The 280462-nt window shown below is 44.6% G+C and overlaps 1 protein-coding gene, 11 long non-coding RNA genes, 61 other non-coding genes and 7 pseudogenes across 74 annotated transcripts; 79 read left to right on the top strand and 1 right to left on the bottom strand.

The window, feature by feature from the left end:
* Positions 1-65081: 65081 nt before the first annotated feature.
* On the bottom strand, positions 65082-69089 carry RTL1 (retrotransposon Gag like 1). Its single transcript, XM_060001122.1, has one exon. It carries the CDS (start codon positions 69087-69089, stop codon positions 65082-65084), a length of 4008 nt encoding a protein of 1335 aa, XP_059857105.1.
* Positions 69090-78522: 9433 nt separating this feature from the next.
* Positions 78523-106274, top strand: LOC132419418 (uncharacterized). The gene is made up of 8 exons (XR_009518200.1): positions 78523-78653; positions 80830-80991; positions 82204-82318; positions 86085-86472; positions 93154-93225; positions 96031-96130; positions 99855-99933; positions 106194-106274. It is a non-coding gene; the product is annotated as an uncharacterized lncRNA (long non-coding RNA).
* On the top strand, positions 81096-81172 carry LOC132421478 (small nucleolar RNA SNORD112). The gene has a single exon (XR_009518722.1). It is a non-coding gene; the product is annotated as a small nucleolar RNA SNORD112 (small nucleolar RNA).
* A 693-nt stretch (positions 106275-106967) lies between the features above and the next one.
* Positions 106968-107037, top strand: LOC132421430 (small nucleolar RNA SNORD113/SNORD114 family; annotated as a pseudogene).
* Positions 107038-133701: 26664 nt separating this feature from the next.
* LOC132421427 (small nucleolar RNA SNORD113/SNORD114 family) lies at positions 133702-133776 on the top strand. The gene has a single exon (XR_009518679.1). It is a non-coding gene; the product is annotated as a small nucleolar RNA SNORD113/SNORD114 family (small nucleolar RNA).
* Positions 133777-135771: 1995 nt separating this feature from the next.
* On the top strand, positions 135772-135849 carry LOC132421432 (small nucleolar RNA SNORD113/SNORD114 family). Its single transcript, XR_009518683.1, has one exon. It is a non-coding gene; the product is annotated as a small nucleolar RNA SNORD113/SNORD114 family (small nucleolar RNA).
* Positions 135850-137153: 1304 nt separating this feature from the next.
* LOC132421431 (small nucleolar RNA SNORD113/SNORD114 family) lies at positions 137154-137228 on the top strand. The gene has a single exon (XR_009518682.1). It is a non-coding gene; the product is annotated as a small nucleolar RNA SNORD113/SNORD114 family (small nucleolar RNA).
* A 1551-nt stretch (positions 137229-138779) lies between these two features.
* LOC132419417 (uncharacterized) lies at positions 138780-145351 on the top strand. The gene is made up of 4 exons (XR_009518198.1): positions 138780-138865; positions 141148-141188; positions 143195-143258; positions 144963-145351. It is a non-coding gene; the product is annotated as an uncharacterized lncRNA (long non-coding RNA).
* On the top strand, positions 139534-139608 carry LOC132421414 (small nucleolar RNA SNORD113/SNORD114 family). Its single transcript, XR_009518667.1, has one exon. It is a non-coding gene; the product is annotated as a small nucleolar RNA SNORD113/SNORD114 family (small nucleolar RNA).
* Positions 141820-141893, top strand: LOC132421406 (small nucleolar RNA SNORD113/SNORD114 family). Its single transcript, XR_009518661.1, has one exon. It is a non-coding gene; the product is annotated as a small nucleolar RNA SNORD113/SNORD114 family (small nucleolar RNA).
* Positions 143622-143694, top strand: LOC132421421 (small nucleolar RNA SNORD113/SNORD114 family). The gene has a single exon (XR_009518674.1). It is a non-coding gene; the product is annotated as a small nucleolar RNA SNORD113/SNORD114 family (small nucleolar RNA).
* Positions 145352-145540: 189 nt separating the features above from the next.
* On the top strand, positions 145541-145611 carry LOC132421386 (small nucleolar RNA SNORD113/SNORD114 family; annotated as a pseudogene).
* Positions 145612-146995: 1384 nt separating this feature from the next.
* Positions 146996-147070, top strand: LOC132421367 (small nucleolar RNA SNORD113/SNORD114 family). Its single transcript, XR_009518629.1, has one exon. It is a non-coding gene; the product is annotated as a small nucleolar RNA SNORD113/SNORD114 family (small nucleolar RNA).
* A 688-nt stretch (positions 147071-147758) lies between these two features.
* On the top strand, positions 147759-147830 carry LOC132421375 (small nucleolar RNA SNORD113/SNORD114 family). Its single transcript, XR_009518635.1, has one exon. It is a non-coding gene; the product is annotated as a small nucleolar RNA SNORD113/SNORD114 family (small nucleolar RNA).
* Positions 147831-148743: 913 nt separating this feature from the next.
* On the top strand, positions 148744-148818 carry LOC132421365 (small nucleolar RNA SNORD113/SNORD114 family). Its single transcript, XR_009518627.1, has one exon. It is a non-coding gene; the product is annotated as a small nucleolar RNA SNORD113/SNORD114 family (small nucleolar RNA).
* A 652-nt stretch (positions 148819-149470) lies between these two features.
* On the top strand, positions 149471-149543 carry LOC132421409 (small nucleolar RNA SNORD113/SNORD114 family). The gene has a single exon (XR_009518664.1). It is a non-coding gene; the product is annotated as a small nucleolar RNA SNORD113/SNORD114 family (small nucleolar RNA).
* A 920-nt stretch (positions 149544-150463) lies between these two features.
* Positions 150464-150538, top strand: LOC132421378 (small nucleolar RNA SNORD113/SNORD114 family). Its single transcript, XR_009518639.1, has one exon. It is a non-coding gene; the product is annotated as a small nucleolar RNA SNORD113/SNORD114 family (small nucleolar RNA).
* Positions 150539-151422: 884 nt separating this feature from the next.
* Positions 151423-151497, top strand: LOC132421387 (small nucleolar RNA SNORD113/SNORD114 family). Its single transcript, XR_009518644.1, has one exon. It is a non-coding gene; the product is annotated as a small nucleolar RNA SNORD113/SNORD114 family (small nucleolar RNA).
* Positions 151498-152278: 781 nt separating this feature from the next.
* Positions 152279-155219, top strand: LOC132419415 (uncharacterized). The gene is made up of 4 exons (XR_009518196.1): positions 152279-152474; positions 153648-153709; positions 154650-154720; positions 155162-155219. It is a non-coding gene; the product is annotated as an uncharacterized lncRNA (long non-coding RNA).
* LOC132421390 (small nucleolar RNA SNORD113/SNORD114 family) lies at positions 153088-153160 on the top strand. Its single transcript, XR_009518647.1, has one exon. It is a non-coding gene; the product is annotated as a small nucleolar RNA SNORD113/SNORD114 family (small nucleolar RNA).
* On the top strand, positions 154057-154131 carry LOC132421398 (small nucleolar RNA SNORD113/SNORD114 family). The gene has a single exon (XR_009518653.1). It is a non-coding gene; the product is annotated as a small nucleolar RNA SNORD113/SNORD114 family (small nucleolar RNA).
* On the top strand, positions 154858-154932 carry LOC132421373 (small nucleolar RNA SNORD113/SNORD114 family). Its single transcript, XR_009518633.1, has one exon. It is a non-coding gene; the product is annotated as a small nucleolar RNA SNORD113/SNORD114 family (small nucleolar RNA).
* A 151-nt stretch (positions 155220-155370) lies between the features above and the next one.
* LOC132421382 (small nucleolar RNA SNORD113/SNORD114 family) lies at positions 155371-155445 on the top strand. The gene has a single exon (XR_009518642.1). It is a non-coding gene; the product is annotated as a small nucleolar RNA SNORD113/SNORD114 family (small nucleolar RNA).
* A 514-nt stretch (positions 155446-155959) lies between these two features.
* Positions 155960-162178, top strand: LOC132419416 (uncharacterized). Its single transcript, XR_009518197.1, has 4 exons — positions 155960-156032; positions 156909-156969; positions 158105-158197; positions 162110-162178. It is a non-coding gene; the product is annotated as an uncharacterized lncRNA (long non-coding RNA).
* Positions 156359-156434, top strand: LOC132421388 (small nucleolar RNA SNORD113/SNORD114 family). Its single transcript, XR_009518645.1, has one exon. It is a non-coding gene; the product is annotated as a small nucleolar RNA SNORD113/SNORD114 family (small nucleolar RNA).
* LOC132421400 (small nucleolar RNA SNORD113/SNORD114 family) lies at positions 157302-157376 on the top strand. The gene has a single exon (XR_009518654.1). It is a non-coding gene; the product is annotated as a small nucleolar RNA SNORD113/SNORD114 family (small nucleolar RNA).
* LOC132421403 (small nucleolar RNA SNORD113/SNORD114 family) lies at positions 158556-158630 on the top strand. Its single transcript, XR_009518657.1, has one exon. It is a non-coding gene; the product is annotated as a small nucleolar RNA SNORD113/SNORD114 family (small nucleolar RNA).
* LOC132421438 (small nucleolar RNA SNORD113/SNORD114 family) lies at positions 159686-159757 on the top strand. Its single transcript, XR_009518689.1, has one exon. It is a non-coding gene; the product is annotated as a small nucleolar RNA SNORD113/SNORD114 family (small nucleolar RNA).
* A 9094-nt stretch (positions 162179-171272) lies between the features above and the next one.
* Positions 171273-177029, top strand: LOC132419414 (uncharacterized). 2 transcript variants are annotated; one of them, XR_009518195.1, is made up of 6 exons: positions 171273-171361; positions 172148-172223; positions 173926-174009; positions 175308-175393; positions 175928-175992; positions 176168-177029. It is a non-coding gene; the product is annotated as an uncharacterized lncRNA (long non-coding RNA). The 2 variants fall into 2 exon arrangements; XR_009518194.1 differs by having other exon boundaries at positions 175928-177029.
* On the top strand, positions 171788-171861 carry LOC132421396 (small nucleolar RNA SNORD113/SNORD114 family). Its single transcript, XR_009518651.1, has one exon. It is a non-coding gene; the product is annotated as a small nucleolar RNA SNORD113/SNORD114 family (small nucleolar RNA).
* LOC132421425 (small nucleolar RNA SNORD113/SNORD114 family) lies at positions 172563-172635 on the top strand. Its single transcript, XR_009518678.1, has one exon. It is a non-coding gene; the product is annotated as a small nucleolar RNA SNORD113/SNORD114 family (small nucleolar RNA).
* On the top strand, positions 173325-173397 carry LOC132421418 (small nucleolar RNA SNORD113/SNORD114 family). Its single transcript, XR_009518671.1, has one exon. It is a non-coding gene; the product is annotated as a small nucleolar RNA SNORD113/SNORD114 family (small nucleolar RNA).
* LOC132421435 (small nucleolar RNA SNORD113/SNORD114 family) lies at positions 174743-174816 on the top strand. The gene has a single exon (XR_009518686.1). It is a non-coding gene; the product is annotated as a small nucleolar RNA SNORD113/SNORD114 family (small nucleolar RNA).
* Positions 175727-175797, top strand: LOC132421385 (small nucleolar RNA SNORD113/SNORD114 family; annotated as a pseudogene).
* Positions 176691-176765, top strand: LOC132421408 (small nucleolar RNA SNORD113/SNORD114 family). The gene has a single exon (XR_009518663.1). It is a non-coding gene; the product is annotated as a small nucleolar RNA SNORD113/SNORD114 family (small nucleolar RNA).
* A 146-nt stretch (positions 177030-177175) lies between the features above and the next one.
* On the top strand, positions 177176-181051 carry LOC132419412 (uncharacterized). The gene is made up of 3 exons (XR_009518193.1): positions 177176-177330; positions 177876-177983; positions 180974-181051. It is a non-coding gene; the product is annotated as an uncharacterized lncRNA (long non-coding RNA).
* On the top strand, positions 177904-177975 carry LOC132421424 (small nucleolar RNA SNORD113/SNORD114 family). The gene has a single exon (XR_009518677.1). It is a non-coding gene; the product is annotated as a small nucleolar RNA SNORD113/SNORD114 family (small nucleolar RNA).
* On the top strand, positions 178830-178903 carry LOC132421434 (small nucleolar RNA SNORD113/SNORD114 family). The gene has a single exon (XR_009518685.1). It is a non-coding gene; the product is annotated as a small nucleolar RNA SNORD113/SNORD114 family (small nucleolar RNA).
* Positions 181052-181367: 316 nt separating the features above from the next.
* Positions 181368-181442, top strand: LOC132421404 (small nucleolar RNA SNORD113/SNORD114 family). Its single transcript, XR_009518658.1, has one exon. It is a non-coding gene; the product is annotated as a small nucleolar RNA SNORD113/SNORD114 family (small nucleolar RNA).
* Positions 181443-183035: 1593 nt separating this feature from the next.
* On the top strand, positions 183036-183107 carry LOC132421369 (small nucleolar RNA SNORD113/SNORD114 family). Its single transcript, XR_009518631.1, has one exon. It is a non-coding gene; the product is annotated as a small nucleolar RNA SNORD113/SNORD114 family (small nucleolar RNA).
* An 879-nt stretch (positions 183108-183986) lies between these two features.
* Positions 183987-184061, top strand: LOC132421377 (small nucleolar RNA SNORD113/SNORD114 family). The gene has a single exon (XR_009518637.1). It is a non-coding gene; the product is annotated as a small nucleolar RNA SNORD113/SNORD114 family (small nucleolar RNA).
* A 1257-nt stretch (positions 184062-185318) lies between these two features.
* LOC132419411 (uncharacterized) lies at positions 185319-187054 on the top strand. Its single transcript, XR_009518192.1, has 3 exons — positions 185319-185394; positions 186048-186125; positions 187024-187054. It is a non-coding gene; the product is annotated as an uncharacterized lncRNA (long non-coding RNA).
* On the top strand, positions 185831-185903 carry LOC132421395 (small nucleolar RNA SNORD113/SNORD114 family). The gene has a single exon (XR_009518650.1). It is a non-coding gene; the product is annotated as a small nucleolar RNA SNORD113/SNORD114 family (small nucleolar RNA).
* A 435-nt stretch (positions 187055-187489) lies between the features above and the next one.
* On the top strand, positions 187490-187561 carry LOC132421376 (small nucleolar RNA SNORD113/SNORD114 family). Its single transcript, XR_009518636.1, has one exon. It is a non-coding gene; the product is annotated as a small nucleolar RNA SNORD113/SNORD114 family (small nucleolar RNA).
* Positions 187562-188442: 881 nt separating this feature from the next.
* Positions 188443-188517, top strand: LOC132421397 (small nucleolar RNA SNORD113/SNORD114 family). Its single transcript, XR_009518652.1, has one exon. It is a non-coding gene; the product is annotated as a small nucleolar RNA SNORD113/SNORD114 family (small nucleolar RNA).
* Positions 188518-190066: 1549 nt separating this feature from the next.
* LOC132421380 (small nucleolar RNA SNORD113/SNORD114 family) lies at positions 190067-190138 on the top strand. The gene has a single exon (XR_009518641.1). It is a non-coding gene; the product is annotated as a small nucleolar RNA SNORD113/SNORD114 family (small nucleolar RNA).
* Positions 190139-191021: 883 nt separating this feature from the next.
* Positions 191022-191096, top strand: LOC132421379 (small nucleolar RNA SNORD113/SNORD114 family). Its single transcript, XR_009518640.1, has one exon. It is a non-coding gene; the product is annotated as a small nucleolar RNA SNORD113/SNORD114 family (small nucleolar RNA).
* A 564-nt stretch (positions 191097-191660) lies between these two features.
* Positions 191661-191735, top strand: LOC132421436 (small nucleolar RNA SNORD113/SNORD114 family). Its single transcript, XR_009518687.1, has one exon. It is a non-coding gene; the product is annotated as a small nucleolar RNA SNORD113/SNORD114 family (small nucleolar RNA).
* A 1357-nt stretch (positions 191736-193092) lies between these two features.
* LOC132421428 (small nucleolar RNA SNORD113/SNORD114 family) lies at positions 193093-193164 on the top strand. Its single transcript, XR_009518680.1, has one exon. It is a non-coding gene; the product is annotated as a small nucleolar RNA SNORD113/SNORD114 family (small nucleolar RNA).
* Positions 193165-197590: 4426 nt separating this feature from the next.
* On the top strand, positions 197591-197662 carry LOC132421444 (small nucleolar RNA SNORD113/SNORD114 family). The gene has a single exon (XR_009518692.1). It is a non-coding gene; the product is annotated as a small nucleolar RNA SNORD113/SNORD114 family (small nucleolar RNA).
* A 477-nt stretch (positions 197663-198139) lies between these two features.
* Positions 198140-200137, top strand: LOC132419410 (uncharacterized). The gene is made up of 3 exons (XR_009518191.1): positions 198140-198227; positions 199117-199190; positions 200071-200137. It is a non-coding gene; the product is annotated as an uncharacterized lncRNA (long non-coding RNA).
* LOC132421370 (small nucleolar RNA SNORD113/SNORD114 family) lies at positions 198532-198603 on the top strand. Its single transcript, XR_009518632.1, has one exon. It is a non-coding gene; the product is annotated as a small nucleolar RNA SNORD113/SNORD114 family (small nucleolar RNA).
* LOC132421422 (small nucleolar RNA SNORD113/SNORD114 family) lies at positions 199506-199577 on the top strand. Its single transcript, XR_009518675.1, has one exon. It is a non-coding gene; the product is annotated as a small nucleolar RNA SNORD113/SNORD114 family (small nucleolar RNA).
* A 323-nt stretch (positions 200138-200460) lies between the features above and the next one.
* Positions 200461-200537, top strand: LOC132421411 (small nucleolar RNA SNORD113/SNORD114 family). The gene has a single exon (XR_009518665.1). It is a non-coding gene; the product is annotated as a small nucleolar RNA SNORD113/SNORD114 family (small nucleolar RNA).
* Positions 200538-201443: 906 nt separating this feature from the next.
* On the top strand, positions 201444-201518 carry LOC132421374 (small nucleolar RNA SNORD113/SNORD114 family). Its single transcript, XR_009518634.1, has one exon. It is a non-coding gene; the product is annotated as a small nucleolar RNA SNORD113/SNORD114 family (small nucleolar RNA).
* A 1539-nt stretch (positions 201519-203057) lies between these two features.
* On the top strand, positions 203058-203121 carry LOC132421412 (small nucleolar RNA SNORD113/SNORD114 family; annotated as a pseudogene).
* Positions 203122-204217: 1096 nt separating this feature from the next.
* Positions 204218-204291, top strand: LOC132421407 (small nucleolar RNA SNORD113/SNORD114 family). Its single transcript, XR_009518662.1, has one exon. It is a non-coding gene; the product is annotated as a small nucleolar RNA SNORD113/SNORD114 family (small nucleolar RNA).
* An 899-nt stretch (positions 204292-205190) lies between these two features.
* Positions 205191-205262, top strand: LOC132421389 (small nucleolar RNA SNORD113/SNORD114 family). Its single transcript, XR_009518646.1, has one exon. It is a non-coding gene; the product is annotated as a small nucleolar RNA SNORD113/SNORD114 family (small nucleolar RNA).
* An 840-nt stretch (positions 205263-206102) lies between these two features.
* Positions 206103-206177, top strand: LOC132421392 (small nucleolar RNA SNORD113/SNORD114 family). Its single transcript, XR_009518648.1, has one exon. It is a non-coding gene; the product is annotated as a small nucleolar RNA SNORD113/SNORD114 family (small nucleolar RNA).
* A 1505-nt stretch (positions 206178-207682) lies between these two features.
* LOC132421443 (small nucleolar RNA SNORD113/SNORD114 family) lies at positions 207683-207752 on the top strand (annotated as a pseudogene).
* Positions 207753-208626: 874 nt separating this feature from the next.
* Positions 208627-208698, top strand: LOC132421384 (small nucleolar RNA SNORD113/SNORD114 family). Its single transcript, XR_009518643.1, has one exon. It is a non-coding gene; the product is annotated as a small nucleolar RNA SNORD113/SNORD114 family (small nucleolar RNA).
* A 1133-nt stretch (positions 208699-209831) lies between these two features.
* On the top strand, positions 209832-209903 carry LOC132421419 (small nucleolar RNA SNORD113/SNORD114 family). Its single transcript, XR_009518672.1, has one exon. It is a non-coding gene; the product is annotated as a small nucleolar RNA SNORD113/SNORD114 family (small nucleolar RNA).
* An 873-nt stretch (positions 209904-210776) lies between these two features.
* LOC132421439 (small nucleolar RNA SNORD113/SNORD114 family) lies at positions 210777-210875 on the top strand (annotated as a pseudogene).
* An 884-nt stretch (positions 210876-211759) lies between these two features.
* LOC132421413 (small nucleolar RNA SNORD113/SNORD114 family) lies at positions 211760-211835 on the top strand. Its single transcript, XR_009518666.1, has one exon. It is a non-coding gene; the product is annotated as a small nucleolar RNA SNORD113/SNORD114 family (small nucleolar RNA).
* A 1088-nt stretch (positions 211836-212923) lies between these two features.
* Positions 212924-215832, top strand: LOC132419408 (uncharacterized). The gene is made up of 3 exons (XR_009518189.1): positions 212924-213007; positions 214233-214306; positions 215748-215832. It is a non-coding gene; the product is annotated as an uncharacterized lncRNA (long non-coding RNA).
* Positions 213360-213431, top strand: LOC132421415 (small nucleolar RNA SNORD113/SNORD114 family). Its single transcript, XR_009518668.1, has one exon. It is a non-coding gene; the product is annotated as a small nucleolar RNA SNORD113/SNORD114 family (small nucleolar RNA).
* On the top strand, positions 213657-213728 carry LOC132421416 (small nucleolar RNA SNORD113/SNORD114 family). The gene has a single exon (XR_009518669.1). It is a non-coding gene; the product is annotated as a small nucleolar RNA SNORD113/SNORD114 family (small nucleolar RNA).
* Positions 214645-214717, top strand: LOC132421420 (small nucleolar RNA SNORD113/SNORD114 family). The gene has a single exon (XR_009518673.1). It is a non-coding gene; the product is annotated as a small nucleolar RNA SNORD113/SNORD114 family (small nucleolar RNA).
* LOC132421402 (small nucleolar RNA SNORD113/SNORD114 family) lies at positions 215565-215641 on the top strand. The gene has a single exon (XR_009518656.1). It is a non-coding gene; the product is annotated as a small nucleolar RNA SNORD113/SNORD114 family (small nucleolar RNA).
* Positions 215833-216135: 303 nt separating the features above from the next.
* On the top strand, positions 216136-216208 carry LOC132421437 (small nucleolar RNA SNORD113/SNORD114 family). Its single transcript, XR_009518688.1, has one exon. It is a non-coding gene; the product is annotated as a small nucleolar RNA SNORD113/SNORD114 family (small nucleolar RNA).
* A 4852-nt stretch (positions 216209-221060) lies between these two features.
* Positions 221061-224279, top strand: LOC132419407 (uncharacterized). The gene is made up of 4 exons (XR_009518188.1): positions 221061-221150; positions 222015-222098; positions 223416-223492; positions 224198-224279. It is a non-coding gene; the product is annotated as an uncharacterized lncRNA (long non-coding RNA).
* Positions 221470-221542, top strand: LOC132421394 (small nucleolar RNA SNORD113/SNORD114 family). Its single transcript, XR_009518649.1, has one exon. It is a non-coding gene; the product is annotated as a small nucleolar RNA SNORD113/SNORD114 family (small nucleolar RNA).
* LOC132421401 (small nucleolar RNA SNORD113/SNORD114 family) lies at positions 223812-223887 on the top strand. The gene has a single exon (XR_009518655.1). It is a non-coding gene; the product is annotated as a small nucleolar RNA SNORD113/SNORD114 family (small nucleolar RNA).
* Positions 224280-224910: 631 nt separating the features above from the next.
* LOC132421391 (small nucleolar RNA SNORD113/SNORD114 family) lies at positions 224911-224979 on the top strand (annotated as a pseudogene).
* Positions 224980-225746: 767 nt separating this feature from the next.
* LOC132421423 (small nucleolar RNA SNORD113/SNORD114 family) lies at positions 225747-225818 on the top strand. Its single transcript, XR_009518676.1, has one exon. It is a non-coding gene; the product is annotated as a small nucleolar RNA SNORD113/SNORD114 family (small nucleolar RNA).
* Positions 225819-226712: 894 nt separating this feature from the next.
* LOC132421433 (small nucleolar RNA SNORD113/SNORD114 family) lies at positions 226713-226785 on the top strand. Its single transcript, XR_009518684.1, has one exon. It is a non-coding gene; the product is annotated as a small nucleolar RNA SNORD113/SNORD114 family (small nucleolar RNA).
* A 297-nt stretch (positions 226786-227082) lies between these two features.
* On the top strand, positions 227083-228063 carry LOC132419409 (uncharacterized). The gene is made up of 3 exons (XR_009518190.1): positions 227083-227140; positions 227288-227370; positions 227902-228063. It is a non-coding gene; the product is annotated as an uncharacterized lncRNA (long non-coding RNA).
* LOC132421366 (small nucleolar RNA SNORD113/SNORD114 family) lies at positions 227708-227779 on the top strand. Its single transcript, XR_009518628.1, has one exon. It is a non-coding gene; the product is annotated as a small nucleolar RNA SNORD113/SNORD114 family (small nucleolar RNA).
* Positions 228064-230168: 2105 nt separating the features above from the next.
* Positions 230169-230314, top strand: LOC132421463 (small nucleolar RNA SNORA79). The gene has a single exon (XR_009518709.1). It is a non-coding gene; the product is annotated as a small nucleolar RNA SNORA79 (small nucleolar RNA).
* Positions 230315-231395: 1081 nt separating this feature from the next.
* Positions 231396-231469, top strand: LOC132421441 (small nucleolar RNA SNORD113/SNORD114 family). Its single transcript, XR_009518691.1, has one exon. It is a non-coding gene; the product is annotated as a small nucleolar RNA SNORD113/SNORD114 family (small nucleolar RNA).
* Positions 231470-280462: the final 48993 nt, after the last annotated feature.

Raw genomic sequence — 280462 nt, 5'->3', positions numbered from 1 at the left:
CTTTGTGCGCAGGCTCAAGTCTTCGCGGGTAAGGCTGCGGCCAAATTGCTCCAGGCCCTGGTCCTGCACCTCCCCCATCTGAAACTCTGCTTTTCCAGACGAATTGATACTTGACTCTTAGTCGACCCTCCACCCCGCCCCAAGGCTCTTGGTTCCCGGGGAATCACGCGCCTGTGGTGGGGGGGGATGGTGGAGTCAGACGGAGGTGCAGCCTTGTCTCCTGCTCCCAGGCAGACTTCAGCCCTCTAGGCGGTTTGAGCAGAGGTGATCGAGTCCTGGGGGCCCCCGTCAGCACTGGGCTATGATGCCAAGCTGGGTATCATACTCCTGCAGGCGTAAGTCTGAGCAGTGTCCCGCGCTGCAGCCCGACTCACTATCACTGCCTTCACACGCACGTCTGGGCCAGCTCCATCCCCGGGGGCGGACCTAGGCCGCTTCCTAGCGCCGAAGGTGCAGGGACTCAAGCCCCGTTACTCTGAGGAGGATCAGTTCTTGTTCCCCAACACCGAGCGGAGTGCTGAGTCCTGCTTTTCCAGAAGACTCTCCTGCAGCAGTGAGAAAGCCCTGGCTATCTGCAGACTGGTCCTCGTCTTAGCCCTGCCAAATCATAGCTGGGGAACTTGGGTGAACCTCAGCCCAGGCTTTTATAAAAGTGAAGTGTGGGCAGGATTTGGAGGTGAATACAAGAACACAGCACCATAGCACGATCCCTTAGATCACGATAAATTGTGAGGAGAGGCCTGAACTGGTTCCCTGGGGACCCAGAAAGAGCCCTTCTACAGCGGTGTTGGATGGGGTGCCAGCCCCTCCCCAGGCTGTAGCATGAAAACTGCACAGCCTGCGGGATCTGTGGGTTCCCTCCCTGAGCCTGGAGTGAGGGGAGTGCTGCTTTTAGCCCAGGAAGTGATTGAAAACGAATTCCCCCAGGGGAGGGGGTCTTTGACCCTGGGGCTGCTCCCAGCTGGGGTTGCTCTGTTCCTTTAGGAAGGGGAAGAACTCTCCACCGTGGGAGGTTTCAGGCCCCCAGCCCGGTCAGGCTAGTTTGCAAAAGACTGTGTCCTCCGTGGGGGAGGAGTGAGGCTGCCCATCTCCCACCTCCTGCCCAGCCCCAAGGACTGAGGAAAGGGTTTTGGGGTCGGGGAGTCTCAGAGGAGGCCTGGCACCTGTAGGGTTCACCCCAGACCTCCGAAGCCCCTTGGACACTTGCTAGCAACATTTGCCCATTGTGCTAACGCAAAGGGGGCTTTGGGAAGCACCGGTGTGTGCCTGGGCTGCTTGACGGCCTTGAAAATACGGTAGTTTGAATGCGGTAGCCTCCAAGGCAGTGATTTTGAGCCACTTAAGGTCCTGGAAGAGGCCAGGATCCTGGTGCGTGCGCCTTGCTAGTTCCCCCTGTGCTGCCGCGCTTCAGCTCAGCCAGCTTCCCCAGCACGCTGTGGCCTCCGGGGCCCTTGGTGTGTGGGCACCGGCTGCCCTTGCCAGGGGGCCTCTGTGTACAATACCACGGCTCACTCGGACGGCAGCATCGGGAGCCCCAGGATTGTGGAGCTGGGGCCCTCCTTCACCGCACTCCCTGCGGCGCAGTTCACGGCAGCTCGGTCAGTGACCCCTGGGGCCATGTCTTGCCCCTTGTGGTATTTGCTGAAGAGTCGGGGTGGGAGCCGCTACAGGCCTTTCTCCCAAGTTAGGGAAACTGAGAGGCCCAAAGACCCAGTTCCTCTGCGGAGGGTCAACTCATACTGATTTCTGCGTGGAGTTCCGTCGTACACCAGAGTGCCCTCCAGGCGCAGCGATGCCACCTCCCTGGCCAAATATGGGGTGCCCGTGGCCCTTATCACGGCTGGAGGAGAGAGGGATAACTCCCAGCCTGCAAAGTCCTGAGCCCCTGGGGGTTCCCTGTCAAGACCCGCGTTCAATGCCCTCCCGGTGGGCAAGGGGTGGGGGGTTGTGGAGAAAATGCGACTACAGCGCAACAGGGAGGAGCGCCTTGTGGCCCGAATCCCAGTTCGGCTCGTCACTAGCCGTCTCTCGGTGCCTCGGTTTCCTTACCCACAAACAGGCTTGATCAAGTACATGGGTGAAGGTTAAACAAGCTATTAAATAGGTACTAAAAGCCTTGAGAACCCACCGCGCACAGTTTTTGCTTTGCCGACTGACAGCCCCAGGCTGGATACCCCCGTCGCTCTGCATCTCTGCCTTGCGCAATCCTTTCGGTGGGAATCGTTTCTAGAGGAAATGGCTGGGCTCAGAATCCTGTGCATTTAAATGTTTGGTCTCTTCTGCCAGAAGGCTTTTCAGAGAAGTCGTGCCTGTTTAGATGGCAGACGCGGTATCAAGCTGATGAGGGAACCTGCGTGTGTTCGTGGTAGGGGGTGGGCGGAATTTTATGGTGCATCTTCTAACAGTTTAGTAAAAGAATGTAGATCTCAAACAAAGTCCTGCAGAGACATCTTGACGTGGTCCAAATCAAGCGTTTCCCTTTTCGCTTTGTAGCCCCTCTGCGGGATGATGCTGGCCCGGGACCCAGAATCCCACAGGCCATCACTCCTGGCTGCAGGTCTGGGGTGAGGGGTGTTAGAAGGTCAAAAAGCTGCATGTGGCCTCAGCACACGGTTTTGCCGGGAGCAAGTGAATCTTGGCACGGAGTGGAAGGACGATACGGGCTTTTTCACTTTATTTAGGAGCAACATGGGCTCAAGTGTGAATCCTGACCTAGGGGAACGCAGCTCCGCGTCTGTGCTCTGCTCAACACGAACGGACACCCGGGCGGCTGCCTGTTGGCCTGAGCCCACGTCCACGGTTCAGAGAGCCCCGCCCCACCCTTCGGGGTGAGGCCACCCTGAGCCCCGGAGCCGATGTTAAAGTCCCTCACATCTTCCTTCTGCCTCCCTCTGCCTTTCTTCCATTGGGTTTGAAATGTAGGCACGGCGCTGCCTTTAACATATGGGAAATGGTACCAACTTCCCAATCCCCATCCGAGACCTGCCTCGCGCCTGGGGCCACCCTGGAAGCGCCTCCGAAAGGCTGCAGTGTGAGTTGCTTCCTGTCTTCTGCTCCAAAGCATTTTTGAGCGGGAGGGGCACAACAGGCCCCGCCTTTTGGGCTGCCCTCCTGGACCCCCAATCCTCCTCTTAATTCACAGAACGTGCAAGGACCCTGGGGAGGCCCAGAGTGAACAGCGGCTGCCTCTGATCTCCAAGGTCCCCCCAGCTGTGGGTTGGGGTCTCCCTTCCCCCGTGCCGGGACAGCCTCTGATGGGGTATACGACCCCAGACCTGGGACCCCTCTTTCTCCCATCCCACATTGCTCACCGGGTGGGACGTGCAACGCACATGGCGGCAGCATCTCCGCCAGGCTCCCAGGCACCTGTTCCATCTTCTGCCTCATTCATTGGGGATGTTTGTTTTGAGCCTCTGCTCTCTCCGGTGAGCTGGACTACGGGAACTCAGCTAGGATGTTTTAATATGAGACTGCAGTGATTAGGATGCTGGGAACAGAGGGGCTTCTCTTAGGACTTAGAGCCTTCCTCCTGGCCCCCTCGTTGGTCCACATTTCTTCTGCCGTGGTCGCTCCTGGGTGGGATTGGTCAGCACATCCTTTAGACAAGGTCCTGGGATGGGGCAGGTGGAGCTTTCTGGTTCCAAGTGGAAATGCTCTTCCCCTGCGGAAAGCTCGCCCAGGGAGGGGACTTTGAGGGGGCTTGCCGGTGAGCACCCAGTCACCTGGACCCCCTGCCCACCCTCCCCATCTTTCTCTCTCCACCTTCGGGCCCCCACCTCATCCCAGCTTCCTCTCCAGCCTGGTGGGAGATGGCAGCTTGCACACGCCCGCAGCCGCTCCCTGCTCCCCGCCCTCTGCCCCAAGTCGAGATGCACTCAGGCTTCTCCAAATGAGGGCCTTGATTTGGTCTGTGGAAATCAGCCCTAAATCCGGGCCTGGGTCTGCACTGGCTGTTCAGGGAGTGTGTGAGGGCCCCGTGCGAACCCCCAAAGCAGGGGGCGGGGGTATACACTGGAACCTTCCAGGGACAGTTCGGGCCGGGCAGCCAGACAGTTTTGCTTGGATCTCTGGGGTGGTCACGTGGCCATACGTTCAACGTTCTGAGATGTCTGTGCCCCGAGCCAGCCAGAAAGTGACTTACGGCCGAAAGCAGCATTTGAACGACTTCTGCTGTGTGGGGAGGCCCCTCAGAGTAAACAGTGAGAATTTCTGGGAAATGTACGTAAGGCCAGACTGTCGGGAAAGGACATGGGCCCAGGATTCCTGATACTCGGAGCTGGGAGAGAGGTCCCAGCTTTCCAGGGGCAGCCCAGCCCCAGTGGCTCTGTCTCTTTTAGGTAAATGACAGTCTGCCACTCGTTGGCTCTTCCTTCTAGGGAGGGTGGGGCTCACTCACTTGCTCTCAGGGCCTGGACTGAGCACACTGTCCACCTGAGATGGGAGCAGAGACAGCCAGAGCTGAGCCCGGCACACGGTAGGGGTGCAGCCCAGCTCCCGGAACTCCCAGAGGCAGGGAGCTTGCCCATCACTTGCCGTTTTATCCCCGGCCCTTGAAACAGTGCTGGTCCTAGGCACCCAGTAGGTGTTTCTTGAACTGAATGAATGAACGCATTAACAAAGTTATCTGGAATTCATCTTTCAAAGTTGACAAAGCTCAGGCTAAAGACGCAGTGTATTTGGGGGTGTATTTGGGGGGCAGCCAGTTCTGAGTGTGCCCGGCCTGGCTCCCCTGCGCGTGTGCCCCTACCCGGTGACTGGTTCAGAGAGAGACGCCACCACCCCAGCCCTGGACGTTGACCCTCAGGGTCCCTCCGAATAAAGCAGGAGGCTTCTCGTTTTTAATAGTCTGTCAGTCTGTCTCAATCTGTGTTCAGGGCAGACCCGTGGTGTGAGTCCTGATTTCCGTATTTTTGCAGTGGAAACCGGAGCTCAGTGGGGTGAGTGGGCAGGACCCTCCTCAAAGGGCCTGGGCCTCCCAGAGTCTTCCTGAAGCCCTCCACCCCCACCAGTTCACAAAGGCAACGCTGTCTTTAGGTTGGAGCAGGCTTTGAAAGGTGGCCGTTGTTTGCTTTTCTTTATCATCAAATGTGCAAGGGCAGCTCTGTTTACCTAAAGGCAGGCGCCTTTAAGCTCATCCTTTCCGCAAACACCTAAAGGGTATGTTGAACATTCGAGCCCGTGTCTCGGAGGGCTAAGCGTTTGCAGAGCGTAAGCCCAAGCAAGTGGGTAGATGGGGGCGAAGTGCGGAGACCCGCGGTGACCTGCGGTGTTCAGAGATGACCCTCGGTGACCCGCAGTCACCCCCAGCAACCCTGGTGGTGAAGTTGCCCTTCAAGGAGTGGTGGGGGGAGCTTTTCAGGGGCTGAGGCCGCAAGATGCGCCTGCGTTCTGGCTCTAGGAAGGGCACGCAGCAGGGGCTGGCATGCAGGGCACCTGGCCACCCTCGGAATCTTTGCCACTGTCCCTATCCCGGGAGTCACAGGATGGAGAGACTCACAGCTCTCATCTGCCAGGCCCAGGGCTGCTCCCCCTGAACCAGGAGACTGTGGCACAGGTTTCATGCCCTGTGTCCCTGCGGAAAAGGTGGCCTTGTTAAATCAACTCTCTCTGTGGGCAGCAGGGCTGTCTGCGTGGGCAGGGGGAGGATGCCACCTTGCTTGGTTTACTGAGCCTCTACTGGGTACTTGGGCACGGTTCTGAGGGCTTCACATGTATGGCCTCATTTCGACTTCTCAAGAACTCTCGGGGGGCAGGTACGGTTATTATCCCCATTTTATAGATGCAAAAACCAAGACACACAAGAGGCATAAGAGACTCACTCAAAGTCAAGCTGCTAGTAAGTTGGTGGTATCGGAATTTGAACGAGCCTGTCTGATGTCAGAGTCTGTGTTTTCATCCACCTCTCCTCGCTGCCTCCTCGCAAAACGTTTGGTGCTGGCCGCAGAGGGCTGTGTCCTACCACGGACAGGAGAACAGCAGGGAAGTGGGGGGAGGCAGGCCAAGTGTTCTGGGAATATTTTTATCTGGAAGATCTATTTCCCTACTGAGCTTGCAGGCTGCATCTCACATCCCGGTCTTTGGGACGGGGGTCCTGCTGAGGAAGAGAGCTAGCTCTTGGTGGTGGTGGGGATGGAGGGTACTGGTCCAGGTGGCTGCACTAGGGTGGCCAGCGTGGTCCACAGAGAACCCACGGGGCTCAGCAAAGAGGCTGAGAGTGGGGAGGCATGTTTCTCTTTACTCCCCAGCTGATTGTGCAGAGCCCATCCCCCAAACTTCAGCTTACAGCAGCCCAGCTCTCAGGACTCATGGAGACAACAGCATTCAGGGGTGTCCCACCCACATAGGAAGGGCATCTCCATGTCCGTGTCAGGGCAACACGTGGCACAGACCTTGGCTCACTTCTAGCACGTATGTTGGATTTAACTTTGTAAATTACAAAATAAATGTATGCTTCATAGAGAGCAGCATAGAAAACAAGAAGGTCTCTCCCCATCCCCAGCCCTGGTGTCAAACAGACTGGGGACACATGGTGACTACAGCACACATTGTTTTCTGCCCACTTAATCTCCCCTCCCGAAGGAGGCATTTACCCTCATTCTACAGATTGTGCACTGAGGTTCAGGGAGGGTAAACAACTAACTCAAGGCACGTGGGTAGCGAGTGGACTTGCACCTGAGGTCTGAGCTCAGGGCCCCAAACCCTCACCCACCGGCGAGACTGCTGGTCTACCCAAGAGCTGGGAAACAACTCTACCAATCGGCATCGTGATTATGGGGTCTTAGCCCCTCACTTCGGGTGGCACTGCATAAAGTGGCCCCTACCTGCATGCCATGCTCTGCCCTTGGTTTGTTTCTTGTCTCCTTTCAACCCTGGGAGAGCCCCAGGTTGCAGGATATTATCACCCCCTTTCACGGTGAAGAACCTCGCCTGCCCCTCCCCGCTCCTGCCCCACGTTCCTCCCAAGCCTCTCACTGGCAGATGAGCTTCTGAGCTGTGCTCTCAGGCAGGAGTCTCGTGAGTGTGGCTCCTTCTGGCTTTTTGGTGCAGGGGCGGGGGGGTTCCTCTGTTTCTGGGTGACCTCTCTTGTGCACCGACTGTGACATGGACGTCGGCAAACCTAGGGTCAGCCAAGGAGGACGGTGTGCACCCTGGAAGTCAACCTCTGAGGGCGCACGGGCTCCAACTGCAGAGTCCCCCAGGCACCCTTGATTCCACCAGTGGGCTAGTGGCTTCTGGGTGAGCGCCGAGACTCAGGTACCACCAGGCTTGGCCCAGGGAAGCCAACCGTGGGCTTTGGAAGGATCCAGACCTTGAGTGTTTAAACTGCAAGCGAGCCTGCAAATGGTCCCCTTGCCCTGGCCATTCAGGAGAAGGTCTCTGCGACCGTCTTTGCTGAAATCCAGCGCAGATGTCTTCTCTTGGAGCCTCTTGGGTGGGGTGGTAGTTTTTCAACTGTTAGCAATCTTTTAGTTAAAAAAAAAAAAAGCCAACTTTCCAGTCCTGTTCTACCTGGAATACATTTTCTCCTGGGGGGGGGCCCTCCCCAGGCCTCTGCAGTTCTGTCAACACAGTGAAGCCAGCCCCCTCCCTAGCCTCAGGCAGTTGAATGAAGCAGTTCTTTGCTCCACCAAAGGAAATATTTCCATGGAGTTGGGCCAGGAAAACCCCTTGCTTGAATCCGGGCTGGCCCACGCCCAAAGCCACGGGGGGCTGCATGTGGGCGGGGTGGGGCAAGGTGGCCACCTTCTCCTGGGGTCAGGGTGTGACTCCTAAAATCCACCTCAGGGTGGTGGGCTGCTTCGCCAAGACCCTGCTCTCGGCCTGCCTCGTTCCTCCAGTAAATGGGTTTCCTGGGGCCCCTCCTGCATGAAGGCAACCATTGAAGTTCATTTTCTTTTGCTGCTAACAGCTTGGAATTTCTTCACCTCTGCGGCAGGTTCAAGGGAGCCCTTCCAGAAGTCGGGTGTGGCTGTAGGGCTGCCCCTGGACACCCCCACGCCCACCCCATGCTCCAATGCCTCCAACTACTCGGGGGGGGGGTCCCGAGTCTCTTGATTTTTATTTACTTATTAGAAAAATACTTCCTATTCGCAGTCCATCAGAAAGAGGCTGAAATGGTCAGTCTTCTTGGGTTGTTGCATAAGAAAAAATACACATAATAAAAGCAACGCGTGTCAGTAGAGAAATCCACAAAAGTAGAAACAAGAGCAAATCATTCAGAATTTATTCACCCAGAACAACTAATGGTTTGGGGTGGGTGGTATTTGGGGGTAACTGGGGGTATTACCTTTCAGCTCTTTTTCATTGGCTCTAGTCATGAGAAAGATCCCTAAAGAGCAATGCCCACCCTCTCTCCCACATACCACACACCCCAGAGTCCAACACATAATGCTCTGCCTGGAAGGCCAGCAGTCTACCGGGAAGGCAGCTTTATCCGTGGCCTTTTATGAAAGGCGCTGAATTTCATTTGTCTTTTAGTATCTACGTTTGGCAAACTCTTCTATGCAAAGGTTGGGGCTGAACCCGGAACTTAGTTTTCCTGGGTAGAAAATCCACAAGTGCCCAGGCGGCCGTGGTGCTCCCACTTACCAACCCCAGGATCACGACGCACGGCAGGGACCACCAAGCATCCAACCGGCAGGAAATGTGGGTAGGAACTGTGTTTGGATAAGTGACCAGAAAGAAAAAAGGGAGCCCCTCCTACAAGTCCTTAAATGCCAAACTCGAAAGTTTAGACTTGGTTTTGAAGGCAAAATCAAGTTCCTGAAAATTGGCTAGCATGGGGGCCGCAGATTAGCGTGCATTCTCGAAGAGGTATTGTCAATTCCAGGATCCCAGAAGACAGGACTGTATTTGATCATTTCCCCCAAATCCTTGGGGGCTTGATGCCCTATAGAAGGCACAGAGGTGGTGCCCGACAACTCCAGGCTCCCTCACTCCAAAGCAGCTTCATAGGAAGACCCTCTGTGTGCCCTTCTGCTTCTCTGACTTGGGAGGAGGTCTAAGGGTGCTAGGGGTGGTTCAGGGACGTGTGATCTTGGGTGGTTTGAATTGACAGGGGCTGGTACTGGAACTAGGGATCAGAAAGGCAGCAGCAGTAGCCATCACTGTAGCCATCCTCGGGATGTGTGGAAGAGGGCCTGGAGGAGAGACCTCTGGGCTACACGAGCATTTTACCTGGAAGCCTGGGAAGGCCTGCTTAGAGGGGCAGGCACTCAGGGGTCGCTGTTCAGTTAGGGCCTGAGTATTGGTTTTGAGAAGAGACACATTTACCCACGCCTGGAAGATGGCTGTAGGAGGAGCTTGTCTTCATTTCCTAGCTGAAGCCTAGGACGTTTGTATACTTGCCCACAAGTATGTACATGTGGATAGGAGACTGCTCACACGGCTTTTGAGGGTTCCCAAGTATGAATTAAAAAAAAGAAGAAAAATGTATGCTTTGAATTAGATCTACGTGAAAAAAAAAAAAAAAAAAAAAAAGAGGCAGCAGGCTAAGCCCTGCGCCTGGGACACTGGCTCTCCTCCAGGGTTCTTCAGGAGGGTTGGGTTTCAGCATGTACAGAAAGAAAGTGAGCCGTTTCTCAAACCTGGATTTCCTTGTCTGTTTTGCCCTATAGATATGAATCTGAGCCCCTCAAATGTCCTTTTCGCGCAAGTAAAGCGTGCACGACGTTGTTCAGATGGAGAAACAGTTCGGGTCCAAATATTACCATAGATTTAGCTCTTTCAAGTTATTTCTTTTTTTGCTTTGGACCAACAAATATTTAAAAAGTTAGGTTCTGAGCTCCAGAAAAGCCAACGAAAACATTTCAACATATGGATTTTGTGTGTGGTTGAACCATGCTCAGTAGAGATTAGTTTACAGCAGTCTGTCTTTCTCTCTTTGCCTTTTCTCCCCCCCTATCTTTTTCTTTCTTTCTTTCTTTTAGGAAGCCAGAAGGATAAACATGTTGCCATGGAGTTCTGTTTAAAATAAAATACAATGGAAAGAAAAGCAGCATGATGAAGTAACCACATGGACGGCAGGATACACCTGATACTAATTACTGTCATGCAGAATGTTCTGGAAGACATTTGACTCGCCTGATGTATACATTCAACTCAAGCAAAGCAGGACTGGAGGGCTCCTTGGGGACCATCTTGTCCAACTCTTTCCTTTTTCCAGATGAGGAAATAGGGGCCCGTAGTGAAGGGCCTGGACAGCAGCCTCCCAGTTAGGAGGGAGGAGAGCTGGGAATAAAACCCGCGGTGCTTTTGTCAGAAATATAGAATTTCCAGGGTCTTTTACCTTGGCCTGTCAGTGAGACCTTGAAAAAGAGGAGTGGGATTTACTGGTAAATTCTGAGCAGCAGCCTGACGAGTCAGGGAGTCCGGAAAAAAAAAAGCAGAGAGGCGGCCTTTGCGCTGGGAGGCCCACCTCTCCTCCCGGGGGCCAGGCCTTGAGGGCAGAGATGCACATTGGCCATCTGGAGTTTCTCCTTCCAGGGCCTCTCAGAGGCACCCCAAACAGCCGGGGGCTCCTCCCAGAGCATCACTCATGTCCTTTTGGGGCGGCAGAGATGACGCCAGGAGGCCCTGTCGCTAGGACAGCCTCCGGGGACCCCAAGTGCGTGACTACCGAGCCTCTCCGGTGGCCGCCTCGGCTCTCACGCAGGCCTCCCACGCGCGGAGGGTGAGCTGGCGCCCCCATGACAATGCGCACCCCTCGCCTCTGCCCCCGAGAGGCTAGCAACCGGGCCTGCGGGTGTCTGATTGGCCGCGCCGGCTTGACGACAGGGGCTCCTGGCCGCTGATTGGTCCCCGCTGGCTCCGGCTGTTTCCTAGCTATTAATACCGTGGCTAATAAACGCTCTCCTGTTGACTAGGATGCTCGGAGCCATGATTTTTTGAAGCTTTCTTGACGTCCGCGGTTCGTGCGGGCCTTTCTGTTTCGCGAGTCCCGCTGCTGCGGCTCTCGTCTCTGGGGCGCCGTGCGTGCTCCGCAGGCTGTAAATGGGGTTCTCTCCCCCCTTTACGTTATCTGACACTTTAAGGTAGCTCCCCGCCATGGCCTCCAAAGGCCACTTTATCTTCATCTCCCCAATAGCCCGCCTGCGCATCTATAAATGAGCCCTCCCACCCAGGCTCGGTGTCTCGTGCAACCTGGTGGCCCATTTTCACCTCCCTGTCGCTAGCCGTGGGCTTACAAATAGCCCTGTCCCTTCTTTTCAGCCCTGGAATCTCCCGACTGGGCTATAGTTACCTACAGGATCGCCGGGCATGGGGGGGGGGGGTCGCTCTGAAGCCGCTGCTTTGAAGCCCCTCAGAAGTGCGGGGGAGCTGTTCTAACTTGATACCCCCGCGGGGCCCCTTCGCCTTTCCCCTTTGGGACACATCACTCATCCTCACCCCTCTTCTGTCACCAGGCGCTTCATCCTTGCCCTCCCGGCTGCCACCCACCTGTCGCCCTAAGATAGATCCTTAGTCCCTTTCAACAGCATTTTGACCTTTGCGAGAGGACATTTGATTGACGCTTCTGCCCGCTTTGCCACTCAGTGCCCGGCAGAGCTGCCGAAGGCGCCACCTGTTAAGGATTAAATCTCATGTGCCAGGTCCCGGAGCACGAGGCCGTGCAGCTATGTTCTGCCGCAACATGTGTCGCTGCCTGTTTCCCCCGGGGGCGGTGTGTGTGGGGGGCTTTTCAAAGTGTATGTGTGCGGACGTCATCTCACATTTGGGGGGTACTCTGTGCATCTCCTTGTGGGACACAGTCGTCCTCCAAAAGTACTTTCCCTATAGGAACACGGCTCGTGTCTAGATTATTACAACCCTGGTTAGGGGGTACCCCCTTGTTAACGTGGAGGAAACGGACCCCCTGGCAGAGGAGGGGGCATTGCAGGGTTCAGGGCACGCAGGTTGTAAGCGGCAGAGCTGGGGACTCAAAAGCCAGTTTTTCTGACTCGGAGATGCGATATCGAGTCTCCCAGTCGGAAATGGACGAGTGGGCTAAGAGGGGGGTGACAGACGCTGACTTACATTTGGGTACCGCTCATCTTGCCCGGGGCATTTTATTTCCCAGGACAAGAAGCAGACAGCATCGTTTTCTTCTCCTAAGCCGCATCCTCTGATGGAGGTTCCGGAATAGCCAGGTGTGTGATCTGCTGCCTGCGGTGCCCCAGCTTTACCCTCGGCCCGCCTGAGGATAACCACCCCTTGTCCAGTTCTCCCAGCAAATTGTGCACAGAAATCTGCCCGCCTGGCGCGCGGGGCTCATGTAGGAAAAAGCACCAGCGAGCTCAGGGTGTTGGTCATGGCGGCGAGGGGCACTGCGGCAGAATTTTTTCCTCCCTTCTTTGCTGCAATCTGGGTGCGGCTAGAGCAATTTGTCATAGAATCTGGGGGGCTCATTTTTCCGGCCAATCGCTTTTGGAGAAATGAGCGCATTGCAGCAGAATGCGCTGACGTCAGAGACCACCCCTTCTGCGCCTCGATATAAACCCCACCCAGCCAGCCCCTAGCGCAGACGGCGGAGAGCTGGGATGGAGCGCGCCCTGGCCCGCTGGCCTTGGCCGCAGCTCCTCGGGAGAGCCGGGGCGCCCGCGCGAGAACCTCCCTACTTGGTGAGTGGTTGGCCATCCTTTGCCCGAAAGGATGTGCAAAAGGAAGACGACACCCCCTTCTGGGCTGGGCTCCGTCCTCCTGGACATGCCGCAAGAGAGATGCCGGGACCTTCTCCTGAAGGCGGCCACTTCGCCTTGTCCCCGAGCATCGGCAATGAAATTCTGTCAGGAAGGAAAATCTCGAGGCACATTTTCCTGGGGGGGAAAATCACAGGGCCACTTTCCAGTGCAGCCCTTGAGGGAAGGCCGGGTGGTAGGAGCTTCAATGAGGACGCGTGGGAGGAATCTAACCAAAGCCCTGTCAGAGGCCAGTGTGCCTCAGTCCCTGGGGTCCAAAACCCAGATTTTCTGTGTTTGAAGCCACCTTTAGAATCACGAGTGGTGGGAGATATGGCGGCGAATGTATTCTGCATGCCGTAGATTTAGGGGGGAGAGCACCCGAAAACAAGAGTCTCCTGGGCAATATTTTCCCGCTAGTTTTTGGCCCGGTTCTTGGTGGCCGTAGGCGTGAGGAGTAGAGGTACTTACCCGCTAGGGATTCTGAATCCAAGTGCACAGGTTAGTGCAAAGCCTACTCCAGTCAAAATTTAGACAGTAAAATTGCTACCTGGTATCATCTGTTTATTTAAATAGTGGAGATGTGGCGCTCAAGTGCAAACCTACCAGAAACCCCCCTAGGATGAGTTTGGTAGAGAAGGGCGGCTGGGGGGAGGGTCAAGTAATAGGGGGCGAAGGCAGAATAGAAGCAGGGGGTGGGCTGGGGTGGAAATAAGGCTGTGTCCTTGGGTCTGGGAGAGGCTAATTAAGAGGGAAGAGAGAAATACAGAAAAGGGGGCGTGTTGGGGGGTCTGGGCACTGGGAGCTGAGAATTGGGTGTCGGGGGTCTTTTCAGTGTTGCGTGGTGGTCGCTGGAAGACTCTGAGATGTTGTGGGCTTTTGACTTTTGATAAAGTCGCCTTTTGCCATTTCCTTTGTCCCTGTCAAGCTCCCCCCCCCCACGTCGCCCCCTCCCCACTGTGGGCCGGCGGGCTTGGGGAGGGGAGCGTGAGAGAGTTGCTACGTGGCAGGTTTCTGGAAGGTTTTCTTGCTGGCCGCCAGAGGGCGCTGGTGGCACTGCGGAATTTTGGGGGGCGGGGTGGGGAGGGGAGGTGGCCTTTGTTCTCCTGCTGGAGGGGGTCGGGCGCGGGATTTACTGGAGAATTCTGAATTCATTTACCTAAGGGGGAAATGTTTTAAGACCCCCGGGTTCACTGGGGAGCAGTTGCAGGTTTCGCGCTGGGCAGAGATGCCGGGATCGGCACTGGTTGCATGACCTAGGGTGTCGTGGAAGAGCGTGGACGCAGATTAGTTTGTTTTCGGTCGGTTTTGGTTTTGAGGGTCTTGGGAAGATGTGTGGCTCATTTGAGTAGGATGTAGAGGCTCTAAGATGGTTCATCAGGCGCCATCGTGCGGGGGTCTTGAAAGTCTTACTGTGACGTGGAAGGGAGGTGAGATTTGGGGTGGGGGGCTCGATGGTGGTCTGGATAATTTTAGGCGGTTTTGGTCGCCTTTATATTATTTTCTAGTGGTACCATATTTTGTAGCATGCGTCCAGAGACCATAAGTGAGTGAAAATAGTGTATTGAGAACTGGGGCTTTATAATTTTAATTAATTTATGTTTAATCGCATTTTCTGGAGGTTGGAGCCAAGATTTCTGTGTTTTTACCTATTAAAAGTGGAATCTTGTTCTGAAAAGACCCTTATGGCGACTGTCTCCTTGAAATCCTCGTATCTCTCTGGTGCAAGATGACAGTTGGGGGGCGCAGAGGGACCCCAGGACGTGTATGGGGGCGTGCTGCCTGACGTCCACAGGTGGATTCTGGCTGGTGATGGCAGGCGTGGCGTTTAGGGGACACAGCGGCCCTGCGCGATGAGCTGGGGTGGCCCCTGTCCCCCCTTCCTAGCCTGAGACCTGTTGGACCCCCCATCTTATGCCATATATGCCCCTGGCAGCTGCGGGCCAGGCGCGGGTGGCGGCGCAGAAGTTGTCTCCCGCGCGCACGCCGCAGGTGTCTGTGCTCTTGGGCTGTGGGTGCTGGCCGCGCGCCCCCTAGCGGTCTGTGTCTGAAAATGGTTCTCGGCCCGCTAAACCGGGCTTCAGGTCGCGCATGCGCACACGGCGAACACTTGTGCCCTGTCAATCAAATTTTCCTTACCCCCTCCCATTTCTCTCCCTCCTCCCCTTTGCTCTTCTCTTCCTCCTCCCCCTCCCTTTTCTCCTCTTCCCCCACCTCCCCTCCCATTTTCGTCCTCCCTCCTTTCCCGTCCTCTCCCTCTCTCCCATTCCTTCCTCCCTCCTCACCCCTTCCACCTCTCCCTCTTCCCCTCCCTCCTTCCTCCTCTTTCTCACTACCCCCTGCCTCTCCCTCTGACTGCCCCCTCCCTCCCTCTGCTGTTCCTGTGCTGGCCATTAGAGGTCATCAAGATGGTTTCTAATCCCACCCCCTCCCTGCCATAGGGTCTCTGTTCAAGGATGACATCATCCGCTTGCCTCCCTGTCTTCAAGGACCACCTCTGGATGCCAAGCTGATGCCAAGGTGCTTGCTGCTCACCTCCACCTCATGGTACTTCAACCCCTCCTTGTGGCAATTTACACACAACATGGTGGGCAGAATCCCTCACCCCTGCCACCCTCCTTGCACCACCCCCAGACCCATTAGCAGTTAAAAGGCAATTTAAAATGTTAACGAATTAGTTTTAGTTGTAATTAATTCATTTAAAGTTTAATTAATACTGAGACTTGGGCTTGTAAGTGGGTCCTCTAACCTTTGATCTATTGCAGAGGATGCTAGGAGCACGGATTCCTGGATGCCACCAGCATACAAAGCAGCCACTGGCAGTGACCCCCGGGACCAGGACGACGAAGGATGAAGAGGACCAGAACTGACCAGCTGTCCCTCTTGGCTAACGGCTTAAACCAATGCCCTAGTGAGGGGGCATTGGTCATTAATGCCGGACCTTTGCTATGCTTCTGCCTTGATGCTATGACTGCTTTTCTGTGTGTCTCTGCTTGTGTTAACATGTCAGCGACCTGGAGGGTTTCCAACCCCAGGGAGGTGTCAGTCTTTCTCAGTCCACCCCGTTGTTACCCCCGTGATGTTCTGAATGGAAGAGTCCCTGTGGGAACTTCTCAGGAGGGGGACCTGGGCCAAGGGCTTGACCAGCATCTCACTGGCGATTCCAAGGCCCAGGGTGGGCTTCTGGAATAAGCATGTGTCCCAACGCCGTGCTACTGAACTGCCAAGGGCATCCCCACCACCTCTGAGATCACCCTGTCCTTTCTGGGGAACGGGGTTGAGAAGAGCAACCTCCCAGGGTGTTGTGAGTATTGAATGAATCCAAGCAGCCTTGGGTAGGGCCAGGCATAGAGGAGGCGGTCAACAGATGTTTGTTGAAACAGTTTGGTTGGCCAGTCCGTCCCTACCCCCTCACCTGTCTTACACCTCTTATTTATTCTCCCGCAGCGCTCCGGACAGCCCTAGTCCACGGGGCTCTCCCTGCACCAGGTAGGGGCTGCACCCAGATGGGGGTTGGGCTGACTTGAGTAAGGACATGCATGGCGCACGTGGTTTTTCCAGAGCACTTTCGATGTTCTGTGCCTCTGTTATTTCTATGTCCGATGTCCACGTGAATGAGGCCGCCTCGTTTACAGGTGAGGATGAATTTGGCATCGACTTGAGTAATTCTAAAAGCTGGAGAGCGAGAAGACGTATGTGAACAGAGTGCCCCTCCCTAGGGGACGGGACTGAGTCACATTTACAGTGAGGTCGCTGAGGCTGGAGGAGCGTCGCTGCTGGCAAGAGAAGGGGTCAGAGTTGGACCCTGGGTGCCATTTGTGGCCGCCCCTTACCCCCTGCCCCAGAGTTCTACTAAGAGCCCTTTGATTTCCAATCAAATGTTTGACAATGGGGCAGCCTGTTTGAAATCCCAGCTGCCCAGGGTGGTCTTGGGGGTCTTGGGTGGCCTCAACGCTGGTACCATGCGCTGGCCTCACCTCTCAATAATGGTGTGACCTTAAATACGTTGCTTAACTTCTCCAAGTCTCAGTTCTTTTCATGGCCTAAATGGGGATTAGGGGGAAAAAAAAAAAAAAAGCAACACAAAAAAACACCCGCGTTTATCTACCCCACAGGGCGCTTTTGAAGGCCAAATGATGTAACCACTATGAAAGTGCTTTGTAAATTGCGAGATACGTAACACCAGGAAGCTGTCCCTGATTATCGCATGCCCAGCCCTGTCTCCCCTCAGTTAATAACAGCTAGCACCCACTAGGTGCTGTGCTTGCGCTCAATAAATAAATTCCAGAAGAAATAAAAACAGAATTAATTCAACAAACATTTTCTGGACCGCCTACAATATGCCCCGCACGCCAGGCCTGGTATGTGATACAAAGATGATGAAAACGGCCTCTTGGAAGCTAATTGGGGTCCTCGTTCGACCGGCACTTTCTCTCGTCCCCTTTTAAGCCAACCAGTTTTGTCCGGACGAGACAAAAACAACTTGGGCTGCTTTAGAGAAACCCGGCTTGGTGTAGACAATAGCTCCCGGGCTTCTGAAAGGGGCTGATTGGATTATGTGGCAAATGAAGGTGGAAGGATGACTTGGAAGGTGACAAATGAAGTGGGCGGAGATCTGCTGTGAGTTAATCCAGGCTATTAGGAGGGACCTTTTGTCTTCCAGAGGCTGGCAGGAGCTTTCACCACTGGGTTTTACATCCTTAATGCAAAGGACGCATAATTTATGGTCAGTGAAAACCCAGGCCCCGGTGAGATTTGAGTGGGCTGTAAAATTGCGCCTAGTGAGTAATTACAGGGAGCATTTATGTCTCCCTTTGCAGTTGGCAAAGACCTTTTTGCAACCATCAATTCATTTGAACCTCACAACTCCCTGTCCAGACCCGGGGCTGGCCTGAGCCTCCTAGGGGAAGAGGCCGTCAAGCGGCCTTCAGATTGGGGCGTCTGAGGCATCTGACACGGTCAAGGGAGAGGCGTCCCCTGCCCTGGCCTCTCCTGTCTCAGACCTGGCCTTCCGGCCAGCAGCGATTCCCTCCGAATTCCTAACTTTGCTCGGTCGGCAGCTCTGATCCTCCGGGCCCCTCCTGCCCTGCTTTCTAGCCACTCTCTCTTTCCTTTCGCAGCCAAGCTTCTCGAAAGGCCTGTCTACACTTGCTGTCTTCCTTCCTCACCTCCAGTTTCCTCTCCAACCCACTGCTTCCTGACCTCTTCTACTCCGCTGATCGGCTGTCACTAAGGTAATGACTTTTCTGGAGGTTAACCCTGGACACGCTCACGGGCACATGCCACACAGACACGTACCCGGTGTTTCACATTTTCTAGCTCCAGTCACTTCTATGGACAGACACGCCCCTGTAGACCTCACAGAGTCACCTGCTCCTGGCTTTCCTCCTCCTTAGTTTCTGCTAAGAACTGGGGTATCCAGACCTCTCACCTTCTGGAACCTGCCTCTTAGCATCTCACCCTGGGTTGGTGTCTAAACCACCTAGGGCTGAGGCCTTGGGGTAGGTCAGTTTTCCCAAGCCACCTTTTTCTCAGTTGCAGTATAGGGTGTCTTTACCTGGCAGGTCAGGTGGGCCGTCTTGCAGGTAAGATTTTAAGTCCCACTCTTCGAGGGACTTGAAATAAATTCAATAAAGCGTTCATGAGAAAATACAATTGGGGTCATCATCAGATTTTCTTGTAGGTTAAGTTCCCACAGGGAGGACCAAAGAGAGAAGAAAGAAGTGGGGGGAGGGGGCAGTGGGAGAGAAAGAAGCAAAGACTAGAAAAGGGTACCAAAGACAAAAAAGTAGGAAAGGGAGACTTAGAAAATATGAAACCCCACCAAAACAAACAAACAAAAAAACCACATCCAGAGGAAGGAGTTTCTTCTTGGGTTAGGCAAAAAGAAAGTAAACAGGAAAAAGGTTTAAAATTCATTATCCCAGTGACAAATCCCAGGAAGCTTTCAAATCAAATTGCCCCATTTTGGGTTTTTAACTCCTTCTATCAGGTTTAACCTCTTTACCTCTTCCATCCTGGTTAAACGCCCCCTCGGCTGGTGATTAAATCCCGGAGCTACACGGAGTCTTTCAATGAATGAATGGCCGACAGAAAGAGCCCTTCCCCTCCCCCCAGCTGTGTTTTTCAGTTTTATTCCACTTTCCGCCCTTTTCCGTTAATGAACACAGGGCTAATCTTGGGCCTTGTCAAGGAAGAGGCTGCAGACGTTAATGAGGTAGCTGCTGGATCCCAGTATTCGCCTCATAAGGAGGCTTCTTTGTCTGGGAAGGAAAAACACACTGATTATCATAATAAGTGCCTCAGGGCCGCGGCCGCAGGGCACGGGCTTCGTGGGTCTGAAGCCACGCTTCTAATTTCGGTGCTGGAGCCCAGGATTCGTTTTGCTTCCCATTGAAGTCTCTGCCTCTGTCCCAGCTCGCGATCCATCGAGCGGGGTGGAAAGTTGCAGGCAGCTTTGGGCCGCAGATAGGGCTGCTTTGCGGAAAGTTCCTTTGTTCGACCCTACATGCAGACCAGCAATGGGCCAGGGCGTTTCAGGCCTCTGGGATCCGTTTTTCCAAAAGCAGAGAGATGGGGGTGCACGTTTCCAACTCTGCCTCACACCAGACTTGTTTTAGGACTCACTGGTGTCGAGCCTTTAACGTCCTCAAATGCTAGAAAAGCCAAGGCGTAGGCGTAGGCCCTGTAGAATTATCGCAGGGTCAGTGCCCATGGGATGCTCCTTCCAGGTCAGGAAATGGATGGGTATTGGTACCCCAGTCCCCCCACCAAGGGAAGGGCATGGTTGGGGCTCACATTTGGCCCCCACATAGGATGAAGGACCAGCGATCTGTCAGGACCACTCAGATCCAGAACCTGTAGTCACTCCTTTTACCCCCTAAATGTGCCCCTCCCATATGTCCTGCATGCCACCCACCCCCACCCAAATTCTCCCTTTCTGTCCTGATTCTTGGACTCCCAGGAGCCCATGAATGTCTTTATTTTTAATTGTTATTACCTTTTTTTTTGGCTGCACCCTGCGGCATGTGACATCCTAGCTCCCCAACCGGGGATCCAACCCGCGCCCCCTGCATTGGAAGTGCGGAATCTTAACCACTGGACCACCAGGGAAGTCTCCCAGTAATGTTTTTAGAGCAAGTGTGCCTGAGTTGGAAACTTGCCCTTAGGAATCCTGAGTTTTGGATGTTTCTCACCCCAAGACAGATCAGTCGAGATGAGATCACTCCAATTAAACCTCAGGCTCTACCCAGACCTTCAGCCAAATGGGGGGAAAAAAAAACAACTAAGGGGAAAGTGAGGTGTTGGGTGCAAGAACACTTTTAGTTGAAAACTTCCTTAACTTACTTGTTGGCTAAAGGTTCCCTGGCATTCATGGACCAGAATTTGATGCTCTTTCCAAGTTAACAAAACCAACCCTCGTCCAGCCCCCTAAATGAAAATGTTGAAGGAGGCCCAGGTGGCCGGTTGGGGCAACTCCACTCCTTTTGGTGGCGGTGACCCGGATGTTGCCTGGACTTGGGGACTGGATGAGGGCGAGCACCTCTGAGAATGGGGATCCCACCTACACTCCTCCGTGCACTTTTTGGAGAGTAAAATAATAGAGCAGTTCCTGGTGTTTCTAAAAGAGGATTTATTTTAAATAGGAAAAAACAAATAACCCATAGGACCCTTTTCACCCTCACATACATACTAATTAAAATACATGTCCCCAAGTCATTAATATTCCAGCACTTGAGAACCTGGGGAGGGGGTGGAAGGCAGTTGAATTCAACCTCTGGGGCCACCAGCAGAGGGGTCTGTGCTACTTGCTCTCGAGTGTATGCCTGTTTTAACCTGCATCCTTGTCTCCGTGGTCCCCCTTCTGTGCCTGGACGGATGCTGCTCCCAGCTGCCTATGCACACGGGACCCCTGTGCCCCACGCTTCCAGCCCAGAGGTCCTGCCCCGTGTCTCCCAGGGCCCGCTGGTCTCAGCCTCCACCATTAAGTCAATTCCAGAGGCTCAGGAGATCCCCTCGACCCCAATTCTTCGGATTTTCTGTTTTTTCTGCTTTTATTGCCCCTTTCTATTCTCCATCTACCTTTTCTTCTCTACTTCGTCACCATTTCCTCATCTGGTCCTCTGGGGGGTGTCCTAGGCCAGCCACTCCTCCTTTGGGTGTCCCAGCACCAGCCTGGCACAAAGTGGGGTTCAGTAAGAGTATGTGGGATGTATGTTTGGACAGGTGAGTCAATGAAGGAACTTGACTGCCATACGTGAGCTGCTAGGCGGGAGTTGCTGAGGATGCAAGAAGCTTTAGGTCAAAAGGGTGGAGGGTGGATGTCCGTTTACTGAGAGGAGTGGGCATTGCCCCACCCCCAGCCCCATTTGAGTGGGGGCCTCACCAGTCTCACCCCTTCGTTCACTCATGCGTCCATCCCGTCATCCAACAGTTGATCCTTACTGAGCAAGCCCACGGTCCGGCCCCGGGCTGGGCACCTGCCACCCTAGCGCATCCCTTGATGGCCTCTGCGTCCCCGGGGGGTGGCGGGCCAGGGGGTTGCTTCTGCCCAGGGTGGCCTCGTGGCTCCCGGGCACGGGGCTCTGCAGGCAAGGCAGGTGGGGTGGGGTGTGAGGGGCGGGCCTGGTTTGGCCGGCTGGGGGGCGGGGGCGGGCCTGGAACCTGCCCTTCTCTAGGGCTCGCCGCAGGTCCCAGCCAGCCCCTCCGGCCCTCTCGGCCTCCCACCCCATCCCCTAGCTGAGTGCTCGTGGCTGAGCTGGACCCCCGTACCTGAAGTTCAGGACTGAGGTGGCGGCGTACGGGCAGCTGTGGTGTGTGTCCCCTTGGGCTCTGGCCACACAGGTCTCCCTCTTGAGTTGGGGTCCGTGAGCTGGACCCCTCCCTCCATGATGCCTTCCTCCCCCTGGGGCTAAGTCCAGCTCCTTTGCCCCCCACTTGTGGGCTGGGACGTGTCCAACGTCAAGGGCCCCTGGCCGGGACCCTCCAGGGAGCACTGCAGGCTCTGCCTCTGCCTAGCTGCCCACCTGCTCTGCTCTCCTTGGCGGCTCCTCCCCTGGCTCCCCCCGCCCCTTGCTAGGTTGACTGCCCACCTGGGGCTCCGCTTGCCCCACCTGACCCATTTCCCCTTCTCTGTGCCCCAGTCACTGGGCTTGGGACCCTCTGGGTCTCACCCATCCAGCCCTCTGCCTAACAGGTTGGTTTTCCTCGCTGAGCCCACACCTGTGGTTACCTGGCCCTGCCTGCTGCCCCGCCCACCTCCCACCTGCTTGCCTTTCGCCTGCCTCTCCCCCAGGGCAAGGAGGCCCTCCCCCTCAGGGTCGCCCAGGTTTCCGGTTGGTCTCCAGTGCTCGTGGCACCCCTCCCCTACCATCCTCAGAGGCCTCCTCCCATGGGCCTGGCCTCCCAGGCTCTGAGTGCCTGTGGGCTGCGGCCAGACCTCTGTCCTGCTCCCTTCCCCCCACCCCAATCCCCCCAGACTGCTTGTCATCATGTCCTACCGGGCCTGCCTGTACGGCCGTCCTGTACCCACGAGTCCCAGGCTCTGCCTTGCCCCCGGCCTCGTGGCCGGTCTGGGGGCTGCCACCTGGCCTGTCGCTTCTGTTCTTGCGCTTCTCTTCTTGCACCTTCTCCTGTCATTGCCATCCCTACGAGCCACCTCCCTCCACCGAAAACCAGGCTGCAGGTGAGACTGGGCTCCGTGTGTTTTCTAGGGGCGTGTGTGGTTTTTCTGGGGTCTCGCCTTGCCGGCGTTCTAACTTTCTGCCCCTCCCCAAGGTCAGCCCGTCCTCGACACCCTGGCGGCGACAGTCGGCTGAAGAACTGGATGGAAGAGGCAGGAGAGTTGCCCTGGACCAGCGCTCCTTCAGGACGGTCACCTGGCATCTCACGCCCACCTGGCGCCCCGCGACGCCCTCCTGGTTTGGGGTGAGTTTCTTGCTGTTCTGGGACACGACGATTTCATTAGGTTCAGCTCGCGTCTCTCAGTTCAAGCATGTACACATTCAACCTGGGAGGGGTCACTTCCAAGGGCAAGTCCTCTTCTACACCAGACATGGGGCTGGGGTTCTGGAAGCTGCCTAGAGCTGAGGCCCTTGTGGGCCAGCATGGTAAGTGGGGAGCGTCCCCCTCAGGTCTGGGCCCCTGAGAACCAGCTCGGGCCGGGCACATAGTAGGTCCTCACAAAGCTTTACTGAGCATGTTAATGAAATGAATAGTGGTGCATTTGCCCTCCTAATGCCGGCCAGTGGGCTGCTTTGGAGATGTGGAAACAGGAATGCTTGTTTGCTGTGGAGCTGGAGAAACATTTCTCCCCACAAGCCACGGGAACGTCAGTCGCTGTGAGAAAGCTGGTTTCTCACACATGAGGCCTTGATAATGTCTTTTAATCAAATAGTGGTTTTTTGAGTGAGTTCTTCTCTTGGCCTCTTCTCCTCACCCCTGAAATTGCAATGAGATGGGAACGTTTTGTTTGTTTAAATAAAATCAGTAATGGTAGAGCAGAAGAAAGCAGGGGATTACAGCCCCACGACTCACTCAGGGACTCCTCATTTGTTTATCTGGGGTTCACTTATTCAAGATGCGTTCATGGAGCCCCGGGAGGCCCAGGTGCCCAGGACCAGCTTTGCCTTAGGACTGGAGGGTCTAGCCGGGTGCCCCAGGAGGTCCCATGCGGTGCCATGGCTTGTGTGGCAGCTAAGCAAGGCGGACAGGGAGAGAGGGGGCTCTGCAGAGGGCGTCTTGCTTTCTACGGTCTGGGTGACTGAGCCCATGGCAGGGCTCATGGAGGGGCCTGGGGGTGTTTTCAGAGCCAGCAGCCCCAGTGGACTGTGGCTGCCTCTGTGCCCCACAACTGAGACATTCGGGGTAGCTACTGGGGCGCTTAGACGGCCGGGGTGGTGCAGGGGGGAGATGGGAAAGGCCTGGATGACGGGGGCGAAGTTGACTCAACTCCCCAGATGCTCATGGAGGCTCCAGTGGGCCCAGCACCGTCCTGGTCCCGATGCCAACAGCCCCCCAAAACCACCTTGATGCTCATACACGGCGTCTGTCTCTGTGACAGGGAAGGTGATGGACGGGGCTCACGTCAGAGCCGGGGGCCCTGCCTCGGGGTGCGCCCGCCTGTGTGTGACCTGCTGCCCAGTGGGCAGAGCGGCTGGACCCCCTGCACTCCCTGAGGGTCTCCGGTTTCCAGCAAAGCTTCCATAAGACTCTTTCGTCAACCAGATTTTGGAGACAGCTCTTATGTAGCCCTGCCCTTCTCCCCTGAATTGGAAATGGGGTAGGGATGGTATTTTTTAATAACACCTGGCAGTGCAGGTAAAGGGGGGTAGAGGTATCCAGACCCGGGGGCGATGCCTTTGTCTGCTTGTTTTCACTCCCCGGAGAGCCCATCAGGCTGCAGAGAGGTGGAGAGGGTGTGCCCAGGTCTAACTCCAGGGAAGGGGCACTGGGCAGACTCTGCCCCGTGACATTTGCTCCGCAGCTGGCCTTTGCCATCTGCGAACACAGTGACGTGGAAGAGAGGCCTGGGAGGGGAGCTTTTCAAAGGGCAGGATGTGGGCTCTGGGGTGGCATATCCAGAGCTTACCAGAAAGATCCGTGTAGCTCACTGGATGGAGCTAAATGCCCACGGCTCCTGGACTCCCTCGGGGATGTCTCGGGACCCCCTCAAGGTGGGCTGGGCCGAGGGGCAGAGTCAAGGTGGAGGCAGGCCCCCAGCCAGCCCCAGACTTTGCCAGCCCCCCGCCCCTCATCCTCAGCATTTGGGGTGGCCTGCGTTTGGGGTGTGTTGTACTTTAGAGACACTTGCGAATGCTCAGTCTCAGGTATACACATATTCTGGGTTTTGTGTGTTATTACGCAGAAAACAGAGAAAAATAGGTCAAGTTCTCCATTAAAGAAGTTGAAACATAACATCATCTATCAGCTTCGCAGCCGATCAGCCCAAGAATTGCAGCAAGGCCGTTATCAAGTGTTGAAAGAAATGATCATTTTCAGGAAAATTCTGTTGTGATGCATTGGCCCGTCCCCGAGCAGTAAGGGGTGGAATGATGCCCTCGCTGGCCAGACAGGCAGAGGACCCTGTCCTCTTGGCACAAGGGGTTCTCTGGCCACTTGTCTTTGTGCTGAGCTGGTCCCCGGGGCCACCTCTAGCTGAATGCTTCCACGTGGGCACAGGTATCAGGGAAGAGATGGGTGGTCTTGCCCGAAAGCTGGCCCTCGGGTCCCACCTGCTTCCCCCCAGGTGGATGAGGAAGGGGGCCGAGAGCGTAGCCCGGCCTCTGCGCTCCCGGAAAGAAAGAAATGCCCCCTCTCTCACCCTCCGATTTCCCACCTGCAGGGCCCCTGACCTAGAGCCTCCTGACTTGTGATTCAAACCCCAAATGTATTTCCAAGTACATTTCTCCAAATAATGTCAAAAACTGGCAAGACTTAAGGGCAACAGGATGCATGTGTTTCTTATTCATTCATTTACATGAAGGAACTTAAATGTGGTTTTTTTTATGAGCAATCTGACTTCCAGAAAGGAAAAAAAAAAATCACCCGTCTTTAATGAGCTTGCTAATGAATTTTTCCTTGAAAAGAGGAAGGTGGCTTTACACAGAAGGGGGTGTGGAGGGAGACAAATTAAGGCCCCAAAGGGTTAAAGGGCAGTGGACAATGTCGAATCCGGCATTGTCAGCTGAACCAGGAAGGCTTTGGGGCACTGGGAGCACTTTCTTTTCAGAAGACTGACATTTAACAAGCTGCAAATGAGTCCCAAGAACTGGTTCCCTTTTCCTTCTGCGTCTTTGAGCCCTGTCCCCTGTCCTCAAGGAGCTAAGGGGGTTGAGTCCAGCCTGATCTCCCATCCCTGGTTTGAGCAGATGGAAAATTCTGGAAAAGAGTTGTATCTTTCCAAATGAGGCCATCTCAAGCGTGGGGTCCCCATTTTGAAAGGGAGAGGCCAGTCTGGGTAGGGAAGGAGGGGAGGCTTTTTACTCTGGTGCCCGGTTCCAATGGGCAGCCCCAAGTCCCAGCTGCCTGAGTGTGTCTTCAAGAAGCCAGGCCCTTTCGGGGGGAGGGGTCTGCAGGAGGGGGTGTTGCAGAGGTAGCCCCCCCTCCTGGGTATGGAGTGGGTCAGTGTTTTGGAGCCAGGAGAGGAGGGGACCAGGGTGCCCTCGGGAATCCACTGGGAGGAGGCCGGCCTCCGACGGTATCGCCTACCGGGCATCCCCACACCCTGCAACGCCAGCGGGAGAGGCCCCTAGTTCATTTGGATCCTGTGCCCAGGTGAGCACAGAGAAGGGCCCGAGAGGCCCGTCTTTGGGGTTCCCGCACGGCCTGGAATTCCTAGTGCTTTCCAGATTTTAGACACTTGGTCCCGTATCCCAGTCTTCATTGTGAGGGCTTTGGCTGTCCAGAGCGGAGCAGGTGCCGGGTAGCCGAGGCCGGGGTTGGCCCTGACTTGGGGGAAGGGTGTGTGAGAGAGGAATTAATTATGGGGGAGGAGGGTGGTGGAGGGTGTAGTCATGACTCTCTTAATTGCTCTCCAATTTCTTTGGGCTTCAGAAAAAAATCCAGATGGAGAGTTCTTAAGTCCTCCTTCCTGGGAGTCGGGGGGCCAGGGTAGCGGGGGAGGAAGGCTGCCCACCACCTTTTGCCTGGCGTCTCTTTGCGGAGTGAATAGGGGTCTTTGGCAGGGGCTTAAGGAGGAGACTTAGCCTGGGAGCTCCCAGGGCGGTGCAGATGGAAACAAAGGCCCAGCAGAAAGGAATGTGGGGAGCCCCCCATGGAGAACAGCCACCTGGGGGTAATTGGGAGGCTGAGTGCAGATGAGTTTTCCCAGGTTCTGTGAATACATTCTCTCAATAGAAGGTACCTTTTCTTCCCATGAAAAGAAGGAAACCTCAATTACCTTCCCCTGAAACAGAGTGTGTGTGTGTTCCCTCTTGGTGGGGGGAGCTGGGGCGCTGCTGAGGGCCCCTCGCCCTTGTGTGTGTGCCCTTGTGTGTGTGTCGGGAGCTCCGAGGCGCGCAGGCGAGAGGTGACACGATGCACGTCTAACCAGCAACCCCGTCGGCGGGACCCTGGACATGCCCGTGCTCCCCCGTTCTAGGGCTTTCTTTTTGTGAGTTTCTCAGGAGGAGGCATCGGGGTAGCTGTGCCTGTAAACAAGAAGCTGATCAAACCAGACCTGATGCCCCAGAGACAACCAAGGAGACGGAACTCAGGGGTGGAAAGTTGGGGCAGGAGGCCCGTCAGGGGGCCAGAGACTGACTGCACGTCTGTGCTGGCCATCCGGGACCACGGCTGTGCCGGTCCTTCTGCCTTCCCAGCCCTTTTTCAGTGCTGTCCTGTGGGTGGGGATAGAGGCATTCCTACCGGGTTGAGAAATTGGGGGTTTGGGGGCTCGGAGATCACGGGGCTGGTGTTTGCAGTTAGAAGGGAGGGGGAGTCAGCAGGGCCTGTGGGGTTGGGGGCAGCCCTCAGCAAGGGGATCCTCTGAGCTGGAGGGAAAACAGTCTGCACCACCACTGCCCCAAACTGCCCCGAGGGCTCAGGCCCCTCTGGAGGAACCAGGGGCAAAGTCCCTGCCACGAGGGGAAGGGGTCCCGGGTCTCAGTCTTGGCCAGTATCTTTGTTACTGCTGGCTGCTGGGCCTCAGTTTCCCCATCTGTAAAATGAGGCAGTAGCCTACCAGTTCTCTGTATTCTATGAGGCAGAAGCATGGGGTGTCAGCGCTAGAAAGGCAAGGGCCCTTTCCCCAGAAGAGGGGAGGGAGAGCCCCAGGTGTCCAGATTGGGCCCCCACTGGCCTCCCGGCTGAGAGCAGGGCACATCCCTGCTACTCAGGCCTTGTCAGTCGGAGGAGAGAGTTCAAATCGGGTGCTTCGGGCACCTGAGAGTCAGGCAGCGGCCCTGAATTGGCCCTCTGGGACCTGGTTCCAGCCTATGTTCAGCTCACACTGTGGGTGTGACCTTGGCCCCTGTCTCCAGCCCTCTGGGCCTGTTTTCCCATCTGTGAAATGGGACGGTGCAGGCTCGAGGTCACCGGAGGGTCTTTGGAGCTCTGATTCCTTCCAGTTGCTCCGTGGTCGTCTGTGGGTGGTTTGTTTGCTAGGTCTTTAGGATCAGAGGCTGGAGATCTCTGCTCTTTTGCCTTCCAACCCCCCTCTACTTTATTATTTTTTTTGCGGTACGCGGGCCTCTCACTGTTGTGGCCTCTCCCGTTGCGGAGCACAGGCTCCGGACGCGCAGGCTCAGCGGCCATGGCTCACGGGCCCAGCCGCTCCGCGGCATGTGGGATCTTCCCGGACCGGGGCACGAACCCGCGTCCCCTGCATCGGCAGGCGGACTCTCAACCACTGCGCCACCAGGGAAGCCCTACTTTATTATTATTACTTTTTAATTTTTTATTTTTTTTTGGCCGCGCTGAGCGTCATGTGGGATTGTAGTTCCCCAACCAGGGATTGAACCCTGGCCCCCTGCAGTGGAAGGCGGAGTCTTAACCACTGGAAGGCCCAGGAAGTCCCACAACCCGCCTCTACTTTAGAGACAAGGAAACCAGAGACCCGAGAGGGCCGGGGTGGCAGGCTGTGGATGTGAAGCCCACCGCCCATGGCCAGGCAGTGGGGGAGCAGTCCTCAGCCTGTCTCCATGGTCAGCCTTTTGTGAACACAGATCTAATAGGACTCACACTCCAAAGCGGCTCCAGGGGGCTGCCTGCGTGCTGCGGTGCAGGGATTGCATTTATGGAACATTCTTCCACACAGGTGGGCTGCCGGCCAGGCCTGGAACACCTTTCGGGGCCGTGTAATGAGCCTGGCCCCGTGGCTGCAGTCCCAGGAGGGCGGGCCTGGCCGCACCATCCCCTGTGGCTCGCCCTGGGCCTTTTGGTGCTCCGGCTTTGCTCAGCTGAGAACTTCCTGAAAAAGCCGTCAGGGAGGCAAGTTCTGGAAAAGCCATCAGTCGCCCGGCTGCCCATCGCAGACTCAGTTTTGCAAACATCTCTCGCTGTCTCTTTGTGCTTCAGAGCGTGGTCATAAAGCGCTCACAAAACCCTCGGTCAGGCCTGCGCCCGGTGACTACCACGGTGGGCCGCAGCCTTTGTTTTGTGACCTTGGTTGCTACAATACCTGCAAGCTGAAATGAGGGATGGAAAAATTGCCCGCTTCAATTAGAATGGCAGACTGCCTTTCCCAAGGCTTCCTCTGCCACTCTATCCATTAACGGTAAACATACGCCAGATAGGACTTAATTCTCTCTAATTGCCACTCCTGAAGCAAAGAGTGAAATTCCAGGAAGAGGCATATGTAAACATCCTCCATGGCCCGGCCAACTGAAATTAGAGGGCTGATGGGGGCCAGCAAGAGCCAGGAGGACATGATTTCAAAAGCTGTCCCAATTACCTCTCCCATTTTCGTAAATGAGCCCATAATGTCTAGGGCCCTGGCCTTCACAAAGGTACAGGAAATTAACTCCGCCAAGAGCTTGCATTTGTTGGGGAAAGTTGTAAGAGGGTGCTCGTTACTCAACAGGTAGGCAGCGTGAGATCCGAGGCGAGGCTCACGGCTGTTTGTATAAACTACAGGCTCTATTTCTGAGAATCACCGTTTTATTAAAAATCATCCTTTTCCACCTTTCTCTGCTCTCAACATCCACAAATGATTTGTACCAAAGACGTGCCAGATCAATGAGGCCCCATTTGCCCCCAGAAAAGAGGAACTTTAAGAATTTTGAGAGGCAGAGCTTGAATCGTCTAATCCTCTCAAGCTGCAGAGGGCGTTTTCCGTGTAAGCAGCAGCGCTTCCTGCGTAGATTACGGACGCAGCACACGCGTTTATGAGGTCTTCGATCCGTCGCTTGCGACAATTGTTCCTCTGGACCCTCTAAGGAGGCCTTGTGTTCTCCTTTGGTTCCAGACACTGACTCATCTCTGCAGTGTCTCCATCTGTTACGATTGCAGCCTGGCACCGCGGTGCTTATGCATCACGGCAGACCCGGGGCTGGGACACGCAGCTCGGAAACCAAGGCACGACTTTGCCGGGGCTGCGTCTTCAAGGAGCAGCCTGGGGTCTGCACGAAAGTTAATTACGGACAATCGGGAACTCTGAGGGTTCCTGGGGCCTCTGGGCAGAAGCAGGAAAAAACCCAGATGCTCTGAGCTGCTTTTGATTTCCCGGGTCCCATTAAAAGACACCAAAGAGAACCAAACTGGAACGACTCACCAAAGCCCTTTCCCGTGTTTCTTTGTCCCACGGGAAGAGGCAGTGGCTGTGGTCGTGCTGCGTTGGCCCCCCCAGGCGCTCACAGGCTCCTGGGGAGGGCTGGAAACTCTCCCGGGGGTGTCCAGCGCAACACGGGCACCCAGAAAGCCCTTAGAAAACCAGTCTACCCTCGGTCACCCATGGGCTGATGACTGCTTGCTTAACACTGATTTTTTAAAAAGACTTTCTGTTTCTTGGTTATAAAAGCAACCAATTAGGGGAGAACGGTGTTTGGGAAGCTCAGGGCCAGGGAAGGAATTCTTACAGGGATTGGAAGCAAGAGGTGAGCCCTCTGTGCCCAGCCAGGTCTTGGGCACCCCAGTGAGTGAACCACTGGGAATAGGGGGGCAATGGCAGCCGGGGCGGGCACCCAAGTGGCTTAAGTCAGGGCAGGGGGGTTGGAGAGGGTCTGTTCCTTCCTCGGGGTTCCTTGGAGGACCATGGGGCGCTCCTTTTTCATTCACCTTTTCCTCTAGCTTTTGTTATCATTCTAGCCCCTCCCCTTACAGCGCTGTTCAAACCTCAGCCATCACAGACCATCTGTCAGCCACACCTGCCCACCTTCACTAGAGCCTACTGAATGAATGTTCAAAATCAAGTCCCTCAAAATATTTTTAAAAAATGAACAGCCTCTTTTTTTTTTCTTCTTCTGAGCAGTTTTAGATTTACAGAAAAAGTGAGTGGCAAGTACAGAGAAGTCCCATACCCCGCCCCCCATCCCCTGATGTTAACATCTGGCATTAATGTGGCACATTTGGTATCACTGAGGAGCCGACCTGGATAACATAGTTATTCACTGAAGTTCATGGTTTATATCATTCGGGGTCACTCTTTGTGTCCTACAGTCTGTGGGTTTTGACAGGTATATAATGACATGTGTCTATCATTATTTAACGCTTTTTAAAAAAACTTTAAGGCAAATACTTGAAGTCAAAGACTTGATGTAACCGGTCAGGCTTTTATATGGTGCTGATGAAAATTTGTATGTAATTGTTAAAGTGAAGGTGTCTGTCCAGGCAGCATCATCCTTCATCTTCCATCCCATGGTTTTAGGACACACTGCCCATTCAAGACTCCACAACCCTGGTGTGGTCCTCAGCCACTTCCCTGTCTCATCCAGGGCCAGGCGCCCAGCTGACCGCACTCCCATCATGCCTGAGCACATGCTAACGCTGGCCTGGCTGTGCCCCGGGGTGCCCTTCCCTCATGGTGGAATGTCCTGCCGGGAAGCCTTCTACCCAGTCTTCGGGTGTGTCCAGCTCAGCTCTCACTCATGAAATGGCCCTGAGCCTTTGGGTTCCATAAAAGGGCACTTAGCATCATGGGTGGCACCAACCAACCCAAGGGCTCTTGGGTTGAGAGCCGTGTCCACACCGCCACACCTGCCCCATCGGCTTCAAATACCCCCGGAAGCTGTGGTGGGGAGCTTGGCGGGTGAGAGAGTGAGCCAGTACAGTGAAAAGCGAAATGCTTGGCTTCACCAATTCCACGCTTGCTAGAAGCTGGGGCGTCCCTGCTTCCGTTGGGTGAGATTCTATTTCAGTGACCCAGTGCTTTCTCATTCCAGCTGAAGCCGTCTCGAATCCTCCGTGGGACAGGACCGTGGACACGCCACCCCAGTACCCTCCAGCTCCAAAATCGTAAGTTGCTGGGCCGTGGGGAGCACCTCTGTGGTTGGTCACCAGTGGGGGCCGGCTGCCACCCAGAGCAGCCTCGTGGGAGGGGCTGGTGAGCGCTGGTCCGTGGTCCGCTCACGGGGGGAGGGGTGCCCGGTGAGCCCAGTTGAGCGTGGACCTGGGGGGCTTGTGTTCGGAGGCAGGACCCCCCCAGCCTCCTCGTGTCGTCTCTGTGGCAAAAGAATTCTATAGGCGGCTTCAAGTGCCGGACCCCCAAAGAATGTTTCCTCTTTCACTCCTCTAAATGAATGGCCCTTTCATTGCTGAGTCTCCCTTTGGCTCTTATGCCGCAGGGCAGACTAGGATGGAAGTGGCCTAGCTGGGGGGCCCTTCAAAGGGCCAAGGAGAAAACGCGGGCCAAGAGACCAGCCTCTCAAACAGGCTTCGAGCTGCAATGACCTTCACTTACCTTCCCCCCCTTGAAATGTCTGGAAAACGGAATGGACAGATTTTCTGTCTTCAAAGTTTCCGGCTAAACCTCTTCAAGTTCTTTATTGTTTGGGACTGAGACACTCAGCAATGGTAATGGGTAGTTCCTTTTGTATTTGCCTTGAAAGGCCAAAATATTTTTATATGGCTACAGACAAAGCCGTCTGTTTTCAGATGAACTCTATGTCCGTCGTTTCCCACCGGGGAGATCATGTATACCGTGTGTGTCTCTGTGCACTCTTGGGTCTTGAAACAGGTTTCTCATGGGGATGGCCATTCACAGGGGTCCACGGGGAAGCACCTGCCCCACCAAGGGGGCCTGGGGACTCTGACCCTCATCTGTGTAGGATGTGACCCCCGGGGGGGCGGCGGGTGTTCTGGCTGCACTAACATGTACTCTGCCTGTGCCTGCATCCGCCATGCATACGTGTCAAGGACTGTGGGCTGTGCTCACCTTGGTGGTTCACTTGGTGGGAAGAAGCTGGAAGGTCAAATATACTGTGAATGTTCTATTGTTCTGGTTGGGAGGTCATTTTGCTGGGCTCTGTTACCTGGTCCAAATAAGTGAATGGATGAGTAAATGAATGAAGGCATGAAAGAGTGAAGAAACTAATAAATAGGTAAAGAGGCGTACCCTGAAGGAGATCCAATTTGATGCACAGGAGCTCGATAGATAAGTCAATAAAGCATTGAATCAATATATAAATAGGGCCACGCAGGAACCGATGTCAGGTCATCGTGGACTAAGGGAACACGTGCAATTCAAGTATGTAGCGCCTAAAGTCTGTCCATAAAAGAATAAAGCCTAGATGAAAGGATGAATAAGAAGTCGAGATGCATAAACCAGTGGTGAGGGTGAGATTATGCGGCCCATCAAAGTGAAAAGATGCAAGAGAAAGGGCACAAATGATTGAAAGGAAGAAGAAAAACGGAAAGACGCAAAATAATAGCTAAGCAGGAAGATGACTTTTAAAATTAGGGGGTGAGAAAATATATAAGGAGGACTATGTCAGGTTATTAGAAGCCAAGCATTAGGATTAGTCCAGATACGTGCTCCAGCCATAGAAAAAAAAGCGAAACAACAGAGGAAGAGTTCAAAAGATAGTTAAAACCGAAAAAGGACCCGGGGGACCAGAGATGAGAGTTAACTTTAACCAAATTTTTCTAACTCTGGGCACACATAAATAAATAAACACTGAAATGAAAGAAAGCCAAAAAAAAAAAAAAAAAAAGAAAAAAAAGGAGAAAGGAAAGGATGGGATGAATAAGTAGTGGACATACATGGACCCAGATGGGAGCGTGGCAGGAGGGGCTTTGAGTCATCCAGTCCTGGGACCTGAGGTCTGTTCCATGAAAGGACGAAAAAAGAGAGAGAACAAAATAAAACATCTAAATAAAAATCGAGAAATACGGAAGAAAAAGTAACAAGTGTTCAGTCCAGGAATACATTAGTGGGTGAATAAATAAACATATAAAAGAAGGCAGTGCTAGGAGTCGAGTAATAGACTGTCATGAATCAAGGATTATGGCCGGTCCAATTCTAAAAGCCACAGTACTATCAAAACATAATAAGTATCACCATAAAGAAGTGAATGAGTATCTAGAGAAACAAAGGCATGATAGAGTGAGACGGGGAGGGGCCATGGCCACAGGCACTCCTCAGGGGCCTGTTGGAAGGTTGTAATTAATCCCCCCCACCGTCTGGGCACCAAAGATCCAGGAGGATGAAAGAAGACAGACGAGAAAGGAGGAGATTTGGAAAGCTGCAACAAAAGAAAGAAAGAATTAAGAGGTGGTAAATGGATATATTCTTGGAAGAGGGTTAGGCTGGGAGTGATAATAAAGGACCAGCCCAGACTGTAGATCACAATGGGTCAAAATCTGGGCACTCCATTAGTAGAGGAGTATATACCTAATAAGAAAAAAAACACAGCAGGAAGGAAGAATGGTATGAATGAAGGAAGGAAGGAATGAATGAATGACACGCGGAGAGGCAGGGCCCCGGGATGCCGTTTGCAGGTAACGTTAGGATTCATCAGTTCATGGCACCAGAGCGCTGAAGAATGAAAGAATGCAAGAAAGAAAGAGTGAGAGAGTGAAAGAGAGAAACAGTGAAAGTGGGAGAGAAATGATAAATCAGAGATTAAATTAGAAATGAAAAAGGAAAAAAGGAGAAAGGTAATATATTAACAGACAGATAGATAAATACATATATAGGAGAGAGCAGCTCTAGGAGTAAGAATGAGAGGGGGGCCTGAACCAAGCACAGTGATGAATTCACATCTGGGCTTCTGAGATGGGCCGCCACCTACCCACCCAGGAGGCAGTTCAAAGCTGAAATGCATAAGGGAGGACCTCAGTGAGGCCAGGGAGGGGAAGGCCCACTGCTTGTAGATGATCATGTACCCAATTAGGTGCCCCTGCCAGCCAGAAGTGTAAAAACACTCACCAAAAAGGAAGAAAACCCGAATGGATGCATGAATGCATGAATGCAAGAGTGAATGAGAAAAGAGATTTGCAGTGACCAAGGAGGCCGGTCCTGCAGGGTGTTAGGATTCATCCAGTCCCTGGTGCCCGATCTCCAAGAGAAGGAAAGGCGGTAAAAAAAAAAAAAGGCTGAGAGACTGGTAGAAAAAAACAACTGAGATTGGAGGAAAAAAATAAAACAATTTAAAAAAGGAGTAAAGAAGGTAATAAATTAGTGAGTCATACAGTGAAGTCTGTGAGAAGGGACTGGCTTAGCACAGACCATCCACATTAATTCAGATCTCCGGCCCCGAAGTTGATAAATAATAAAAACAATCACATAAATAAATGCCTGAAGGAATAAATTCACACATTCCATGAGAATGTGAGAAAAAGTCTGAAAAGTTATAGGAGGGACTGGGAGAAAGAAAGATGAAAGAAAAGAAAAGAAAATAGACCTGTGGAAGAAGAGGCACTTCCTGGATGAGTACTTACATATAATAAACAAATATTAGTCATTAAATACAATAATTAGTAAGAGCTGAGGTTCATCATAAAGAAAGAATAAGTAGAGGGATGGCTGTGTGAACAAATGAATGAGAAGAATGATTTTGATTAATTCACGTCTGCACCCGAGGCTCACGGGAATAAAAGAATGCAAAAAAGAGAGCGGTGAAGAAGGGGCGTAGACAATTATGACAGGATGGATATTAGCAATAAAAACATATTGAAGGAATAAATCAATACGTACATAATTCTACGAGAGAGAGGGCCATGTTAGAACAAAAAAACGAGACGGCACCGCGAGCCAGGAATTATGACTGATTCAAAACTGGGCTCTTGAGATAGTTAAATAAATCCTCAACCAAATCACCAGTATGAGGAATTAACAAACAAAAGCGAGCCCCACATGGACCGGTGCTGAGAAGGCTCCGGGAACCACAGATGATGGTTAATCCAATTCTGTGCACCTGAGGTCCATAAATAAAAGAATAAATATTGAAATAAAAGAGTGACAGAAAGAATGAATGGACCCATGAACAACTGAATTAGAAATGGAAATGCCTGGAACGGCCAGGAGCGCGTCGCCCATGGGATTGTCACTCATCTCACTCCGGACACCTGAGTTTCCTAAGAGTGAAAAGATGCAAGAAAAAAAAAAATAACAGAACACATCAGGGAGTCAAAGAAAGAGGTGAGGGAAGGCAAAGTGAAACTAAGTGAAAGAGAAAGGCGGGGTGGGGGAGGGACTAATAAAAAGCTAACGAAGACATGGGTGTGTCTGAGAGGAGGATGTGTTAGGATTAGGGATGAGGTCGTCATCAATCCCAATGATGGATGAGCTCATCCAATCCCCTTTTTTAGGGCAAGGGAGGATGGAGAGATGAAAAAAAAGAGAAGTGAAAAAAGGAGAAAGGAAGGATGATAAACCTACAACCAAGGTGATAAATGGTTAGTTAAAAGAGAGGTTGTCTGAGCAGGGATTATAATTAGTTTACATACGTACTCCTTAAATAGATAAATACATCACACCTTTCCAAGAATAAATGAAAAATAGAGGAAATACCCGACCCAAAGACAAGGCTGCATCTTCCAGCCTTTTATCATCTTTATGTAATAAAATATATGCAATTGAGGTCCATAAATAAAAGAATAAATAGCAAAGTGTAAAACGTGACTAAGGGCGAGGAAGAAAGATAGCAAAGGCAAATCAACACGTGGGCCAACGATGGTGATCTTGCACATGCAGTTTTGACTAATACAATTATTTCCCAGGAGACTGGTAAGTAAAAGAATACCCAAAATAAGAAAGAAAGGAAGGGCAAATGCATGAGTGCATAAATGAATGAATGAATGAATGAGAGGTGGTGCTGCCTGGACCAGGGACAGGAGGATGTCGCTCGCGGGAGCCCGATTCATCCTTCTGTGCACCTGAGTTTGTAAGAATGAAGGAACGGAAGGAAGAGTGAGAGAAAGGGAGAAATACAAAAGAGAGGAATAAGGAATCAAAATAATGTATAAACGAATAAATAGGAGAAGGGAGAGCTTCATGGACGAGGGGCTGTGATTAATCGAAAGTCGTGCTGTTGAAGTCGGTAAATAAAGGCGTCAAATCTAAATGAATGAACGAATGAGCGACTGGAAGAAATGCATGAATGACTGGAAGGAAGTGAGGGAGGAAGGAAGGAAGGAAGGAGGGAAGGAAGGAAGGAGGGAAGGAGGGAAAGAAGGAAAAAGGAAGGAAGAAATAGTAGGCAGAGAGGAAGGGAGGACTCTTCCAGTTTGGGGTCCCTGGGTTCCCGCCAGCCGAAGGGAGTGGGTACCAGGGAGGCGTGGCTCTTGGCATGTTATGTGCTTGTCACCTGCACTTTCTTGGCGGGAGGAGCTGGCTCAGGAGGACCCTTGCCTTGGAGCGCCACTGTCACACCCTGGCTGTGGGGGCCATTTCACTTCATTGCTCTCATTCTCAGTTTCCCCATCAGTAAACTCGGAATGGCATCAGCTCCCCGCTTGGACGGATCGTGGGGCAGATGCTGTCCTGCGTGTTGGCAGTGTCCCGTCGGAAGGGCTCAGGCCCCGGGCCCTGCCGAAGGTTGTGGGAACTGGACGTGGGTCACCTGCGAGGGAGGCTTTTCCCGCCAGGGGGCAGCAGAGGGTCAGGGAGCGGGAGACCCTGGGGGCTGTGCGGGCCCCGCCCGCTGCGCTGTCCTGGGAGGGGCGCCACTCACATCCAGGGCCTGTGCAGGTGGCTTGGGAAGGGGGCCAGTAGGGGCCAGATCACCAGAAATCGTGTTCCCGCAACTTTCCGAAATGTGCCCGGGAGCCCACCAGCCCGGTCTTCTACGGGGTGGGCTGCCTTCCCTTCTCGAGTCAGGGGGTCCCGGGGCAGGTGCCTCTCAGCCCGGGGTTTGCAGAAGTGGTCCCAGGATCCCGGCCCCCTCGCCCTGGCATCCCCAGAGCCGGTTTCAAGGCCTTGCTGTCTTCTCGACTGTTTTCCGATGTACTCTCTGTATTTCGGCGGAAAGCGCGTTTGCACTGTGTGTTGTTGAACTTGTCCTCTCCCCTCCTGACCTGCCTTCCCCCGCCCCCCGCCCCCCCGCCGGGGTTGGGGGCTGTTTGTACTGGCGCTTCCGACCCCAGGGACGCCCTGGCTCTGTGCAGTCTCCTTTCTCTGTACCGGACAGGATTTGTGCACTTGTGTGTGTGTTGTGTGCCTGTGTTTGTCTCTAAAACTGAGCACCAGAGGCCCTCTGGACTTCTCGATTCCGATCTGGGACATTAAAAAAAAAAAACTGGATTCCTAACAAGCGCCCTGAACAGGAGGAGCCAGCTTGGCTGGACCCAGGATCGTGGCTGGGAGAGCGCGGAGCGCAGGGGGGTTGGGTGCGGCTGGGGCTAGCGTTTTGCCTGGTCGGGGGGAGGTGCCACGTGTCTGGGCCACGTGAGCAGGGCCTCGTGGGCCTGAGGTGGTGCTGGGGCTTCAGGGCTCTGCACGCTTATTAACCCTGAAGACACCTGTTCAGAGGGGGTCTCCAGAGAGCCCCCCGAACAGCCCAGGTGTCATCGTGGGGACCAGAGTGGGGGTGGCAGGGGCTTGGGGCAGGAAGAGCCTGGGAGGGTCTTTTTGGAGAACCCTTGTGTGGTTTTAAAAGTCAGCTGAGGGTCGAGAAGACTTAGAAAGTATTGGGGAGAAGTTGGGGGCCACGGCCATGTGCACAGAGGAACTAGGGAGGGACAGGAGAGCAAACCTCTCGGGGAGCCTCTCCCCAGGTCCGAGGGGCTGTCGAGGGGGTCACCTGGATGGAAATGGGCTGGTGGGAGAATGCCCCAGTGGGGAGGGTGGGTTGGGATTGGGTGAGTTCTGTCTGTTTAGGAATGTTGAGGGCCTGAGGGTCATCGGGTCAGAGCTCTTAAGAGCTTGGGATCCAGCATTCTAAGGGTCTCCAGTTCTGAGATGCCGAGTTTCAGGACAGGGCTTGAGGGCCGTAGAAGCCGGGGGTGGAGTTTCCACATGGGCCCCCATCTGGTTCTGTCCGCGCTTGATCCATGAGGTCCAAGATGGGATCTCAGCACTCCTCTCTGATCAGGGCTTATCTCAAGTGTGTGTTTCTTCTTCTCACTCTTTGAAAAAAAGACAAATTTTGTCTGTTGACTTTGACCTTTGCATGCACCCCTTGCACAAATCCTTCCCCTGGTGACACCAGGAGCTACAAGTCTCCTTGGATTTCTGTACAACTCCCAACTCCCTCCTCAGGAAGCTTGGCCTCGGGGCTGGCCTTCCAGAGGGTGGAGGACGGAGGCTGGGCCTCTGGGGCAGATGGGCCAAGGGCTCCCCTGTGATCCTAATGTAAACGGTGTGGATAGCACATGACCCAGAGCAGGAGATCACCCATCATTCGACATGTCACCCATCTTTATTTCTTCCCTTCCAATTCCTGTTTATGAGCACACTTTTTTTTAATGGACATCTACTTTTTTAAATGAACGTTCATTTTTTAAACCTAATTGCCATTCTTCACCACATACACTTCTTTTTTTTTTACAGTTTGCCTTTTCCACTTAATATTCCATCGTCAACATTTTTCTTTCTTCCATAGACTTCATCACGTCACTGGCTGCCTTGTGTCTCATTGAGAGGCTATGTCAATCATTCCCCACATCAACCTGCTATTGTTACTATTGCTATGCATAATTCATCTTTTTTTTTAATGTTACAAATTATGCCACAGCTAATGGCTTAGCACACCCACTTTTTTTTTTTCATTCTTACCAATTATTTTCCCACACCTAGAAATGATCATGGTATGTCAGTTTCATGGTATGTCAGTTTCTCCTGCTAGGCTGTGAGCCCCTTAAGGGCAAGAAGCTTGTTGAATTGATCTTTGTATCTCTAATGCCTGAAATGTTGTAGATGCTAAATGTTAGATGAGAGGATGGAAAGATGGATGAAGATGTGAGTGAGTGAGTGGTTGGTTGGCTGTTAGAGGAGAGGAGGGAAGGATGGGTGAATAAAAGGATTGGTGAATGAACAAGTGAACTTCTTAGGGTTGAGTTTCTTGAATGAAAGGCCAGGAATTTTTGTATGAATATTGACTAATAGCAGAAGGCTTACAGCATTTTATAATGTCCAGCGATGTATTAGAATTTTGTTATGATATTGCTAGTTTATCTCTGTTAAAAAGTGTTTTTCTGTCATTTTAACTTGCATTGCTTTGATTACTAATGACGGTTGAACATTTTCACATGTGTTTGTTAAAAAATTGCATTTTATCTTCTGTGAACTGTTTGTCCAAGTCCACCGGGTCATGGCTTTGTGATGAGACTGTCAAGGATGGAACGAGTGTCCTCAGGACGTAGTGAGCCCTTCCTCACTGGAGGCATTCAAGGGGCAGGCCAGGCAGATAGTCGATGAGGGTGGCTTTAAGGAGATTCAATTAGTGGGAGTGGGGTTGGCCTAGATGACCCTCCATTTGACTTTAGGATTTTGCTTCTTCCTGGGAAATGGGCGTATTACCTCTGTCAGCCCAGCAGTATCTAAGGCCACATCCCCCTGGTGGGCTTGTGCATTAGTGGTTTATAAACTCTAACCTCACCCTCTATAACTCTTGTGGGGCAGGAATATCTCTTTGACCCTCCAGGGTCCAGAGAGCTGTGCTACCGTCTTGTAGAGTTCAGTGGTGGATTTCCCACCCGCCCCCTCCCCCATTTCACCTCGAGGAGGACAGGCCCCTGCACCTCCATTTGCCACCTCTCAGCGCAGTCAGCTGAGGCGATCAGCTGCCGTTTACGTTCCCGGGGTCCTGTGAGCACATGTCCCCTAGGCCTGCGTGTTGGTCTTTGGGGTTTAATTGATTAAGGGGACATGTCGGATCAGGTCTGATAGTAAATCCTCCTTCAGAAATAGGACAGTTCAATTCCGTGAGCCAAGGAGCAGAATGGACCCCATGTTCTCCTCGGGCTTCCCCTCACGGCCCACCCCAAGGCTAGCCGGGGCTCAGAGGTCACTGTGGCCATTCGGGGAGGGCACGTGACCCCAGGAGGGCTTGCACCTGCGTCCCAGAACACGCTCTGCTCTCAGCCAGGGGCCGCATCCTCCCACTGACCCTCTACTATAGCACCGAGTGCTGTCTGCCTGTACTGGAATTTCTCACCCACACGTTTGCCCCAGCATCGAAGCTCGGGAGGCCATGATGATTCCCAACATGATTTCGATCCATCCATCCATCCGTGCATTTGGCCTACGTCTCCTGACCTGGCGCTTCGGCCTTTCCCTTTCCTGAAAGCAAACCTTTTCCTCTTGGGCAGGCTGTGTAGTGCCATGGGCTGTGGTTATGAAGTGAACGCCCTTATTTGTGGCTTCTCCCTCCGGGGTCACTGCTCTGAGCACGTCCCAGCTGGATGTCATCCGCCACCGTCACCCACACGGCTTCCTTCCCCGTGGCGCTTTCCCGTGCATCACACACCGTGAGGGAACCAGGGCCGGGGTCCGAGAGCGGCCCCCCTCCCCCCCAGGCCACCCTGCCTGGTGCATGGTCCCTGTCATGAGCTTTGCTCTCAGCCTTTCAGCTTCCTCCCACCAGATGGCAGTGGTTGTAACTCATCCCTTCATTCTTTCATCCCTTCATTCGTTCACTCAGTCCACAAACATTTGAAAAGATCCGCCAGTGCTATACTAGAGCTGGCTCACAGGACACATTCCAACCATCCCCTTTCCAAGGAAAAGATGAGCATGTCTGCCAGGGGCCATGTCTGTGTGTCAGTAACACGGCGGGACCCTTGATTTAGCTCCCACCCCTAGACCCGAGTGCTGTTGACAGTTTGGTAGCCCTCTCCAACTTTGTTCCTCCCCAAACTAAGTTGATTAGTAATCAGCAAACTGTGTTTCTTGGAGCTCAGAAATCATAGCCCGTAGCCTCAAGAGGCCAGAATGAGAGCTGGGGGTTCTGAAACGAAAGGCTGATTCTGCCCGTGAGCAGGCTTCCAAGTCATTAGAACACCCCGATCTTGCACAAAGGGCCTGGCCCTTTGGAATTTGCTAATTCTGGGCTCTATTTAGAGAAAATTGGGGAAGGTGATTGCTTGCTTGGATGGCAAGGATCCTGCCCCATGCGGGGTCTGCACAGAACAATCTTCTGGCACAAGAGGGCATCCGAGGCACACGGCGCTTGGCGAACCCTGGATGCAGCCCCCAGCATCCACGCAGGTCCCGGGCCAGGCGGCATCCACCACCGCTCCCCCCCGCCAACTCCAACTTAGCTCACTGCTACCTGCTTGGGACAAGGCATAGGTCTAGGGGCTCTACTGAGAATTCCGTATTTGCTTTATCGCCTTGGACAGTGGGGGTGGTAGACAAAGCCAGGACCCTGGAGCTGGACAAACGTGCGGTTTAAACGGATGGCGACAGCTTGAGTCTGTCTCCTGGGGAGACCATGGCACACCCACCTCGCAGGGCTGTTGTGAGGCTTGATGTAACTAGGATCTTGAACTGCGATTCTGAAAGGGTGTGCGCGTGCCCCCAGGGGTGGGTTGGGGGTGGGTTGACAGGCCAGGAGGGGCAGCCTGATTTGGGCAGGTTAGTGGGAAATCTTTTTGTCAAACATGCAGTCGGTATTGTGGGAACGAATGCTAAATTTGTATGGCGTTCGAAGGTTAGATGGTTGTAATTTGGGCAGGAACCTTCATGCTGGGTACTGACGACTCCTTTGGGCAATGCCCTGGACCCCCTGGGGTACGCGTTCACACCTGTCTCCGGAATCGGAATCGGTTGGAAGGCCCCATCTGTGTCTTGCCTACCGCTGTGTCTGGCCTGTGGGCGGCACTTATCCTCCACAAGAGACCCCTCCCAGCAGTGTCCTCCCCCCAAAATATTAGGCACCAGCTGTCAAAGACACTATACCCCTCCCCACTAATGTCCCCTCACCCCATTCACAACATTTGGGCTCACATGTCAGCAGCCTGGGTGCCTAACACAGTACCAGGCCAGTGGTAGGGGTCACCTTCCATTTCCGTTGAAAGGATGGATAGGTAGATGGTCAAATAACAAAATTGTAACCCAATGCAAGCGACGGTTGTTTATAACCTTTACTAAGAGATTGTATTTTGTTCCTAATTAACCTGTTAACAGTTGTTGTATCTCACGGACTTTTGTATGATGTGTGTTGTTCGAAACCAGGACTCTTGCCTCTGGTGTCACTTGATGGAACTTTCACTGTCCGATTAACGAGTCAGTGTTTTGTGTTAGAAATGAGAATCCGGGGGGCGCTTAACTAACTGTGTGGTGTTGGGCAAGTCACTCCTCCTTCCTCTCTGACCCTCGGTCTCCTTTTCTCTTAAACCGTGGGTCACCAGAAAGCTTATTACCTCACAGGGTTGTTGTGAGGGCCCAGGGCTGCTAATGAAATGCTGGCTGTCACTGAGAATGGTCGCGTGTTGGGGGCCGTCTGGAAGGGAACAGGGAAGCCTTTCCTAGTTCCAAGTGAATAAAAAGTCAGCCTTGATCTTATGCTAAGATTGGATTTCCAGCAGTCAGTGGGATGTGTAAGGCAGAGGCCCAGCAGTTTGCAAGCGTGTAGTGATGTGGGCCCAGGGTAAATATTGGTTTGGTTCACGAGTGATGGCTCTTTCCCTCCCTCGGAGCCTGCCTTCCTCTCCCCCCGCATCCTGAGCTGCTGCTTGTCGCGTGCAGGGTGACTGCTCTGGGTTTGCCCTACCTTGTCGCTGCCTGGTCCGTGGAGGGGCTTCTGCAGACCTCTGTGGGTGCCCCGGGGTGTTTCTCAGGGAGGAAGGCGGGGGGACAGTTTCGAGAGAGCCCGAGCAGGTTCCTGGGTAACACCTTCAGGGACTAAAACACCTTCTTCTGCCTTTTAAGGGAGAGGCCCGCGCTCCTAATTTCCTCCACCCCCTTCCTTCTTTCCCTGACTGTAAGGTAAAGAAATGAGTCTTCAGCCCCCTCCATGGGCCTGGAACCAAACCTGGGGCTGTTCCACGCCCACGAGCTCCCTGCTTGACTGGCGTGTGGGCCCATTTTACAGATGAGCAAGTTGAGAATCGGGGACCGCAGAGCATCAGAGCCAGGACTGAACAGTCTTCCATGAAAAGCCGTGGGGTGCTCTTTCCACTTGGCCAGACGAGCCCTCCCGGTTACCGTGGCCAGCCTCTGTCGGCCCAAATGTGCCCCAGTGTGTCTCTGTCTCCATCACGTGCCTGGCAGTGCTCCCGTGGAGGTCACGCTCTCCAGAGCTCTGCCCTGCTCTGGAGGAAGTCCCAGGAGGCACCCCTGCAGGGGTCATTTTGGATCGGGGGTCTCCACGTGACCACGGAATTCCTTTCCTGGCCCTCGTCTCACGCGTGTGGGACATCAGTTCTGCTAGAACATCCCAGATTCCATCCCAGGTGGGCTTGAGCTGGGGGTCTTGTTGAGTCCCTCCCTCCCGGCCCCTCCCTCTGTGGAAGCCTCACCACCCTCCTGGTTTGGCCTCTGCCTTTCACAGCCTCGGTGGGCTGTGTCTGCACCACGGCCACCCCATGTCCTTGAGCACTTGTCCGAAGCTCCCGGGGGCGGGCCCCACTGTAGGGACAGGTTGGTAGGGTCCTCCTCTCGGTAGACTGTGGGTCTGTGTGTAGGTGTCTGCTCCCCGATGGACCTCGGTCCTGTGTGACCCAGGGGGAGGGACTTTCTCAGGTGCCTGGTGTTTTCAGGGCCTCGTCCTCCTGAGGGGGGCAGGCCTGGGTCCCTGCCTCTGGAGGGCAGGTAGAACGTCGAAGCTCAGTGAGGTCGTGCCTAAGCAGCTCTTAGACCCCCTCCCTGCCTCTGAGACCTATGCTTCTCTGACCCCACCTAACAGCCCTGCTGTCTACACTCGTAGGTGCCTAACAGGCGCTCGCTGACTGGTAAGGCAGGGTTTTAGTGGATGTGCAAAGCTGAATTGACCGTTGGCTGATGTACGCGTTGAATCTGCATGCGTTTCTGTAAGAGAAAAAGGTGTGTTTTCTCGGCAAAGACTCTTCAGGGCAAAGCCTGAGGGACTTTGTCTGCGCTGGGGGCTCACCCCAGGGGGTGGCCGCCGGACAGACCCTCCTGACGGAAATAGCTGTCTTCTGAACATTGTTGGAAATATTTATGTCTAGAATAAAACTTTATTTGGGCTAAAATGTACTCCTATGTGTAGTGGTCCAAGTGATTTTTTTTTTTATTAAGTATAGTCGATTTACAATATTGTGTTAATTTCTTCTGTACAGCAAAGTGACTCGCTTATACATATATATATTCTTTTTCATCTTCTTTTCCATTATGGTGTGTCACAGGATATTGACTATAGTTCCCTGTGCTGCACAGTGGGTGGTCCAAGTGATGACGTGGCACTTGGCAATTCCCAAGTGGGAAGTGTCCTGGGCCCGCCCATGCCCTCTCTGGGCCTCGGGAGCCCTCGCCTTGGGGAGGGGAGGTCTTTTACCTGAAAAGTCTTTGTCTGTCCTCACCATTGGTGACAATCAGCATTAACCTGTAAGGCACAGGCCCAGTCTGGGATGCAGCCCTGGTCGGCCAGCGAATGAGGGGGGGATCGGACCCCAGACCTTGATTCCTTTCTCCTCCTCTCGCCCTCCTCTCCACCCCCTCAAGCTGAGGGGCGGGACGCTTACCCATTTGAGTTCTGGTACTGGCATCACCATTTGCCAGCTTAGTGGCCTTGGGAGGGTTACTTGGACCATCCCGAGCCTTGGTTTTCACCCCTGTAGAATGGGTACATGATGACGGTGTCCGCTCTGGGGTTGCTGGCTCAGTGCCTTGCTGCACTCCATATATACTGGCTCTGAGATCAAGGCCTGGGGCTCGAAGCCACCCGAACACCTTTACGTGCGTGTGGCCTGGATGAGTTTGCTCACCTGTAATCCGGAAATAGTCACACCTACCTGGCGTGGTTACTGTCGGATTCAATGAGATTGTTCACGTGAAAATAAATGCTTCGTCACCCGGCCTCCGCAGCACCCTGCAGCCTGTGGGCCCTGGTCGCAGAAGCCCTGGGCTTTCTGGAACTGCCAAAGGGGGGCTGCAGGGTGGGGTGGAGGGCGTCAGGGGAGCACCCGGCCAGCTTTGGAGGGCAGCGAGGGAAGGAAGGGTTTGCTTTTCAGTACAGAGATGTAGCGGCTTCAGAGGGGACGGGATTGAGGTCCAAGTGGGCAGGATCAGGGAGAAGTTTTAGAAAGAGGAGGAAGCTGATAGTTTCGAAAACGCCCAAGCTTAATTGGCGATGGGTTGGACAGGAGAGCTGGGGTGGGTTTTAGCAAGGCCGAGCGTTCTAGATTTGGGTTAGTGAGTGGAGGACCATCAGAGGTTCCTGGTGCAGGGGGTGTGGTGCTTCTGGAACTCTCTCCGGGAGGAGGAGACCAGGTGTGGGGTGCCAGAGTTGAGGGGCAGCAGGTAGAGGGCAGGGGCTAGTGGCTGGGTGCTCACCTCGCCCCCATGGCTGCTGGGGGCCAGGGCCCTGTCCCCGTGTGGTCCAGGCCCCCGAGCGACCCGTCTCCTAACCCTCTCTCTGCTCCTTGCCTCCAACGTGCCTGTGTGCATGAGAACTCGTGTCCGCCAGTGAGCCCAGGAGCGGGTGGCCTTCATCAGCACCTGTGTCTCTCTCAGCCTCCACAGCCACGGGGATACCTGCACGCGTTCCCGTGGGACAGGCCGGACCCAAAGACTCTGGACCCGGGCCACTCCCCTGCATGGAGGGGCGCGTCCACCCCGCCTCCCCGCCCTCTGACTGATGGACTTCACTGATCTGAGTGTCAGACACGCGGGCTGGACCCCTCCCCACCCCTCCTGAGCCCTGAGACTTGGGGGAGCGCCGAGCCTCGCTGTCTGCATCTGTGAAATGGGATCGGACGCCTACCTCACAGGGCTGTTGTGAGGGGCATGTGACGCGGTCGCAAAGTGCCCTCCCGGGGGCTTGGCACACCCTGTCGTGTCTCAATAAATGTGTTTCTTGCCTTAACAAAAACTGATGGATGTGCTACTCATCTGAGGAGGGGTGAACGTCGGGATGCTCTCCGGCTTGGGCCCGTCTGATGGGAGGGGCAGGGGAGCCAGCTCCGGTCCCAGGAAGCCACCCGTCCCCCGCCCACTGGATACTCAAGGGTGATGGGGTGCCCAGAAGCAGAGCTGGCCTGGGGGGGTCCTGAGGTGCTTGCACGTTGGGGTGAACTAACCCGGGCAGGTCCCCCTTCTTCTAATGGTTTTAGGAAGCCAGGCTTCTTTCCAGAAAGGAATAGAGACAGGAGGTGGAGGAAGTCTGCGCTGGTCCCTGGAGCCCCGGCGGGGCCGCCCCCAGAGCCGCGACTCTTCCCGCCCCCGCCCCGCTCCTCACGTATTCCCAGGGCCCTGGTGGGGGCCTGGTAGAGCAGTCGTCCTGCTTAAACTAACGGGGAGCGGACGGCCGGGCTGTTCCGCTCCAGCCTGGCCGCGACCCGGGGCCAACACTCATTCCACGCGTTGGCTACCGAGCAGGCCCTGAGGCACCGCAGAGGTAGTGCCCAGATGCAGCCCCTGCCCCGCTGGCGGGGCGCCGCCCAGCTCAAGGAAGCTCAGGCCGTCGGCCAGCCGTGTGAGGCGGGGCCGAAGGGGGACGGAGGGGAGCAAGGGCAAGGGAGCTTCGGACTCGAGTCCGTGAGGAGTCCTGGGGTCCGCGCACCTGGCTTTGCCGGAGCAGATGAGCTGGACACGCAACCAGTGGGAGAGAGAGGCTGACCGCTGCCACTGCCACCGTCAATGCCATTGTCAACGCCAAAGCCGTGACAACCACCACCACTACGGCCACCTCCTCCTCTTTCTCTTTCCACCTTCCTCCTTCTCCCTCCCCCCTTCCTCCCTCCTCCCCTCCCCTCCCCACAGGGAGGTGCCTCAAGGGAACTACAGGCAAGTCCAGCCATGACTGCACGGGGCCGAGCATGGCTCCTCTGCAGAAAGAAAGAACCACCTCGGGGGATCGTGGGCACATCTCAGCCGAGGAGACCTGAGCCCAGTCCCTGAGCAAGATGGAGACACGGATGGTGCTGAGTGAGGGTCCAGGCAGCGCTGAGATGAGAAGAAGACAGCCTCCAGCTGTGCTCGCCTGGATGAGACCGCGGCCAGCCAGGGGGCAGCCGAGAGTCCGGGAGAGTCCTGCGTGCGGTGGGCCCCCAGCCTCTGGTGAAGCTTGCGCGTCCACACGAAAGTCCCCTTGATGTTCCGGAGCGGAGACCCCAGCTCCAGCCTCCAGTGAACCTCGGGCAGCCGGAGGGAGGGCCACCGTGACGTTCCGGAGCGGAGAGCCCAGCTCCAGCCTCTGCTGAAGCTCAGATGCCCGTGATGAGGGGCCCCATTGTTGTTCCAGAACTGAGACTCCAGCTCTGGCCTCCAGTGAACCTTGAGCCTCCCGAAGGAGGGCCCCCTTGATATTTCAGAACTGAGACCCTAGCTGCAGCCTCTGACGCAGCTCAGACGTGCAGAACTGCTGAGAAAGCCTCCAGGCCATGGGCTTGCCTGGGCACGACTGGGCGTGGCCAAGGTTTGACTTGACGGGAGGTGGCAGAGGAGACTCTGCTCTCCACGCATGGCCTGCAGCTCTCTTCACTAGCGACACTGGAGGTACTGGAGCCCGCGGGAAGCTGGGTTCCAGATGCATAAGGAGAGACGTGGAGCAGGGGCTGCTGGCCGGAGGAAGCGTGTTAGGAAGAGCCTGGCAGCAGAAGTCATGGATTGCGGGCGGGGCCCTGCTGATGGAGCCTGCCCGTGAGTGTGTATCTCGGCAGCAAAATGCCGTTTTATGCCTTTTAGTTGTGCCGGACTCATGGCTGGCTGCACACCAGACTTGACCCACGGGGCTGCCAAGTTGGCTGGACCCTGGAATGTAACCCAAGCTCGTTTCTGCGGCTTAGCTCCTCTCCCAGGGGAAGGTGCTAACCACCCACTCGCCAGCCCGGCACGAAGCCACGACCTCGGGGCTGGTCAGATCTGGTTGCCTCTTTCCAGCAACGGAAGTTTGCTGAGGTTGGGACTGAGACGGGGCCAGGCCATCGCGATGGGTGGTGCAGATGGCATGGACGGCAAAGGAGGCCCCCCAGTACACAGGGACACGATGGTAGCTTCCCAGATGCAGCTGCATTCTGGGCTGGGACCCTGCCCCGAGCACCTTGAAGGTCACTGTGGCCCTTCAGACATTGGGTTGACACCAGACTGTCCACTAAACTGGAGAGAGATGGCAACGAATGAAATAAGGCTGAAAACATCGCCTTGTTCAGAAACCGTAAGAACGTCGTGGGTTGACACAGTTGAAGTGATGAAAAGTGTCAACATTGGGAGGAGAGAATGCTGAGTGTGAGTCTGGATGTGCTGACTTTGAAATCTTTAGACTGGGAGGTTCTGAGAATCTGATATCATCATTTATGCCATTCAGACATAGCTACAATAATATATCCCAGAAACGGACTTATTTTCTGCAGTTGGAGTCTGCAGGAAAAGGGAGCAGCTAGCAAGCGTTCTTGAAAAACACATCCTAACGATGCCAACATCATTTTGGTGATATTTCCTGGAAATTCATTCGAATTTGAAACTATGCACACAAAAACTTCTTTTATGAGTAACTGGAACTCGAGACCTGGGATGGAATGGAGGAGAAACGTCCTCTTAGAGGACTGCCCTGCCCCCCTCCCCCCTCCCCCCCCCACACTCTCATTTGGCCAAGTTATTTTAGGAGATTTCCAAGAACAAGCAATTATTAGAATCACCCGTTGCTGATTTCCTAGAAGTTTCCACAACAAATTCTGAAGCCAAATGAAAAATGGGTGAGCCAGCGGGCTTGTCATGTTTGTGAAGAAAATGTGAAACCACGCCATGACATCATCAGCTTCAGGGGGCGAGGCTCAAAGCAGAACCACAGTAGTGGAAATAAGGACAGATGAAACTTCCGGACCTCCTGACTTAACGTAGGTCAGAGATTATGACACAGCCCCTCGCAGGAAGGTTGCCGAACTCTTAAGATTTTCTGGAGTGTGCTAGGTATTGTGCGGCGCCTCTGGAGGAAGAGATGAATTTGACTCAGCCCCTGCCCTCCAAGTGCGAAAGACCAGATTCCAGGTGCTACTGCTGCTGTGGTCTCAGTGTAGAGGGCCGCCCTTGGCGCAGGGCTGGATGGCCGGCCATCGTGGTCTCCCAGTCCGCGCCCACTTTACAGATGAGAACACTGAGGCTGAGACAAAGATGGGTTACTCGATGTCCATTAAGACCAGACCTCTCTGGAGGTCAACGTTCCCTACCCCAGGCAGCCTCTGATTGTACTGAGATTCAGGAAGAGCCCAGAAGGCTGAGTGGATTGCCCACAGACACCCATCGAGAGAAGTAGGAAGGCTTGGCGCCGGAGTGACTGTGTACCCGTTCTCCAAGAGCCCAGCCCCAGCGCCATCCTGGAAGACCAGGCCAGAGGGAGTGAGGATGCTCGGGGTTGGGGGGTGGGGGGGATGGCACAGGAGGACCCCCGTCCGGGAGTCTAGGGAGCCAGGCCCGGCCACTGTTGGTCTCTGACTCTCCCTCGGGGCTTTAGTTTCCCCATCACTCACTGTGTCCTCCTCCCGCTTTTTGGAGGGACATTCTCTGGTGGGATTTCCCACTCCCGCTTTGTGAGAAGTGGCCACTGGGTGAAACGGCTTCGTGGCAAAGAGGCAGACGAGTACTGAGGGAGAGGAAAATCATGGCCTTCTTCCTTCCCAGGAGGGGTCGGGCCATGCCTCCGATTTCACAGACACTCCCAGCTCAGCTCCTAGAGGAAGCAGGGAACGAAGATGCCTTGGGCTGCAGTTTTCTCCCAGCAGATTGTAATCTTCCCCTCTTATCCACACTGGTGGCCATCGTTTTGGAGCTGGGAGCCGGAGCGAGGCAGGGGCAGGCGGCCCGTGGAAAGCTTTCTCTCCAGCTCCCTTCACGTGCAGGGGTATTCTCCCATGGGGCCCTCCCTGTACATCTCAGGAGACAGTTTGCGCTCTGCCCCTACTCCTGCACTCAGCCGTCACGTCGGGTCTCTGGGGAAGCCAGTCCCAGCCGCGGCCAAAGCTCTCTGCAGAGGCTGGGCCCGCCCAGGGGGTGGGTGGAGGTGGGTTGGGAGGACAGATGGCAGGCAGTAAGGGGTGACACAACAGCCACGTGGTCTAGAGTCGGGCCAAATTCCAGCCAAATGCGACAGCAACGAGGGGGAGCCCCTACTCCAGGGAGACGTTTTTTAGGCGAATTTGATAGCTGTGTGCTTCCCAGACAGCCCACAGTCCCGGAGCTGTCTTCTGCGGCTGAGGACCCTCCGAGGCCAGAGCTCCCCTGGACTCTGAGTTGCCCTCGGGGGGGCTGGGTGAGGGTCCGGAGGGGCTGGCAGGGCGTTGTGGAATGTTACCTATATACCTGCACTTCACAAAGCACTTTATCTGTTTGCTTGGTGGTGGCTGATGGTGGAAGGAGTGGATGGATGTGTGCCTGTCAGGGGCTGGGTGCTCCTCGGGCCCCCCCATGTCACGGTGGAGACCTCGGGCTCAGACACGGGATACTCACATGTCCGTAGGGGCGATGGGGCCAGGAGCGGCCTTTTCTGCGAGGTCCTGGCCGGGGCCTCCGTGCACAGCAATCAGAGGCCACTGTGCTAGGAAGAAAACGCCCGGGGCACCCCTGCTTGGCCGTCTGGGATTAATTACCCAGGCTGGAACCTGCCTCTTTAGAATTGACTGTGACTCCAAAGGGTCTTATCAAACCTCCCATGCAGCCTGGGCTCCTGCCACCTTGCACGGGTGCTGCTTCTGGAGGTTTCTGCAACCTGGGACCCCTGATCCAGGGATTAGTCTGCACCCCTTCACCGCAGCTCCTGCACTGCCCCCAGCGCCAGATAGGTGCCCGGTTGGTGTCGCGTGGCTGCCCCAGGTTAGGCTCAAGTGCTGTCCCAGCCCTGGGGGACGGTGCTCAGGATGCAGGGGGGTCCTGGCCCGGGGTGGGGACAGATGTGAGCCTGAGCCTGCCTGTGTGCGCCTGGGTGTGCACGGGTGTGTGCGCCTGGGTGTGTGTGTGCATGTGCGAGTGTGTGCGCGCGCACGCGTGCATGTGTATGAAAGAGAGACACAGGGTGGAGAGTGACTGGAGATGAGAGACGGTGGGTCTCTCCCTAATGCCAGACGCCCTGACTGGATTCCACGTCCACTCTCCTCTAGACCCACTCCCCGCAGCCACCCCTGCCACGTGCCCCCCGTAGCTTTCCACCAGCCCGTCTGTGTGTCCACTGCAGCCACAGCAAGTAGAAAAGTGGCAGCCTTGGCCCTTACCCCTTACCCTTCTGTGACCCCCCTCCCCGACATTGCCTCTCCTTGGCGATGCGCCCACAGGTGGGGGGGGGACCTTGCGCCGGTGAGTTGCTGACACACCCACTCACCAGCTCTGCCCAGTGTCCCGGAGTGGAGCCTTCCCTGCCGCAGCCCCCCACCTCCTCCCCACCCACCTGGGGTTCTGCTCAGCTCCCCCACGCCAGGTCCCAGACCCCAGCTTCCCCGGCAGCTCGCAGGACACGTTCAGCCACTTCCCGGATGGAGGGACAAGGACGGCTTGAGCAAGGTGCGCTGGGTCTTGTGCCGGCCTCCGCAGCCTGCCCAGCCTCCCTGGCCGCCGCCTGGGAGCGGCTGCCACCCACGGGCGCTGGCCGGGACCTCTGGACCCAGACCTCGGCGGCTGCACGGTGCCCTCCACAGAGCCTCGGAGTATGCCTGCGCCCCCGTGGCACTCAGCCCAGATGCTGCACCATCCAGGTCAGTTCCCGCCTGCCCCACGGTGCCCCACCCGCTTCTCACCCAGGTGACGCGTCCACCTGAGACTCAGAACCCAGAGGGGCAACGCTTGTCGTCGCGAAGCCTAGAACGCGTTGGCCTGGAGTGAAAAGTGCTAAAGTGACAGACTCGCTGGTGAAAGTCCGTTTTGTCCGATCGGTTTGCCAGCGAGGTTGAGAGTGGAGGAGTCCAATGAGCTCGTGCTTTTGACAGATGTATATCTACACGTTACACATCTAGTATGCGGTACCCAGGAGGTTACGTCATTGCCGCTCTGTAAGCTTGGCATGAAGCTTCGGTGCCAGTTACAAAGGGGCTGGGGGAAGGCGGGATGGCTTTGCAAAATTCCTTCACGGGGTCTGCAAGCAAAAATGTCTGCTGACCGCCAGCCTAGGGCATCCACTGTTCCTCACTGGCAAGGCCGTCAGCTTGGTGGGTGCTCTCTGAGCTTTGCACACCATGGTGTTCTGTTAGTGCGAGTGGGCGGGCGTGTGGAGCAGGACGCCCAGGTCTTGAGCCGCAGAGATTTCCACACCCAGTTCGTGGGGTCCTGGGCTCCTCCTCCACCCGCCTCTAGTCTTTGGGGTCCATCTCACGCATGTCTGTCACTGTGGGCTCCATCATCCTCACCCATCATCACCACTTCACTATACCCTGCAGCTACTGGGTCCCGGGGCCTGGCCCATCCTTCCCCGTGGGCTGGCCATCTCGGGCTCCCATCACCTCCACCTGGCCTCTGTCATCCTGAGCACAGCATCTCACCTCTGTCACTGTGGACCTGGCCATCACCCATCCATCCTCTGCCTCACCTCCATCATCCTCGCTTCGGGGCTCACTCTGGCCCCCAGGGCCTTGTACATGGTAGGCTTTCATTCATTCGTTTGCACATTCGGTGAAGGTCTACTGTGTGCCAGGCCCTGTGCCAGGCAGCAAGTAAATGGACGTGGCCCGTGGGAGTGCACACCTCGGGGAGACGCACGAGAGCCGGCGGATGGCACAGAGCCTGGGCCAGGGTGGCTTGGGGACGTGGTGCAGAGAAGGGCGGGTCTGACTGCATGGCGGTGGGGACGTTCAGCCCAGGTCCTGCTGAGTGAGTTCTGCAAAGAGAGCCTACCTGTGCCCACTTTCTTCCCTGCTGGTGGCCGGCATCTCAGAGCTGGCACCAGGAGCCCAGGCCCTCCCAGCCTGCCTGCAGGGTCCTTGCTCCCAGGCCCCTGGCCCAAGTCCAGCCCCTCTGGCAGCCTGGGCTCCTTGCACTGCGCACCCTGTTCTCTGACTCAGCCTCCTTGCTGTCCCCTTTGTTGGGGATCGCCCAGTCCTGCCCAGATCCTTTGATGTTGGTCACATATTTCCACTTTTTAGATGGTAAACTGATGCTCAGACTGGGTCCCTGAGTGTCACATGTCAGGACTTGGAGGGAGGGTTAAGGACTAAATTTTGTGCTCTTTCCACCAAAGTTGAAATGAATGAAAGAACGAATGAATGAACGAATGAATTGATTACCTAAGAGAAAGGAGGTGGGTGGTGGGGAAGATGTGGACTTCTCAGTCTTGGAGTGGTTTCAAGGCAGAGTTAGACCACATTGGAGGACGGGGGGTCACAGGGGGTCAGGGAGGGGCAGCCAAGTCTGTGATGGAGGGTTAGGGTTAGGGTAAAACCAGACAGTGGTGGACAAGGCAGTGAATTTCTTGTAAAGCGAAATTTATTTCATTGTAAAATTCTGAGCTGTGTCCTTGTAGTTTGGTCTGTTACGATGCACTTCTGTTCTCTCACATCATGGTGGTCAAGGATGGTTTGGTCTATTGACTTGAATGTCTTTGCTTGGCCAGGTGGTGGTTGTCAGATATCCATCTGGGCATTTTCCAGGTCTTGGAGAGTCAGAAACTGGGACCCTCTAGTGTCCACCAGGACCCTGTGGATGTGCTGGGGGAGGGGCACCGGCTTGTGGGGAGTGATGGCGGATGTCTTCAGGGTCCTCTGCGGGTCCTGGAGTGGACTCGGTTTTAGGGGACCTTGGGTGTCAGTCACCCCATGTTGTAGGTTTGGTTATTTGGAGTTCTCCCCTCGGAGAAGGAACTTCTGTAACGTTGACGATCCTTAAATTGCCTGTTAGACTCTGAATCTGAATGAGAATTAGTGTGGCGTGTGCATACTGCCTGGGAGTCTGTAGGTATGAGGTGGTCCCATGGGTTTCCGCTTTGACCTGAGAACGTCCATCATCTCGCAGGGTGGGGCTGCACTTCATGGCAGTTGGAGGCTGAAAAGAACTGCTAGGTTCATGCAACAGCTATGCCTGTCCCCACTCAGGTGTCACACACATCCCCTCCTCCACTCAGGTGTCACACAGACCCCCTCCACTCAGGTGTCACACACACCCACTCCTGCACTCAGGTGTCACACTGACCCCCTCCTACACTCATGTGTCACACAGACCCCTTCTCCACTCACGAGTCACACAAAAACACTCCTCCACTTATGTTTCACACACACCCCCACTTGCACTCATGTGCCACACAGACCCACTCCTGCACTCAGGTGTCACACAGAACCCTTCCTTCACTCAGGGGTCACAGAGACCCCCTCCTCCACTCAGGTGTCACACAGACACCTTCCTGCCCTCCGGTGTCACACAGACCCCCTCCTCCAGTCAGGTGTCACAGAGACCCCCTCCTCCACTCAGGTGTCACACAGACCCCTTCCTCCAGTCAGGTGTCACAGAGACCCCCTCCTCCACTCAGGTGTCACACAGACCCCTTCCTACACTCAGGTGTCACACAGACACCCTCCTCCACTCATGTGTCACACATCCCCCTCCTACACTCAGGTGTCTTACAGACCCCCTCCTCCACTCAGGTGTCACACCTCCCCCTCCTACACTCAGGTGTCTTACAGACCCCCTCCTCCACTCATGTGTCACACAGACCCAGTCCTCCACTCAGGTGTCACACAGACCCCATCCTACACTCAGATGTCACACAGACCCCCACCTCCCCTCAGGTGTCACACAGACCCCCTAATTCACTCAGGTGTCACACAGACCCACTCCTGCACTCAGGTGTCACAGACACCCCCTCTTCCACTCAGGTGTCACACTGACCCCCTCCTACACTCAGATGTCACACAGACCCTCTCCTTCACTTAGGTGTCACACAGACCCCTTCCTCCACTCAGGTGTCACACAGACCCTCTCTCCACTCAGTTGTCACACTGAACCTCACCTGCACTCAGGTGTCACACAGACCCCCTCCTCCACTCATGTGTGACACAGACCCCTTCCTATACTCATGTGTCACACAGACCCCGTCCTCCACTCAGGTGTAACACAGACCCCCACCTCCACTCAGGTTTCAAACAGACCCCGTTCTCCAGGCAGGTATGACACAGACCCCTTTCTACACTCGTGTCACAGAGACCCACTCCTCCACTCATGTGTCACACAGACACCCTCCTCCACTCAGGTGTCACAGAGACCCCCTCCTGCACTCAGGTGTTACACAGACCCCCTTCTCCACTCAGGTGTCACACAGAGGCCCTCCTACACTCTGGTGTCACACAGACCGCTTCCTACCCTCATGTGTCACACAGTCCCCCTACTCCACACATGTGTCACAGAACCCCCTCCTCCTGTCAGGTGCCACACAGACCCGCTCCTTCACTCACGTGTACACAGACCGCCTTCTCCACTCATGTGTACACAGACCACCTTCTGCACTCAGGTGCCACTCAGACACCCTGCTGCATTCAGGTGTCAAACAGACCCCCTCCTCCCCTCAGGTGTTACACAGACTCCCTCCTGCACTCAGGTGTCACACAGACCCTCTCCTCCACTCAGGTGTCACGCAGACCCCATCCTCCAATCAGGTGTCACGAGACCCACTCCTCCACTGAGATGTCACACAGACACCCTTCTCCACTCAGGTGTCACATAGACCCCCTCCTGCACTCATGTATCACACAGACACCTTCCTGCCCTCATTTGTCACACAGATTCCCTCCCTTACTCAGGTCTCACACAGACCCGCTCCTGCTCTCATGTGTCACACACACACCCTCCTGCACTCATTTGTCACACATACACCCTTCTGCACTCATTTCTCACACACATCCGCTCCTGCACTCAGGTGTCGCACAGACCATTCCTCCACTCAGGTGTCACAGAGACACCCTCCTGCACTCATGTGTCACACAGACCCCCTCCTTCCCTCAGGTGTTACACAGATTCCCTCCTGCACTTATGTGTAACACAGACCCCCTCGTGCACTCATGTGTCACACAGACCCCCTCCTCCACTCAGACGTCACACAGACCCCTCCTGCACTCATGTCACACAGACCCCCTCCTCCACTCAGACGTCACACAGACCCCCTCCTGAACTCAGTGACACAGACCCCCTTCTGCACTCATGTGTCACACAGACCCCCTCCTCCACTCACGTGTCACGTAGACCCCATCCTCCAATCAGGTGTCACGCAGACCCTCTCCTCCACTGATATGTCACACAGACCCCCTCCTCCACTCAGGTGTCACACAGACCCCCTCCCCCACTCATGTAACACGCAGACCCCAACCTCCGCTCAGGTTTCACGCAGACCCCGTCCTCCTCTCAGGTGTCATGCAGATCCCGTACTCCACTCAGGTGTCACACAGACCCCCTACTACTCTAGGTGTCACACAGACCCCCACTTCCTCTCAGGTGTCACGCAGACCCCCTCCTCCACTCAGGTGTCACACAGACCCCCTCATCCACTCAGGTGTCACACAGACCCCCTCCTCCACTCATGTGTAACACAGAACCCCCTCCTCCTCTCAGGTGTCACGCAGACCCCGTCTTCCACTCAGGTGTCACACAGACCCCCTACTACTCTCACGTGTCACGCAGACCCCAACTTCCTCTCAGGTGTGACACAGACCCCCTCCTCCACTCAGGTGTCCAACAGACGCCGTCCTCCACTCATATGCCACACACACCACCACCTACACTCGTGTGTCACACAGACCCCCTCTTCCACTCAGGTGTCACACAGACCCACTCCTCCACTCATGTGTCGCACAGATCCCCTACTACTCTCAGGTGTCACGCAGACCCCCACTTCCTCTCAGGTCTCACGCAGACCCTCTCCTTGTCTCAGGTGTCACACAGACCCCAACTTCTTCTCAGGTGTGACGCAGACCACCTCCGCCACTCAGGTGTCCAACAGACGCCGTCCTCCCCTGATGTGTCACACAGACCACCTCCTCCACTCATGTGTTGCAAAGACCCCATCCTCCACTCAGGTGTCACACAGACCACTCCTCACTCAGGTGTCACACAGACCCCCTCCTGCACTCATGTGTCACACAGAACCCCTCTTCCACTCAGGTGTCACACAGACCTCCTCATGCAGTCATGTGTCACACTGACCCACTTCTGTACTCATGTGTCACACAAAACCCGTCCTGCACTCATGTGTCACACAGAGCCCCTCCTCCACTCAGCTGTCATGCAGAACCCCTCCTCCTCTCAGGTGTCACCCATATCCCCTCCTCCTCTCAGGTGTCACGTAGACCCCCTCCTTTTATCAGGTGTCACACAGACCCACTCCACTCATTTGTCACACAGAACACCCTTCTCCCCTCAGGTTTCACACATTCCCCCTCCTCAACTCAGGTGTCATGCAGACCCCGTCCTTCACTCAGGTGTCACACAGAACCCCCTCCTCCATGTAGGTATCACAAAGAACCCCTCCTCCTCTTATGTGTCACGCAGAACCCCTCCTCCACTCAGGTGTCATGCAGACCCCTTCCTATACTCATGTGTCACACAGACCCCGTCCTCCACTCAGGTTTCAAACAGACCCCGTCCTCCAGGCAGGTATGACACAGACCCCTTTCTACACTTGTGTCACAGAGACCCACTCCTCCACTCATGTGTCACACAGACACCCTCCTCCACTCAGGTGTCACACAGACCCCCTCCCCCACTCAGGTGTCACCCACACCCCCTCCTCCGCTCACGTGTCACACAGAGCCCCTCCTCCACTCATGTGTCACACAGACCCCCTCCTCCACACATGTGTCACACAGACCCCCTCCTCTACTCAGGTGTCACACAGACTCTCACTTCCTCTCAGGTGTGATAAAGACCCCCTCCTCCACTTAGGTGTCCAGCAGACCCCCTCCTCCACTCATGTGTCACACGGACCCCATCCTCCACTCAGGTGTCACACAGACCACTCCTCACTCAGGTGTCACACAGACCCCCTCCTGCACTCATGTGTCACACAGAACCCCTCTTCCACTCAGGTGTCACACAGACCTCCTCATGCAGTCATGTGTCACACTGACCCACTTCTGTACTCATGTGTCACACAAAACCCGTCCTGCACTCATGTGTCACACAGAGCCCCTCCTCCACTCATGTGTCACACAGAGCCCCACTTCCTCTCAGGTGTCACACAGACCCCCTCCTCCACTAAGGTGTCACCCAGAACCCTTCCTCCACTCAGTTGTCACACAGACCCCCTCCTCCTCTCAGGTGTCACCGAGAACCCCTCCTCCATTCAGGTGTCACACAGAACCCCCTCCTCCACTCCGGTGTCACACAGAACCCCACTTCCTCTCAGGTGTCACCGAGACCCTGTCCTCCACTCAGGTGTCACAAAGCAACCCCTCCTCCACTCATTTGTCACACAGACCCCATGTCCACTCAGGTGTCAAACAGACCCCCTCCTGCACTCATGTGTGACACAGACCCCCTCCTCCACTCAGGTGTCACAGAGACCTCCTCCTCCACTGATGTGTCACACAGAACCCCTCCTCCCCTCAGGTTTCACACAGACCCCCCTCCTCCGCTCATGTGTCCCAAAGACGCCCTCTTCCTCTCATATGTGACACAGACCCTCTCCTCCACTCATGTGTCACACAGATTCCCTCCTGCACTCATGTGTCCCACAGACATTCTCCTGCACTCAGGTGTCACACAGGCCCCCTCCTCCACTCATGTGTCACAGAGACCCCTTCCTCCACTCATGTGTCACACAGAGCCCCTCCTGTACTCAAGTGTCACATAGAACTCCTCCTCCAAACAGTGTCACACAGACCCCCTCCACCACTCAGGTGTCACACGGACCCCCTCCTCCACTCAGGTGTCACACAGACCCCTTCCTCCACTCAGGTGTCACTTAGCCCCCCTCCTGCACGCATGTGTCACACAGAACCCCTCCTCCACTCAGGTGTCACGTCTAGACCCTTAATGCGCTGTGTCACATTGCTCCTCCAGTCACTGTGTCGCTTTGTGCCCCGCAACCCTTTCATGTGTACACTGAGCCCCTCCCCTGCCCATTTGTCACATGGAGCCCCTCCTCCACACGTCACACTGAATCTCCCCACTCATTGTCACACTGAGTCCTTTCCCTATTATTGAGTCACACGGACCATTTGCTGCTCATGTGTGACACCGAGTCCTTTCCTGCCTCAGGTATGACACTGGACACTGAGCCTTTCCTGCTACGTATGAGTCACCTAGGCCCCTTCTCCACTCCCGTGCCAGGAGAGCTCTGTTCCATCTGTGTGTCACACAAAACTCCCTCGCTCATGTGTCACACCAGTCCCTCCCCTGCCTGTACGTTACACTGAGAGCCTGCAACATACCTGTGTCCCCCTGAGCCCCTTCTTTCATGTGTCAGATTGAGTTCCTCACCCACTCGTGTGTGACATGGAGCCCACCTTCAACGAGCCCCTCCCCCATGTGTCATGCTAAGTCCCTCACTCGTTCATGTATTTTGTGGAGTCCATTCCCCAGCCATCCCTGAGCCCCTGGCTGCACGGGGGCGTGTCCTCAAGCTCGTTGCTGCCCCGCCAGCCTCTTCCTGGCGTGGTCTTCTTTCTGGTCTGCAGTCCTCGAGTTCCTGGAGGGGAGGGCCTATGGCTGGGCCATCTCTGAGATCCCCTCCTTGGAGGGGAAGGTTATGCCCCCGGTGGGACACTCCCCAGGGGTGGGCCCAGGCCAGAGGTGGAGACAGGGCCTGCCCTGGGGCTTCTCCCACTGATGGGGCAGCGGCTGTGCTCCTGTAGGGAGCCCTCTGAGAGGACCCAGCTCCTAGGACAGACAGGTGGACGTCGGAGAGACAGTGCCCTTTTTTCCTAGGCCTGCCCCTTCTTACTGCCCCTGGAGGAGGGTCTCCTCGAGGGGCCTTAGCCTCTGCCCAGGACTCTTTCATGACCAGGAGGCTGAGGCCCCTCACAGGCGGCTGCTTCCTACTCTCTCCTTAAAGCCCATCTGGAGACGTCCCTGGCTCCCCAGCTGTTCCTAACCCTGGGTCCCGTGTCTCTCGGCTGGAAGCTGTCAGCAGGTGCCCCCTTCTCCTCGTCCGAGCTTGGTGCCCAAGGGCGCTAGACTCATGTCCCCCTGGGCCCTGGCCGCTGACCTTGGCTGTCCCGCTAACTCAGGTCCCACGCGTGGCGGGAGGAGACCACACCAAGCCCCTGTGCGACTAGAGTCATTTGCCCACGAGGCAGCCAAGGCCCCCAGCCAGGACAGGAGGGCCTTCCGCCATCCTCCCCGCCTCCGCCCGGCTTTGCACGTTCCCCCACCTGGCAGCTTCAGGACGTCCTTGTTGAGGTCAGGAAGGCCCTCCTGGCCAGGGCACCGCCTGAGCAAAGGCGGGGCCTTCAGGTGGTGGTGGGAGCGTCATGGTTGCCTCTGTCAGGTGCAGTGTGTTGGAGCGAGCTGTGGCGCTGGCATAGGGAGGATCGAGGTCCCATCGCGAGAGGCCTCGATGTTGGCCAAGGAAAGGCCTCCTCCCGCTCAGGACCTTGGATAGAAACCAGAGCTCTGAGGAGTGGACAGCATGTGCTGCTTGGTGGCTGGGTGGAGTGGGGGCCGGGCTGTGGGGATGGGCTCTGTGTGATGCTGGCTTCTTGCTCACTTTGGGCGCAGGCGGGCACCGCCCTGGTGGGCAGGGAGGGGATTTCAAGCCCCTGTGTCGGGGGGCCTGACAGAGGCTGGACGTGCGGCTGCCTGCAGGAGGGCTGGGCATGTCAGGACCTGAGTGGTGAGTAGCCACCAGCTGCCGGGGACTGCGTATTGTTACATGTTTCCAGAAACAGGCCCACGTGTACCAGACCTGGAGGCTGGAGCTCTTGGCCATGGGTGGGCTGGGGGGGCTGGGAAGGGCAGGGGGGTGGCAGAGAGGCTGGCAGCCTCACCTGGTGGGAATCCGGGGCTGCCCTGTGTCCCTGGATGCAGTCAGAGCTCACCGGGTGGCGGTGGTCTTGGGGAGGGAGGGGCGACCTGGGCACAGGCGGTTGTGCCACCTGTCTTTTGTCTTGAGTTTCCACCTTTGTTGTGGTGGCATGATGTCGTAGCCCAGCATCTCATTCAGTACTGGCTTTTTTCTTGCTTTCAGGAGAAAAAAGGTTTGTATCGTGTTCTCTAAACTCTTTTTCTAGGAAGGTGGGGACACCATCACCCAGTGTTTTTTTGCCCTGTCAGTAGTTTGTCCTCCTTGGCCTGGGAGCTGCCTCTCTTGTCTGTAAATGGGGATAAAGCCCCTTCTGGCTGGACTGGGGCAGGGGACCCAGTTAGACCAGTACCCCGCCGTCCACTGTGTCCCGACTGCTGCGCCAGCGCTATTGTGCCGGCAGCCCCACCGCTCTCCGTGTGTGTGAGTGCAGGCGTGTCACCGTGGACGCTCTATGTGTGTGTGAGTGCAGGCGTGTCACCGTGGACGCTCTATGTGTGTGTGAGTGCAGGCGTGTCACCGTGGGTGAGCGTGTGCACCTTACTGGGCGTCTGGACCCTCTGCTGCAGGGCTGGTTGTTTGGTGGCGAATTCTGTTCGACCTTAGCCGAGAGGTCGTCCCGTTGCCCCTCCACCTGCACAGGCCTGGCTGGAAAGAGGGGCTCTCCTGGCAGGTCCTGGGCTGCAGGGATGGGAGGGGTCATCATCCACCCCATCGCCCAGGGCAGCCCCTACCAGGCAGGTTTGCCCTGGAGGTTCAGCCTGTAGGACCCCCCGCGGGTGGGCTGGGCGAGGGGCCAGTGCTGCGCGTGGCCTCCCCACCGTAACCCCAAGGCTCTGCTCCAGGGGAGCTCATGCCAAGGGATTCGGGAACCCCCAGGAGTGTCATCTGGGAACAGAGGGGATTTTAGGAATCAGAGGCCCTTGGAGATTGTGTCTCATTGCCCCTGAAGCTCCCCTCCCCTCTAACCACACCCCCATTTGATGATAGGAGAACAGCCCTGAAGACCAGACAGCTGCTAGCCAGGGTCACCCAGCAAGCTGGAGTCAGGGCCGCTAAGGGGGTCTTGGGGTGCGTGGAGGTGAGCCCCTGACCTCGACCCACGCGGCTTGCCCATGGCTTCTTGGGGTTGCTGCCAGGGGGTGGACAGACAGACGGGTAGCGTGCCCGTGGCTCCTGGGGCCTCGGGGATGGTGGCTGTTTGTGGGCATCGTTCCTGGGTCCGTGACTGCAGGTGTGCAGGGCGTGGCGGGGATGGAGGGGCCCAGAGTGAGAGGGCGGAGGCCACCGGGGAGGACCCCAGTCCCGGCTCTGTTCTGGACCCCTTCTCAGCCAGCATCAGGTCAACTGCCCTCTCTGGGCCTCGGTTTCCCAAGTTTCTCCTGAATAAGCTGCCTGAGAAGTCCACGCATGGGGGGCGGTGGAGGGCAGGGACTCCGAGTGTGACTTCCTTTGTGACAGGAGCTCCGATGGCTCGGAGCGACGGAGGAGAGGAGGCTGGGAGAGGGGGTGCAGCCGGTCAGCAGGGGGCCAGGGGGGTGGTGAGAAGCCCGGAGGTGTAGCCGAGCCCCCGGCTTTGAACCTGGGGATCCTGACCATGATCTCGCGGTGCTGCCGTCGGGGGTAGATGCCTCAGACAGACGGGTGGGTGGTGAGCGACAGTCGGTCGCTCCTGGGGACCAGTGAGGGCACCGGGCATAACGCCGGGTGGGGCCGGAGAGGACACGGAACTCTGGGGGATCCGTGAGGGACACGACTTTCCTTAGGGGTGGGGAGGGGCAGGCCTGTGAGGGGGTAGGGAGTCAGGCCCCTGCAGAGCCCCTGACCTTTGAACCTGAGATCTGCTTGGTGGTCTCATGGTGCCACTGTCAGGGGCAGATTCTGTGCCCCAGAGGGCAGACTTAAGGCCCATGCCATGGTGTGTGAGGGCCCATGTGCATGGACATCTGTGTTGGAGCCCCTCCCCAAGTGGAGGTTCCAGGTCCCCCGCAAGGAGTGGTCCCATGTGGAGGGGTGGCGGATCTGGGAGGTCCAAGGCCGCTGCCGGTTGGGTGGGCCCTGAGGCCAGGCAGAGGGACCCTCGGTCAGCATGGGCTGGGCTGTGGGCTGAGTGAGCCCTGAGTGCCTGACTGCCCGGTTACTGCTGTCCTCCCTCCCTGGGACGCCCCCTGCCTTCCCAGGGCAGTGCACCCTCAGAACAGCTTTTCTGCCACTTTTAGGACGGTGGGACCTTGGCCTTCTCCACTAGGGGTGGTGGTGGGGGATTGCTGAAGCCGAGGTTCCTTGGTTCAAAGACCCTCCGAGTTAGGGGGGCAGGGCACAGCCCGCCCACTCCCATTTCTAGTGTGGGACGAATTGGGACTTGGATTTCTGGGGTCCCTGATCCGGACCCTCCAGAAGAGGCAGCTCCCCGTGTTGCCCTCATCCCCCGCCCCCCCCCCCCGGCCCCCTACCCCCCCGGCCCCCTACCCCCCCAGCCCCCTACCCCCCCAGCCTGCGTGCCAGGGGCCTGGTGGGCGTGGTCCAGGGGAGCCCCACCCCCGCCCCTCCCCCACTCCACCTGCCCGCCCTCCACCCCGCCCGTCCCCACCCTCCACCTTCAGAACAAGCCACAGAGTCAGATCATCTTTTAACTCTACTCTATTTTGGGGGTGGGAAGCGGTGAGGCGCGCAGGCGGGGAGGGTCTCCTCCGCGTGGCGGAGAGCGGCGGCCTGGTAGGAGCGTTCTCCGCTGCTTGGCTGTCTCGGGCCTCTCTCAGTCTCTCTTGGAGCCCCTCCCCTTGTCTCGGGCCTCAGGCCCCTGTGCTGTCAGTGTTGGGGTGGGGGAGGGAGCCCCCACGGGCGAGGTCACCCCGTCAGTGTCCCGGACGGTCGCAGGGACGCCTGAGGCTGCGAGTCCGGTGAGTACTGGCACGGCGGGCCCCTCTGTGGCAGGACCGTCCAGGTGAGAGCCAGAGCTCAGGGTCAGACAGTCGGTGTCGAGGGCGCTGGACCGGACGGGGGGCGGGTGCAGCTTGGCAGGGAGGTGGGGCGGGGGAGGCCCCCCAGCACCCCACGAGGCGTGGGAGGTCGGGGCCGGGCCCGGGGGTGCGGGGGCACCGCTGGTGGAGGTAGACGATGTCAGTGGAGCAGCCGAGGTCAGTGTCCCAGGGTGGCCCGAGGTGGCCACTCGTCGCCCCGGGGGGGCGTCCCTGGCACGTGCTTGCTTAGCTGCGTCTGCTGTGCTGGTTCCTCACCCGGCCTTGGGTCACGGGGTCATCTCCCGCTCATCGCTGCTCTCTCCCCTCATTGATCTCACGCCCAGTTGCAGGCCTGGGACCTGGAGAATTAAGACGGAGTTGGGTAGCCCTGAGCCGACTCTGGGTCTCTGACGTTTGGACGGTCCACTGGGTAGCCTGTTGGCACGGATACTGTTGCTGGTCGATGAGTCGATTGTTTGCCCTTCTCAAGTGTTTCCCCCTTGGGTCAGGAGCGGCAGGAAGGGGGCCGGGGTCCGAGCGAAGCCGGCTGAGGCACGGGAAGGCTGGAGGGAGGGTCTGTGGGGCAGCGGGGTGGAGGAGAGGAGGCGTTTTCAGTCGAGGTCCGCGTCCTGCTCTTCTCCGGGCAGCTCCTCCAGCGTTGCTCCTTCCCCGGGGGGGCTCACCCCGACGAGGGTGGATGTAGACTGGGCGTAGACGGCGGTCAGGAAGTGGGTCAGGGCCCTGGCTACCAGCTGCCGGTTAATGGCGACAGACCCCCGTCGGGCGCTGCGGATGCAGAGCAGGCGGCGGACGCCGGTGTCGCCGGGGAGGTGCTGGCGGGGCCCGCGGGCGCCCGGGGCACCGGGGCTCAGGCTGTCCTGCACGTCGCTCTCCTGCTCGTCCTGCGAGGTGTCTTGCAGGCCGTCATGCAGGCCACACTGACGGTAACGTTGCAGGTCGTCTTGCAGGGCTTCTCGCAAGACGACATCCTCATCGTCCACGACGTGCAGCTCCAGGTAGCGGTCTGGGCGCGGGTGGGGGTGGGTCCCCTCGCGGGGGGCGACTCTGACGGCGAAGAGCTCGCACAGCGTCTGCCAGAACTCGGGCGTGAGTCGCAGGCCAAGCAGGGCGTCGCGCCGCCGCTGGCCAGGGCCCAGGAACAGCTCGGCCGGTGCCTCGGCCGGGATGGCGTTGGCGCCCGTGAGCGGGGGCATCTGGGTGAACAGCTGGGCGACGGCGGGGGCGATGAGGGACGAGTCCAGCAGCAGGCACAGAGAGCGCCGCGGCGGCGGCCGGGCCGTGTCCGAGGTGGGTGCGGGTGGCAGGGCGAGGCGCGTCCTGAACCTCAGCAGCACGAGGAGGGCGGCCACGGCCAGGAGGTTCTTCCAGAACAGGAGGCCTCGGAAGAAGTGCAGGATGACTGCCCTGATCTGGGCCATGCTGAGGTGGGCAAGGAGGCTGTTGAGTATTTGGTCTGCTGGTATCAGAGCCAGGAGCTCCTGCCGGAGGTGCTGCCCGTGCGGCTCGTCCTGACGAAGGGCGTCTTCATTCTCCTCTTCGTCCCCCGATTCTGGGGACTGAGCCCTGGGGGACCCTCCCGTAGTGAAGAGCATCCTTGGCCGAGCGGCAGCGCGCTGCTGGAAGGCTCTTCTCCGGAGGCGTTTCCGCGTGGGCGGCGGGGGCCGGCCACCCTTTTGTTCTGGCCGCTCCATGACGTCAAAGTGGAAGTGGGAGAAGAAGAAGACCCAATGCCCGGGGAGAAGTACGGTGAGCCTGTCATTATTCAGAGAGGCCAGATCCTCTGTGTTGAGAAGGATCATGATAGGCTCCTCGGTGTTCTCCAGGTAGCGGCACCACGCCACGAAGGCAGCCCGTACTGGAAGGGTCTTCATCTCCGCCGGCGAGGCCTCCACCTCGATCGGGGAGATGTTTCGAGAATAGAAAGCGCAGCAGACTCGCTGGCCGGTTTGCTCGTCGACTTGGATCAGGGAGGCATGCAGGGCCGTCTTGGTGACGCCCGTTTCCAAGTAGAAGGGGTTCTGGGGCTTGGGGTGGTGGAGGAGGGGCGCCTCGCGGAAAGCCCACTTCAGGCGCTCGAAGGCCTCCTGTTCCTCGTGCCCCCAGTAGAAGGGCCGGTCGCTCAGTAGCTGCTGCACCAGGGGCTCCGTGATGACGGCGAAGCGCTCCACAAAGTGCCGGTACGGGAAGGCGAATTCGATGAGGTTCCGCAGGGACTTCTTAGAGCCAGGGGTGGGGTGCCCTGTTACGGTGCTCACGATGCTCTTGTTGAGTTTCACCCCTTTGGGGGTCATGACGAACCCCAGGAACTCGGCGGTGTGTCGGTGGAACTGGCTCCTGTCCAGGGAGCAGTAGACGTGGTGGTAGCGGAAGCGGGTCAGCACCTGGCGGACGTGGTGGAGGTGCTCCTCCTGGCTCATTGAGTAGACCAGGACGTGCTGCCCGTACGAGAGGACAAAGAAACCGAGCATGTCCTTTAGGATAAAGTGAATCACGCCCTGAGGGATGATAGGGTCTGCGCAGATCGGGAAGGGCCAGTAGCTCGTCATCTCTTGAAGCTCCAAACCGAACGCTGCTTTCCACACGTCTTCCGTTTGGCGTACGTTCATGCTTTCCTCCACGACGGTGCCGCGCAGCTCCAGCTTTGTGAACCACGTGGCTCCGTGTAACTGGTCGAACAGTTCTGGAATCATCTGTACGTAGTCGTGTGTGCTGCTCAGCATGTCCTGCGGGTCCCAGTATTCCTCCCGCCTGGCCCTTTCTTGCATCCCGGCTCCCACAGGTTCCCACGGCGCGGTGGAGGGACACTCGTAATAGGTCTCGCTGTGATCACTGTCTCCAGCCTGCTGAAGCTCAGAGGGCTCTGATTCAGAAAGATCATCGGATCCGTCTGAGCTTGGCTGGTCGGAAGTCTCCTCATCTGCTTCCTTCGGGTTAAACACGTCGGCCAGGTCGGAGTACAGGGGCGGCAGTCCGGGCAGCAAGCTTATGGCGTGTCGTTCCAGAGCGATGCATGGTGGGGGCGGGCGGAAGCAGTTCTTCAGGCAGTAGGGAGAGTGGAAGGTGCAGCGGCCTTTGACCCAGTCGACCTCCGGGGCGTGGACTCGGAGCCAGTCGATGCCTAGTATCACGGAGAAGTTGGGGGACGGGATGATGTCGAATTGCAGGGACTCGTGGTGGCTCTGGTGAATGCACACCAGGGGTTCGGTGTAGAGCCAGACGGGCTCGTGGCCGACCAGCGAGCCGTCCACGGACGGGACCGACCGCGGGCAGGGCTTCTCGTAGAGCTCGACGTAGTGCTCTTGGGCGAACCTCTCATCCATGAAGTTGCCGCCCGCCCCCGAGTCGACCAGGGCCTGAACCGCCACGCTGTGGTAGGGGTTCACCCTCACCGTGAGCAGCAGGAACAGGTGGTCGCGGTCGATGGCGGGGCGGGCCTCGCAGGGCAGCCAGCTGCTCACCACCCACCTCTCCGGAGCGGGCGAGTCGATCCAGGTCAGGTTCCGCGGGCGGGCCTCCGGGGGCAGCCGGAGCATCGCCCTTCTCTCTGCCAGCTTCTCTTCTATCTGCAGGACCAGCAGGATCAGACTGTCCAGCGAATCCGGCTGAGGGATGCGGAACAGATAGTGCCTGATCTCCTCCTTGAGCCCCTGGCACAGGTGGGCCTGCAGGACGTCGTCTGGCCAGCCCAGGGTGGGCACCAGGCCCTGGAACTCGTTGATGTATTCGATGGCGGCGCGATCCCCCTGCCTGAGGCTGAACATGGCCTCTTCCGCCACCCGCAGGGCCTGACGGTACTGGAACGTGTCGGACATGGCCTCCAGGAAGGCTGGGAAGTCGTCCATCAGGGGGCTTTCTCTCTGCACCAGATCTTCGGCCCACTCCAAGGCCAGGCCCGAGAGGTGGCCGATGACGTACCCCACCCGCAGGCGGTCGCTGTAGAGCATTCTGGGGCAGCTCTGTAGGACCAGCTGGCAGAGCACGATGAACTCGTGGTACTCTCTGCGATCGCCCGAGAACTTGCCTGGGACCGGCAGCTGGCCGGCGCTGATCCCCTTCGTCAGGATCTCCTCCGCCACCCTCTGCTGCTCTCTGAGGTCCTGCACGCGGAAGTACAGAGAGATGATGGACCCCACCATGCCCGTGATTTCCGCGGTCACGCTGTCCGCCGGCTCCTCGGGACGTGCCTCTTTCCACCCAGCCAGGTCAGTGTAGTCGTCTTGCTCTTCCTGGGCTCCCCGTGGGTTGACTGATGCCTCTTCCATTCTGCCAGGTGCCCCACCAAAGGGACCCCCCACTTCCAGATGTGAACCATCGCGTGACTCCTCCAGGTCTTGGAGTAGGTCATTGGGTGGATCCTTTATTTCCCTATGTGGGCCACTGGATGGCTCCTCCATGTCTTGGAGGAGATCAATGGGCAGCTCTCCCATTTCCCGGGCCGGGCCACTGGCCAGCCCTGCCGCCGCTGCCGCCGCCGCCACTCTGCTGCCTGGTGTCTCCACGGTGGTGTTGGATGAGCCCTCGGAGGACTCCATTTGTTTTGATGATGGATTCTTACGCTCCATCATCGTCTCAAATGAGTCTTCAGAGGGTTCTATCATTTCGTCGGATGGGAAGGAGTGTTCTCTGAAGACGGGTAAGGTTGTGACGCGTCCGGTCAGTGCCTGGGATGGCGGAGGTCAGAACCTGGGGGTGGGGAGGGGGTGCGAGGAAAGGCAGTGGTTTAGGGTCTCGCGAGGTCAGGGTCTCCAGGACAAATCAGATGCCCAACCTGGCAGAGCAGAGAGAAGCTGGGGAAAGCCTCCCTGGGTCCAACTTGGGGCATCCCATGGAGAGAAAAATCTGCAAACCCCTGACCTTCCCGCCTGCTCTCCCAGGCTTACTCTGCCTGTCTGGCCTGACTACTCCCCCATGGCTGTAAGAAATTCACAGCCCATAAATTCTGTGGAGTTGATGGGCCCGGAGTGGCCGCCGTGGCAGGCAGGCACCTGGCAGGGTGCGTTAACTGCTTCATCTCAACCCTGGCACACAGGCCTGGTCAGCCTCCCTTCCCTTCCTTGGTCACCAGAGAGTCACAGAGGTCACATCTCAGTGCCGTCCAAAGCCGCCCCTGGCAGGCTGGGCCTGCTCGCTTCTGAGGTGCGGATCTCCAGCAGAGATGCCTACTGTTTAACAAGTCCAGGGCAAGAGGAGAACATGGGCACTTGGCTGCTATCCCGTCGGTTGGCTCAGACGCCCAAAATAGCTCTTCTTTCCTCTCCCAGGTTCGAAGCAAACTCGGGGGCAGGCGGAAGTAGTGATCTGGATTCTGGCTTTTCTTTTTTCTCCAGAAGTGTTTATAAAACACCTACTGTGTGCCAGAGACTTGTGCATTTGTGACTTGATTCTGACTCGGAGTTTTTGCTGATTTCCTGTCTTTCACCAGCTTCCAATGCAGCATTCTCCCTAGCTCTGAGCTGTCGAGGAGACCTGCAAATCATTTGCCCACCCCTCCTAAAACCTGCACTCTCCCGAGATCGCCCTCGCTGTCTGTGGGGGCTCAGGAACGTCAAATATTTGGCCTCCATTCCGCTTGCGCAAAAATCTTCGTATGCCCCTGCAATCTCTTTGCTCTAGCAGATGCCCCTTCTCTGTTGCTGGTTGGTTTCCCCGCCAGCATCAGGGTATATCTAGTAGAGCTGGGATGTTCAGTAAGGGGTTGGGGTGTGCGGAGGGCATCAGATAACTTTGACATCTGAGTGACTTAGGATGGATTTTTGAAAATCTGATCATGGGTGGTTTTAGCGGGCCAAGGCTGAATTTGGTTGGGGTTACTTGTACCCTTCTGTGTTGGGGCAGAGCAGATGGAGTTCTGGCTCTCCAATCAATTAGCTCTACGCTTACTGCTCTTTATGCATTTAACACTTTTTGTTGCTTCCCAGTTTTCTTTTCAGCCACCGGGCCAATCTATTAGAAAAAAAATGCATTCCCTTGTGTAAAACTCCTCATTGGCTAAAATCCAGACTTTCCAACACGATACGAAATTCTGATCTGCTGTTTCTCAAAATTAAATACATTCTTGTTAGCATGACAGTTAAATTTGATCCTGCAGTCCCTCTGATTAAAACCTTTCGCTGTTTATTTGCTGTCTACGATATTAAATCCAAACCTGTTAGCGTAAACACTCCTGACACATAAACTCACCGAAATCTTTCTCTGGCTAAAATTTAAGGCCTTAGAATAATAGAAAATTCTGATCATGTCGTTCCCTCAAGGCAGAGATTACATTTTTTTAGGTGAAATCGTCACCATCACCGTCATCTCCGTTATGAGAATACGTATATAGCACATTGCATAAATTAACTCGTTTCCTCTTCATAAAAGTCCTGTTAACTGTGTATTATTATAAAATTCCAAGTCTCTAATTGAAATACAAAATTTGACACAGTAATTCATCTGCAGACTCATCTATTGGAAATAAAAATCTCAGTATGTCTCTTAAAACCCTTAAAACACTTTAGTGGCTAAAATTTAAAAATTTAAATTGGCTAAAATTTGAATTTTAAAATAAAAATTTAAATCGGCTAACATTTAAAATTTAGAGCATAAAATCTCAGTATGTCACCTACAACCCTTAAAACCCTTTAGTGGCTAAAATTTTAAATTGACTAAAATTTGAAATATAAAATCTCAGTAGGTCTCTTACTACCCTTCAAATCCTTTATTGGCTAAAATTTACAACTGAAAAATTGAAATTGGCTACAATGTAAAATACACAATCTCCGTTATGTCTCTTAAAACCCTTAATTAGCTAAAATCTGAACACCTTAGCAAGATGATTTCAAAACTAGATTATCCCCTTCTTAATATAAAGTTTACACTCTTGGGACTTCTCTGGCGGTCCAACGGTTAAGACTCTGCGCTCCCGATGCAAGGGGGCCCGGGGTTTGATCGCTGGTCAGGGAACTGGATCCTGCATATGCTGCAGCTAGGGGCCCGCATGTCACAACTGAAAGATTCCGCACGCCCCAACTAAAGATTCTGCGTGCTACAACGAAGACCTGGCGCTCAGTTTAAATAAATAACTAGATAAATAAATAAATAAATAAACGAAAAGCCGAGACTCTCAACATATTTATAACTTTGATGAGGCACCTGACTAAATCCTTCAGCTTCCTCGACTTCACCCTACAATCTGATATCCTTGGCGTGTTGTGAAAACTTGCTTTTGCTACTCTTTCACATCAACGTTTAAACTTCTAGCAAGAGGCATAAAAGTTATCCATAACTTCTCTATTTAAAGCTTACAAAACTTTCTTTTCATTGCCTATCATATGAAGTTCCAATCACTTAGCATAAAATAAACATTTTTATCATGTAATTTATCTGCAAACTCATGGATCTAAAACCCCACACCTCACCAGGTCACTTCTTAAACTTGTTATTGGCTTCATTCCAAACCTCTAAATTAGGCATCATATCAAAATTTGACCATGTCATGAAAGGTCACGTTTCCTTGCCAGATGCGTGAGTTTGGTCTTGTAACTTCTGCTTCAAATCTCACAATGTCTCTAGTCACCTGTGAGATAGGATCTAAACTCCTTAGCAGAAAATACGCATTTTACTATACAATTTCTCTGCACACTGCTCTTATCAAACACAGAAACTTTTCTTAAAATCTCTTTAATGGCTGACATCCAGATTCCTTAGCCCGACACAAAAAAGTGATCCCGTCGTTCCTCAAAATAGTGTCCAAACTTCTCAGCATCCTGTGCAAATTCCATCATATAACCTCTGTATAAGCGTAAAGTCCTGCCCTGCCTCTATATTACTTGCCATAAATGCTCCAATCCCTCAGCATAAAGTACAGACAGCGTGCGCTTGTACCAAGGGGTGCCTCCCCTGAGCTGTCGATGTGCCTTCATTATCTGGTTCATCAAATCCAGACACCTTAGCATAAAATATATCTTACCAGCTAATTCCCCTGGAGACAAAACTCTCATCAGTCACTCCTTAAGACCCTTCACTGGCTAAAATCCAAATGCCTCTGCACGAGGGTTCAAAAATGAGATCATATCCCTCCCCCGAATGAGACGCTTGAATGCCTTCAACTCTCACATAAAATCACGTCTCCTTGGCATGTTATAAAAATCTGATCATATTATCTTTACCATAAAAATCCACTCTCGTAGCTCTGCTGAAATGTGTACGTTTGATCGTGTAACTCCCCAGTTAAAACTTTTCAAGGTTCCTTCATAGCCTGTAACATAAAGTCCCAACTACTCGTCGTAAAATACAGCATTTTACCGTGTAATTTATCTTCGGACTGGTCTATAAAAACATCCCCACATCTCACCCCGTCATTCTTTGAAACCCTTTATTGGCTTAAATCCAAACTTATTAGCATGATATAAAAATTTGATCTTGTCATCCCTTAAAATAAAATTCATGCTTTCTACCACGGTCAATAAAGTTTGATCTTGCCACTGCACTTAAAATCTCACAGTGTCTCTTGATTGTGGAATTATGGGAAAAAAATCCAAAATCTTAGCATCATATGTGAATTTTATTTTGTAATGTCACTGCATACTCTTTATCTAATACAACAAAACTCAGCATGTCACGCTCTTAGAACTTTTTATTGCCTAAAATCAAATTCCTAGGCACGTGCAAAAATCTCATCATGTCAGAGCCTCAAAATAAATTCCACATTTCTGTGCCTATTCCCAATGTCGATCATGTAACTCCTCTGATCAAAGTCTTTCAGCCTTACTGTCAGCACCCATCAGATCTCCTTGGTGTGCTCTTAAAGTCAGACTTTGGCGCCCTTCAACATGGAAAGTCCAGATGTTTTAGCATGATACTTAAATGTGTGGCTCTCACTTTTCTCTGTACAATTTTCCAATGTTCCCTCATTGCCTGTAATATAAAGTCCAACGCCTTAAAATATATTTGATGTTTTTCTGCAGACTTACCTCCCACAAGCAAAAATCTCCCCATCACATTTCTTCAAACCCACTGGCAAGAATCCAGACTCCTTAGCATGATTATAAAGGTTTGATCCTGTCACTTCTCAAAATAAAGTCCAGATTTCTTCCCCCCAAACCCCAAATCTATTCATGAAACCCCCCACTTAAAATCTTTTTAATGAATTTTCATCACTAACAAAATGTCTCCCTGTCTTAGCATGGCTCCCAAATTTAATCATGGTTTCCTCAGTTTAAAACCCTCCACATGCATGTCCATAACATACAATCCAATTGCCTGAGCATGAAATGCAAATTGGACCAAGTGTTGGTTATACTGAAAAGTCTTCACGTTGCTCTTTATTACTTAGGGTATAAAGCCTAAATTTGCACAAAACCAACATTTTGCACCATCTACGATTCTTAGCTTCAGTTTCTTATTCCTTTCACCCTTCACTCCTCAAAGACTGGGTTTCTTACTTCTTGCCCCCCAAACACGTCTTGATTTCATTGTCCCAGGTCCTTTTATTTTTTAAAACTCATCTCTCTACCTATGATTCATTAATTCATGCAGCATGTCCTGATTCTTTTTTTCCGGACCAGGCATTACGCTAGATCTCCAAGATAAAGGAATGGAGGCAACCTTGCAGAACGTCACCAGCAAAGAGATGAGAACCACACCCTTGTGTTCAATACTGTGTCGGAGGTGAGCTCGGGGTCCTGGAGGGGCAGGGCGGGGGTTTCCCTGTACTCCTGCGAGTGCCCCCTTGAAGCTCCACTGGGCTCAGCTGTCTGCCCCTTTGCAAGGGCTTTGGGCGTCGTCGGAGACCCACGCACCGCTTTGGACAACCACTGTGGGCTTCCTTCTGACTCCTGTCCTCCACGGGCCCACCCACCGCAGCCCCATGCAGCCTAGGGGCTGCCCCTGCCTCTCCTCTGGGCTCTCTGGAAGTAGCATTCTCAGTCCTACGGATGAAGCTGGATACAGGTTGAAGTCTCAAACCTCACAAAAATTTCTTTCAGAAATGTCTACTGATTTGGAAATTCTTAACCTTACCAAAAAAAAAAACAAAAAAAAAACCCCTCCCAAATCCAGTATGATTTAGTGCACCTGGTTTGGGTTCTTTGGGTTGGACCCTCTTTCTTGCCCTCCCGACCCTCATACACAGACAGCCCAGCCTCACCACCTTCAGTGCCTGGAGCCTTCTCGGTCAGGTCAGCTCCTCGCTCGCCTCTGAGCAAGTGGCCCATTGGGTCAGGGCTGCCAACGTGCGTCTATGAAGGGTTGGGTGTGGGGAGCCGGGGGGGCGCCAATCCCTCAGCGAATACCTCTCCCCGTCAGCTCACTTGCACAGTAAAGGAAATCTGATTTTAAAAATAGAGCTTGGAAGAGGAGCTGAGAGGATGTTTAGGAGCGGGGTTGAGCCTGGGGCGGGGGGCGGAGGTGGAGGAATTAGGGGAGAGGTTAGGACAGGGGAGGGGGGCGGAGGCCCAAGCTGCTGGGGAGAAGGTAGGACAGCGAGAAAGAGGAGGGGTGAGGGGGGAAGGGGAAGGAGGGCTTCTCGTGTTCCCCTTTTCCGGCCTCCCAGACGCTGGCTGTCACACCTGGAGCCCCCTGGCTTTCGAGGCCGTCAGGTGGGCACCAGGCTGTTGTCAGGTGAAGACCCCTCTCTGCCTTGCACCGCCTCAAGGCTGTGCTCAGAACCAGTTGGGTTCGAGGGACACAGCCGCCGGGTCTTGGGGGCTCGGTCGTCTGGAAATGAGTGTCTTTCATGTGCTGCGCCCTGCACTGCCCCAGTCTTGCTGGTGGCATGGATGGAATGGGGCATCACGATGCGGTGGGCGCACAGGGGCGCTGGGAGGGCCACAGGCTGTTGTTAGTTATTCTGTTAAACTAATGCAAGGTCAAGTTGTGCCCTTAGCAGGCTGAGGCTGGGGGTCCTTCTTGACTCCCCTGGTGTGGACCAGTGGCGTGGTCCCTCTCTGCATTCAGCTTGCTAGTTGGGAGCAGAGGAGAAGGGTGGTGGCGCTTCTGACGGTGGCTCCCTGAGGGTCCCAAGAGTAGCTGGGGTTGGGTCCCGGGTCCCAGTGGACCATGGGACCTTCAGGGGCTGCTGGCCTGGCAGAGCTCAAGTTGGGGGTCCCTCCCTTCCGAGACCCTGCCTTGGCACTCAACTCCCTGACTTGTGCTAAAGACCCCTTGGGCCTTACAGATAGGAGACCCTTCTCACCTTGGCCCAGAACAGCTAGTCTCTGTTACTCCCCTTTCTTCCCCTGGGGCCTGGACAGAGGTCCTTGACTGTCAGGCCCCCCCGGGCCTCAGACATAACTGGGGACACTAGAAGGCAGAAACGGTGACTCAGGAAGACAGCGAGTTATGGCAAGCTGGGGCTGCCCCCTGGGCTTCACCTCCACCTCCATCCTGGGCTAGGGGGAGGTCTCCTGGAGAGGGCTCCTGCAGCCCCTCGCCTCCCCAGGCCGTCGAGGTGAAGGGCAGTGCCCCTGACCCAGCAGTGTTCCCTCCGATGCAGAGTGCCTGTCCTGCCACCGCTTGACTGACAGCTCCGGGGGCAGCTGGATCCCTCTGCCCAGAATAACCCGGGGAGGGGGAGAGTGCCACCTGCGGGCGGGGCCGGGAGAGGGTCACGGGGAGAGGGGCCTCCTTCTTTGGGCTGCCCCAATCGGCCGGGCCAATCAGTTGGTCCTGAGGCTGCTCTTGCCTTTCAAGGCAAGTGGGCAGGGGAAGGAGCCCGTACCAGCTGCCAGCCTGGGGCCCACGCTGACTTGCAGCCTGCCCTTCTCCCCCTGGGCCCTCAGTTTCCCCACATCTGCAGGGAGGCTTGGGCTGTGGTCTTCTCACTTGGCTCCTGTAGTTCTGGGGTCCTGAGAGGGGCTCGAGGGGTGACCCTGGCAGGCGGAAGGTAGTTCCACCAGCCACTCTTACAAACTGGGGGCTCTCGTACTAGGTCCACAGTTGGGAACACAGGCTGGGTGGTCTTTCAGTGTTGGTCCAGGTTTGACAGCTGGGCTGGGAGGGGTCTCGGTGGACTTTTCCGGATCTCTGGTGGGCTCCCTCTGTGCCTGGTGTGCTGTGGGGTCTGGGGGCCTGCAGGGCATCTTGGGCGGGAGTGGGAGGCCGAGGCTGGCCTCAGTCTCCCCATTTACATAATGGAAGGAGCACGGCCTTCCCGGGGGAGGTGGGCACAGCAAGCCCTTTGTAAACTGTGAAACGCTACCAACGAGTCAGGGCCTGTTATTTTCATTAGGACGCTTATGATTATTACTTTTAGAACACCCGCTATAATTGGAATGGTCAGACAGACTCAGACAGTGTTTTCACGCATGGTGTCAACTTTAATTTTCCCATTAACCCTGAGAGGCGGTGACGCCCTGCCTCGCAAGCGCGTGAACCAGAGTCCAGAGGGTGGAATGGCTTGTCCAGGAGCCGTAATTAGCGGGGACGAAGGCGATCGGATCCAGGTCATTGAACGGCCCCAGCAATAAGCCGCCCATGACTGGAGCTACTGAGGGAGGGGGGGCGGGGGGGCGGTGTAGGGCGCAGAGGCATGTGTCCTCCAGATGGGGGTAATTAGCGCTCATTTATTAAAATGGGTGTTTCCCGAGTGTCTGCTCTGTGTCAGGCACGACCCTGGGCACGGGGCCCCTAATACTGACTTTGTTCCTTATCGGGTGGGCGTGTTCTGGTCTCACAGCTTTAACTGGGATTCAGAGAGCTCGGATCAGGAAGGAAGAGGCAGAGGCAGTGTTCAAAGCCAGGCTTAGGCTTTCTTCCCTGCACTGGTGGCCTGAGGGGCAGGAGCCGATGCCCTGGGTGCAGTGGGCAGTGGCCATTTGGCGCCCCTGAGGACTGGAGGGGTCACTTGCGTTTCATGGCCCGACAGGAGCCCAGACCAAAGGAATGGGGACCTCGGTGTCTCCCCTCCGTCTCCTCGAAAATCTCACTCACGCGGTCATCCCCGACTCATTTGGGCTGATTTGGTCGTGGGCAGAGGGACAGGACAGCTGGCCCAGGACCTGCTAATTATAGCCGCTCAAGTATTTGAGCAGAGCTATTGAGTCCTCCATGTCATGGTTTTTTCTTGCAGGCAAGCAAACCCTTTAACCTCTCTTCCTGAGCGCTGGCCCAGGCCCCGTTCATTGCCCAGGCCCCCCAGGGGGAGGTCAGCATGAGGTCCCCACCCCAAGTCTTACCTTTGATGCAAGCGATCAGTGGCTCTGCTCCTGTCCCGTCAACTGGAACTTCGCTTCTTTCTAGAAAGTTATTGGATAAATGGGTTTCTTTAAGTACGAAAGCCTAGGTTTGGGAGGTGCATGCACTCTCCTCAGTAGCAACCACAGTCCACTCACAGCCTCTGTCCTGCTCTTTTCATGGGACTGTATCACGTCATGTGATACAGTCCCCCCATCGCTACGCTGGGGTCCCTCCGTGATATTTCTTGAGTACTTACTATGTGCCAGGCACTGTTTTCATTCCTTTAATCCTCAGAATACCCTGTCAAGGTGTTAGTTATTATCCCCATTTTGCAGAAGAGGAGCCTGAGGCCCAGAGACAAACCTCAGAGCCTATGGGGCGATCTCACTTCTGTAACTGGGACTGACCCAGGCCGCACATCTCGTCGGTCTCAGGGCCCGCATGTCAACCCAGCTAAGGTCCACACTGGCGGCGCTTATGTCCTGCCTTTGCTCTGTGACACCTCAGCTCTCGGCAAGCCCCCTGTTCTTGCTGGACCCCTGTAGTGTTTTGCTCTGCCCCTGATGTCAGTCTGCACTGGCTGCTCCTTGCTTCACCCCTCCCCCTCAGCACACAGTAGAGTAGGGCCGCCGGCAGCAGGTGAGGCCCGGGGCAGCGCCTCTGCCAGGGGACCTGGTGGGCATTTTCTCTTCCCCCCTCCCAGGTGGCGGAGAGGTGAGATGGCGGCTTTCTCCAGGAAGGGAGTAGATGCCTGGCCCAGGATCGAATAGAAAGGTCTGAAAAATGATATTTTTTAATCCCTGATTTGTACATTTGAACAATTTGTAAACGTGTCGAGTCCTCAGGAGGGAACTAACTCGAGCCCTTTGTTCTGCAGCTGAGGCTCGCTGCCCCCGGTGGGCAGTGAGTCGGTGCGTTCCCGAGGCCAGGGTGTGGCCCAGCCCTGGCCCCCAGAGGAGTGCCAGGGGAGTGTGAGGCCCTCCTAGGCTGACCTTGAAGCAGGCCAGGTACGTATGCCCTGCTCTGTCACACTGACAGCCTCTTTGGGAGGTAGGGCCCTCAAAGACTGGGGGCCCTATAATAAGATAGTAATATAATTAAAAATCCAGGACGACACTGTTACTCTTGTCTGTCCGTTATACGTCCCCCCAGGGAGGTGTTAAAAGCTCTCACCGTAATACAGAGGGATGCCTACAGCTGGGGTGTCTGTGATGGGGGCTTAAGGGGTCTGCTCGGGGGGCAGAGAGGGTGGGCTGCCCTGGGAGGAGGTGGGTGGCCTTGGACTATAATTCCCCTCGCCTGCTCTGGTAGGATGGGGACAGCCATCTTCAAGTGTCGCCTTGATGCTTTTAATGACGTCAAATATAAAATGCCTGGCACACAGTAGGTGCTCAGCAAAAATGGTTCTTCTTTCAGGTGGATCTGTCCCCTAACTGTCCCTTTGAAAGCCCTTCTCATTTTTGTAGAGTCCAGAGGGGGACAGGGAGGGTTAGACAGGTCAGCGTTGGGGACAGAGGGCCTTTTCTTAGTCAACCCTGTAACTTTATTGGCATTGTGGGATTTATGTAGCCTTTCTGAGGAACGAACGTCTTCAGGTGGAATTACCTCGGTCCGGAGGCAGATACAGGTAACCTGGGTACTGCTGTATTTTATTTTTATTTATCATAAAAATCTTTTGTAGCTGCAAAACTATGACAAACGTCTCAGAGCATTCACCGGGACCGAACCCTGTCCAAGATAAACCACCATGTAATAAATAGCGGAGGCTCACGTGCAGGAAGGGTGATTAAGCGCCGGCAGAGGGCTGGCTAACCCGGCAGAGGGCTGGCTAACCTGTACTCGCATTTCTTCCACCCAAAGTCGTGGTTGAAAATAAGTGTCTGCCTGGCAGAGGGGCGAGAACTCAGAAGGTCCTGCCTGTGTTAGCTTAGGGAGGGGGAGACATTAACCGGCTAACTAATCAGTCCGTCTGTGCACAGGGAGGCCAGGACAGAACCTGATTTCAGGCTGCTTTGGGTTTCAGGTTGGCTTAGTTTCGTGTCCTTGGGCTCGCCGAGCCTTGATGTCTTTATCTGCGGATAAAGGGTCTTCCCAGTCGCACACTTAGTTTGTGCCTGCGACAGCTGGAGGGGACCTGTGGAGCCGGGTCTGAAGCTTACTGTGCAAGCAGGGGTTGGGGTGCCTGGGGGAGAGAAGGGGTTCTGATGGGAAGTCGGGGTGCGGTGTGCTACCCAGGACGTGAAGGGGGGCAGGCAAGGACCTGCAAGTTTGCACCCCATTCTCAGGGAACTGACATGTTAGCCACACCCCCTGTTGGTTAGAACTGGAGCGTGGGCAATGTGACAGCTGTGGGTTCTGCCCGGCTGGGAGGCTGCCGGTGCACGTGGGCTACAGGGCTGCTGCTCCCCAGAGGATCCCATGTACCCTTCGCCCAGGACTGTCTCGTGTCACATTCTCCCGAGTCCTCATTCTAATTAGCTAATCCCTGAGAACACGGACCAGGGCATTAGCTTTAGGGCCTGTTAAAGACCAGAAGGGAAAGTCCTCCCCGATGGGTGCCTTGCAGACACCCGCCCCGTGGCTCTGGAGGGATCTGGGGCCTGTGGGTGGCACAGTCACAGCCAGCAGGCACACACCTGCTGGCCTCATGTCACTGACACGCCACTCGGAGGCCCAGGGCTCCAGTTTTCGAACATAGAAAATTCTGAAAAGAATGATCTGGGAGATACAATAAATCCCTCACGTCTGCAGACCTTGTCTGGGGGAGATACGCTCACTCCTGATCCAACAGTCAAAATGCTCTTCCTTTTGTATTTGTTAAAAAAAAAAAAAAGCTAAAAGCTAACAGAAACCCCACACACAAACACAGCAAAGCAAAACAAAACCCACACACAAAATGTTTATTTTAATTATGCAAGAAATGCATTGATTAATTAATACACTCATTACGGAAAATCAAACACTGCGGGTAAAAGCTAAAGCCATCGTCAGCTCCTTCCTCCATCCCAGGAGCCCCGCCCCCCCGTCATCACCATTTTAACTCCTGTTGTCAGAGTCAGGTGTCTGGTTCCAGACTTTTTTTTTTCTCTGTGTATTTGCATATGTATCTAAATTGACCTCTCCAATATATGATTCTTTTTTTTAACGTAAACTATATCACCACGTACATTTCTTTTTGCACAGCCTGTTTCTCTTCACTCAAGAATGTGCTTGGAGATCATAAAAGATAAACACCGTTCCTTATCACAACACCTTAGTCGCCTGTAATCTGTACACACTGAAGTTGAGTTCACCACCTTGTTGCTGTCACTAAAGCTCCGGCGGGGCTGGCTTGTGGAAGCAGGTGTAAGTAATTGCCAAGGTCTGGATTTGGGCTCACAAGTGTTTATGACGTTATTACAAATGAATATATGAATGCATAAATTAGCAGAATAAAAGCGGGACATGCCTGGACCAATGATGAGAAAGTGTTTGTGAACAAAGGATCATGATTAATCCAGTTCTGCGCAGAATACTGAGGTCCATTAAAAGACAATAGGTCTCGGCTGTCTCATTCTTTTTAAGAGCTGTTTAATATTCCGGGGTGTGTTTGCACCATTGTTGATTAGAGCTTCCTCTATTGTTGAAAATCCCAGCTGTAAGTCTGCTGGGGTAGGCCAGTGTGAGCCTATAGATGCTTTGGTCAAAGTCCTAGTCATCGGGGTGGGTCACGGATCCCTGTGTGCTCGTTATATTATTTAAGAAAATAAATAAGAAAGATAACGTAAAATAAAAGAGGTCCTGGCATAGATAAATGAGGAGAGCATGTCACGAACCGAGGTTTTAATTAATATGATTTTGCTGAACTGACGCCTGCTAGAAAAGATCTAAGCCGTCCTGTTTTATTTTTGTTGTTGTTATTGCTAACGACCCTGCAGGGAGCATTCTTGTAGCTGAATCTGTAAACACGTCCCTGACTGTTCTTTTAGTCCAGCTTCTTAGAGGTGGGATAGCTAGATTAAATGGTTTGCAGCAAAGTTTATTTTCACTGAGTGATCTTTGTAACATGCCGTTTTGACCTTGTCGCTGTCTTGCTTTAAATCCTCCATCTGACTTCCCGGAGTGTCTGGGACGTGGTCCAAGAGCCTTAGCCTGGCATGTAAGACCCTTCAGGGTCTGGCTGGAAGCTCCCCAGCCTCGTGCCCCCTCCCCATGCACGCACACACACACACACACACACACACACATATGTGTGCTAGGCACACGGCAGCCCCTACCAGCTACCCTCTCCTCTCTGTGTGTGCCCTGCCTTTTACCCTTCAGGACTCCGGCCAAGCCATCCCAGCCAGCTTCCCCTTGGAGCTTAAGACAAGGCTTGAAATGTTCGCTAGGGTCAACCCAAATTTAGAGGCACCGCTGCCCCCCAACACCTCATGCTACAGTTCAGCAAAGCATAGTCTGTGGAATCGTGATGACTCATTGACACATTTGCCTCGTCTAGGAGAACGTTTTACATTTTTCTCGAATTCGTGAAACTGGCCACATGTTAATCACCCCCTTTCCTTTGTCCCTTTCCAGTGCCCTTGGCTCCCATGTCGCCTGGATCCAACTTCCCCTAACTGAAAACCACCTCATATTCCCCCGGGCCCATGGGCAGCTCCAGAGGACTGAGCCGTATGCTCTGTGGCGCTGGGTGAGTCCTCAGAACACCGTCACACTGCAGATGCATACCCGGGAGGCCAGGCTGGCATCCCCACCGCCCCGGGCTGCTCTGGCCCACCCTCCTGGGTGCGCACGCCAGGCTCCCCCAGGCTCTGGAACCCTGTGTCCTGGGGTGCATGGGCTGGGGTGCTACGTCTCAGGGGTGGAGTGCCAGCGATGGGTTTTCAGAACATAATTATATCCTGGAAACGGTTGATTGCATCTTTTGTGACCTGCTCCTTGCCAGAGAGAAAAGGGGGTTCTGGAACATGAGAGGGAGCCGTGACGTAGCATGTGACAGCAGGGCCACCAGCTGCGGTGATGGTGATGCCCTGGGGAGGGGACGAGGTTAAGAGTGGTGCCTCTACCTTTGAGACATGGTCATGTTCTAGAAAGAGCACAGGCTTTCGGGTAGAGGGGCCGCGATGCCAAGTCTGCATCGCCCTTGGGGCAGAGGACTTCACCTGCTTATTGGGAAGCACAGGCGCGCCAGCGTGTTCAGGGTTTTGGTCCCCTCTGTTTCCCTGGGGTTGGGGACGGGTAGGAAGCACCCCAGGAGGGCAGCCATCTCGAGCACAAACCTGGCTACAGGGCAGACATAGAGCTGTGTGTCTTTGGCAAATCTCCCAAGAATTTCCGTGCCTCGGTTTCCTGATATTAAAAGAAGGAATCATAATCGCCCACACAGCGTATTGAGCGGCTGAGTGAGACAACAGCACAATTAAATCACGCCGCACAGTAGCCGGTATGCAGTACCCAGCAAAACTCAGCAGCCCTTCCCATCTCATCCCGTCCGAAGTCCTTAACCCTCCGTCCAGAGACACAGGCAGCTCCTTTTCAGGGCAGAGAGACCCACAGGGGAAGACACAAAGGCCAAGAGGGCGAGTGACCAGGGGGGAACGGCTCTGCTCCTGTCGCCCCAGTGCAGACATCCTCCCTAGGGAGACGCGGGCCTTTCCTCGAACCCTGGGGGGCTGGGGAAGGGGCTGCCCCCCGCCGGCTTTAATTGGGTTCTCCTAAAAAGTTTGGCGATAGTTTATTTTATTTTTTTTATAAATATATATAAAATGTCAGACTGCTCTTCAGGCAGATTTTTTAGGCTTGTATTTTATAGACTTTGGCAAGGGCAGTTCGGAAGAAACAGTGGTTACAGTCTAGAGAGGTTTATAATTCCTGGAAAAACTTCTAGCTAAACCTGACTTCTCCTAAATTTCACAGAAACTGCTCCCTGGGCCAGGCCCAGCCTAAATGAGGTTTTTGTGCCGCCTTACCTAGTGGGAGCATGACTTGCCTTTCACACAAAAGTGAACTTCCTCGGCCACCAAGCACAAAGACCCCTCTCTCCTGTATTTTCAGTTTATTTACTCTGGAGCGTGGGCTTGGTCAGACACACGTCTCACGCCGGGGTGTTTCTCTGTGCTGTTAGTGGAGCTGTCCGTGCCTCTAGCATGGAGCCCCGTCCATCCCTAATGTCCTCGTGCCTGGGTGAGGCTCTGTTTGTGTCTGGGGCAAAAGGAACCATTAGTGGGAATCCCCTCTCTAGCCAGGCTGCCCCATGGCCTCTGCCCCGTTAGAGATTTGGGCAGGTGACTTTTCAAATCCACACCAAAGCTCTTTGGAACCCTTTGCTGCTACCCGGATCAGGATCCGGTATTTGCAAAATTTCGCACGTGCGTGATTTCTTCCGCCGCATCCCCCCTCCCCCGCCCCACCTCCATGTGATGCCGCAGAGGCTGTGACGCACTTGTAAATACTTTACCAAACATTGTCACATCGATAGTTTCAAAGCCATCTTTTAATTGATTGAAACAACAGCAACGACGGAAAACAGCCGACACCCCCCCCCGACACACCCCCACCCCAGGCTCTGAGAAAGCAAACAGTTTCTCCCAGGGCTGCTCCCAGCTCCTGAGCCGGCACGGCGGGGCAGCGTGTCTGTCTGTCTGTCTGCGGAGCCCGCCCGCACTCTCCACCTGCAGCACGATGCTGCCCCCCCTCGGCGGGTCAGAGCAGCTGTCGGGACCCCGAGGCTGGCAGGACTGGGACAGTTAGGCAGTTGTGGCAAGGTTGCCATCCCTGGGTACCTGGGTGCCTTTGTCGTCTTACCCGAATCTTTCTGCCCTGTGGAGGTGCATCCCTGCCCCCAAGGCTGAGCGAGGGCAGCCCGGTCATTTCAGACAAGGAACCCGGGCTGGTCCCTCAGCCAGCCTCTCTCTCGCTCTCGCTCTCTCTCTCTCTCTCTCTCTCTCTCTCTCTCACACACACACACACACACACACCACACACACACACACACCACACACACACACACACACACGTGTGTGCGCGCGTGCGCTCAGTGCCTGCGCTGGGAACAAAGACAAGAAAACTCCTTTAGAAACTGCAGAACAGAGCCTCGTCTAGTGCGGGTCCCCTGATAAAGGCCCCATCCACCCAGAGTTCCTGGGAACTGAGCCCCCATGAATGGCCCTGGAGGGCCAGCGCCCGGCATCAGCGTGGGCCGCATTCATCAACATGCAGGCCCCTCGGCCCCGGCGCCGGGTGAGGGGGCTTTCACGAGTCCCCAGAGCATCCAAGTTACGGTCCAGCAGCCGGCCGAGTCCGGGGCTGCGGCCCAGCCTCGAAAAGGGCCCTGGTTTTCCCATGACCGGGCCAGCCCCTCTACTCACCAGACCCCCATTACTTCTGTCCTCCCACCCCAGCCAGAAAGGCTCCCCCCAGCCCTGTGCACCAGTCTGTTGCCCCAGAGAGGACCCGGGCCAGCCTTTCCGGGCCTGGGAGCGGGGAGGGGGCTTGGCCACTCCAGGTGGGCTGGCCCTTGAGACAGGGAGTTGGCCGCAGGACAGCTCCCCCCTCCCCCGTCCGCCCCGCACTCACCCCCATTCTCCGCTCCTCTCCCCTCACTGCCTCATCCACACAGAAGCACTCCACCGGCCATCTCGGTGCCTTTGCCACTGAGCTCGGGGCAAGGGGCATGGGAGTGTCTGCCCATCCTTGCTCTGACCCCAGCCTGCCTTCTCCGTGGCCAGAGCCCTGCTCGGGACCTACTGCTGCAGGAACGTCTCGAAGGCCTAGACGTGCGGGCTGCCAGCCCGGGCAGGGAGCCGTGCTGCAGCCTCCTGGCCAAGTACCGGCCTGCCTCTCTCTGCTCGGATGCCTCCCGTAACAGGGAGCTCCCTCTCTCCCCAAGCAGCCCGCGTGGGGCTCGCTTTGCCGAGCCCTCCTGCTTTCTGCATCTGCCTCCGCGGCTCCGACGCAGCCCCCTCGCCCCCTCTGCCCTCGTCTCTTTGCGGGTAGTAAGCTCCTTGTCAGTCCTCTCTTTTCCGTGCTCGGTAGCGAGCCCTCCATCCACCGTGGGATCAGGCTTGGGGTCCCCTGGCCCCGTCCACACCTGTCCCGGGGCGCCTCTGCCCCTGCCCGCCCGCATCCGGGGAAGGAGCCCTTTGCCCTGCTGTTCTGCACAGAGCCCAGGGGAGGGCGCGGGTCTCCCCTCCCGGGTCCAGCTGCTCTGTAGCTATCTGTTAAGTGGCTTCTGAGCCCTCTCGGTGTTTTATGGCCCCTTTGCCAGTTGCCAGGGAGAACGCTCTCTATGCAAACCCCCTGCCTTTTCCGCAGGAGCCGCTGGCTGCCGGGCCGGCCCTGGTCAGCCCGCAGCGGCGGCAACAGTGGCGGCAGGCACCCGCGGCGGGGTTGGGGGCTCCCAGGCTCCGCTCCCCGCTCTCTAGCTGGGAGACCACACAATTCCCCTTTCTTTTCAGAGCCTGGGTTTTTCCTCTGTGAAGTGGAGATGAGAGGGGCCCCCACACCGGCTCGAAGGGAGGCTAAATGAGATAAGAGTAGCCCAACACACATCAGAGAGTTCATCAGTGCTCGTGGCGTAGACCCGGAGAGGACGCACGCGTGTAAAGTGTCGCAGGAAAGAAGACAGTCTGGCCTTTGGAGACCCCGCTCCGAATACAAACAGGAACCTCACCAGGCAGAGACCCCTCTGCCGGCTCCATCGCACACATCACGTCAGCCAGAGGAAGCCTCTGGCCTGTGAGCTCACAGTAGATGCAGAAGGCGGCAGCAAAGACGTGCGAGCCCACATCTGCCTTTAATAGAGCAAGAATTCGCACTTCTGCAGCAGCACGAGGGGACCCTGGGGTAAGGCAGAAAGGCACATTTTTCCCGGCTGCTCCCTAGAAGGGTCAGCTTAGACGGCAGCGTCTGGGGATGAGAAGCCCAGTGGGGTCCAGGCACCCCACAGACTATGGGGTGCAGTCATCCTTCTGGGCACTCATTCTCCAAACCAACGCAGAGCACCTACCTTCCTGGGCCCAGACCCGACTGGAAGGCTGGACACGGAGCAGTGCCGATCGGCCGGCTTCTTGTCCTCGAAGCTCAGTCTGGGGTGGGGGGAAAGAGACAGGGAATAAGTCACTGTAAATCAAGGGATGAAGGGGGGATGAAGCAGCTGAGATCACGGAGTCCTGGGTTCTAGGGGACAAGCCCTGAGCCGGGCTGTCTACCTAGGACTTACCCCAGCAGGAGCTCTGAGCACCAACCTCAAAATCCCCATTTGATTGATGAAGAAACTGAGGCAGGGAAAGACAGAGGCCCATACTCACTGTCTCTCAACTGGTGTGAGGCCGGGCTGGGATGGAACCCCAGTCCCTCCGAGGCTCCCCACCACACCCTGCTGCTGAAGACAGCTCAGCGAGGCTGTGCGGAGTGCTGGGGGGTGTGGGTGGGCAGGGGATGGACTGATTGGCTACGAGCACCTCCCCGCGGTGCTCGAGCTCCCAGCTCCTCTGTGGCCCAATCCGTTTGAAGGGCAGATTCAAAATTAGGTGGTAGCACCTACGGGCAGAGGCTTATGAAAATGGCATTATTAACGTGATGCAGGGGGGGCCCTGCCCACCTCCAGGCAGCTTGCAGATAGAGGGGGCTGGGGCTTGTTTGTGTGGACAGGGAGTTGGAGGGGAGGGAGCACATCGGGGGGGCCCACCAGGGCTGCCTCCTGGGGAGGACTAGCTTTGGCGAGGATGAGGGCCTGCTGGCTGAGAGGGGCAGCCCTCTCACTCAGGAAAATGCCCGAGCTGGAGCCCCCTCTCCAGGGCAGGATCCCCTGCCCCTTCTCCGACACAGGCTAGGACGATGGGCCCCCTTGCACCTCAGTTTCCCCATCCGTGTGAGATGGAGATGAAAACCATCGTCACTGCAGGGAGAGCTCCGGTCCCACACCTTCCCTCCAGCCCCCTACCATGGTGACAGTCCCCGGACACCTGTCTGCCTGTCTTAGAAGTACTCAACAGGAGAGTTCCAGATCCGGGGGGCAGGGAGGGAGCCACAGGGAGAGACGTGGAAGGGAGAAAGGAGAGGGGGCTGATGTCCCCAACTCAGAGAGGCTGCTCTGCGTTGGGCAGGAGTTGGGCTACTTCAGATTTGTGCCAACTCACGGTGCAGTGGAATCAGACAGTCTGAATTCTTCAGACACCAGCCAAGCGTCTGTGGAGCCCCCAAGTGCCACAAGGGGGCTGCCTGGGCCACATTTTTAAGCCCGGAAAGTGAGGAGGGGGAGACAGACAGTGGGGATCGGCGCTTTTTGCTTTTGCAGCGGCGATTTTGATTTCCACTGCAGCCCCGATGCGTGCATGCGTGCGGGGGCCGGGCCCTGCCCTGGGCTGGGGGCAGCCAGGAGGGGGTGGCCCACCCTACCTTGGGGGTGACTGCAGGCTGCGCCCCTCCCTCACCGAGGGCCGAGCTGCAATGCAGCAGGCTGCCGGGAGGGTCCGGGGAGCTGTCCGGTGGCCGGCTTTCCAAAGTGGGAAAGGCAGGCTGCGGGAGGGAGCATTTCCTGGAGGGGCAGAGGGTGGAGTGGCGCCCAGGAAGCAGACTGCGCAGAGAGTCTGGCAGCTGCAGGAGGGCTGGAGAGGGAAGAGGCGGGGGGCAGGGGTGAGGGGCCCCGGGGGTTTGGGGAGATTGGTGTGGACCTGGGCTGGAGCGTGAGTCAGTTTCCAGTGATGTGACTGACAGAAAAGAGGGAGGCTTAGGTGGGGCAGAGAGGGACCGAGGATGGTGAGGCCAGCTTGGCACACAGTTTTAGGACAAAAACCGCCACCTCTTGTCCTCCCAGAACGAGCCAAAAAATAAATAAATAAGTAAATAAAAGCATCTGACAAGCTAGACAGCTGAATCCTTCCCAGTCTGGCTGAGCTGCTCCCAGGGAAGGAGTCTTAGGTGGCCAGCTCTGCCTTGGAGAAGGGAGGCTTCTGCAGGCCCTTTCAGAGCCAGAAGGGGTTGCATGGGGCCAGGAGGACCTGTGGAGCAGGGTAGAGGGGCCGGGGAGGGGGCAGCAGGGCCTAGGAACGCGACCAGCAGGCCCCGGGGGAGACAGGAGGGCCTGGGAAGGGTCTGGAGGGTCTAGGGGGGGCAGGATCGTCTGGAAGGTAGGGGCTGGGGTAGCAGTTGGGGGCCTTGCTCTGCAGTGCCTTGCACTTCCTCCTTCATCTCCCCAACTTAGAATGGTTTCCTTCCACTGACCCAGGCCCCTTTCTCGCGCCCTTTCCACTTTGAGGCATTTTTATTGCCTTTGGATCGGCTCCCTAACAGCCTCCAGGATTTAGCTGAGACCCTGGGCCCCTTTGCTCTTTGAGAAGGCTTCCCCTCTCCGACCTCCTCAGCTCCTGCACTTTAGTTTTACACGATGATTTCAGAAACCTTTAATTATGAGAAATTTCAAACAGCACAAAAGTAGAGAAAACGGTATCTATTTTCATCGCAATTAACACACTTTTCATACTGCTGCCGCCGTCAACTCTCAGCCCCTCTCATTCTATCCAAACCTCATACTGTCCTTCTACTACCCCCACCTGCCCCCAGACCGCTCTGAAGCAAATTCCAGACACCGTACCCTTTCCTCCAGCATTCTCCAGTGTGTATCTCTAAAAAAGAAGGACTCTTTTCTGTTTTGAAAACATAACCACAATGCCGTTATCACAGTTAAAGAATTAACAGCATTTTCTTAATGTCATCCAATAGCTATTCAGCATATTCAAATATGCCCCAGTGGACTCATAAATTTCCTTTACAGTTGGCTTGTTCAAATCAGTGTCCAAGTTCTTTCCTGCACTTTCAGCGGGCACTGGGTAGAAGGTAAATGCAGTTACAGATCCAGGGGTTTGACTATCTAGTCTCTCTCCTTAAGTGAGTAACTCAACCTCGGCAAACTTCAGTTTTCTCACAGAACATGGGGCAAATTCTGGGTCTCTGCTAGGGTCCTTTAGAGGATTAGAGATAATGCATATTAAGCCCCCAGCCCTGTGTCTAATACATAACAGACACTCAGCAAGCTGTAGCCGCTAGGATTATCCTTTTTTTTCTGGAGACTTCTAAAGGGCACTTGGGCCGGGGTAGACGAATCGGAGTTGGCAATCGTCCACAAAACAAAAGGCTCCTGGCAGGCCAGGCCCCCCGAGTGATTAAGACAGTCGTGGCAGCCTGCAGCCCAGGGGGCTGGGACCTCCCAGCTGGCTCGCAACTCAGCTGCCCAACAGCAGACACCAGCTGCTGCAACTGGGGACCCACTGGGGATCCCACAGGTTGCCAATCCACTAGATGGCACTGTCTGCTGTGAGTCCGGGAGGGACCCCTACCCCAACCTGCTCTGGGTGCCGCAGGGGGTGGCCTGCCACTGAAACACTGCAGATAATTTCTGAAAAGCATTTCTCAATATGTCATGCAAGATACAGCGGTTTTCTCTCTGCGTAAATCCCAGCCTGATTGCACACGCAGAGGGAATGAACATTTCATGATCATGTTTGCTCAGGTCAGGCACTGGTATATCCACCCTCTCTTTAAATCCTCGCCCCAGCTACGTCTGATTTCCCTTTATTTTACAGATGAGAGGACTTTGAGAGGTTAGTGACTTGTCCAAGGTCAGTTAGGAAGCAGGACCCAGGATTCCAATCCAGGCTTGTCTGTTTCCTCCGCATAATGGAAAGGCAGAGGACGGATGTTAGGTCTGTCGGATGGATGGAACCCTGCATCAGGATGCAGTAGAGAGATGGCTGGCTGGCTGATGAAGACTGGTGAGATGGGTGAATGAATGAAAGTGCAGACGGTGGATGGATGGATGGATGGGAGAGAATAGTCAGTTTCTCACCAAGATCGAAGGCTCACTTGATGTGTGGAGAGAGGTTTCCTCCGAGTGGAGCTTGCTGGTGGAGCTGTGCTGCCTCTGAGCGTACGCACTGGCTCAGGGGGCTCTGGGACAACAGGTGGGCTGCCAGCTGATAGGGACCCAGTTCCAGTTCTGGTGCTAGAGCAGCTCAGTTGCAGCTCTCAGTCCCAGCTGCTTTCACGCTCACTGAGAAATAGAAGACAGCCTCCTTTCCACTGACTCTCCTGGGTGACTAAGCCCTAAGCCCAACCCCATGCTCAGTCTTTCTCTAGTTCCTCGGCATAGGTTTCTGACCTCTAAATCATCAGAACCACCCTCCATGATCGCAGTTACCATCCTCAATCAAAATAAAAGGAAACTGAGGTTTAGAAGTGGTGAGTGCCTTGCTGCACATCGTGTAGGGACCAAGTGCAGAACCAGGATTTGAACCCTAGTCTACTCTTCTAACAAACCCATACCCTTTTCCCATTTGCTTTTCTCTGTGACCGTACCTGAAAAAGTCTGCACTCCTTGGGGTTCACCCACGTCAGACTCACCTTCCTGGCCTGTCAGGGAGCTGGCCTTCTACCCCCCAGACTTTAAATTTATTTCTCAAGTAACCCCTTCTCTAGTTTATCCTACTTGTAGCTGCTACATCACACACGCAGCGATCAAACGTATCACTGACCTCCTGCAGTACAATGATCAAGTTACAACTTAAATTTCTGGTAGCTCAGATTAGGACTGAATGCTCAGAGAAGCAGATATAGACTCTAGAGCCCGGAAGGCTGCAAGGCAAGGAGAGAGGGAGTCAGACAGAGGGCTGAAGGGCAATTCAGCTAGTGTCCCCAAAGACCTGGCTTAAATTCAGCAGATATGTTTCGATAATCTGCTTATGGGCTGAGCCATGTTACACACATCCAAGATGCTCAGATTTCAATCCCAGCTCTGCCATTTACTAGTTTCGTGAGTTTGGACAAAGTGTTTAATCTCTGCCTCAGTTTCCTCAGTTGTAATATGGAAATACCAATAGTACCTTATTAATGGGTACTTGAAGATTAAATGAGTCAAACATTTAAAGTGCTTGAAACAATGTTTCCCATTTGGTGAGATGCAATAAATATTTCATTATAATTAAAATTATAATTGTTATCACTGTTTTCCTTGAGATGGTATTTAATATCTCTGACTGGTAAGAATCATTACCCACTTTTTACAGACAGCTGAGTAGGTGCCCGTAGAGGCATATGAGCCTTTGCCTTTGGAGAGGGGAGTCAGTGAAGTAGAAATATAAATTTGAGACTAGACAGTTTCAGTTCTCGTTGTAGAAACAAGAGCTATACGCACCGATTGGACATGATCCGTCTTATAAAAGATTAAGCCCTGGAATAGGTGAAACTCCTCTGAAGGGATTTACTTGAGGGTGTTGAGAGTTTTAATGAGGTTGGATGGGAGTTGAGAAGAAGCCGAGTAGGTGAAGGGCAAGATGAAGAATTACAATTCTCTTGGTTCAACTTCATGGCTTCTAGAAGCAGTGGGCAAGTTTCCCATATATGCTCCGACCAAACTTGTTTCCCTACATTTTTGGGGGGGATGGGGGTGGGGGGTAGAAAATAGCCACATCAGACATGTTTCTTGTTTGGTCTTTTGAGGGTGGCCAGTTGGAACAAAGCATAGTTCTAGTTGAGTCTCACACCATGTGGGGCACGAGGATTGGGTGACCCGCTCCCATTCCTGGGCAGAACATTGGCAACTTAAGCCTAGGTGGCGTGTGACTGTGTGTAAGGGTGGTACCGGGGGTGGGGGGTGAGGGCATTTGGACGCCCTAACAGCCCGGTGACAGGAGATGGGTTTAGCATCTCTGCTGACTTGCTGGGCCACGTTGGGCGGATGATCCCAGCATGATCTGATCCCAGAATCCGTGCAAGTCCTGTGGGAACTGACACCACTGCATCTCCTCCGAGAAAGTTTACTTATTCATTCAGGATTATCGGTACATCCTGGAGATGCCCTGTGCTCCTGGGGGTACCTGTGTGGGAGGTGAGACAAGCCCTCCTGTTTGCCCACACGTGCATTCACACGCTCACCTTGTAGGCTGAGAGTCAGGTATCAGAGAGCAAGAAATGCCCCAAAAATGAGGCATTGGGGCAAACTGGGGAAGAGACCCTGGGGCCAGACTTCCCGCACTGGCTACCTTGCTCAGCATCTTCCTAGCTGTGTGACCGCTTGTATGTCGCTTAACTTCTCTGAGGCTCCATTTCCTCATGTGTAAAATGGGGCTAACCATGTCTTTGCTCAAATATCACCTTCTCAGTGACACTTTCGCCTTCTTGTTGCTTTCTATCACTCCTTTTTTCCGCGTTCTTTTTCTCCATAGTTCTCATCACCATCTTATATCCTGTATATAGTACTTGTTTAATTTGAATATTGTCTGTTCCTGTCTCCACCCACAAGGAAGTTAGCTCTCAGATTTTGTCTTTTTCATTCATTGCTGTCTCCCCTGGCCTGTACCTGGCACAAAATGCATGCTCAAAACTTTTTGGGGGATAAAAAAGAAAGAGATGCTGTTGAATTGTTCCCATCCCAGAGTATTGTCAGTGCCTGCAAAGCGGGCAGCATGGTGCCCGGTGGAGTGTTCATTCAGTGAATAGTGGCTAATTTTGATTATTATGTCTTCTTCACAGGACCGTTGTGGGGATCAAACGAGATAATGTATGCGAAGGCATGCTGTGAATTCTGCGTGCCCAGGGCAGGAGGTACAGCATTAATGACGCTCTGTTACTTTGAGGGGACTTACACTTAAACTTTATGCTTTTCATTTTCACACCACCTGGGAGGGAGGGAAGCCCGAGAGATCACTGCCCCCTGAGGCTCAGCACGGGGAAGGGCCCTGCTGGAGGCCCACAGTGGGTTCAAGGCAGAGGCAGGAGCCTGCGTTGGGCTCCCCAGCCTAGGGGTCTTTCTACGTCTCCCTTACGTTAAGTCCCCACGTGGGTATATTTATGTACATATTACATTATATATACATCTACATAATGGAAGGATGTTTTAACTTGTCATTTATTTTTTATTTTTCGTGCCTCAGAGTTGCTCTGAGGCCAGCATGCTGGGCACCCACCAGGACATTCTGGGAGGGTAGGAGGGAAGCTGGCTGTGTCTTGTCAGTAAGGGTCACAGTTTTTTGGTTTCTGGGAAACAACGTGAACATCAAGAATCTCATGGCATGGACTCCTCCGAAGGCAGCCCCATTTCATGAAATGAATTTTAGTTTTCCAAAGCGCATCCCTTAGTTGGATTTCTGTTTTCCAGGGCACTTGTTTAAGCTTTGATGCCGGGTCCAAAAAGAACAGATCCCAACAATTTCCTGCCCGAGGCCCATCCTTTCCGAAACACTCAGCTTGGCCTGAGCATCGAGATCATTCGTTTCTCTAATCAGATGGGGGGCTGTTGGGACCGCAGAGTGGGCGGCGGGGGGCGGGGGAAGGGCAGGGTGAGCGCAGGGTGGGAGCTGCTTGAGGAACGGTCGGTACGCACCCTCACGTTGGACCCTCGAGGCTGTCGCTGTCCTCAGTCGACCGGTCGCACAAGTCGGGGCACAAGGCAGAGAAGCCAGGTCACGTCTCTGCAGTTACACAGCTCACGAGTGCCTGCTGGGGTGGAACCTGGTCTGTCTGTCTGTCTAGCACCACAGCTGCTGCAGAGGAAAGAAAGATTTGGGGGATGGGCTCAGAGCCTGGGCTGGGAGTGGGTGGGGGGGTGTCACCTGGCTGACTTTGGCATGAAAATAATAGCTGATTCTGCTTAAGGACTAGGGCTGTGACTGCAGGCGGGAAAACAGGCACAGAGAGGTTGGTTAACTTTCCTGATGTGGCCCAGCTAGTCAGGATCTGAGGCTGGATTTGAGGCAGGCAGTGTGATGCCAACATACGTGCTTTAACCATTGGCCCACGGTGCCTCATGGCAGTGAGCACAGATTAAGAGGGCACGTGGAGTTCAAGGATCTGGGTTCGAGTCCTTCTACCACCCCCCTGCTGGGTGCGCTCGTAAGTCAATCATATGTATTTAATCCTCCCCCTTGACAAGGCCCTGCAGAGGCCCAGCCAGCCACCGAACCATGGAAACTATTTTTTAAGAATACATATGTGATAAAATTTTACATATATGAAAGGGGAAGGGGAGGGTACACAGGAGATTTGAGAGGGATTATTTAAGGTAGAGGGCAGCAGGGGACCACGGGGTGGAGAGCAGGAGGTGGGGGCAGTGCATGGCTATTGTGCGGCTTTTAATAATCAGTAAAATAAGAGAGGCATGTCAGGAGCAGGAATGAGAGTGGGCTGCGAACCAAGGATTGAGATTAATTCTCCACACCCGAGGGACGTGAAAAAAGAGATCAGAGTGGTTTGTGGTCCTTCATTTTATTATTAAAAAGTATAAAAGAATCAAGAAATACTGTCATAATGGCCTTGAGGAGCTCAAGGGTGAAAATGTGTTCTGCATAGAAGGTGATGATGAATCCAGGTCTGCTAACCTGACATTGACGAGCAAAGAAGGTCTGGGCGATTTTCTTCCTTTTCATGGGATTTGTGTTCCATAGAATGGGCGCACTGGGGTTTCTCCGCGCGACAGGATCTTGGCTCTGGGGAAAGACACTGTAGACAGGTATAAGCGGGGATTCATGGGTGTTCGCTGCATAGTTACAAATGAATGAATGCACAGATCCAATTAAAGAGAGCCAAGCTTACACCACTGATGAGAATGTGTTTTCAGACAAGTGTTATGAGTAAGCTAGTTCTACCCAACAGTAGTTATTAAAAATAATAGTACGAACACCCAGTAGGTTCTAGGCTGTCGGAACTGTGGGTAGGAAGCATATTAACAGGTAGATAGAACAGTCATTGGTCTTGGGCTGAATGGTGGCTTCAGGTGTTCTTGATATATTGTTAGGAATGAATTAGATGACAATAAAATACATGACGAAATGAAAGACAGCCAAGAGCAGACCACCAAAGATCATGTTTTATGGCTTATGGCTTAAGGTTAATCCATTTATGGACAATGGTGGACGACTTAAAACAACAAAACCAAAGCTCTTACCTCTCTGGATAAGAAGCATTGGTCTATAAGGACTAATCGATGTTTTTGTTGTGGGTTAGTGCTGAGCTCCTGTGTGGTTATTGTGTTTCAAAAAAATAAGTAAAAACAATAAAAAGGACAAGTAGGAAACAAGGATGAGATTATATCTGGAATCAAAGATGATTATTACTTCAATTCTGCATAGCCGAGTCCATTAGGAAGAAGATCTGGGCTGGTTCTTCTGAGTTAGAAGCATAGAGACAGGTGCTTGTAATAGCCATTATTCTTGTTTTCGATTAGGGTGGTGAATTCATACCTGTTTATTGTAATAAATGCAGTTATTAAATGGAGAAATATGTACAATGAGAGCTATGCTTGGGCCAATGATGAGACTGTGTCATGTGATTATACTATGCTGCTCACCTGACGGCCGTTAGAAAATATCTAGGTTGTTTCATCCTTTTGAATATCTGCCTTGTGTTCCACAGAATGGAGGCCCCAGAGTGGGTCTAATGACCCTCTGTCGATGAAGATCTTGGCTGTGACTTCTGTGGGAAATGAGCCATGGACCAACCGACGTGAGTGATGGTTAGTGTTGTTTTACGGTTGGGTGGTTGGTTGATGGGTGTGTATGCGCTATTAAACATGAATGGACACAAGTAAAATCAAAGGTGTCCAAGCATAGACCAACGATGAGACTCTGTCATGAACCCGGGTGATGAATCTCCTTTGGCATAACTGTCAGCAAATTAAAAAATAATATAACTGGGCTGTTCTCTGTGTAGTAAATGAGCAGATAAAAACAAATGATTATATATGAATCATTATGTTAAATTTATATATGTATATGTATAATTACGTTATACATTAATAATGTATGTTTATATAAATATAATTGTTACTTTTTCTTATTCTTGGGGTGAATGGTATGCCCATGTACCTTTACTGATTTATTAAAAAGTAAAGGATGCATGCATAAATAAAATCAAAGAGGTCAAGCATGGACTAATGAAGACAATGTATCACGACCCAAGACTTATGATTACACAATTCTGCAAATTTGAGGGACGTTAAAACAAAAAAAAATTCTATACTATTTCATGTATTTTAATAGCATTCTACTATTAATTTATACACTACGGTTTATAGAAACACTTTCCTGTTGGTGAAGTTTAGACTGTTAACTCAGTGAGAGATGCACATAGAAATGAAGAGAATTGGTAGTTTATTATATTTTGGGGAAGATTCATGGGTGTTCTTTTAGGATTTTTTTAAAAGGGATAAATAAAATTAAAAAAGGCAAAGCACAGACCAATGAGGATCATGTTTCATACACTAAGGCTGATTAATTCAATTCTACACAAGTGAGACTCATTAAAAATGATCCAGGCTGTTCATTCTTTTAAACGGTTCCTTTCTGTTGCATGAAATGGACACACCATAGTTTATATAATCATACAACATGTATGAGAATTTTGATTCTTATTTGGGTGGATAAGGTAAAGAAAATGTAAGTAATAGTTGACATTCTTAAATCTTCAGCTGGAAAGTGGTTTAAGGGTGTTGATAAGTAAGTAAGTGAACGAATGAACAAATGAATGAATAAAACAAGAGGGCATACATGGGCCGATAATGATTCATTATTCCAGAATTAAAATTATTCTAATTGTGTACATTCCAGGTCCATTTAAAGTATGTGTTGGTTAAGGAGCAGATATTCATTATTCCTGTTTTTGCATGGTGGTGTGTTGCATGTTAATTTCAGTGCTTAAAAAAATCAGTAAATGTATAAAGTACAAAGAAGCCACAAGGGAGACCGGTGATGAGAATGACCCAAAGATTAGAGGATTACAGTTAATTTAGTTCTGTGCTCTTGACTGCCATAAAAATAGTATGTTTCATTCCTTTTACCAGATATCTTGTATTTCACGGTGTATATGTACCTAGTTTATTTAAACATCCTTCCATGGAGAAAGATCTAGCTTATTAACTCACTGAGCAAGGAGCACAAAAGGAGATGAAAGATAACATCAGTGTTCTACTTGTGGAGTATGAGACTGGGTTTATGGTTGCTAATGAAAACTCCTTTAGAAATGATCGACTCAAACCAGAGAGAATCAGCATAGACCAATGATTAAGAATTATAATTAATTCCCTCTAGCTTCATTAGAAACAGTTCTAGACTGTTACCTAAGGGTAAAGAATGTACGTTAGTGCTGCCCAATAGAAATTTCTGCACTGATGGACATGGTCTGTAATTTGTTCTGTTCAATATGGTAGCCATTAGTTACACGCGACTACTGAGCACTTAAGATGTGGCCAGTGTCCGTGGGACCTGAATTTTTAATTTTACTTTATTTTTATTAACTTGAATTTAAATAGTCATATGTGGATAATGGCTACTCTATTTGTTGCATTGGATGGTTGGTTAATGAGAGTTTCTTGACTATGAGGTATGAATAATTAAATATATAAATTAATAAAGAGGGTTGATTATGGGCCAGAGATGAGAATATACCATGAGAAAAAGATTATAATTAATCCAGTTCTGCACAACTGAGATTCACTGGCAAAAAGTCTTTGGTTCATGAAAAATAGACATAGGCTTATTCATTTATTTTATCAACTATGAAGTATTACTTTGAATGTGTGCCCCATAGTTTATGTGAACATTTCTCTAATATTGAAGATCTATGTATTTTGGTGAGAGAAGATCAAAAATTTATTGTCAAAGTTATAGCTGGTGAGTTGAATAGTGGTTTTGCAGATACTCATTATATTACTATTTATTTCAAAAAATGAATAATAAATAATAGAGAGTTCATGTGTGGTGCAAGGAAGACAGTATGACATGTACCAACATTTGTGATTAATACATAAATAATAACTGTGGTCCATAAATAAAACATCTCTTTTACATTTTTTGGTGAAGAACATAGAGACACATGTACCTAATCGTCAATATACATAGAGGACTAAGCAAGGACCAATGAAGAAAGTATATCACGAACCAAATTTTTATATTAATACATTTCTGAACAACTGAAACTCATTTTATAAAGGTCTTTGTTTCTCTCCATTTATGGGTAAGAATTACAAAGATTTATCTACCTATCCTTTATATCCATACATATTATATATACATATATTATAGATATGGATACAAATTATAGTTTTTCTTAGGTTTGATGGTACATTCATGGTGATTTCATTGACTATATTATAAAAAAACCAATACATGAATAAATTCTTAAAGATAAGAGGAAGGAAATGTATGAGTTAGTCATTGTTGTGGCAGTGCTGCATAACAAGTAACCCACAATTTCATTGACTTAAAAAACAGCAATTATTACAACCATTACAATATTTATTTCTCACATATGGATCTGTGGGTATCTTGCAGCAGTTGTGCTCCAGGCTGTGGGTTGGGTTCACATCTGCCCAACTTGCCTTCTTTTTCAAGGTTCTTAGATAAAGGAGTTGTAGTGTCTGGGCCATGCTCTTCTCACATTGAAAGCTGGAAGCTCCAGAGCACAAGCAAAACCACCCCCGCACATTTAAAGACTTTGCTTTGACATGGTTTAAGTCATATCCACTCATACTCCATTGGGCAATGCAAGTCATACGGCACAGCATCAATGGTGTGGGGAAGGACAGTCTTCCTATAGAGGATGGGGAAGGGAGAGGGAATATTTGCTGAAAGATGACATAACTTACCCCATTTCTCCCAACTGGTGAGAAATGTTTACTTCATGTTCCTACATGAAATACAATCATTCTCTCTTCAAAACATCCCAGGAGTCCATGAAACCAGTGCTTTAATTTGTAATCCAGAGCATCTTGATTCACTTCTGGTTTGGATGTGACTCTTCTTTATTCAGAGACTTATAAATAAGAGATGGGTTATCTGTCCCCACGTGGTAAACACACTGTGTTGGAAACAGCCCCACTTGCAAAGGGAGAAAATGGGAGGCACAAAGCAGTTCATTCCAACTCTGCTGGGCTGAAGATATGAGCTTTCCTACCTGCAGCTGTCACCTGTATAGGAGGGAGAACAAAGGTGGATGTTGGTAATGGCCACCATTCGTATCCTTCTTGTAGGTGATCAGTTCAATGATGTTCATTGATATAAACGTTGAGAGTCATTAATTAAGTTAAAAAATGGAGTGTTGTTTGTGGTCAAAGGGGAGAAGGAGGGCCAAGCACGAGGCAAGGATTATGGTTGATTCAGTATTTCACAACTAACATTCATTTAAAAAGTTTACATCAAATACTGTTCACTTTTTTTTAATGCCTGATTTCTGTTCTACAGAATGAATGCACTAGAGCTGATCACCCATCCTTAGCTGATGAAGGGCTTACCTCTGTGGGTAAGGAGCATGGAGGCCGATGTAAGTGACAGTCAGAGTCCTTGTTCTTGGTTTGGATGGTTTGCTCATGGACGTTGACTGTATTACTTAAAAGAAACAAATGGCTTCATTCATCACTTGTTAATATAATGGTAGACCACGCATGAACCAGTGTTTAGAGTGTGATATGAACCAAGAATTGTGATGAATCTAATTCAACACAGCTTAATTCCATTAAAAACACACCAAGGCCATTTAATTTATGTTATTGGCATTTGACTATTCCACACTCATGTTATATCCACTGTGACTTTGACTTAGACATTCCCCACTGACAAAGATCTATGCTGATAACTGGTTAAGACGGTAGCACGTAGGAAGGTGGAGAGATATTATCAGTGTTCTATTGTGGAAGAAGATGGTAGGCTCAGAAGAGTTCACTGTGTCATCTTTGAAATATAGACAAATTAATAGTAAGAGGGCTAAGAACAGGCCAGTGATGAGTGGGGGATTGCTATGTAGCAAGAATGTTGATTGATTCATGTTATTGATCATTATAGAAAGACATCTAGTGTACTGTTTCTGTGGGAAATTAGCCTATGGACAAGTGCTGTTCAATACAATGACCACTAGCCACAGTTGGGTACTGAGCACATGGCTAGGCTGAACTGAGATGTGACCTATGTGGAAAATACACACCAAATTCAGAAAAGTCAGTACCAAAAAGTGTAAAATACTTCTTTTTTTAAAATATTTTAAAAATATATTTATTTATTATTTTTGGCTGTGTTGGGTCTTTGTTGCTGTGTGTGGGCTTTGTCTAGTTGTCTAGGCGTGTGGGCTTCAGTAGTTGTGGCTCGCGGGCTCTACAGCTCAAGCTCAGTAGTTGTGGCGCACGGGCTTAGCCGCTCCGCGGCATGGGGGATCTTCCCGGACCAGGGCACAAACCCGTGTCCCCTGCATTGGCAGGTATTCTTAACCACTGTGCCACCAGGGAAGCCCATAAAATATTTCTTTAATAAGTTATTTATACTGATTACTTGTTGAAATGATAGTATTTTAGATCTATTGGGTTAAATAAAATATACAGTTATAATTGATTTCACCTGTTTCTTTTTAAAAATACAGATTCTAGAAAACTTAAAATATATGGGAGGCTTGCATTATATTTTTATTGGCCAGCACTGCTATAGACTAATGAGAGGGATACTCAAGGATCTTTTCCTTTATGTTTTTCTGACCCATGGGTATTGATTGTATTATTATTAGTCAAGTAATGGACCAATTAATGAAAAGTGGATAAATGAATGAGAAAAATGGGAAAAAGCACACACTAAATATTAAAGTGTATATTGACACAAGGATTATTTTAAATAAAGCACTAAAGCCCATAAAAACAATGTAAAGTGGTTAATCCGTCTGGGTAATGAACATATGAACAGATGTGTGTAGTAATCAGTGCTGTTGGATTGGATTGGTGGTGTGTTGCTAGTCTTAAATTTTTAAATTAATTTATTATTTTTTTTAAAGAAAATGACATGGACAAATAGCTGATTAAATAACCAACTAAACAGAAGAGGGTCGAGCATGGCAAGTGTCAAATGAAGGCAGCATAGTGATAATGGTATTGGTCAATCCTTTTGGCACCATTGATATCCACGGCAAAAAAAATGCAGTCTCAGCTCTGTGGGAAATGAGCCTCTAGTCAGTGATTAGGAAGTTCGCCAGGTCTTAATCTTAGACTTTGAGTCTCCCGAGTATTGATTATGTTATTACTGTTTAAGTGAATCAATGCATAAATTAAACAAGTGTATAAATGAATGAAAAAAGAGGGCAAAGCATGGACCAATGATGCAAGAACTATTACTAATATGTTTGTGAAGCACTAAAGTCCATTAAAAAAGGCACTGACCTTCCTTTTTTAAAAAAGGGAAGATATTTACATAAATAAGAAAATTAAAGAGGGCCAGTGTTGAGATTGTGTCAGATGATAAGAATTATGGTTAATCCAGTTTATTCATTGAGTTCATTAAACAACAACAAAGATCTAGTTTGTTATCTCTGTAGGAAATGAACAGGTTGACAGATATTAGTTTTTTTTTTTTTAACACCTTTATTGGAGTATAATTGCTTTACAATGGTGTGTTAGTTTCTGATTTATAACAAAGTGAATCAGTTATACATATACATATGTTCCCATATCTCTTCCCTCTTGCGTCTCCCTCCCTCCCACCCTCCCTATCCCACCCCTCTAGGTGGTCACAAAGCACCGAGCTGATCTCCCTGTGCTATGCGGCTGCTTCCCACTAGCTATCTATTTTATCTTTGGTAGTGTATATATGTCCATGCTACTCTCTCACTTTGTCACAGCTTACCCTTCCCCCTCCCCATATCCTCAAGTCCATTCTCTAGTAGGTCTGTGTCTTTGTTTTTTTGTTTTTGGTCTGTGTCTTTATTCCCGTCTTACCCCTAGGTTCTTCATGACCTTTTTTTTTTTTTCTTAAATTACATATACATGTGTTAGCATATGGTATTTGTTTTTCTCTTTCTGACTTACTTCACTCTGTATGACAGACTCTAGGTCCATCCACCTCACTACAAATAACTCAATTTCGTTTCTTTTTTTCAGAGTGTTTTTTTTTTTTTCAGAGTTTTTGATCAGTTTCCTTGGATTCCAAGCTATGGATTGTAAGGGAATGAATGAATACATTTATGTCACAGTCAGTTATTTAAAAGGGGGCAAATCATGGACCAGTGATGAACACTTTTAAGTTATAAAGCAAGTACATCCTTCACTGCTGGTGTCCATGTAAAGAATATGAAGTCTAGGCTCCAACCTGTTTGTTTAAGGTTCACAGATAAATTCATGTTATAATGTTTCAGTTTGGGCTGCTTGTGGGCTTACTATTTTTTAAGTTAAGTATAGTTGATTTACTATATTATTTTCAGCTCTACAGCATAGTGATTCAGTATTTTTTGCAGATTATACTCCATTATAAATTATTACAAGATAATGGGTATAATTCCCTGTGCTATACAATATATCCACAAGTTTGTTTTCTGTTATCTGTTTCTGTTTTGCATATGCATTCATTTGTATTATTTTTTAGATTCCACACATAAGTTATATAGTATTTGTCTTTCTATGTCTGACATATTTCACTAAGCATAATATTCTCTAGGTCCATCCACGTTGCTACAAGTGGCAGAAATTCATTCTGGGTTGCTTCCATGTCTTGGCCATTGTAAATAGGGCCGCTATGAACATTGGGGTGCATATATCTTTTTCAGTTAGTGTTTTCATTTTTTCCAGATATATCTCAGGAGTGGAATTGTTGGATGATATGGTAGTTCTATTTTTAGTTTTTTAAGGAATCTTCATACTGTTTTCCATAGTGGCTGCACCAGTTTGCATTCTCATCACCTCCTCTCTAACATTTGTTTTTGTAGACTTTTTGATAATAGCTATTCTGACAGGTGATACCTCATTGTGGTTTTGATTTGCATTTCTCTAATAGCGTTATGAGCATCTTTTCATATGCCTGTTGGCCATCTGTATGTTTTCATTGGAAACATGTCTATTGATGTCTTCTGCCCAATTTTTTTTTTTTTTTTTTTGCGGCACGCGGGCCTCTTACTGTTGTGGCCTCTCCCGTTGAGGAGCACAGGCTCCGGACACACAGGCTCAGCGGCCATGGCTCACGGGCCCAGCTGCTCCGCAGCATATGGGATCTTCCCGGACCGGGGCACGAACCCGTGTCCCCTGCATCGGCAGGCGGACTCTCAACCGCTGCGCCACCAGGGAAGCCCCTTCTGCCCATTTTTTGATTGGGTTGTTTGTTTTTATGATATTGAGTTATATGAGCTTGGATTTACTCTTGTTAATTAATGATAGCCATATGATTAAATTAATCCATGACTAATCAAATTAAATGATAGATAAGCAAATAGATAAATACATAATAAGGGTCAAAAATGAGCACTGGCAAAATGTGCCATGAAACAAAATTTTAGATTAACCCAACTTTGTTTCTTCTTCAATTTTTAAAATTAATTAATTAATTAATTGGCCATGCCCTGTGGCATGTGGCATCTTAGTTATCTGACCGGGGATCGAACCCATGCCCCCTGCGTTGGAAGCTCGGAGTCTTAACCACTGGCCCGCCAGGGAAGTCCCAGATTAACCTAAGATTGAACAAGTGAGGTCCACTTAAAAAAAAAAAAAAGATAAAAGAGGTTGCTTCATTCATTTTACAGTTGTTTACTATTTTGCTTTATTTATTTATTTACCACTGTTGATTTACACATTCCATCAGGGATAAAGATTTAGGTTTCTAATCTATCGAGAGGCAAAACACAAGGAAAGGTGGAAAATTGTTAGTGAAGTAAAATGAGATGTTCCTGGATTGTTTTGTTGCAAATTAAAGAAAGATTAAAGGACCAAGAATGGCCCTGATGAGTTTGGGTTTGCATGAAGACGGTTGATTGATCCATATGTGCTATAATGGGGTCCATTGTAGAAAGAGTGTATTAGTTCTGAGAGAAATGAGCAAAAACCAGAAGGTGGTAATGTTCTTAGATCTTATTCTTGCCTTGTGGTGATTAATGGATATTGATTAACGATTAGTCAATCAATGAATGAATTAACACACAAATGTATAAATGAATAAAGAAAAAAGGCCCAAGCCTAGATAACTGATGAGTACTCGGAGGTGTCCAAACCAAGGATTTTGATTAGACCCCATAACTCTGAGGTCCATTATAAAAACAAACCTAATTTCCTGCCGTGGCGGGACATGAACTTGTAGCTGAAGTTAGGAATGCAGGCATCTTGCTCTTAGCTTTGATAGATCTTAGGTATAGATCCTTTTATTAGTGTATCAGTAATGAGTAAATAAATAAATGTATTATTTAATGAAGGCAAAGAGGGCAAGATAACCACCAACAATGAGAGTATCTGATGAAAAACAGATTATTCTTAAAACATTTGTGAGGAGTTGAGTTCTAATAAATGAAGGGTCCAAGGCATTTAACATGTTGATCAGGAACCTATGGGCAACTCTATGCAAGAGTCAGTGTTGTTTCTGAGTTGGTGGTTGTTAATTTTATTAAGAAAGGGGGGAAAAGGGAAATGTAATAATCGATTACAGAACTACTTAATTAAAGAAGATCAAGCATGGGCCAATATTAAGAATTCATGACATGAGAGGAGTTATGATTAAATCAGTTTGTCTCAACCAGTATCATTTTTGAAAAACACATCTAGTTGTTATTCTGTGGGTATTGAGTTTTTATAAATTTATTTATTTATGACTGCATTGGGTCTTCATTGCTGCGCGCCGGCTTTCTCTAGTTGTGGCGAGCGGGGCTACTCTTCGTTGCAGTGCGTGCGCTTCTCATTGAGTTGGCTTCTCTTGTTGTGGAACATGGACTCTAGGTGCGTGAGCTTCAGTAGTTGTGGCACGTGAGCTCAGTATTTGTGGTGCACGGGCTTAGTTGCTCTGCAGCATGTGGGATCTTCCCGGACCAGGGCTCGAACCTGTGCCCCCTGCATTGGCAGGTGGATTTTTAACCACTGCGCCACCGGGGAAGTCCGTGGGTATTGAGTTTATGGGCAGATGTTAGTGTTATTTAGGATCCTTACCTGGGGTATGTAAGTGATATTATTGTTAGTGAATGAAGGAAGAGGTTATTTAAAAGAAGGCAAACATGGACCAATGAGTATATTGTGTCATTAAAAATGGTTTATTAATCTCACTGTACTCTTCTGCCATGCGTATAAATAAAAGGGGACTGAGCTATGCCCACTTTGGATAAAGAGCCATAGAGATAGTTACCTATAATAGTATTTTAGACCATTTTGCATTTGCTTTGAAAAAATGAACAAGTTATTCCATGAGTAAATAAATAAAAAATAAACAAATATATGAATAAAGTCATAAAGTAGGGTCAAACATGGTGAGAATATATCAAGAAACAATGTTGTAAATTCACCTCATTCTAATCAAGGAAGACCTGTAAAGAAGGTAATATGGGCTCTTACCTATGTGAGTAAGGTTTAATAGAAAGAATTTGGAACAGGCATAGTTCTTAATTATTCTACTAGGATGTAAATTTAGCAGTTGTCGTCATATTATGTACATTAATAATTAAAAAATAAATAAAAAGAGGGCCATTTTTGGGCTAATTGAGTGTGATGAAAACAGGGTTTTATGATAAATCTGTTACAGTAAGACTAAGGTCTCTTAAAAAAAATCGACACTGCCTCTTCAGTTTTCTAAAATCTGTTTTTTACTGCACAGATTCAATATACCCCAATCTGATTTATTCATTACCAATGATGAAGATCTTGGCTGTCACTTCTGTGGATGAAAAGCAAAGGGACTCATGTAAGTAAAAAAGTTTGTGTTCTTGATTTGAAGGTAATTCATGTGGTCCATGGAATTGTTTCAAAGGAATGAGTGGCCACTGCAGACATAAAATCAAAAGATGTCACATATGGACCACTGCTGAGAAAGTGTAATGAACCATGGGTTAAGACTGATCCATTTTAGTGAAACTGAGATCCTTTAAAAATAAAGTTGGGGGATTTTGCATTCATTTTCACAGTTGCTTAATACTCCATTTTATTTTTGCACAACATTTAAAGAATATTTTTCAGCTGATAACAGTCTAGATTGTTAAATCATGGAGGAGGGGGCACCTAGAAAGATAGAAAGTATTGTCAGTGCTCTAGTTGTGGGGTAAGATAGTAGGTTCATTGTAGTACTTTTAAAATATGAAGAAATTAGATGAAAGATGAGTAAACAGGGAGTAGTAAAACTACATGCCCATGGGATGGGCATGATGCAAGGTTATTGATTAATCTATATGTGAAACACTGAGAGCCAATTGAAACTAGACCTCATTTGCTAGCTCTGTGGGGAATAAATAGCTGTAACAGCTCTCTGCAGTATTCAAAGATCTTGCTCTTGGGTTTTTGTGATTCACGGGAATCATTTTTTTTTAACTCAATGAAACCATGAATGAAATAATCAGTAAATAATGAATGCATAAACAATCCATAAACAAGAGCTTGGATCAGTGATGAGAGTTCTGGGGTATATGAATCAAGAATTTTGATTAAACCCTAACTCTGAGGTCCATTAGAAAAAGACTTAGTTTTTCCCTCTAGGGGAATAGAGTTCAGAGCCAATTGAGGATCCGTTCTTAGGTCTTAGTTGTTCCTGGTTATGGCGTGTATTGATGTAAATGAATCAGTGAGTGCATGAATGAGTAAATGAATAAATGTGTAAGTGAATGAAGACAAAACAGGTTACACATGAGTGTCCATGTTGGCATTCTGGGTTGGTGGGAGGATGATCTAGTCATGTATTTCTGTGGGTAATCAGCCTGTGGGCAATTGTTAGCATTTTTGGTGTTCAAGTATAGATTCTCAGGTAATTATTTATGGTTATAAGTTATTGAATTAATATGATTGTATCTCAAATGATTATTTAAAAAAGGGCAGACTATGAACAAATATGGAGCATGTGATGTGAAGTAAGGTTAATGACTAATCCTGGTCAGATTATTCCATTGAAAATTAAATAAATAAATGAAAGGATTTGTACAGTCATAAAGTAAGATAAAGCTAGGATTATTTGTGAGAATGTGCCATGATGCTAGATTTAAAATTTATCCAATTCTGCACAAAGTTCGTGAAAATAATTAGTAGGCTATTAACTAAGAGCAGGGAGTATACAGCCATGCACCGTAATGTTTAAAAGCCTTATTCTTGAGTTAGGTGTTGGATTCAATGATGTTTGTTGCTACATAGCTTAAAATTAAAAATAGAATAAGTTGATAAATTAAAAAGGATTGCAGCTTTTGCACCAATAATGAGAATGTGATATGATCCAAGTTGATGATTAATCTGGCAGTGCAGAGCTCACATCCATTTAAAAACATCTAATATAGACTATTTAGAATTGGCTTTTTCCTTCACTGAATGAATATACCACAGCCAACTCAATCATTTTCTAATGGCGAATATTTTAGCTGTTGCCTTTGTCAGTAAAGAGCACAGAGACCAATATAAATAACTGTTAAAGTTCATGTTCTTAATTTGGGGAGTTTGTTCATGGATTTTTAAGGAGTTATTTTTTAAAAACTGGTTTTACATATATAAATAAAATTAAAGAACACCAAACATCGACCAAGAATGGGAATGTTATGAACCAAGGTTCATGATTAATCATTTTTAGGGCCACATAATATCCCATTTTAGTTTGACCCCCAAATATATTTAGAAATCCATTCCTTGATCAAGATCAAGGTCATTTACCTGTTGAGGATGGAGAACATAGGAAGAAAATTACATTGTTTTAGTTGTGAGGGAAGATGGTGGTTCATAGTTTTTATTCTACCATCTTTACAATACGGACAAATTAGGTAAAGAGACAAGCAAAAACCTTTTATCAATATGGCATTGCTATGAAGCACAACTGTTGATCAATCTGTACATGCAACACAGAGGTGCATTGAAAGAAGACATTAAATGTATTAGTTCTGTGGGACAAGTGTGAACAGACCTTCCTTAGTAACAATCACTCATCTTGTTCTTGGCATTTATAATTCATGGATATTGATTGTATTATAATTTATGCATGTAAAAATGATCCAGAAAGGAAGATATGAATGAAGAAGACAAAAAATGCAAAGTCTGGGTCCATGATGAGTATCTTGGGGTGTCGGAATTAAGGATTCTGATTAAACTCTATAGCTCTGAGGTCGTTATAAAAAGAGATCTAGTTATTCACTCTATGGTAAGGGTGCTTGTGGCGTAAGAAAGGAATATTCAGGATCCTGTTCTTGGGCTACGTGTTCCTTGGGTATGGATTTTTTTTTTAACATCTCTTTTGGAGTATAATTGCTTTACAATGGTGTGTTAGTTTCTGCTGTATAACAAAGTGCATCAGCTATACATATACATACATCCCCATTTCTCCTCCCTCTTGCGTCTCCCTCCCACCTTCCCTATGGATATTTTTTTTATTATAAATGAAACAATGCATGAGTAAAGAAAGACATGAAGGAATGAAGAAAGACAAGGAAAGCCATACACTGTTCAATTATGAGAGTATGTTTTCAAATATTTCTGAAGCACTGAGGTCTAGGAAAATAAATATATCAAGGTTTTACCTCTTTCAGCAGGGAGCAAACAGACAAGCCTGCCCAAGATTGAATGTTGTTATTACAGATTGATGGTGGGTTACTGATCGTTTATTTTGTTAAGAAAAGGGCAAACTGTTTGCACAAATAATTAAATATCTAATGGAAAAAAATCATGGACCAGTGATGAGAATATGTCCTATAACGAGAGTTATGATTAATTTAAGATGGTTGACTGTGAGTATATGATCACATGTTAATATTATTGGAAAGTTTTTGTCCGGTGGGTTATAATTATAATAGTGACATATTATAATTGCATATTGCTGTTTCTGAATGAATGGATTCATATTTTCCTTAAAAGATGCAAATCGCACACCAATGAGGAGCTCTATTATGAAATAAGCATAGTGATTATCCTGTTTTACACAGTTGATTTCCATACTTTAAAAAAACTCTAGGCTTTTCCTATTTTGCATAATGTGCACATAGACAGATGCACATAATAGTATTTTGTTTCTGGGTTGCTGCCCAATTTAGCATTTTCTGTTTTCTTTATATAATGAGCAGCTGGTGAACTTACTCCATGAGTAATTAACTGAATGAATGAATGAGTGAGTGAGTGAATGAATACATAAAGAAGAGTCAAGCTTGGGCCATGAAAAACAAGGATTAAAATTTGTCCAATTTGCACAAGAAAGATTCATTAAAAAGGAAATCTGAGTTAAAGTTCTGACTTGTGGGTTAGATTGTGGATTCAGTGGTGTTCATTATATTGCTTAAAATGAAAATTAAATAATTGAGTAAATAAAAACTAGTGATATTCTTGGGTCAAAGAAATGAAACAAGTTTTAGGTCTAATCTAGAACTCTACAGTTAGTATCCTCTAAACACACCTAAATTCATGATTTTTCATTAAAGCCTGCTTTTCACCTCAGAATTAACACACCGTAATTGATTTAATCATATCTAATGAAGAAGCATTTGGCTAATACTTCTCTGTTTAAGAAGCATACATACCAAGGTGGGTAACATTCAAAGTTTATGTTCTTGGTTAGGGGAAGTTGTTCATTTGTGCTTACTGAAATATTAAAAAAAATACGTGGCTAGATAAAAGTATAAAATTAAAGAAGGCTGTACATTACCAATGACAAGAATAGCTTATGAACCATAGGTAATGATGTTTAATTCACTTCTGCACAACTAATGACTCCTACAAAAAGATGGAAGTGTTTCACACATTTTCAGAGATGTTTGCTATTCTCTTTTATATTTACATGCCAGTTGATATCAACATTTTTCCCTTCAAAAGATCTCAGTGAGAGGAAGGACATATGTCCTACATTGAGGGTCATTGCAAAGAGATCTAGTGTTATTGGCTCTATAGGAAATGAGCATATAGATAGATCATAGTAACATTCAAGGATCTTATTCTCAAGATTCTGGAATTTATATGTAGTGATTGTGTTATTATTGGACTAGTGAATGAAACAATAAACAAAGGGATAAAGGATTGAAGAAAAAGAGTGCTGAGCTTGGACCAATGATGACTCCTAGAGTGGGGGTTAGGTCTGAATCCAAAATTGTAATTAATTCCTATCTCAAAATCTGTGGTCTATTGAGTAAAAAGCAGACGGTAAACTCCCTGGGAAATGAACTCATGAACGGATAAAGAAATATGTAAATGAACGAAGATAAGGAGGGCCACACAGAGACCAATTATGAGATTATGTAATAAAGGTTATTATTAGCGCCTGTTTGAAACACGGGGTTCCATAGATGAAGAGATCAAAGCTCTGAACCCTTCCGTAGGGACAGTATAGACAGAGATACCTCAGAGTCCAGGTTGCTGCTTTCATTGCTGGTTTGGTTGTTTTAATTAGAAGAGGAGAAAAAAAAAAGTTTACATAAAGAGTTGCTTAAATAATTGTCTTATTGAGAGAGGGCCAAACATGAACCAATACTGAGACTGTGTCATATGATCAGAGTTAGGATTAATCTAACTCTATTCGCTGAGTCTTATTTTTAAAAAAATCAAGAGGATTTAGTCAGTTATGTCCATGGAGCACTAAGCAGGATATTCAGTGGTCTTATGCAGTGCCTTGCTTTTCATTGATATTGATATGTTGTTATAAGAGAATGAAGGAATGTATTTTATATATAGTTACTCAAAAGAAGGCCAAGGAAGGGCCAGTGAGGAACATGTGTTATGAACCAGAGGTAATGATTACTCCAGTTATACCCAAATGTTGTCCAGATAAAGAACGAGAATTCTGGGTTTCTCCCCACTTTGGCTAAAAGTGGTCAAGCACGGACCAATGGGACTGATATAGAAATTCACATGGAGAAATTCTTTAGAAAAATGGGTAATTTATTTCATGCCTAATTATATACGTGAATCAATAAATGAATTACTAGATATAGAAATCAGAAAAAATTGTGTGAATTGGTGAGACTATACCACAGAACAAAGATTTACATGTATCCAATTTTGCACAAGTGAGACACATGAAAAGCACTCTCCAAGCTGTTACCTTTATGAATAGGGAGTGTGCAGACAATTTATGACAGATGAAGCTTCTTATGCTCATATTGGTATTCATTGTATTATTTAAAAATAAAAATTAAATGAATCAACGAGTAAAGAGTGCCATTCTTGGGGCTTCCCTGGTGGCGCAGTGGTTGAGAGTCCGCCTGCCGATGTAGGGCACGCAGGTTCGTGCCCCAGTCCGGGAAGATCCCACATGCTGCAGAGCGGCTGGGCCCGTGAGCCATGGCCGCTGAGCCTGCGCGTCCGGAGCCTGTGCTCCGCAACGGGAGAGGCCACAACAGAGAGAGGCCCGCGTCCCGCAAAAAAAAAAAAAAAAAAAAAAGAGTGCCATTCTTGGGCAATGATGAGATTATTAAATGACCCAAGTTTATAATTAATCAAATACTGAAAAACTAACTCCCATTAAAGAAAATCTAACTCTAGGCTCTTTCTTTTTTTGGAAAGTCTGTGTTTTCACCAAGTGAACGTACTACAGATGATTTAATCATTATCTAATGCTAAAGATCTTGGCTTTTACAAATTTGGTGGGTAAGGACAGAAGAGAGTGATGTAAGTAACAGAGTTTATGTTCTTGGGTTGGGCGGTTGGTTTATGGGTGTTGCTTAAAGTTTTCGAAGTAATAATTGGGTATATTAATAAATAAAACCAAATAGCACCAACTTAGACCAGAACTGGGATTTATGATTGATTAATCTGATTTAGTACTCTTTTTAAAAAATGAATTTATTTATTTATTTATTTTTGGCTGCGTTGGGGTCTTCGTTGCTGTGCGCGGGCTTTCTCTAGCTGCGGCGAGCGGGGGCTACTCTTCCTTGCGGTGCGCAGGCTTCTCATTGCGGTGGCTTCTCTTGTTGTGGAGCACGGGCTTGTTGCAGAGCACGGACTCTAGGCACGCAGGCTCAGAAGTTGTGGCTTGCGACGTCTAGAGCACAGGCTCAGTAGTTGTGGCGCACGGGCTTAGTTGCTCCGCGGCATGTGGGATCTTCCCGGACCAGGGCTCAAACCCGTGTGCCCTGCATTGGCAGGTGGATTCTTAAGCACTGTGCCACACGGAAACCCCGATTTAGTACTCTTAAAGTCCAATAAAAAAAGATGCAGGTGTTTCCTTCACTTTCAGGGCTGCTTCGCATTGTGTTTTATTTTTGTAGTGCAATTCATTTAAGTATGGTTCCATTGATAAAGATTTAAGCTATTAATTTTTTGAGGGAGGAGCACATAAGAAGATGGAAAAAATTGTTCTAGTTGTGGAGTGAGATTATGGGTCCCTTAGTTATTCACTGCGTCATCTTTAAATGAAAAGGGCCAAGCGTGGACCAATGGGACTGATATGAAGCAAGGATGCTGATTAATTTATATGTGCAAAAAGCACATATATATATTGCAAAAAATGTCTGTTAGCACTGTGGGAAGTAGGCATATAGACAGTTATTAGTGATATTCAAGGATGTTGTTCTTGGGCTTTTTGATTCATGAGAATTGATTATATTATTATTAGTGAATCAATGAATAAAGGAATAAACAATGCATAAAAAAGGAAGAAAAAGATGCCCGCTATAGACCAACGATGAGTATTCTGAGATGTATCAATCGAAGATTTTGATTAAGCTCTGTAACTTTGAGATTTATTAGAAAAAAGAAACCTTGTTTATTTCCTTTGTGGAAGAGGGGCTTACAGCGAAAGTCAGGAGTAGGCAAAGATGTGGTTCTTGAGGTTTAGTTCTTAATGCCTGTGAAATGTATTGTAAGTGAAGCAATGCAAGAATAAATGAAGAAGTGTAAATGAATGATGACCAATGATTCAAGTCTGCAATGAAACAAGGATTGTTATTTAAATATATTATTTCCTGAAGCACTGAGTTTCATAACCTAAATAGATCAAGTCTCTCTTAACTGTTCTACATATGGGATATATTCTATTCCAGGAGTCCATGTTGTTTTGGGGTTGGTGTTGGGTAGCTGGTTGTTAGTTTATTTAGAAAAGGAACAAGTCATTTACATTAAAAATAATTGTTTAAATAAGTGCCTAATTGAAAGAAGGCCAAGCATGGACTAATACTGGGAATATGACAGTATATGTGATGAAATCAATTCTATTCACTGACTATTATTTTAAAAAACAAGAAAGGATCTAACAAGTTATATCTGTGGACAATGAGTGTATGGACAGAAACTAGTATTTGTCAGTATTCTCGTTCAGGGTCTTGGCTTGCATTCATTTCGGATGTGTTGTTAAAAGTGAATAAATGAATGAGTTCACATTTGCTCAATTATTTAAAAGAAGGTAGTACGTGGGTCAGTGAGGAGCAGGCGTCATGAAACAAAGATAATGATTACACCATTTTAGATGAAAGAAAAGAAATCTAGCCTTATTTTACTTTGGACAAAGCATGTCAGCAGTTGAATGAAATGGTATTTCAATTCTGAATACTGGTGGGTTTTACTCTTTCTTTAAAAAGATGAATAAATGATCACATTATTCTTTGAGTATTTAAATAAGAGAAAAACATGAGTGAGTCAGTGGATGAAAAATTAGGGTAAATCTTGGACCAGTATTTCATGGCACACTCTAAGCAATGCATGAATGTGGTCCTTTAAAAAAGATGAATGGGGCTGTGAACTGTGTGGCTAGGGAGTATATAGATCAATAGAAGTACCAGTTACGTTAATTATTCTCATGTTAGGTGGTAGACTTAACAGCATTCACTACGTTAATTAAAAGCTAAACAGTAAACAAGTCAATATATGAAAATTCAATAATAAGAAAGTGATAGGAACCAAGGTTTATGATTAATCTAGTACCTCATGACTCCAGTTCTTTAAAAATAGTTAAATTTATCTTGTTCCATTCTCTATAAAAATGTACATCTTACGTCACAGAATGAAAGAACTATAGCTGATTTAATTATTCAATAGTCATAAGGTTTTAGTCTTTACCTCTGGGTAAGGAGTCTAGAGACTCTGGTAGACGACAGTCACAATTCATGTCCTTGGTGAAGGTGATTTGTCCATCCTGACATTATGTTAAAGGAAAAAATACTAAATACATAAATAAAATCAAAGTATGCCATGCAGGGACCAATAATGGTAATTAACCGAATTTTACATGTAATCCAATGAAGGGCAACTGAGATTCATTAAAAATGATGGAGGGCTTTTATTCATCTTCAGAGTTTTTAATATTTTATTTTATTTTATACCATGGTTAATTTAAACCTTTCCTCAGTGATAAAGAACTAGTCCATAACTCCTTGAAGGGGGAGTAGATAGGAGAAGAGAAAATAGTATTAATGTCCTCATGGTGAGATATGACAGTGGTTGGTTGATCATTGTATTGTATTAGTTATTTATTGCTGTGTAACAAATTACCCTACAAGTTAGTGGCTGAAAACAACAGTAAATATTTGTTACCTATCACAATTGCTATGGGGCAGGAATCCAGGAGAGGATTAGTGGGCAGTTTTGGCTTAGGGTCTTTTGTGAGGTTGTAGTCAAGATGTCAGGTAGAATTGTAGATATATGAAAGCTTGGGCTGGAGGATCTGCCTCCATGGCTCACTTACGTGGCTAGAAAGTTGGCACTGGTTGTTGGCAGGAGGCCACAATTTCTTCCTACATGGGCCTCTCCTCAGGACTGCTTGAGTGTCCTTACAACATGACAGCTGACTTCCCCAAGAGTAATAAATACAAGAGAAAGGGAGGTGGAAAACTCAATGTATTTATAACCTAAATTCAGAAGTCATACACCATCACTCTCTCAAGTATTCTGTTGGTTATAGAGGCCAGGCATGGTTTAATATGGGAGGAGATTGTGCAAGGCTGTGAATACCAGGCATCATGGATCATTGGGCGCCATCTTGGCGGCTGGCTACCATCTTTAAAATGTGGAAAAATTAAAAGAAGGACAAGCATGGACAAGGCATAAATATGGGATTGGCATGAAGCAAGTAAGCTGATAATCTCTATGCTGAGATCTGCTGCAAAAAAGACGTAGCCTCTTAGTTTTATGGAAAACAAACCTATAGATAGAGCTTCGTAACATTCTAGGATATTGTTTTTAGTTTTTTTAATTTTATTTTTACACATTGACTTTATTATTATTAGTGACTTAATGAGAGAATCAGTAAACAAAAGTATGCATGAATGGAAAAGGCTCCAAGTTTGGACCAGTGAATATCTGGGGTGCCTGGAATCAATGATTTTGATTAAACCCTATAACTCTGAGGCCAGAGACCTAGTTAATGCCTATATGGTAAATGAACTTACAGCAGAAGTTAATAATATTTAGGATTTTGTTAGGCTATTAAGGTTCGTAGGTCTGGATTGTATTACTGTAAGTGAATTAATGAACAAAGAAATATATATATATTTTATATATATGTATATATATATAAATAAATGAAGACAAGGAGAGCCATATGTGGCCCAATTATGAATGTTTAATATATTTTTTATTATTAATATTTTTCTGAAATACTCAGTTCCAACATGAATCTATTTGAGTCAGTAGCATATAGAGATAAATATCTGGAAATCAATGTTGTTCTGCATTATTTGGGCAGTGCTGTTTGCTTATTGAAAATAAGAAGATATGATCTAATTGGTTATGTCTGGGAGTAATGAACACATGAGCATCTGTTAATACCATTGAAATTTCTGATCCAGTTTCTATGTTCAGTGGTACTGGTGATATTATGAGTGAATGTATAAAGACAGTCATCTTTCAACCAGTTATTTTGAAGAAGGTAAAGTGGGATTTCTCAACCTCGCACTATTGGCATTTTGAGCTGGGTAACTCATTGCTGTTGGAGCGCTGTCCGGTGCATTGTAGAATGTTTGGTAACTTCACTGACTTCTACTAACTAGATGCCAGTATTGACCCCCTCTCCCATTGTGACCACCAAAAATATCTCAACATTGACATATGTCCTCTGGGGGCAATATCGCCTCCATTGAGGACCACTAGGTAAAGCATGGACCAAAGAGGAACATGTGTTAAAAAACAATGTGACTCATTTGTCCTATTGTTCCTTGCTGATATTAAGACAAAGAAAAATCAAACTAGGCTCTTCCCACATTATCTCAGGTTCATGTGTATCTAATTGTATTGCATTTTGAGTTGTTTATGGATTGATCATATTGTGTTTTCTCTGGAAAAATAAATTGATGTTCAAATTATTCATGAATACAAAAGTAAATGAATAAATAAAACAATGAATGGATAAATAAATACGCAAAGTAGGGTCTAGCATGGACTATTGGTGAAAATGTGCCATGAAAGAAGTATTTAAGTGAATCCAATCCTGCACAAGTGACATCTACTCAACCTAAGTTGGGCTGTGAAAGAAAATAAGATGGAGGACATTTTCATCCCTTTCAGAGTGGATGATGATTCCACTGTATTTTTGTACCACAGCTAATTTAAATTTCCTCAAGTGACCTAGGCTCTTGACTCTTTAATGAGAGCACATAAGAAGATGGTTGATGTTGTCAGGGCTCCTATTGTGGGGTAAAGATTGTGGGTTCATGGTCATTTATTGTATCATGTTTAAAATAGGGACAAATTAAATGAAAAGGAGTAAGCATGGATCTGCCATGAGTACAGAATTTCTAACAAGCAAGGAAGTTAATTAATCCATGTGTGTGACTTTGAGATTCACACATTGATCTTAGCAATATCACAGTTCTTAATTTTGGGATTTTCGTGTGTTGACATTTTATTGTTAGTGAATCACTGAATGAGTCAATCAATAAAGGTGCAAATGAATGAAGAAAAAGAGTGCCAAGCCTAAACCAATGATGAGTATCCTGGGGTGTCTGAATCTGAAATTCTGATTAAGCCTTATAGCTGTGAGATCTATTAGAAAAAGAAAATTACCCTATTATCTCTGTGGGAAATGATCATATAGCAGAACTGAGGAAGTGTCAGTTCTTATTCTTGGTCTGTTGAGGTTCTTGAGTATAGATTATATTTTAACTAAATCAGAATAAAATATGTAAATGAATGAAGACAAGGAATGTCCTGAATGGATCAATTATGAGTGTATGCAATTAAATAAGGAACAAAACTAATATGATTTAGAAATGCTGAGTTCCAATAAAATTAAATAGATCAAAGCTCTTACACTTTTGAGTAAGAAACATAAAAGACAATTTTATATGAGTCAATGTTGCAATTGATGAAAAGCAAATTTTTTGTTTTTGTTCTTTTTTTTTTTTTAGACGTTGCTTACTTTTCTAAAATACTTTATTTTTTTAGAGCAGTTTTAGGTTCATGGCATAATTGAGAGGAATGCACAGAGATTTCCCATAATCCCCCTGGCTCTACATGTATATAGCCTCCCCCATTATCAACATCCTGCACCAGAGGGGTACATTTATTATAATTGATGAACCTTCACTGACACATCATTTTCACCCAAAGTCCATAGTTGACCTCAGGGTTCACTCTTGGTTGTAAATTCAGTGGTTTTGGACAAATGTATAATGACATGTATCCACCATTATAGTATCATACAGAATATTTTGCTGCCCTAAAAATCCTCTGTGCTCCATTCATCCTTCTCTCCCCTTAACCTCTGGCAACCTCTCCATTTACTGTCCCCCTAGTTTTGCCTTTTTCAGAATGTAATAGTGTTGGAATTATACAGTACATAGCCATTTCTTATTGTCTTTTTAAATTTAGTAATATGTGTTTAAGGTTCCTTCACACCTTTTTATGGCTTTGATAGCTGATTTCTTTTTAGTGAAGAATAATCTTCCATTATTTTGATATAACACAGTTTATCCATTCACCTACTGAAGGATATCTTGGCTGCTTCCAAGTTTTGGCAATTATGAATAAAGCTGCTATAAATATCCATGTGGAAGTTTCTGTCTGGACATAAGTTTTCAGCTCCTTTGGGTAAAGACCAAGGAGTGTGATTTCTGGATCGTATGGTAAGACGATGTTTAGTTTCGTAAGGAGCTGCCAAATATCTATTCTAATAGGTTTTAATTTCATTAATTTCATTGTTTTAATTCGCATTTCCCTCATGACATATGATGTGGAGAATCTTTTCATATGCTTATTTGCCATCTGTATATCTTCTTTGGTGAGGTATCTGTTGAGGTCTTTGACTTTTATTTTTAAATAGATCTTTATTGGAGTATAATTGCTTCACAATACCATGTTAGTTTCTGTTGCACAACAAAGTGAATCAGCCATAATGCATACACATGTCCTCATATCCCCTTCCTCGTAAGCTTCCCTCCCGTCCTCCCTGTTCCACCCGTCTAGGTCATCCCAAATCACCGAGCTGATCTCCCTGTGCTATGCTGCTGCTTCCCACCAGCCAACTATTTTAAATTCAGTAGTGTATATAAGTCGCTGCTACTCTCACTTCGCCCCAGCTTCACACTCCCACCCATGTCATCAAGTCCATCCTCTACGCTTACCTCTTTATTCCTGCCCTGCAGCTAGGTTCAGCAGTATCTTTTTTTTTTTTTTTTAGATTCCATATATATGTGCTAGCATGCGGTATTTGTTTTTCTCTTTCTGATGTACTTCACTCTGTATGACAAACTCTGAGTCCATCCACCTCACTACAAATAACTCAATTTCGTTTCTTTTTTGTTTTGAATTTTATTGATTTTTTATACAGTAGGTTCTTATTAGTCATCAGTTTTATACACATCAGTGTATACATGTCAATCCCAATCGCCCAATTCATCACACCACCATCCCCACCCCCCGCGGCTTTCCCCCCTTGGTGTCCATACGTTTGTTCTCTACATCTGTGTCTCAACTTCTGCCCTGCAAACCGGTTCATCTGTACCATTTTTCTAGGTTCCACATACATGCGTTAATATACGATATTTGTTTTTCTCTTTCTGACTTACTTCACTCTGTATGACAGTCTCTAGATACATCCACGTCTCAACAAATGACCCAATTTCATTCCTTTTTATGGCTGAGTAATATTCCATTGTATATATGTACCACAACTTCTTTATCCATTCGTCTGTCAATGGGCATTTAGGTTGCTTCCATGACCTGGCTATTGTAAATAGTGCTGCAATGAACATTGGGGTACATGTGTCTTTTTGAATTATGGTTTTCTCTGGGTATAGACCCAGTAGTGGGATTGCTGGATCATACAGTAATTCTATTTTTAGTTTTTTAAGGAACCTCCATACTGTTCTACACAGTGGCTGTATCAGTTTAGATTCCCACCAGCAGTGCAAGAGGGTTCCCTTTTATTCACACCCTCTCCAGCGTTTGTTGTTTGTAGATTTTCTGATGACGCCCATTCTAACTGGTGTGAGGTGATACCTCATTGTAGTTTTGATTTGCATTTCTCTAATGATTAGTGATGTTGAGCAGCTTTTCATGTGCTTCTTGGCCATCTGTATGTCTTCTTTGGAGCAATGTCTATTTTGGTCTTCAGCCTATTTTTGGATTGGGTTGTTTGTTTCTTTAATATTGAGCTGCATGAGCTGTTTATATATTTTGGAGATTAATCCTTTGATTGTTGATTCATTTGCAAATATTTTCTCCCATTCTGAGGGTTGTCTTTTCGTCTTGTTTATGGTTTCCTTTGCTGTGTTGAAGCTTATAAGTTTCATTAGGTCCCATTTGTTTATTTTTATTTTTATTTCCATTATTCTAGGAGGTGGATCAAAAAAGATCTTGCTGTGATTTATGTCAAAGAGTGTTCTTCCTATGTTTTTCTCTAAGAGTTTTATAGTGTCCAGTCTTACATTTAGGTCTCGAATCCAGTTTGAGTTTATTTTTGTGTATGGTGTTAGGGAGTGTTCTAATTTCATTCTTTTACGTGTAGTTGTCCAGTTTTCCCAGCACCACTTATTGAAGAGACTGTCTTTTTTCCATTGTATATACTTGCCCCCTTTATCATAGATTAGTTGACCATAGGTGCATGGGTTTACCTCTGGGCTTTCTATCTTGTTCCATTGATCTATATTTCTGTTTCTGTGCCTGTACCATATTGTCTTGATTAGTGTAGTTTTGTAGTATAGTCTGAAGTCAGGGAGTCTGATTCCTCCCGCTCCGTTTTTTTCCCTCTTTTACGTCTCCATACAAATTTTAAGATTTTTTGTTCTAGTTCCATAAAAAATGCCATTGGTAATTTGATAGGGATTGCATTGAATCTGTAGATTGCTGTGGGTGGTATAGTCATTTTCACAATATTGATTCTTCCAATCCAAGAACATGTTATATCTCTCCATCTGTTGGTATCATCTTTAATTTCTTTCATCAGTGTCTTATAGTTTTCTGCCTACAGGTCTTTTGTCTCCCTAGGTAGGTTTATTCCTAGGTATTTTATTCTTTTTGGTGCATTGGTAAATAAGAGTGTTTCCTTAATTTCTCTTTCAGATTTTTCATCATTAGTATATAGGAATGAAAGAAATTTCTGTGCATTAATTTTGTATCCTGCAGCTTTACCAAATCCATTAATTAGCTCTAGTAGTTTTCTGGTGGCATTTTTTGGATTCTCTATGAATAGTATCATGTCATCTGCAAACAGTGAGAGCTTTACTTCTTCTTTTCAATATGTATTCCTCTTATTTCTTTTTCTTCTCTGATTGCCATGGCTAGGACTTCCAAAACTATGTTGAATAATAGTGGTGAGTGGACATCCTTGTATTGTTCCTGATCTTAGAGAAAAGGCTTTCAGTTTTTCACCATTGAGAATGATGTTTGCTGTGGGTTTGTCATATATGGCCTTTATTATGTTGAGGTAGGTTCCCTCTATGCCGTTTCTGGAGAGTTTTAATCATAAATGGGTGTTGAATTTTGTCAAAAGCTTTTTCTGCATCTACTGAGATGATCGTATGGTTTTTAGTCTTCAATTTGTAATATGGTGTATCACATTGATTGATTTGCATATATTGAAGAATCCTTGCATCCCTGGGATAAATCTCACTTGTTCATGGTGTATGATCCTTTTAATGTGTTGTTGGATTCTGTTTGCTAGTATTTTGTTGAGGATATTTGCGTCTATATTCTTCAGTGATATTGGTCTGTAATTTTCTTTTTTTGTAGTATCTTTGTCTGGTTTTGGTATCAGGGTGATGATGGCCTCGTAGAATGAGTTTGAGAGTGTTCCTTCCTCTGCAATTTTTTGGAAGAGTTTGAGAAGGATTGGCGTTAGCTCTTCTCTAAATGTTTGATAGAATTCACCTGTGAAGCCATCTGGTCCTGTACTTTTATTTGTGGAAGATTTTTAATCACAGTTTCAATTTCATTACTTGTGATTGGTCTGTTCATATTTTCTATTTCTTCCTGGTTCAGTCTTGGAAGGTTATACCTTTCTAAGAATTTGTCCATTTCTTCCAGGTTGTCCATTTTTTTGGCATAGAGTTGACTGTAGTAGTCTCTTAGGATGCTTTGTATTTCTGCAGTGTCTGTTGTAACTTTTCCATTTCTAATTTTATTGATTTGAGTCCTCTCCCTCTTATTCTTGGAGTCTGGCTAATGGTTTATCAATTTTTTTTATCTTCTCAAAGAACCATCTTTTAGTTTTATTGATCTTTGCTATTGTTTTCTTTGTTTCTATTTCATTTATTTCTGCTCTGATCTTTATGATTTCTTTCCTTCTGCTAACTTTGGGTTCTGTTTGTTCTTCTTTCTCTAGTTTCTTTAGGTGTAAGGTTAGATTGTTTATTTGAAATTTTTCTTGTTTCTTGAGGTAGGCTTGTATAGCTATAAACTTCCCTCATAGAACAGCTTTTGCTGCATCCCATAGGTTTTTGATCATCGTGTTTTCATTCTCATTTGTCTCTATGTATTTTTTGATTTCCTGTTTGATTTCTTCAGTGATCTCTTGGTTATTTAGTAATGTATTGTTTAGCCTCCATGTGTTTGTGTTTTTTAGGTTTTTTTCCCTGTAATTCCCTTCTAATCTCATAGCGTTGTGGTCAGAAAAGATGCTTGATATGATTTCAATTTTTTAAAATTTACTGAGGCTTGATTTGTGACCCAAGATGTGATATATCCTGGAGAATGTTTCATGCACACTTGAGAAGAAAATGTTATCTGCTGTTTTTGAATGGAATGTCCTATAAATATCAATTAAATCTATCTGGTCTATTGTGTCATTTAAAGCTTCTGTTTCCTTATTTATTTTCATTTTGGATGATCGGTCCATTGGTGTAAGTGAGGTGTTAAAGTCCCCCAATATTATTGTGTTACTGTCGATTTCCTCTTTTATAGCTGTTAGCAGTTGCCTTATTGCCGTATTGAAGTGCTCCTATGTTGGGTGCATATATATTTATAATTGTTATATCTTCTTCTTGGATTGATCCCTTGATCATTATGTAGTGTCCTTCCTTGTCTCTTGTAACATTCTCTATTTTAAAGTCTATTTTATCTGATATGAGTATTGCTACTCCAGCTTTCTTTTGATTTCCATTTGCATGGAATATCTTTTTCCATCCCTTCACTTTCAGTCTGTATGTGTCCCTAGGTCTGAAGTGGGTCTCTTGTAGACAGCATATATATGGGTCTTGTTTTTGTATCGATTCAGCCAGTCTATGTCTTTTGGTTGGAGCATTTAATCCATTCACGTTTAAGGTAATTATCGATATGTATGTTCCTGTGACCATTTTCTTAATTGTTTTGGGTTTGTTTTTGTAGGTCCTTTTCTTCTCTTGTGTTTCCCACTTAGAGAAGTTCCTTTAGCATTTGTTGTAGAGCTGGTTTGATGGTGCTGAATTCTCTTAGCTTTTGCTTGTCTGTAAAGCTTTTGATTTCTCCATTGAATCTGAATGAGATCCTTGGCGGGTAGAGTAATCTTGGTTGTAGATTCTTCCCTTTCATCACTTTATGTATATCATGCCTCTCCCTTCTGGCTTGTAGAGTTTCTGCTGAGAAATCAGCTGTTAACCTTATGGGAGTTCCCCTGTATGTTTGTCGTTTTTCCCTTGCTGCATTCAATAATTTTTCTTTGTCTTTAATTTTTGCCAATTTCTACTATGTGTCTCGGCATGTTTCTCCTTGGGTTTATCCTGTATGGGACTCACTGCGCTTCCTGGACTTGGGTGGCTATTTCCTTTCCTATGTTAGGGAAGTTTTTGACTATAATCTCTTCAACTATTTTCTCTGGTCCTTTCTCTCTCTCTTCTCCTTCTGGCACCCCTATAATGCGAATGTTGTTGCGTTTAATGTTGTCCCAGAGGTCTCTTAGGCTGTCTTCATTTCTTTTCGTTCTTTTTTCTTTATTCTGTTCCATAGCAGTGAATTCCACCATTCTGTCTTCCAGGTCACTTATCCGTTCTTCTGCCTCAGTTATTCTGCTATTGATTCTTTCTAGTGTACTTTTCATTTCAGTTATTGTATTGTTCATCTCTGTTTGTTTGTTCTTTAATTCTTCTGGGTCTTTGTTAAACATTTCTTGCATCTTCTCGATCTTTGCCTCCATTCTTTTTCCGAGGTCCTGGATCATCTTCACTATCATTATTCTGAATTCTTTTTCTGGAAGGTTGCCTATCTCCATTCATTTAGTTGTTTTTCTGGTGTTTTATCTTGTTCCTTCATCTGGTACATAGTCCTCTGCCTTTTCATCTTGTCTATCCTCCTGTGAATGTGGTTTTTGTTCCACAGGCTGCAGGATTGTAGTTCTTCTTGCTTCTGCTCTCTGCCCTCTGGTGGATGAGGCTATCTACGTGGCTTCTTTGACTCATTTTTTTTTTTTTTTTTTTTTTTTGCGGTATGCGGGCCTCTCCCTGTTGTGGCCTCTCACGTTGCGGAGCACAGGCTCCGGACGCGCAGGCTCAGCGGCCACGGCTCACGGGCCCAGCCGCTCCGCAGCATGTGGGATCTTCCCGAACCGGAGCACGAACCCGCGTCCCCTGCATCAGCAGGCGGACTCTCAACCTCTGCGCCACCAGGGAAGCCCCTTTGACTCATTTTTTAATGAAGTTGTTTATTTTCTTTTTTTCCCCTTAATTTTATTTATTTATTTCTGGCTGTGCTGTTCTTTGTTGCTGCGCATGGGGTTTCTCTACTTGCAGCAAGCAGGGGCTACTCTTCGTTGCAGTGCATGGGCTTCTCATTGTGGTGGCTTCTCTTGTTGCAGAGCATGGGCTCTAGGTGTGTGGGTTTCAGTAGTTGTGGCACACAGTATCAGTAGTTGTGGCCTGCGGGCTCTAGAGCGCAGGCTCAGTAGTTGTGGCACACGGGCTTAGTTGCTTCGTGGCATGTGAGATCTCCCTGGGCCAGGGCTCGAACCCGTGTCTCCTGCATTGGCAGGCAGATTCTTAAGCACTGCGCTACCAGGGAAGTCCCAAGTTGTTTGTTTTCTTATTGTTGACTTTAAGAACTCTTTGTGTGTTTTGGATAATAGTCATTTATCAGACATGTCTTGCAAATAGTTTTTCCCCCAATTTGTGGCTTGTATTTTGTTCTTTTGAAACTTTCTTTGCAGAGCCGAAACTTTTCATTTTAATGAAGTCCAACTTATCAATTGTTTCACATATGTCTTTGGTGTTGTATGTAAAAAGTCATCAGTTAACCCACCTCCTAGCAAAATGGAAATAAAAACAAAAATAAACAAATGGGACCTAATGAAACTTATAAGCTTTTGCACAGAAAAGGAAATCATAAACAAAACCAAAAGACAACCCTCAGAATGGGAGAAAATATTTGCAAATGAAGCAACTGACAAAGGATTAATCTCCAAAATTTACAAGCAGCTCATGCAGCTCAATAACAAAAAAACAAACAACCCAATCCCAAAAATGGGCAGAAGACCTAAATAGACATTTCTCCAAAGAAGATATACAGATTGCCAACAAACACATGAAAGAATGCCCAACATCATTAATCATTAGAGCAATGCAAATCAAAACTACAATGAGATATCATCTCACACCGGTCAGAATGGCCATCATCAAAAAGTCTAGAAACAATGAATGCTGGAGAGGATGTGGAGAAAAGGGAACACTCTTGCACTGTTGGTGAGAATGTAAATTGATACAGCCACTATGGAGAACAGTATGGAGGTTCCTTAAAAAACTAAAAATAGAACTACCATATGACCCAGCAATCCCACTACTGGGCATATACCCTGAGAAAACCATAATTCAAAAAGAGTCATGTACCAAAATATTCATTGCAGCTCTATTTACAATAGCCAGGACATGGAAGCAACCTAAGTGTCCATCAACAGATGAATAAAGAAGATGTGGCACATATATACAATGGAATTTTACTCAGCCATCAAAAGAAACGAAATTGAGTTATTTGTAGTGAGGTGAATGGACCTAGAGTCTGTCATACAGAGTGAAGTAAGTCAGAAAGAGAAAAACAAATACCATATGCTAACACATATATATGGAATCTAAGAAAAAAAACAGTCATGAAGAACCTAGGGGTAAGACGGGAATAAAGACACAGACCTACTAGAGCATGGACTTGAGGTTATGGGGAGGGGGAAGGGTAAGCTGGGACAAAGTGAGAGAGTTGCATGGACATATATACACTACCAAACGTAAAATAGATAGCTAGTGGGAAGCAGCCGCATAGCACAGGGAGATCAGCTAGGTGCTTTGTGACCACCTACAGGGGTGGGATAGGGAGGGTGGGAGGGAGGGAGACGCAAGAGGGAAGAGATATGGGAACATATGTATATGTATAACTGATTCACTTTGTTATAAAGCAGAAACTAACACACCATTGTAAAGCAATTATACTCCAATAAAGATGTTAAAAAAAAAAAGTCATCACTGAATACAACGTCAGCTAGATTTTCTCTTAGGTTATCTTCTAGGGGTTTTATTGTTTTACATTTTTCATTTAGGTCTGTGATCCATTTTGAGTTAATTTTTGGGAAGAGTGTAAGGTCTCTGTCTAGATTTCTTTCTTTCTTTTTTTAAATTGGATGTCCTGTTGTTCCAGCACCACTTACTGAAAAGTACTCCTTTGTCAAAAATCAGTTGCCCATATTTATGTGGGCCTATTTCTGGGCTGTATTCTGTTCCATGGATCAGTTTGTGAATTCTTTTACCAATACCACAGTCTTGATTATTGTAGCTTTATAGTAAGTCTTGAAGTCAGATACTGCCATACCTCCAACTTTGTTTCTCAATATTGCGTTGGCTATTCTGGGTTTTTTTTTTTTTTTTTTTTTTTTGCCTATCCATATAAACTTTAGGATCACTGTGTCTATATCCACAAAACAACTTGCTGGGATTTTGATTGGAATTGCCTTGAATCTATAGATCAAGTTGGAAAGAAGTGACATTTAGACAATATTGACTCTTCCTATCAATGAACATGGAATATCTTTCCATTTATTTAGTTCTTCTTTGATTATTTTCATCTGAGTTTTATAGTTTTCCTCATATAGTATTTATACATATTTTTTCAGTTTTATACCTAAGTATTTCATTTTTTGGGTGCCAATGTAAATAATATTATGTTTTTAATTTCAAATTCCACGTGTTCATTGCTATTATATAGGAAAGTGATTGACTTTTATTTATTTACCTTGTATCCTGCAGCCTTGCTATATTTGCTTATGAGTTCCAGGAGTTTTTTGGTTAGTTCTTTTGTATTTTCTATATAGATGACCATTTCATGTGTTAATAAAGACAGTTTTATTTCTTTTTTCACTAATAGTATGCTTTTTATTTCCTTTTATTCTCTTGTTATGTTAGCTATAACTTCCAGTACAATGTAGAAAAGAAGTGTTGAGAGGGAACATCCTTGCATTGATACTGATATTGGTGGGAAAGCTTCAAATTTTACGTCATTAGGTATGATATTATCTATAGGTTTTTTTGTAAATATTCTTTCTCAAGTTGAGGAAATTCCTCTGTATTCCTAGTTTACTGAGAGTTTTTTTTTCTCATGAATTGCTGTTGTATTTTATCAGATGCTTTTTCTGCATCTATTGATATGATCATGTGAGTATTCTCCTTTAGCCTTTTGATGTGATAGATTACACTAATTGACTTTTGAATACTGAACAAGCCTTGCATAGTGGGATAAATTCCAGTTGATCATATTGTATTTCTTTTTATACATTGTTGGATTCAATTTGCTAATATTTTGTTGAGGATTTTTGCACCTATGTTCGTGAGAGATATTGTTCTGTAGTTTTTCTGTATTTTTATTAGGGTAATGCTGGCTTCATAGAATGGGTTATGAAGTGTCTTCTCAGCTTGTATCTTCTTAAAAAGGCTTTAACAATCTACAGATTCAGTGCTATCCCTAACAAACTACAACTGGCATTTTTCACAGAACTAGAACAAAAAATTTCACAATTTGTATGGAAACACAAAAGACCCCCAATAGCCAAAGCAATCTTGAGAAAGAAAAACGGGGCTGGAGGAATCAGGCTCCCTGACTTCAGACTATACTACAAAGCTACAGTAATCAAGATAGTATGGGCTTCCCGGGTGGCGCAGTGGTTGAGAGTCCACCTGCGAATGCAGGGGACACGGGTTCGTGCCCCAGTCCAGGAAGATCCCACATGCTGCGGAGCAGCTGGACCCGTGAGCCATGGCTGCTGAGCCTGCGCATCCAGAGCCTGTGCTCTGCAACGGGAGAGGCCACAGCAGTGAGAGGCCCACATACCACAAAAAAAAAGGTAGTATGGTACTGGCACAGAAACAGAAATATAGATCAATGGTACAGGATAGGAAGCCCAGAGATAAACCCACGCACACATGGTCAACTAATCTATGACAATGGAGGCAAGAATATACAGTGGAGAAAAGACAGCCCTTCAATAAGTGATGCTGGGAAAACTGGACAACTACATGTAAAAGTATGAAATTAGAACACTCCCTAACACCATACACAAAAATAAACTCAAAATGGATTAAAGACCTAAATATAAGGCCAGACACCATCAAACTCTTAGAGGGAAACATAGGCAGAACACTCTATGACATAAATCACAGCAAGATCCTTTTTGACCCACCTCCTAGAGAAATGGAAATAAAAACAAAAATAAACAAATGGGACCTAATGAAACTTAAAAGCTTTTGCACAGCAAAGGAAACCATAAACAAGACGAAAAGACAACCCTCAGAAAGGGAGAAAATATTTGCAAATGAAGCAACTGACAAAGGATTAATCTCCAAAATTTACAAGCAGCTCATGCAGCTCAATATCAAGAAAACAAACAACCCAATCCAAAACTGGGCAGAAGAGCTAAGTAGACATTTCTCCAAAGAAGTTATACAGATTGCCAACAAACACATGAAAGAATGCTTAACATCATTAATCATTAGAGAAATGCAAATCAAAACTACAAGATATCATCTCACACTGGTCAGAATGGCCATCATCAAAAAATCTACAAACAATAAATGCTGGAGAGGGTGTGGAGAAAAGGGAGCCCTCTTGCACTTTTGGTGGGATTGTAAATTGATACAGCTACTATGGAGAACAGTATGGAGGTTCCTTAAAAAACTAAAAAGAGAACTACCATACGACCCAGCAATCCCACTACTAGGCATATACCCTGAGAAAACCATAATTCAAAAAGAGTCATGTACCAAAATGTTCATTGCAGCTCTATTTACAATAGCCAGGACATGGAAGCAACCTAAGTGTCCATCAACAGAAGAATGGATAAAGAAAATGTGGCACATATATACAATGGAATATTACTCAGCCATCAAAAGAAACGAAATTGAGTTATTTGTAGTGAGGTGAATGGACCTAGAGTCTGTCATACAGAGTGAAGTAAGTCAGAAACAGAAAAACAAATACTGTATGCTAACACATATATATGGAATCTAAGAAAAAAAGGAAAAAAATGGTCATGAAGACCCTAGGGTTAAGACGGGAATAAAGACACAGACCTACTAGAGCATGGACTTGAGGTTATGGAGAGGGGGAAGGGTAAGCTGGGACAAAGTGAGAGAGTTGCATGGACATATACACACTACCAAACGTAAAATAGATAGCTAGTGGGAAGCAGCCGCATAGCACAGGGAGATCAGCTAGGTGGTTTGTGACCACCTAGAGGGCTGGGATAGGGAGGGTAGGAGGGAGGGAAATGCAAGAGCGGAGAGATATGGGGACATATTTATATGTATAACTGATTCACTTTGTTATACAGCAGAAACCAACACACCATTGTAAAGCAATTATACCCCAATAAAGATGTTAAATAAATAAATAAATAAATAAGTCTTTAAGAGAACTGTTATAATTTTTTCCTTAAATATTTGGTAAAATTCACCAGACAACCCACCTGGGTGTGGTGCTGTCTGTTTTGGAAGGTTATTAATCATAGACCTATTTCTTTAATGGATGTAGGCCTATTCATATTGTCTATTTCTTCTTGTTTGGATTTTAGCAAATTGTGTCTTTTGAGGAACTAGTCTATTTCATCTAGGTTATCAAATTTGTGGGCATGGATTTCACAGCATTCTGTGACTATTCTTCTAATGTCCCAGGGATCTGTAGTGCTTTCTCCTTAGACTTTCTATAATAGTAATTTGTGTCCTCTCATTTTTTTTCTTAGCCTGGCTAGTAGCTTACTGTTTTTATTGATCTTTTAAAATAAACAGCTTTTTGTTTCATTGATTTTTCTCTGTTGATTCTCTGTTTTCAGTTTCATTGATTCTGCTTTAATTTTTATTATGTCTTTTTTTCTGCTTACTCTGGATTTAGTTTGTTCTTTTCCTAGTTTTCTAAGGCAGAAACTTAGATTACTGATTTTACATATTTCTTTTTTTCTTTAAATAAAAATTGTATATATTTAAGATGTACAACATGATGTTTTGATGTACATATATATATAGAGAGAAATAATTACCACAGACAAGCTAATTAACATATTCATCTCACACACTTTTATATTTTGCTTTTTTGTTTTTGTGATAAGAGCATCTGAAACTACTCTCTTAACAAATTTCCAGTATACAATATATTTATTAACTATGGTCACCGTGCTGTACATTAGATTTCTGGAACTTACCTACCTTACATAATAGCAGATTTGTACCTTAGACCAACATCTTTCTATTTCCTCCACCTCCTTGCTTCTGGTAACCAGTAGTCTAGTCTCTGATTCTGTGAATTCATCTTTTTTAGATTCCATGTGTCAGATCATTCAGGATTTTTCTTTCTGTATCTGGCTTATTTCACTTAGCATAATGTCCTCCATGTTCATCCATGTTGTTGCAAAAGACAGGATGTCCTCCTTTAAGGCTGAAAAATATTACACTGTATATATATACCACAATTTCTTTATCCATTCATCTGTCAGCAAACACTTAGGTCTTCTTTTCTAATGTATGCATTCAATGCTATAAATTGCCCTCCAAGTACTGTTTTTGCTGCATCCAGTTTTTTGTTTTTTTGGTGTTTTTGAAACAGGAGACGTTAACATAAATGAACGAGAAGCTCATTGAATGAGAAGCAGTTATGGACATATGTTGATGACAGGTCATATAAAAAACATTAGGATTGAACAGATTGTGTTCTCTAAATTTTATTAACAGCCCAAACATGATCTAGTCTGTTATGTCTGTGACTAACAAGTGGATAGACAGATGTTTGTATCATTCAGGATTTATTCCTAGTGTCTTTGCATTCATAGATATTGATGTATTATTATAATTGAATGCGTAAATAAAATCCTATCTTAATTGTTTAAAATAAGAGAAAGCACAGATCATTGGAAGACCATGTTTTATGAGACAATGATAATTATTAGTTAGGGTTTTTGCTACAGATGTTTATAGAAAGAAAAAATTCCTAGCCTACTCCCATTTTTGATAAGGGACATATAATTCATTGCATATAATAATATTTCTGTTCTGGATTACTGGCTGGTTTACCATTTTGACTTTTTTCATATAATAAGCATATAATTTAATCATTCCATGTGTAGTTAAGTAAATAAATAAATGAACATATAAAATTGAATCAAGCAGAGTCATCACTGAGAATGTGAAATAAGAATTTTTAAAAATGAGATTATGGGTTCTTTCCTTTTCTGTTTTTTTTAAACTGAAGTATAGTTGATATATAATATATAAATTACAGGGGTACAATATAGTGATTCACAATTTTTAAAGGTTATATACTCCATTTATAGTTATTATAAACTATTGACTATATTCCCCGTGTTATACAACACATCCTTGTAGCTTATTTTATACCTAATAGTTTGTACCTCATAATTCCTTACCCCTATATTTCCCCTCCCCCTTTTCTCTCCCCACTGATAACCACTAGTTTGTTCTCTGTATCTGCTAGTCTGCTTCTTTTTTGTTATATTCACTAGTTTGTTGTATTTGTTAGATTCATACTTTCTTTCTCTGTCTGACTTCACTTAATATCAATATGATAATCTCTAGGTCCATCCATGTTGCTGCAAATGGCATTATTTCATTCTTTTTTATGGCTGAGTAGTATTCCATCACACACACACACACACCCCACATCTTCTTTATCCATTCATCTGTTCATGGACACTTAGGTTTCTTCCATATCTTGGCAATTGTAAATAATGCTGCTGTGAACATTTGGGTGCATGTATCTTTTCAAATTAGTGGGTTTTTTTCTGAATATATACCCAGGAGTGGAATTGCTGGATTATATGATAGTTCTATTTTTAGGTTTCTGAGAAACCTCCATACTGTTTTCCATGTTTTACATTCCTACCAACAGTATATGAGGGTTTCCTTTTCTCCACATCCTTGCCAGCATTTGTTATTTGTGTTATGTTTCATGATGGCCATTCTGACAGGTGTGAGGTGGTATCTCACTGTGGTTTTGATTTGCATTTCCCTGATGGTTAGCGATGTTGAGTATCTTCTCATGTGCCTGTTGGCCGCCTGCTTTTCCTCTTTGGAAGAATGCTTATTCAGTTCTTCTGCTCATTTTTAATTTTTTTTTTTATGTTGAGTTGTATGAGCTGTTTGTATATGTTGGATATTAACCTCTTATTGGATTTAAAGGTACCCAAATAAAGATTTAAATGTACCTAATTCTGCAAAAGTAGCATCCATTAAAATTATCTTTTATTCTGTTAAAACTGTTAAACTATAAAGATATATATATATATATATATATATATATATATATACTTTTTTTTTTTTTTTGCGGTACGCGGGCCTCTCACTGTTGTGGCCTCTCCCGTTGTGGAGCACAGGCTCTGGACGCGCAGGCCCAGCGGCCATGGCTCACGGGCCCAGCCGCTCCGCGGCATGTGGGATCTTTCCGGACCGGGGCACGAACCCGTGTCCCCTGCATCGGCAAGCGGACTCTCAACCACTGCGCCACCAGGGAAGCCCCCTATAAAGATATTTTTGATAAATATCTTTCTTATTCTTATGTGTGAATTCAACAGTGGCTATAACTAAAAGTATCTAAAAGTAAAAGTCGAATACTGGATTAATTAAAAAGGACCGAAGTTTATAACTCCCTAGCTCCAAGTAACTAAAATACGCTTAAATTCTAGTTTAATTCTCCTTCCTCCTCCACAGAATGACCACAGGACAGCACGCTTATTCATTTTCTAAGAAGCAAAATCTTGGCAGTTAGCTCTGTGAGTTAAGAACCTAGAGAAAAATAAGTAAGAATTGAAGTTCCTATCCTTGGGTAGGATGATTTGTTCACAAATACTTAGTGGTATTTCAAAAGAATCAATGTGTATAAAGGAAATAAAAATCCCAAATATGGACCAATGATGGAAATATGTTATGAATCAAAAATTATGTTTAGTCTAATTCAGCAGTCTAATTCAGTAGTCGTTTCATTCATTTTTAGAACTACTTAATACTACATTTTATGTTCCTCCACAAATGACTTAAACATTTCCATATCGGTATAGCACTGGCTGGTAACTGTGTGGCAACCCACAAGCCCATGGAAGACTCTGTGTTTGAGAAGTGATTAAAGGTGGTGCTTTCATCACTTTTCATTGACCCATCATTAAGACATGGGCAAACTAAATGAAAGTAACACCCAGATGGACCAATGGTGAATGTGGATTTGGTATGAAGCATGGGTGTTGATTGATCACACATGTTCTCTGAGGTCCATTATAAAAGGAGATTTTGTTCCTGGAATTTTATGATTATATTGTTATTCATGGATCAATTAATAAGTAAATACAGAAAGAACAACGTGTCTGGATCGATGATGAGTTCCATGGGGTATCTGAAACAGGAGTTTTGATTAAATCCATATGCAATTCTGAGGTCCATTGCAAAGAGGCACATGGTTAAATTATTCCCTCTGTGGGAAATGAGCACATGGTACCTTGTGTTTGTACTTTTGTGGTTCTTGGGGATGGATTGTATTTTTATTATAAAGTTGAGCCATAAATAAGTGAAATGTATCAATGAATTTAAAAATCTAATAAGTCATGTACCTATTATTAAGGAATGTGACGAAACATGGATTGTCATTAAAATCTAGCTGAGACTCTGACTCTTTACTATACATTAATAGTAGAGACTGTTACTGCTCTGGAAAGTGGTATATGTATGGTCATTTGTATATAAGAGTTTTTGTTCTGTGGTGGTGGTGGGTTGCTGACTGGTTGTGGTATTAAGGAAATGCAAATGCATTTACTTGTATAAATACTTGTTTAAATAACCACTTAATTGAGAGCCAGAGACCACTGATGAGAATGTTTTGTAAGACAACACTTCTAATTGATCCAATCCTGTTTTTCATTGATTTTTGTTAAAACAATAAAAAAAGAAGCAAGTCTGTTATTCTCAATGGCAATGACCATAGATAGACATAAATTTTGTTCAGTGTTCTTGTCTAGTGGATAAGATCACAGATACTGATATGCTTGTATAAGAGAAAGAAGGTATAATTTTATATCTTAATCTATTTTTTAGGAAGTCAGCAAACCACAGACCAATTCAGAACACATGTTTTGATATCAGGATACTGACTCATTTTGTTTTCTGAGTCAGATATTCTAGGAAAAATTCTAAGCTCTTCTATTCTTTGAAAGGTACACCTGAACTTTTCCAAGTTCCAGTAATTTGATTCTGGGTTAGTGTCTAACCATTTTGAGTTTTCTTTAGAAAAATAAAGACATGATAATATTATTCTTTGAAAAATAAAATGAATCAGTAGGTGAATGAATCCATAAGTCCATATAGTGGAGGATTGGGGAGATGGTACCATGAAACATATTAAATATGTCCAATTCTGCAGAAGTCCAATAAGATGATCTTGGCTCTTCCTATGTAAGTAGCAGGTAAAGTCAGATATCTGTAATTGTAGTTTTAATTTTGTGTTGAACAATGAATTCGGTGGTATTCATATAATTTAATAGTAAAATGTAAGTAAATAAAAGAGTGCCATTCTTAGGAAAATGATGAGAATGTGTTATAGCAATTTGAAAAAAGCTAACTCTATAGTTTTTGATAATAGGCTCTTATTTTTCTTTATAGAATGAACACCACACATCTGATTTAATCATTCTCTAAAGGTGAAGACCCTTACTTCTGAGACTAAGGAGCTTAAAGACCGAAATAAGGAAACATCAATGTTGGTGTTCTAAGCTCCAATGGGGGTTATTAATGGGATCCCACTAAATTATTTCAATAAAATAAATAGTTAAATAGTACATGAAATTAAGGAATGCCAGTTACCAGCTCATGATTGGAATGTGTCATAAACTAACATTTATGATTAATTTGACCCGGCCCAACTAAGGACCGTTACTAAAGTGATGGAGGGCATTTCACGTATTTTCAGAGCAGTTTAACTTCCTACTTAATATTCTTGCCACATTTGCTGAATCCATTTCTTCATTGATTAAGATCTCAGTTGTTAACTCTTTGAGGCTGGAGTACTTTGGAAGATGGCAGATGTCATTTTTGTCAGTTGTGGGCTAAGATGATAGGTCTGTGGTTGTTGATTACACTAGCTTTAATGTAAGGACGAATCAAGTGAAAGAGTAGCAGGTGGGCACTAATCTTAAGTAAGGGATTGATATGAAGCAAGCATGTTGATTAATCCCTACATGTAAAACAGAGCCTCACAGTGAAAAGTGACTGAGTCTATTCACTCTACATGAACAGGGGCAACGAACAGATCTTGGTTGTATTTAAGGCTTTTGTTCTTAGTTTTGCGTCACCGAAGGTAATTGATTGTATAATTATTCGTGAATTCATGAACGAGTGAATCAGTTCAAGAAGGCATAAGTGGATGAAGAAATAGAAAGACATGCCTGGGTCGATGATGGGTATTGGGGGAGGTATCTGAGTCAATAACTTTGATTAAGTGCTCTGTGTAACTTTGAGGTCCACTGTGGAAAGAGAACTAGTAAATATTCTCTGTAGACATTAACTAGTAGTAGAAGTTAGGAAAAGGCAATAAACTTGTTCCTGGGCTTTTGTGGTTCATGGATACGGATTGTATTATTGCAAGTGAATCAGTGCATGAATGAAGAAAGAAATGTACATCTGAAAAACGAAGAGATTTGCTCATGGAGCAATCAGTAGAGTGCAATAAAATAAGTATTAATATTAATACAGTTCTGAAGTAGAATGAACAGGTTTAGTCTGCAATCCTCTTTCACATGGAGCATATGAGTATCTGTGGTCAGGAGGCAATGTTTTGAGTTTTGGTAGTTTGCTATTTTTTAATTAGGAAAAGGAAAAGTGTTTGCATCAGTCAAAAATCTATTAAATAACCATGTACTTAACAGATGTTTATATTCGTGGATATCTGTAATCATTACAGATCTTAATCTTGGGCTAAGTGGTGGAGTTAATAATGTTTATTATATTATTCATAACTAAGAATTCAATACTGGATTAGTAAAAAAATTACATTTTTGAGCCAAAGTTTATTGTTATCTAGTTCTGCCTGGCTAACAATAATTAAAAAATTGAAATCTAGTCTAAATCTGCTTTTTTCGTCCCCAGAGTGAACACAGGACAGCTGATTTAATCATTTAATAAAGAATTGTTATCGCAAGCAAGGAGCATAAAGTCTAATATAAGTAAGTCCCTTGGTTCACATTCTTTGTTTGAATGGTTTATTCATGAGTGTTAGCTGAAGAATTCCAAAGTAATAATTATGTACTACATACATGAAATATATAAAATACTTCAAGTATGGACCAATGATGGGAATGTGTTACAAACCCCAAATTATGTTTAATCTAAATCAGCACAACTGAGGTCATTTTAAAAGCAGATAGAAGTTATTTAATTTATTCTCCTAGCTGTTTAATATTATTTTCTATTTTCTACCATGGTTGATTTCACCATTTGCATATGGGTAGAGGGGCTGATAACTCTTTGTGGGCAGCCCAGAGGTGATTCAGATGGTGGTTTCATTGTTTTTCATGGAACCATCTTTGACATACAGATGAATTAAATAAAAGAGGGCCACACAGGAAGCAATGCTGAATGTGGGTTTGATACAAAGCCGGGATGTTGATCCATCCACACGTGCAGGTTTGAGTTCCATTATAGAAGAAATGTCGTTTATTAGCTCTATAGGGTGAGAGCCTAAAATTCAAGGATCTTGTTTTTGGAATTCTGTGATTGTATTATTTGTGCATCAGAAAATTAATCAATAAATGAAAAAAATTTTTCTAGCAAGGACCAGTGATGAATCTCATGGGGTTTGTGAAACAAGAATTTTGATTAAGCCCATCTGCAACTCTGAGGTCCATAACGAAGAGACATCTCATTATTCTCTTTGTGGGAAATGAGCGTACAAGCACCTTATTCTCAGGCTTTTTGGTTTGGGGTATGAATAGCATTATTAGAATAAATTTAGCCTATGAATAAAGAAATATATCAGTGAATGAGGAATAAGAGAGATATATGTGTAGTACTTTTTAAGGCATGCAATGAAACATTGATAATTACGAAAACAATTTTGAGATTTTTAGTCCCAGTAAATTAATAGTCAAGGCTCTTATCATTTTTGTAAGGAGCATATGGTCATTTGCACACAAAACTCAATGTTTTTGTTTTGTGTGGAGGCGAGTTGCCAATCGATCATTTTATTAAGGAAAGAGAAATACATTTACATAAATAGTTGATTGAATAAACTGTGTAATTGGGAGGGAAGGCATTGAATGATGATGAGACTCTTTTATTCAGCCACATTTGTGATTAATTCAATCTTTTTATGCAATTTTATGTTGCATACAAACAAACTTAAATTAAAGGAACCAGTTTGCTATTCTTTTGGGTAATGACATTAGGACAAATGTAAATATTATTCAATTGGGTAATGACATTAGGACAAATGTAAATATTATTCAAGGTGCTTATCCAGTGTGGGTGGGTCACAGATACTGAAGTTTAATTATAAGTGAACAAATGTATACATTTGTATCTCAATCAATTTTTCAAAAAAGTCAGTCAATATCACCTCAATGGAAAGCATGCAATTGGATGTAAAGATTGTGATTCATCATGTTTTCCACAACTGATGTCCGCAGGAAGATAAAGAGTCACAGGCCTTTCCAACGGTGTACATAGACATTTGTAAATAATAGTGTTTCAGTTCTGTTTTGATGATTGTTTAAGCTTTTTGGAATTCTTTTAGAAAAATAAAGGGATGGTCTTATTATTCCATGAGTAATTAAATAAAGGAATTAGTGAGTGAATTAGTAAATATATTAAGTAGGGTAAAGCTTGGACCATTGGTGAGATTGTGCCGTGAGTTGAATCTCCCATGTATCCAATGCCACACAAATAAAGTTCAATAAAAAAGATGATCTTGGCTCTTCGTGGGTAGTCAGTAGAGAGACATATTCTTGTTTTTTTTTTTTTTTTTTTTGCGGTACGTGGGCCTCTCACTGTTGTGGCCTCTCCCATTGCAGAGCACAGGCTCTGGACGCGCAGGCCCAGCGGCCGTGGCCCACGGGCCCAGCCGCTCCGCGGCACGTGGGATCTTCCCGGACCGGGGCACGAACCCGTGTCCCCTGCATCGGCAGGCGGACTCTCAACCACTGCGCCACCAGGGAAGCCCCGAGACATATTCTTAATAATTATAGTTATTTTTCTTCTGTTTACTGCTAGATCCAGTGGTGTTCGTTGTATTATTTAAAATTAAGAATTGCACAAGTTAATAAATATAAAGTAGAACTCTCTCTTTCCAAATGTTGAGAATAGAATGCAAACCAAGGATTATTGTTACCTGATTCTTGATGTTTAAAAATGGGTAATTGTAGATTGATTCTTTTTAAAATTTGCTTTTTACTGCTCAGAATGAACAACTCTACCGTATTTGATTACTAGCCCATGGCAAAGATCTTGAGTTTTACCTCTTTGGATAAAGAGAGAAGAGATCTGTGTAAGTAATAAAGTTCATGTTCTACTTGGGGGTCTCGGTCATGGGTATCCACTGAGATGTTTTGAGGGAATAAATGGCTGCATACACAAACAATTCAAGGTGGATGACCAATGATTAAAGTGTGTTAGGAATTCAGAATTATGATTACTCCGTTTCAGCATTTCAGCATGACTGAATTTATTAGGACAACAAGATGAAAGGCATTTCACTCACTTTCAGAAAATTTTAATATTCCATTTAATTTTTTTACCACAGTGGATATAAACTTCTCCATTGGTATTGTTATAGACCATGAACCCACTGAGGAGGAGAATATACAAAAATGGAAAATTTTGCATTTTTCTTAGTTGTGGTATAAAATGGAAGTTCATTGTTCATCTTTAAAATATGGATGTTAAGTGAAGGAGGTCCAAGCATGGACGAATGGCTAATATGGAACTGATATGATGCAAGGAAATGGATTCACTCCCATTTTCAATGCTGGGCTGCATTGCACAAAGAGAGCTACTTCTCTAGCTCTGTAGGAAGTGAATGTTCACAGACATATTCATATCTTCAAGGATCTTGGTTTTATTTTCCTAATTAATGGACATTGACTGTATTATTATTAATGAATCAATGAATAAGTCAAGAACAATATATCAAACAAAGGCACAGAATACCAAGTCTGGATCAATGATGAGTATGCGTGGGGCATCTGAATAACATTTTGATTAAACCCAGTCTGTAACTCTGAGGTCCGTTGCATCTTTGGGAAATGTGCTTACGAAGTCAGAAATATTCAAGGATTGTGTTCTTGACCTTTTGTTGTTTATGAATATGGATTGTATTATTGTAAGTAAATAAATGTATGAATAAATAAAGTATAAATAAAGAGGAGGGCTACACCTTGTCCAATTATGAAAGGAGCTTATGAACCAAAAATGATTGTTAATACATTTCTGAAAATTTGAGTTCAATAAAATAGACCAAGGCTACTCCTCCTTTGGGAGCATAGATATATGTGAACATCAGTGTTGTTCTTGGTTGGTGGTGAGCTTCTGGTTGTATGTCTTATTTTAAGAATATTTACATAACTGTACAATAATAATAATAAATATATTCAATAGTAATATAACAAATCATGATAAACATATTAATATAACATATTTAATAAGTAGTAGTTTAATATAATCAATAATGAAAAAATAAAATACAAATGATTAGATAGTTATTGAAACATACAAAAGGTCTAAGCATGAGAATATACTAATTATGAATCCTCTTGTGTTCATTGATTTTTATTTTTAAAAAAGTAAATGCACGTTGTTGATGATTTTTGTGAGTAATCATCAAATGGATAGATTTAGTGTCTCTCAGTGCTTTTGTCAAGTGTTCTTAGGTTTCACCAATATTGGTGCTGTTATTATAAGTGAGTAAAAGCATAATTTCATATCTCAATCTATTATTTAAAAGAGTACAAACTGTGGGCCCGTTAGGAGCATATGTAATATGTGAAGGAGCATGATTAATCCTGTTTTATTGCCTAGAAATCCACTTAAATAAAAAAGATCTGAGCCCCTCCATCTTTAAGGAAGGATCATATAGACCCCACTCTCTAAACACATCTTGCTGTTAACATTTAAATTCAAACAGCCAAAAATAAAAATTTAGTTCCGTAGTAACACTAGGCACATTTCAAGCTATAAGTGGCCAGTGGCTACCATTTTGGTCATTGCTGGTAGAGAAAGTTGCATGTAATAGTATTTAGTTTTGAATAGCAGATGGCTCTATCAGTTTGTACTTCCTTTCAAAAAAAAAGTCTAGATAATTAAATTATGCTGAGAATTATTAAATAAATGAGTGAATAAATTAATCAATAAGTACATAGTTAAAGTATATGTCACCAAGGGGTCAGATTGTGTTTTGAAATAAGAATTTAAATTTATCACATTTTGCAAAAGTTTTCCCCATTAAAAAAATTATGTGGCCTTTTTGCGATTATGTAGGGGTATAGACAAATATTAATAATAGTTATAGTCCTTATATTGGGTGATAGATTAAAACACCTTCATAAAAACATTTAAGAAGTCTTTATTATTTTATTTCACACTAAAAATTAAGTCAATAGATGAAAAGGATACCACTGTTGGATGGATTGATGAAAATGTGACACAAACCAATGTTTCTGGTTAATCTAGTAATGCAGAACTAACTTCTATTTTAAAAATCTAAGTTTACACTTTTCATTCTTTTAAAAATCTGCCTTTTCCTTCTGAATGAACACTCCACGTTGGATTCAGTCGTTGTCCAATGATGAAGACCTTAGCTGTTACTTCTGTAGGTAAGGAGCAATGTAAGTAACAATCAAAGTTTCTGTGTTTTGTTCGTATGGTTTGTTCATGTGTGGTCACTGAGGTAGTTCAAGAGAACAAAAGGCTGTATACATAAAAACCAAACCCAAGAACACCAAGTAGGGACCAATAGTGAAGAATGTGTTATGGGCCAAGGAGTAGAATGAACACATTTCAGCACCTCTGAGATTCATTTTAAAAAGAAATGAAAGGTATTTAATTCATTTTCAGAACCATTTGCTATTTCGTATTATTTCTGCACTGCAGTTGGTTTAAGCATTTCCATATTGTTAGAGATCCAGCCTATTCATTGTTTAGAGGAAGCTCTTAGAAGGTGGAACTTACTGTGTGTGTTCTAGATGTAGGGCACCATTGTGGTTTTTGGATGTTCACTACAGCATGTTTAAAATTGGGTGAATTAAATGAACATGGCCCAATCATGGGTCATTTTTTGCGATGGTACTGAGATGAAGCAAGGCTACCCTTAGATCTAGTCTGAAAGCTCTGTCAGAAATCAGTCTAGAGACAATTATCATAGTTATATCAAGGATCCTGTTCTTGGGAGTCTGTGACTCATGGGAAAATGAAGGTATAAATAACAAAGAAAAAGAGTGCCGAGCCTGGACCAATGATGAGATTGGAGGGTGTCTGAATCAAAACTTTTGATTAAAGCCATCTGTAACTCTGAGGTCCATCATTTAAAAGTGGCCTTCTCTTTTTTTTCCTTTATGGAAATGAGTGTAGAGGCAGAAGTTCAGAATATTCAGGTGTCTTGATGACAGGCGTCCACACCTTCTGGGTATAGATTGATTTTCATAAGTAAATCAATGCATGAATAAATGAAGAAATGTAAAGATGGGTAAATGTAAAAGAAGCTGGGCCTGGACCAGTTATGAGAGTATGTAATGAAACATGGATTATTGTTATATGTTTCTGTAGCACTAAATTCCAGTGAAATATATACATAAAGGCTGTTTGCCTTCTTTTGGAAGGAATATGTATACAGATGTATGTAAGATTCAGAATTATTGTTTGATGTAGGTGGTTGTTTGCTGGTTGGTTGTTTTTACTTAGAGAAGGGAAAAATTACATAAATAAATGCTTGTTAAATAATTATTTAATTGAAAAAAGAATGAGCAAAGCTCATCTTCAGAATGTGCCTTATGAGAAGAGTTATTATTAATCCAACTCTGTTCACTGAGTTTTATTAAAAATAATAAAAGAATCTAGTTTTCAAACCTCTGTGTAGTGAAATAGACATATGGAGATAATAAATATTATTCAAGTTTCCTATCTAATGTTAGTTAATTCCTAGATATCGATGTATTCTTACATGTAAGTAGATGAAGTCCTAATCACAGTCAATAGTCTAAAAGGAGGAAAACATGGCTCAGTAAGAAGCAAGAATAATGACTAATCTTTATGTATACTACTAATCCTCTCTTCCTAGTTTAGGTATGAACATATAGACATTTACATGAAGATCATTTCTGTTCTGGGTTTTTCATGGGTTTATCACTTTGTGTGTGCGTGTGTTTGTATATTTGAATATATGATCAAGTATTCCATGAATAATTCCATAAATGAATAAATAAAACAATGAACAATTGAATTAATATATGAGTAGGGTCAAGCATAGACCTTGGTGAGACTATGCCCTAAATCACAGATTTTAAATTCAACCATTTCTACACAAATTGAGACCATTAAAAAAAGATTATCTAGGTTCTTACCTATGTGGGTAGGGGTCTATAGACAGATATGAGCAATAGTCATAGTTCTTATTTTTGAGTGATGAATTCAACAGTGTTCATTATATTATTTATAAGTAATAGTTAAATCAAGTAATAAAAAGGAGTGCTGTTCTCGGGTCAGTGATGAAAATGACACTTGAATCAACTTAATGATTAACCTAGTACCACGCAACTAATGTCCTTTTAAATCAATCTAATTCTGGACTGTTCATTCTTTTGATCATTGGCATTTGACTCCACAGGATGAAGACCATGGCTGCTTTCATCAGTCTGTTTTGAGGAAGATCTTGACTGTTACCTTTGTGGGTAAGGATTCTAATGACTAAACTAAAATAATAATAGTCAAAAGATCTTGTCAAAAGATCTTGGAGTGAATTTTTCATTAGTGTTTGTTGAATTATTTAGATTAGGAAGATGCAAGAGAGCTGGAAGGGGAAGCATAGAAAACAAGGATGATAATTGATCCATACATACCTCAATGAGGGCCACTACAAAAAGAGATCTCATCTATTGAGAAAGATCTAGTTTATGGGAAAAGAGCCTATACACAGATGTTGGTCATATTCAAGGGTCTTGTTCTTGACTTTTTTTAAATTCATGGATATTGATGTTATTACTGTTGGTGGATCAATGAGCAAAGGTATAAATGAACAAAAAGATTGCTTAGCCTGGATCGATGATGAGTACCCTGGGGTGTCTGAAGTCAAGGACTTTGATTAAACCCTATAACTCTGAGGTCCATTACAAAAAGATTCATTCCTCTTTATCTCTACAGGAAATGAACTTGTTCAAGGAGTTAAAAATATTCAAGAGTTTGTTCTTGTGGTTGGGTTTCTGAGTATTGTATTTTCAGTAACTCAATGCATGAATAAATCAAGAAAGTATACATGAATAAGGACAAAATGGTTTATTCCTGGTCCAAATATGGGAGAATGTAATGTAATATATGTAATATAAAAATCATTATTAATACATTTCTGAAGCACTGAGTTCCAGTAAAATAAATTGATTGAAGCTGACCATTTTGAGTAAAGAGCATCTCGATAAATGGGTGTAAGAGCTCATGTTGTTTTTCTGGGTTGGGTTGTTGGTTTTTGTTTTATTAAGAGAAGGGCAAAACATTTACTTAATTATTGATTAAATAACTACATAATTGAGAGTGGGCTTATACTTGGACCTATGTTGAGAATGTCACATGACAAGTTATGATTAATTCAATGATCTTCTACTTTTTAATTAAAAAAAGAACAAGAAAAAATTATCTGATCTTTTTTCTGTGCCTAGTGAGCATATGCACAGGCATTAATATTGTTCTGTTTCTGTGGAGTCACAAGTATTAATGTTATTATTATAAATATATCAAGGAATAAGTTAATATTTTAATCAGTTCCTTGAAAGAAGGTAACGCATGACCCAGTGAGGACCATGTGTTATGAAACAAGGAGAGTGATTAATCCAGTTCTAACGGTTGCTCTCTAGGTAAAAAAAGTAGACCTAGGCTCTTAATTTTTGAAACGGTCAATATATTTAGAGAGGATTTCTCTTCCTGGCTTGTTGGTGCAATTACTTTAAAAAAATGGAAGATAAAATGACTCCATGTATAGCTATATGCATACATACATATATAAAGATGGGACAAGCATGGACAATTGCTGAGAATGTGCTCGAATCTAAGACTCAGATTAACCGATTCTCTCCAAGAAAGGTTCATTTAGAAAGTTGTTGGAGCTCTTACCTGACTGGGTAGGGGACACACATAGTTCTTATTCTTTTGTCTGGTGTTGCTTTCAGAGGTGTTCATTATATTCGTTACATTTAATACTTGATTCAATCAATCAAGCAATATACCATGGAGAGTTTTAATATACAACAAGCACTTAAGGTTTATTGCTCATCAGTTGTTGACTTGAAGTCAACTAGAAAAATCTGAATCTAGCCTTTCCTATCTATCTATCTATCTATCTACCTAATCTAATCTGTCTATTTTCATATTTGCTTTGTACTCTACAGAATGGATGCACAACGATTCAATTAAGGACTATAGAAACTTACGTAAGTAGCAGTCAAAGTAATTGCTTCTGGTTTGGTGGTTTGTCATGGGTGTTAACTCTGTTATTGGAAGGGAATAAATGGCTACATGTACAAATTAAATGAATGGAGATCATGTGTGGGCCAATTCAGTACATCTGTGGTCAATTAAGGAGAAAAAAGAAAGACCATTTTATTTATTTTCACAGTTAATTATTCAATTAATTAATTAATGTACAATGTATTATCAATTTTAATTTGAGTCACAGTTGATTTAAACCTCCCTCTATAAAGACATGGTTTTGTCACATTCAAACAGTAAAATGGGGTCAATATAAAGTATTGTATTAATTAATCTATATAGAAAACATTATGGCCAATTAATGAAATATATATATATTGTCAGTGGGAAGTAATTCTATAGAGAAATGTTAGAGATATTCAAGGATCTTGTTTCAAGTTTTTATGACCTCCAGGCATTTATTTTATTATTATTAGTGAATTGATGACTTAATCAATAAAAACATGCAGACATGATTGAAGGTAATGAGGGCCAATCCTGGACCAATGGTGATGCTGGTGGGGTGTGAGTCATGGATGATGAGTACTTGTCTGGAACTCTGAGGTCCAACCCAGTAAGAAATCTAATCTATACCATACGTCCGTTAGAAATTATCCTGTGGACATGTGTTAGTAATATTCAAGGATCTTGTTCTTAGTTTTTGTTATGGAATTTGACTCTGTTATTACAGGTGGATCAATGAAAGAATCAATCAGTAAATACAGTTGACCCTTGAACAACGTGGTGTAACCCCACGCAGTCGAAAGTCCTTGTAAGGCTATCTCTGCTTCAGAAGCAAAGGAATTGATAAATGACTCACCCAAGGCCAGGAATCTTAAGTAGTTTGGATAGAATCAGGACTCAAACCCTGGTTCTTTTGATACCGCATGTTGTGATCTCTAATCAAACACAAATTTTTCCCACACTTAGTTAATTTAAAGATCCCTAAAATGAAAATACAGGTACTATATTTATTGAAAAAAATCCATGTACAAATGGACCCATGCAGTTCAAACCCGTGTTGTTCAAGGGTCAACTGTATACAAATAAATAAAGAGGGTGAAGCATTATCCAATTATGATAATGTCATGAAGTAAGAGAATCTGTTAATATATGTTAAAAACACTGATTCAATTAAGAAGGACATGATTTTATGATACTTCTCTGGCTAATGGTTCTATAGAAAGTACAAGTAATAATTATTATTCCTATTCTGGCTCAGTGGCAAGTTTGATGTTTTTTTGAGGGAAATATCAATAAATATTACCCCCAATTAATGAATACCTAAATTACTGATGTAATCGAAGGTGAAATACAAGGATTAATGAAGATAATATCTCAGTTTTTTTTTTTTAATCTTCTCTGCTTTGTACTTCTTAGAGTGGGCGCACCAAGCCAACTTAAACGTCTTGCATGATCGTGAACTCTAAGTGTAAGAAATAGTCAAAGTTCTTGTCTTGTTTTTGGTGGTTTGTTTAGGACGTTAACTGTAATATTAAAAAATAGTTAAATATAATAAAAAAGGCCAGGCATGGCCCCCTAATAAATACGGAACTGACATGAAACATTACATTGATGAATCAATATTTGCAACCACGTAGGTGATTAGCGAAATGTAAATTCAAGGAGGCAAATGATTCTATAGAGAGATGTTAGAGATTCTTTTTTCTTTGAATTTTATTTAATTAATTTTTTATACAGCAGGTTCTTATTAGTTGTCTATTTTATACATATTAGTGTATACATGTCAATCCCAATCTCCCAGTTCATCCCCCCACCCCCACCCCACCCCCGCGCTTTCCCCCCTTGGTGTCCATATGTTTGTAGAGATTCTCGAAGGTCTTATTTTCAAGTTTTTTTTGACTCATAGATATTTATTTTACAATTGTTGCTTTATCGATAAGTTAATCAGTAAAGAAATGTAGAAGTCAATGAAGAAAAAGTGGGCTGAGCCTGGACCAATGATGACCACTGGTAGTGTATGAGTCATGGATGGTGAATACTATGTGTCCAGAACTCTGAGGTCCAACACAATAGGAGATCTAGTCTATTTCCTCTGTTGGAAATTGCCATACTCACAGATGTTAGTAACATACAAGGATTGTGTTCTTGGTTTTTGTGTTCAAGAACTTTGATTTTATTAGTATAAACAGATAAATGAAAGAGTCACTCAATATAAACAAATAAATATGAATAAGTGAAGCACTGTAAATTATGAAAGTTAATAAATCCCTAAGAGGCTGAATAGCTGAAATGTGGAGAGCAAAGTCAATGCAGATAAGGTCTCAGTGTTTAAAAATCACCTTCTGTGCTTTGTACTTCTCAGCATGGATACATTGGAGCTGATTTAAGGATTCATCTAAGGTCACAAGATGTCTGATTGTCTCTGTGTTTGGCACATAGAAACAAATGTGAGTTTTTATGGGTAAACACTCTATTTGAAAAGTATGAAATATAAGCAAAGAATGCCAGACATGGTCCATTGATTAATAATGCAGCATTATATTGATTCATTCCTATATGAAATTTTGAGGGTGATTAATGACAGAGATATATGAGTGTAGTAAACGATTCTATAGACAGAAGTTAAACGATTCAAGGCCTATGTTCTAGGTTTTTTGTGCTTCATAGGTATCCATTTTATTCCTATTAGAGAATTTGTTGAATTAATTACTAAACAAAGGTAGATGAGAGTGGGGAAGAAAAGAGGCCAAGCCTGGAGCAATGATGACCACTGGTGGCATATGCATCGTGGATGATGAATACGTGTCTGGAACTCTGAGGTCCAACATAAAAAAGAAATCTAGTTTATTGCCTCTGTTGGAAATGATCCTATAGACAGATTTAGGATTTATTTTATAAAGCTCATGCTCAGGGGTCTTTGTGTTTATGGATTTTGATTCTATTATAATAAATGAATCAATAAAGAATCAATGTACAGATGTAAATGAATAAGATGAAGAGGGTGAAGCATCGTCCAATTATGAAGAAATTTAAGGCTAGAGATAATATTAATAAATATGGAAACACTAAGTCAGTTAAGAAATAAATGGTTCAAGGGTGTTTCCTCTAGCTAAGGATGTTATAGATAATATAAATAATGGCCAGTATTTACTCTGGGTTAGTAGAAAGTTCAATGTGGTTTGTTTTCTTAGGAAAAAGTTATATATTACTCAATTCATATATAACATAATCACTGAAAATTAATGTAGATACAAAGATCAGTAGAGGAAACATCTCAATCATGTTATCATCTACTCTGCATTCTGTGCTTTAGAATGGACACGCTTTAGCTGATTTAAACATATGTCTTGGTCAACAGTCTCTGAATTTGCCTGTACATGGAAACCAACGTGAGTAATAGTCAGTGGTCTCATCTTACCGTGGGTAGTTTGTTTAGGGTATTCTTTGAAATATTAAAAAAAATATTCACTATAAGAAAAAATACTAACCATGGTCCAGTGATTAAATTGGAAATGTATGAATCATTCTGTTGATTAATCTATCTTTAGAATGACGAGGGTGATTAATGAAAGAAGTGTACTCAATTAGGCAGTGGTTCTAAAGAAAATTATAAAGATACTGAAGGCTCTTGTCCTTGAGCTTTTGTGACTCATAGGTATTTATTTAATTACCATCAGTAAATTGATAAATTAATCACTAAACAGAAGTAGATGGGAGGAAGAAAAAGAGTCGCAAAACTGGACCAATGATGACATCTGGTGGCGTAGGAGTCATATACGATGAATACCATGTGTCTGGAAGTCTGAGGTCCAACACAAAACAAAATCTAGTCTGTTTCCTCTCTTGCAAATCATCCCTATAAACAAGGATATTGTTCTTCTAATTTTGGATCCATCAATTTCTATGTTATTAATATAAATAGATCAATGATACAACCAATAAACAAAGTATAACTAAATAAAAACAAGAATGAAGCCTTATCAACCATGAGTATATGTGGTGAGGCAAGAAGTACTATTAATATAAATTGAAGAAACTGATGCATATTAATAAATGGATGGACCAAGGGTGTTAGCTCTTTTTCTAAGGATCATGTCATTATATTCATATTTATGCTTATATATGTGTATAAATCATGGAAAATAATAAATACCTTTGTGACTGAGTAAATGAAATGAGGAAAACAAGGACCAATTTAGAGAAAGTCTCAATTTTTTTCTATCATCTGCTCTGCTCTGTACTCCTCAGAATGGACGCACGCTAGTGGATTTAAGCATCTTTCATGGTCACGTGCTCTATAGACCAATGTGAGTAATGCAGTAAGCAAATTCATGTCTTTGAGAGCTTCTCTTTTTCCTCAGATATTCACTGTATTGTTAAAAGTGTGGAATAGAATTAATATTAGTAATAATGAGTTAATCAATGAACTTATGCAGATGAGAATGAAGAGATAGAGGCCCATGTATGGACCAATGATGATGACTGATATCATGTGAGTCATGGGTGATGAATACTACATGTCTGAAACTCAGGTTCAGTAAATAAAAGAAATATAATCTGTTGCCTCTATTTGGTATTACACCATAGACAAATATTAGGAAAATAAAAGAGCAATTTTCTTGTTTTGTGTTCATGAATTTTGATTTTACTTTAAAAAAATAACCCAAAGAAATAAGTGTAAGTATAAATAAGTTAAGATGAAGAGGTTGAAGCATATTCACTCTTAATATATGTGGTAAGGCAATAAAAACTATTAATATTGATTGAAAATACTGAAGTTCATTTGGAAATGTAAATGGTGCAAATGTCATACCTCTTTGGCTAAGAATGGTCTAGAAAATGAATAACAGTCGAAGTTCTTATTCTATGGTAGTACCAGGTTTGATATTGTTCTTTTTTCTAAGAGAAAAATAAGAAATATGACCTGAATTTATGATATTCCTAAATGACTGACTAGATGAAGGTGGAATGTGTGGATCAATAACGAGTATCTCAATGTTGTTATTATCTCTCCTGCTTTTTACGACTCAGAATGGATACACTGGAACCTATTTACGTATTTGGCCATGATCAGGACCTCCATGGATGGCCCTGTGTGTAAGATCATGAAGACCAATGTGAACAACAGAGTCCTCTCATGGTTTAGGTGGTTTGTCTAGGATATTCAGTGTAATACTAAAAATTATTAAATATATTCAAAGATGGCCAAACATGGCTTAATGATTACCATGGAATTGACATGAAACTTTGTGTTGATTAATCGATATTTGCCACAATGAGGATGATTATTGAAATAAGTACATTCCATGAGGCAAAAGATTCTATAGGCAGAAGTTAGTATTTAAGATCTTGTCCTTGAGTTTTTTGACTCACAGATATTTATTTTATTATTATTAATGAATTAATAAAGTGATCAGTAAACAAATGTCGATGAGAATAAAGAAAAAGAGTCTAAGCTTGGACCATTGATGATGACTGATGGCCTATGAGTCGTATATGATGAATACTGTGTGTCTGAAACTCTGCGGTCCAGCAAAAGAAATCTAGTCCATTTCCTCCGTTGGAAGTGTTCCTATAGACAGATGTCAGGAATATATAGGAACCTTGTTTTATTCTTTGTGGTTCACGAGTTTTTAAAAATATTATTATAAAATGTTACTGGCTGAATAAACAAGTATATAAGTGACTAAAGATGAAGAGGGTTAAGTACTGTTCATTACTTAAATACATAGTAAAGAGAAATAATATTAATATAAGTTAGAATGGATAATTAACAGATCAAGTATATGATGCATTTTTGAGTAAGGATGATATAGACAGTGATACGTAATAGTCAATTATTGATCTGAGTCTATTGCAAGCTTGATGTTTGTTTTATTAAGGAAAAAACAAATAAATATTACCATAAATTAATAAGTACCTAAATGACTATGTATATGAATGGTGGAAAGTATGGATCAATGGAGAGAATATCAAAATTTTTATCACCTGCTCTGCTTGGTACTATTCAGGATTGATGCCCCAGCTGATTTCAGCTTCTGCTGTGATCAAGATTGTCCTATTGCCTCTGTATTAGAAAGAGACAAAGGTGAGTAATGGTCAAGTTTGTCATCTTAGATTGGGTCATTTGTTTAAAGGTATTCATTGAATTATTAAAAGTATTAAACATAATAAAAAAGTTAACTATGGCCCAATGATAAATATGATATGAAACATTATGTTGAGTCATCAGTATTGTGCACCATTGAGGTTGGTTAATAAAGAGAATCAGTCCATGTGTGAAATAGTTCTATAGACAGATGTTGGGAATATGCAAGGATCCTATTCTTGGACTTTGTGAATTATGTGTTTATTTTATGGTTATTAATAAATTAATGATTTACTTGATAAATGAAGGAGGAAAAAGACAGCCAAACCTGAACCAATGAAGACAACTGGTGGTGTATGTGTTGTGGATGATGAATAATATGTGTCTGGAACTTTGAGGTCCAACACAAAACGTAATTCATCAAATACCTGTGTTGGAAATGATCTTGTAGGCAGATATTAGAAATATACAGAGACCATGTTCTTACCCTGGATTCATTGATTAAATTTATTATTGTTAATGAATGGATGAATGATATTACTGTTGAAGAAGTATCAATAAATAGATAAAGGACCATTAAAGAAATAATAAATAAACAGATAAAAAGAGAGTGAAGCATTGTTCAACTGTGAGCATTTGTGGTGAGGCAAGAATTACTATTAATAAAAATTGAAAATATTGATGCCTCTTTAGAAATGAATGTATCAAGAGTGTCACCTCTTTGGCTAAGGATCATATAGATTCATAATTAGAGTCAATTTTATTTTCTAGGTCAGTATCAAATTTAAGGTTGTTCCTTTTGTTAAGAGGTAAAATCTAAATTATGAAAAAGTAATAACTACCTAAAGGACTGGACGAATATATTGTGAAAAGGAAAAATCCATTCAGACAAGGTCTCATTTTTATAAATTTATTTTATTTATTTATTTTTGGCCGCGTCGGGTCTTCGTTGCTGCGCGCCGGCTTTCTCTAGTTGCGGCGAGTGGGGGCTACTCTTCGTTGTGATGCGCAGGCTTCTCATTGCGGTGGCGTCTCTTGTTGTGGAGCACGGGCTCTAGGTGTACGGGCTTTAGTAGTTGTGGCACATGGGCTCAGTAGTTGCGGCTCGTGGGCTCTAGAGCGCAGGCTCAGTAGTTGTGGCACACAGGCTTAGTTGCTCCGTGGCACGTGGAATCTTCCCGGACTAGGGCTCAAACCCGTGTCCCCTGCATCGGCAGGAGGATTCTTAACCACTGCGCCACCAGGGAAGCCCGGTCTCGTTTTTAAAACATCATCTACTCTGCTTTATATTCCTCAGAATGGACCAGTCGAGCTGATTGGAAAATTCTCTCATGGTCACGTTCTCTGGTTGTCTCCACGTCTTTGGTGTATAGAGACCAATGTGAGTAATAACGTTCATGTCTTCATTCGAAACGTTTTTTAAAAAAGTGTACTTATTGGCCATCCGTGGCCAGTGATAAATATGGGATTATTCCCAATAGTATTTATTAATCAATTTATGGTATTGTAAGAGTAATTAATGAAAGAGAGATATCAATGTGATAAATGATTCTATGGACAGAAGTAAAATAGTCAAGGTTCTTATTCTTAAATTTATCTTATTTATTTATTTATGGCTGTGTTGGGTCTTCGTTTCTGCGCGAGGGCTTTCTCTAGTTGTGGCAAGCGGGGGCCACTCTTCATCGTGGTGCACGGGCCTTTCGCTATCGCGGCCTCTGTTGTTGCGGAGCACAGGCTCCAGATGCGCAGGCTCAGTAATTGTGGCTCACAGGCCCAGTTTCTCCGCGGCCTGTGGGATCTTCCCAGACCAGGGCTAGAACCCGTGTCCCCTGCATTGGCAGGTAGATTCTCAACCACTGCGCCACCAGGGAAGCCCCAAGGTTCTTATTCTTTGTTTTTATGTGAATCATGGGGTTTTAAAAATTAATATCAGTGGATAAGAAATTAATTAATGAGCTAATGTACAGGAGGATGAGCAAAAAGAGACTGACATGTGGATCGATGATGACCGCTGGTGGAGTATGAGTCGTGGATGATGACTACTTCATTCTGGAATCTGAGGTCCAATCAGAAAGAAATATAGTCTGTTGCCTCTGCTTGAAATCCTATAGACTGATTTCAGGAATCTAAAGGGACTCTTTTCTTGACTATTTTTTGTGAATTTTGATTCTTTTATTATAAATGGATCAATTAAAGAATCAGTGTACAAATATAAAAAAGCGAGGACGCTGAACATGAAGCACATGCACTCTTGAGATATGGGGTAAGGCGATGGAAACTGTTAAAACGTGCTGAGAATACTGAACGCCATTACGAAAAATAAGTGGTTCGAGTGGTTCGAGTGCCTTACCTCTTTGGCTCATGCTGATAGAGACGTTCTTATTCTGAGTCCATAGCGAGTCTGATCTTATTCATTTTTTAAAGAGGAAATTTGTTAAGTATTATCCCAGATTAACATATTACTGCATGATTGACTAAATGTAAGGTGGAGTGCACAGAACCATGGAGATAATGTCTTGATCTTGTTATATCTGTTTTGCTTTGTACTTCTCAGAAAGAGGACCCTGAACTCAGGAGCTCATGGGAGCATCTCTGTGTAGGAGCATGAAGTCCAGTGTGAGTAATAATCAAAGTTCTTGTCCTGGTTTGGGTGATTTGTTCAGGGTATCCCTGTAATAATTAAAAATGTATTAAATATAAGAAAAAAGACCAACTATGGTCCAGCGATTAAATTGGAAGTGTCTGAAACATTATGTTGATTAATCTGTTTTTACAACAATGATGATTAATGGAAGAGGTATATTCAATTAGGCAATGATTCTAAAGATAAATGACAGGGATACTGAAGGTTCTTGTCCTTGCATTTTTGTAATTCACATATATTTACTTAATTTTTATTAGTAGGTTGATGAATTAATGTATAAACAACTGTAGAGGAGAATGAAGAAAAAGGGGCCCAACCCCAGATCAGTGATGATGTCTGATGACCTAGGAGTCTTATACGATGAATGCCACATGTCTGGAAGTCTGAGGTCCAGCACAAAACAAAATCTAATCTGTTTCCTCTCTCACAAATGACCCTGTGGATCGATGTTAAGAGTTTACAAGGATACTGTTCTTGTAATTTTGGATTCATGGATTTATATATTATTAATATCAATCGATCAATGATAGAGCCAAAAAACAAAATACAAATAAATAAAAATGAGGATGATGCTTTGCCCACCTATGAATATACATGAGAGGCAAGAAATACTATTAATATAAACTGAGGAAACTGATGCATGTTAAGAAATAAATGGACCAACGGTGTTCCCTCTTTTCCTAAGGATCATACAGACACTGACCTCGATAAGTAATACCTAGTTTTATAGGCCTGGGTCTGTCTCAGTAGAGGATGTCAATCTTGTTTCATAGGTATATATCTCATATGTACATATATTCGGAAAAATTAATAAATACCTTTGTAAATGAAATGATGTAAACAAAGACTGATGTGGATCTTCTTTTGAAAGGTCTAGATTTTTAATCATCCGCCTCATCTTGTACTCCCCAGAAACGACACACCCAAGCTGATTCAAGCATTTTCTATGGTTTCCTCTGTGTGTTAAGAGCCTAGAGATGAATGTGAGTAAAGGTTAAGTTCTTGTGTTTAAGAAGTTTTTTTTTAAGGGTATTCACTGCACTGTTAAAAGTGTGAAATGTAATCCAAAACACCAGTCATAGAAAATGTCCATGAGAATGAAGAAACAGAGGCTCAGGCATGGACCAGTGATGACCGTTGGTGGAGTATGAGCCATGGACGATGACTACTTTGTGTCTGAAACTCTGAGGTCCAATCAAAAAGGAAATATAATCTGTTGCCTCTCTTTGAAGTGGTCTTATGGAAAGATGTTAGGATCATTTTTCTAAGGATCATATTATATTTATATTTATGCTTATATATGTGTATAAATTATGGAAAATAATAAATACTTTCATGTCTGAGTAAATAAAATGAAGAAAACCAGGACCAATTCAGAGAACGTCTCAAATTTTTTTTTTTCTGCTCTGCTCTGTACTCCTCAGAATGGACGCATGCTGGTGGGTTTAAGCATCTTGCACGGTCCTGTGCTCTATAGACCAATGTGAGTAATACAGTAATTAAATTCATGTCTTTGAGAGTTTTTTTTCTCAAGTATTCACTATGTTGTACAAGTGTGAAATATAATATCAGTCACTTAATGAATTAATCAATGAACTATGCCGATGAGAATAAAGAAATAGAGGCCCATATATGGACCAGTGATGATGACTGATATCGTATGAGTCCTGGATGATGAATACTATGTGTCTGAAACTCCGAGGTCCAGTAAAAAGAGAAGTATAATTTGTCACCTCTATTTGGCATGCTATTACTGACAAGTATTAGGAAAATAAAAGAACAATCTTCTTGGTTTGTGTTTATGAGTCTTTGATTTTATTGATACTATAAAAATTAGCCCAAAGAAATAATCAATGTACAAGTGTAAATAAGTTAAGATGAAGAAGCTGAAGCATATTCACTCTTAATATATGTGGTGAGTCAATAAAAACTATTAACATTGATCGAAAATACTGAAGTTCGTTAGGAAATGTAAGTGGCTCAAATGTCTGACCTCTTTGGTTGAGAATGATGCAGACAGTAAATAACGATCAAAGTTCTTATTATTGGTCTGTGTCAAGCTTGATGCTGTTTCGTTTGTTAAGAATAAATGAATAAACATGACCCCAATGTACTGTTTTCCTAAGTAAGTGACCAGGTGAAAGTTGAAATGTACGTATCAGTGGAGTGTCTGTCAATCTTCTTATCATCTTCTCTGCTTTGTATTCCTCAGAATGGATGCACCTGAATTGGCTGAGCATTGACCATGATCAGGAACTCTGCTGGTTGTCCTGTGTATAAGTACATGTGGTCCATGTAAGTAATTGTCAGATTCTTCTCTTGGTTTGGGTGTTCGTTTATTCGCTGTGATAATAAATAAATGTATTCAAAGAAGGCTAGACATGGTCTATGGATAAATATAGAATTGACATGAGATGTTATGTTGCTTAATAGGTATTTGCCTCAATGAAGATGATTAATGAAAGAAGAATATTCAATGAGGCAAATGATTCTATAGATAGCTATTAAAGATATTAAGGATCTAGTAGTCCTTGAGTATTTGTGATTCACAGATATTTATTTTATTATTATTGATGAATTGATCAGTAAATATAGATCAGAATGAAGAAAGAGTCCAATCGTGGACCGATGATGACGGCTAGTGACGTATGAGTTGTATACGATGAGTACTTGTGTGTCTGAAACTCTGAGGTCCAGCACAAAGAAATCCAGCCCATTCCTCCTGTTTAAAGTGATTCTATAGACAGATGTCAGGAATATACAAAGATATTGTTCTTGATGTTTGTGTCTGTGAATTTTACAAAACCTTATTCTGAAAGAATAAATGGCAGAATAAATAAACAAATGTGTAAGTAAAAATGAAGAGGCTGAAGTATTGTTCATCTTTAAAGTGTATAGTAAAGAAAATAATACTAATATAAATTGAAATCAATATTAAATGGATCAAGTGTATTACATCTTTGACTAAGGATGGTATAGACAGTGATATGTACAGTTTCTCATCTGAGTGAGTTACAACTTTGATGCTGAATTTGTTAAGAGGAAAATAAATAAATATTACCATTAATCAATAAATACCTAAATGACTATGTATCTGGATGGTGGAGACAATGAATCAATGGAGAGAATGTCTCCATCTTCTTATTTTCTTCTCTGCTTGGTACTATTCAGAATGGCTCTTCCAAGCTGATTAAGATCGTCATGTTGCTCCCGTGTCAGGAAAGAGACAAAGGTGAGTAACGGTCAAAGGTCAAAGTTCTTGTCTTGGTTTGGGTTATTTGTTTAAAGGTTTCACAGTATTATTTAAAAAAATAATAAATATAATTAAAATGAACTATGTCCAAATTTAAACATCATATGAAATATTATGTTATTTAATCAACATTGAAATTCACTGATCAAAGAGATAAAGTCTACATGGGATATGGCTCTATATACTATGCTTGGGATATGCAAATATCTTGCTCTTGGGTTTTGGAATCATGTATTCATTATATTATTATCAGTGAATTAGTTTGATTTATTTAATACAGATGCAGAAATGAGTGAAGAAAAAGAGAAACATATACCGGTGATGACAACTGGTGGCATATGAGTTATAAACAATGAATACTACGTGTCTGGAACTCCGGGCTCCAACACAAAACATAATTAGTTGAATCTCTCTTTTGGAAATGATCCAGTAGACCAGCGGTCCCCAACATTTTTGGCACCAGGGACCGGTTTCGTGGAAGACAATTTTTCCACGGATGTCACGGAGGGAGATGGTTCACGCGGCAATGCGAGCGATGGAGAGCAGCGATGGGGAGCGGCAGACGAAGCTTCGCTCGCTCGCCCGCTGCTCACTTCCTGCTGTGCAGCCCGGTTCCTAACAGGCCTTGGCCCAGCCCCGGTCCGCAGTCTGGGGGTCGGAGACCCCTGCAGCAGACAGATGTCAGAAATATACAAATATTGTTCTTATTTTGAGCTCATAGATTTAGATTTGCTATTACTAATGGATTGACGGTAGAATAAAATAGAAGTAAATAGATAAAGAAGAATGTTAAGCATTGTCCAACTATGAACGTATGTGGTGAGGCAAGAAATATTACTCATAAAAATGGAAGAAGACACTGCTGCCTCCTAAGAAATAAATGAATCAAGGATGTTACCTCTGTGGCTAAGAATCACGTAGGCTGATGAATAAGAGTCAGTTTTATTTACTGGATCAGTTTCAAGTTTGAGAGAGTTTCCTTTGTTAAGAGAAAAGAAAATCCATATCATGAAAAATATATAAATACCTAAATGACTGAGTAACTGGACGGTGGAAAGCAGGGATCAATGGAAATAAGGTCTCAATTATCTTTATCATCTGCTCTGCTCTGTAGGCCTCAGAATGGACACACCTGAGCTGATTTAAGCATCTTCCATGGGTACCAGGTCTACGGTTGCACCCGTGTGTTAGGAGCATGCAGACCAATGTGAGTAACAGTCAAAATTCTTGTCTTATTTTAGTGTTTTTTAAAAAAGCATATTCACTGTATCATTATGAAGTATTAATGTGAAGTATAATTGCATAAGGCTAACTATAGCCCAGTGACAAATATGGAATTGATTATATAAATATGGGGTTGATTATATTGATTAATGCATATAGGAAAATCAGAATAATAAATGAGAGAGATATATTGATGTGAGAATTATCCTGTATACAGTTTAGGGCTATCAAGGCTCTTCTTGGGTTTCTGTGAATAATAGGGTTTAAAAATTATTATTAGTGAATTAATGAATTAATCAATGGACAATGTACAAACGATTGAAGAAAAGGAGGGACAATACTGGATCGATGATGACTATTGGTGTAGTCATGTATGTCGTGTATGATGAATCTGTGTCTGGAACTCTGAGGTCCGATGCAAATGGAAACTAGTCCATTGCCCTGTGTGAAGTGATCCTATAGACAGATGCCATGGATATACAAGAATCTCATTTTTGGTTTACGTTCATGCATTCTCTATTTTTATAGTCAGATCAATGAAATAATCGATAAATACATACATAAATAAAGATGAAGGTCATTAAGCATTGTCCAATTATAAAAATATGTAGCAAGACAAGAAATACTATTAACATATTTTGAAAATACTTCTATTTATTAGGAAACAAATCATACAAGGTGTTACCTCTGGCTAAGGATTTTATAGGCAGTGTGAAGCAGTTAATAGGCAACGTCCATATTCTGTGTCAGTGGCAAGATCGTTATTGTTTGTTTACTTAGGAGGCATTAAGTAAACATTTTCCCAAGTTGCTAATTTCCTAAATAACTCACTAAGTGAAAGGTGAAATACAAGGACCAATGTTGATTAGGTCTCAGCCTTTTAAAATCATCTCGTCTGCTCTGTACTACTCAGAATGGACCCCCTCAAGCTGGCTTAATGATTCTTCTATGATCACAAGTTCTATGGTTTAGAGCATGGTGACCAATGTGAGTAATAGTCGAAGTTATTGCCTCGGTTTGGGTTGTTTGTTTAAGGGTATTCACTGTATTATTTAAAAATGTGAAATATAATCAGTGAATGCCAACCATGGCCCCCAAATGCAATTAATATGAAGCATTATGTTTATTCATCCAAGTCAAAACATTGAGGTCAATTAATGGAAGAGATGGTTTGATGAGGGAAATAATTCTACAGACAGATGTTAGGGATTAGTCCATGCTAACCTTGGACTAACAATAAGTAAAGTTAGATGTGAAAATGAAGCAAATATGATGACTAATCCGTACATTCAACACAAGGCCGATTAACAAAAGAGATCTGGACTTTTCACTCTGTAAAAAATGATTCTACATACAGATGTTAGGGATATTAAAACTACTTTAAAAATTTATGAGTATATGTTTCTCATTATGAATTAACGATTTATCTCTAAACAAAATTATAATTGAATGAAAAAAAGAGGATGGAGTCTGAAGTAATATTGAGGACTGGTGGCATGTGAGTCAAGGATGAGCAATGCTTACCTAGAACGCTGAAGTCCAAAGCAAGAAGAAATCTAGTCCATTCTTCTGATATAAATGAGCCTCCAAAGACTTGTTAAGGATATCCAAGGATCTTATTTTTGGGCTTTTGAGTTTCATAGATATTGATTGCTTAGTAAAAGTTAATCAATACAATAATAACTAAACAAATGTATGAGTAAATGAAGGAAAAATAGGGCCAAATCTGGAATAACTATAGAGTATGTGATAAACATCATTACCAACCTATTTCTAAGGAACCGAAGTCTATTATAAATATGTAGAGGTTTTTATATCATGAGACCCAGAGAAAGATGTTTGTAATTGTTGATGTTTATGTTCTGGGTTATCTTTGGGTTGCAGGCATTTTTTTTTTTAATTAAGAAATGGGAAAAAAAAGTTTATATAATTGAACCCCCTTACTACATTAAAGAGGGCTTAACATGAACCAGTGACAAAAATGTGTCATATGACAAGTTATGATCAAGCCCTTGGCTTCAGTGTTCCATTGGTAATCATTCCACAGTGTATACATAAATCAAATCTTCATGTTGTACATTTTAAATATATGCAAACTATGTTTGTCAATTACTCCTAAATAAAGTTGGGAATAAAAAGTATATAGTCCCTTGATGCTTAACGATAATGAGGGGCTGGATGCAGTTACTATTAATGAGTGTTATTGAATTGAGTTTCTATACAAGGATACTGATCTTAGTATTATAAATTAATAAATAAGTTAATACCTTAATAAGATCAAAGGGGACAAAGCACCTGGCCAGTGATGAATATGTGATGAAACATGATTCATCAGTTTTACTCCTGTTGTGTCCCTCTTGAGAAAAACGAATCTTAGCTCTGGCCAGTTTGAATAAGGGGGATTAGACAGATATACACAATAGGCATTTGTCTCTTGGTTTCTGGGAAGTTAAACATTTTGCATTTTCTTTACGACACGAATAGTTTGTCAGATTCTTTCACGCATTAAAGAATGGATGAATGAAAATTAAAGCTATTAATAAATAGCTACCGACAAATAAATTCAAAGAAGACCAAATATGGATATATGCTGAAGATATGCAATGTGGCAAGTTTTATGAAGTCATCGAATTCAGTACAAGTTTTTAAAAGTTTGAGGGTTTTACATTCACTTTCACAGCTACTTATTCCATACTAGGTTTGCACCACAGTTTATAAACATTCCTCTGTGGAAAAGACCTAAGCTGTGAATTGAGTGAAGCAACCCACAGGAAAATGTCAGATATTTACGGTGTTTGGATGTGGAGTGGTTGGCGGGTCCATGGTCATTCTTTCTTACATCTTTAAAGAATGCAGAAGTTAAATGAAAACGAGTCAAGCACGGATCCATGATGTGAATGGAATGCAGTCTGAATGTGTCTTGTGATTAATTCGTTTCTGCATCACTGAAGTTCATTTCAAAAGGAGATTTGAGATATCTGTGGGAATAAGTGTAGAGCTAGATTTCAGTAATTTTCAAGCAACTAATTCTGGGGTTTAAATGGATCATGGGGACTTATTACATTATTCTAAGGGAATAAATTAAAGAATCAAAAGACGGATAGATAGGTGATAGGTAGATAGATAAAGAGAGTAAAGCTGGGTTAATTAAGAAAAAATGTTGTGAGAGAAATTTTTGTTCACATAATTCTGGAGCACAGCAGTGCATTAAGAAACCAGTAGATCAAGGGTTTTACCTCTCTGGGATAGGTTAATAATAGAGCAGTGTTCTTGAGTGAGAACCAGAATCACCCGAAGGGCTTGTTAAACTACAGATTGCTGGTCTCACTCTCAGCATTTCTGATTCAGTAAAATTAGTGTCAGGTCCGCTAATCTGCATTCCTAACACGTTCCCAAGTTCTGCTAATGCTGCCTATCAGGAAACAACGTTTCGAGAATCACCGATAAAGTCAAATATATGTCATAATAGTTAGTGCTGTTGCTGTGTGTCAGTGGTGAGTTCCAGGTTGCTCATTTTTAAAGAAATAACAAATACATTAATTAATAAACATCTAAAAGTCTAAGTAAACGAAGGGAGAAAAGCATGGTCCAATGGAGAAAATGTCTCATTCTTTTAACATCATCTTTGTACTCTACAAAATGGGTGCCCCTGAACTGATTTAAGCATTCTGAAAAGACCAAGATCTGTAGGCTGCCAGTATGTTTAGGAATGTATAGTTAAAATGAGTACGCGGCTACATACATGAACAAAATCAAACAAGGTTAGGCCTGTACTAAGGATGAGGAACCAAAGTTTATGATTAATTTGATTATGATTAATTTGATCACTTAGGATGATTTTAAAAACAGGTTGAGTCCATGTCATTCATTTTATAGCTCTTTAAATTTGTTTTAGGTTTTCCCTACACATTCCTTAATTGATAACGATGTAAGCTATTTTCATTATGAGGACGGAGCACATAGGATACGTAAGTACTAGTCGGTATTGTAGTGCTGATGGTGGGTTCATGCTATATATAGAAACAATATACAAATTATATGAAGAAAAGGCCAACAATGGACCGATTCTGAACTATATTTTATGATGAAAACATCTACGAACTACTGAGGTCCATTACAAAAAAATACTAAGTGTTTACATTTGTGGGAATGAGCCCATGGATAGATTTCAGTAATCTTCAAGGATCATATTCTCAGTCTTTGGTGCTTCATGGATTTTGATTTTATTAAGTGAATAAATGAAAGAATAAACAGATATGTCAGTGTATGAAGATGAAAAGGGTGAAGCATATCAAATTATGAAAATATGTGGTGAGGTATGAATTACTATTAATATAACTTAGAACCATGAGAGTTCATTAAGTGATAAATGGATCAAGCAGGTTACACTTTGGGGTAAGGATGATATAGACAGTTATATGTATTAGTCTGTCTTCTTGCTTTGAGTCAGTCATGAGTTTGAGTAGTTTGTTTACTTTAGATAAAAAGAAGTTTATCACACTATAAAATAATAAATACTTAAATATTAAGAAAATGAAATGAGAAAACCATGTATTAATGGGAAGAATGTCTCAATATTTTATTATCTGCATTGCTTATACTCAGAATGAATGAACTGAACTGATGTAAGCCTTTTGCCCTGGCTGTGAATTCTGTATTAGGAGCAAAGAGACCAATGTGAGTAATAGTCAAAGCCCTTATCTTGGTGTGGGGGGCTTGTTTAAGAATATTTGCTGTTTTGTTATAAACATGTATTAAGTATAATCTAAGAAGTTAGCCATGGCCCACTATGGGTTTCGTATGTCACATACATCCCTTAATGAATAGGTGCAAACTAAGATTGATTAATGAAAGATATAGTTGCTGAGGGAAATTATTCTATGTACAGGTGTTAGGGATACTTGAAACTCTTGTTCTTGAGTTTTTGTGCTTCATGTAAATTTATTTTATTATTATTAGGCAATTAAAAATTAAAAATCAACGAGTGTGCAAATGAACGAGGAGAAAGAGGGCAAATCCTGGACTGAGATGGGACCGCTGGTGGGGTATGAATCACGGGTGATAGATGATATGTATCTGGCTCTGAGGTACTGTCCAGAAAGAGATCTAGTCTGTGGTCTCTGTTGGAAGTGATCCTCAAGACAGACTAGGAATGCACTGAAGTCTGTTCTTGGACTTTTGTGGTTCATGAATTTTGATGGTATTATTGCTACAAAAAATCAATAACAAAATCTATACAATTAGGTAAATAAAGATGAAAGGGTGAAGTACTGTCCAGTAATATGAGACAAGAAATACTATTGATTTAATTTGGAAATATGAGTATCCATTAAGATATAATTGGATCAACACTATATAAAATTTAGTTATTAAATTCTGGAAAGTATTTTATTTAATTTTATATATTTATTTATTTACATCTTTATTGGAGTATAATTGCTTTACAGTGGTGTGTCAGTTCTGCTTTATAACAAAGTGAATCAGTTATACATATATATATATCTCCATAACTCTTCCCTCTTGCATCTCCCTCCCTTCCACCCACTAGGTGGTCACAAAGCACCGAGCTGATCTCCCTGTGCTATGCGGCTGCTTCCCACTAGCTATCTGTTTTACATTTGGTAGTGTATATATGTCCATGCCACTCTCTCATTTTGTGCCAGCTTACCATTTCCCCCCAACCCCGTATCCTCAAGTCCATTCTCTAGAAGGTCTGCGCCTTTATTCCCGTCTTGCCCCTAGGTTCTTCATGACCATTTTGTTGTTTGTTTTTTAGATTCCATATATATGTATTAGCATATGGTATTTGTTTTTCTCTTTCTGACTTACTTCACTCTGTATGACAGACTCTAGGTCCATCCACCTAACTACAAATAACTCAATTTCGTTTCCTTTGATGGCTGAGTAATATTCCATTGTATATATGTGCCACATCTTTTTTATCCATTCATCGGATGATGGACACTTAGGTTGCTTCCATGTCCTGGCTATTGTAAATGGAGCTGCAATGAACATTTTGGTACATGACTCTTTTTGAATTATGGTTTTCTCAGGGTATACGCCCAGTAGTGGGATTGCTGGGTCATATGGTAGTTCTATTTGTAGTTTTTTAAGGAACCTCCATACTGTGCTCCATAGTGGCTGTACCAATTCACATTCCCACCAGCAGTGCAAGAGGGTTCCCTTTTCTCCACACCCTCTCCAGCATTTATTGTTTGTAGATTTTTTGATGATGGCCGTTCTGACTGGTGTGAGATGATATCTCATTGAAGTTTTGATTTGCATTTCTCTAATGATTAATGATGTTGAGCATTCTTTCATGTGTTTGTTGGCAATCTGTATATCTTCTTTGGAGAAATGTCTATTTAGGTCTTCTGCCCAGTTTTGGATTGGGTTGTTTGTTTTTTTGATATTGAGCTGCATGAGCTGCTTGTAAATTTTGGAGATTAATCCTTTGTCAGTTGCTTCATTTGCAAATATTTTATCACATTCTGAGGGTTGTCTTTTGTTCTTGTTTATGGTTTCCTTTGCTGTGCAAAAGCTTTTAAGTTTCATTAGGTCCCATTTGTTTATTTTTGTTTTTATTTCCATTTCTCTAGGAGTTGGGTCAAAAAGGATCTTGCTGTGATTTATGTCATAGAGTGTTCTGCCTATGTTTCCCTCTAAGAGTTTATTTATTTTTGTTTTTATTTCCATTTCTCTAGGAGTTGGGTCAAAAAGGATCTTGCTGTGATTTATGTCATAGAGTGTTCTGCCTATGTTTCCCTCTAAGAGTTTGATAGTTTCTGGCCTTACATTTAGGTCTTTAATCCATTTTGAGTTTATTTTTGTGTATGGTGTTAGGGAGTGTCCTAATTTCATTCTTTTACATGTAGTTGTCCAGTTTTCCCAGCACCACTTATTGAAGAGGCTTTCTTTTCTCCACTGTATATTCTTGCCTCCTTTATCAAAGATAAGGTGACCATGTGTGTGTGGGTTTATCTCTGGGCTTTCTTTCCTATTCCATTGATCTATATTTCTGTTTTTGTGGAAGTACCATACTGTTTTGATTACTGTAGCTTTGTAGTATAGTCCGAAGTCAGGAAGCCTGAGTACTCCAGCTCCGTTTTTCTTTCTTAAGATTGCTTTGGCTATTCAGGGTCTTTTGTGTTTCCATACAAATTGTGAAATTTTTTGTTCTAGTTCTGTGAAAAATGCCAGTGGTAGTTTGATAGGGATTGCATTGAATCTGTAGATTGCTTTGGGTAGTAGAGTCATTTTCACAATGTTGATTCTTCCAATCCAAGAACATGATATTTCTCTCCATATGTTTGTATCATCTTTAATTTCTTTCATCAGTGTCTTATAATTTTCTGCATACAGGTCTTTTGTCTCCTTAGGTAGGTTTATTCCTAGGTATTTTATTCTTTTTGTTGCAGTGGTAAATGGGAGTATTTTCTTAATTTCACTTTCAGATTTTCCATCATAGTGGATAGGAATGCAAGAGATTTCTGTGCATTAATTTTGTATCCTGCTACTTTACCAAATTCATTGATTAGCTCTAGTAGTTTTCTGGTAGCATCTTTAGGATTCTCTATGTATAGTATCATGTCATCTGCAAACAGTGACAGCTTTACTTCTTTTCTGATTTGGATTCCTTTTATTTCTTTTTCTTCTCTGATTGCTGTGGCTAAAACTTCCAAAACTATGTTGAATAACCGTGGTGAGAGTGGGCAACCTTGTCTAGTTCCTCATCATAGTGCAAATGGTTTCAGTTTTTCACCATTGAGGATGATGTTGGCTGTGGCTTTGTCATATATGGCCTTTATTATGTTGAGGTAAGTTGGCTCTGTGCCTAATTTCTGGAGGGTTTTTATTATAAACGTGTGTTGAATTTTGTCGAAAGCTTTCTCTGCATCAATTGAGATGATCATATGGATTTTATTCTTCAGTTTGTTAATATGGTGTATCACATTGATTGATTTGCGTATATTGAAAAATCCTTCCATTCCTGGGTTAAACCCCACTTGATAATGGTGTATGATCCTTTTAATGTGCTGTTGGATTTGTTTGCTAGTATTTTGTTGAGGATTTTTCCATCTATGTTCATCAGTGATATTGGCCTGTAGTTTTCTTTCTTTGTGACATCTTTGTCTGGTTTTGGTATCAGGGTGATGGTGGCCTCGTAGAATGGGTTTGGGAGTGTTTCTCCCTCTGCTGTATTTTGTAAGAGTTTGAGAAGGATAGGTGTCAGCTCTTCTCTAAATGTTTGAAAGAATTAGCCTGTGAAGCCATCTGGTTCTGGGCTTTTGTTTGTTGGAAGATTTTTAATCACAGTTTCAATTTCAGTGCTTGTGATTGGTCTGTTCATATTTTCTATTTTTTCCTGATTCAGTCTTGGCAGGTTTTGCATTTCTAAGAATTTGTCCATTTCTTCCAGGTTGTCCATTTTATTGGCATAGAGTTGCTTGTAGTAATCTCTCATGATCTTATATTTCTGCAGTGTCAGTTGTTACTTCTCCTTTTTCATTTCTAATTCTATTGATTTGAGTCTTCTCCCTTTTTTTCTTGATGAGTCTGGCTAATGGTTTATCAATTTTGTTTATCTTCTCAAAGAACCACCTCTTAGTTTTATTGATCTTTGCTATCATTTCCTTCATTTATTTTTCATTTATTACTGATCTGGTTTTTATGATTTCTTTCCTTCTGCTAAGTTTGGGGTTTCTTTTGTTTTTCTTTCTCTAATTGTTTTAGGTATAAGGTTAGGTTGTTTATTTGAGATGTTTCTTGTTTCTTAACATAGGATTTTATTGTTATAAACTTCCTTCTTAGAACTGCTTTTGCTGCATCCAATAGGTTTTGGGTCGTCCTGTTTTCATTGTCATTTATTTCTAGGTATTTTTTGATTTCCTCTTTGATTTCTTCAGTGATCTCTTGGTTATTAAGTAGTGTATTGTTTAACCTCCATATGTTTGTACTTTTTAGAGATTTTTTCCCCTGTAATTGATATCTAGTCTCATAGTGTTGTGGTCGGAAATGGTACTTGATACAATTTCAATTTTCTTACATTTACTGAGGCTTGATTTGTGACCCAACATATGATCTATCCTGGAGAATGTTCTGTGAGCACTTGAGAAGCAAGTGTATTCTGTTGTTTCTGGATGGAATGTCCTATAAATATCAGTTAAGTCCATCTTGATTAATGTATCATTTAATGCTTGTGTTTCCTTATTTATTTTCATTTTGGATGATCTGTCCATTGGTGAAAGTGGGGTGTTAGAGTCCCCTGCTACGATTGTGTTACTGTCGATTTCCCCTTTAATGGGTGTTAGTATGTGCCTTATGTATTGAGGTGCTCCTATATTGGGTGCATAAATATTTACAATTGTTATATCTTCCTTTTGGATCAATTCCTTGAAAATTATGTAGTGTCCTTCTTTGTCTCTTGTAATAGTCTTTATTTTAAAGTCTATTTTGTCTGATATGAGAATTGCTACTCCAGCTTTCTTTTGATTTCCATTTGCATGGACTATCTTTTTCCATCCTCTCACTTTCAGTCTGTATGTGTCCCTAGGTCTGAAGTGGGTCTCTTGTAGACAGCCTATATATGGGTCTTGTTTTTGTATGGATTCAGCCAGTCTACGTCTTTTCGTTGGAGCATTTAATCCATTTTCATTTAAGGTAATTATCGATATGTATATTCCTATTACCATTTTCTTAATTGTTTTGGGTTTGTTATTGTAGGTCTTTTCCTTCTCTTGTGTTTCCTGCCTTAGAGAAGTTCCTTTAGCATTTGTTGTAGAGCTGGTTTGGTGGTGCTGAATTCTCTTAGCTTTTGCTTGACTGTAAAGGTTTTAATTTCTCTGTCAAATCTGAATGAGATTCTTGCTGGGTAGGGTAATCTTGGTTGTAGGTTTTTCCCCTTCATCACTTTAAATATGTCCTGCCACTCCCTTCTGGCTTGCAGAGTTTCTGCTGAAAGATCAGCTTTTAACCTTATGGGGATTCCCTTGTGTGTTATTTGTTGTTTTTCCCTTGCTGCTTTTAATTTTTTTTCTTTGCATTTAATTTTTGATAGTTTGATTAATATGTGTCTTGGCGTGTTTCTCCTTGGATTTATCCTGTATGGGACTCTCTGTGCTTCCTGGACTTGATTAACTATTTCCTTTCCCATATTAGGGAAGTTTTCAAGTATAATCTCTTCAAATATTTTCTCAGTCCCTTTCCTTTTCTCTTCTTCTTCTGGGACCCCTATAATTCAAATGTTGGTGTGTTTAATGTTGTCCCAGAGGTCTCTGAGACTTTCCTCAATTCTTTTCATTATTTTTTCTTTTTTCTGCACTGTGGTAGTTATTTTCACTATTTTATCTTCCAGGTCACTTATCTGTTCTTCTGCCTCAGTTATTATGCTATTGATCCCTTCTAGAGTATTTTTAATTTCATTTATTGTGTTGTTCATCACTGTTTCTCTGCTCTTTCATTCTTCTAGGTCCTTGTTAAACATTTCTTATATTTTCTCCATTCTATTTCCAAGATTTGGATCATCTTTACTATCATTATTCTGCATTCTTTTTCAGGTAGACTGCCTATTTCTTCTTCATTTGTTAGGTCTGGTGGGTTTTTACCTTGATCCTTCATCTGCTGTGCATTTCTCTGTATTCTCATTTTGCTTAACTTACTGTGTTTGGGGTCTTCTTTTCACAGGCTGCAGGTTCGTAGTTCCTGTTGTTTTTGGTGTCTGTCCCTAGTGGCTAAGGTTGGTTCAGTGGGTTGTGTAGGCTTCCTGGTGGAGGGGACTAGTGCCTGTGTTCTGGTGGATGAGGCTGGATCTTGTCTTTCTGGTGGGCAGGTCCACGTCTGGTGGTGTGTTTTGGGGTGTCTGTGGCCTTATTATGATTTTAGGCAGCCTCTCTGCTAATGAGTGGGGTTGTGTTCCTGTCTTGCTAGTTGTTTGGCATAGGGTGACCAGCACTGTAGCTTGCTGGTCTTTTGAGTGGAGCTGGGTCTTGGCATTGAGATGGAGATCTCTGGGAGATTTTTGCCGTTTGATATTACATGGAGCTGGAAGGTCCTTTGTGGACCAATGTCCTGAACTTGGCTCTCCCACCTCAAAGGCACAGCCCTGATGCCTGGCTGGAGCACCAAGAGCCCGTCATCCACATGACTCAGAATAAAAGGGAGAAAAAAAAAGAAAGAAAGAAGAAGATAAAAGTTATTAAAAAATAATTATTAAAAAGTTTTTTAAAGTAATAAAAAAAGAAAGAAAGAAAGAAGAGAGCAACCAAACCAAATCCACCAATTATAACAAGTGCTAAAAACTATACTAAAAAAAAAAAAAAAAAGAAACGGACAGACAAAACCCTAGGACAAATGGTAAAAGCAAAGCTATACGGACAAAATCTCACACAGAAGCATACACATAGACACTCACGTAAAGAGAAAAAGGGGAAAAAAGAAATATATATATATCGTTGCTCTCAAAGTCCACCTCCTCAGTTTGGGATGATTCATTGTGTATTCAGGTATTCCACAGATGCAGGTACATCAAGTTGACTGTGGAGCTTTAATCCCCTGCTCCTGAGGCTGCTGGGAGAGATTTCTCTTTCTCTTCTTTGTTCGCACAGCTCCTGGGGTTCAGCTTTGGATTTGGCCCCGCCTCTGTGTGTAGGTCACCTGAGGGCATCTGTTCTTCGCTCAGACAGGATGGGGTTAAAGGAGCCGCTGATTCGGGGGCTCTGGCTCACTCAGGCCAGACAGAGGGAGGGGCACGGAGTGCGGGGCGAGCCTGCGGCGGCAGAGGCTGCTGTAATGTTGCGCCAGCCTGAGGCGCGCCGTGTGTTCTCCCGGGGAAGTTGTCCCTGGATCCCAGGACTCTGGCGGTGGCGGGCTGCACAGGCTCCCCGGAAGGGGGGTGTGGACAGTGACCTGTGGTCGCACACAGGCTTCTTGGTGGTGGCAGCAGCAGCCTTAGCATCTCCTGCCCGTCTCTGGGGTCTGCGCTGTTAGCCACGGCTCACACCCGTCTCTGGAGCTCCTTTAAGCAGCGCTCTTAATCCCCTCTCCTCGCGCACCAGGAAACAAAGAGGGAAGAAAAAGTCTCTTGCCTCTTCGGCAGGTCCAGACTTTTCACCGGACTCCCTCCCGGCCAGCTGTGGCGCACTAACCTCACTGGCTGTGTTCACGCCGCCAACCCCAGTCCTCTCCCTGCGCTCCGACCGAAGCCCGAGCCTCAGCTCCCAGCCCCGCCCGCCCCGGCGGGTGGGCAGACAAGCCTGTCGGGCTGGTGAGTGCTGGTCGGCATGGATCCTCTGTGCGGGAATCTCTCCACTTTGCCCTCCGCATGCCTGTGGCTGCGCTCTCCTCCGCGGTCCCGAAGCTCCCCCTCCGCCACCCGCTGTCTCTGCCCGAGAAGGGGCTTCTAGTGTGTGGAAACCTTTCCTCCTTCACGGCTCCCTCCCCGAGGTGCAGGTCCTGTCTCTATTCTTTTGTCTCTGTTTTTTCTTTTCTCTTTTGCCCTACCCAGGTACGTGGGGAGTTTCTTGCCTTTTTGGAGGTCTGAGGTCTTCCACCAGCATTCAGTAGGTGTTCTGTAGCAGTTGTTCCACGTGTAGATGTATTTCTGATGTATTTGTGGGGAGGAAGGTGATCTCCACGTCTTACTCTTCCACCATCTTGAAGCTCCTCTCTCTGGCAAGTATTTTAGTAGCAATTGACCTATCTTGAATTTTCATGAATAATTTTTTCACTTATACCAAACACTGAGCCTTCATTTTACTTGGCCTTGTCATATTTTTGTTTTATGTAATAAATTTACTTGAGTTGTATTAAAAAAATAAAAGAAATAATTGGATAAAGGATATTACATCTTTGGCTAACTATCACATAGCCAGGGATAGTATATAGTCAATGTTACTGTTCTGGATCAGTAGTCAGTTCAATGTTGTTCTCTTCTTTTAGGAGATGAGACAAAGAATTATTAACATCAATTAGTAAATATTTAAATGCCTAATAAAATGAAATGTGGACAGCAATGATCAATAATGCTTCAATCTTTTTATCATCTGCTATGCTTTGTACTCCTCAGGGTGGGTACTGAATGCTGTTCAAGGTTCTGCCACTATCCCTGTGATCAAAAAATTTACGTTTGCATCTACATGTGCGGACCAGCGTAAGTAATAATTAAATTTCTTGTCGAGGCGACTAATGGCATTCACTATCGGGTACTTCCCTGGTGGTCCAGCGGTTAAGACTCCGTGCTTCCACTGCAGGGGGCGAGGGTTCAATCCCTCGTTGGGGAACTAAGATCCCATATGTTGCACCAGAAAATAAATATCTATGAAATATAGTGACAGAAGACCCACCATAGCCTGATAGTGAAGCTGGTGTTGACATGAAGCATGATGTTGATTAATTGATATATTAAACATTGAGGTCAAATAGAGAAAGAGATCTAGTCTCTGTGGGAAATAATTCTATAGACAGATCTTAGGAATTTTCAAGAAACTTCTTAGGTTTTTGTGATTTACGTGAATTTATTTTGCTATTATTTGTGAATGATTGAGTTAAACAAAAGATGAAGAATAAGGGTAAATTATGGACCAATGATGATGACTGGCGCATATGAGTCATATACAGTGAATATTACGTGTCGGGAGCTCTGAGGTCCAACTTAAAAAGAATCTAGTACGTTCACCCTGTTTGACATGTTCCATTGACATTTGTCACATATATGCAAGGATCTTTTTCTTGAACTTGTGGCCATAGACTTAAAAAATATTGTTATAAAAGAATCAATAGCAGAGTAAGGTTGATGTTTGATTAAGAGAAAAATAAATAAATATTACTATAAATTAATAAATACCTAAATTACTATGTATATGAATGGTAGAAAGTATGGATTAATGGTGTGAATGTCTCAATCTTTTTATTACCTTCTCTGCTTGGTACTCTTCAGAACAGATACTGGAGCTGATTTCAACTTCCACTATGATCAAGGTTACCGTACTGTCTCTGTCAGGAAAGAGACAAAGGTAGGTAATGGTCAAAGATCTTGTTTTGGTTTGGGTCTTCGTTTAAGGGTGTTCATGGTATTATTAAAAATTCTTAAATCAAAAAGTTAACTATTGTCAATGATAAATATGTATGAAACATGTTGATTAATCAATAATGTGTAACACTGAGATTGATTAACAGAAGAGATATGATCCATGTGGGAAATGCTTGTATAGACAGACTGTAGAATCTTGCTCTTGGTTTTTTTTGTGTGTGAATTATATACTTATTTTATTATTATCAAAGAATTAATAATTATTAATAGTTTAATCAATACAAACACCAATGAAGAAAATGACACCCTAATATGGAATAACATGACATTGATGACTACTGGTGACATATGAGTAGTGGATGATGAAAATAAGTGTCTGAAATGCTGAGATCCAATACACAACATAATGTGTTCGATCCTTCTTTTGGAAATGATCATATAGACAACTGTCAGAAATATACAAAGGTCATGTTCTTATATTAGATTCATAGATTTAATGGATCATAGATAGAACCATTAGAGAAAGATAAAAGTGAAAATGAAGCATTATTCAATCATGAACATATGTAGTGAGGCAAGATATATTATTAATAAATATTGAAAACAGTGAAGCCCTTTAAGAAATAAATGGATCAAGGGTGTTACTTCTTTGGCTAAGGATCATGTAGACATAGATAATTAACAGTCAGTTTCATTATTCTGGATCAGTTGCAAGGTTGAGGTTGTTCTCTTTGTTAATAGAGAAAATGTGTATATATAATGAAAAATTAATGAATACCTAAAAAATTGGAGTAAGTGATGTGGAAAGGAAGGACCAATGTAGATAAGGTCCTAACTTTTTTTTTTTTTTATAAACTGTTCTGCTCTATACTCCTCAGAGTGAACACCCTTGAGGGATTTAACCATCTTCCATGATCACAAGCTCTTTTGTTGCATCTATACATTAGAAGCATGGAGACCACTGTCAGTCAAAGTTCTCGTGTTGGTTTGGGTGGTTTGCTTAAGAGTAGTTACTGTATGATTAGTGTGAATTAATGAATTAATAAACAATTTAGAAATGAACAAAGAGAAATTGAGCCAATCCTGGACCAATGATGATGACTGATGATTTGAATCAAGGATGATAAATAATATGTGTCTGAAACTCTGAGGTGCAGCAAAAAGAAATCTGATGCATTAACTCTGTTTGTAAAGATCCTATAGATAAAAGTCAGGAATATACAAGGATCTTGTTTATTCTTTGTGTTCATTCATGCATTTTCACTTTACTGTTATCATTGGAGAAATGAAATAATCAAAAACCAAATATGTAAATAAATAAAGCTGAATGGGTGAATCCTTATCCAATTATAAAAATATGTGGTCATGCAAGAAATACTGTTAATAAATTTGAAAACAGTGAAGTCCAAAGAGAAACAAGTGGTGCATAACTGTTAAATCTTTGGCTAAGAATAATACAGACAATAATAAGATTATTTACTGTAATCAGTAAGTTTACTTACTGTAAGTCACTGCTCATTTTCTGTGTCAGGGACAAGTTTTAAGTTCACTTTTTTAAGAGAAAATGAAATAAACATACTCCAAATTAACGATTGTCTAAGTCACTAAAAATGAAATGCAGAAGCAAGGATCAATGGAGATTAGTTCTCAATATTTTATTATCTGCTCTGACCTGTACTTCTCAGAATGGATGCCCGTGAGCTGATTTAAGCATCTTCCATGGACAGGAGCCCTATGGTTGCATCTGTGTTAGGAGGATGGAGAACAATGTGAGTAGTAGTCAATGTTCTTGTCTTGGATTGAGCCGTATTTTTTTTAATTATTACTTTAAAAGGTATTATTTAAAAAATTAAATATAATAAAAAAGTCCAAGCATGCTAATGTCAAATACCATTGATACAAAACAATATGATTAATCCATATATGAAACACTGAGTTCAGTTAATGAAAGAGTTGGGTTTCAGGGGAAATGATTGTATAGATAAATGTTAGGGATATTCAAGACTCTTACACATAATTTTTTGTGTGATTTATTTATTTATTTATTTGGCTTTGTTGGGTCTTCGTTTCTGCGCACGGGCTTTCTCTGGTTGCGGCGAGTGGGAGCTACTCTTCATTGTGGTGTGCAGGCTTCTCATTGCAGTGGCTTCTCTTGTTGCGGAGAATGGGCTCTAGACATGCGGCTTCAGTAGTTGTGGCAAGCGGGCCCTAGAGCGCACAGGCTTCAGTAGTTGCAGCACATGGGCTCAGTAGTTGTGGCATGAGGGCTCTAGGGTGTGAGGGCTCAGTAGTTGTGACTTGCAGGCTCTAGAGCACAGGCTCAGTAGTCGTGGTGCATGGGCTTTGTTGCTCTGGACCAGGGATTGAACCCATGTCCACTGCATCGGCAGGTGGTCTCTCAACCACTGGGCCACCAGGGAAGTCCCTGATTTATGTTTATTTAAATAATAGGGAATTAATTAATAAACAAATGTAGAGGACAGTAGAGAAAACTGCCTTTCCTGGACCGTTGGCCATGACTTGAGGCATAGGAGTCATATATGGTGAATACCATGTGTCTGTAACCCTGATTCCACACAACGCAAAATCTAGCCTATCTTCTGTTATAAATGACCCCATGGGTCGATGTTAGGAAAATACAAACATTATATTCCTATTCTGGGTTAATAGATTTAGACATATTATTAATAATAAATCAGCAATCTAGCCATTAGAAAATGTAAAAAAACACATAAAAAGAAGAAGGCAAAGCATTGTTCACTAGGAACATATGTGGTCAGGCAAGAAATATTATTAATTAAATAGAAAACATTCATGCCCTTTAAGCAATAAACGAATAAGTGTTTTGCCCTTTTGCTGAAAGGATCATACAGACACTGATAAGTAAGAGTCAACATTGTTGATCTGGGTCAGTCTCAAGTTTAAGGCTTTCTTTTCTTAAGAGAAAAAGTACTATGTTATGAAAAATTAATGAATGCCTAAATGAGTAAATGAAATGTGGATAACAAGGATCAATGGAGATAAGGTCTGAAATTTTTTATCATCTTTTCTGCTCTGTACCTCTTAGAATGGGAGCACTTCAGCTGGTTGAAGGATTCTTCTATGGTCCTGAGAGCTCTGGTTGCATTCACGTGTTAGGACTGTGGAGACCATGTGAGTAATAGACAAATTTTGGCCTTAGTTTCAATATTTTATTTAAAGCTATTGACTGTATTATTGCAAGTTGTGAAATATAATCAATGAAATCCAAATAGCCCAGAGTGAAATATCGGATTAATATGAAGTATTATATTGATTTTTTCATAAAATGATAAATGAGAGTAATTAATGAAAGATGTTGACACAAGAATGATTCTAAATATATATTAGAGATTTCTAAGCTCTTTGGTGGTTCCAATGAATAACCATTTTTAAAATTATGATTACTGAATTATGAATTGAACAATAAGTAATATAGAAATGAATGAGTAAAAAGAGGTACGGTATTGGATCAGTGATGACTGTTGGTGGCGTATGAGTCGTGTACAATGAATACGTTCTGGAACTCTGAGGTCTGATGCAAAAGAAATGTCTTTGTTCTCTTCATGCATTTTCATTCTTTATTATAATTGAAGCAATGAAAGAATCAATAAACAAACATGTGGACAAATGGAGAGAAAGTCTCAATCTTTATCACCTTCTGTTTAGTACTTTTCGGAATAGAAGCTCAGAGTGATTTCAGCCTCTATTGTGATCAAGGTTATCATTTTCAGGTTGGTATAGGACAGAGACCCAGGTGAGTAATGACCAGTGTTCCTCTCTTGGTTTGGGTAATTTACTTAAGTGTTTTCATTGTATTCTAAAAAGTAATAAATCTAATCAACAGGTTAATAATGGCCCATTGATAAATATGACCTGAAACCTTATACTGATTAATTGATATTGTAGGGACTTTCCTGGTGGTGCAGTGGTTAGAATCTGCCTGTCAATGCAGGGGACACGGGTTCCAGCCCTTGTCCAGGAAGATCCTACATGCTGCAGAGCAACTAAGCCCGTGTGCCACAACTACTGAGCTGCGCTCAAGAGCCCACGAGCCACAAGTACTGAGCCTGTGTGCCTACAGCCTGTGCTCCGCAACGAGAGAAGCCACCACAATGAGAAGCCCGCGCACCACAACGAAGAGTAGCCCCTACTTGTCACAACTAGAGAAAGCCTGAGCGCAGCAACAAAGACCCAACGCAGCCAAAAATAAATAAATAAATTTATTTTAAAAAATTGATATTGTATAACATTGACATTCATTAATGAAAGAGTTGTAATCTATTTTGGTAATGATTAGAGAGAAGTTAGGGATATTCGAGTGTCTTGTTCTTTGGCTTTTGTTAATCATATATTTATTTTATTACTATCAATGAAGTAATGATTTAATTGATACAAATATATAAATGAATGGACTAAAATTGGGCTTAAATGAACCAATGATGAGGATTGGTAGAGGTTGAGGCACAGACAATGAATAATAAGTATCTGGAACCCTGAGGTCCAAGACAATACATGCTCTATTTTCATGTTTATTTGATCCTATGGACAGATGTTAGGAATGTATAATTTTCAAGTTCTTCAATTAAGTTTTAAAATTATTACTAGATCAATGAGAGCACTATTAAAGTTACATAAATAATAGATTACAAAGAAAAGATAAATTATGTTCTCATTATGAACATCTATGATGAGACAAGAAATATTAATAAAAATTTCCAGCACTGATGATCATTATGAAATAGATGGATCAAGGGTGTCATCACTTTTTCCAGATACCAGATAGACTTGAACAATTAGGAGTCAATTTTATTGTTCTGAATCAGTCTTAAGTATGAGCTTGTTCTTTCTGTTAAGAGAAAACAATTTCTACATTAAGAAAAAGTTATAAATTCCTAAATGACTGGGTAAAAGAAATGTACAATGCAAGAGTCAATGGAGATAAATTTTCTTTTTTTCTCATTGACTGTGCTTCATATTGTTCAAAATGGACACGTTCGCGCTGATGAAGCGTTATTCCATGGTGATGCACCTTATGATTACATCTCTGTATTAGAAGCACAGAGACAAATGTGAGTAATAGTCAAATTTCTCGTCTTAGTTTCAGTGATTTTTTTCCCCTGTGTATTCAGTGTATTACTTGAAACTTCCATATAGAGTAACAGAAGGCCAGTGTAGCTCAGTGATAAATATAGGCCTTCATTAAACACTAATTGATTAATGCATAGATGTATAATAGCATATAATTTAAAAAGAGGTACGTTGCTGTGAGAATGATCTATTTACAGTTAGCGATATCACGACTCTTCTTGGGTTTTGTGACTAATAATTTTAAAATTATTATGAGTGACTTACTGAATTAGTCAATAAACAAATAGAAATGAACAAAGAAAAGAGTAAAAAGTATTAAATTAATCAAAAACTTACTCATAATTCAATGATAAATATAAGAAATATTCTTTTGAATAATTGATAATGGGCAGGATTGAGGTCGGGAATTGGAAGAGATGGACCCTTAATGGGAAATGATTCTGTAAACTGAGGTTAGGGGTATTGAAGGGTGTTATTCTTGGAATATTTAGTGAACCATATATTATTTTATTATTCTTCCATGTAGAAGTGATGGAAGAAAAGAGACTCAGTGATGGAACAGTGATGATGATTGTGACGGGAAGAGTCCTGAATGATGAAAACATGTCTGAAACTCTGAGGTCCAACCCAGACCGTAAGTAGTCTCTTCCTTCTGGTGAAACTGTTTCTATAGAGAGATGACAGGAATATAAATAGGTCACATTTTTGTATGGATTTCGTAGACAGATTTGTTATTATTAATAGATCTATAATGAACCATTTAGCAAATATAGATGAACATAAGGAAAAACAGGGTGAAGCGAGACAAAAGATACTGTTAATAAATATTGAAAACACTGATGCCCATTAAATAAATGGGTGAGGGTCACCTGTTTGGCCAAGGTTAGATAGAAAGACATGCATAAGCAAGAGTCAGTTTAATTGTTCTGCTTCAGACAAAAGACTGAGATTTTCTTTTAACAAGGTAAAAAAATTAGAGAGAAAAAGTAATAAAAACATAAATACTGAGTAACAGAAATGCCGAAAACAAAGATAGTGGTGATTAGGTCTGAATAGTTTTATCATCTTCTGTGTTGCGTACACCTCAGAGTGAAGTCACTAGACGTGATTTAGAATCGTCCATGGATATGAGCTATGGGTTTGCCTCTGCGAAATAGGAGATGGAGATTACTGTGAGTCATAGTAGAAGTTCTTTCCTCTATGGTTTTATCAAAGTAATTCAATGTATTTAATAAGAAATGAGGAATATAGTAAAGAAGGAGACTGCATCTCAGTGTTGAGTATGGATATAAAATCCACTATATGGTTTAATACATATATAGAAAACAATGTACTAAAGAGAGATATATATTTAAGTAATAATTATTCTATATAGATGAAGGCTTTTCGTATTTTTTCTTGAATTGTATTGCTAAAAATAATTAGTGAATTTTTTATTTAATCAAAAAAAAAGATGTGTACATAGAAAAAGGACCAATGTTCGATCGATGATGATTTCTGTTCATCAGTATGAGTGATATAAAGTGAATACTTGTCTGGAATTTTGAGGTCCGATATTACATTAATCTATTCCATTCTCAACTCAAGAAGGCATCCTATAGGCAGGAATAAATGAGCTTAGTTTGGTCTTGTGTTCATATTTTTCATTCTATTATTAAAATAGGAAAATGGGAGAATCTATAAATACATATGTAATTAAAAATAAAGGTGAATGATCTGTATACCTTCTTGGGAGAAATGTCTATTTAGATCTTATGCCCATTTTTTGATTGGGTTGTTGTTATTTATTTATTATTTTTTAAATTAATATGTATTGGAGCATGGTTGCTTTACAATGTTGTGTTAGCTTCCACTGTACAACAAAATGAATCAGAGCTGCATGAGCTGTTTGTATATTTTGGGGACTAATCCCTTGTTAGTTGCTTGGTTTGCAAATATTTTCCCCCATTCTGAGGGTTTTCTTTTCGTTTTGTTAATGGTTTCCTTTGCTGTGCAAAAGCCTTTAAGTTTAATTAGGTCCCATTTGTTTATTACTGTTTTTATGTTCATTAGTTTAGGAGATGGATCAAAAAAGATCTTGCTGCAATTTGTGTCACAGAGGGTTCTCCCTATGTTTTCCTCTAAAAGTTTTACACTATCTGGCCTTACATTTAGGTCTTTAATCCATTTTGAGTTTATTTTTGTGTATGGTGCTAGGGTGTGTTCTAATTTCATTCTTCAACATGTAGCTGTCCAGTTTTCCCAGCACCACATATTGAAGAGACTGTCTTTTCTCCATTGTATATGTATACTTGCCACTTTTGTCATAGATTAGGTGACCATAAATGCGTGGGTTTATCTCTGGACTTTCTATCCTGTACCATTGATCTATATTTCTGTTTCTGTGCCGGTACCATACTGTTTGATGACTATAGCTTTCTAGAAGAGTCTGAAGTCAGGGAGCCTGATTTCTTCAGATCTGTTTTTCTTTCTCCAGATTGCTTTGGCTATTCATGGTCTTTTGTATTTCCATACAAATTGTAAAGTTTTTTGTTCTAATTCTGAAAAAAAAATTGGTAATTTGATAAGGATTGCATTGAATCTGTAGATATCTTTGGATATGTAGCCATTTTCAGAATATTGATTCTTTCATCCAAGAATATGGTATATCTCATCATCTGTTTGTGTCATCTTTTATTTCTTTCATCAGCATCTTATAGTTTTCTAATTACAGGTCTTTGGCTTCCTTACGAAGGTTTATTCCTAGCTATTTTATTCTTTTTGATGCAACGGTAAATGTGATTGTTTCCGTAATCCCTATTTATGAACTTCCGTTGTTAGAGTATAGTAATGCAAGAGATTTCTGTGTATTAATTTTGAATCCTGCAACTTTTCCAAGTTCATTGAAGAGCTCTACTAGTTTTCCGGTATCATATATATGATTTTGTATGTATAATATAATATCATTGGCAAATAGTGACAGTTTTACATTTCCTTTTCCAATTTGGATCACTTTTAATTCTTTTCTTCTCTGATACCAGTGGTTAGGGCTTCCAAAACTATGTTGAATTATACTCAAATAAAAAATTTAAAATATTAGGTGAGCAAAAAAATACCAATTTCCAATTACGGGAAATATGGGTGGAGACAATAGATAGCTAGTGGGAAGCAGCCGCATAGCACAGGGAGATCAGCTCGGTGCTTTGTGACCGACTAGAGAGGTGGGATAGGGAGGGTGGGTGGGAGGGAGATGCAAGAGGGAAGAGATATGGGGACAAATGTATATGTATAGCTGATTCACTTTGCTATACAGCAGAAACTAACACACCATTGTAAAGCAATTATACTCCAATAAAGATGTTTTTAAAAAAAAGATATACCAGTAATATGTCAAGCAAAGCCAGAATTTCAATTATAAAGCCAAAGGACATGACTGTTACCACTTAGGGTAAGGACGAGGGTCAGGAGAAGTGGTTGACAACCTTCATATTCTGGCGCAGTGGCAAGATTGAAGATTCCTTTTCAACAGATTTCACATATCCTCAACATTAGGGATTGCCTAAATAATGATGTGAATGCGGAAGCAGGGATAAGTGGAGAGTGTCTCCACCATTTTTATCTTCTGCTTTGTTTTATACTCCTCAGAGTGGGTGCACTGGACCAGAAATGAGGATTCTTCCTTGAGTGCCATCCTAGGATGGCATCTTTGTCATAGGAGCCCGGACACCCATGTGAGCATCATCTAGTTCCTAGTCTGGGGGTGGGTGGTTTCTCAAAAAGTAATGACTAAGCTAAAAAAAATGAGTGAAAGAAAATTAAAGGAGGACATCTTTATCCCATTGATAAACAAGGAATTGTTGTGAAGCAAAAACCTGATAATAAATATGAGAGAGATATAATGATGTGAGAATGGTTATAGAGACAGGTGAGTGATATCGAGGTCTCGCTGGGTTTGGCAAACCCTAGTGTCAAAATTTGCATTAGTGAAGTAACGCATGCATCAGTGAAACATATAGAATGAAGAGAAAGTCATCTTTTCTGGATCGATGATGATAACTGCCAGCGCATGAGTCGTGGATGACGAATAATACATGTCTGGATCTCTCAGGTCCAATACACAAGACATGTGGTCTGTCTCTTCATGCGTATTCACTGGTTATGCTAATTGAGCCAATGAAAGCATCAGTAAACAAATCTGCTGGTTCATGGAGAGAAAGTCTCAATCTCGGTCATTACCTTCTCTGTTCGGTACTTTTCAGAATAGAAGCTCAGGCGATTTCAGCCTCCATTTTGATCAAGCTTCTCCTTTTCAGGTTGCTATGGGACAGAGACCCAGGTGAGTCATGGCCAGGGTTCCTGTCTTGGTTTGTGAAATTTGTTTAAGTGTTTTCATTGTATTCTCAAAAGTCATTGATATATATCAAAGGGTTGATGATGGCCCGTTGAAAAATAAGCCATGAGAGCTTATGCTGATGAAGTGATCATCTAGATCCTGGAAATGCATTAAGGAAAGAGATCACATGTATGGTGATAGTGATTGGATAGAAGTTAGGGATATTTGCAGGTCTTGTTCTTGGGTTTGGGGTATTCATGTCTTTCTTTCATTAGTATCAATGGTATAATGATTTATTTGATAGAGATATGTCAATGAACGAACTAAAATTGAACCCAAGGAGACCAACAAACAAGGTGGGTAGAGGATGAGGCATGGGCAAGGAACTATAAGTATCTGGAATTTGAGGGCCAAGAAGGATACATACTCTGTTTTCTACATTGATTTCTTCCTATGGACAGATGTTCAGAATATATAACATCATGCTCTTAGTTTGGGTTACTTAATTTAGATTTCATATTATTAATCGATAAGTGATAGAACCGTTCAAAATATGTAAATAGTAGATTAAGAAGAAAAAGTCAGTTAATTCCTACTGTGGACACATGTGGTCTGGCAAGAAGCAATCCTAAATATTTCCACTGGTGATGACCATTAATAACAAATGGATCTAGGAGGTCAGCTGTTTGGCCAAGCTTCATGTGGATGTGAATAATTAAGAGTCAATTTTATTGTTCTGGGGTGCTCTCAAGTTTGACGGTATTTTTGTTTGTAGAAAAAGAAAAATCTCTGCGTTATGAAAGAGTGACCAGTTCCTCATGATTGAGAACATTAAATCTGGAAAGAATGCATCAAAGTCCATAAAGTTTCCTTTCTCTCTCTCTCTTTTGTTTCATCGACTGTGCTTTCTATTGATTAAAGTGGGCATGTTCGAGCTGATCAAGCCTTCAGTATTCCATTGTGAGGCACCCTATAATTGCAGGAACCCATGTGAGTAATAATCAAATTTCATGTCATGGTTTCTGTTATTATTTTGTCCCTATGTGTATGCATTCAGTATATTACTAGAGACATCCCTATAGGAAAATAGAAGGCCAGTCAGCTCAGTGATAAATGTTACATTTTATGAAATATTAATTGCTTACTGCCCCAATGAAAAAAACAAGGCAAAACAAAACAAACCACAACAAGACAAAATCAGCATTGTGATTTACAGGTGAGACACACTGCTGTGAGAATAAATTATGGAGAGAAGAGGGATATCATGACTGCCCTTAGGTTTCGTGATTAGTAGGGTTTTCAATACCTATGAGAGATTTATTGCCTCAATCAGTACACGATGTAGAAATACGTGAAGAGAAGGAGGGACACTATTGGATCGATGATGACTACTGGTGGCGTATGAGTCATGTACAATGAATATGTGTCTGGAACTCTGAGGTCTGATGCAAATGGAATCTAGTCCATTGTCCTATTGGTAGTGACCCTAGAGGCTGAAGTCAGGAATGAATGAGGGTCTTCTTTGCAGTCTTTGTGTTTATGCCTTTTCATTCTGTTTGTACAATTGAAAAACTGAGGCTCTCTTCATAAATATATGAATAAAACTAAAGATGAATGATGGAAAACAATTTCCAGTCACAGAAATTTGGGTGGAGATGAGATATACGATTAATACATCAAGGAAAGCCTGAAATTCAATTAGAAAGCCATGGCACATGACTGTTACCACTTACGGTAATGAGGTGGGGGCCAGGAGAAGTGGTAGACAACATTCATATTCTGGCACAGAGGCAATATTGAAGTGGTTCCTTTTCAAAAGCTTTCGTATATCCACTACATTAGGGATTTCCTATATAATGATGTGAATGTGGAAGCAGGGATGAGTGGAGAGTGTCTCCACCATTTTAATCTTCTGCTTTGCTTTATACACCTCAGAGTGGATGCATTGGACCAGAAATGAAGATTCTTCCTTGAGTGCCAGCCTAGGATGGCATCTTGGTCGTAGGAGCCAGGAGACCCTTGTGAGCATCATCTAGTTCCTAGTCTGGGGATGGGTGTTTTCCCTAAAAGTAATGAGTATATTAACAAAATGGTGAAGGAAAATGAGAGAATGGTATCTTTATCTCATTGATAAACAAGGAACTGTTGTGAAGCAAAATGCTGATAATAAATATGAGAAAGATATAATGGTGTGAGAATAGTTCAAGACAGGTGAGCGATAGCGAGGCCACATGGGGTTTTGCGAACCCCAGTGTCAAAATTCGCATTAGTGAATTAATGCATGAATCAGTGAACCGTACAGAATGAAGAGAACGTCATCTTTTCTGGATCGATGTTGATAAATGCCAGCGTATGAGTCGTCGATGATGAATAATATGTGTCTGGAACTCTGAGGTCCAATACAAAAGAAATGTGGTCTTTCTCTTCATGCATTTTCATTGGTTATGCTAACTGAGCCAATGAATGCATCAAGCAACAAATCTGCTGATCCATGGAGAGAAAGTCTCCATCTCGTCATCACCTTCTCTGTTTGGTACTTTTTAGAATAGAGACTCAAGGTAATTTCAGCCTCCATTTTGATCAAGTTTCTCCATTTCAGGTTGCTATGGGACAGAGACCCAGGTGAGCTTTGTCCAGGGTTCCTGTCTTGGTTTGGGGAATTGATTTAAGTGCTTTCATTGTATTCTCAAAACTCATTGACATATTTCAAAGGGTTGATGATGGCCCGTTGTAAAACAAGCCATGAGAGCTTATGCTGATGAAGTGGTCATCTAGATCCTGGAAATTCATTAAGAAAAGAGATCTCATGTATGGTGGTAGTGACTGGAGAGAAGTTAGGGATATTCGCAGGTCTTGTTCTTGGGTTTTGGGTATTTGTGTCTTTCTTTCATTAGTATCACTAAAGTAATGATTTAATTGATAGAGATATATAAATAAATGAAGTAAAATCCGACCCAAGGGGACCAACGATGAAGATGGGTAGACGATGAGGCATCGGCAAGGAGCCATAAGTATTTGGAGGCCGGACGGCAAAGAAGGATACGTACTCTATTTTCTACATTGATTTCTTCCTATGGACAGATGTTCGGAATATATGATGTCATGCTTTTATTTTGGTTACTCAATTTAGTTTTCATACTATTAATCGATCAGAGATAGAACCCTTCAAAATAAGTAAATAGTAGATTAAGAAGAAAAGGTCAATTATTGCCTACTGTGGACACATGTGCTTCAGCAAGAAGTAATCCTATGGACGGCCACCAGTGATGCCCATTAATAACAAGTGGACCTAGGAGTTCCAGTGCACATGGAATCTAGTCCATTGTCCTATGGGAAGTAACCCTAGAGGCAGAGGTCAGGAATGATGAGGGGTTTCTTGGTGGTCTTTGAATGCATGCCTTTTCATTCTGTTCAACAATTGAAAAACTGAGGCTGTCTTCATAAATATATGAATAAAAAAAAATGAACGGCAGCAATTACCAATCATTGAAATATGGGTGGAGGCGAGATATACCATTAATATATTAAGGAAAGCCTGAATTTCAATTAGAAAGCCATGGCGCATGACTGTTACCACTAGAGTAAGGAGGAGCAGGCCAGGATAATGGGTAGAAAAACTTCATAATATGACACACCGGCAAGATTGAACTGGTTTCTTTTCAACAGATTTCACATATCCGCTGTGTTAGAGATTGCCTAAATAACAATGGGAATGTGGAAGCCGGGATGAGTGGTGAGTGTCTCCACCATTTTTATCTTCTGCTTTGCTTCATACTCCTCAGAGTGGATGCACTGGACAAAAAAAGAGGCTTTGTCCTCGAGTACCAGCCTAGAATGGCATCTTGGTCATGGGAGCCCGTGTGAGCATCATCTAGTTCCTAGTCTGGGGGTGGGTGTTTTCACTAAAAGTAATGACTATGCTAACAAAATGGGTGAAAGAAAATCGAAGGAGGGCATCTTTATCCCACTGATAAACAAGGAACTGCTGTGAAGCAGAAAGCCGATAATAAATATGAGAGAGATATGATGATGTGAGAATGGTTCTAGAGACAGGTGAGCGACATTGAGGCCTTGCTGGGTTCTGCAAAACCTAGAGTGTCAAAATTGGCATTAGTGAAGTAACGCATGAATCAGTGAAACATATTGAATGAAGAGAAAGTCATCTTTTCTGGATCAATGATGATAAATGCCAGCATGAGTCATCGGTGATGAATAATATGTGACTGGAACTTTGAGGTCCAATACAAAAGAAATGTGGTCTTTCTCCTCATTGGTTTTCATTGGTTATGTGAATTGAGCCAATGAAAGCATCAATCAACAAATAGGCAGATCCATGGAGAGAAAGCCTCCATCTCGTCATCACCTTCTCTGTTTGGTACTTTTCAGAATAGAAGCTCAAGGAGATTTCAGCCTCCATTGTGATCAAGGTTCTCCTTTTCAGGTTGCTATGGGACAGACACCCAGGTGAGCTATGGCCAGGTTTCCTGTCTTGGTTTGGGGAATTGGTTTAACTGTTTTTATTGTATTTGTAAAAGTCATCAATATATATAAAAGGGTTGACGAAGGCCTGTTGATAAACAAGCCATGAGAGCTTATGCTGAAGAAGTGATCATCTAGATCCTGGAAGTTCATTAAGGAAAGTGATCTCATGTATGGTGATAGTGATTGGAGAGAAGTTAGGGATATTCGCGGGTCTTGGGTATTCATGTCTTTTGTTCATTAGTATCACTGATGTAATGATTTAATTGATATATATCAATGAATGAAATAAAATTGGACCCAAGGGGACCAACGATCAATTTGGGTATAGGATGAGGCCTGGGTAGGGAACCATAAGTATCTGGAAGCCTGATGGCTGAGAAGGATTCATACTCTGTTTTCTCCATTGGTTTCTTCCTATAGACAGATGTCTGGCATATATAAAGTCATGCCCTTTGTTTGGGTTACACGATTCTGATTTCGTACTGTTAATAGATCAGTGATAGAATGGTTCAAAATATGGAAATAGTATATTAAGAAGAAAAGGTCAATCATTGCCTACATTGGACACGTGTTCCAGCAATAAGTAATCCTAAAGATTACCACCACTGATGCCCATTGATAACAAATGGACCTATGAGGTCAACTTTTTGGCCAAGCATCATTTAGATGTGAATAATTAAGAGTCAGTTTTATTGTTCTGGGTCGCTGTGAAGTTTGAGGGTATTTTGGTGTGTAGAAAAAGAAAAATCTCTGCATTACGAAAGTGATCAATTCTCCATGACTGAGAACATTAAATCTGCAAAGAAAGCGTCAAGGTCCATAAAGTTTCTTTTCTCTCTCTCTCTTTTCTGTCATCGACTGTTCTTTCTACTGATTAAAGTGGACACATTCGAGCTGAGCAAGCTATCAGTATTTCACGGTGATGGCATCTTATCATTGCCAGAACCCATGTGAGTAATAATCAAATTTCATGTCATGGTTTCCATTATTTTTTTGTCCCTCTGTGTTGCATTCAGTGTATTATTGGAAAGATCCCTATAGGAAAACAGAAAGCCAGTGCAGCTTGGTGATAAATGTTACATTTTACGCAACATTAATTGATTACTGCCCCATGAAAAAAACAAAGCAAAGCAAAACAAAACAAAACAAAACAAACCACAACAACCCAAAACCAGCATCGTGATTTACAGGAGAGAATACTACTGTGAGAATGAACTATGGAGAGAAGAGGGAAGTCCTGACTGCCCTTAGGTTGTGTGATTAATGGGTTTTCAATATTTATGAGAGATTCATTGCCTCAATCAGTACACAATGTAGAAATACGCAAAGAGAAGGAGGGACAGTATTGGATAGATGACGACTACTGGTGGCGTATGAGTCGTGTATGATGAATACGTGTCTGGAACTCTGAGGTCCGATGCAAATGGAATCTAGTCCGTTGTGCTATTGCAAGTGACCCTAGGGGCTGAGGTCAGGAATGAATGAGGGGCTTCTTTGTAGTCTTTGTGTTCATGCCTTTTCATTCTGTTCATACAACTGAAAAACTGAGTCTCTCTTCATAAATATGTGAATAAAAATAAAGATGAATGGCAGAAAACAATTTCCAATCATGGAAATATGGGTGGAGATGAGCTATACCAGTAATATGTCAAGGAAAGCCTGAGTTTCAATTGGAAAGCCATGGCACATGACTGTTACCACTTAGGGCAAGGAGAAGGGGACCAGGGGAATTGGTAGACATCCCTCATATTCTGGCACAGCAGCAAGATTGAAGTGGTTTTTATTCAACAGATTTCACACATCTGCTACATTAGGTATTGCCTAAATAACGATGTGAATTTGGAAGCAGTGATGGGTGGAGAGTGTCTCCACCATTTTTATCTTCTGCTTTGCTTTATACTCCTCAGGCTGGATGCACTGGACCTCAGGAGGATTATTCTTTGAGCGCCAGCATAGGATGGCATCTTGGTCATAGGAACCAGGAGACCATTGTAGGCATCATCTGGTTCCTAATCTGGGGGTGGGTGTTTTCACTAATAGTAATGACTATGCTAACAAAATGGGTTAATGAAAATTAAAAGGAGGGACTCTTTTTCCCATTGATAAACAAGGAACTGTGTGAAGCAAAAACCAGATAGTAAATATGAGAGAGATATAATGATGTAAGAATGATTCTAGAGACAGGTGAGTGATATCGAGGCCTCAGTGTGTTTTGCAAACCCTGGAGTGTCAAAATTGGCCTTAGTGAATTCACACATGAGTCAGTGAAACATATAGAATAAGAGAAAGTCATCTTTTCTGGATCGATGATGAGAAATGCCAGTGCATGAGTCATCGATGACGAATAATACGTGTCTGGAACTGTGAGGTCCAATAGAAAAGAAATGTGGTCTTTCTTATGTGTTTTCTTTGGTTATGCTAATTGAGCCTGTGAAGGCATCAGCCAACAAATCTTCGGATCTATGGAGAGAAAGTCTGAATCTCGGTGATCACCTTCTCTGTTTGGTACTTTTCAGAATAGAAGCTCAAGGAGATTTCAGCTTCCATTGTGATCAAGGTTCTCCTTTTCAGTTTGCTATGGGACAGAGACCCAGGTGAGTTATGGCCAGGGCTCCTGTCTTGGTTTGGGGAATTGGTTTAAGTGTTTTCATTACATTCTCAAAAGTCATTGATATATATCAAAGGGTTGATGATGCCTGTTGAAAAATAAGCCATGAGAGCTTATGCTGATGAAATAATCATCTAGATCCTGGAAATTCATTAAGGAAAGTGATCTCATGTATGGTGATAGTGATTGGAGAGAACGTATGGATATTCGCAGGTCTTGTTCTTGGGTTTTGGATATTCGTGTCTTTCTTTCATTAATATCAATGATATAATGATTTAATTGATAGAGATATGTCAATGAACGAACTAAAATTGAACCCAAGGGGACCAACAAACAAGGTGGGTAGAGGATGAGGCATAGGCAAGGAACCATATGTATCTGGAAGCCTGAGGGCCAAGGATACGATACATACTCTGTTTTGATTTCTTCCTATGGACAGATGTTCAGAATATATAAGTCATGCTCTTAGTTTGGTTTACTAAATTTATATTTAATACTTTTAATCGATCAATGATAGAACCATTCAAAATATGTAAATAGTAGATTAAGAAGAGATGGTCATTTATTGCCAAATGTGGACACACGTGGGCAATTTCCACCCCTTATGCCCCTTAATTACAATTGGACCTAGGAGGTCAACTGTTTGGCCAAGAGTCATGTAGATGTGAATAACTGAGTCAATTTTATTGTTCTTGGCCGCTCTCAAGTTTAAGGGTATTATTTTCTGTAGAAAAAAACATCTCTTCATTATGAAAGAGTGGTCAGTTCCTCATGACTGAGAACATTAACTGTGGAAAGAAAGCATCAATGTTCATAAGTTTCCTTACTCTCTCTTTTGTTTCATCGACTGTGCTTTTATTGATTAAAATGGACACATTTGAGCTGAGCAAGCTATCAGTATTCCATGGTGAGGTACCTTATGATTGCAGGAACCCATGTGAGTAATAAGCAAATTTCTTGTCATGGTTTCCGTTTATTTTTGTCTGCCTGGGTGTGCATTCAAGGTATTATTCGAGATATTCATATAGGAAAACAAAAGGCCAGTGCAGTTCGGTGATAAATGTTACATTTTATGAAACATTAATTGATTACTGCCCCAATTAATAAAATAAAATAAAACAAAACAAAACAACACAAAATCAGCATCATGATTTATAGGAGAGACACACTGCTGTGAGAATGAACTATGGAGAGAGGAGGGGAGTCATGACTGCCCTTGTGTTTTGTGATTAATAGGCTTTTCAGTATTTATGAGAGATTTATTACCTTAATCAGTACACAATGTAGAAATAATGAAGAGAAGGAGGGACACTATTGGATTGATGATGATTACTGGTGGCGTACCAGTCGTGTATGATGAATACATGTCTGGAACTCTGAGGTCCGATGCAAATGGAATCTAGTCCATTGTCCTATTGGAAGTGACCCTAGGGGCTGAGGTCAGGAATGAATTAGGGGCTCCTTTGCAGTCTTTGTGTTCATGCCTTTTCATTTTGTTCGTGCAAATGAAAAACTGAGGCCCTCTTCATAAATATATGAATTAAAATAAAGAAAAATGATGGAAAACAATTTCTATTCATGGATATATGGGTGGAAAAAAGATATACCATTAATATGTCAAGGAAAGCCTGGATTTCAATTTTAAAGCCATGGGACATGACTGTTACCACTTAGGGTAAGGAGAAGGGGACCAGGGGAAGTGGTAGACAACCTTCATATTCTGGCGCAGAGGCAAGATTGAAGTTGTTCCTTTTCAACAGGTCTCACATACCTGCTATGTTAGGGATAGCCTAAGTAACGATGTGAATGTGGAAGCAAGGATGAGTGGAGAGTGTCTCCACCATTTTTATAATCTGCTTCGCTTTATACTCCTCAGAATGGATGCACTGGATCAGAAATGAGGACTCGTCCTTGAGGGCCAGCCTAGGATGGCATCATGGTTGTAGGAGCCAGGAGACCTGTGTGAGCATCATCTAGTTCCTAGTCTGGGGGTGGGTGCTTTCGCTAAAAGTAATGACTATGCTAACCAAATGGATGAAAGAAAATTAAAGGAGGGCATCTTTATCCCATTGATAAACAGGAACTCTTGTGAAGCAAAAACCAGATAATAAATATGAGAGAGATATAATGATGTGAGAATGGTTATAGAGACAAGTGAGCGATATCAAGGCCTCACTGAGTTTTGCGAACCCTAGAGGGTCATAACTGGCATTAGTGAATTAGCACATGCATCAGTGAAACATACAGAATGAAGAGAAAGTCATCTTTTCTGGATTGATGATGATAAATGCCAGCGTATGAGTCACTGATTATGAATAATACGTGTCTGGAACTCTGAGGTCCAATACAAAAGAAATGTGATCTTTCTCTTCATGCTTTTTCATTGGTTTTGCTAATTGAGCCAAAGAAAGCATCAGTCAACAAATCTGCCTATCCATGGAGAGAAAGTCTCAATCTCAGTCGACACCTTCTCTGTTTGGTACTTTTCAGAATAGAAGCACAAGGTGATTTCAGCCTCCATTGTGATCAAGGTTCTCCTTCTCAGGTTGCTATAGGACAGAGACCCAGGTGAGTTATGGCCAAGGTTTCTGCCTTGGTTTGGGGAATTGATTTAAGTGTTTTCATTGTATTCTCAAAAGTCATCGATATATATTAAAGGGTTGATGATATGGCCCATTTAAAAACAAGACGTGATAGCTTATGCTGATGAAGTGATCATCTAGATACTGGAAATGCATTAAGGAAAGAGATCTCATGTATGGTGATAGTGATTGGAGAGAAATTAGGGATGTTTGTGGGTATACTGTTCTTGGGTTTTGTTTTTTCGTGTCTTTCTTTCATTAATATCAATGATGTAATGATTTAATTGATAGTGATGTATCAATGAATGAACTAAAATTGGACCCAAGGGGACCAACGATGATGTTCGGTAGAGGATGAGGCATGGCCAAGGAACTATAAGTATCTGGAATCCTGAGGTCCAAGAAAGGATACATACTTCATTTTCTACATTGATTTCTTCCCTTAGACAAATGTTCGGAATATATAAAATCATGCTCCTACTTTGCATTACTCAATTTATGTTTCATACTATTAATCAATCAGTGATAGAACACTTCAAAATACATAAATAGTAGATTAAGAAGAAAAGGTCCATTATTGTCTACTGTGGACACATGGGGTTTGGCAAGAAGCAATCCTAAATATTTCCATCAGTTAGGACCGTTAATAACAAATGGACCTAGGAGGTCAACTGTTTCCAAGCATCATTTAGATGTGAATAATTAAGATTCAATTTTATTGTTCTGGAGCACTCTCAAGTTTGAGGGTATTTTTGATTGTAGAATAAGAAAAATCTCTGCATTATGAAAGAGTGATCAATTCATGAATATTGAGAACTCTAAATTTGGACAGAAAGCATCAATGTCCATACAGTTTCCTTTTTCTTTCTCTTTTTTGTTTCATTGACTGTGCTTTCTACTGATTAAAATGGACATGTTCAAGCTGATTAAGCTATCAGTATTCCATGGTGATGCACCTTATGATTGCTGGAACCCATGTGGGTAATAAATTTCATGTCATGGTTTCCGTTATTTTTTTTGTCCCTCTGTGTGTGCATTGAGTGTATTATTGGAGAGATACATACAGGAAAAGTAAGGCCAATGCAGCTCAGTGATAAATGTTACATTTTATGAAACATTAATTAATTACTGCCCGGATGGAAAAAAACAAACAAATCAAAACAATACAAAACAAATCAACACAAACCCAGCATCATGGTTTACAGGAGAGACGCACTGCTGTGAGAATGAACTCTTTTGATAAGAGGGATATCATGACTGCCCTTAGATTTTGTGATTAATAGGTTTTCCAATATTTATGAGAGATTTATTTCTTCAATCAGTAAACAATGTAGTAATAAGCAAAGAGAAGGAAAGGCCATAATAGATCGATTCCATGGCGATGCATCATATAACTGCAGGAACCCATGTAATCAATAATCTAATTTCTTGCCTTTCTTTCAGTCTTTTTCCTTCCTCTGAGCATACACTCAGTTTATTTTTAGAAAGATCCATATAGGATAACATAAAGCCAATACACCTCAGTTTTAAATGTTGCATTTTTCAAGCATTAGTTGATTACTACATAGGTGAAAAAAAATACAAAAGCAGCATCATAATTCACAAAAGAGATTCATTGCTGTGAGAATGAACTATTTACAGAATAGGGATATCATGATTATCCTCAGGTTTTGTGTTTAATAGCACTTTCAATTATTTTGTGATGTATTGAATTATTCAATAAACAATGCCCAAATACTTGAGGTCACAGAAGTTACATTGTATGGCTGATTACTCCTGGTGGCTTATGGGTCATGAAAGTTGAATTTGTGTCTGTAACTTTGATGTCCTATTCAAAGCTAATCTAAAGATTTTTCTTTGGGCATCTGCCTTGGGTGGCATCTTTTTTTAGGAGCCAGGAGACCAGTGCTGTCTACAAGAGACCCACTTTAGACCTAGTGACACATACAGACTGAAAGTGAAGGGATGGAAAAAAGATATTTCATGCAAATGGAAATCAAAAGAAAGCTGGAGTAGCAATACTCGTATCAGATAAAATAGACTTTAAAATAAAGACTCTTACAAGAGATATGGAGGGACACTACATAATGATCAAAGGATCAATCCAAGAAGAAGATATAACAATTATAAATATTTATGCACCCAACATAGGGGCACCTCAATACATAAGGCAAATGCTAAAAACCATGAAAGGGAAATTGACAGTAACACAATAATAGTAGAGGACTTTAGCACCCCACTTACACCAATGGACAGGTCATCCAAACAGAAAATAAATAAGGAAACACAAGCTTTAAAATGACACAACAGACCAGATAGATCTAATTGATATTTATAGAACATTCCACCCAAAAGTGACAGATTACACTTTCTTCTCAAGTGCACATGGAACATTCTCCAGGATAGATCACATTTTGGGTCACAAATGAAGGCTTGGAAAATTTAGGAAAATTGAAATCATATCAAGCATCTTTTCTGGCCACAAAGCTATAAGACTGGAAATCCATTACAGGAAAAAAACTGTAAAAAACACAAATACATGGAGGCTAAACAGTGTGCTACTTAATAACCAAAAGATCACTGAAGAACTCAAAGAAGAAATAAAAGAATACATAGAAACAAATGACAGTAAAAACACACCGACCCAAAACCTATGGGATGCAGCAAAAGCAGTGCTAAGAGGGAAGTTTAGAGCAATACACTCTCACCTCAAGAAACATTTCAAATAAACATTTAAAACAACTAGAGAAAGAAGAACAAAGAAAATCCAAAGTCAGTAGAAGGAAAGAAATCATAAAGATCAGAGCAGGAATAAATGGAATAGAAACGAAGAAAACAATAGCAATGATCAATAAAACTAAAAGCTGGTTCTTTGAGAAGATAAACAAAATTGATAAACCCTTAGCCAGACTCATCAAGAAAAAAAGGGAGAAGACACAAATCAATAAAATTAGAAATGAAAAAGGAGAAATCACAACAGACAGTGCAGAAATACAAAGGATTATAACAGACTACTACAAACAACTATATGCCAATAAAATGGACAACCATGAAGAAATGGAAATTCTTGGAAAAGTACAATTTTCCAAGACTGAGCCAGAAAGAATTAGAAACTATAAACAGACCTGTCACAAGTAGTGAAATTGAAACTGTAATTAAAAATCTTCCAACAAACAAAAGCCCAGGACCAGATGGCTTCACAGGCTAATTCTATCAAACATTTAGAGAAAAGCTAACACCCATCCTTCTCAAACTCTTCCAGAAAATTTCAGAGGCACAAACACTCCCAAATTCAATCTACAAAGCCACCATCACCCTGATACCAAAACCAGAAAAAGATATCACAAAAAAAGAAAATTACAGACCAATATCACTGATGAATATAGACGCAAATATCCTCAACAAAATACTAGCAAACAGAATCCAACAACATATTAAAAGGATCATACACCATGATCAAGTGGGGTTTATTCCAGGGATGCAAGGATGCTTCAATATATGCAAATCAATCAATGTGATACACCACATTAACAAAATAAGGAATAAAACCCATATGATCATATCAATAGATGCAGAAAAGCTTTTGACAAAAGTCAACACCCATTTATGGTAAAAACTCTCCAGAAAATGGGCATAGAGGGAACCTGCCTCAACATAATAAAGGCCATATATGACAAAACCACAGCAAGCATCATACTCAATGGTGAAAAACTGAAAGCATTTCCACTAAGATCAGGAACAAGACAAGGATGTCCACTCTCACCTCTCTTATTCAACATAGTTTTGGAAGTCCTAATCACAGCAGTCAGAGAAGAAAAAGAAATAAAAGTAATACAAATTGGAAAAGAAGAAGGAAAACTGTAACTGTTTGCTGATGACATGATACTACACACAGAAAATCCTAAAGATGCCACCAGAAAACTACTAGAACTAATCAATGAATTTGGTAAGGTTGCAGGATACAAAATTAATGCACAGAAATCTTTGGCATTCCTATACACCACCAACAAAAAATCAGAAAGAGAAATTAAGAAAACACTCCCATTTACCATTGCAAGAAAAAGAATAATATATCTAGGAATAAATCTTCCTAAGGAGGTGATCAGTTGATCTTCCCATCAATTGGTTGGAAGAATCAATATTGTGAAAATGACTATACTACCCAAAGCAGTCTACAGATTCAATGTAATCCCTATCAAACTACCAATGACATTCTTCACAGAATTAGAACAAAAAATTTTACAATTTGTATGGAAACACAAAGGACCCTGAATAACCAAAGCAATCTTGAGAAAGAAAAACAGAGTTGGAGGAATGAGGCTCCCTGACTTCAAACTATACCACAAAGCTACAGTAATCAGGACAGTATGGTACTGGCAGAAAAACAGAAATATAGATCAATGGTATAGGATAGAATGCCCAGAGATAAACCCACACACATATGGGCACCTAATTTACGACAATGGAGGCAAGAACATACAATGGAGAAAAGACAGCCTCTTCAGTAAGTGGTGCTGGAAAACTGGACAGCTACATGTAAAAGAGTGAAATTAGAACACTACCTAACACCATACACAAAACTTAACTCCAAATGGATTAAAGACTTAAACATAAGACCAGACACTATAAAACTCTTAGAGGAAAACATAGGAAAAACACTCTTTGACATAAACCACAGCAAGATCTTTTTCACCCACCTCTTAGAGTAACAGAAATAAAAACAAAACTAAACAATGGGACTTAATGAAACTTAAAAGCTTCTGCACAGAAAAGGAAACCATAAACAAGACAAAAAGACAACCCTCAGAATGGGAGAAAATATTTGCAAATGAAACAACAGACAAAGGATTAATCTCCAAAATATACAACAGGTCATGGAACTCAATATCAAAAAAAACAAAACAATCCAGTTAAAAAATGGGCCAAAGACTTAAATAGATATTTCACCAAGGAAGACATACAGATGGCCAACAGGCACATTAAAAGATCCTCAACATCACTAATTATTAGAGAGATGCAAATCAAAACTACAATGAGGTATCACCTCATGCTGGTCAGAATGGCCATTATCAAAAAATCTAGAAACAGTAAATGCTGGTAAGGGTGTGGTGTAAAGGGAACCCTCCTGCACTGTTGGTGGGAATGTAAATTGATACAACCACTATGGAAAACAGTATGGCGTTTCCTTAAAAAACTAAAAATAGAACTATCATACAACCCAGCAATCCCACTACTGGGCAAATACCCTGAGAAAATCATAATTCAAAATGAGACATACACCACAATGTTCATTGCAGCACTATTTACAATAGCCAGGATATGGAACCAACCTAAATGCCCATCGACAGATGAATGGATAAAGAAGACGTGGCACATGTAAACAATGGAATATTTCTCAGCCATAAAAAGAAACAAAATTGAGTTTTGTAGTGAGGTGGATGGACCTAGAGTCTGTCATACAGAGTGAAGTAAGTCAGAAAGAAAAACAAACACCGTATACTAACGCATATATATGGAACCTAAAAGAAAAAAGGTACTGATGAACCTAGATGCAGAGCAGGAATAAAGAGGTAGACATAGAAAATAGACTTTTGGACATGGGGTGGGAGGGCGCAGGTGGGGCGAAGTGAGAGTAGCATTGACATATATACACTACCGAATGTAAAATATTTGGCTGGTGGGAAACAACAGCATAGCACAGGGAGATCAGGTCGGTGCTTTGCAATGACCTAGAGGGGTGGGGTAGGGAGGATAGAGGGAGGCTCAAGAGGGAGGGGATATGGGGACATGTGTATGCATATGGCTGATTTGCTTTGTTGTGCAACAGAAACTAACACAGTATTGTGAAGCAATTATACTCCAATAAAGATCTATTAAGAAATATTTAATCATATTTTTTCTCATGGTTTTGTTGCTTTCTGTGTTTGTGTGTGTGTGTGTGTGTGTGTGTGTGTGTGTGTCTGTGTGTGTGTCTGTGTGTATTAAGGGTAAAGTTCAAAATTTCCGTACAGAATAGTAGATGGCCAAGCTCAATAAGAAATAGAGAATTTGATGAAACATTAAATGATTAATAAATAAATGAAAACAGCATCTAATTCAAAAAAGAGTTTCATTGATATGAAATTGAACTATTACACAGTAGGGATATCATGCTCTTTTTGGGTTTTGCAGATAATAGAATTTAAAAATGTTTGTGAATGGATTACTTGATCAGTTAATAAACAAATAGAAATGAACAAAGAACAGAGACATATTCATGGACGAAGTATGATGATCGTTCCAGGAATAGTCCTTAGTGATGAAAACATGTCTGAAACTCTGAGGTCCAACACAGAGCATAAGTAGTCTATTTCCTTCATTAAAATTGTATAGGGAGATGTCAGGAATACCAAAAGATCATATTCTTGTTGACTTCATAGAGTTATAGTTGTTATTTGTAATTGATCTGTGATGGACTCATTAAGCAAATATAAATGTATAAGGAAAAATAGGGTGAAGTATTTTTCTCATATGAACACCTTTGTTGAAGCAAAAGATATTGTGAATAAAAACTGAAAATTCTGAATCCCATTAAATAAATGGGTGAGGGTCACCTCCTTGACCAGAGTTCTATAGACATGCCTCTGTAAGAGTCATTAAATTATTCTTTTTCAGACTAAAGATTTAGGTTTTTCTTTTAATAAGGTAAAAAATAAATAGAAAAACAATAACTAATAAATAATTAAATACTGAGTATATGAAATTCCAGAAACAAGGATCTGTGGCTTCTGGTCTCAGTATTCTCATCATCTTCTGTGTTTTGTACTCAGAATGAATGCACTAGAGATGGTTTAGAATCATCCATGGTCACCAGATCTGTGGTTGCCTCTGTATAATACGAGGATGGAGATTAATGTGAGTAATAGTTGAAGTTCTTTTTTCAGTTTTTTTTTTATTAAAGAAATTCACTGTATCGTTAAGAAATGTGGAATATGAGTAAAGAAGGTAGCTGCATTTCAGTGTTGAGTATGTTATTACAAACCATTATATTGATTAATGCATATATGGAAAACTGAGCATTAATATGAGACATATATTAAACTAAGAATAATTCCATATACATCAGTGCTCTTGTTTTTTTTTAATGCTAAAATTATCAGTGAATTTGTGATTTATCCAATAAAGAAATAAAAATGTATGTAGAAAAGAGGGTCAATATTGGATCAATGATGACTACCCGTGGCGTAAGAGTCATGTACGATGAATACGTGTCTGGAACTCTGAGGTCCAATGCAAATGGAATCTATTCCATTATCTTGTTTGAAGTGATCCTATAGGCAGAGGTTAGGTATATACAAAGATATTTGTTTTGGTTATTATGACCATGCATTTAAAAAATTTTTATGATTGGATCAATGAAGTAGTCAATATACAAATTTGTAAATTAAATAATGAATATGAAGGCTTTTCAATAATAAAAATATGTGGTTAGTCAAAAATTACTATTATATACAAATACATTAATATATATTGAAACGACGTTTTTAGGTAAAAAGTTATATAAAGATGTTATCTCTTTGGTTAAGAGTGATACAGAAAATGATAGGTATTAGTTACTGACTGAGTCAGTAAGCACTTTGACATTTGATTCATTAAGGAAAAAACGAATAAATAATTACCATAATTTAGTAAATGACTAAATTACTGTGCAAATGAATAGCGGAATATTGGATAAATGGAGAATAAATAAATAGATGGATAAATCTGAATATTTTTATCACCTTGTCTGCTTGTTACTCTTCAGGACAGATGTTCCCCCTACTTCAGCTTCTGCTGTGCTCAGTTGTCCTGCTGCTTCTGTGTCAGAAAGTAACTAAGGTAAATAACAGGCAAGGTTGGTATTCTTGGATTAGGTGATGTGTTTGAGGGTACTCATGGTGTTATTAAAAAGTATTAAATTAATCAAAAATTACTCATAGTTCAATGATAAATCTGAGAAGAAATATTATTTTGAATAATTGATAGTGGGCAGGATTGAGGTTGAATAATGCAAGAGGTGGACGCTTAATGGGAAATGATTCTTAAACTGAGAATTATGGATATTGAAGGGTCTTATTCTTGGGGTTATTATCAAGTAATTAATGATTTAATCAATGCAAATATACAGATGAATGAAGAGAAGAGACTCAATCGTGGACCAATGATGATGATCGTTTCGGGAAGAGTCCTGAACGATGAAAACATGTCTGAAACTCTGAGGTCCAACCCAGAACATAAGTAGTCTCTCCCTCTTTGAAATTGCTTTTGTAGAAAGAGGTCAGGAATATTTAAAGATCATATTCTTGTATTGATTTCATGGATTTAGAGTTGTTAGTATTAATGGATCTGTGATGGAACCATTAAGCAAATATAAATTAACATGTAAGGAAAGAATAGGGTGAAGCATGGTCCAAATTGAACGTATTTTGTGAGGCAAAAGATATGGTTAATAAGCATTGAAAACACTGATGCCCATTAGATAAATGGGTGAGGGTCACTTATTTGACCAAGATTAGGTAGAAATGCATAAGTAGGCATCAGTTTAATTGTTCTGCTTTAGCCAAATGGTTGTGGTTTTTCTTTTAACAAGACAAAAAATGGAGAGAATAAGAAAAACTAATAAATATCTAAATACTGACTAAATGAAATGTAGAAAACAAGGATCACTGGTGATTAGGTCTCAATATTTTTATTATCTTTCATGTTCTGTACTCTCCAGAATGAATGCATCATTTAGCATCTTCCATGAACATGAACTCTGTGGTTGCTTCTGTATAATAGGAGGATGAAGATTAATGTGAGTAATAGTTGAAGTTCTTTTTTCAGTTTGCTTTTTTATTAAAGTAATTCACTGTATTGTTTGGAATGTGGAATATAAATAAAGAAGGCAGCTGTATCTCAGCATTGAGTATGGATATACAAACCATCATATTGATTAATGCATATATGGAAAACTGAGACTGTTAGTATGAGATGTATTACACTGAGAATAATTCTATGTACATCAGGGGTCTTCTTGGGTTTTTTGAATTGTACTGCGAAAATTATTAGTGAGTTTTTAATTTAATCAATAAAGAAATAGAAATGTATGTAGAAATAAGAACAGTACTGGATCGATGATGCTTTCTGGTCATCATCAATATGAGTTGTATATGATGAATACATGTCTGGAACACTGAGGTCCAATATTAAATTAAGCTTGTCCATTCTCAACTTGAGAAGGTGTCCTATAGACAAATGTTAGGAATAAATGAGGGGCTTGTTTTTTGTCTTTGTGTTCATGCATTTCATTCTATTATTATAATTGGATACTATGAGAATCTATAAATAAATATATAATTAAAAATAACGATGAATGGAGTAAAACACTTTCCAATTACCAAAATATGTGGTGAGACAAGAAATATTATTAATATATCATGGAAACCCTGAAGTTCAATTAGTAATGAATGGTACATGACCATTACCACTTAGGGTAAGAATGAGGTAGACAGGATAATTTGTAGACAACCTTCATATTCTGGCTCAGTGGCAAGATTAAAGTGGTTCGTTTTCAACAGACTTAATACATACACTAAATTAATGATTGCCTAAATATCTGTGTGAATGTTGAAGTAAGGGTAAGTGGAGAGTGTCTCCACCATTTTTATCATCTGCTTTGCTTTATACTCCTCAGAGTGGACACACTGGAGCTGAAAGAAAGATTCTTCCTTGAGCACCAGCCTAGGATGGCATCTTTGTTTTAGGAGCCAAGAGACCAGTGTGAGCAAAATCAAATTTGTAGTCTTGGGTTGGGTGGTTTTTCTAACATATTTACTGAATTAATAAAATATTTGAAGTATAATTAAAGAAGGCTATTTTTATCCTATTGATAATAAAGAGATTAATATGAAGCATTATATTGATTAATGCAGATTTGAAAAACTGATCATAAATATGAAAGAGATATAATTATGTGAGTATCTTTCTAGAGACATGTTAGTGGTATCAAGGCCTTGTTGGGTTTTGTGACTCATAGAGTTATAGATTATAATTAGTGAATCAATGAACTAATCAATTAACAATATAGAATGAAGAGACATTCATCTTTTCTGGATCAGTGATGATAAATGCCGGCGTATGAGTCATCGATGATGAATAATACGTGTCTCGAACTCTGAGGTCCAATACAAAAGAAATGTGGTCTTTCTTTTCATGAATGTTCATTGGTTATGCTAATTAAACCAATGAAAGCATCAATCAAGAAATCTGCGGATCAAAGGAGAGAAAGTCTCAATCTCGGTCATCACCTTCTCTGTTTGGTACTTTTCAGAATAGTAGCTCAAGGTGATTTCAGCCTCCATTGTGATCAAGGCTCTCCTTTTCGGGTTGCTATGGGACAGAGACCCAGGTGAGTAATGGCCAGTGTTCCTCTCTTGGTTTGGGGAATTGGTTTAAGTGTTTTCATTGTATTTTCAAACATAATCGATATATATCAAAGAGTTGATGATGGCCTGTTGATAAATAACCGTGAGAGCTTATGCTGATGAAGTGATAATCTAGAACCTGGAAATTCATTAACCAAGGAGATCTCATGTATGGTGATAATGTTTGGAGAGAAGTTAAGGATATTTGCTGGTCTGGTTCTTGGGTTTTGGGTATTCATGTTTTTCTTTCATTAGTATTAATAATGTAATGATTTAATTGATAGAGATGTACCAATGAATGAACTAAAATTGGACCCAAGGGGACCAACGATGAAGTTGGGTAGAGGATGAGGCATTAATGGGCAAGGAACCATAAGTATCTGGAAGCCTGAGGACCAAGAAGTGTACACACTCTATTTTCTACATTGATTTTGTCCTATGGACACATGTTTGAAATATATAAAGTCATGCTCTTAGTTTGGGTTAATAGATTTTGATTTAGTATTATTAATGGATAAATAATAGAACCATTAAAGATATATAAATAATAGCTTAAGAAGAAAAGGTAAATTATTAGGTACCTATGAAAATATATTGTCAGCCAAGAAATAGTAATGAAGATTGCCAGCACTGATGCCCATTAGGAAATGAATGGATCAATGGTGTCACCTCGTTGACCAAGCATCATACAGATGTGATGATTAAGTGTCAGTTTTATTGATCTGTGTCATTCTCAAGTTTGAGGTTCTTTTTGTTCATAGAAAAATTCTCTAAATTATGAAAAAGTTATAAATTCTTCATGATTTGTGTACTATAAATCTAGAAAGCAAGAATCAATTGCAATACATTTTCCTTTTTTTTAAACATCCGCTGTGCATTGTACTTCTGAAAATGGACATGTTCGAGCTGATTAACCATGATTCCATGGTCATGCACCTTGTGATTGCATCGCTGTGTTAGATTCACAGGAACCAATGTGAGTAATAGTCAAATTTCTTGTCTCAGTTTCAGTGATTTTTTTTTTCCTGTGCATTATTCACTGTTTTATTTGAAAGTTCCATACAGAATAAAAGAAGGCCAACTGTAACTCAGTGATATATATTGAATACTGCTTAGATGAAAAACGGCATCATTATTTTTAAGAAAGATACTCTGCTGTGAGAATGAATTATTTACAGAATAAGGATATAATGACTCTTCTTGGGTTTTGTAAATAAACTGTTTTAAATTATTATTATTGATTTTTCTGAATTAGTCAATAAACCATGTAGAAATGAGTGAAGAAAAAGAGGGACAATATTGGATCGATGATGACTACTGGTGGTGAATGAGTCGTGTACGATGACTGGAAGTCTGATGTCCGATGCAAATGGAATCTAGTCCATTGTCCTATTTGAGTTGATTCTAGAACACTTGTCTGATATATACAAGGGACTTGTTTTTGGTCTTTATGTTTATGCATTTTCTTTATATTTTATAATTGGGCTAATCAAATAAGCAATAAACAAGCATATAAATAAATAAAGATGAAGGCAGTGAAATATTGTCCAATTATAAACATATGTGGTGATAGAAAAAACAATATTAGTAAATTTGAAAACAGTGAAGTCCAAAGAGAAATAAATGGTACATGAAAAATCTTTGACTAAGAGAAAGATGGACAATTGTAGTAATAATCACTGCTCATTTTCTTGGTCAGCGTCAAGTTTTAAGTTCATTTTCTTAAGAGAAATTGAAATAAATATACTCCAGATTAATGATTGTCTAAACCACTGAAAAATGAAATGCAGAAGCAAGAATCAGTGGAGATTAGTTCTCAATTTTTTGTCATGTGCTCTGCCCTGTACTCCTCAGAATGGATGCCCTTGAGCTGATCTAAGCATCTTGCATGGTCAGAAGCCCTATGGTTGCATCTGTGTTAGGAGGATGGAGAACAATGTGAGTAGTAGTCAGTGTTCGTGTCTTGGATTGAGCCGTATTTTTAAAAAGACACTTACTGTACTGTTAAAAAATATAGTAGAAGTCCAAACTTGCCAAAGTCAAGGAATATGATCATTAATCCATATATGAAACACTGAGCTCAGTTAATGAGAGAGTTGAGTGTCAGGGGAGATGATGGTTTAGATAGATGTTAGGGATATTTAAGGGTCTTACTCATGATTTATTTGTGTGACTTATGTTTATTTATTTATTTTAAAATATTTATTTATTTATTTGGCTATGCCGGGTCTTAGTTGCAGCATTCAGTACCTTTAGTTGCAGCATGCAGGGTCTTTAGTTGAAGCATGTGAGCTCTTAGTTGTGGCATGCAGTATCTAGTTCCCTGACCAGGGATCAAACCCGGGCCCCCTGTATGGGGAGCATGGAGTCTTAACCACTGGACTACCAGGGGAGTCATTTAAATAATAGTGAATTAATCAATAAACAGATGTAGACGATACTGGAGAAAAGAGCCCCTCCTGGACCACTGATGATGACTGGAGGCATAGGAGTCATATATGGTGAATACCATGTGTCTGTAACCCTGATTCCACACAACGCAAAATCTAGCCAATGTTCTGTGATAAATGACCCCATGGGTCGATGTTAGGAAAATACAAGCATCATATTCCATTTTTGGGGTTAGATGTATTAATAATAATAAATCAGTAATTGAGCCCTGAAAAAATGTAAAAAAAAGATGAAAAGAAGAAGGTGAAGCATTGTCCACCAGGATCATATGTGGTCAGGCAAGAAATATTATTAATAAAATAGAAAACATTCATGCCCTTTAAGCAATAAATGAATAAGTGTCTTGCCCTTTTGCTGAAAGGATCATACAGACACTGATAAGTAAGAGTCAACATTGTTGATCTGGGTCAGTCTCAAGTTTAAGGTTTTCTTTTGTTAAGAGAAAAAAATACTACACTATGAAAAATTCATGAATGCTTAAATGAGTAAATGAAATGTGGATAACAAGGATCAATGGAAATAAGGTCTGAAATTTTTTATCATCTTTTCTGCTCTGTACTCCTTAGAATGGGAGCACTTAAGCTGGTTGAAGGATTCTTCTGTGGTCCTGAGAGCTCTGGCTGCATTCACGTGTTAGGACTGTGGAGACCATGTGAGTAATAGACAAATTTTGGCCTTAGTTTCAATATTTTATTTAAGGCTATTGACTGTATTATTGCAAGTTGTGATATATAATCAATGAAATCCAAATAGCCCAGTGTGAAATAATGGGATTAATATGAAGTACTATATTGATTCATTCATAAAATGAAAAATGAGAGTTATTAATGAAAGATGTTGACACGAGAATGATTCTAAATATAAGATATTTCTAAGCTCTTCGGTGGTTCCGATGAATAACCATTTTAAAAATTATAATTACCGAATTATGAATTGACCCATAAATAGTGTGGAAAGGAATGAAGAAAAAGAGATACTGTACTGGATTAATGATGACTACTGGCGGCATGTGAGTCACATACGATGAGTGTGTGTCTGGAACTCTGAGGCCCAATAAAATTAATCTAGTCCATTTTCATTATTTGAAGGTATTCTATAGACAGATGTCAGGAATATACCGAGATCTTGATTTGTTCCTTATGTGTATGCATTTTCATCTATTATTATAATTGGATAAATAAGAGAATCTATAAATAATTATATAAATCAGTAAAGATGAATGTGTGAAGCATTGGCCATTATATAAATATGTGAATGGTATATGACTGTTAACTGTTTTCTAAGGGAATAAAAGTCTTACATAATGTTCATAATCTGGTCAAGGGTCAAACTTGTTCATTTTCTTAAGAGAAATGAATATTCACACCAAATTAATGATTGCCTAAGGATTGATTAAATGAAAGGTAAAAGCAATCAATGATCAGTGGAGAGAATGTCTCAACCATTTTGATCATCTGTTCTTCCCTCTTCTCCTCAGAAGCAACACAGTGGACCTGATTTAAGGACCTTTCCTTGATTGACAGCCTTAGGATAGGATCTGTGTTTTAGGATCCCAGAGATCTATGTGAGTAATATGCAAATTCTTTCCTTGGTTTGGATGTTTTGTTAAGGGTCTTCATTGTGTTAACAAAAAGAATTAAAAATATTCCAGAAAGTCCAATGTGTCCTTGTAACAAATATGTGATTAATAGAATCACAATGATTAAAGCATTTATGAAAAGTTGTATAATTAATAACAAAGATACATTGATTTGAGAATGACTCAAAATACATATCAGGAATAACAAGGACTTCTTGGCGTTTTGTGAATCATATTGTTTTAAAGTTGTAATTAGTGAATTAATGAATTAACCAATAAATGATATAGAATGAATGAAGAGAAAGTCATCTTTTCTGGATTGATGATGATATATGCTAGCGTGTGAGTCATTGATGACGAATAATACATATCTGGAACGCTGAGGTCCAATACAAAAGAAATGTGGTCTTCTCTTCATGTGTTTTCATTGGTTATGCTAATGAAAGCATCAGTCAACAAATCCGCCGATCCATGGTGTGAAAGTCTCAATCTCGGTCATCACCTTCTCTGTTTGGTACTTTTCAGAATAGAAGCTCAAGGTGAGTTCAGCCTCCATTTTGATCAAGGTTCTCCTTTCCAGGTTGCTATGGGACAGAGACCCAGGTAAGCTATAGCCAGGGTTCCTGTCTTGGTTTGGGGAGTTGGTTTAAGTGTTTTCATTGTATTCTTTGAAAGTAGTAAATATAATCAAAAAGTTAACTATGGCCCAATGATAAATATCATATGAGACCTTATGTTGATTAATTGATAATATATAACATTCATATTTATTAATGAATGGTATAATCTATGTTGGTATTAGAGACAAGTCAGGGATATCCAATGGCTAGTTGTTTGGTTTTTGTTACTCAAATATTTATTTTATTATTATAAGTGAAGTAATCATTTAATTGATACAAATATATAAATAAATGAACTAAACATGGGCCCAAATGAATCAATGATGATTAACACATGACCATGGATGACGAAAAATAAGGGTCTGGAACGCTGAGGCCCAACACAGTCCATACTCTTTTTCTTTGTTTATTTCATCCTATGCACAGATGTTAAGAAGTTCAAGTGCTTAGACCGAGGTTAAAAATTAGTAATACAGCAATGAGAGCACCATTAAAAATATGTGGATAATAGATGAAGAAGAAAAGTAAATTATTGTCTAATTAGGAATATATATAATGAGGCAAGAAATATTAATAAAAATTGCCAACATTGATGTCCATTATGAAATGGATGGCTCAGGGGTATCACCTCTCTGGCCAAGTATCAAATAGACTTGAACTATTCAGAGTTGATTTTATTGTTCTGAGTCAATCTCAAGTTTGAAGTTGTTCTTTCTGTTAAGAGAAAACAATGTCTGCGTTATAAAAAAGTTATAAATTCCTAAATGACTGGGTAAATGAAATGTAGAATGCAAGAGTCAATGGCAATAAATTTGTTTTTTTTCCTCATTGACTGTGCTTCATATTGTTCAAAATGGACACATTCGCGCTGATGAAGCGTTATTCCGTGGTGATGCACCTTAATGATTGCATCTCTGTGTTAGAAGCACAGAGACCAATGTGAGTAATAGTCAAATTTCTTGTCTTGGTTTCAGTGATTTTTTTCCCTCTGTCTGTGTATACAGTGTACTATTTGAAAATTCCATATAGGATGGCAGAGGGACAATGCAGCTCAGTGATACAGAAGTTTATGAAACATTAATTGATTAATGCATAGATGAGTAACAGCATATAATTTAAAAAGAGGTACATTGCTGTGAGAATGATCTATTTATAGATAGAAATATCATAACTCTTCTTTGGATTTGTGAATAATAGGGTTTTTAAATTATTATGAGTGACTTACTGAATTAGTCAATAAACAAATAGAAATGAACAAAAAAAGAGACTCAATCGTGGGCCAATGATGATGATTGTGATGGGAAGAGTCCTGAATGCTGAAAACATGGTTGAAACTGAGGTCCAACCCAGATCATAAGTAGTCTATTCCCTGTTTGAAATTATTTCTATAGAGAGATGTCAGGAATATAAAGAAATCATATTCTTATATTGATTTCATAGACTTAGATTTGTTGTTATTAATGGATCTGTGATGGAACCATTAAGCAAGTATAAATAAACATATAAGGAAGAGTAGGGTGAAACATTGTCCAAATTGGAACTTTGTGACAAAAGTTACTGTTAACAAACATTGAAAACACTGATGCCCATTAAATAAATGGCTGAGGGTCACCTATTTGACCCAGTTTGGATAGAAATGCATATGTAAGAGTCAGTTTACTTGTTCTGCCTCAGACTAAAGACTGAGCTTTCTCTTTTAACAAAATAGAAAGTATTGAAAGAAAAAATAATAACTACCTAAATACTGAGTAAATGAAATTTGGAAAATAAGGATCAATGGCAATTAGGTCTGAATATTTTTATCATCTCCTGTGTTCTGTACTCCTCAGAATGAAGGCAATAGAGATGATTTAGCGTCTTTCATGGGCATGAGCTCTGTGCTTGCCTCTGAATAGTAGGAGGATGGAGATTAATGTGAGTAATAGTCGAAGTTCTTTTCTCAGTTTGTTTTTTTATTAAAGTAATTCAATGTATGATTAAGAAATGTGGACTATAAGTAAAGAAGGCGGCTGCATCTCAGTGTTGAGTATTGGTATAAGAATCATTATATTGATTAATGAATATACGGAAAACTGAGAGTGTTAATGAGAGATGTATTAAAGTAAGAATATTCTATATACATCAAAGCTCTTCTTGTTTTTCTAATTGTACTGAATTTGTGATTTTGTGATTTACACAATAAAGAAATAGAAATATATTTAGAAAAAAAGGGACAATATTGGATCGATGATGACTACCGGTGGCGTATGAGTCGTGTACGATGAATACGTGTCTGGAGCTCTGAAGTCCGATGCAAATGAATTCTAGTCCATTTTCCTGTTTGCAGTGACCTTATAGGCAGTGATTAGGAATACACAAAGATGTTTGTTTTGGTTATTATGACCAGGCATTTTTTTCTATTTTTGTAACTGAATCAATGAAATAGTGAATATACAGATGTGTAAAATTTAAAAAATGATGAATGTGAAGCCTTTTCCAATTATAAAAATATGTGGCTAGGCAAAAATTACTATCATATATTAATACATTAATATTTTTTGAGGGGCTTCCCTGGCGGTCCAGTGGTTAAGAATTCGTTTTCCAATGCAGTGAGTGCGGTTTCGATCCCTGGTCGGGGAGCTAAGATCCCACATGCCTCGTGGCCAAAAAAACAAAACATAAAACAGAAGCAATATTGGAACAAATTCAGTAAAGACTTTAAAAATGGTCCACATCCAAAAAACACCCCCATAATTCTTTTTTAAAAAATTTATTGAAAAGACTTATAACCATTGGGAAAGAAGTGGTATATCACCTCTTTGGCTAGGGGCGATATAGAAAATGACAGGTATTGGTTACTGACTGAGTCAGTTACAACTTTGACATTTGATTTATTAAGGGAAAAAGAAACAAATATTACCATAATTTAGTCAATGCCTCAATTACTGTGCAAATGAATAGTGTGATATTTGGATCAATGGAGAGCGTATATCTCAGTATTTTTATCACCTTGTCTGCTTGTTATTCTTCAGGATGAATGTTCCTGCTATTTCAGCTTCTGCCGTGCTCACTTGTCACACCGCCCCTGTGTCAGGAAGGAAACTAAGGTGAGCAATGGGCAAGGTTGTTGTCTTGGACTGGTGGTGCGTTTGAGGGTACTCATGGTGTTATTAAAACGTATTACATTAATCAAAAACTTACTCATAGTTCAATGATAAATATAAGAAATATTCTTTTGAATAATTGATAATGGATAGGATTGAGGTTGAAAATTGGAAGAGATGGGCCCTTAGTGGGAAATGATTCTGTAAACTGAGGTTAGGGGTATTGAAGAGTCTTATTCTTGGAATATTTAGTGAACCATATATTATTTTTATTATTACCAATTAATTAATGATTTAATCAATACAAATATAGAAATGATGGAAGAAAAGAGACTCAGTGATGGACCAATGATGATGAACGTGACGGGAAGAGTCCTGAACGATGAAAACATGTCTGAAACTCTGAGGTCCAACCCAGACCCTGGTAGTCTCTTCCTTCTGGTGAAACTGTCTCTACAGAGAGATGACAGGAATATAAATAGATCATATCTTTGTATGGATTTCACAGACTTAGATTTGTTATTATTAACGGATCTGTGTTAGAACCTTTAAGCAAATATAAATAAACGTAAGGAAAAATAAGGTGAAGCATTGTCCAAATGTGAATGTGTTTTGTTTGGCAAAAGATACTGTTAACAAACATTGAAAACACTGCTGCCCATTAAATAAATGGGTGAAGGTCACCTCTTGGACCAAAGTTAGATAGAAATGCATCAGTAAAGACAGTTTAATTGTTCTGCCTCAGACTAAAGATTGAGTGTTTTTTCTTTTAACGGGATAAGAGAGAAAGAAAAACTAATAATACCTAACTACTGAGTAAATAAAATGCAGAAAACAAGGATCAGTGGCGATTAGGTCTCAATATTTTTATCATCTTCCGTGTTCTGTACTCCTCAGAATGAAGGCAGTAGAGATGATTTAGCATCTTCCATGGACAGGAGCTCTGTTGCCTCTGTATAATAGGAGCATGGAGATTTATGTGAGTAACAGTTGAAATTCTCTGTTTTTTTATTAAAGTAATTTACTGTATTATTAAGAAGTGTGGAATATAAGTAAAGAAGGCAGCTACATCTCATTGTTGAGTATTGTTATACAAACTATTATATTGATTAATGCACATATGGAAAACAATGTATTAAAGAGAGATATATTTAAGTACAAATTATTCTATATACATCAAGCCTTTTCTTGTTTCTTTTTTTTGAGTTGTACTGCCAAAATTATTGGTGAATTTTTTATTTAATCAATAAAAAATAGAAATATATGTAGGAAAATAGGAACAATATTGGATCAGTGATTATTTCCGGTCATCATTATGAGTGGTATATGGTGAATATACCAGTATATTCTGGAACTCTGGAGCACTGAGGAACTCTGAGGTCCAATATTAAATTAATTGAGTCCATGCTCAACTCGAGAAGGCATCCTATAAACAGATGTCAAGAATAAAGGAGGGGCTTATTTGTGGTCTTTGTGTTCATGGATAGTCATTCTTTTATTGTAATTGGAAAATGCTAGAATCTGTAAATAAATATATAATTAAAAATAAAGATGAATGGAGTAAAACAATTTCCAATTACTGAAATACGTGCTGAGCCAAGAAATATTATTAATGTACCACGGACACCCTGAATTTCAATTAAAAATGAATGGTACCTGCCTGTTACCACTTAGGGTAAGGATGGAGGTGCCAAGAGAAGTGATGGACAATCTTCATCATGTAGCGCAGTGTCAAGATCAAAATGGTTCGTTTTCATAAGATTTCACATATCTGCTACATTAGGGATAGCTTACATAACAATGTGAATGTGGAAGCAGGGATGAGTGGATTGTCTCCACCATTTTTATCTTCTGCTTTGTTTTATACTCTTCAGAGTGGACACACTGGACCAGAAATGAGGATTCTTCCTCGAGTGCCAGCCTAGGATGGCATCTTGGTTGTAAGAGCCAGAACACCCATGTGAGCATCATCTAGTTCCTAGTCTGGGGGTGGGTGGATTCTCTAAAAGTAATGACTGTGCTAACAAAATGAGTGAAAGAAAATTAAAGGAGGGCATCTTTATCCCACTGATAAACAAGGAACTGTTGTGAAGCAAAAACCCGATAATAAATATGAGAGAGATATGATGACGTGAGAATGGTTCTAGAGACAGGTGAGTGATATCGAGGCCTCGCTGGATTTTGCAAACCCAAGAGTGCCAAAATTGGCATTAGTGAATTAACGTAGGAATCAGTGAACCATATAGAATGAAGAGAAGGTCATCTTTTCTGTATCGATGACGGTAAATGCCAGCGTATGAGTCATCGATGACGAATAATTACGTGTCTGGAACTCTGAGGTCCAATACACAAGAAATGTGGTCTTTCTCTTCATGCGTTTTCATTGGTTATGCTAATTGATTCAATGAAAGCATCAATCAACAAATCTGCCAATCCATGGTGTGAAAGTCTCAATCTCGGTCATCACCTTCTCTGGTACTTTTCAGAATAGAAGCTCAAGATGATTTCAGCCTGCATTTTGATCAAGGTCCTCCTTTTCAGGTTGCTGTGGGACAGAGACCCGGGTGGGGTCCTGTCTTGGTTTGGGGAATTGGTTCAAGTGTTTTCATTGTATTCTCAAACGTGATAGATATCATCAAAAGGTTAACTATGGCCCAATGATAAATATGATATGAAACCTTATGTTGATTTATTGATAATATATAACATTGATATTTATTAATGAAAGGTATAATCTATTTTGGTATTAATTAGAGGCAAGTCAGGGGTATTCGAGTGTCTTGTTCTTTGTTAATCATGTATTTATTTTATTATTATCAATGAATAAGGATTTAATTGATACAAATATATAAATGAATGAACTAAAACTAGGTCTCAAATGAACCAGTGATGATTAGCAGGTGAGTCATGGATGACAAATGAAAAAGGTCTGGAACCTTGAGGCCCAAGACATTCCATACTCTAGTTCTTTGTTTATTTCATCCTATGGACAGACGTTATGAATGTTTAAAGTTCAAGTTCTAAGGTTGAGTTTTAAAATTATTAATACATCAGTGAGAGTACCTTTAAAGATATAGATAATAGATGAAGAAGAACAGATATATTATTGTCTAATTGTGAACATAAATGGTGAGGAAAGAAATATTAAGAGAAATTCCCAACACTGGTGCCCATTATGAAATCAGTGGATGAAAGATGTTACCTCTGTGGCTAAGATTCAGATAGACTTGAAGTATTGGAAGTCGATTTTGTTTTTCTGAGTCAGTGTCAAGTATTAGGTTTTTCTTTCTTTCAGGAGAAAACAATGTCTACATTAGAAAAAGCTATACATTCCTAAAGGTCTGGGTAAACGAGACATAGAATGCAAGAGTCAATGACAATAAATTTTCTTTCCTTTATTTTTCTCATTGACTGTACTTCATATTGTTCAAAATGGACACATTCACGCTGATGAAGCATTATTCTGTGGTGATGCACCTTATGATTGCATTTCTGGGTTAGAAGCACAGAGACCAATGTGAGTAATAGTCAAATTTCTTGTCACAGTTTTGTTGATTTCTGTTTGTTTGTTTTTGTTTGTGTGTGTATTCATTGTATTGTTTGAATGTTCCATATAGAATAACAGAAGGCCAAGTGTAGCTCAGTGATAACTATTGAATTTTATGACACATTAATTGATTACTGCATCAATGAAAAACAGCATCTAATTTAAAAAAAGGGATACGTTGATGTGAGAATGATCTATGTACAAAATAGGGATATCATGACTCTTCTAAGATTTTGTGAATAATAGGGTTTTTTTAGTTATTATGAGTGCATTACTGAATTAGTCAATGAACAGAATTGAGCAAAGAAAAGAGACTCAATCATGGACCAATGATGATGATCGTTTCGGGAAGAGTCCTAAACGATGAAAACATGTCTGGAACTCTGAGGTCCAATGCAGACATAAGTAGTATATTTCCTCTGATGAAACTTTTTCTGTTGAGAGGTTTCAGGAATATAAACAGATCATATTCTTGTATTAATGTGTTAAAGTAAGAATAATTCTTTATACATCAAGGCTCTCTTTGTTTTTTTAAAATTGTACTGATTAAAATTATTAGTGAATTTGTGATTTACACAATAAAGAAATAGAAATATATGTTGAAAAAGATGGACAGTATTGGTCTGATGATGACTATCCGTGGCATATGGGTTGTGTACGATGAATATGTGTCTGGAGCTCTGAGGTCTGATGCAAATGGAATCTAGCCCATTGTCCTGGTTGAAGTGACCTTATAGGCAGTGGTTAGGAATATACAAAGATCTTTGTTTCAGTAATTATTACCGTGCGTTTTTTCTATTTTTATAATTGAATCAATGAAATAGTCAATATACAAATGTGTAGAATAAAAAAGTGATGAAAGTGAAGCCTTTTTCAATTATAAAAATATGTGGTTAGGCAAAAGTTACTATCATATAGTAATACATTAATAAATATTGAAAAGACTGATAACCATTGAGAAAGATGTGGTATAAGGGTGTTACCTCTTTGGGTGATATAGAAAGTGACAGGTATTGGTTACTGACTGAGTCAGTTACAACTTTGACATTTGATTTATTAAGGGAAAAAGAAACAAATATTACCATAATTTAGTCAATGCCTCAATTACTGTGCAAATGAATAGTGTGATATTTGGATCAATGGAAAGCGTATATCTCAGTATTTTTTATCACCTTGTCTGCTTGTTATTCTTCAGGATGATGTTCCTGCTATTTCAGCTTCTGCCGTGCTCACTTGTCACACCGCCCCTGTGTCAGGAAGGAAACTAAGGTGAGCAATGGGCAAGGTTGTTGTCTTGGACTGGTGGTGCGTTTGAGGGTACTCATGGTGTTATTAAAACGTATTACATTAATCAAAAACTTACTCATAGTTCAATGATAAATATAAGAAATATTCTTTTGAATAATTGATAATGGATAGGATTGAGGTTGAAAATTGGAAGAGATGGGCCCTTAGTGGGAAATGATTCTGTAAACTGAGGTTAGGGGTATTGAAGAGTCTTATTCTTGGAATATTTAGTGAACCATATATTATTTTTATTATTACCAATTAATTAATGATTTAATCAATACAAATATAGAAATGATGGAAGAAAAGAGACTCAGTGATGGACCAATGATGAATGATCGTGACGGGAAGAGTCCTGAACGATGAAAACATGTCTGAAACTCTGAGGTCCAGCCCAGACCATAAGTAGTCTCTTCCTTCTGGTGAAATTGTCTCTATAGAGAGATGACAGGAATATAAATAGATCATATCTTTGTATGGATTTCACAGACTTAGATTTGTTATTATTAATGGATCTCTGATAGAACCATTAAACAAATACAAATAAACATAAGGAAAAATAGGGTGAAGCACTGTCCAAATATGAACGTATTTGGTTTAGCAAAAGACACTGTTAGTAAACATTGAAAACACTGATGCCCATTAAATAAATGGCTGAAGGTCATCTCTTTGACCAAGCTTAGATAGAAATGCATCAGTAAAGACAGTTTAATTGTTCTACCTAAGACTATAGATTAAGCTTTCTCTTTTAACAAGATAAAAAGTATAGAGAGAAAGAAAAAGTAATAAATACCTAAATACTGAGTAAACGAAATGCAGAAAACAAGGATCAGTGGTTATTAGGTCTCAATATTTTTATCATCTTCTGTGTTGTGTACTCCTCAGAATGAAGGCAGTAGAGATGATGTAGCATCTTCCATGGACAGGAGCTCTGAGTAACAGTTGATGTTCTCTGTTTTTTTATTAAAGTAATTTACGGTATTTTTAAGAAATGTGGAATATAAGTAAAGAAGGCAGCTACATCTCAGTGCTGAGTATGAATATATGAACCATTATATTGATTAATGTATATATGGAAAACAATGTATTATCGAGGAAGATATGTTACAGTAACAATACTTCTTTGTACACCAAGGCTCTTCTTGTTTTATTTTTTGAATTGTACTGCTGAAATTATTAGTAGATTTTTGATTTAATCAATAAAGATATAGAAATGTATGTAGAAAAATAGGACCAATATTGGATCGATGATGATTTCTGGTCATCATCAATATGAGTCATATACGATGAATACATGTCTAAAACTCTGAGGTCCAGTATTGAATTAAGCTAGTCCATTCTCAACTTGAGAAGGCATCCTATAGACAGATGTCAGGAAGAGCATCTCATTTTATTATCATCTCCTCTGCTTTATATTCCTCAGAATGGACGCACTGGAGCTGATTGAAGCATCTTGCGTGGTCACGAGCTCTCTGGTTTCATCTGTGCTGTAGGAGTATGAAGACCATGTGAGTAATAGTCAATGTTTTAATTTCAGTGGTTTGTTTAAGGTTATTCATGTATTATTCAAAATATGAAATATAATCAAAGAAGGAAAAATGCCATGTTAGTATCAGAGTGACATGAAATGTTATGTTGATTAATCTATAAATGTATCCTTGAGGTCAGTTTTTGAAACAGAGTTAGTCTCTGGAAAAGATTTTAGAGATAGATATTGACAATATTTTAGTTTATTTTTTATTTCTGTGTATTTAGCAATGAATTTATCGATAAACAGATGTTTATGCGAATGAAAAGAAAGAGGGCTTTCATGCGCCAGTGATGATGAATGGTAGCAGATGAGTCTGGATAATGAGTAATATATGTCTAGATACTGAGGTCCAACAAAATACCTAGTGTATTTCTTATATTTCATGTTAAGATATACCCAGTATACGTATTTGGTTCATAGATTTAGATTTATTATTATTAATGGTTTAATTATAAAACCATTAAATAAATATAAATAACAGGTAAAGAAAAAAGGGTGAACTTTGTCTAAGTATAAACATGTGGCGAGACAAGAAATACTATTAATAAAATTGAAAACACTGAAACTCAGGAATAAATGTATCAAGAGCATCGCTTTGACTAAGGATCATATCAATACAGATAATTAAGAGTCAATTATATTGTTGTGGGTTTGTCTCAAGTTTGCTGTTATTCATTTTGTTAAGATAAAAATATCTCTACTGTGTATTCCATGCAAATGGGAAACAAAAGAAAGCTGGAGTAGCAATTCTCATATCAGACAAAACAGACTTTAAAATAAAGACTATTACAAGAGACAAAAAAGGACACAACACAATGATGAAGGGATCAATCCAAGAAGAAGATATAACAACTGTAAATATTTATGCACCCAACATAGGAGCACCTCAATACATAAGGCAAATACTAACAGCCATAAAAGGGGAAATCAACAGTAACACATTCATAGTAGGGGACTTTAACACCCCACTTTCACCAACGGACAGATCATCCAAAATGAAAATAAATAAGGAAACACAAGCTTTAAATGATACATTAAATAAGATGGACTTCAGTGGTATTTATAGGACATTCCATCCAAAAACAACAGAATACACATTGTTCTCAAGTGCTCATGGAACATTCTCCAGGACAGATCATATGTTGGGTCACAAATCAAGCCTTGGTAAATTTAAGAAAATTGAAATTGTATCAAGTATCTTTTCTGACCACAATGCTATGAGACTGGATATCAATTACAGGAAAAGATCTCTAAAAAATACAAACACATGGAGGCTAAACAATACACTACTTAATAACGAAGCAATCACTGAAGAAATCAAAGAGGAAATCAAAAAATACCTAGAAACAAATGACAATGGAGACACGATGACCCAAAACCTATGGGATGCAGCAAAAGCAGTTCTAAGAGGGAAGTTTATAGCAATACAATCCTACCTTAAGAAACAGGAAACATCTCGAATAAACAACCTAACCTTGCACCTAAAGCAATTAGAGGAAGAAGAACAAAAAAACCCCAAAGTTAGCAGAAGGAAAGAAATCATAAAGATCAGATCAGAAATAAATGAAAAAGAAATGAAGGAAATGATAGCAAAGATCAGTAAAACTAAGAGCTGGTTCTTTGAGAAGATAAACAAAATTGATAAACCATTAGCCAGACTCATCAAGAAAAAAAGGGAGAAGACTCAAATCAATAGAATTAGAAATGAAAAAGGAGAAGTAACAACTGACACTGCAGAAATACAAAAGATCATGAGAGATTACTACAAGCAACTCTATGCCAATAAAATGGACAACCTGGAAGAAATGAACAAATTCTTAGAAATGCACAATCTGCCAAGACTGAATCAGGAAAAAATAGAAAATATGAACAGACCAATCACAAGCACTGAAATTGAAACTGTGATTAGAAATCTTCCAACAAAAAAAAGCCCAGAACCAGATGGCTTCACAGGCTAATTCTTTCAAACATTCAGAGAAGAGCTGACACCTATCCTTCTAAAACTCTTACAAAATACAGCAGAGGGAGGAACACTCCCAAAATCATGCTACGAGGCCACCATCACCTTGATACCAAAACCAGACAAAGATGTCACAAAGAAAGAAAACTACAGGCCAATATCACTGATGAACACTGATGGAAAAATCCTCAACAAAATACTAGCAAACAGAATCCAACAGCACATTAAAAGGATCATACACCATGATCAAGTGGGGTTTAACCCAGGAATGCAAGGATTCTTCAATATACTCAAATCAATCAATGTGATACACCATATTAACAAATTGAAGGAGAAAAACCATATGGTCATCTCAATAGATGCAGAGAAAGCTTTCGACAAAATTCAACACCCATTTATGATAAAAACCCTCCAGAAAGTAGGCATAGAGGGAACTTTCCTCAACATAATAAAGACCATATATGACAAACCCACAACCAACATCGTCCTCAATGGTGAAAAACTGAAGCATTTCCACTAAGATCAGGAACAAGATAAGGTTGCCCACTCTCACCACTCTTATTCAACATAGTTTTGGAAGTTTTAGCCACAGCAATCAGAGAAGAAAAGGAAATAAAAGGAATCCAAATCGGAAAAGAAGAAGTAAAGCTGTCACTGTTTGCAGATGACATGATACTATACATAGAGAATCCTAAAGATGCTACCAGAAAACTACTAGAGCTAATGAATGAATTTGGTAAACTAGCAGGATACAAAATTAATGCACAGAAATCTCTGGCATTCCTATACACTAATGATGAAAAATCTGAAAGTGAAATCAAGAAAACACTCCCATTTACCACTGCAACAAAAAGAATAAAATATCTAGGAATAAACCTACCTAAGGAGACAAAAGACCTGTATGCAGAAAATTATAAGACACTGATGAAAGAAATTAAAGATGATACAAATAGATGGAGAGATATACCATGTTCTTGGATTGGAAGAATCAACATTGTGAAAATGACTCTACTACCCAAAGCAATCTACAGATTCAATGCAATCCCTATCAAACTACCACTGGCATTTTTCACAGAACTAAAACAAAAAATTTCACAATTTGTATGGAAACACAAAAGACCCCGAATAGCCAAAGCAATCTTGAGAACGAAAAACGGAGCTGGAGGAATCAGGCTCCCTGACTTCAGACTATACTACAATGCTACAGTAATCAAGACAGTATGGTACTGGCACAAAAACAGAAATATAGATCAATGGAACAGGAGAGAAAGCCCAGAGATAAACCCACGCACATATGGTCACCTTATCTTTGATAAAGGAGGCAGGAATGTACAGTGGAGAAAGGACAGCCTCTTCAATAAGTGGTGCTGGGAAAACTGGACAGGTACATGTAAAAGTATGAGATTAGAACACTCCCTAACACTGTACACAAAAATAAGCTCAAAATGGATTAAAGACCTAAATGTAAGGCCAGAATCTATCAAACTCTTAGAAGAAAATGTAGAACACTCTATGACATAAATCACAGCAAGATCCTTTTTGACCCACCTCCTAGAGAAATGGAAATAAAAACAAAAATAAACAAATGGGACCTAATGAAACTTAAAAGCTTTTGCACAGCAAAGGAAACCATAAACAAGACCAAAAGATAACCCTCAGAATGGGAGAAAATATTTGCAAATGAAGCAACTGACAAAGGATTAATCTCCAAAATTTACAAGCAGCTCATGGGGCTCAATAACAAAAAAACAACAACCCAATCCAAAAATGGGCAGAATACCTAAATAGACATTTCTCCAAAGAAGATATATAGACTGCCAACAAACACATGAAAGAATGCTCAACATCATTAATCATTAGAGTAATGCAAATCAAAACTACAGTGAGATATCATCTCACACCAGTCAGAATGGCCGTCATCAAAAAATCTAGAAACAATAAATGCTGGAGAGGGTGTGGAGAAAAGGGAACCCTCTTGCACTGCTGGTGGGAATGTGAATTGGTACAGCCACTATGGAGCACAGTATGGAGGTTCCTTAAAAAACTACAAATAGAACTACCATATGACCCAGCAATCCCACTACTGGGCATATACCCTGAGAAAACCATAATTCAAAAAGAGTCATGTACCACAATGTTCATTGTAGCTCTATTTACAATAGCCAGGGCATGGAAGCAACCTAAGTGTCCATCGACAGATGAATGGATAAAGAAGATGTGGCACATATATACAATGGAATATTACTCAGCCATAAACAGAAACAAAATTGAGTTATTTGTAGTGAGTTGGATGGACCTAGAGTCTGTCATGCAGAGTGAAGTAAGTCAGAAACAGGAAAACAAATACCGTATGCTAACACACATGTATGGAATCTAAAAAAAAAAAAAAAAGGTTCTGAAGAACCTAGGGGCAGGACAGGATAACGACTCAGGATACTAGAGAATGGACTTGAGGACATGGGGAGGGGGAAGGGTAAGCTGGGACGAAGTGAGAGAGTGGTATGGACATATATACACTACCAAAGATAAAATAGATAGCTAGTGGGAAGCAGCCGCATAGCACAGGGAGATCAGCTCGGTGCTTTGTGACCACCTAGAGGGTTGGGATAGGGAGGGAGATGCAAGAGGGAAGAGATACGTGAACATATGTATATGTATAACTGATTCACTTTGTTATAAATCAGAAACTAACACACCATTGTAAAGCATTGTAAAGCAATAAAGATGTAAAAAAAAAAAATGCTGAGTAGCCAGGGGCCACCGGGAGGTGGGAGAAATGGGAGATGTTAGTCAAAGGGTACACATTTCCCTTACACAATGAATAATATCTAGGGATGTAATGCACACCTTCGTGGCTATGGTTAATAATACTCTATTTTGTTCTTGGAATTTGCAAATAGAGTAAGTCTTAAGTGCTCTCATCACACACAAAGTCAACTATGTGAGGTGATGGGTGTGTTCATTAACTTGATTTTAGTGATCATTTCACAATCTGTATGTGTGTTAAATAATGTTGAATAGCTTTAAACATCTTTTTGTACAATTTAGACATGAACAATTTTTATTTGTCCATCTTAGCTCAATAAAGCCGTAAATTTAAAAAACAAAAACAAAACAAACAAACAAAATCTCCCTTGTGAATAATTTATAAATACCTAAATGCATGAGTAAATGAAATGTGGATATCAAGGATCAATGGGGATTATACTTAAATCTTTTTTTATCATCGACTTCTTTGTACTTTGCAGAATGGAAACACTTGAGCTGATTTAAGCAGTGTACCGTGATGGTGACCTCTGTGATTGCATCTCTGTGTTAGGAGAACAGACACCAATGTGAGTAACAGTCAAAGTCTTGTATGGATTTCAGTGATTCCTTTCAGGGTATTTAGTGTGTTATTGAATAGTACCATATATAATAAGAATGGCCAACTGTAGCCCAGTGATAAATACTGAATTAATATGTAACATAAAAACAAAGGATATAAACAAAGAGATATACTGATGTGTAAATAATTCTATTATATATACAGAATAGGGATTTCAGGGCTTTTCTGGCTTTTTGCGAATAATTGGGTTTTAAAATTATTCTTAGTGAATTAATGAATTAGTCAATAAACACTGTAGAAATGAATGAAGAAAACAGGTACAACATTGGATCCATGATGACTGTTCGGTGCGTTATGAGTTGTGTATGATGAATACGTGTCTGGAACTCTGAGGTCCAATGCAAATGGATTCTGGCCCATTGCCCCTATTTCAGGTGATCCTATAGACACATGTCAGGAGTATACAAGGATCTTGTTTTATGTTCCTTCATTTTCTTTTTATAATGGGATCAATAAATAATAAATAGATAAATAAAGATGAAGGTGGTGGAACTTTCTCCAATTATAGAAATATGTGGTTAGGCAAGAAATACTATCAACATATATTAAAAACAAATATATGTTAGGAAACATATGGTACAAGGGGGTTATTCTTTGACTAAGGATGATATAGTTATTGATAAGTCAAATTTTCATGTTCTCTGTCATTGTCAAGATCGATATTGTTCATTTACTTAGGAGAAAATAAAATACAAATTATCCCAATTCACTACCTACCTAAATGACTGACTAAATGAAATGTGGAATTCAAGGACTAATGAAAATATCTTAACCTCTTTTTTTATCTTCTACTTTGTCTTGTGCTCCTTAGAATCGTTGCAATGGGCTGACTTAAGTGTTCCACCGACGTCACGAATCCTGTGGTTGCGTCTGTGTTAAGAGCTTGGAGAGCAAAGTGAGTAATAGAATTATTTTCTTGGTTTTGTGGTTTTGTTTTTTATAAGATTTTCACTGCATTCTTAAAACCTGTGAGGGACTTCCCTGGTGGTCTAGTGGTTAAGACTTCGCCTTCTATTGCAGGGGGTGTGGGTTCGATCCCTGGTCAGGGAGCTGAGATCCCACATGCTGCGGGGCCAAAAAACCAAAACATAAAACAGAAACAATATTGTAACAAATTCAATAAGGACTTTTAAAATGGTCCACATCAAAAAATCTTTAAAAAAAAATGTGAAATATAATTGATGATTGTCGACCATGGCTAAACAGTAAAAGTAGGGTTAATATGAAGCATTAATAAATTTATATAGGATTCATATTAATGAATCTATATAGGAAACTTTGAGGTCAATTAATGACAGTTTCTGTGGGAAGTAATTCTATAGACAAATGAAAGAGCCAAGGACCTTGTTTGTTTTAAGTTTTTGTGACCGTGAAGCATTTATTTTATTATTATTAGTGAATTGATGAATTAATCAATAAAAAGTGTTGACGTGAATGAAGGTAATGAGGACCAAGTCTGCATAAACAATGATGACTTGTGGTATGAGTCTTTGATAAGGAACACTACGGGTCTGGAGTTCTGAGGCCCAACACAAAACAAACCTAACATTCTCCCCTCTTTTTTTTTTTTTTTTTTTTGCGGTACGCGGGCCTCTCACTGTTGTGGCCTCTCCCGTTGCGGAGCACAGGCTCCGGACACGCAGGCTCAGCGGCCATGGCTCACGGGCCCAGCCGTTCCGCGGCATGTGGGATCTTCCTGGACCGGGGCACGAACCCGTGTCCCTTCCTTGGGCAGGCGGACTCTCAACCACTGCGCCACCAGGGAAGCCCTCTCCCCTCTTTTGAAGTGATCCTGTAGGGAGATGCCAGGCATATATGAGGATCATGTTCTTAGTCTTAGTGTACAGAAATACCTAAAAGTATTATCATTAAGAAATCAATGGCAGGATAAGTAAATAAATAGGTAAGTAAATAAATATGAAGAGCAGAAACACTGTTCATTGTCGAAAAGTATTATGAAGAAATCTGATGATGTAAATTGGGATGGAAAATAAAATGATCAAGTGTATATGTCTTTGAGAATAATAGTGATAATTGTCATTTACTGATTCAGTTACAACTTTGACATTTGATTTCTTAAGAGCAAAATAAATAAATCTTACCATAAATTAATAAATGCCTAAATGACTATGCAGATGAGTTGTGGAAACTTTAAATCAGTGGAGAGAAAGTCTCAACACTTTTATCATCTTGTCTGCTTCATCCTCTTCAGAACAGATGCTGGAGATGACTTCAGCTCCTGTTGTCATCAAGATCGTCTGCTGCTTCCTTGTGTGGAAAGAGACCAAGGTGAGTAATGGTCCACACTGTTGTCTTGGATTGGGTCATGTGTTTAAGGGTATTTACAATATTATTAAAAAGTATTAAATTCATTAAAATATTCCTAATGATAAATAGGATATGAAACATTATGTTGATTAATCAATAATGTGCAGGATTGAGGTCTATTAATGAAAAAGGTATAGTCTGTGTGGAAAATGATTCTGTAAACCAGTGTTAGGAATCTTGTCCTAGAGTTTTTATGAACCATGTATTATTTTTATTCTTATCAATGAATTCATAATTTAATCAGTACAAACATACAAATGAAGAGAAACAGACCAAATCATGGACCAGTGGTGATGTCTGATGGCATAGGAGTCATGGACGATGAAACAATTTGTGTCTGAAACTCGGAGGTCCAACACAGAACAAAATTAACCTGTTCCTCTGTTGAAATTGTTTCTATAAAGAGATGTGAGACATATACAAAGATCATATTCTTGTATTCATTTCATAACTTAGATTTGTTACCATTATGGAATTACTATAGAATCATTAGACAAATACAAATACATACAGTAAAAAATAATAGGGTGAAGCATTGTCCAATTATGAATGTATGTTGCGTGGCAAAAGATATTAATAAAATTGAAAACATTGATACCTATTCAGAAAAGGTGATTAAGTCTCATTTTTTTAATTGTCTGCTCCGTGTTGTACTTCTCAGTACAGATGCCCTCGAGGTGCTTTCAGCATCTTCCACCCTCATGAGCTCTACGGTTGCCTGTATATACTAGGAAGACAGAGATTAATGTGAGTAATAGTGAGGTTACTCTCTCGGTTTCAGTGTTGTTGTTTTTTTAAGCGATTCATTTAAAAGTGCAAAATAAGGGGCTTCCTTGGTGGCTCAGTGGTTGAAAATCTGCCTGCTAATGCAGGGGTCACGGGTTCGAGCCCTGGTCTGGGAAGATCCCACAGGCCGCGGAGCAACTAGGCCCGTGAGCCACAGCTACTGAGCTTGCACGTCTGGAGCCTGTGCTCTGCAACGAGAGGTCATGATAGTGAGAGGCCCGCGCACCGTGATGAAGAGTGGCCCCCGCTTGCCACAACTAGAGAAAGCCCTCACACAGAAACAAAGACCCAACACAGCCAAAAATAAATAAATTAATTAATTAATTTTTTAAAAAGTGCAAAATAGATTTAGAGAATGCAACTCTATCTCAGTGATAAATATGGGATAAAGTTATCATATCAATGTATATATGAAAAACTGAGGATAATTAGTGAGAGATATACTGTTGTGAGAATAATTCCATATATAGATTCGAGACACAAAAAGTATTCTTGAGTTTTGGTGAATCATAACATTTTAAAATGATTATTAATGAGGTAATGATTTAATCAACAAACCTATAGAAATTAATGAAAAAAAGGAGGGGCAATATTGGATCAGTGATGACCACTGATGGCGTATGAGTCATATATGATGAATGTGTGTCTGGAACGTGGTCCAACCTGAAAAAAATCTAGTTCATTATCTCTGTTTCAATTGACACTTTAAACTAATGGCAGGAATGTATGAGGAAAAATAATATTATAATTTGGAATGGACAGTAAACGTACCGTGCGTGTTTTGCCAAGCGTGTTTTGTCTTTGACAAAAGGATGATAACAGAACCTTGTAAGTAAGAGTCAGTTATTGTTGAGTCAGTTTCCAGTTTGACAGTTTGATTTATTAAGAAGAAATATATTAACCTATTTTAATAAATACCTCAACAACTATATAAATGAACGGTGTAGTCTATAGATCAATGGATAGAATGTCTTATTTTTTTTATCATCTGCTCCTCATTTTGCTCCTCAGAATGGACCCACTCGAGCTTATTTAAAGGTTCTTCCAAAGTCACAAGCTGTATGGTTGCATCTTTGTATTAGGAGTGTGGAGAACAGCATACTAGTCAAAGTTCTTGACTTGGTTTGAGTGTTTTTTTTAAAAACAACTATTCACTGTATTATTAAAAAGTATTGAATATAATCAAAGAAAGCCAACCCTACTGATGCTTAATATCAGAATAATATGAAGCATTACATTGATTAATCCATAAATGGAACATTGAGTTCAGTTAATTGAAAGAGATGATTGAAATGAATGAGTCTATAGGTGGATGTTATGAGATATTCAAGAATGTTATTCTTGTCTTTTTTTGGTGATTTACATGTATTTCCTTATTAGTGAATTAGTAAACAAATATTGGTGACATAAAGAGCAAGTTGGCCAATCATGGTCTAATGATGATGACTAGTGTATGAGTCATATGCGATGAATTCTACGTGTCCAGAAGTCTGAGGATCAACACAAAGGGACTCTGTCTATTCATCATATTTTAAGCGACTATAGATAGATTTCAGGATTATACAGTGATCTTTTTCTTGGTCTTTGTGCTCATGAATTTTAAAAATATAATTATAAAAGAATCCATGGCAGAATAAATTAACAAATGTGTAAATGAATGAAGATGAAGAGGGGTGAAGCATTGTTAATTAATAAAATATTTAGTCAGCAAAATGAATATTAATATATACTGGAATAGATAATAAAATCGACCAAATATATTATGTCTTGAACTAAATAAGCATGATATTGACAGGGATAAGTAGTAGCCAGTTATTGCCCTGAGTCAGTTGCATGTTTGATATTTATTGTATTGAAAGAAAAATAAAAATTACTGTGAATTAATAAACACTTAAATGACTATGTACATGGAGGATGGAAATTGTGGATAAATGGAGAGAAGAGAATATCTCAACTTTTTTTTATCATTATGTCTGCTTGGTACTCTTCAGAATGGATGCATTGAGCTGATCTTAGGTTCTGTCGTGATCAAGATTATGTTGCCTCTGTGTCAGGAAAGGGAACAGATGAGTAGTAGTAGTCAGAGATCTTATTTTTGGTTTCAGTAATTTGTTTGAGTATTCCTGGCATTGTTAAAAAGTACTAAATATAATGAAAAATTATCCATAATAGATAATAAGATGTCATAGGAATCATCGTGTTGACTAATCAATGTTGAAGTCACTTAATGAAAAAATATAGTGTATATGGGAAAAGATTCTGTAGACAGACTTCAGGAATATTTAAGGATCTTGTTCATGTGTTTTCTTAAATAATTTGATTTTTGTTAAAATCCATGAATGAATTATTTAATTGATACCAATGTAAAACAAGTGAAGAAAACGAGGGTCTAATGTGGACCATTAATGATGTCTGGGGCATGTGAGTCACGGATGATGAGTAGTATGTGTGTGGAACTTGGGGTCAACCTGAGATCTAGTCTATTCCCTCTGTTTGAGATGATCCTATAGACAGATGTCAGCAATATACAAATATCGTGTTCTTATTTAGATTCATAGATTTAGATTTGCTATTACTAATGAATCAATCATAGAACCATTAAGCAAATATAAATAAATAGATAAAGAAGAGGAGGGTGAAGCATTTTTCAACATGAACATATGTGGTGACACAAAAAATATTGCTCATAAAAGTTTTCATGTTAATATTGAAACGTTCCTTAAGAAATAAATGATTCAAGAATGTTACCTCTTTGGTTTAGGATCATCTGGACACTGTTTTATAAGAATCAGTTTTTTGATCTGGATCAGTTCCAAGTTTAAGGTTAGTCCTTTTTTGTTAAGGAAAAATATATATTTATGCAAAATTAATAAATACCTCAATGAGTAACTGAAATGCAGAAATCAAGGATCAACGGAGATGAGGTCTGAGTTTTTTTGATTTCTCTTTGTCCTGCTTTGTACTCTTCAGAATGAATGCACTTGAGCTGATTTAAGCATCTTCCATTGTCAGGAGCTTTCTGGTTACATCTGTGTTTGGAGCATGAAGACCATGTGAGTAATAGTCAAAGTTCTTGTCTTGCTTTGGTTGGTTTGTTTAAGAGTATTCAAAATATTATTAAAAAGTGTGAAAAATAATCAAAGATGGTCAACTCTAGACTAGCAATAAATATGAGATTGATATGATGCACTGTATTGTTTATTGAATGTTTGTAAAACTGAGGATATAGTGAAATATATATTGATGTGAGAATTATTCTGTGTACAGATTATGTATGTAAAAACTCTTCTTGGGTTTTTGTGAATCATAGTGATTTAAAATTGTTATGAGTGAATTAGTGATTTGATCAATAAACACATAGAAATGAACGAAGAAAAAGAGGGGCAATACTGGATTGATGATGACTACTGGTGGCGTATGAGTCGTACATGATGAATACGTGTCTGGAACTCTGAGGTCCAACCGGAAAGAATTACCATAAACTAATAAATATTAAATGACTGAGTCCATGAAAGGTGGAACGCAAACAATCAATGCATAGAAGGTCTCAAACTTTACTTTTTGTTCTTTTTTCTACTCCTCAGAATGGTCACTCCTGCACTGATTCCAGCATTCTACTGTGGCCTCAAACTCAGTTGTCTTAGGAACATGGAGACCAGTGTGAGTAATAGTCAAAGTTCTTGTCTTGGTTTGGGTGGTTTATGGTGGTCAATGCATTATTAAGAAATAGGAAATATAATCAGAGCAGGGCAACCATAGTCCAATAATGGACATGGAAACATGTTGAGGTATCCATGTATGAAACACTGAGATCAATTCAAGAAACAGATCTAGTGTCTAGGAAATGATTTTATAGATCTACATTAGGGATACTGAGGTCCACCACAAGAAGAATCTAGTCTATGTCTGTATTGGAAATGATCTTATAGACAGTTGTTTCGAATATTCAGTTATCCTGTTTTTGCGCTTTTGTGGGTCAAGGATAATGATTATATTAGTATAAGTGAATTAATGCATGGAGGTTTAAAAAATAGGAATAAGTGAATAAAAACATGGCCAGTCCTGGACTAACTATTGCAGATGTGATGAAACAAGTATCAGTACTAATCTATTTTTGAGGAGTTGGGATTCATGTTCCTTATCTCTCAGAATGCAGCACATACAGACAGATGCATGAATTGTCAATGTTCTCATTCTGGGATGTCTTTGGTCTACTGGTTGTTTGTTTTATTACTAATTCGGAAACATGTTTATAAAATTAAATAAAAGATTAAGTGCCGTTTAAATTAAAGAAGGCCAGTGATAAAAGTTTGTTAGGCAGCATGAGCTATTGTGCTCACTGAATTCCATTGCAGAGTTACCCAGTCTGTTATCAGCTTGCTAATGAGCAGCAAACTGCGCAAGTATTACTATTATTCATGCTATTGCATTGAGCGTGTGCAGTTTTATCATTACAGTGAATAAATGGATAAGTTAATAACAATCACTAGCTCAAAGGGACAAAGTGTGGGCCAGTAATGAGCGTGTCTTGAAATAATTATGATTTAACCAGTTCCATTCAGTTGATGTCCCTCTTAGGGCAGAAATTCTGGCCCTTGCTAGTTTGGGTAAGAAGAACATTGATACATACAGTAGCATTTCTGTTCAGGGTTTTGGAGGTTTTAAACGTTGTTCCACTTCTTTAAAAAGAATGAATAGTTTCCGAATTAATTTATGAATAAATAAATAAATAAAGTAGGATTTAGTATTGTTCATTGGTATGAAATTACCTTGGAACAAGGGCTGAGATGAATCTAATTCTGCACAAGTAAGCCTCAGAGATTCAGGTGGTTGTATGTATGTGTGGAGCATAGAGACGGATGCTCACAGGTGCTCCTGTCCTTGATTCAGGTACTGGATTCAAAGGTATCCCTTTTTTATGTAAACTTTATCATTGAATTAATTAAATTAAAAGAGGGGTTACTTTTTTGCCAATTGTAGCAAGTAACATGGCCCAAAGTTTTAAGGTTAATCTCAACCTGCTCACCCTGCATCCATTAGCGTATTAGAGCAAAGTCAAGATCTAGGCTGCTTCATTCTTTTTAACATTTGCTTTCTAGTCCCCAGAATGTCTTCTCATGGTTAAACGTCATGGCTGGGGAGTCTCTGGGTAAGAAGCCTATAGGCCTGTATACGTGGTACACAAAGTTCTCATCCTTGGGTGGGTAGTTTGCTCATGGGTGTTGGCTGTATTACAAAAAATGGATAAATGCCTATATATGAACACAAAAATTTAAAAGACCAGAGATGAGAATGAATTACACATCAAGGATTAGTATGTAACCAGTCAGTACAACTGTTGAACTATATATTTTTAAATATCGTCCTAAGACACTGAGGTTCATTAATAAACAAACAAATCAGAGGTGTTACCTGTTTGGGATGAAGGTCATTTAGACAGAGAATAGTCATAGTCAATGTTCTTGGTCTAGAGCAGTGGTGAGTTCTAGTTTATTTAATTAAGAGCAACAGAAATAAATAATGAAATGAATTAATACCTAAATAGCAAGTCAATCAAGTGGAAAACACGAATCAGTGGAGAGAATTTTGCATATTTGCCTTTTTGGCCAAAAGATATTCTGTCCTATTTTATTTAATATTTTTAAAGTTATAAAAGAGTCCGTATTCATTTCCTCCCCCGCCCTTTTTTGTGCTCTTTGCTTTGTGCTTCACAGAATGGACATGAGTGGATAATCATTTTGTAATTATCAAGACCTTCATGGTTCAATGTGAGTAATGGTCAAGTTCTTGTCTTTGTTGGGATAGCTTATTTACAATATTCAGTGTATGATTTAAAAGTATGGAATACATTTGATGGCTGTTTCTCTCACTACTTTACCTCTTGGGTAGTGGGATTTTAGTCCATCATATAGCAAGTTGATCTGTTTTCACTCGGAGCACCATGCGGATGGATTGTCTGTCCGATAGTGACTCCTGATTTTTGCAGATCGAACAATTGAAAAAAAGAAAGTATGGAATATAATCAAAGAAGGCCACATAAGGACCAATGATAAGATTGTGTCGTAAACCAAAGTTCGTGAAGAATCTGATTCAGCACAACAGACACCTTTTAAAAAATGAAGTTCTACAAACGTATGAACACCAAGGAGGGTAAGGGGGTTGTGGGATGAATTGAGAGATTGGGATTGCCATCTATACACTAATATGTATAAAATAGATAACTCATGAGAAGCTGCTGTGTAGCACAGGGAATTCTACCTCACTTCGCTGTATGGTAGAAACTAACACAACATTGTAAAAGAGCTATACCCCAATTAAAAAAAAAAATGAAGTTCTGACTTCTTAGCTCTGTGGGTAAGGGACCTAGAGTCTCTTGTCTGGAACACTCATAGTTCTTCTTATATTGGGTGTTCATTTACAGGTGCTTATTGTGTTATTAAAATGAGTAACTGAATACATTAATTAATAAAATGGAGGTCCATTCATGAAGCAGAGATAAGAATGTGGCATAAATCATTGTTTACAATTAATTGTTGTCATGGTTACCTCAGGTTCACTAAATTAAAACCCCAATCCAGGCCTTTTCATTTGTCAGCATCTTACATTCCACAGGATGGATGAACTATAACTAATTAAATTATTCTCCAATCATGAAGATATTTGCCTAATCCCTCTGGGGGAGGACCATATCTTGCCATGTAAGTAATAAAGTTCTTGGTTTGGGTGGTTAGCTCATGGGTTTCCGTTGTATCATTAAAAAAGAATAAATGTAATTAAAATTAAATGCCATGCATCGACCTACAATGAGAATGTGTTATGAGCCAAAGTTTATGATTAATGCAATTTAGCACAAATGAAGTACAAGAAAAAAACTTAACTTTTCCCATTCATTTCAAAACTGAAATGTCCCATTTTATGTTTGTCCCATTGATTATTTAAACATCCCCCTCTTGATAAAGATCTAGGCTGTTACTCATTTAGGAAGTCAGTACTCTAGTTGTTGAGTAGGACAACAGTTTCATGGTTGTTCATTGTAACATCTAAAAATTGTTCATATTAAATGCAGAAGGGCCACACCTGGACCAATGATGTGAATGGAATGCATCTGAATAAAAATTATGATCAATCATTTTTTGAACAACTGAGGTCCATGGCAAAAAGAGAACTAGTGTATGACTTTTTTGGGAATGATCTCAGGAAAGTTTGAGAATCTAGTTCATAGACATTGGTTTTATACTATTAGTGAATAAATGAATGGATCAATAAACAAATACATTCAAAAGAAAAGAAAGAGAGGTCAAAACACGGACGAATTTTTAGGATGTGTTATAAAATAAGGAATATAATTACTTCAGTTCTGAAATATGTTGGCCCAATAAGAAAACATATACATAAAGTTGTTACCACTTTGTGTAGAAAGCAGCTAGAAAGAGGTATTTAATAATCAATGTTCAGCTTTTAGTCTGAAGTGGGTTACTAGATGTTTGATTCATGAAGGAAACAAAATTAGAATTAAACAAATGGTTAACTAAATGAAAGAGTGCAAAGTAGGAACCAATGATCAGTGCATGTTATTCTTTTTTCCATCTGCTTTGTGCCCCAGAATGGCCACACCTTGGTTGTTTTAGTCATTATTTCATGATGAAGATCTTGACTGTTACCTATGTGGCCAAGGAGAGTATAGATCAGGGTAAGTAAGAGATTAAGTTTTTATTCTTGGTTTGGTCATTTTGTTTATGGATGATGACTATATTCTTTAAAAAGAATAGATGGCTTCATGTAACTATAGAACAAATCAAAGAAGATTATGCAGGGACCAATGACAAGACTTTGTCTGACAAGGATCGTGGTTAATTCATTTTGCAAAACCAAAAAAAAAAAAAATATTTCTGTTAAAAAATAGATTTAGACTGCTACCTCTTAGAGTAAGAAGAGCATAGATGAATTCTAGGCTTAGTCAAAGATCTTGTTCTTGGGCTGGTTGTGTTTTCCTTGGGTAATAAATAATTGAACAAATTAACGATAAATATGCTAGTAAAATCACAATGGCCACTCATGACCAATGATGTGATTATTCATGAAACAAGGATTTGTTTAACCCAAGTCAGCTACTGTACCACTCTGTTTAAGGAGTTTATAGGGAGACGTAATAGTCAAAGTTTACCCTCTTGTTTGGAAGTGGATTCTTTGCTGTTGACTTTACTTTTGAAAATGAGTACCTGACTAAATTAATAAATAAGAGAAAATCCATATATAAAGAAAATTAAAATGACCAAGAGTACTTCAATGATAACATTTTATGAAACAAGAATTATGAGGGGCCCAATTTTGCTTCTCTGAGATCCATTTAACCAAAAAGATTTAATCTGTTACCTCTGTTTATAAGGGGGACATAGATATTAAAATATTTGTTGTTGTATTTTAGTGGGTTCTTGGGTGTTACTATTATCATTATTATTATTGTTTAGTAAATCAATCTATGAAAAAGTAAATTAAAAGAGGGCCAGTGATGGAAATGTGTTTTGAAACAAGGGTTATGATTATTACAGTTCTGCACCACTGACATTTATAAAAATAAAACACTTTTAAAAATGTTTGTTTTAATAGTACGTAGTGTGCCGTTCATGTTGTACTGAACTAATTTGGATATTTTTGCATGCTGCTTATCTGGATTTTTTTTGTTTTACCCTATCTCAGGAACAAATACTAATGACCTGATTGGAGGTGATGGCAGGAGGTCCCTGTACCCCATATTTTAAAATTTTCTGGCACTTGGTATCTGAGAGAGTGCAAGAATAACTGATACTAAGGTATTAATTTCAGCTCAACAAGTATTGATCCAAATCTGTGTCAGGCTCTGTATTGGTCATGGCATTCATATCTAAATCTGATCTAGTTCCAGCAATCAAGTAGCTCTTTGGGATTAGGTGGAGACCTACTGATAAATATAATAATTCAATATAAATAGGGCAAGTAGATGGGCTTTCCAGAAGCACAGATGGCAGGACTTCAGCTCAGTCTCAAGTATCAGATGCTTTATAAAAGAGAAGATGCCTGTGCCAATGACCACCTCCCTGGGCTGTAAGGTCCAGGGCGTTAGGACTCACACTCCTCCTACGCACTGCACAAAGAGCACATGTAATACATTTGTTGGGTGAGTCATTGAATAAAAGGTGAATGAAATAATGAATGAATGAAGCAGCGAGTAAGTGAACGAATGAGTCTTTTTTAAAATAAATTTATTTATTTAATTTTATTTGTTTTATTTTTGGCTGTGTTGGGTCTTTGTTGCTGCCTGCCGGCTTTCTCTAGTTGTGGCGAGTGGAGGCTACTCTTTGTTGCAGTGTGAGGGCTTCTCACTGTGGTGGCTTCTCTTGTTGCAGAGCACAGGCTCTAGATGCACGGGCTTCAGTAGCTGTGGCTCGCAGGCTCAGTAGTTGTGGCACATAGGCTTAGTTGCCCCGCGGCATGTGGGATCCTCCTGGACTAGAGCTTGAACCCGTGTCCCCTGCATTGGCAGGTGGATTCAAAACCATTGCGCCACCAGGGAAGCCCCTGAATGAGTCTTTGAGTAAAAAAAGGAATGGGAAAAAAGGAGTGAAAATGTGGAGTACACAAATGAGTGAACACGTCGATAATGTGTAGAGTAACTAAGTCAATGAGCACTTAAGTGTACGATGAATTCATGAGTGGATGAGTCGATGTGTAGGTACAGAGGTCGAGAGGTGGATGGCGAGCGATGAATGAGTAAGCGAAGGAGGGAATGAATGAAAGACTAGCTGTTCAATGACTCAATAAGAGAAAGATGAGTACGCAACCAGATGGGTGAATTAATAAGTGGCTTCCAGAATGAGTTTATCAGTAAATGGATTAGTGAAAGTTAATTGGTAAGGACAGAATGAGTGAGCCCGTGAGTCAATGAGGAACCAAATGAATTAACTGATGAATAAGTCAAAAAAGGAGTGTGGGAATAAAGAAGTCAATGAAAAGAGGACAAAGTTGAATAATTTAACTAATGACTAGATAAGTAAGTCAAGGCCTGAGACAAATTAATGAGGGAATGGACAGGCAAATGGATGGAGGAATGAATATCTTAGAGTCATTGAATAAAAGAATAATAATTGAGTGATTCAACGAGTCAATGAATATGTCATCCAAGAATAAATTGAGTGCTCTGTGAATGAACGAGTGAATAAGTGAACGAATCAGTAAATGAATGAGTCAGTGACCCGTGTGTGAGGCAATGAGTAGATGAAGTCCCACTGGGCTTCCTTCCCTGACCAGTCCAAAGTCAGCCACACCCCAGCCTCAGAGCACATTCTAAATACCGCACGGAACACCCATCCCACTCCGTCGTGGACATTTGTTTACATGTCACCATTAAACTGACCTGCTCCATGAGCCAAGAACTGGGTCAAATTCTTCTCTGTCTCCCCAGGGCCTGCCCAGCCTGAGCCTAGGAGGCGCCCAGTAAATTACTGCTGAATGAATGAATGAATAGCTAAAAATACATGTGCTTTTGTGGAACCGGGATGGCCCTTCTCAGAAGGGCCCGGGAGCTCTTCTGCAGGGAGGTGTGCTGTGTGTCAGATGGTCTGTGGCATCCTCCTACCCAAGTGCAAATTCTCCCTTGAGTCCAGCTTCCTGTGGCCAGTGCCAGACAGTGAGACAGGATCCTGGCAGTTCTGACTGCCCTGGACCTTGGCCCATCCTTGGGCAACATTGGCTTGGACTGGTGGAATGGAAGCCCTGGGTCTTCCCGAAAGCTGCCCTGGCCTCTGCCAAGACAGGAGATTGAAAATAACCCAGTCTTGTTTTCATGCCTCCAGTGAGGGGGGCCACTCCTTGTCTTTCATCCTGCTTCTAGCTGTGGGACTTTGGGTTAGACAGGAAGCACTCCGGACCTCCAGCCTCAGTGTCACCTATTAGATGAGAATAATGATACCTACCTGGCTGGATTGTTGTGAGAATTAACCTTGTCTAACAGGAGCTTATTATAAGGCCCTTATCTGGCGTAATACCTATCCTATACATAATAGTATGGTACCAGAGAGGAAAGAGATACCTCAGAAATTACCTGAAGGAGATGTAATTGATGGTGTCAACTGCATTCATTTAAAAGCTCCCAAATGGATGTGGTACCCAAATTCCCCTGTCCCAGAAGAATAGAGTTCAACTAAGTTTTGGAAGAATACCAGTTTGGATGGGACAGGCCAGCCCAGACCATGCACATTTAAGGCATCATATCATACCCTCTACCAGGGACAGACAACAAGAAATGTGAGTTGGCAACAATTTTGCACTGTGTGGGGCATTTGCCCAAGATTCTCCCTCCCTCCCGTCCTCCTTCCCTCCCTCCTTCTATTCCTCCCTCCCTCCCCCCAGCAATTACATATTCAGTATCCACTATTTACCTAATACCGACCACTACTCTTCCTCTCTTGTCTTGACCAGCTCCTGACCCTGGATTCCGTCTCCCACTCCTGGTCTTGCATCCTTCCTTTGAACTTGGTGGTGGTACTTGGTCAGCTGGCTTGGAATATAGCCATCTTCTTCTCAAGGATTTGATGTCCACTCAAACCATTCACCTGAATCAGGTAGAATCCCCCTTTTTAACTGTGGGCATCTGGGCCTCTAATTTTGAGTCTTCTGGGTCAACTCTCTCCCATCTGGGCAAACTCCGGTCCCTCCGGAGAGGCGTTCAGACCGTGTGGGTAGCAGGTGGGCCCTCCGCATGCTGAGGGTGAGCAGCATGGTCAGCGTTGATGCCTTTGGGCCAGAGGCTGAGATTCGGCTGTCAAGTGTGTACCCATATGGGAATCAGGTTCTCACATTTCCCCAGAGTTCCTGGGTAAACGAGGTGTGCTTCCCTCACTGCCTAACACAGATGTCACCTGCCTCTCACATTCCCACAGTCCCTTGCCCCTCCTTTGACTTCCCACATCCCTGTGTCCAAATTTGCCCTTCCTCACTCATTCATCTTTCATCAGTACCACTGACAGAGCCCATATTACGTTGTTAAATTATGAGCCACCAGTCTCTCCCAAAGGGCTCTGAACTTCTTGAAGTTGGGGTCTTCTTTTTGAGTCATGCTCACCCAGCAGAAGGTCTGGGCATCTGGAAATGCTTGGCGAATTAATCATTCATTCTTTCATTTACTCAAAAAATATTGGGCCCTTTCTATGGCAACAGAGGCTGGGTGATAAATAGCAAGAAATAAGTCATATCCCATCTCTATCCTGGTGGAGCGTCAAGTCTTGAGTGGGAGATAGATTTTAAACAACTATGCATATGGCAAAATTACCTGATTACATATGTGACCAGTGCTATGAAGCCCAGGTGCCCGGGGCTTTGTTAACCTGCCAGCTGGACTGGTCTTGACCCTCATAAGAAGCTGAGTCTGCTTCTCTCCTGTGTTTTGGGGGCCGCTGAAAGGAGGACAAAGCTATAGACTTGGTGGGAGCTGCTTGATGGCTTTGGCTCCCTGGGGTCAATCAGGTCAGCAGAGTCTTTGGACATCCTTGGAGGAAAGAGAGACAAGTGTACTTTGGAGTTTGTGCAGCTGCTGCCTGGTCATTTCCTGGGCAGTTGTGACCAGCCAGCCCAACACAACATTCCCTCAAGCACCGTGCTTGTTAAGGAAAGTTCTGTTGAGTGTCAGGGTTTGATCTGCCCTGTCAACTTTCAAGTATTTCTCTTAGATGTGTTGCCAAATGACAAACCGAGGGTAGAATGGAATATGTGTTGACCTTTTTGCTTCCCTCTACCATATTTCTTTGAGTTTCTCAAAATGGCTGCCTGGGACACTGGCTATCGCTTCCCTCTACCATATTTCTTTGAGTTTCTCAAAATGGCTGCCTGGGACACTGACTATCGCTAACATTACTAGAATGTTCTACAGCACCCCCGGCAAATGGGCATACGTTGTTTCAGTCGCCATCCCTGATGCCTCCCTCCCTCTGCTTCCAACTCCAGTCCACCCCCTTCAGCATCTCTCCAGGGAGCCCATGAGTCTACGGTTCTCATCACCATCACCCCCATGTTGGTCCAGGCTCCTTGGGCTGTCATCCGCCTCCGACTGGTCTTCTTGCTCCTCCTCCAATTTGCTCTCCTCCATGTGCATCCTTCTAGAATGACTGAGAAAGAGTCCTCTGCTCCTTAGAGCTCTCTCATGAGTTCCCAAAGCCCCAGGGTGAAGTCCAGGCTCCTTGGCTTCATGCTCAAGGATCCTCATGACTTGGCCTCCCATCACAAGCTCCCTGACCTCGTGCATCACCCAGCAGACCATTCCCCCCCCCCAGTTCGCGTGCATCTGTGCCCCTGTGCCTTTTGCACGAGCTCACCCTTTAGCCCTCTCCCCACGGTGCTCAATCACCGGAGGGCTTGTCCTGCCCCTCCAGATGGGATGAGTGCCCCCACACTCACAACTGTTCCATGGCCATGAACTTGACTTCCATGTGGAAACCGGTCCTGTTGCTTGGCCGTGATCTGGTTAGGCATCTGCCTTCCAAACCACACCTTGAGCTTCCCGACTGGGGGTGCTCGGTCTTGGGTGCCTCGGACTCCCCACTCTCCAGTACAGAACCTGTGCAGAGTAGCTCATCCATCAGTAAGAATACGGGTTGAGTGAAAGAATGAATGAATGCACAAAAGAATGATTGTGAGGCCGTGCTGGGGGGCAGATTATATCCCTGGCAGAGAACCGGGGTCCTTGGCGCTGAGGCCTAGCGCCTCCTCAGGACCGAGGCCGGCCCTCCTCCTCCAGCCAACTCCACTTTGCTTTCTGCCTGTGACTCATTAAGAGATATGTAACCTTAATCCTTGAAATTGCCTGTGATGGAGCGTGTTTTCACTCAATGGCCTGAACATGGGGATTTTATTCCTTTCTTAAATAAATCTCGCTCCCCCAGGAAGTTTGGACAGGATGTGGGCAATCGGACCAGGGCTCGAAACTGAACATTTTGCAAAAGGCCCGTTTCAGAATTTGAAACCCCGTGGCCACTGGCCAGAGCCGAGTCTGGTTTGTGGGGGTCGCTGGGGCCTCCTCCCAAAGAAGGGAAGGGAAGATTGAAAACAAACCTTCAGCCATCACCGAATAGGCTGAAGGTTTGCAAGACAGAATTCCGCGGTTTGGTTTTGCTTCTCTGATGAAACTTGAGCGGGCTGGGTCACCCTCATCAGCTCTTCTTTCAAACTTTCGGCGGAGGCCTCAAACCCTCCCGAAGCCAGAGGGGAGTTTGAGCTGGTCCTGAAATCAATGGGACAAGTGTGTGAGCGCTACAGGGACCAGGGCTTTGGCCCAGGCCTGGAGGAGAGAGATGCTCAGGGACAGGCTCGGGGACCATCCAGCCCCACTTGGGGGACCACGGCGACCAGAGGCTCCCCTTCCCTTTGGGAGCAGGCCCCGGAGGGGCTGTGCACTGCAGCTCAGTGGGCCTGGCAGTGGGGTGAAAGAATAATGACGTTATAGTGTGTCTGCTCTCACAGCCCAAAGTGTCCACATCTCACTTGGAGATGGGTGACACTCATTCCTCACTGTGGAGACAAGGACACTGGGGCCTGGGGGGAGGGGTGGAGATGTGCCCTGGGTCCCCTCAGGGCCGCAGTTCAGCCAGACAGTCCTGATTCCACATCCTGCGCTCTCCCTGGGCTTCTCCTCAATGGGCGCCCGACACACAGAGCAAAGCCTGAGGCCGGGCTTCAGGACCACAGAAGTGGTGGCGGTGGGGCACAGGGTTACACAGCCCTGGAGATCAGTTCTCAGTGTTCACGCCCCGTGGCCCCTGTCCCTGCTGTCCTCGGTGAGTGGACACTGGCCCTGGACTGGCCCCCAAGGACAGGTGATTCTGTTGTCTCTCGTTCTCTTCTGACTTCTTTGTTCTTTTCTCTGCCAGGAAAGATAGCAGAGAGTGCCCTTGGAGAAGTCACCAGGCCCCTCCAAGTCCCATGCCCGTCATCTGTAAAAGGGAAGTAAATTTCATTTATTTATTCTGCAGACATCTCGAAAGTGCTAAGAGCTGTGCACTGACCAGAGCTCGTGGCCCCTGCATGCAGCTCTGCCTCTGTGGAGCGTGTGCCGTGCCATGGGTTCGTCTCCTGTCCCTGCCCTTCCGGAGCCTCAGAGGTGCTCACTCACATGAGGAATCTCCCACTTGCCTTTTCGTCCTCACGTCTTCCCTCCACTGGCCTCCCAGGCTCGCAGGGGACCTCAGTATCCCCCAGGGACCCTCACAGAGGGTGATGTTTCCTCCTTCCAGCATCTGAGACTCAAGCTGGAGCCAGTGGCCACCCAGCCTGGCCTCAGTTTCCCCATCTGCAGACCTGGAAGAAGGGTGATGTCTTGCCTGCTGGGGAAAGAGGAAAGATGTCTCCCTATTTCACTGTGGTCCTGACCCCGCTCTCTTCTGTCCTTCCAGGCCCTTGAGCCTCACTTGTAATTTGGGGCCAGTTTTCTTTTTTCTTTTTCAATATTTATTTATTTATTTATTATTTAATTTATTTATTTTGGCTTGCTGGGTCTTAGTTGCGGCATGTGGGCTTCTCAGTTGCAGCACGTGGACTCTTAGTTGCAGCATGCCTGCAGGATCTAGTTCCCTGACCCGGAGTCGAGCCTGGGCCTGCATTGGGAGTGCGGAGTCTTACCCACTGGACCACCAGGGAAGTCCCCAGTTTTATTTTCTTTTCCCTGAGATCCAAGGCTTCTCCCAGCACGTGGTTTTTCAACATGATACGATGACAGTCCCGCTAGCTTGGTGGGGGCTGGACCCTGTCTGTGGCAGATGTTCCTGGTATCGGCCCGAGCTGCTGGCAGCTGCCCAGCGGGGAGGAAGGTGGGCCTGGGCACAGGTGTCCCTGCTGCAGCCTCAGCTGTCCACTCACCCCCGCTGCACCGCCCACCCCTGGTGCCGCCGGGATCCTGGCTTCATTTTCTGATGGCCCCTCCTGTGGGGTTCTCCGGGGAACCCCGGCCCACGTTCAGAGTTCTCAAAGGCCATGTGTCCAGCTGCCTCTGCCCCTGGCCTCCCCCTGCATCTCTGGGCCCATGCCTCCTCCTGTTCATGCCCCTCCTCTCTATATAGACCCTCTGCCCGGCCCCCTTCCCTCCCCACAAAACAACCCAGCTGATCTGCAGGTCGCATATCCAGATATTCAGTACCCCGGCAAGCCGTGAGCCTACCTTCCTCGCTCGGCTGTTATCCAGCTGGCGGGTGCTCATCACACTTTGAAGGAGCCGTGCTTGAAGGGCGGGGAGGTCACCAAAGGAGACTCATTCCCTTCGCAGAAGACAGGGCGTGAGAGGGCCCCTGGGACCCTCCGGTCTGAGTCCTTCACTTTGCACGTCTCCCAGCCTCTCCTCCCAACTCTTTCTCCCTGCCACGCCTTCTCAGGGACTGCGCTCGGTGCCCGGTTTGGAGGGAGACTGGGGGACGTGAGGGCGGGGATGGCTGGAAGATGAGCCTCCCCATATGATAGCCCTTCTCTGGGCTGCGACAGGGCACACAGAGGGAAGGGTTTTATGAGCTAGAAAATGCTGGGCAGATGTTGGAGACACAAGGGAGGGAGAGGCCCTTCGGGGACCCACAGCCCACCTGTGCACGTCCTCCCTGCCCCCCGCCCCAGGAGCTGCTCTCCCTTCCCTTCCCGCCCCTCCCCGGGAGCTGGCTGAGTCAGAGGGTGCTGCTGCATTTGCACCTCACCGAAGCCCCCAGTGCCACAGGGGGCACATCATTGGCTCCCCCTTGCAAAGAAGGAAACCGAGGCTCAGATGTGATGAGCCCAGCTCTGTGCCTGAGCCCAGCGCCGGTCCCCTGGGTCCCGCAGCAGTCCCGGCACTGGTCACCTCCCTGGGTCGTAGGGTAGGAGAGAGTGAAGCCGGAGGGGTGCTCTGGGGGCAGAGCCTGGGTGTCTGCTGTCCTCACCTGTGGGATCGTAGGCAGTGTCCCCTTTTGTGCAAAGGGTCAGGTCCTGAGGAAAGCACATATTTATGGTTTGCTCATCAGGATGAAAGAACTGAACAAATGTTCCAGGCCGACTCCACCAGCGAGCGTGGTGACCTTTCATAAAAGCCCTGCAGGGAACCTTCTGGAAAATGCTCTTCTGCTCCTGAGTGTTGCCTCAAACAGCATGTTTCAAAATACACTGAACGTGGGCTTCCCTGGTGGCGCAGTGGTTGAGAGTCCGCCTGCCAATGCAGGGGACGTGGGTTCGTGCCCCGGTCCGGGAAGATCCCATATGCCGCAGAGCGGCTAGGCCCGTGAGCCAGGGCCGCTGAGACTGCGTGTCCGGAGCCTGTGCTCCGCAATGGGAGAGGCCACAACCGCAAAAAAAAAAAAAAAAAAAAAAAAAATACACTGAACGCGAGACTCCAACCATCAGGGGAGCAGGTGTCGGGCCACCCTTGGCCCGCCCGAACTGCCCCCTGCCCCAGAGCCCATTTGGTGCCCACTTGCCCCCAGACCCTGGCTTCTGTGACCTCAGGGAGAACTCCAGCTGGGGCTTTGTCTGAGACCAGCCCGTCTCTTTCACAGTGTCGAGAGCCTGGCCTCGCTTAGTTCCCAGGCCAGGAATGGCGTGGCTGGAACGGATCGGAGCAGGGAGTAAATAGCGGGGGCGTGGCTCCCAAATCCAGCATTGGGGGGTGTCAGCCTCCAATGGCAGGGCTGGAGGGGAGCCCCATGACCCCGGGGCTCTACGGAATGGCCACCCAGCCCTGGGGGATGCAACTTACAGTTAGTGTCCTAGCTCTGGGTTGGAGCTCTGGTGGGTTTATGAATGAGCATTAAATCCTTAAAAAGTTAAAAAGAATAAACTAAAAGAGCCCTTCGTGGACCAGTGATGATTGGTGTCATGGGATGAAGACTGTCATCAGTCCAACTCCATGTATCCCTGGATACAATAGACAATGACAGTGATACTAACAACGGCGCTTACTCGACGGGTGCAGGTCCGAGGGCACTGATCGGCTAGGCCAATCCCACAGGCCCCTGTGTTCTTTATCTTGACAGACGTCCCAACTGGCCGAAACCGAGGTCATCCTCTCCTTCCTCCCCTCCGCCCTGCTCCAGCCTGAGTTTCTCGTCCTTCCCCCATTCACACCTCCTATCACCCCGACCCAGATCTGCCCCGTTCGTCTCACGTTAGGTTAGGAGCATCTGAGTCGGGGAGCTGCCTCTGCTCTGGCCCCACGTCCCCAGGGCTGGCCTCACCATTAACCAGCCACCCCTCCAGGGATGGACCCTGGGGGTCAGACACGTGCTCACACAGTTGGACAGGTTTTGTGACTCAGCGCTCTTGTCTTGGAAGGTTGTTCGCACGGAGCCCGTGGAGGTGCGGTTGCTTGAGCGCAAGGCTTCCCGAGGACACTTCCAATGGGTGGAGCCCTTGCTTCGCTGGGTGAGTTGTGCTTTTCCTGGTTACACTCTAAGAGGCTTGTGTGCCCGTGACTAAGGGCCAGGCTTGGTCTAGAAAAGGTAAAGACTAGAGGCGATACTAGCATGTGTGAAGGCCTCCGAGGGGCCCAAGTGCACGCACTGCCCACCTGGGCAGTGGCAGGTAGAGGCTGGGCCGTTTCTGGCAGCTGCTTCTCTGAGTGAAGGATGAAGCCACTCAGAAGCTACCCCAAGCATAGAAGGGAGGTCAGCAGGGTCCCAACCCCAGATACCTGGCCCTCATCTCTGGTCCCACCCAAGTGGTCACTGTGCAGCTGACCAGACGCCAGAGTCCTTGTTGGCTGCTTGAGCTGAGACTCAGGGTTACCTTCACACCCCTGTCCCCTGCTGAGTCTCTTATAAATTATGCAGATAATTGTGTTTTGTGCACTCATTTCTGTCGTGGAGAATGAAGACGGGGGAGCCATGTGAGTTTTTCCTGTAAAGTTACTAAGCTGATAACTAAACTTTATTGCATGTAATAATTCTAGAAAAAAGAAATACGTTTATTGTGAAAACTTGTAAAATACTAAAAAGAACAAGAGTCTCACTGCTCAGAGATGACCACTGCCGGCATTTTGGTGACCAGCCTCTGGTCTTTTGGTTTCACTTATAAATTGCAAAAGTGTGTGTGTATGCGTGTGTGTGCGTGTGTGTGTGTGTGTGTGTGTGTGCGCGTGTACACACATATGTCTCTATATTGTAAATTGGGTTCATCACAGTCATCCTAATTTTTCACCTAACTATACATCCTGAACATTTTCCTATGCCATTAAGTAATTTCCTGTCTTGTGATTTTTTGACCTAGTATCCTAGCAAATGACTAAATCATAATTGATATAATTGACCTGCTCTTGTCAGATATTTACATGATTTTTAAAAGTTGGATGGTGTAAGTTGGGCTGAACAACTTTGTGTTTTTCATCTTTCAGTTTCCTGCAGTGCACTCTGAAAGTGGAATGGCCATGTCAAAAGGTGTGAGCATTTTATGGCCAAATTGCCCTCCTTTGTACCAACTTACTTACATTCTCAGAATTAGTTTAAGAAGTGACCGTTTTTCTGGGAATTATCAAAGTTTTAAAACATTTGCCAATTTGTCAAAACGCAATATTTCATTGTTCTCATTTTCAGTTATTTTATTACCTGCGATAAGAGCATTTCCTCCCGTATCTTTATTGGTGCTTTGTATCTGAGTTGTCATTTCAGGTTCTTTGCATTTTTCATTGAGTTTTATTTTTGTTGAAATCATGCACATACGTCATTTTAAGCATCAAATAGTTTTACAAAATTTTGTAGAAGCATCAGCCTTCTCCACTCCAATTCCATAGCCTGCTCCACAGAAGCAACAGTTTTCAACTCTTTTAACTGAGTCTCTTGACATTTACAACCATTTTTCTAAGTAACATTCTGATTTTTCTAGTTCTCAGAAAAAGTTTTTTAGCTTAAGCATTATCTTGACTTTTCAACCACAGAAGATGAAGATTTAAATCTCTTTCACAAATGCCCTTGGCCTCACCACACACAGGAAGACCTCTCTGTCCCATCCTTTCCATATATTTAGCTCACATTTTTGGTTTGATTGATATTCAGTGTTTACATTATTTTAACAGTGTAAATGCTCTTGATAGCGGAACAACAGCACGCTGTTTATTTACTTCTCCTTACAACTTGTTGTTTTCTCTGGAGGTAATAATTGTCTTGGTTTTTGTTTGTTTCTTTCTTTTTTTCCTTCTCCCTTTGATTGGTTGGTTAGTTTTTAATGAACTTATCACAAATTTATCCCCAGCCTCTCAAGACATTCAAACACATCAGTATTTTTTGTTTGTATTTAATGTGTTTTATCTTTTTGAAGAAATCTCTTCCTGGAGCTTCCTTGCCTGTTCTCTTCTGGATTGGTTCATCTTTGGGCTTCCTGCCCTTATCTTGGGATCTCCTCCTCATTCTCTACCCGGGGATTCCCTTGACCATCTCTCCTTGGTTGGATCCCTGATTTTGTAAATCCCGTGTTATCCTCTTTTTTGGTTTACTCCCTTGTTTAGCTAGAGTGCATCCTCTAGCAGTTTCCTGAGAAAGGGTTCATGGGAGGTAAATTTTTGGAGACCTTTCACATCTGAAAAGGAAAATGTCTAGTCCACACTGATGTTGATGGCTTGTCTGGGAATAGAATTCTAGTTAGTATCTTTTTTCCCCTTCAGATTTGGAAAGCATATGTAATTGCTTTCTGGCTTCTAGTGCTGTTGACCAGAAGTCTGAAAACTTTTTGATTCCTCATCCCTTGTATGTGATCTTTTCTTCCTCCTCCCTTTCTGTAACTTGCAGTGTTTTCTTATTGTCTTCTTGTGCTTTGAATTTCATGTGTGTACGTCTTGATGGGGATCTACGTTCATCCATTTTTCCAGGCCCTTTTGATCTGAAAATGTGTGTCCTTCAGTTGTGAAAATTTTTCTTAAACGATTCCTTGGACAATGTCCTATCACTTTTCTCTTTCTTGAACTTATATTGTTTGTATGTTGGATCTCTTTGACTGGTTCTCTGCTACTCATGTATTTTTCCTCTGATTTTCATCTCTTCACCTCTTTGTTCTCTTCCTGAGAGATTTCTCTGTCTTCTTCTTTTAACCTGTTTTCACTTCTGCAATCTCTGATATTCAAGGGTTTTTTTTAAAATTATACCCTGAACAGTATTTTATAGCATTTTGTTTCATGGAGGTAATTGCTTCTTTGATATTTCTGAAAATATTAATAATAGGTTTTCTGAAATTTTCTTTCTCTCACAAAATCTCCAAGCTTTTTTTTTTTTTTTTTTTTTGGTCTCTTCCTCCTTCCAAGTGAGTCTCTAACTTCCATGTTAGGTGCTTTTCTCAACTCTCTGGTCATATAGATAGATATATAGGTATAGATGATATAGATGCACATCTGTAATGCATGCATCCAGATACACTAATGGGCTATTTGGAAGCTCTCAGTATGTGGCTGAGCCCTGTAAACTATGGGCTTTACTGTAGAGTGAACTAACTGGTCTTTTTGATTGGGGAACCCAGGTTTCAGCATTTTTATGTTTTTTTTCTTTTAGATTGCTCAGATGCTCCAAAGAAAGTTTTTCAGTTTCTGGTCTAGAGTATTACTGGCTGGCAGTGCTCTGGGAGATTTGTAGAGGAAGACTGGGTGGTCTCAGCAACCAACTTGCAAAGCTTCGCCTTCTTTTTCAACTTTAGGACTCTTGCCCTCAACTGGTGCATCTCTGCTCCAGTCACCTCTGCTTTGCTTTCTACGTGTAATACCTTTTCAGTCTTCGCTCACAGTTAGGGAAGGCTTTGCCTAATGGGTGAAGATCTGGGGCTCTGTCTTCTTTTACAGACTTTTAGCCAATTCATCTTATTTAGGCCCAGGTGTTCCTGGAGGCACCTGGTACTGCCAAGTCCTGAGACTTCAGTGGGTTCCATGGCATACCCTGGCCTTTATTTCAGCTTTCCTCACTGCCAGTCTAGCGTTCCCAGCTCTGAATCAGTTACCCTCCCCTATCTTCTTGTCCTCTTCCCTGTGTCCTCACGCTCCAGGTGAAAATCCCTTCACTTTCATTTAGCGCAGTTTCAAGAGAGAGGGCAGGTGAATATCTATATGTAATTCACCATATTGAACTGAAAGTCATTTTCCCATTTTTCGCTACTGGTGTATCTTTTATTTTATAATACCTTTCAAAATAAGAATAGTAACTCTTTTTCCATCCTATATTACCAACATTCCCCCCCCCCCATTTTTCATTGGCCATTCCATTTTGTTCATGGAGCTTTCAACATTTTTATTTAAAAAAATGTTAAGTTCTAAAAATCTATCACTAATTTGTTCTTATAGTTTCTTCTTGCTTAGAAGCTCATATAATTAGTCACTTTTATTTTTTCCTAGTTCTTTCATGATTTCTTCTTTATATTGAATCCTTAATCCTTTAATTATTGTGAGAAGCAACTGCATCCTTCATTTCCACGTTTACCACATGCTAGATACTTTTATAGTTTTTGTTTCTCATTGTGGCTTTCTAGTGTGCCATTAATCTGTCCATTCTTACCCTAGAATTGCTTTGTTATAATATATTGTATCGTTGTAATATGTATCATTATTTGATAGCAATAGTCTTCCTTCATTCTTATTTTTCAAGATTTTCTTGTTTAGTCTCATTTGTTTATTCTTCCAGGTGAATTTTAGTAATATGGTGAAGTTAAAAACATGCTTTATAGATATTCTGTGGAATTTTATAAAATTGTAAATTAAAAAGAATTGGTATTTTTTGATACTGTGGCTTTACATATTCTGCAGTTTAATATATATATTCACAATTTGTCAAATTTGACAGATTCACAATTTGTCATTAAGTTTATTTCAAGGAATTAAGTACTGCTTCTATTGTGAATGTTTTCTTATATTTTCTGACTGGTTGTTACTGGTATGTAGGGAAGAGATTATGTATGTATTGTTTTGGCTATCTCATTGAATTCTCTCGTATGTTCTACAAGTTTTTAGTTGAATGTTTTGGAATTTCTAGGTAAAGAGTCATTCGTATCTATACAATTACAGGAAATTTTTAAAAATTTTATCTCTTCTATTTCTCTTCCTTGTCTTATAGTATTGGCTAGATCTTCCAAAACATTAAATTGTTGATAACAGAAAACTTTATCTCATTTCTGGTTCATGTTAAGTATGATAACAGATACTTTTTTAAGGCTGTATGTTTTTATAATGCTAATTAAGTATTTATTTCTATTTCATGTACGATTAAAATCAGGAATGGATTAGAATTTTATGAAATACTTTTTTGATATCTATAGAGATACTGGTGTTGTTTTTCTCCATTGACCTGTTGATGCAATGAATTATAATAATGTTTCATAACTTAGAAACATTTTTGGATCAAATTCTACCTGGTTGTGGTATACTGGCCTTTTAATATACTACATGATTTGGTCCGCTAGTATCTCAAATTAATTTTTTGTTCATTTGATTTCAAAGTTATGCTGGCTTTGTAAAATGAATTAGGGAACCATCCACCTTTTTCTGTATTCTGTACCATATATACATCATTTAAATGATCTATTTCATGAAAGCTTGAAAGAACTCAGCCATATAACTCTCCTGGGATAATTCTGGCAACTTTTCCTAGTTCTTCTGTATTTATTGGATTCTTCAGACTTTCTAAAGCTTTAGAATGTTTGCTTCTTTTCCTGATATAGCTCAGCGTTTACATGTGCAGGCCCTGGAATCAGGCAACTTGGGTTCAAATTCTTGCTCTGTCATTTTTCATGTGACCTCGGGAAAACTATGTCTTCTCCCTAATTCTTAGTTTCCTCACTTGTTAAATGGTTAATGAGAGCCTGTGGCTAAGAGGGCCACTGTGAGAATTAAAGAGATAAAGTATCTTGCACTGAGTCTGGCACATAGCGAGTGCTCCATGATTCTTTTAAAGCTAATCCTAGAAAATAATCTATTTTTCTGAGATTTAAATATTTCTAAGCGTAGAATTATAAATAGTATTTTTATAATAAAATTGTATCTATTTCTGTGATTATATCATCTTTTTCATTCTTAATTTTGTATATGTGTACTTTATCTCTTTTTTTATTAGGTGAGGTAGAGGAGTGTATATTTTAGAGGGTTTTCAAAGAATCAGTTCTTGGGAATAGTTTATCAATTCAACTGTTTTTGTGTGTGTTCAAATTCACCAATATCTGCTTTTATCTTTATTGATCCCTTCCTTCTGCTTTCCTTGTTTTATGGATCTGTTCATATGTCCCTTATGTTATTCTTCTTTAATAGTGAAACCATTTCGTAGTATGAATTTGCCTCTGATTGCAATTTTGACTGCCTGTCATAAGTTTTAATATGTAGCCTTTTCAATATTTTAAAATTTTTATAATTATGCTTTTCATTTCTTCTTGTAATTATGCTTTTCATTTCTTCTAGTTCTTAGAAGAAATGATTATCTGAATTAAATATGCAAAAGTAGAGCTTACTTTTTAAATTAATTTCTACTTTATTTGAGTTGTGTATTGTTGCTTATACTTTTTTATTCAATTGTGGTCATACTTCATTGCGTTTAGAGAATGTGGACACACAAATTCTACTTTGGGGAACTTATGGATGTCTTCTTTGTGCTTTCTTTAATTTTGTGAATGTTTCATGGGCCTTTAAAAGTAAGGTGTACATCTTGTTTATAGGATACAGATTTTGATGTAAAGACATTTAGTTTTACTAGCTTTTCAGTTGATTCTTTTGGATTTTCTTAGTAAAGAATTAAGTAATTGTAAATAACCATAATTTAAACGTCATTCTAATAGTTTATAACATTTATCTATTTTTTGTTTTATTGTATTGGTTAGAGCTTTTAGGACAGTGTATACTAATATTGATGAAGTAAGCATCTTCATTTCTCATTTTCTAAGTACAATGTTACTTGCCTCTAGATTTGAGGTATGTTTCTCACTTACTTTTTGCCTATTTGATGTCTTTATGACTGAGAGGGCTCTGGACACTGTTTCTGTTTCCCCATTTTTGGATGCTATTTTATTCCTAATGTAAATGTTTGTGAATTTCGTTGCTGTGGATGGTACCTTCTGTCTCTGAGAGGTGGTTTTCTTCAACCTGCTTAATGACTTTGCTCTTGGGTACTTGAAATTCAGAAGCACCTCTGCTTTATTTTCATTTGTGTTCCTGAGTTAGGTAACCCTGCTTTCTCATATAATTGTTTCTGGAAGTCTGTATTCAAGGCAAAGTGTTGTTTGAAAGTTGAACCAGAGACTTGCATGTTCCAAAGAATTCTGCTCTTCGAGAGCTCAACATTCTGTACCTTCCCAGGCAATTTCTAGCATTCCACGGATGTTCTTTAATTTCGTTCTTTCCAAACACGTAGTTGACTGCCTTAAATTCAGTTATTGAGGCTGAGGACTGGCCACATTAGGTTCACCTAATGGTCTCCATCTTTGTCTTCATTTCTTAAGTATATATGAGATCTATGTTCTTACCACCGGTATCAGCGATTTTATTTTTCCATTTCCCACTAATCTTTATAAAACAATAAGAGCAAAATGTAATTAAACACTGGTTTTCAAATGCAGCCAAGCCTTTTATTCAGACCAACTATTACCCAGAAGCTCAATAAGTAAAATAGATCAAATCAAAGCTGCCCTCTTTGGAGCTGGGTGGAGACCTTGAGCTGTGGGCACCATCCTGCCAGTGACAGGGGGCCCCAGGTACCCCTAAGAATACCCTTGGAAAGCCTCTGCAACGAGATGTTTAAGGAATTGCAGAAACAAATTGAACAAATTGCTGTGTATGCAAAACTGGGGATGCCGTTGATAGGGAGTTGATTGATGGCCATCAGCTGCTGTATAAATTCCGTAGTTTTTTCAGATGTCAACGCGTGATTGTGTGGGCTCCCAGAGAGGCAAATGCACAAAAATTGAGGCCCATCCCTTGCATTTGAGTCTTTTTGAGTTAATTGATTGAAAGTGTGCTTCAAATAGACAACATATAGTTGGCTTTGAGGATTTTTGACTTGAAAACTCCCTCTTTTAAGGGCGTTTAACTCATTTACATTTTTTTCTGGATTGTCTTGTTTGGACTTAAAAAAACTGCACTTAATGCTTGATTTCTTTTTTTCACCCTTTCTTTCTTCCCTGCTATCTTTTAGTATATAATATAAACTACATTTCTCTTAAAAAATTTTTTTTTGCTGATTTAGGAAGTACACAACCAGTTTCTAAGTCTGTTAGTGCTTATGCCTCAGTTAAAACAAAACAAAACAAAACATGCCTACATCTAAATTCCTGTGTGGCAAAGCAGTGAAATAGTATTGTCCTCACTCTGCCCTCTGTAATTATTAAGCTGAGGAGGTATCTGTTTCTTCCCCTTCCTCCTGGGTATCCCCTTCCAAATGCTAAGATATGAGTGGGATCTATCACCATCTCCTCTACGTAGCTCTTCCACCCCTGTGTCCTAATCTTTGGGAGGAACAAATCACCCATCTGCTTTCTGTGCTCTAGCCCCCCTCTGCAGTAGCTGAAACTCCGTACCGTTTCTGGACTAGAGATCATGGAAGGCTGAAATCCTAGCACGTGGCATACCTCCATCATCACTTATTGGTGTGTGGATCATGTCTGTCTTCTCCCATCCTGTGAGCTCCTGGGAGGCAGGAACACTGAGGTTGCCCCTCAGGCAGCCTCGGGCTCCACACGGGACTGATGCCAGCACATGTGTGCTTAAGGTTAAGTGTCTGCAAGGATGTGTGGGTGAGTCAACGCAAGGATGAGCAGCAGAGAAGTAAATGTGTGCCTGAAGGGGTGAGTTTGTGAGACAGAGGAGTGCACGGGTGTATCGATGTGCCGTTGAAAGAGCGGCCAAACAGGTGGACAGGTGAGGGAGAGGAGCGATGCCTGGGGAAGTGAGAAGGGCCACCAGCCACCAGCCATCTGGGGTCGGGAGGCTGGGTGGGGAAAGTGAGCTCACCCACGTCTCTAGAGATCCAGGAGGCTAGTAGGGATGCATGTCACTTTATCCAGGAGGACGAGGGTACTTTCAGGGTCCACGTCTGCTATTCAGAGTTGTCTGTTCTTTCCTTGCCCACTACTCTGTGGAATATCTGGTGCTGGGCACTGGAGATGCAACACCGAGGTCGGTGACCCCCTTCCTGCATCAGAGGAGCTCCCATACCAAGGAGCGGCAGGGTTGAGTTCCTCTCCCATCACAGACACAGGGAAAATAAAAGCCATCCAAATGAACCCCCGCAGCTTCCTACCATCTTCCTCGCCTACTGGCTTCTCTTTCCCTAGGACCAGGGAGGAAGTGACCTGCCGCTGGGCCAGCAGCAACCCCCCCCCCCCACCACCACCACCAAGCTTGGGCTCCGTCCCTCCAGCTTCTCAGGAGTCTCACACAGCCCTCCCCAACCCTGCAGCCTTCCCATTGGGCCCTACCACACTGCTGTCCTTTGAGTCTGAAAAATCACAGGAATCCATCTCCTCCATCCAGCTACCACCCTCTTGGTAGTCTCTGTATCTCATTTTCATTTGACTTCTCACCTTATCTTTCCCCTGGAAGTGCTTTCATTAGGATCACCAGCGACCTCCATCAGATTGCTGACTCAGCATCTCCGCTAGGATTTCTCACCAGTGCTTCGAACTCAGAGCACTCAGAACTAAACTCCCATTCCCCCACCAACGCTCATTCTTCATCAGATGCTCCCCAGCTCAGAGGCAGGTGCCACCCCCTCCTGATGTCTGTTCCAAACACTTGCACAGATTCTTCGCGTTGTCTTACTGCTCCACATTCCTCATCCACATCTGGGACCTTACCAAGTCTGCTATGCCCTTCCTTCTAACTATTTCCAAACATGCCCACTTTCCTGCATTTCCATGACTCCTACCCTGTCCAGGGCGCAACTCTCTTCTTTTAGACCCTATACTCTTTCTCCCTGCCTCCACTTTTTCCCCCAGCACTTTCTCTTCATATCAGCAAGAGATGTAAAAATGTAAAACTCAAGTCCCTTATCAACTAATAAGAGCTTTCGCTTGGCTTAAGGATAAAATTTGTAATCATTAACCTTTGCTGTAAAGCTCTGAATGATCTAGTCCCCACCTAGCTCCTGGGCATCATTTCTGGCACATTTCTGGCTCTCCATGTACCATTCACATAGATGCTCTTTTGCTTACCATGCTCCATCCAGACCATGCTCCACCTGTCTGGTCCCTGAGCCACCTATCTGGTCCATGAGCCATTTATCTGGTCCATGCTCCATCTGGTCCATGAGCCATCTGTCTGGTCCATGCTCCAACCATTCTGTGTTCCATCTGGCTCACGCTCTACCTGTCTGGTCCACGAGCCACCTATCTGGTCCATGAGCCATTTATCTGGTCCATGCTCCATCTGGTCCATGAGCCATTTGTCTGGTCCATGCTCCATCCACTCTGTGTTCCTTCTGGCTCACGCTCTACCTGTCTGGTCCCTGAGCCACCTATCTGGTCTATGAGCCATTTATCTGGTCCATGAGCCATCTGTCTTGTCCATGCTCCATCCATTCTGTGTTCCATCTGGTTCATGCTCTACCTGTCTGGTCCATGAGCCACCTATCTGGTCCATGAGCCATTTATCTAGTCCATGCTCCATCTGGTCCACGAGCCATTTGTCTGGTCCATGCTCCATCCATTCTGTGTTCCATCTGGCTCACGCTCTACCTGTCTGGTCTCTGAGCCACCTATCTGGTCTATGAGCCATTTATCTGGCATGCTCCATCTGGTCCATGAGCCATCTGTCTGGTCCATGCTCCATCCATTCTGTGTTCCATCTGGCTCACGCTCTACCTGTCTGGTCCATGAGCCCTCTCTATGGTCCGTGCTCCATCCATTCCTCTGCTTCAACCCTGCACTGTCCACTCGTGTCCCCTCTCTTCCTAGCTTAGTTTCCTCATACTTCATCTTTTATTTTAAACTTCTTCTGAGAAACTCCTCCTGATTCATCAGATCTTCTTCTTATATGCTCCCTGCTCCTTCACAACATTTTGGCCCCTTTTAATTTTGAAATCAATGCTCTGCAATAATTATTTCCATGTGAGTCTCCCCTGCAAGGCTAGAAGCTCCAGGAGGACGGAGACCATTTTTATTCACAGCTCCAGCACCTCATGGGTTTGTTTGCTTTTTTTATAAATATGAGCTTCTTTCTCTGAGTCACCACATGGAAGGTGTGATGGAGCTGGGGGAAAGACGTGATCAGGGTGCTGTGGAGGGTCGGGGATGCAAAGCTTGGAGCTGGAAGGTAGTGTCAGAGCTCAGGGATCAGGGAAGAGGACGGAGACAAAGGCTGAAGCCTTGAATGCTGTTCTATGGAGTTTGTTGTTCAACATATGGATTGTGAGCAGGGGAGTGCCATGCAGTGGGTTTCGAGACGTCGGAGGATAGCCATGCCCCCCACCATGCCGCCCAGGAGCCTGCTCTTGCCCTTTCCTTGGAGACTAACTGACCTCACGGCCATGCCTCCCATTCATGCGGGGTGATGGTATTGACAGCTGGGCTATGAGAGGGGATGGAGAGACCCAAGGAAGACCTCTGGGAGGAAGTGGAGGTGTTGAGCAGGATCTGGAAGTACCCACTGCCCACTCAGCTCTGTGGTTTGAGTCTACAAGGGCATGTGGCATGTGGCGAGGACTTTCAGAGCTTGGGTGAGCTCAGGCAGGTTGTTACCCAGAAGTCGAGGCCCCCCTTTCACATATGAGCTCTGCTCTTAGAATTTCCCATTCTGCCATGCAGAGCAAACCACTGCCCTTCACTGTGACTAAGAAACAGTTGACCGTGTAATGGCCAAAGCACGCTCAACATTGCATGGTTTGCTTCTCGGTCTTTCCAAGTTGGCATGGCCTTCCTAGGGGAGATGCTGCTTCAGGGTAGAAGCACGTGTTCCCTATCAGAAATGCTACCCCAGACTTGAGGGGAGCAGTTTATGTTCATTACGTGCCTGCTTCCCAGTGCCAAATCAGGCCTCAGAAAGTTTTCTGGAAGCCTGGAAGCGACACCAACTTCAGGGACAAGCCCTGGCTCTGGGGTCAGCACCACTCCATGGTTCCTGCAGAGATGGTAGACTATGGAACGTAGGCTTTATGATTTTTGACCTATGTAACATGGTCCACTAACTCTCAGTATCCAATCCATCCTCGGAGGGCACCCCGGAGGTGTTGCCAACGTGAGGGAAGAGGACACTGGGTTTAGCTGCGGCCCTGCTCCACGGTAATCCCCGGGGCCCATGTTTGATGTCTGAGTCTTACAACAAGGCCTATTAAATGCAGCCCCTGGGGGCTTTCCTGGAGGTGATGCAGCTTTGGGGAGAGACACCGGTTCCAGCCTCAGCCATGGTCCTTGAAGAGATGGCTGCCGTGTGGCATATGCACGAGGAAAGATTTGTGTGACGTGACCCACCACTTCCCAGTAGCCTGGCCAGCTTTGGAGGGCTTCATGGAACCGACACCACCGTCAGGGAGACCCACCAGCCCAGCCTCCATCACACTGTGTGGTATTGAAGAGATATTCCCCTGTGTTGAAGTTCCTATGTTTGTACGAAGGTCCACCTCTGATCAATATTAAATTCAGTGTCAGAGGTTTTCTGGAGGCAGTGCCAAGACTGGGGATGAGATGGAGGTTCAGACTTTAGGGAATCCATTGACCAAAACGACAGCCACCTGGTTTATGAAGATGGCACGGTGGTTACTGCTCAGATCCCATGTGGCCTGAGAGGACCTCCTGGAAATGCCCCTGGCATTGAGGCAGAGACGGCCGTCAGTCTTTCCTTGTGGCACAGTTATTTTTTTTAACGCTCGAAACGAGCGCTCATGACCTGGGCTTCACGTGCCCCGAGGCTATTTGCTTGGCCTGCTCAGGATAACTAGACAGGTGTTCTCTTCGGTGGTGCACACGCCATTTTCTATTTCTCATTTTGCTCCCCACCCTCCCCCACACAGTCCTGTTAGCCACATGCCATGTCCACCCTCCCACCACGCCCACCTACCCGTTCCCTCAGATCCAACATGGTGCCTGGCACCTAGTAGGCACGTTGATCGGTATTTCTGGAATGACGAAATCCAGAACATCGTCCACTTCCGCTCAGTGGGACTTTCAGCCTTGGAGGGCTTCCTGGAGGAGTTGCCAGCTTTGGGGATAAGCCACCAGTTCAAGCGTCTGCGTCAACTCCTGACAGTGGAGACAAGACTCCTAGCCTGTGTGTGCTTGTCGCATGATGCATGTGTTGTACTCGACCTGCCTTCTGATTCCCTCCAGCTCTGGAAGGCTTTCTGGACGTGTCCTCAGCCTCTGTCCTCGGCATCCCTGTGTGGTACTTGGAGAGATAGTAGACCGTATAGCGTACGCTTTATCTGTGACGTATGTAACACGGTCCACTAACCCTCAGTATCAAATCCATCCTCGAGGCTCCCAGAAGTGACGTCGTCTTCAGGGAGGCGCCCTTGGACCCAGCAGCAGGCCTCTCCGTGACACTCGAAGAGATGGTTTTCTGTATGACATGTTCTTTTCTGCATGGTGTGAAATGACATACTCTCACTCTTCTTATATCAAGTTCTGCCTCGGGAAATCTCACCATCTCTGGGGAGGAGATCTTGATTCTCTTTCTGGGATCAGTGCTGCTCTCTGGCGTTCAATGCCATGGTTGACTTCGCGACTCTTGTTTAGTGTGACACCATGACCTGCTTCTTCTCAGCATCAAATACAGCCTTGAAGAGGTCCCCAGAGGCAACTTTGCAGACGCGAGCCTTCTTCCAGCCATCACTGCCATCGTGCGGTACTTGAAGAAATGGTTTACCGTCCCACATACATTTTGAATATGTATGTGGGACGGTAAACCGCTTCTTGGTATCCAGCCCAGCCATCCAAACCGTCCTGGAGACAGCCTGAAGTTAGAGAAGTGACACTGGTCTCAGCGTCCTCCCTGCTCCGTGGTACTTGGTGGAATGGTAGACTGTTAGATGTGTACTTAATCTGTTAATGCTTGCGACAGTCTTCTCCTCAGTGTCAAATGCAGCCTCTAAGGGCTTCCCTAGGACAATGATAACCTCTAGGAAGGTGTCCTGTTTCCACCTTGGTGCACCCCCCCCCCCATAGTACTTGAAGAAGTGGTGGTTGGCACCGCGAATGTTCACAAAGGAGGGCTGTTGTTCCACGTTCTGCCTCTCATCAGCCTCAAAGCTATCGTCAGATGGCTCCAGGACCGAGTGCCCGTGTAGAGGTGGACACGGGTGCCCGCGAGACGATGCCACACCAGGTACTTGAAGACACACTGACCCGTATTTTTCACTGATGGTGCGTGTACAGTCTATCTTTTTTCCATATCAAGTTTAGTCTTCTCGGGGAAGACGCCCTGGCTCTGGACTCAACATTGCTCCTCCATGAAGATCTGATGGGCCACATATGCTCACAGACGATGTATGGTCCGTGGGCCCGCTTCCTCCCCTCCCTCCAACCCAGCCTTGGAGAACTTGGCGGAAGATGCTGCCAGTCTGACAGTAGAGTCCGAGCCCTGGTTCTGGCGTCAGCGCCGACCTCACGGTACCTGGAAAGGGTTCAACCGCACTGCATGGGTTTGATCAACAGCGTATGTAACGTGGTCTGCTTCATTTCAGTATCAGATAGTCAGCCTCATAGGTCTCCAGATATCCAGCCTCATAGGTCTCCTGGTTCTGGCACCAGGACCGCTTTGAGATACTTCCTAGGAGTTGACCACGCTTCATATGCCTTACTTACAACGCATGTGACTCGGTCCACCTTTTCATAACAGCCACTGCACCCTGGGGGCTTCCTGTAGGCCATGTTGAGTGTCAGGCATAGCGCTCGTCCTGGCGTCATCTCCACTCTGGGTCCTTGAGGGGTTTCTCTGTGCCACGTCCACCACGCCTCTAGCAAACATTGCATGGTGGCCTCTTCTCAATACTGCCTCTAGCCTCAGAGGGCTTCCGGAAGGTGATGCTAAGGAGAGGAAAGAGATGCCGGGTCCGACATCAGCCCTTCCCACGGTACCTGAAAAGATGGTTGACCATAGAACATGCGCTGTCTCTGTGTCGTATGTAATGTGGTCCACGTCTTCTCAATATCAAATTCTGTCGCAGAGGGCTTCCCAGAGGCAAAGCCAACTTCGTGGGAGACGCACTGGTCTGGCTTCAGCTCCATTCCCCTGTATGTGGAGAGATGGTCGACCATAAAACGTACGTGATGTTTATGACGTATGTCACATGGTCCACTAATTCTCAGCATCAGTCAGCCTGAGGGGACTTCCTGGAGGCCATGCCAACTTGGGAGCAGGGCCTGTGAGGTAGACGCCATCCAGCACAGATCACGTGCTTTATCCCCCCAGCCAACACTCGGCACTCAGTCCCAGCCTTACAGGGCACCCTGGAGGTGGTAGCAGCAGTGGGCATGGGTTTGTGGTCGTTGCCACCCTTGCTGATGGCTGATGACTCATGATGCAGACTGCTAGGGCTCCCTGGAGGTGATCCCAGAGGAAGGGAAGAGAGGCGGGGTTGGCGTCACTTCCTGGTATTTGAAGACGCGGTTGACCATGGTGTGTACGCTTTATTTATGACGTAGGACACATGGTCTACTTCTTCTCAATATCACATCTCGCCTTGGAAGACTCCCAGGAGGTGATCTCAGCTTTGAGGAAGAGCCACTGCCCTGGTGTCAGCACTGCTGCTGCCTGGTACTTGGAGAGAGGTGGTCCGTGGCGCGTTCGCTTTATTCTTGGCGCACATTACACGGTCGACCTCTTTGCGGTATCTAATCTCGCCTTGCAAGCTTTCCTGGAGCTAACATCAGCGGCGGGGTGGGGACACTAGGTCTGCGCTCCGTGCAGCTCGGCAGGGTTTGTTTGTGATGCGTTTGTCTTGTGTGTGACGATAACTCACGGGTGGCAGCCTTATTCCCAGCAAACGGCGCTGGCTTGGCGGCTTCAAGGGCAGGGCTAACCTGTGGACGAGCAGAGTGGCCTCAACACGTGCCTGGGTACATGAGATGGTTGACCAGAGAGCACACGCTTTATTTGTGCCGTTTGTGACCTGGTCCACTAACCCTCAGTATCTAATCCCCCCTTGGAGAACTTCCGGAAGCAGCGCCAACTCTGGGGAAGGAGACGATAAAGCAGGGCCGGCCGGGCTCCGCTAGACCTGGAAGAGAGCATCCTCGAGGCGTTCGCTACCCACGCGCCAGACACTGCAAACTTGGACTTGTTTGCAGTAGGATCTTTCTTTGGGGGCTTCCCAGGTGTGAGGCCATCCAAATTCGGGGGAGGGGCATGCTGTCTGCACCACCCCAAAGTACTCAAGTGACCCACTGGCCAGCGTGTGTGCACTTTCTTTATGACCCAGGTCACTTGGGCCACCACACCTCCATATCCAGGGAGTCCTTGGGAGGACCTTTGGGGGAGCCCGCCTTGGCGTGGGGCATCCGTGTCTCTATGATAACTGAGAAAAGTTTGCCCTGTGGGGGGGGGTGAACCAAAAATGGGACAGCTTTTATGAGCAGCGTCTCTATAGCCTCAACACCCTCTGGCCACGATGCCAATGTCAGGAGGTTGAGGATGCCGTCGGGGTCTGCTCCGCTGGGGTACTCGGACGGATGGGTCACGGACAGCATGCATTCATCCAGTGGCTTACACCAGCACTTCAACCACTGCGGTATCCAATTCCATACTAACAGGACGTCCAGGATTGAATGTCAAGTCTGGGGAAGAATCACTGGTGTTCTGGTCAGTGTTCATCCGTGGTACCTGAAGAGAGGTTTTCTGGGTTTCTGTTTCTTTAATGAGGATGAAACACACCTGGTTAACCTCTTTTCCAGTATCAAATCCCATCTTGAAGGCCTTCTGGTCCAGACCTCAGCTTCAGGGACAGATGTTACTGTCAGCTTCCGCCCAGTGGACAGAAATAAGTGGTTGACCACAAAACCTGTGCCTTGTATTTATGACTCATGTCACCTGTTCTACTAACCATCCGTGTCCAGTCCGTATTAACAGGGCTTCCAGGACTGACTGTCAAGTCTGGGGAAGAACCAGTGGCGATTGTATCGGCGTAATTGGTGGTACCTGAGGACAGGTTTTCTAGGTCTCTGTTTCTTTCATGAGGATGAAACACACCTGGTTAACCTTTTTTCCAGTATCAGATCCCACCTTAGAGGCCTTCTGGCACAGATCTCAGCTTCCAGGAAGGGGCGCTGTGGACACGAATTAATGGTTGCCCACAAAGCCTGTCCCATATTTCTGACTTTAATCATCTGTTCCACTAACCATCAATATCTTATCCATTCTTAGGAGTACTTCCCAAGGGGGTGCCTACCTGGAGGAAGACTGTGGTCCCCAAGACCGCTCCATGCCTGGAACATGCAGGTAGGTTACCTGTGGCTGCATTTGTCTTGGACTTAGCCCAACCCACGTTGGTGAATGCCTGTGGCACAGAGAGCATGCCCTGGACAATGTAGGTGCCCTGGACCACTGCTCCTCAGCCTCTGGTTTATTCTGAAAAGATGGCCTAGACATAATGACACCTTTGGGGAGAAAAGCCAGTTCTGAGATCAAGATGAAGCCTCGGGGGTCTCTAGAATTGGTCGGTGGTAGGACCTGTTTATTTCCAACAGGAATTCTGGAGTGGGCTTATTTTAAATCTGGAGGAATGTTTGATATATGCCAGTTTAGGGGAAAGGGCTTTATCCTCAACCCTGGGTCAGGAGAAATAAGCAGAGAGCTGGCCACAGGCCATGTGCTTTACCAGGGACACACCTGGTTCACTTACCATAGTATCTATTCATCCTTAGGAGGCGATGCTGCTGTTAGGGAAGAAGCTGTCTGTAGGTGGTTCTTCTCTGCGGTACTAAGGAGAGGTTTCCTTTGGTGTACTCGATCTTTTATGACAGATCGTTCCCACCGACCACTCTTCAATATCAAATACCAGCTTGGAAGACTTCCTGAATGAGACAGAAGTCGTCAGCTCCAGTCCAGGGTGAGTGAGCTGAGACGTCTGCTTCCCTTGATCTGTATGGTGTGTCTGACACTGATGCTTCTTACCCCATCCTTTTCAGGAGGACTTCATGGAGGCGACGCCAACCTCTGGGAAAGGAAGTGGTTCTTGGCCGGCTCTAAAGCAGGGGCACAGAGGTAGGCTGTTGGCAGTGCGTTTGTTTCGATGGCAATAGGCCGTGACTCAGTTCTGGGCTTTGTCGTGGCATTTGGGGAAGGGGCACCGGGTTCTTGAAGAGGCCCAGGTCTTTCTACTTCAACCCCACTTAGTTTGATGAGGGTCAGAACAGTTGCGGTGGCAGCCGTGATCTTTCACATGCAGCACGACCAATCTTTCCTCTTAGATGATGCCCAAACCGCATTCCTTCCACCCGGAAAGAGCCCCGAGGGAAAAGAGAGAGAAAGATGAGGAAATGGGGCGGTGGGGACGTGCCATCACCTCTGATGGATCCAGGGCAGGTGGCTGCTACCTTCTTGCAGGCTGGGCACTCCGGTGGCTAGGCAGGGGTCAGAGGCAGACTGTCAGGGTGGAGGGAGGCTGCATGGCCCATGACCCTCTCTGTCCTCTGTTCTAGAGGCCAGCTTCAGAGACAAGGGAGGGCACAATTGCACAACTTTGTAAGAGAAAACCTGGACTTTTCTTTTCCTTGATTTTTGACTCCTGTCTCTCCATGCCTGTTAGGGTAGGCCTGCATCCCCACAGAAATGATAAAGAGTCTGAAGAGATCAGTGTTCCCCCTACAGTGAAAAAATTATGGTCAAAGGCATTTTGCAGCCAAACAGAAAAACCAGTCCAGATTTGGCACAAACATTTGGTGAACTGACTTCCAGAAATGAAAGTTGTTTTTCTCCCTTAATTCTACTGAACCACGTGGAAGGCAGCAGCAGGGGTTAAGTAGTGTTTCATCTGGAGGATGGAGGCCTGGCCCTGTTCCCAGCTGTCCCTACCCTACCTTGGCGCTCACTTGACTTACGACTAACCTGATACCATGCATCTGTTTTTAGAACCAACCACAGCTCACCCGGAAGATGACTTGGACCTATAGCCAATTCCATGCAGGGGCCTGGGTGTCAGTCCACTGCGGACCACATCACCTGCCTCTTGACCACAAAATGCGGGGTTTATTTGTGGATTCTCTCCTGATGCATTGACCTTGGGATGCAGACCATTGCTGGGGTACTTCCTGCTGAGGCCTGATGGACTTCCAGAGAGAATATGGTTCCCCCATCAGGAAAGCTCCAATTCCTGGAGAGTGGTGTAACTAAATGTTCTCTGTACTGGTGGAAAATATTTCACAAGTGACCTCTTTTCAGTATCAGGTCTTAAAGGTTTTCCTGGCTGACCTCCAGAAACCAACCCAGGACACTCCATTCAGACTCTCCACTCGCATATGACACGTGACATCTGGTCTACCCAGGGCCACGTAGACTTGGGATAACTTCCCAGAGGTGACACCAACGTCGCTGAAGATTCAGCAATTTTGTTTTTGTTTTCGTTTTCTTTGATCAGTGCTAATCCTTGATACTCGAAGGAGAGGTTGTCCGTGTTGTCTTCTCTTTATTTATGATGAAACATACACGGGAAACCTCTTTTTTAGTATCAAATCCCACCCTGGGGGCACTTCCTGTTCCTGCTGCAGCCTTCAGGGAAGGGGCGTGGCTGCACTCTGAGTAGGCGCGAGGAAGGCGGATTGTGTGTTGTGTGTCGCAGAGTGGGGTGGAGGGCAGCCGGCAGGACCCAGCCCTCCAAGGACAGCTTCTGGAAGGGAAGCCAGTTTGGAGAAGGGCCCATGTTTCTGTGGTGGAGGGAGGTTGCTCCCTGTGCGTTGCAGCTGTTTGATGCCTCGTGGTGGCGGGTGGTAGCTCTTCAGGGTGAGGTCCTGCTCGGATGGCTTTCTGGACACACCAGCCGGTCTCCAGGGTAGCTGAAAGGATGGTAGACCGGTGACGTGCACTTCATTTACGATGTAGGTCACCCGTTTGACTATCCATCAGCACCCAGTCCATCTGTGGGATGACATCTTGGTGCATGTGGCGACTTTGGAAAAGGTGTAGGAGAACTTGGAGCCAGTGTGAATCTGCCGTATTGAGAGATGGGCTGCCCCTTGGCACCCCCCAACCCCCACCCCCGCCTTTTAAAAATAAATAGAAGCCGTTGTCAATGAATAATCTCTTCTCAGTCAAATCCTCCAGGAGGACGGTTAACCTGCACAGAGATGTCAGGGAGGAGGCCTTGGTGTCAGTGCCCACACCGGGGAGGCCCACCGCACAGCACAGGTTGAATGCAGGATGTGTGTAGTACCTGCTTCAGGGGTCCAGTCTGTCCTCAGGACGGGGTGTGTGTGTGTGTGTGTGTGTGTGTGTGTGTGTGTGTGTGTGCAATAGTACTAATGTGGGGAGCATCTGTGCTTGTGATGTCAACTCTCTCCTGTGGGGTCTGAAGAGAGGCTGCCTGATGAGCTTGTCCTGTATAAGATGAATAGCACACGGCTCGTCTCTTTTCAGTAGTAAATTCCATCCTGAAGGATTTCCTGGACATGAAGCCCAGTTCCAGGCAGGGCCATTGGTGTCTGTACCACTACGGGTGAGTGCGTGGATGGGGGACTGTCCTCACAGAGAGGTTTTGATGCGACCTTCTGGGTCGTTATCGCCTGGAATACAGCCTCTCCTTGGGCGGATTTCAAGTCCGTGATCATGACTCGGGGAAGGAGGCTTTGCTGTCATCACCCGTCTCTGTGTCGCTTGTCCAGCTTTGCTTGACTCGGGAGGACCCAAATGGACCGGTTGCTCATCAGTGTCAAATCCTGCTTCAGATGCATTCTGGACGTGACACCAACTTCAGAGAAGGGGTTTTGGGGTCACCATCAATGAAGGTGTGGATATGGGTGTTTCACTCGAGAACATACGTTCAGCTTAGCATGCGTGTCTCTTGGTCGACTAATCCCAGATATCCTTTCCATCCTTAGGTCGACTTCCGGAGATGAGGCCTACTCTGGGGGGTGAAGGTGGGACTCGACATCTGTCACCCTCCTCTCGGGCTGGCCAGCGCATTGGTCTCACAGTGATGGCAGGGGCACCAGAAAGTAAGTGGGAACCCAGAGGCTGCTTAAGGCTGAAACTTGGAACTGGCACATTTCTGTCCGTGTCTCATTGGCCAAAGCAAGTCACACGGCTAAGCCCGAAGGCAAGGGGTGGGAGGTACACGCCACCCACGAGGAGGTTATGGAGAGGGTGTGGAGCCAGTTGATCGGCCGTCCACATGGGCCACCAAGACCTTGTGTTTCATTGTTCATCTGTAGCTCATTAACCCCCAGTGTCCTGTCTGCCGTGGGAGCACTTCCGCAAGCTGAGGCGGGCAGCAACGGTCATAGTCAGGGTCATTCCCTTTACTTTGAGGCAGTGTTGTCCATGAGCCATCGTCTGCGTTTTGACAATCATGAAACATCCCTTCTGGCACCCGTGTCATGAAGACATGTTGCCTGGTGGGCTAGCAGGACCCGTTTGCTCTCAGGAAGTCCGCCGAAGTGACACTCCCGCGAAGCAGAGCTGCTGGACGATTCTGACCCGTGGTACTTAAGGAGAAGTTGCCCGTGTCTTTTTCGCTTTATATGTGACGAAACATTCGCGGTGCACTTCTTTTTCAGTATCCAATTCTGCCTCGAAGACTTCTTGGTTCTGGTGCCAACTTCAGGCAAGGCATGTGGGCACTAGTAGTGGACTGTGGTCAAGATGTTTGCCACCCTGCGGCTTTTCCCTTCCCCAATGTCCCCTGATTTCTCTCATGTCTGCTACGTGGCTCGGCTTGGGTTGAACCTCCCCCACCACCCTACACACACACACACACACACACACACACACACCAGCCCAGGGCTTAGTGAGTCGCTTTATCCCTCCCCCTTTGATGCTGTGATTGGTTCAAAAATGGGCCCTTAACTCCACTGAGTCAATGAGATGCAAGATGTTTGCTGAGGCTTCTGGGAAAGGAACTATCTTTCCCTTCCCTGTGAGAGCTGCCAGAGTAGACCGTCTATGTTCCCTTCAGCCTTGTGATGTGATGATAGTGTGAGCCTTGAAGCTCCTACAACTATTTAAAGATCAAGAGGAGAGTGCCTGGGACCGTGCATGGGGATGTTATGCAGACTCAGAGGAGGAAGCCTATACCACAAAAGGCATATTGGGTCGTTAGAAAGGAAAGGACCTGGGAGACATTGTTTGAGCCCCTGGATCAAACCCTGCCTGAAGCTTGCCCTGCCTCAGCACTTTTCAGTTGTATAAGCCTATCAGTTATATAAAGCATATAAATCCCTTTATTGGTTAAGCCAGTTTGAGTTGGGTTTTATCTTACTTGGGATAGAAACAGTGATACCACAGTGCTGTGGTGATTGGAAAACCTGTACTTCTTTTCAGTTCTATGTGTCCTTGGTTCAGCTGTCTTCAATATCCCAAGGTGGGTTCTTGGTGAAAAGTGACTTTTTCTTGTGGACTTACTGTGTTTGTTTGTACTTCAGAAGTGTTGTCCTCGTGGTTTAATTTATGGATGACAAATAATGCCTGATTAATGTGTTTTGTGTCCAGGGAAGGGCCATTGACATGGGCCCCTCTCCAGGAGACCTGAAGGACGGTGGACCCCAGAGCGTCTCCCCTGCCTCCTTCACCCCCAGGGTCCCCTTCTCCCTGGAGGGCTTCCTGACAGTGACAGTGACTTTGGAGAAGACATCATTTCCTCGCCCCTGCTGTTCTGTGGCTCTCTGTGGTGGGTTTGCTGTATGTCACGTCATATTGAATGGCCGGCATTATAGAACTAAACCACGTCTCAGAGGAACCAGGCGTGCCTGTAAGGAGGGGACACTGGAGTCAGAACCACGCCAGGAGCACGGAGGGATGGTCCAAGGGCCGCAGATGCTGCTGCGGTGGCTTGTCTCACCTAATTCGAGGTCCGTGGTTTCCCATCTCTCAAGAGGATGCCTTACCGGAACCCCTGATTCACAGAGATTTTCTTTCAGGGTCCAAGACCATCCCGTTTCCTCTGAAACGATGCCCTCCCTCAACCTTGTGGAGCTGATGGCAAACGGTCTGGAATCCATCTGCCCTGATTATGGAATTCTGCCCATGAGCTCTTCCTGGAATCCTGAAGCAGAGGGAGGCTGGGTTGGTTTGCTTTATCCATGATGACGGCTGCGCAGTCTGCCTCTGCTCTGTGTCAGCGTCACCTGCGAGGGCTTCCCAGACGCTGCAGGCGAGGAGTGCCATCTGCCTCCTCCAGGGTGAGCAGATGCCCCATTGCTCTCGAGCACACGTTGGACACACGCTGTTGGCCACGGTCTGGCCACTGCGCCCTGACGCTCAGTATCCCTTCCACACAGGTGGACCACTGACAGTGAGCACAGCGCCTGCCCATCACTGCTGACCTCTGGCACCTGAAAAGAAGTTGCCCATGTTCTTTTCGCTTGATACGTGCCGAAACAAACATGGTGCACTTCTTTTTCGGTATCAAATCTCACCTGGAGGAGCTCCCTGGCCCTGAAGGAACTTTGGTGTCACTGCCTCTCTGGGTATGTCAGTGGAGGATTGCCCCTTGTCCACTGTGTGCAGCCGTCCTCGGTCCGAACGCAGGCAATGCCTGCCTCTAAAAACGGGCACGGATGGCGAGGCCTTGATCATATGTCCACTCCCCGCTGCAAGGGAGGCTGGGGAAACATGTTTCCAGGTTCTATTGCTAAGGATTTCCCCCAGCATTTGAGAGGGGTTCAGAGGAGAGCAGCCCGCCCCCAAAATAATACAACTAAATAGCGGTAGTGACGACAAAAGCACGGGGACGATGGAAGCGACCCACCGGATCTCTCCAGAGACGGAGGCGCCTGGTGCCCAGGTGCCTGGCTGTGAGCTGTGATTGGACTGTCACCCACACATGCATAGTGGAGTTGATCGGGGACACCTGCTGTAGTGGAGGGTGGCGGTCCCTGTGGTTCTGGGAGAACGGTGTTCCCAGGGCAGCCATTTTTGGGGGACTAATTCTGCCCAGCCCACCTCTTTCCAGGTTCCAGTCCAGTGCCGGAGGGATGTGCTCCCAGATGCCAGAGAAGGGACATTGGTGTCAGCCCCCGATCGGGACCAGCACGTGGACGTGCCTCCTGAAAGACGCTGCTGTCCAGTCTTTTGGCCTCTGCGCTCCATCCATCTCGAGGCCGTCTTCCTGTAGGAGGTGCCGTGGGGCTCCACGGACCGTTCTGTTCTGTGGTACTTGAAGAGAGGCTTTCCCAGGTGAATTCGTTTTCTTTGTGACGAGTCAGGCTTGGCCAGCCTCTTTTCAGTATCAAATCCAACATGGAGGAGAGGCCGTCGGAGCTGGGGCTCTCGGTGTCGGCGGCTCCGTAGGGCAAGTGGCCGGTTGCTGTCTAGAGAGTGTTCTGGTGGCAGTCCTGGTCACCCGGTCCCCTAACGCTCAGCATCTGTCTTCCCTAGGAGGAGTTTCTGGAACTCTGCCAGCTGGGACCAGAGGCCTTGGGGTTACTCTCGGTGCTATGTTTTGGTACTAGAAAAGAGGTTATCCGTGTTTCTTCGCTTTATTTATGACGAAAAATACGGGTGCACTTCTATTTGAGTATCATACCCCGTCACTGAAGCCCAGCACTGACTTCCGTGAAGAGATGTTGACGGCAAGCCCCATGGGTGGCACTCGGGCAATGCTGGCCTCAGCGGACGCCTGTGTAACGGTTGGCTCCTGCCCCACCCATCCTCGGGGGCCTGTCCTCCTTCAGAGACCTTCATGGGGGCAAAAACACCTTGGGAGAAGAAGCAGCTGTCATCTGAGGTCCGTCGAGACAGGCTGTCCAACCTGTTTTACTGAGTGTAGTACCACCCTTCTGGATGACGGGAAGGTCCAGATGCGGGAGTACTTGCCGGGGTTTCTGAACCGAGCTGGGCATCCTGGGTCGGACACATCCCACCCGGCCCCAGGGCCCTAGCGTCTCCAGAGCCCGGAGGACCTCCTGGAGGGGATTCTGGTTCTGAGTCGCCTGTGGAATGTGGACAGTTGCCCGATGCCTTTGTCCTATGCCCGAGGAGACATGCAAGGTACAGCTTTCAGAACTGAGCCTCTTTTCCCACCGTGCAGGCCCTCAGCCTCCTGCAGCTGATGTCGGGGAGGGCCACTCCTACCTGCACACCCAGGTACGTCACAGGAAGCCTCGGGGGGAGCTTGAGGACTTTGCCAGCGTCTGTCCTCTGTGCATGAGCCCTCGCCGTCCACTTCCTTTGCAGGACGCCCTGGCGGCTGGAGGAGAAGCGTGTCGCGGAAGCTGGTCTGAGATGCTCGAAAGGAGGTTGTCCGTGATGTATTTGCTTTATTTGCGGCAGATATTGCACGGTTGATCTCTTTTCTTCATCAAATGCCTTCTCGAAGGACTCGCTGCGCGCGGGGTCATGTTCGGGTGGGGGGAGGGGAGGGGGGAGGTGCCAGCCCCTCTCCGGGGGCAAGTGAACAGATGGTTGACCAGATGACGAGTGTTCCTCTTTTGTTGATTTGATTTTGCGGATTAAGAATTTATTGAATGAATCACCCTATCACCCTGCTTCTTAAGGTAGATCTATCAATGTGAAAAATGAGGTTGTGTAACACCGATTTCTTTGAAACAACTGACCAATAAATGTGAACAAAAACTTGTTTAACACGGTTTTCAGATTTTAAGAAGAATCCTGAAATATACACCATCCAGTTCCTTGGTTTCCAAAGCTTAACCTCTGAAAGAACAGATGAACCACGGGACATACGCTGAACAAATTATAATGATAAAGATGAGATGATATAGGAATTTTTTTTTTTTTTTTTTTTTTTGGCGGTACGCGGGCCTCTCACTGATGTGGCCTCTCCCGTTGCGGAGCACAGGCTCCGGATGCGCAGGCTCAGCGGCCATGGCTCACGGGCCCAGCCACTCCACGACATGTGGGACCTTCCTGGACCAGGGCACGAACCCGTGTCCCCTGCATCGGCAGGCAGACTCTTAACCACTGCGCCACCAGGGAAGCCCCGATATGGGGATTTTTATGACTATATGGCAAGTGTACTGATGCTTCAGTACATAACTTATTTTCATGTAAAATAAAATAACTTTAATAATAACTTTTTGAAGGGAAAATACCAGCCTTCTTGGGAAAGTTACAATTTCCAAATGCTTAACGGGAAGAGACCACGAGGTCGTTACACTCTCTCCAAATGTCCCTATATCTTATCTCATCTAATTGTCTCTGACTTACGTTTCTGTTGTTTTCCTGGGGGCCAGACTGCTGTTATTAACACGTACTTCTGTCTTAAGCTTGGAGGGGGTTCGTCAAGATTTGTGGGCAAGTGGTTTATTCAAGGAGAGCTCTCCGGGAAGGTCATTCCAGGAGGAAGTGGGGGTAACAGAAGAGGGAGGGGGTTAAGCGAAGCAGTGAGTAGACACGGTTCTCAGCTCGCAGGCCCTTGGTACCCCAGCCGGCATTCTAGCTTTAGCGGGACACTTACTGTGTGATGCCAGCTTCTTGGAAGAGACAACAGGTAGGATGACATTGCTTTCCCAGGGTACTTGAAGAGGAGTTCCTTAGCTAGTCACTACATCTGTCCCAAATCTCACCTGGCTGCCTACCGTTCAATTTTTTTAAGAAAACCCAACTGGGAATTATTCCTTGATAGCATGCCCTTCTCGTTCATGGCCGTGCTTGTTAGAACCACTCCTGGGTACATGAACGATGTTGGCCCCAGACTTAGACCCTCTGATCCCCTAACCAGCCATGTGTCTCACTTATTCTGGACAAGGCTTCACGGAGCAAGCACCAACCTGGACGGCGTGGCATAGCTCTCGATGGTGCACGAAAAACACTGGTCCCCGTGTGTTTGCTTTATTTATGACAAATGATGCTTGGGGGGACTTTGGGGGATCAGGATTGCTTCCTCAGCAAGTCTCAGCTGCAGGGGAGGGGCTGTGGCTCTGCAGATGATGGGGGTGACCTGGTCCGCCCCCCTTGGGATCCATTCATCTCTAGGAGGAGTGCCTGACTCACCCTTGTGACAGACACTGCTTTTTCAGGTCAAGGCTTTTTTGAACCAATTCCAACTTGAGAAAAGCAATACTGGAGTTGGGTGCCTCTTTGTGGAATATGAACAGAGGGTCAACCAAAGAGCGTGTGCTTTGTTTCCGAAGAATGCCGATTGGCCCTTTTTTCTTCAATACTGAATCTGTGTTTAGGAGGACCTCATGGAGGTGATGGCAACCTTGCAGAACAGGGACTGAGTCTGGGATTATTGCTGATTTATTGTTTGCTTTTGGAGGTGCACTTTACCAGGAGTTCACAGCACCTGTTCCGGTAAGTCCCTGTGTCCCCCCATCCACCTGAAAAATGATTTTTCTGGAAGTTGTGCAATTTTTTTAGTGGGGGTGGTGGTGGCTGGTGAACCTCATACTTTGCTGCCTCTTGGTTGCGTTTGAAGAGATATTGTTTGTGATCTATTTGTCTAATATACCCAACAGCCTATCCTGCCGACTTATCCACTCCTGCCCATTGGGACCTTCCAAACACAAGTCTCGCTTTCTGGAAGGTTCTTTGATGTCCTCATCCCTCCAAGGTATGTGAAAGGCTGCTTGACTGTCCCACACACTTTCCTTTGCCCTGTGCCATCGGGTGCCTCAGGAGGGCTCCACGGAGCTGGGCTTGACTTTAGGAACGTCATAGGATTTTGCTCTTTCTTTCTATGATCTTTTTTGGAACTTAAAGAATGGTTATTCCAACTGTATTTGCTTTATTTATGGTGACTTTTTGAAGTACATCCACTTTTCCAGAATGAGACCCTGCTTTCCCAGGCCCCATCGGGGAGGAGACGTCAGGGTTACCCTCAGCAGGGGAGTGACATTAGGGCAGACCCGAAGCCACGTGCCTCTGGATCAGGCCCATCTTCGGGAGCCTAAGAGGCTGGGGTCTGACGTCGTGGTTCCTTCATGGAGCTCAGGAAGGGCTCGGCTGCCCAGCGTTTATTCATTCTGGCCGACGCGTGCTGTGGCTTGTGCTCCCCAGCGCTGCTCGACGTTTGATATTCAAAAAGTGGATGTTCCTCCTATGTTTACAGGATTTACGGTTAAGCATAGAGGAAAATCCACATTTTCAGTATCTAAAGGTGCTTTTAAAACATTTCTGCACACAAATTCCCCCCTCAGGGAAGAGAGGAAGGTTAATGCCCACCCAACACACACACTCACTCACACACTCACATACACACACACTCTCACACACACTCACACACACACTCACACAACACACACTCTCACATACACTCACACACTCACACAACACACACTCTCACACACACACACACTCTCACACAACACACGCTCTCACATACGCACTCACACACACACACACGCACTCACACACACGCTCACACTCTCATACACACACTCACACACACACACGGAGGGAGTGATTGCAAGGTGGACCCCAGCCCCTTTCTCCCTTCGTGATGGGACAGGTGGCCTCCCCGAGCTCGCCGCTGTGGCCGCGCCCCGTTACCTGTCCTGTGTTACCTTTATCTTTGATGGATTTGTGCTCAGGTTCACGCTTTCCGGGACTAAATCCTTCTTTGGTATTTAAAAGGTGGATATTCCTTCTATGTTTATGTTATTTGTGGTTAAACATAGAGGAAATTCCGCGTTTTCAGTATCAAAAGCTGCTTGGAAACTTCCCTGGACTGAACTCTCCACCAGGGAAGCCAGGCGGGGCTAAGCCCCTCCAGGGTAAGTGGAAGTCGGTGGGCCCCAGCACATGTGGTCCATTCGCGCCATATGTCTGTGGACCACCCGCTCGTCTTGGGGAGACCCTTCCCGCCGAGCTGCCCGCTAGGGGGAGAGGCTGGGGTCCCGTTCCTCCAGAGCAGCTCAGCAGTCTTTGCTGTGAGCCGTGACTCTAATTTCGGATCGATTGTGCCTGGGGTCATGCTTCCCAGGATTCATCCTCTTTGGTATTTAAAAGGTAGGTTTTCCTTCTATGATTACATGTTTGATGGTTAATCATAGAGGAGAATCCACATTTTCAGTATCAGATGCTGCTCTGGAGACACTGTCGGGACTGACACGGCAGGCAGGGGTGTGAGGCAAGGCTGAGCCCCCGACCCGGGCGAGTGGAAAGATGGTGGGCCGCGGAACACGTGCTCCGTTGGTGCCACGTGTCTGCCGACCATCACCTTTAGAAGCCCCCTCTCGCTGAGGAGCCCACCGGCCCAGGAGGCCGTGGCGTGTGGCCGCAGCTCTGCCACGGGACCGCACGCGGCTTCCCTGGCCGTCTTGCTTCCACTTTTGGTGAATTGGGCACATTGGTCCTTTCCAGAACTCCATCTCTCTTTGGTATTTAAAAGGTGGATATTCCTTCTATGTTTACGTGATTCATAGATAATCATAGAGGAAAATCCATGTTTTCAGCATCAAATGCCGCTTTGGAAATATTCCTGGAAGAGACTGGAGGGCCAGCCTTGCTCCCGGCCCCCTGGGCCTGGCAGGCAGGAAGGTGGTGGGTGGGCAGCATGCCGTGTCTTAGTTAAGGACGGTTGCCGGGGGGGTCTTCCACACTCAGGAGCCATTTCTGGCCAAGCAGCCCACCCAGTGAAGTTTACGTTGTGGGCCTGCCGTCTGCTTATCCGTGGAGGCTTGTCCGCCAGATGTGACTTTCATGTTTGATGACTCAAGCACAGATTCGAGTTCTCCTGGACAGAATCCTTCTTTGGTATTTAAAAGGTAGATTCTCCTTCTATGAGTACATTATTTATGATTAATCATAGAGGAAAATCCACGTTTTCAGTATCAGATGCTGCTTGGAAACCTCCGAGGATGTGACTTCGCCATCAAAGAAGAGGTGGTGCGGGGGTGTCCTGTGCTTTGTGTGAGATGTGCGGTCTGGCCGACTTACCCTCGGCCTGGTTGTGTTGTCTTGAGGCTGTACTCTCGGGATTACTTCATTGACCTTGAATGAATTTTGTTCTCTGTATGTTCACCGTGTTTATAATGCATTTTCCAGAATCCCCTCTTCTGCAGTCATCTTAGAGGTTACCTGGGTAGGCTGTCAGTGTTAGGAAGAGGCACTGGCGGGGGTACCATTTCTGGGCACACGGAAGGAAGGGATGCGTGGTTCACCCACGGGCGGGAACTCTGCATGCAGCCGTGTGTTGCCTGCTCGCTAACCCTGCAATATCCAATCTGTTTATCTTAGGCTCACTGCTGGAGCTGAGGCCAACTTTGTCACCATGAGAGTGGCTTTCCCACCAGTGGTGTTGTTTGCTACTTGAAGAGAGATTATCCTTCCTGTGTTTGCATCCTTTGTAATGAATATACAAAGGGCAAGTTCTCTCCGAGGAGCAAACGCCTGCCTGGGAAGACTTCCCGGAGACGAGGCTGGCCTCTGGGAGCATCAGAGGCCAGAACCGCCGCAGGGTAGGCAAATGCATGGTTGACCACGCGGCATGTGCCTCTCTCTTACTGTTTGTGACCTGGTCTCTCGCCCCCTGCCCCATCCCCTGCATCCTCCCGAGAACTTTCTGGAACAGATGATGGCTTTGGAGAGGATGCAGTGGTTTCCTTTTCAGATGCTCTTCTGTTTAGAACGTGCTGCCTTCCTTGGTGGGCCTGTTGAGCGTAATGATGAAGCACCCGTGAAATGTTACTCTGGCCTTTCTCCCCAGACATGATGCCAGTGTATCTCCCAGATATGAGAAAGGAGGGTCAGCAACAAGCCAGTGTCTGGTTCATCCTTGGGTCATCTGGTCTACCCACTCTCCACACCCAGGCCATCCTTGGGCTGACTTCCAGGTCTTAACTTCCATTTGAAGGAGGGAATGGGTGCCGTTGCCAGTCCAGAGTAAGGGAATGGGGTAGCCCCAGAGCACCATGTTTTGTGGGACTTGCCGTGGGACCATAAGCCCCCGTGCTCTCTTGGTCTTTAGGCCTCTTCTTGGCATCATTGCCAATTGTGATGGGAGGACGCTGGGGTTACTGATGTCCTTATCTGTTTCATTAGATAGACTTGGCCCATGGGGACTCTATTTTCCTTCGGTGAATCTTGCTCTAGTCAAGTGCTTTTGAGTAATAGCTCAAGTGGCTTTTTGGACACAATGCCAAGTTCAGGGGGAGGGACACTGGTCTTAATGCTGCTATACGATTTGTGGATAGGGGTGGATCATGGAATGTGTTGGTTTTCTCTTTTGCTGTTTTCCTTTAACGATGCATGCTATTGTGTCTTCTAACCGCAGCAGCCGACCTGTCACCGGGGGGACGTCCTGGAGGGAAAGGCTTTGGGCAGAGGGCGGTTTTGCAGGCTCTGAAGGAATGTCAGCCAGCTGACACTTGCTGTCGAGTCATACAGGATCCCGCTGTCTTTGGGAGACAGTCCTATCTTGGAGAGATGCTGGGAAGTACAGCCCATCCCAGGGCTGGGTCACAGTGTACAGGGTCAGTGTTGTCACTGGCCCCTCCCCCTTGGTCTCAGGCCCCGCAGGAGGTGAAGCCCCCTCTGGGGAAGGTGCGGCGTGGTCCTCACTGGAGCTGCTCTTTGGTACTTGAAGAGAGGATACCCTTTGTATGTTCACTTTATTAATGGCGAATATACAGAGGGAGACTCTTATTTGCGTATCAAACTCTGACCGGGAAGGCGGCTTGGACCCAGCTCCGTCTTCAGGACAGAGACACTGTTCTCAGCCCCTCTCAGGTATGTCCTAGCTTTGCAGGCCCTGACGTGGGCCTCGGCTGTGATGCGGGCCCCAGGTCCTCCTCTGGGGGACTCCCCGGAGGCTATGCCATGCTGGCAGGGGACAGGGGTGGCCTTTGGCGCACGCTGTCTATTGTCTGCACTGACTTTAATGGCGGTTTGCTTTTTTAAAGATGACTCGTGCGTGGACCTGCCCTTTGTCACTACCAAATCATACCCTGGAGGCTTCCCGGTACAATGTCAAGCTCAGGAGGGAGACCTTGATGTCAGACCCTTTCAAGGGTAACGCATGAGTGACGGTGGACCACAGGGCTCTGGCTTTATTTACGATGGTTCCAAGCAAGCTTGACCAACCCCTGCAAGTCCATCCTGGAGGGCTTCCTGGAGGTGGCACCCACATGGGGAGAAGAGGCTGAGATTTGCTCATCAATGCTCCTCTTCAGTGTTCGGGAGGACACCCTCCTGCTCAAGGTCCCCGAGCTGAATCTGTAAGAACTATTTCTGTTAGTGATCTGTGGCTCCAGTCCCTCCTGGAGACAGTGTCCTCCACGGGAACTGCCCGGCTCTGGGGAAGAGCCGTGGGAGCCATCGCCCTGGGCCAGGTATGTGGATGCTGAAGGTCAGAGGGAAGTGGTTTTGTCTCGATGTTTGTTCTCTAGTCCTCTGACCTTCCTGCATTCTGTTCATCTCTAGGACGATGGCCGGAAGACGAGGGCTCTGGTTCTGCGTTTGTGGAGACATTTCTTGGGCCACATGACCGTCCACTTGGCACAGCCTGACCGCCCTGGGGGTCCTCAGGCCCTGAGGCCAGCACTGGGGAAGGGGACTGCAGCAGCCGATGTCAAGGAGAGGGAATGTCATCTACAAGAGGTGGGCACCTCACCCGGGGGATGAGTTAGGTCACCTGCTGGCCGGTAGCCTTCAGTTTCTTCTTCTTCCATAGGGGCCTCCTGGGGGGGTAGAGGCCGCTGTGGGGAAGCGCTCGTGGTCTGCCGTCTCCATTTCCTGTGGTACGTGGCGTTTGACTCCTTTTCAGTGTCAGCTCTTTCCTAGCATGGCTTCCTGGGCGTAATGCCAACCTCCGGGGGTAGGGGGTGTGGGGAGGAGGCTGGTGCTAGAACAGGACACTGATGTCCACACCCCTGTGGGAGGTATGAGGGTGACCACAGGGCCTTTGCGTTATCTACGATGTAAATCCGCCCAATCCCCTTGCCCTCAGTGCGTTATCAGGAGAACTTCCTGGAGGAGGTGTCCAGGCTGGCTCCACCCCCAGCGTTGTTCTGTGGAAAGTGAGAGGCTGGCTGAGCTCTGGGCACACTCTTGAAGGTCGTGAGGTTGATCTCCGTTTCAGGAACAAGTCCTAATTTGGAGTGATTCCTGGAAATGAAGCTGATTTCAGTGATGGAGCCCTGGCTTCTGCCCCTCCCCGGGCTAGTGGGATGGAGAGCAGACCAGTGGGCACACACCTGGCAGGAGGCGTTTGCCCCCTGGTCTCCAGATCCTGCATCCCCCACCCCCTCCCTAGGATGTTTCCCAGGAGACGAGGCCAGCTCTGTGAACGGTAGCGATGGACCTGCCCAATGCTATTGTTTGGTACTTAAAGCGAGGTTGCCCTTTGTATATTCGGTTTTTTGACATAGAATATACAAGGGCAAGCTCTCTGTGAGTATCAAACCTTGGACCCAGTCCACAGGCAGCGAGGGATTCGGTACGTGTGTGCATGACCTTGTGCCCATTGGTGTGTGGCATATCGCTTTAAGGTCACCGCTTTGCAGAGGTGACTTCTCAGGCACACGGCTGACTTCGGAGAAGGCGGTGGCCCCCGGGAACGTCACCCCTCCCAGTACTGCATTGGCGGGGGCGGGGGTCAGGAGGCATGCGCTGCGTGTGTGGTCCGGGGCCTGAGAAGGCCAGGTCGGCGCTTGTGTGGGCGGTGGTTGCATCATCACTGCACGTGTATGCTGGGTGCCCGCGAACTGAGCCACTAACCCTCAGCGTCTAATTCATCCCCAGGACTGCGCCTTGAAGACATGCCAAGTGCCCCCAAGGCAGTGGCTTTCTTTCCGTGCTATAACCTTTGGTGCTTGGAGAGTGGTCATCCCTGTCCTGTTCGTTTTACTCATGTCGAATCGTACAGGGTCATCCACTTTTTCAGTATCAAGAGCGCAGACCGTAGAGTCCGGTTTCCTGTGTTTGGATCCCGCCTCTGACACTTACTAACCGGGCAACCTTGGGCAAGGATTTCATCGTGCCGTGCTGCTGTCGTGGAAGGGGAATTGGAGAGCTCCTGGGGGCTGAATGAGTTAAGACTCGTACACGGCTTAGAGCAGAGTCATAGCCAGGACTCTATGTGCTAGGAAACCGTTGGTAATGGTGATGTGATTATTAAAATCTCTCCTTGGTGTTTTGGAGCGATGTTGAGATGTGGACAGCAAACTCCCCCCCTCTCAGGTATGTGAGTGGATTCTCAAGCCCAGAGTCTCTGCTGTATTCACGATGGGGGTGGCCTAGGCTTTGGAAGTACAGCAGCTAAGCCCTTCCCGTGATGGCATTCAGAAAAGGAAGCCAAGTGCAATGGGGGTCGTCAGGCCCACGACCGCGGGGCCACTGAGAGCGTTCGCTCCAGGGAAGGGGGACAGTCCTTGGCTACCCGGCTGAGCCACCCTCCGCCCTCTGCAGGGCGCTAGGGTGTGGTCCCTGAGCAGAGCAAGGAGCAGCTCTGTGCCCCCTCCCCGGTGCCCAGAGAGACGTGGTCCACGACGCATGCTTTGCGAGCGTGTGCGTATGGTGCGTGCACGCGTGTGTGTGTGCGCGCCTGGGCTGCCCGAGTTGCGGTCACTGTGCATCCTTGAGCCAAAGACCTGGAGGTGCCGGTGTTCCTGTCCACGTTGCTGTTTCATACTTGGGGAGAAATTATCCTTGGTGTGTTCGCTTTATTTGTGATGAATCATACAAGGACAATTTCTTTTTGAGTATCAGATCCTGCCTCGGCGGACTTCTTGGGCCCTGTGATCAGTTCCACAAAGAGACGCACGTGTCGACCCCTCTTGGGGCTCCTGCCCGGCTGGGGGCTGGGAAAGTTTGCAGTGGCTCGTGCTGGGGGACCAGTGCTCTAACCTTCAGAACCCTGGCCACAGGGCCAAGCTTGGCAAGGGGCCGGTGGGCTCCCTGGTGCTCCTCTGACCTGCATTGGTCGTGGACATGTGTTCAAGGCTCAGCAAATCCTGCTTCTGGAAGGTCCTGCTTGGACACCCAGCCAACTTTAAGGTCAGGTCATTGGTGTCAGCTCCCCTCCCCACCTGAGGATGTGACCAAGCCCCAAGCGGGTGACTGAAGCTGACCCACTAACCCTCATTGGCCCACCCGAGAAGAACTTTCTGGAAGGGACCCTGACCTTAGAGAAGACGCCAAGCTCTTCTGGATGGCACAATTCTTTGGTGCTTAAAGAATGGTTGTCCGTAGTACGGTCTCTGTATTCATGGTGATTAACATCGGACAACCATTGTTTTAGTATCCAGATTTGCTTCACCAGTTTTCTCGAGCAAGGTGCCGACTTCAGCAAGAGGACGTGGGGGCCTGCCCCACCACGGAGCATGGCTTTATTGACAATCTGTAGCAACTAATTCAGGGACCTCAGGATGCACGCCAGCAGTGCGATGCCCTTGAACTAACACACACCAGCTTTGGGGCAGACCTGCAGTTCGGGTGCTCAGGGCCATTTGGAAGATGCTGATAATTATTCATCTGTCTTTCTCTTCTTGTTATTCGATCTCAGCCATGAGGAATTCCTGGAAGAGAGGGTGCTGTCTAGTGTCTCTCTAGGCAGCTGGAAGGTGGACTGGGGCGTCTGGGTCCCACACCCCCTGATCTTTGGCATAAATTCTGAGCATGGAAGACGTCCTAGAGGAGATGCAAAATTAAGGAAAACACAGTCCATTTCCTGCCACCACTACTGTTTGGCCCTTCCAAGGAGCTGTCTACTGAATGTCCCTTTTATTCTTGAGGGACGTGGCATGGCTACATGCCTGTTTCTGGATCCACCTCATCTTAGAGACACTCACGTGGAACACAGACCCTGGGAATAAGGCATGTGGTCAACGGCACCTCTGGGCTGTGTGCGTGCGCGTGTGTATGTCTGTGTGTGTGTGTGTGGGGGGGGGGGGTGTGTGTGTGTGGGTGTATGAATTGTTGGCTAGAGGGGTGTTTCTCCAACTTTAACATGCTTCTAAGATTTTCATCACCTAGGGATCTTGTTAAAAGGCAGATTCTGATTCAGGGACCAAGATTCTGCATTTTTAGCAAGTTCCCAAGTGATGCTAATGCTTCTGGTTGGTGGACGACACTCGGAACAGTTCGGGGAGACGTTGTGCTTTCTTTGTGATGTGTGTCCCCCATCGTGAGAGCACTCCCCAGGTCAACGCGTTGCTCTTTGGTTTGTGAACAATGGCTCTATGCGAAGGGCTCTCTTACGCATAAATGTTACGAGATTACTCTTCCTTAGAATCAAATCCTGCCTCAGAGGGCTTTCCGGATACAAGACCCACGTCGGGGAGAGGCCACCACTGTCAAGACTCGTCAGGCACCAGGCCGACAGCCGTGTTGACGACTGGGGCCATCGAATTCTGGGGTTGTCCGTTTCCAGTCAGTCCAAAGCAGCATTCCTGGGACCGAGGCCGTCTTTTGGGGAGCCCCTATCTTGGGGATCCATGATGCACTCCGTTTTATCAGAAAAGGTATTATCATGATGGCGTCGCTTCATCTCCTCGTTTCTTCTTGTCATCAAATCCCGCCTCTCAGGAATCCCTGGAGAAGCTTTTGTTGTTGTTTTCAGGACTGAACCTGCTTTGGATGTCTTTCTGAGCGTGGTTCCAACTCTGGGGTTCGGACTTTGGTGTTGGGGCCCAGGACCCAGGTACGGGGATGGAGGATTGATGACGGCACATGGGCTTTCTTTTCAGGATCTGAGCTCCCGGCTCCCTGACCCTTGGGCTTCAGCTCATCCTGAGAAGAACCTTCCGGAGGCAAAGACGACCGACGGTGGGGAAGAGGCCATGGTTTTCGTTTCAGAACTGTTCAGGGATATTTGAGGAGAGGTTATCCGTGCTATGTTCGCTTGGTTCATCATGAATAATACATGGTTAACCTCTTTTTGAATATCAAACTCTGCCTCGAGGGCCGCCGCACAGGAGACGTGAGAGCGTGTGCCTGGTGTGAGCTGTTGGCCCGGGGCCTGGCTGAGCTGTGGAAGGCATGCTTCCTGGAAGGGAGGCTGGCCGGGGGAGGCGCCCGGGGTTGCTTTGCAGTGGTTTTGCAGTGAACTTGATGTGTTTTTACGAGTTGGACAAAGTCACCCAGCCTTTCAGCCCAACCTGCCTTGGGGTGAGGGTGTGACGCAGGGTCAGCTCCAGGGACGGGACCGCTGAGTCCACGTCGCTGCAGGGCCAGTCCGTGGGTGCCTGACGGCTGAGCCTCCCTCAGGGAGCGAGAGCTCTCCCCGGCCCTGATCCTCCAGACCCCGTCCTTTGCAGGGTGGCTTCCTAGAGGCTATGCCGGCCCGGGTGGAGAGGATGTGGTTTCTGCTCCCTTGGGACCTTGAAGGAGAGGTCCCTTCGTTCGCGAAGATTCCTCTGAGGGCAATCTGTTTTCGAGGGTCAAGTCCTACCCAGGACAGCTCCCCAGAAGCAGGGCCACCATCTGTCTCTCCAGGTGTGTGAAAGGCAGGCCATCCTCTGCTCGCCTCCCTAGTTCCCTCCAAGGTCACTGACCCCCGTGTCCATTTGCTCTCCAGGTAGATTTCTCCGAGGCACTGCCGGCAGAGCCAGCAGCGTTCCGGTCCCTCCGCGTGGCACTTAAAGAGACTGGCTTGGGGCCGCACCCCCTTGCCTCACTCAGGAGGAGAACGGGCCGGCTGATGCCTCTGCAGCCCTGCCTCAGGGTGCTGCTCGCATGCAGTGCGGCCCCGAGACTGGATCTCCCCTGCTTATGGGGGCGGGAGGCTGGCCCAGATCCCGTCTGGTGGAGAATGGTGGCTTCTGTGCCCCACCACCTCTGGGATCTTGACTGTATGAACATCCCGGGGCTGCCGCAAGGCCCCGCTGCTCCCGTCTTCCTGGCCTTATTGGCTGTGTGGTGGCCGGCACAGTGGAGTCCTTTCATGGCATCAGTGCAGGATGGATGCCCACTGGGGATGCCAGCTTCACAGTAAGAGAACTGTCCACCTCCCCCTAAGGTACGTGACTGCAAAGCTGACCCCAGGGCATGCCCTGGATGGAGGCATGTGTCCTCAGTGCACGAACCCAGAGAATGCCTTCCATCCTCAGGTGACACCCCAGAAGTGACCCAAGCTTTGGAGGCGAGACGCCGGTGTTCTTGTCAGTGTGAGCACGAGGGGCCGTTGGGGTGCTCATCCGTCGTTCGTGGCCGAGATCCTGGCACCATGGAAGATTGAGTGGTGGTATCCC

Source organism: Delphinus delphis, chromosome 2 (genome assembly GCF_949987515.2).
Source record: "Delphinus delphis chromosome 2, mDelDel1.2, whole genome shotgun sequence".
In the NCBI taxonomy this organism is placed as follows: Eukaryota; Metazoa; Chordata; class Mammalia; order Artiodactyla; family Delphinidae; genus Delphinus; species Delphinus delphis.
The sequence above is the reverse complement of the archived record's forward strand: the minus strand, read 5'-3'. Positions and strand labels throughout refer to the sequence as shown.

Coding starts and splice junctions, on each gene's coding strand:
- RTL1 (XM_060001122.1), bottom strand. CDS start 69,089: ATGATAGAACCCTCTGAAGACTCATTTGAGACGATGATGGAGCGTAAG.